The 288,358-nt window shown below is 38.7% G+C and overlaps 1 long non-coding RNA gene across 2 annotated transcripts; it reads left to right on the forward strand.

Annotated features, from left to right (window-relative positions):
• The first annotated feature begins 15,381 nt into the window (after positions 1 to 15,381).
• On the forward strand, positions 15,382 to 228,493 carry LOC134564478 (uncharacterized). Of its 2 annotated transcripts, XR_010083574.1 has the most exons (3): positions 15,382 to 15,618; positions 227,413 to 227,431; positions 227,604 to 228,493. It is a non-coding gene; the product is annotated as an uncharacterized LOC134564478 (long non-coding RNA). The 2 variants fall into 2 exon arrangements; XR_010083575.1 differs by lacking the exon at positions 15,382 to 15,618 and having other exon boundaries at positions 227,345 to 227,431.
• Positions 228,494 to 288,358: the final 59,865 nt, after the last annotated feature.

A 288,358-nucleotide genomic window follows, 5' to 3' on the forward strand; every position in this document is an offset into this window, starting at 1 on the left:
AGTTCAGAGGATATGGGAGAATTTTAGCTAAAAAGGTGCAAAACAGCTGTGCAGAATTTGAGCGATGAGTAAGGGATTACCTATAATTATTAGTATCACATTAGTATCATATTTTTATGTAATGTGCAAGTGTGTTTCATGTAAATGTCATGAGATTCCATTTCATTTAATTGGCTACTCTCAGAGTGCTGTCTTAGAGCATCTCAGGTAGGAACGTTTACGATATCATGAGCTTTAATTATAAACCTTAATCATGATCCTTCTGGGTCAGCCTCTGACACTTGTGTAAATGCTTCCTTTGTCTGCATAAAACAAAACTTTTCATATGTCTTTCTCTTTTTCTAACACTGTTTTAATTAAAAGTTCAAGTGGAATTGAGCTAGTAGCTAGCCAGAGTAGGAACTCAACATGAGCATGGTCTGATTTTTTTTCTCAATCAGTTCTTTCCTAATAGCAGAGCTGGTAACATTCTCCAAACCTTTATCATCTTTACACTTCAATGGAGAAATCAAAGCCACTGTCAAAATATACATAAAGTCATTCTAAAGAATGAATTATTAATAAAAACAGTGATAAAGCTTGGTCCTGTTACCAGAAATGACAGGAATTCTGTTGACTTCTGTAGGGTCAGGGCTTGCCTCTCATGACTCCAGACAACATAGAGAGAAAAGGCAGCTGAGAGCTGTTTTTGCATTTCACAGTCCTTGGGAAGTTTTATATCCCTTTTTTATGCTGAGTTTTTTCAGAGGGGATCATGTTCAGTGCCAGGAACTGCCCCCATGTCTGCCTGGAAACAATTTCTGATCTCTGAATAAATGATTACTTGCAAATAGTGCACTGATATCTATAGTCTTTATCACCCCTTGTTTCCATCATGTGTAAGATTTTCTCGTTTCTTTTCTACAGAGAAGGAGCTAAACTGACAGCTTTGTGTATGATTTGTGCCAGATAAAAATTTATTAGAATTTGCAACATGGTGATTATCATTTGGGATATTACGTGCCTGCAAAAGTCATTGTATAAAGGATTAAAAGCCTAAAAAAATGTTAATAATAAAGCCTCCAGATCTAATAAATTCAGAGATTAGAATTAATTGAATTAGTCTTTGATCTTGGGTGTTAAGTTTTAAGAGAAAAGTTCAGCAGGCATTTGTCATTCTCTTTCCAAAGAACCAGCCATTGCTAAGTGTGAAATGTATCTCTATGGCAAAAAATGGATATCCAAAGCAAGGCTGGAGAGAATTTTTCCACTCAGCTTTGTGTTAAGGCAATCAGAGCTGAAGTTTTTTCAATATTTAAAGGGATTTCAGCTTTTAATTTTAATTTGGAGAATGTTTGCTGTGAGAACTTTACTCACTGATGAGGTGTTAGTCAAAAGTATTGGGTGTCTGTATACTACTGTTGTGAGGATTAAAGTAACATCTAAATTATTCAATATCCAGTACTATTATATGTATTATCACGTTGTGTTATTATATTAGCTGATTCCCACTTACTCAAACTGCTCTGTTGCATAAGCTTTAGGCAGAGAGAGCTCAAAACTGTTTATTTGAGATTATTTTTGTTATGTCATATCTGTAAAGCTGTTTTATTTCACATTATTCCATCTTCTCATTTGTGTCTAATGCAAACGCCCTTAATGGTTTTGTTTGGGTTTGTTGTTTTTGTTTGTTTGTTTGTTTGTTTCAATTACACAGCTGCAGAACTGAGGGTTTCTGCTGCTATAAAAATCAAGGTATGAGAGTCACAGAAGGCTCCATATCCTGGTATTTTCCCTACTGTATAGGAAGTGGTAAACATAAATCATCTCAGCTGCCTGCTTTGCTACAAGTCATGTTTTTGCAGATAATTTTGTCTTTATATTTGTGTTGCTTTTTATTAGTCAGAAAAGCAGTAAAAACTCCTTCATTGCCAGGTGAACGTAGTGAATTCCAAACATAAATATTTCTTCCTGTCAGATGGGGATGTGTTATCTGAAGGGGTTTGCAATTACTAGGGAAGGTAAAAGAAAAAGAAAAAGGAAAAAGGGAAAAGGGAAAAGGGAAAAGGGGAAAAGGGGAAAAGGGGAAAAGGGGAAAGGGGAAAGGGGAAAGGGGAAAGGGAAAGGGAAAAAGGGAAAGGGAAAGGGAAAGGGAAAGGGAAAGGGAAAGGGAAAGGGAAAGGGAAAGGGAAAGGGAAAGGGAAAGGGAAAGGGAAAGGGAAAGGGAAAGGGAAAGGAAAGGGAAAGGGAAAGGGAAAGGGAAAGGGGGAAGGGAAGGGTGCGGGAAGGGAAGGGAAGGGTGCGGGAAGGGAAGGGAAGGGTGCGGGAAGGGAAGGGTGCGGGAAGGGAAGGGAAGGGTGCGGGAAGGGAAGGGAAGGGTGCGGGAAGGGAAGGGAAGGGAAGGGAAGGGTGCGGGAAGGGTGCGGGAAGGGAAGGGTGCGGGAAGGGAAGGGTGCGGGAAGGGAAGGGTGCGGGAAGGGTGCGGGAAGGGTGCGGGAAGGGAAGGGTGCGGGAAGGGAAGGGTGCGGGAAGGGTGCGGGAAGGGTGCGGGAAGGGAAGGGTGCGGGAAGGGAAGGGAAGGGTGCGGGAAGGGAAGGGTGCGGGAAGGGTGCGGGAAGGGAAGGGTGCGGGAAGGGTGCGGGAAGGGTGCGGGAAGGGTGCGGGAAGGGAAGGGAGGGGAAGGGTGCGGGAAGGGAAGGGAAGGGTGCGGGAAGGGTGCGGGAAGGGAAGGGTGCGGGAAGGGAAGGGTGCGGGAAGGGAAGGGTGCGGGAAGGGAAGGGTGCGGGAAGGGAAGGGTGCGGGAAGGGAAGGGAAGGAAGGGAAGGGAAGGGAAGGGAAGGGAAGGGAAGGGAAGGGAAGGGAAGGGAAGGAAGGGAAGGGAAGGGAAGGGAAGGGAAGGGAAGGGAAGGGAAGGGAAGGGAAGGGAAGGGAAGGGAAGGGAAGGGAAGGGAAGGGAAGGGAAGGGAAGGGAAGGGAAGGGAAGGGAAGGGAAGGGAAGGGAAGGGAAGGGAAGGGAAGGGAAGGGAAGGGAAGGGAAGGGAAGGGAAGGGAAGGGAAGGGAAGGGAAGGGAAGGGAAGGGAAGGGAAGGGAAGGGAAGGGGTGCGGGAAGGGAAGGGTGCGGGAAGGGAAGGGTGCGGGAAGGGTGCGGGAAGGGAAGGGTGCGGGAAGGGTGCGGGAAGGGTGCGGGAAGGGTGCGGGAAGGGAAGGGAGGGGAAGGGTGCGGGAAGGGTGCGGGAAGGGTGCGGGAAGGGTGCGGGAAGGGAAGGGTGCGGGAAGGGAAGGGTGCGGGAAGGGAAGGGTGCGGGAAGGGAAGGGAAGGGAAGGGTGCGGGAAGGGTGCGGGAAGGGAAGGGTGCGGGAAGGGTGCGGGAAGGGAAGGGTGCGGGAAGGGAAGGGTGCGGGAAGGGAAGGGTGCGGGAAGGGAAGGGAAGGGTGCGGGAAGGGAAGGGAAGGGAAGGGAAGGGAAGGGAAGGGAAGGGAAGGGAAGGGAAGGGAAGGGAAGGGTGCGGGAAGGGAAGGGAAGGGAAGGGAAGGGAAGGGAAGGGAAGGGAAGGGAAGGGAAGGGAAGGGAAGGGAAGGGAAGGGAAGGGAAGGGAAGGGAAGGGAAGGGAAGGGAAGGGAAGGGAAGGGAAGGGAAGGGAAGGGAAGGGAAGGGAAGGGAAGGGAAGGGAAGGGAAGGGAAGGGAAGGGAAGGGAAGGGAAGGGAAGGGAAGGGAAGGGAAGGGAAGGGAAGGGAAGGGAAGGGAAGGGTGCGGGAAGGGAAGGGTGCGGGAAGGGAAGGGTGCGGGAAGGGTGCGGGAAGGGAAGGGTGCGGGAAGGGTGCGGGAAGGGTGCGGGAAGGGTGCGGGAAGGGAAGGGAGGGGAAGGGTGCGGGAAGGGTGCGGGAAGGGTGCGGGAAGGGTGCGGGAAGGGAAGGGTGCGGGAAGGGAAGGGTGCGGGAAGGGAAGGGTGCGGGAAGGGAAGGGAAGGGAAGGGTGCGGGAAGGGTGCGGGAAGGGAAGGGTGCGGGAAGGGTGCGGGAAGGGAAGGGTGCGGGAAGGGAAGGGTGCGGGAAGGGAAGGGTGCGGGAAGGGAAGGGAAGGGAAGGGAAGGGAAGGGAAGGGAAGGGAAGGGAAGGGAAGGGAAGGAAGGGAAGGGAAGGGAAGGGAAGGGAAGGGAAGGGAAGGGAAGGGAAGGGAAGGGAAGGGAAGGGTGCGGGAAGGGTGCGGGAAGGGTGCGGGAAGGGAAGGGAAGGGAAGGGAAGGGAAGGAAGGGAAGGGAAGGGAAGGGAAGGGAAGGGAAGGGAAGGGAAGGGAAGGGAAGGGAAGGGAAGGAAGGGAAGGGAAGGGAAGGGAAGGGAAGGGAAGGGAAGGAAGGGAAGGGAAGGGAAGGGAAGGGAAGGGAAGGGAAGGGAAGGGAAGGGAAGGGAAGGGAAGGGAAGGGAAGGGAAGGGAAGGGAAGGAAGGGAAGGGAAGGGAAGGGAAGGGTGCGGGAAGGGAAGGGAAGGGAAGGGAAGGGAAGGGAAGGGAAGGGAAGGGAAGGGAAGGGAAGGGAAGGGAAGGGAAGGGAAGGGAAGGGAAGGGAAGGGAAGGGAAGGGAAGGAAGGGAAGGGAAGGGAAGGGAAGGGAAGGGAAGGGTGCGGGAAGGGTGCGGGAAGGGTGCGGGAAGGGTGCGGGAAGGGAAGGGAAGGGAAGGGAAGGGAAGGGAAGGGAAGGGAAGGGAAGGGAAGGGAAGGGAAGGGAAGGGAAGGGAAGGGAAGGGAAGGGAAGGGAAGGGTGCGGGAAGGGAAGGGTGCGGGAAGGGTGCGGGAAGGGAAGGGTGCGGGAAGGGAAGGGAAGGGTGCGGGAAGGGAAGGGAAGGGAAGGGAAGGGAAGGGAAGGGAAGGGAAGGGAAGGGAAGGGAAGGGAAGGGAAGGAAGGGAAGGGAAGGAAGGGAAGGGAAGGGAAGGGAAGGGAAGGGAAGGGAAGGGAAGGGAAGGGAAGGGAAGGGAAGGAAGGGAAGGGAAGGGAAGGGAAGGGAAGGGAAGGGAAGGGAAGGGAAGGGAAGGGAAGGGAAGGGAAGGGAAGGGAAGGGAAGGGAAGGAAGGGAAGGGAAGGGAAGGGAAGGGAAGGGAAGGGAAGGGAAGGGAAGGGAAGGGAAGGAAGGGAAGGAAGGGAAGGGAAGGGAAGGAAGGGAAGGGAAGGGAAGGGAAGGGAAGGGAAGGGAAGGGAAGGGAAGGGAAGGGAAAGGGAAGGAAAGGAAAGGAAAGGAAAGGAAAGGAAAGGAAAGGAAAGGAAAGGAAAGGAAAGGAAAGGAAAGGAAAGGAAAGGAAAGGAAAGGAAAGGAAAGGAAAGGAAAGGAAAGGAAAGGAAAGGAAAGGAAAGGAAAGGAAAGGAAAGGAAAGGAAAGGAAAGGAAAGAAAGGAAAGGAAAGGAAAGGAAAGGAAAGGAAAGGAAAGGAAAGGAAAGGAAAGGAAAGGAAAGGAAAGGAAAGGAAAGGAAAGGAAAGGAAAGGAAAGGAAAGGAAAGGCAAAAGCAAGGGAAGGAAAGGCAAAAGCAAGGGAAGGCAAAATGAAAGCAAAGCTACAGGGAATGAATATTTAGAACATGGTCTTGGATATTGTGGCTGTCCAAGATGTGCTACACTACCTGACAGTATCTTAGCAACTTTGAAAAGCTATGAAAGCATCTGTAATTATCTGTCTTACCATTCACTTTGGCCTGCAGAGCGTCTCCAAGCATGTCCTCACATCTCTGTGTGACACTGAAATGTACAAAATCCCTGCATTATGTTAGTTGTCATAATTAGTAAAGCACAGTGACTATTTCAGAATAAACAATTCATCCCATTAATTTATCCTTTTAAGTAAAATACAAACAAGGTTCAACGCTTTTTCTTCCCCATTTTAAATTATGGATTGTTTGCAAGCATCTCTGGGAAATGTGGATTCCTTAGTCTTTTGAGTTGTGATGACTATTTCAGTTTCTCAAGATGAATTCTGTGATAGCATTGTTTACCTCATTGCCTTTAGTGCCTTCCTATTCATTAGTTAAACATTTTGCTAAATGCAGGCAGATTTGACATTTCCCTCAGTACCTGGCTGAAACGAAGCTTTCCAGTAACTCAGAGCAATGTCCTTGCATTAGGAAAGAATTTAATATTTGCTATATTCAAAACCATAAGGGGTCTAATTCCCTCTCTCATCTTTTATTTTCCAGTTTTCTCTGCTCTCTTAATGGAGAAATACCATCTTCACCCAAGTATATTTCTCTGAAACAAAGTTAGGTACCCTCATACATGTGCTTAATTAGCAATCTTAGCAAAGCCTGGCTAAGGAAAAGACATCAAGGACCTGATATACCCTGACATTAATAGGTAACATTCTCTGGCTTCAGGGAGATTTGCTTTTGCCTGCTGACTTGGAGCTTGGGCTCCGTGACTCATTGTGCCATTAGACAATTATGATCAGGAAAAGGTAGAAACACTCAGGAAACTTCTTTATCGTTATCTTCTTTATCTGTATCTGAGTGGATATCCCAGAAGTGACTGTTGCTGCTGCTCTCTCTCCCTTTTTTCATCAAGATATTCCTTTTGGTTGCACACTGGAGTATGAATTTGTCCCATGTCTGTCAGTCACTAAACGTGGTCTTTTGATAGCTTCCTGGGAGAGAAAGAAATTTAAAAAAACCCTCTAAAATTAGAGGACCTGACCCCCTTTGATCACAGCTGATAGAGGTAAAGTACTTGGGTCTGACAGAAGTGCTTTAACTGATTGGCAAATATAATAGGTGTGCAGTTAGTAGAATAGTATGCCCAAAATTGAGGTCAAGCATTGATGTTATCCCTTCAGAATCTAATAGGAAAACATATATTTTTGCCCTGAAGGAAGAATGTGGTTACTGTCAATCTAATCTATGTTAAAATCATGAAAGAACTGAAAAAAATGGTGCTAATGAAACTGTTGAGTGTGGCAGGTGAAACTTGGCATTCAGGAGCAAGACAGCTCCCCCAAAATAAAAATCTAATGCTTGTGCAGCTCCTTTACATTTTAGTTATCCAAGAAAAATAAACTCTTTTTGCAGTGGGGTTAATGTCTATGGATTTTAATGTCTTCATTCAAAAAAACTTACTGTATATGGAACTCTGTATAAGATCATAAATACATATGACTGTGTGGTAATAAAAGCAAGCAGACAACAATCACATTTTGTGTCTTGGAGCCCATTAAACAATAAAAAGTCTACATGAAAACAGTTAATGCAAAATTAAATGTGTAAACTAGTGAGACAGGAGGGCCTGTCACTTAAGTAAGCTAAAACCCCTCAGGCTGGCAGGCAGCTCACCAGAAGCAGAGAATCTCAATTTTCCACATGACAGGCTACCATCTCATTTATAATGATATTTTAATCATAAGACATCCTTTCTTTAAAAAGGAAGGAAAAAAATCCAGCTTCTAATGAACAAGACATAATTGAACAATTCTGTCATTCCTCCCTTTAGCTGACAGATATTGCTGTTGGATTGCAAAGTTTCATTTAAAAGAAAGTTTCGGGATAAATGTTTCCAGTGTGAACGAGTGAATGGGAGTCAGCTGTGATTATCCTTCAGCTCATTAGAGCCAGGCTCCTACTCTACAATGCTGACATCCCATTTCTGAAACATGTTTGAACTGGATTGAATTGTTCCTTTTTGATCTGAGAGGCAATGTCAGACTGGAGCCTTAGAAAGACCCTACTGAAATAGGTTGCGTAAAGTTTTATTAACTTCAGGATGAGAAAATATAATTGGAAAATAAGGAAGTGCCAGTGGTATTCCATGCCAACCTGATTATTTGAAGTGGGACTTAAGTCAGATTGCTATAAACCCCTTCTTCTCAAAGTTGGGTTATCAAAAACATCCATTTTACATGAAGATGAGAAAACACTAAGTTATTTTGGGGGAGTTTAGCTAATTTGAATATTTTAGTTATTGTAATGAAGTATGTGGTGCAGGAATACTGAAAAATAACATTTAAACAAGGAAAATTGTTTTTTCTAAACAATTAAACAATTTCTAAATAATTAAACATTTTCAAACTAAGGAAAATGGGCTATGTGCTATTGATAGAGTGAGTGTATCCTAGTCAAGAACTTGGCTGAGAGATGTGGATGTCTTTTAAGTTCTCATCCCAAAGCTTTATTAATGGTTATGCACATGTTTATGATCACCATGGAAGTGACACAACTGATTACAGGGATGTGCTTTAGCATCACTAGAGCTAATCACATGAGCCTTCAAAAACTTCCTAAGTGTTTGGAAGTTCAACCTGCAGTCCTCTACTGCTTTGGGTAAATTATTTTAAATCAGTATTTCCATAATGCTTCTGAAAAAGGAAAAAAAAAAAAAAAAAAAAGGCACAGGATCTAATTGCCCTCTTAGTTTTACTTATGGCACTCATATTTTGCACACATATTGTGTTATCAAACTCGAATATTTTATTTTCAACCTGAAATCTTGAGTGTTTGTTTAGCTGGCCACACTGCAGTGGTGTCAAGGTATTTGAAGGGTTTTGGGGGGCCCTAAGTGAAATTTGCAGCATAACTTAGCAGGTTAAAAAAAAAATCACATTTTTCTCACCATTTATCTTGTTTCAAAATGGCTGTTACAGGAGAGGCATGAGTGAATATATCAAAACTGATTTTATTTAATACTTTCAATTTGGCATGCTTGATCAACTAAGCCACACAGTATTGCATCTATCCACGGATGGATGAGTTTGGGCAAAGCTGAAAAATTGTTGTACGTGGAAACAAGACTAGCTTTTTAACGTACAAATCATTCATACAATTGCATGAACACTCATGATAAAAACAAACTATAAACTATAAAGGGTAAAATTAACTTTAGAAAAAACTACTTATGATTCTTCAATAGTCTACTTAATTTTTTTTGTTTTGTTTCAGGTTGACCCCTTATCCCTCAGAAAGTTTCATGAACAAGTAGGCTCACTGAAATTAAGGCAAATATTGTTGCCCTAAATGAAAAGGGTCTCTTCCAGAGCCCTCAGTCAGAGAGCCCAACCCCATCCCCGGAATTTCCTCCCCTTTTCTCTGTAACTGGTACATTTTGGGAGGCTCATGGCCATTGCAGCCTGCACTTCAGGTAGCTCAGGAGCTGGCACTGCTCATTTGGCCATTAATTGTGAGGTGTAACTGAGATTTTTCTGGTGCTATTAAAACTTTAGGCAGTGTCTGTGGCTGTTTCAACCCTGGCAAGGCTGGAGGAACATGAATGTGGAGCTCTCCTTTGTTCTTGATAAGTAAGAGCAGCTATTTACCCTAGATGGCAGGAGACAAATCATAAAAATACACCAGCACCTCCACTCTGTGAGAGACAGAGGAACTAATAATCCTTGTGCACATTTCTTTCATCTCTATTTGTAGCTAAATATTTAGATATCCAAGTTAAAAAAAGAAAAAAAAAAAAAAGTAAAATGTGGTTTGCTTTGTACAAGACTGGACTGATAAAAATATCAGAATAAACATATTTAAATGGTTTTAAAAGAAAGTAATATCTGAACCAGACTAGTAGTAATTTTATCTTAAATAGGTTATCTCTTCAGTCAGCATCATCTAATAAAAAGGGGTTTGTTTCTTTTTAGCATTCTTGTCCCTTTTTTTTTTTTTTTGCAGATTGGCTGATTTGAGAAAATCCTATTTTCTCCTTTCCTATAACAGACATTCGGGGATTTCTGTTTTAAAGCAAAAATATCTGATAGTTATTTATGTTTGATTCCTCATTTTTTTCCCTTTGGGTTTTGAAATCTTTTTAAAACTAAAATCTTGGGAAATATGTTCTCTTTAAGCATTGACAGGGAATTATGAGAGAGGGTAGTATAAAAAAATGATTTGATGTTGTAGCAAAATTGTTCAGATTAACTGTATTTATAAAAGTGATTTTTTTTTTCATTCTAAAAGTCTGCAAAAAAATTTCAAATTCTGTTCCTCTTCAATAAAGTGAAATTTGAAAGTGTTTTCCATTAAAATGAATTAGGAAATGATGTTTTGTCTTCCTAGAGCTGGCCTTGGGGTGTTTTTAAGATTTTAAATGAAGTTCTAAATATAACTGAATTCTGTAACTTTTAATCAATGTCAGCTTAATACCTCCTCATAGAGCTTTGCTGAAAAAAAGCAAATTGTGTTATGCCAAGAAAAAAGCATATCATGTTATGCAAGCATGGACACAGAGGCATTCTGAGAAAGCTGATGTGGTCCTGTCTGTCTTTTTTTTTTTCCCTCTGTGGTAGATGAGGAAATGTAGCCACAGAAAGCTCAGTGGGTTTGACTGTTGTCAGAAAGGGCTTAAGAAAAAATCAGGAGTAGGAGCTGGAAGAAAGATTGTTTTATCCTTCTGAGAGGGCTGTCTCTGGACTAATTATGGTGATGCTAACTAATTTTATCTGCACATGGTGACCTTACTGACTCTTCTTTGGATGCCACAAACAGAATTTCTGGAACGCTGATAACAATGTAAACGTGAAATAACAATATTATTCTGAACAGACTGATTTGTGTTTATATGGTACTCTTCATCCAGAGTTTGAAATGTCCTGGTGAACGTTTGTTAAACAGCCCACCCAGCATGACTGGGATTTCTAAACCTTCCACAGCTGAAAGAAACAGAATTGAAATCCAGAGCTGAGGAGCTCAGATTGGACCAGGAACAGGCGAGGAGCACATTCCAGTGGTTTTGCTGATAGCCTTCGGATGTTGGGTTCAGTCTACCACCCTGCAAGGATGCAGCCTTAAGAAAGGATGCTTGACCCAGGTTCATTCTGCTTCAGCACTCAGGTGAGGCATCCCAGAGCAGGATGAACTCCTGAGAAGCTGCTCCAGGAGGTGACAGCTATTGATGGCACTGCTGTGCCCTGGTGTGACCCTCTCTCTTTTGGTGGTGGAGCATTGAGCTCTCCTTTTTGTGCCCCTCAGGGCACTGACCAGCACTTGGAGGCCATGCCCCTGCTCGGAGCCCAGCTGACCTAATCATAGTTCAGTGGACTGGGTCCAAGGGCTGTGAGAAGCAGGCACAAAAGGTCCATCCATGTCCAGGCTAATCCTGGTGGAATCCTGGCTTGCTCTCATCCTGCCCTACTGCTGGCACTTCATGGGTGACCTCTGGGTTGGGAACAGTCCTGGCCACTGTCCCTGGCTGTGGGAACTGAAAAAGCAGAGGACTTTCACAGTGTTGTAATAACCTTACGCAGACAGAGGTTTGAAACAGAGTCGAATTTTAGGCCTTGAAATATTTGGAGCATAGAAAGTTTCTGAGCAGCAAAAAATACAGAACAAACAACTGCTGCATGCTGTAAGGTGTAGTATTTAGTGACTGGCTTAAATAGAGGCTTGTAAGTTTTTAGCATTAGCCTATTAGCTAAAAAACTTTTCAAAGGCCTTGTAACAAAGAAAACTTTAGCTTCTGTTGTTATGGTGTGGGTTTTACCATCTTTTATGTCTCCACCTTCACTGAGACTGATAATGAAATAAAAAATTCATGGAATGTCACCCCATCCTGTGATCTGGTGCTGATCCTGGACTTGCAGCTCTGTGTCCTTGCTGTGGTGAAATTTTATTGCTGCATTCTGCCCAGGCCCAGCTCCTCTCCTGGAGCTGCTGCTCCTCGCTGCTCCCTGACACGCCTGAAATCAGGACATGGATCTGGCCCTATTCCTGCTCTTTAGTTGTGCAGACAGAGGACATCAGGTGGCTCTAGAGTGTGAGAAATGGATTTGCAGAGAATTCTCAAAGCCTGACAAGGCTCACATAGTCTTGTGTATCTGTGTGCAAACTCTGAGATAAAAAATGCTGACTTAGAAAGGCCATGGGATAGGACAGACATTGTTGAGAGAGAAATGGAACTGGAAACAAGTTTCAAATGATGGCCTTGCAAATAGACCAGATATTTCTGAGAATTAGAACTGAGAAAGATGCACTGTAGCAAGACCATGTGGGGTAAAACAAAAAGTGAGAGGCTTTAGAAGTATTAGTAGCATTGTGTGGCAAAAACTAATGGGCTGAAAAACATTTATAAGGTATTGTAACAAATAAAGAGTTTGACTTCTGATAGAATGGCATTGAGATTTACATCTCTTGTGTCTCACCCTTCTATAAGATTGATAATGGAATAAAATCTTTAAAAACAGTTGCCCTGTCTCTGTAGACCTGTGTTATTCCAGCACGGGAGGAGTTTGAGGTGCTCAGGCTCCATACTTGAGTCCTGCTCCTTGCTGTTACACAGCTCTGTAATAGCAAACCCTCTGCTCCACAGCACTGAAAGAAAGCAATAAAAATAGTAAAATAAAATAGTAAATTAAAAAACCAATAATTATAGTAAAATCAAAGCAATAGTAATAGTTACCATCCTAATAGACACAGCAGAAATAAATATTGTAGCATTAAAAAGTTGTTTGACACCTTCTCAAAAGAGCTAGAAACAAAATTCCATGGAAGTAGGTGTGGAAGCTCTGTGTGGAAGTTGTATTTCTTATTTTCTTGCAAAAAAAAAAATCCTTTAAAATATAACATAAAAATGCAAGAGAGCCCAAATTACTTATTTGCATTTGAAAATCTGTGAGATTTAGACTGCATTTGTACCTATGTCCAGTGTAAGATGGTGCCTTAAATTGTTTTTTAGCTGACTGATTTGTTCAAGGTCACATATTAGTTGCTGGCAGAGCTAAATAAAGGATCTAGGAGTATCTGGTCTCACCAATATATCATGCTCATTACTGGTTATTTTTTTTCCTGGCTGGCTCATGGCTCTAGAACACTGTCTGGCTGACTGACTTATCACTTTTAGGTTTGCAGAAATCCATAAGCATTGAAAGCTTCAACAAATAACTACACTGGGTGGCAAAGTATCCTTAACCTACCCTTTCTTTATATAAAATTTCAGATTTATTGCTGGTTTTATGATGATATTGGTCAAACTTGGTTTTTTGGGGTTTTTTTAAGTAGATAAAACTGTGACCTTATAATAGATTCTGAAGTGATGGGAGTTGAAAAACACTGTTTCCAGTGCAGAATATTTTGGTTTGGTTTGGTTTGGTTTTGTTAATAGAGTTCTGAATAATTACCTGTGATTTACTGGCATACTTGAGAAAAACTATGTTTAGCTGTCTCTTTAGAGGTAGCATGCCATGTAGAATGTAAAATTGTGGCTAGTTGGACCTGATTTAGTTTGACTAAAAAATTGCTGGTGTTAGTGACTTTTCTCTTACCTTTTTTCCTAGCTCCTTGAATGCACTGCAGTGGAAAGCTCTCAATATTATGGGAATATGAGGGGAATCGTATTTTTGTACTGTTTGTCTGTTAATAGAAATTAAGTTGTATTTTCCATAGCTAATCTGAATCTAAAATATAATGAGTCAAATTGCTTGTGATCCTAATATAGTTAGGCAGCCAAAACTCCTGGGACTGAGTAGAGCGTTGAGCCAGATTTGATGCAGATTATTTCTATGCTAATGTCTCTGTTAAATGAGAAGCAACACCTATGGAAACAGGGAACAGTTAAGAGGCAATGAAGGAATAGGAGATTGTCTTCTTTATGCTTCCTTTCCTGTGTTTCTAGTTACAAAATCCATTTCCAGTAGAAATTCTGAGTTACATTCAAGTGCTTATAGAAACTAGCAACTAAATTACATTGCATTAACACTGTTCACTTCTAGATTTTTGTGTCACAGCATTGCCTCTTTGTACAGTTTTTTCCTGTTGAATTCCTCAGCTTAGAGTACTCTTGTCTAGCTCAACTGTACTTTGAGGTACTCAGCTAAGAAAATGAAGAGACTATTTCCCCTAAAATGGGAGAGATCAATGAAAACTGTAGATTGTACTTTTAGTAGCAGAGAAGGGAAAAACTCAATCTTTATCCTGCAAATATGTTTTATGAGCTGAAAATGAGCTTTCCTGATGGCTATCCAGCCACTAGGGGAACTGAAAGGGAATGTTCTCCCTTGCACTGTTTGGAAATTCGGTAAGGGCTGAAACGGGCAGAGCAGAATAGCAAAAGAAGATTTGCTTCTCTTCCTGTCTGCTGGGTCTGGCTGTCACAGGGTGATTATCTCGTGTTTCCTTGTGGCTGCGAGTAAGACAAAGTGACTTCCCAGCTGTTAACAGGAGACTGACATTGAAGCAGATCTTTTACAGTCAATCAGTTTTCAGCAAAAGCAAAGAGAACGAAAATAAGAAATGGCTACAAAATCAGGAGGAAGCTCTGTAATTTCTGTCCATCACCAGAGGCATCTTGACTGCTTGTTCACAAGCCCCAGGAAGCTTTAGGAGATTGATTTTGCACAGCATTAACAGGATTAGGTGCAGTCTGTCTTTGTTCTGATATGTTTCTGTTTTGGACCCTGCAATGGGGAAGAGGTTTCTCAGGGTTTGGTCTCAGTGATTCAGAGAGAGGCACAGAAAGCTCCTCTGTAACTCAGAAAAGCTCATGTTTTTGTTATGAAAACACTACATCCGTGTACAGGTTGCTTACTTTGGGCCTGAATAAGGTGTGTAAGCAAGGAATTTACACTCAGATAAAGCTATCAATTATCTGTTACCCTGCATCAAACCAGACGGGCCTGAGAATTATTCCCAACTGGGCAATGTATTGCTGGTGATATCTGGAATATCACATTTGAGTTTGGGACTCAGAGATCATGAAGCATATTGGAGAGTGGAGAGACCTTAAATATGGAACATGGGGCTTGTGTGGTTTGGCAAGGATGAGACTCAGGGGGCATCAGGATGCTCCAAATCTGGTCAGAGATATTGCAAAGTCAGTGAGGCTAACTTTTTACATAGAGAAAGAGAGTAGAACAAGGATGAGGAGCTAAAAGATCAGGCTGGAGAGATCCACAGTGCACCTAGAGACAAATTCCTCAGCAGGTGAGGAGAGGAGCATTGGAACTTGTATTATTAAAATATTAAAATGGAAGACATCATCAATTTGCATTGCTTATCTTGATTGTTTTATTTCTACATAAGAGAATTTGAAGTTCTCTGTCTTGAACCAGAGAAAACCCTATCATTCAGGTTTGGACTTTTTTCTACTGAAAATAATTTAAGTCCTGCAACTGAGACATTTGCAAGACCTTGTTATCAATGGAAATTTATTTTTGCCTACATCTAACACTTACCTTTGACAGATGAGATAGGCAGTGATTTTTAACATCTAGTTGCCTTTTTAAATCATATTCCAGTTATTGGCTTACCCACTTCATCTGCAGCTTCCATGCTACTGGTTAAACAAGAGTGAAAGGTCCCCTGTATTTTTGACAGTTTCTCTGTATTCAGCAGTTTAGGCTTCTTTCAAACAAACCTGCACATATCAAAAGATATTCCTTTTTAACACAACTACCCCAGGGGAAAAAATTTTTAATCATTAAAATATAATTGTCGTGGTTTGAAGGGAAGTGAGTTTTTTTGGAAGTAGTGGTCAAACCAATCAGTCCTTAGGTCTGAGTATTGGCACCTTTGTTGGCCACTAAGAGGTTGGACACGCCTCTGAGGACACGAGGGGTTAAAAGCCGGATTTCCCAGCAGGACTCCCTTTTTCCCTGCTCTGCTTTCGGAGAGGGAGCGTCTTCTCCTCTCCCCTGCCTGGGCCTGGCTAGGCCGGGTGGGGGAGGGGAGCAAGGTGGGCCTGGCTGAGCAAGGTGGGCCTCGGGGTGGGGAACAGAGGGAGCTGGAGTGGAGCTGGTCCAGCTTCCATCTAGAATGGAGGGGTGGAGGGAGAACTTTGGAGGTGCCTTCCGTCCCCCTCCCTGTCCCATCCCGTTCCCCCCCCTTTCCCCCCCCGGTCCCGTCTCTCTCCTCCCCCCACAGAGAGAAGGTGCCGAGCTGGAGCTGCTTGTGAGAGCTGCAGTGTCTGCGATCGCCTGTGCCTGACCTTGGTGGTGGGAGATAAAGCTTTTAACTCTTTCTAAGGCAGAAGAGAGTTACCCCTGGACGCTGAATTCTCATAGTTGGTGGTTTTAGAAGAGAGAGGACAGCCTGGGACTGAGAGGGTAATGTGAGATGGAAAGAAGCCCCTTCGATTGCCGGAATGAAGAGGAGTGGCCTATTGGCCAGACTTTTCCTGCATAATGATAGCCATAGACGGACCCTGGACCCTCCTGACTATAAATAAGACTGTGTTTGGGTGGATATTTTTGGCTCAAACCCAGAGACGTTCTGGCCTGCTTCTTGGAGCCCCCGGCCCCAGGGGTAAATGGGGGGGACCTGAGTCCCAAAATGAGAAGATGGCTGGTTTTTGGTACTTGGCCAAAACATCCTTAAAAAGAGCCCTGTTGCAGTGCAGGTCCATGGACGGCAGTGAGAGTGCCGGACATGGAAAGGAGGGTGTCACCCTGGCAGACCCCTCGAGGCAGTGCCATGGGTGACGTGGGAACACGGGATGGTGGACCTGTGTTTCCTGTGGGGGGGGGGGGTCTGTGGTGCGAGAGAGACTCCTCTCGTCCTGGATGGAATGTGGATTGTCTGAATTTTAAAGGATGATGATTTGGATTAGGAACCCAGGGTTGCTGAGGGATTAAGCAAGTAGATGAAGGTAATGTGCTGGAGTCAACTGAGTGAGCATGTATGGAATGGAAATTGGGGGGAGGAGAAGCAGTGTTTTGGGAGGTTTTCTCTTCTGCTTTTGGGTGGTTGGGTTTTTCTTTCCTTTTCTATTGTCCATTGTTATGTAGTATAATAAATTGTCTGTCTGTTTCAAGTATTAGGCCTGCTCTGCTCTGTTCTTGACCACATCTCACGGTAGTTCATTAGGTAAAATATACCCTCATGGGTGCATTGGCATTTTGTCTAATGTCAACCCTTGACAATAATTCAATAAATAAAATAAAGCAGCTCTCTTTCTGTGATATCCCTTACTGCATTTGAATGAATCTCTTCATTCTTTCTTGCAAGTGAAACAGAACCAGGAAGCACTAGAAATGCTTTTTTGGGGACAAATCCAATGTCAAAGTCCCTCCCTCATCCCAGCCCTCGCCTCTGCTGTCTGTTCAGGTGACAGCCACAGCTCTTGTGGGCATCAGCCTGGCAGAGGCACAGGGCCAGCCAGATCTTACACCTGGCAAGCCTGACCTCGTCTTCAAGCCCTGGGAGGCATTTGTTTAATTTGAGGTGAGACAGAGATATCCTCCCAGGTGATTTTGCCATTATTATGTTATGAACCCAAGTTCTGCTCCTCTATAGGTCACCCCTGTTCTATATTTGGGCGTGTTTCTAGAACTTCTTTCCCCCAAGCCTATTTATTGTCACCCCCACTCATTTCTGGTCTTTGGTGTTTCATCCTTTGTTGCAGTTTGTTCAAGTTTTAGGGCTGCTTCTGTACCCCTTGTTTTGTCTGAAGTTCATGGGTTTGTCCCAAAAGTTGTCTGCTCCCCAGAGCTGTTGGTTATTCAGCCCCTGGCCCTTTTTCCTGAAGATTCTAAGCCAATCTTTCCCCAAAACAGTTTTCATTTGTCCTTGTAATTTGTTTACCTTTCACTAGTTCCCTATTAATCCCCAAAAACCTTGCTCGCCTTCCCCGCTTTTCTGGCTATTGGCCGGAAGCTGTTGCTTGCCCTAAAGTCCTCCAGTATATAACCTGCTGTGCCCGGTGTCCAGGGTCTGTCTGTCGCCAGCCATTCAAGGAATAAACAACACGTCTCCCTTTCTCAATCCTTGCCCTCTGCCTGCACCAAAGAAAGATACCTGAGCTGTAGAGCTGAAAACCTCAGAGACACCCTGCCCGCAGTGCGGCTCAGGAGGGCGTGTCCCACACAACATAGACCACTGCAGAAAATTGAGCTAGCATGGAGGCTCTGGCAGCAGTGATTGTCCTTACAGCATGCAGTTCCTGGGCACTGTCCCTATTTTATTTTCCTGTTAAGGTGATTTTACTTTTCAGACACACCATGGCACCCGCTCCTTCTTCATCTCCATATTTGCCCTGAATATCAGGGAACTCAACAGACAAGGTGTGGCAGCCACCCTTGCTGCAACAAACTCTGGCATCCCAGCCACAGAGCCATTGGTTAAATGATCCCAGCAAGCTGGAGATCCACTCCCTGCCATGTGTGGTGAGGAAATGCGATCATGTCAGCTGTGTCAGGCTCGTTATAAATTTGGGGATTCATCTGGAGCACCATGGCTTTGACAGACGGCCTCGTTTTCTCGTTTATTTAAAGAGCCGCGTTGCGGCTAAACGTTTTGAACGTACATCTGTGATTTTTTAAAGGAGTGCTCTCGGTTTGATATCCTCCAGATATGCCTTTAGCAGCACTTAGCAGTGTAAAAAATTAATATATTATTATAGAAATTATGTGAGCTGTGGGTTGAAAGAAGTCATAGCTCTAACTAGAACATTATTTACCGGGTCACAAGTGTAAAAGTTAATGTACCAGAGCTTCTCTCTTTCCCTTTCTCTGGATGGATTGTAGCAGTAATGAACCTTAACTGATTTCTATTCATCTGGCTTTTAACTGCTGAGATTTGCAAAGACAATTAAAAATAAGACCTTTTTTGTTGTCATCTTTTCTCCTTTCACTTTAGTTAATAATTTGAATCACAGATTTCTGTTTAACCAGATATTCAGGACATGAACAATAATTTCAATAACCTCCACAGTGGCATCATGCTGAAGTGCAATTCAAAGAAAGGAAAAGAAAAATGCACTACAATGTGTCATGGTGTGTTAAGAATTGCAGGATTCTGAACTGTTAGGAGTCCAGTGCTTATGAGTTTAGAAGGTCAGTGCAACTACCTAAATAAGAAAAATAATAAAAAATATAAGTGCTTAAGTGGAGAAAGAAAATAAGAGAGGCTGAGACATTCCAAATTTTTTTTTGAACAGTCAGCCTTCCTATTTTTGAGCCAGTTCCTGGCCACAAATATCTTTATTTTATGTGCACTTCATACGATAATTTAATGACAGATTTGCTTTTTTGATTGGTGTTCCTGTGACTGACTTTTAGTGTGATAATTATTTTCAGATCTCTTACTTGGGTAGTTTCTCCATTCTCCATATGTGTTCACTACTTGTTCTCCTTTATCTGAGGATGATATTTACCTTTTAACAATTCTTCACCAGTATACTGAAATGCACTTTCTTCTATAGACAGTAATGGAGTCAAATGAACAGTATTTAATCTGGAATTAATAAAATGATTAATGCCTGAGAGTGCTAAATAATTGAGAGATTCATGTGCTAGAACTACTTTTTTTTTCTTCATTTCCTGATGCATTTAGACTTTCTCCAAGCACCTCAGTCATTCATTCTGAAGATCCACATAATGTGAATTATCTGGAATAATGGAGGTAATTTCAATGCTGTCCTGGCAATCAGCTGTGTCAGTCCTCTGTTTATACTTCCTCTTCCAAGTCTTCTGTTGATAATATGCCTGGGTTTCTTCTGATTTTTTTTCCCTAGATAGTCCACATTATTTATGTCACTTTCAAGTAGTGCTGTTTCAGAAATGCTGTAGCCTTGAACTATTGTGTTTCAACACTGCCTTTTTTATTTGAGGAAAGGAGTACTGGTGGGCAATACAGAGTCCAATTCCCCGCCAAATGGAACATCCATATTCCCTTCTCCTGCTCTCTTCTCCAACAAAGGTTCAACTTTTAAAGAATATTTACAGGAGACAAATGTTTGAACAAAACACAGATGTTAATAGCTAATTACCAAATGGCATGTTCAACTATCCTGAGAAAAGGTGTTATCATGGGCATTTCACCAATTTGCAAAATTGTGTCACAATGACAAAAATAAGGTAAGGCAGAGGCTGATGAATTTGTCTCATCAAATATGACAAGCAGAATGCAATATTATTTGGTGCTTTTATGCCACTCACCAATTACAGCAACTTACTGGGGACTTAAGGAAAGGTTTGGTCTGTACATCGATGAAACAAACACCAAGATTTTTAAGAAGAATAGATGGGGATGGGTCAGTCAGCATCAGTGGATTCACTCAAAGTCTGTGGATCATTATCTGTACAAACAACTCATCCCTGTAAAGTAACTTCAGTCTGTGCTTAAAACCTCAGCAGATGTCAGTGCTTGTTTCTAGAATGTTAAGTCTGGTCTCACCAGAGCAGCAGATTTTGAACTGCTAGGAGGCAAAAACACTCACAGATGTGAGCAGCCCTGTCAATAGGAAATAATATTTTTCCTATATAAGCACCATGTTGCATTTCAAAGAAATATGGATTTTATGCTCTCCCTGTAGCAGGAGGGGTCGAAAAATAGACAACACTGGAACAAGTTCTGGAGGCAAACTGCCACGTGTGGAAGCACAGTTACTTTCCCTCTGTGATCAAACAGACTGCTGAGGAAACAAGGAATTAGGAAAGGTGGCTTTCATTGAGTTCTCACATCACAGATTTGACCTGTAAAATGTTCCTACCCTTCATCCTCTGTTTTTGGTCACTGTTTAACGGTGTTCATGGCTGGGCAGAACTGCTGAATATGTATTTATTTTCAATACACTTGCAGCCTTGGAGCAGGTCTATTTCACAGGGATACTTGGTCTGCCAGTGAGAGAACATTCAGTGATATTAACCTTGAGTGCCTGGGAGCAGATGCCACAGGGACAGCTCCTGCAAGTGTTTGTAAATGCATCCAGAATCATGGCCCTCTGTTAAGGGAAAATATCATTCATTCACACTATCAAAAATAACAGAAATATGTCATAATTGGGTGAATAGACAGCAAAAACCCTCAACAATAATTTATCAGGGTAATCCCAACAGCATATTTTTAAAAGAAATACTCCTCAACATTCATTTTGTGTTTGATAATCTTTTCTATTTACAACACTTATTATCCGTGTAACTTTACACATTGGCGTATGATTTTGTGTTGTAAAGAGAGTGCAAAGTAACAATTAAATTGGCACTGCAAATGATGTCTGTTTAGTCCATCTTGTTCCTTTCTTACTCGATATTGTCTGCATGGTTTAAAAACCTGGAAAAAATATCTTTTCATTCATTATTTTTGCCATTGGATCTTGATTTGTGGTTGGAGTTAAGCACTGCAGATATGGAGGAGACCTGGGCCCTGCAATTAGCAGTTTTCCTCAGTGACAAAGGCAGCGTTCCTGCTAAATGATTTGTTATGTTTATAATTACTGGATTATATCTGAAATCAAGTATTCAACTTTGCATATTTCCAATTTGTTCGAATTATAGTCACATCATTATGTTCAAATCAGAGCACCCAAAATGCAGTTTTGCTCCAGGATAATTAACCAATGACTTTGAAATATGCAAGCAGGGAGTCTCATTTAGGTAGACAGCTCAAGAAGCAAGGGGAGCTACTGATGCATTCCATTGCATTCTTATCTTCTGAAAACAAAGCTTCAATTTGCTTTGTTCTTGATTGCATTATTCCATGACAGATTTTGTGATCTATAGTTATCTTACATTGCTGCAACACTGAAACCCTTCACCCTTTAACATGTGCTCCTGAACTAATTGCTTTGAAGTTCCCCATAGAATTACTCCAGTGAAAAATAGAGCTAGCAAGACAAGTTCAGTGATATGAATAGTAAGAATAATGAGCTGTGTGTACCACGATTCTTGCAGTATTGCAGGCAAATTATTACATGTTGGAGTATTTCTCTACAGAAGGGGCCACGTTGTATCTTATTTTTTTCCTTATAAATTGAATTTGTGCACAAAGATAGGGTAGAATGTGGTTTTCAATTAATTTCCAAGTGATATCATAGCAACCATGTAGCAGTCATGGTAAAAGTGCTGGAGTTAAAATAGCACTTTTCCACTTTTATTTTCTGGTCCATCCATCGTTTCTGTCTTTATTTAAACCTAGATCATCAAGCCAAACTACACCACAGCATGTTAGCAAATGTAAAAAATTAAAATAATAGGAACAAAGATGTAATCCTCATCCTGGCATCCTCCACTGCTGCCTTAATCGCTCATCCTTCCATATAGCTACTCCATTTGATAAAACCAAAATAATTTCCCTGTGCATTTAGAGATAAATGGCACCTGGCCTGGCCTTCAGCTGCCACATATGCTGGCCACTATAGATATTAATGCCCTAATGATAGAACAAAACTTGTGAAAATAAAAAAATGACCAGACAGCTACTTAACTTTGAAATGACTGCATCATTTTCTCTCTTTTCTGACAATGTGGGGATTTATGTTCTCATTGTTTGTGAGAGAAAAACAACGACAACAACGATAACACAACAACAAAAATAACCACAAAATACAAGTTAGGAAATTATCAGGTTCCACCCACAGCGCTCAGGCTGTTTCTTTAGCCTGATGGTGCACACACTTTTTGGGTTGTTTTCCTTTCCTCTCCACTCCCTGGGTTACTTTTCCTGCATCCCTGCTCCTGTGTAACTTCCCAGCAATATCCCCAAAGCTGTGCTCTGGAAGGCTGACTCTGCTCCCCAGAAACAGCCACAGACCAAACCTTCAGCTGTTCCTGATTTAGGAAAACCAGTTTGCAATTTACCCTTGGGAGGTATCTTTACTGTTTTACATATGGATGAATTTTAGGAAGTGTTGAACGTAAGACCGCATGTTTGAATACTTGATAAGATAATGAGCTCCCTATGATAGCACAGGACTGTACAAAAGTGTAATTCATTGGAATTTATGATTTTGATTACTGAATTTGTACTGGAAATTTCCCCCATTCTGCTCCCTGTTTTTCCCTTTAATCCCTACTCAAGCTGGAATGGTCATTTTCCCATTGGAATTCTTTTTTATAAAACTGCTTTTTTTTCTGATCACCCTCTCCTATGTAAATGGAATGAAGCAAAAAAGAATCATGACCCTCACCGAAAAACTTGAACAAATTTTCCTATTCCTAAACTCTGATTTGGAGTATGCTCACATAAATCTATAAAGGAAAGGTTATAATTTAATAAATGTATTCTAAATCATTGATAGATTAATTTAGAAACAGGGGTTGGCAAGGGAATGTTAAAAATCTATTAATGTCTACCTGCTCTTTAAAGACTTAATATCTGTGCAAAGTTTTACAAGGTGATTGCTGGCACGATGTAAGTATTAAACCAGTTTATAGTGTGGAAATGGGTGCAGATAATAGCACTAGGTGTGCACTGACCTTCTCCCCGAATTTTGGCATGCAGAATACAACTTAGCACATCAGGCTGTGCTCGAACACATTTGAAGGGTGCTGAGAATGTATTTCCTTTCTAATCCAGAGATCATTTTGTTTTATTTTGGTGTAAACGCAGTTGCACAAACAACGAGGAAAGTGTTCGATTAAAGCCAACAGAGAGCTCAGGCGCAGTCTTCATTAAAGAGGTACAAAGACCACACCATCTGCTCCAACAAGTCCCAGCTCTCCCTGGGTTTGTTTGCTCAGTAGTTCCTGCTGGCTGGAGCCACCTGTTCATTTAATTAGAAACACAGCCTTAAAACACTGCCTGCTACAAGCTCTGTGCCTCTCCAGAGGTGAGCTTCTCAGGCAAAGAACCAACGTGCAAGGCAGGCAAAACTTTCTTTGTATCTTGTTTTGGAAACTCAGTGAATAAAAGGAGCTAATAAGGTGTAATGTTCAGAAAATACTTTTTGTTTTCTTCTTTTTTTTTTTTTTTTTTTTTTTTTCTTTTTTTTTTTTTTTTTCTTTTTTATGTAGAAGATGTATTTTCTTTTTCCTCTTTCTCAGCAGTACTAGTTTGACTCAGTTAAGGACATTTTGCCTTTCACTAGCATGAAGAAGAGGCAGCTGCGATCTTGCAAAAACATTAAATGTAAAATAAGAGAAAGCACAGCTCTTATTTTTTTTGCTGTCTTCATAAATCAAGATAAAATGAAATCAAAAGTTGTGTTTGAAACCTGAATGTAATAAAATGGAAGTGAAAGTTCTTAAATCTGATCTAAAGAATTTGTTCTTACCAATTAAAAATGAGAAATGTTCAGGCAGAAAATAATGTGGTTTATTAGAACAATTAGTTTAGTACTATGCAAAGCAAAAAAAAAAAGTCTCCATGAACTTTGAACTTCACACACATTTAAGTCTTCCCAGAAAAGATAAAGTTCCACTTGGCTTTATTTTCCACTGGCTAACTACCTGAGTGCAAATGATCTCAATAATATATCCAGCTGTTTTACTGGGTAAAGATGACCCATTTTTCAAAATAAAAGTGAATTTAATAACACAAAAGAGAATATTGACATGAAATATCAAGTACTGGAGCCTGTTTCAGTTGCAGCTGGGACATGTGGACACCGTGATGACTTTCCTTTGGTGACTTTCCTTGTTGCTTGTGACCTATTTGTCTGAGATTGCTCTGGTTTTATATCTGTGTAATTGCAGGATTTGCTCTGCTGGATCTAGAAAATGGATTGGGATGGCTAGGACTGTGTATAGATAGATCTGTGTCCATCTCTGCTTTGTCTTACAGAACTTGTGGGTTTACCACTGTGGATTTATAGGGTAGACTTTTATCTCAAGCAAACACAAACATTTTCCTGTGCAGGCTTTCCCAGCTGAGTCTGTACAACTCAACAGCAAATTCTGAAAGGATAAGAACTCCAAAATGAGTGTTCTTCAGCTATATTTTGCATAACTGTAGGACTAGATCATTACCATATTAAGAAATAAAAGTTAATTTTTTGGTACTGTTAAAATAGGTTATTAAATGTTGGACCTGCAGGGTGTGTCTCTATGTAACTTGCTTGCTTTTACACTGGCAATCTTAATGAATTCATTAATTACTTAATGGGACTTGAAGATAATAAACCTTCACTAAAATTTTAATATTAATTATGACTATTATCATTATTATTAGTCATTTACTGCAGGAGGGAGTGGAGTATGGCTGCTGGTACAGAATATATTGAGGAATTCACAGAATCTCTTAATTTTGTCCTCTGTTTAACTCAGGGCGGTTTCTGGCTGTGATGAGAGAGAAAGCTGAATCACAGAAGTGAATTATTCCCTGTTGAAAACTCAACAGTGTATACAGTACTTCATGACCAGGCTATTTCTTGCTGCCTCTAATCTCTCCTGGTACTGTACTCTCATGATGTTGCAGTCTTGAATTATTTCTTGCTTTCTTTAATTACAGACCCCATTATATCCAGTTTCCTTTCCACTTGTGCTGTAGTTATTATTCTCTTTAACCCTGTAAACTCCCTTTGGGGTCTGTCTTCGTTTTGGCATTTCCAGGGCTGTACATTCTGATTTCACTGGTAAATCAGATGTCAGTGGCATTCAGTGAAACTGGTCTAGCAGGAGGAGGACACCAATTACCCTTTGAGTTTCTGAGCAGGGGGTTTATGTTTCTGTGAACCACACAGGTGAAATTCTGCTTTTTACTTTGCCCATGGTCCACATATGCATGGGAGCTGGCAATTCTGGCCATTTCTATGGATGCAAATGAGGAAGGATGTGGCTTCTGTCTCTTCAGTAACCAAGGACATGGCCCAGCATCTCCATTCTCTGAATGCAAAATGGTTTATCCCATCAGTTGTGTCACATCTCTCTTTTGTGGCATCAAATCTGAGTGCAGAGATCAGAAAAAGAGTTTTGAGTATCCAGTTCTCTGCCACTCTGGGCTCAGGCTGTGTTCAGATGTGGACTAGGTTCTTCTAGAGGGGTAATTTCCGAGGGAGCTTAGAATACGGAATCACAGAATCACAGAGTGGTTTGGGCTGGAAGGTGTCACGGTGCTGTTTCGAGACCTCAGCGTCTCCACGCACGGCCAGCCCGGGCACCGCGACACGGGACGAGGATCAGTTCGTGCGCCGAGCGACGATCCTGATTCCTGCGGGCTCTTGTTATGAGAGATCTTTGGCAGCGGTCTTAAAGTGACAAAGCAGAGGCAGGGTGGGAGGCAGCGAGGTAGCAGCGTTTATTGTGCAGCAAGTGCGATGTCACCTGCCTGCGCCTGCTCTCGCAACTGCCCCGAGGGCGGTTCTGCGGACACTTTTATACAGAGGGTGTCAGGGAGGGGTAAAGGTGAAACAGCCAATAGAGGGAGTGATAGGGACCATTAGACAGGTGCAATATTCAACTTTTGCCAACCAGGGGACAGGGAGAAATACAAAACTCGCGGGCTTCGTGAGTGACAGAAAACTGACAGTTACGTCACTTGCCTCAGGGGTACACGTGGATGAGGAGGGAACAAAGGAACATATAACAAACTCAATAAACTAAATTTCACACACCGCCACAGGAAGGGATCTCAAAGTCCATCTAGTTCCAAACCCCTGCCACTGTCCCAGGCTGATCCAAGCTCTGTCCAGTCTGGCCTTGTATTTTGCGGGGATATATATGTTTTTATTCTTTGCGTTTCTAAAAATTTGGGTTTTTAAAACTACATCAGGGTTTAAATTCAAAAAATAAAATAAATAACTGCTAATGGAAACCCCACAGGCCAAGTTATATTCAAATGTTCCATGATTTTCCCCAAAGCTGATTTAATTGGCTGTTTGACCACTGCTGTGGTTGGCAGACACTTTTAGTCAAATTCATTATGCAAGAAAACAGCCAAGTGCCTCTTACATAGAAGTTGAAACATGTATTGAGAGTTTGTTGTTATTTCTCTTTAAGTACCATAAAATATGGATGAATTCTAACAAAGAGGTAAATGTATCTGAATAAAATTGCTCCTGTGTATGTCAAGTTGATACAGCAGTTGCCATGGAAAACAAACATTGTACATAAATACTTAAATAAATAGTTGTATATTTAGAAGGGTAGCAAGCTGTTAACCAAGGTTTGGACACTGATAAACAAACCCTGCAGAGAATCCTGGTGCTTTCAACCATCAATATATCTATTCAGTTAGTGAACTTACAATTCAATAAATTGTTCCAGCCTTTAATTGGAGGTTGGAGAAGCAGGCAAAGGAGCAAAAATAACAATAAGCGTCAGTGGTAGATTTAAGAGGAAAAAAACCACCCCACCCTCTTCTGAATCCATACAGCTTGCCCTTACAATATTATCTCAGTTTGCTCCTGAGACTATGGGCAATAAAATGGAAAATAAAATTTAGGTTGAGTTGCAAATTAAACATTTTGATGATGAGCTAAATCAACTATTTCAACATAAATCATTATAGTTTTTTCAAGAAAACCAGACCCTGAATATTTTTGTTAAACCCAAAAGAAGATTAAGTGCATCTCTGTTTAGATTATGGGGGAGGGCAACTTTCCAGCTACAGACAGAAGGGGAGGTCAGAATGACTGAAAGGATTTGGGGCTAAAAATAAGCAAACAAAATGAATTGTTTGGATGTTATATCACAACATTTTAAAATAGTAGGTTTTGAAGTCATTCATAAACATCAGTGTTTTCATTCAGCATTTTGTTCCAAGGCCGGTCTGGGCCTGTAGCATTTTGAATTTAACTATACTTACCTTCTCAATGGTTCCCTCTTCCCTTTAAGTCACATCTCCCCAGGCTTATCCTAAGGCAGTTAGGATATTTGCTTCTCTCATTTAGCTGTGGTACAATAGGAATAATTGTCCTTAACAGCTTGTTAAAATTACTTCCCAGTGCCCTTCCAGCAGCCCTGCTGGAGGACCAGCAGCCCCACACTCTTTTCTGCTAAGAATCTGCCAGTGGGTTTTGTGCAGGTGAGAATATGACTTGCATGTCCTCATGCTCCATTTGGGATTTACATGAATGGCAGGGCTGCATCCCATATGCTTCTAATGAATTAATTTCATAATTAATGATCATCCATCATCATCAGTGTGGTTGTGTTTTTTCATGGTTCTGTGTGGTCACTTACAGAATCCGTTCCTGAACCTTGCACTTTCTGTAAAAGACAATTTCTATAGCAAAAAGAGTAATTGTTAATCAGGTGCCCTGTTGAGGATTAATGTTTGTCTGATGATCTATTCTGCCTTGCCCACACTGGGCTTGGATCACTGTCCTTACAGACCAAAGAATCTGAAAAAGTTAAATGACTCCTTGTTTTCTGTCTTTGCATAGATCACAGCTCAGTTTCATCTGCCTGTTTCCTTTTTGTTTTGGTTTGGTTTTTAACACAGAATAGATAACCACCAATTTGAACCAGTTTATTTGACTTGCTCCGTCCATTTTTTTGTCCTTTTTAATTGTTCCCAATTCGGGACAAAATTAGATATGTCTTCTCAAACACGATTGAGGTCCCCTAGAATAGTTCAGAAGGAATTTTTGCCAGAAACTTGGTAACCATAAATGCCACAAAAAAGCCACCTTCCATTCTGTCTTTGATGCATTTGATGAATGGCTCAGGGAAATAAATAAATAAATTGCTGCTAAATAACAATAAACTAATTAATTGCTGTTTGTGTTTTCCTTCCAGGACATAAGAAACCCATTTGGAGCTGCCATTATTTGTTGGGTAAATACATTCAGAGAATAATAAATGTATAAGATTATTCACTGTTCAGAGTAAATACATGATTAGTAGTTGTCAAAATGCACATTCTCCACAACAATAGGGCCCAACAGCTGCTTTGCTGCTCTGTGCCAAGGCTTGCTCAGGAACTCCTCTGTTCATGGCCCACTGAAGCAGGAGACAATCACTATTCCCTGGCTGCCGTTAAATTGTGCAGTCTCAGAGGATACCAGGTGTCACTGACATGGGGAGCACTGACAGTCCTCTGGCAGGAAAAATCCCTGAAAATCCAACAAATGCCCTGATTGTGAGCTGGGAGGGATGTTCCAGGCTGCAGGCAGGGAGGTGAAGGTGGAAACTGGGTTATTAATGTGAAAACTGCTTTGGATGAGCTGACAGGGAGCCTTTTTTTTTTTTCTTTTTTTCTTTTTTTCTTTTTTCTTTTTTCTTTTTTCTTTTTCTTTTTTTTTCTTTTTTTCTTTTTTCTTTTTTTTTCTTTTTTAACAGGTTTTTTAATATGTGACCCAGAGATCTGAGATAGCTTTGTTGTTCTTCATACTTTGTGTAGCTCAGTTGTATCCACTGACACCAAAAATTTAATATTTGATGGGAAGAAGTTCACATCAACTATTAAAAGAGGCCAACACAGGTGTGACATGGGGGATGGGTGGAGAGGCTTTGCTGGACTGCCCTGCTCAGTTCTAGGAACAGCAAAAGTTCCAATGGAAGCTTTGAAATAATTCCCCAGCCTTAATTTCTCTGAGGAATTTCTCTTAGACATTAAGTCTTCTTGATAAATAAAATACATCTGCTTCAGAAAAACTACACTGGAGAAACTGGTATCATTAATTACTCTTTTCTTTATTGAGAGAAATTAATTTATTGAGGGAAATGATTTATTAGACATGCAAAGATTAATCAATCTTTTAGTTTAATTTTATCCACACAAATCATAAGAAGAAGTGAAAACAGCTGGAAATGCTTCAAAAGTCTTAAAATTCTATCAAATAATTTGGTGTGTCCTTTGATAAAGCAGGTAAATTGTAAAGAAAGAGAAACTTCAGGTGAATCTTCCACTAGTTTATGCGATTTTTGACCTAATGCTGTGGGGTTTGTGGTGATCTGCAGCTCCACTACTTCTCTGCTCTTTAAGTATTTAACAAAAAATAGGAGTATTGTGTGTATTCTGTGCTTCAATTTGAATGGCTAAGCAGGTTTAGAATGATAGGATTGCTTTGTTAACTCATAGAAAATTTTTATCGTTTCGAAAAGCAGGTATTTTCTGGCATTGAGTCCAAAATCAAGTGGGATATTTTTTGTTTGTTTTTGTTTCTGTTTTTGTTTTTAGTTGGGTTTTTCTTTTTATGAATTGGTCTAAAACATCTTAAATAAGGAGATTTGTTATGTAAATGCACATTGGCTACTACATGTAGACTCCTGTTTCAAGGAGCTTCTTCAGCTTCTTCAGCTTGAAGAAGTTTTTATGGTTTTTACATATTAAAACTTCTGGAATCAAATACAAAAACATAAAAATTAAAAACAAGTGAACAGTAGTGCAAGTATGAACACACAAAATACATGTACAGGAGGTAAAAGTGAGATGAGGATGATCTTCTCCAAATCCAGCTGTGATATATAACTCCCTATTTGGTCACTCTCTGAGTGTCTCTGATTTTCATGGTGAGCTCTTCTTTCCCCTGTGCATAAAATCTTGGGCACAGGGATATTAATTAGGGGGAAAGACAGTGTATTTTAAAGTGACATAGCAGCTGCCAGGATCAGGTCAGAGGTAACAGTGACACCAGATCTTTGATTTCCTTAGAACAAAATTCACATCATAGGGAGATCCTCAAGTTCATGCAGAATTAATAAACCCAGCTACACCCAGGCTGACGACATTGTTGAAAACCTAAACACCTTCTCAAGAAGAGATAAAAATTCTAATTCTCTCTGTGTTGCTGTTTTTCCACTACCTTGCATTGGGAAGGTATTCAAAAACTAGAACTTTTTTTTGCAAAATAATCTTGCAAATAGCAGGAGAGAAAAATATTATAGTCTCTGAAAATTTTGTTTACTGTAGAGATCTGGGACAAATAGTGTTTGCATATTGCATTACCATCTAAGAGTAATGGCATATTTACTACACTGATACTAAAAGCAAACACTTTAATATTTGTAGTTATGGTTTCCATTTTTGCCTTTCCCTTTCCCGAGGCACCGGCAAGAAAAGAGACGAGAATTAGAAAAAGTATTGCTTTATGAAAAATTGCAAGGGTTGTAAATTACAAGTGTTGCTGGAGTTCCCTTGAATTATTCAGTGTTTTTAAGGTTTTATGCTCTGTGTACAACAGTGTCTATGTTTATTTGATCTATTATTTTTATATAGTTGTCTGACACTTCTTTATGAAAAAGAATAAAAGATGTGAAGCTTATCCACAATGTCAAATTTTTATCATGTCCAAATATTTTATGGTTCTGCATGTTTCAGATCAAAGAATTCTAGGTTATCTTCTTGCTTGTTTGATTTAATCTTACCAACAGTAACAATATTTTAGAGCTCATTTTTCATATACATTTTGCAAATGAAGTGAGAAGTTTAATTGTTATTTTTTAGCACAATATTTATTCTCTAAAAATATTTTGAGGTGGATATCTTTGTTTCAGAGTCTGATTTTCTGTTGAATAAAGAATTAGTAATAAAACATTTATAGGAAATCTTGTTTTACTAATATATTTAGAAGGAAACTCAGAGCTTGTTCCAGGGAGGAACAGTAGTGAGGAATGTTAACTTGATTTTTTAACAGTATGGACTGATAATCTATGTATATTTTACCTAATTGCAGTAGTTATAATGGTTTCAATACTACTTTTGGTTCTGGGGATGTCTTTATTTTGTTTGCTGACTCTATTTTACCATGTTATGACTGTGCTGTTTAGTGCTTCATTTATCCCAGCTCAGGCTTTGGTGCTGCAATTCTGTCTCTACTCTCAAAAAGCTCAGGATGCACCTGAATAGCTTTTCCTGTGTCAAGTTTTACTCAGTTTTGAAATACGTCTTTATTTGCAGAAAATTTGCAAATTTTTTTTGAGCTTTAGAATCAGCACCTATTGCATTCAGTATATTCCAGAAACCAGAATCAGGGAACACAGTATCTGTGGTGTTAAGTGGCATAAAATTAGATCATACATGGAATTGGTTGGAAAATTAGAGTTTTCAACAGTGGGCTGGAAGGCATTTTTGTTTCCTTTGGTGTTTACTCTTTTGGTTTATTTCTGGAAATGCCTCACCTCTGCTGTAACTTTTATCAGCCTTCATGAATCTTGCTCCTGCTTGTACCAACACACCCACAGCTTTTCACTTGATAGGAAGATCTACAGGTCCCAAATTCTTCCTCAAGGAAAACTCCTGGAGACTGGAGTTCCTGCCTTGCCACAGATTAGAAACCCTTGTTCCAGTTTACCACATACAGAAACATTCCCGAAATAACTTATTTATAAAGAAAGTGCCTGAGACTGTTCAGTTAGGGGGAAATCTGTCACTTGCTTTTAGAGCCAATAAAGGTGGATTCTTTGGGGAGAGCAATAGAGGAAATGGAAGTAGATTGACTATATGCACCTGCAGGAAAAAACTGGCAGGAATAAAAGTGTTACACAGTGCTCTGCTATCCCTTGTGAGACACAAGCCCTGTGCTGGAGAAATATTGAATCAACATTGTTCCCAGCAAACCTGATGCATGACAGTTTCCCAGTTTCTCTTCTAGCCCTGAAGAATATTTTGTTGGCTAGTGATAATGCAGGAATCGAGTTTAATGTCACCCACACACTGTTCAGGAGGGAAATGTCTGTATTTCACATTTCCAGTGACCATCTAAATACATTCCTTTAGCGACTCAAGCTTTTCAGAGGGTTTATGTATATGGAATATATAGTTTATGTACGTGAAATTCCCTCTGTGATCCCCCATTAGTGCTTGCACTTGTGTTTCTCTTTTTGTCAGGTGAACTGAATTGTCTCGTGGAAGCAGAGATTCCTTTCTCCCTCCTGTCTGCAGGATTTTTTAGATTGCCTAGGCACTTAATCTGAATTTTTAGAAAGTCATAGATGTTTGACCCAAGTATGCTTCTTTGGCAGAAACAAGAATCATGTCACTTGACTCTGTTGCTTATTTGGGGTTAGAAAATCCTCAGTAATTAGCATCCTGATGTTTGTTGGAGTATAAGAAATGCATAAAATTTTGATCAATCAAGAGAATGCTTATCTTATAACCATCTAAAACCTTTCTATGTGAATGCAAATTCACATATCCTGTAATGATTCTTAAAAATAAAACACTTTTTAAAATTATTATTAAAAATGTGACTTTGGCAACATTTCTGCAAATCTTACTTTATTAAAGTGACCCCTCTCCCACAAAAATGTTTTAATGGAAAATTTACAGAGATTTAAATGATTCATAGACTCTGTTTCTTTAGACAGTACATGAGATACACATTATTTAAACAACATTTTAATTTAATATTTCCAGTTGATAGATGGGCGGTATTTGTGTAATTTACTTTCCTGTCTTTGTAGAAGCACTATTTGGAAGGAGGTATTATTATGTAGAAATATAATTCAAGTGCTTAAAAAAAAATAAAACTCACCAAATTGACACTGATAATTGATCAGTTGGAAGAAAAGCATATAGGAAAATGAAATAATCATTAGAAAATCAGTGATAGTGAAAATCTTCATCTGCTTTTATGGACTTGTAGTGAAAAAGAGTTTTATTTTCATAAGACACATGCTGGAGATGAGTTTGGGGAATGTGTTTTACTTTGTGTAATTGACCAATGGCTGAACATTCAGAACCTCAGAGAGATTCCCAAATCTTACAGGATTGATAAAATTGTTAACCAAACCCTGAATTAATGCTTACTGAGGATCATTTCCAAAGATAATGTGTATTTTCATTCATTACTGAATGAAAAGTTACAGGCTATGTTTCCCTCAGATGAACTGCAGGGGAGCAAAGGCATTCAACTTTTACATCCTGGATTCATTCCAGGAAAGTGTCTTCTTTAAAAAAAGGGAAAATATTCTGGCTGTCACTCATATCAGGACAGTGTGGGATACCTCAGACAACACAGAAATGAACCAGAACTGGTGTCTCACTGCTTCATGAGTTGGATAATTGCAGGAAAACTTGTAAAACCTGCAGCTACCGTGTCTAAACTCACATCCTTGTGGATATTTCCTTTTGTCTGGGATAAAGTTTGTTGGGAGCTCTCCTTGAAGTGTGAGCTGTCAGAGTTTCTGCTGGAACTTTGTTGAGAGCTGCAGTTGTCACCTTTGGGAGTTGGCCCAGCCTCACTGACTGAGGCATATCAAATCTATCAGCAATTCTCTGCTCTGTCTTTGCTTATTTTCAGGGAAAGAGTGGATAGAAATTTTTCTATCTCACACACAAAAGGGTAAAGTACTGCCTGCCTTATACAATCCAGCTCAGAATATGGCCTTTCTGAATTCTGTAGGAAAGAAAAATAGAAGAGGCTTTGCTGTGAATTTATTTTTGAAAGGGACTTAACCCTCTGTCTTACCCTGCAAATAGAACTGAACATCCTTTATTTGAGTTTTACTGCAACACTGATTCTTAACTGCAACCATCCAAAACTAAAATGTGCTATTTTATAAAAGTTAAGGGCAATCACAAGTAAAGTCAGCCCTCCAGCCAGAGAAGAACCAATTGACTCAGACTGGTGTTTAGGGTAGTGCCTGGGTTTTTTTTTGTATTTTCTTTGCCTGTTGTGAAATTGTTGGGACTCACACATGCAACCTTAAAAATTGTTATTGAAAATCGCAATCCTTGTTTTCTTCCTGCAGATTCCATTTTTTTCTCTAGGTTACATGGTTGAGTTCCTGCCAAAATTTGCTCTGAATCCAAATCCATGCTTACACCTCTCTGTTTCCTTGGGTAGCAGAGCAGGTGTGGGGAAGGAGATCTTCATCCTTTAATGCAGATAAATTTCATGTAACAGTAAATTAAATGTATAACCACTGCACAGAGGTACAAAGAGGGATTATTGCTTGTGCTTCCCCTCTTTTTCCTCACACATTCTCTGGAACTGCTGGTAATGACAAGAGCAGTACGGAGTGGATATTTCTGGCAGTGGTAGAGTAGCAATTTTAAATTTGCTGGGAAATGAGTTTTGTGAACAATATTTGGCCACAGCTCTTGCTGCAAGAGTGGAGAGAACAATAAATATGTCAATAAAGGCCACAGGACAAGAATCCACTTTGGGGAGAACTTGGAAAGTTTTGTCAGAGTTTCTGTATCAGCTTTATGCAAGGTGGTGAGAAGGAAAGTGCAAATTAGGTAATCCCATTTCCATCACAGGGGAAAACAGAATCCAGTTTTGGCAAGTTCTGGTTGTGATGAAAAGATTCACAGATTGGCAAATTTCTTTGCCTTGAGACACATATCGTCATTTTGAGATTTATAGTAAGATGTAAAACCTGAGTAATAGATATTAAAAAACCCCATAATTTATTTTTACATAGAAGAGCAAAACAATTCTTTTTAAACTCCAGCACCAAAAAATTACTCGATTAAGGATATAGTACATCTAATTTTTTTTTAATATTCTGGCAAAATAAGTAACATTTAACACTGACAACATGCAGACTGAACATAAAGTGTTGCACGCAATACAAAATTCATTACAGAATCATTCAGTATCTTTATACGGCTAAATAAATATCCATTCTGAACCTCCTGTTGCTAATCTCTCTGTGTCCCTGCTGCATGCTGGACACATAACATTAGGATAATGTCCTTGAAAGAAATACTAAATTTTTTGGAATAACCTCCAAAACAGAGCTCCCACTGCTCAGTGCATCTTCACCCCCTCTGAACACCTTTAGCTGAATTTACTCTTAGCACATTTCAATGTTGAGCCACAAGACTTGCACTTAGTCACTATTTAATAAATTAAGGCATATGCTTGATCTCCAAAGTGCCATGCCTATAATTTATCTAACGAGACACACTTTCATAATCCATCGAGATTCGATGACAGCTTTTAAAATTAGAGCCATTAGAATATCTTAGAAGTTTCCCTTCATGCATACCTTTTCCTGTTGCCCCATTCATTCATTTTTATGCCTTGGAAAATAAATGTTCGACAGATTTGTCTTAGTCTTATCATTCAATTTAAAAATGGGGCTTATAAAAAAAAGATGGGCAAAGACTTTTTGCCAAGGCCTGTAGTGACAGTTCAAGGAGCAACAGTGTTAAAGTGAAATAAAGTAAATTTTGGTTAGATATAAGGAAAAAAATTCTTCCCTGTGAGGGTGGTGAGGCCCTGTCACAGGTTGCCCAGGAAAGCTGTGGCTGCCTATAAATATAAGTTTTTTCGTATGCAGGTGATGTCTGTTAATTTTCTTAGTAGGCTTCCAGATGGAATTTCAATATTTGAACAGGTCTGAAACACAGATTTACCTGATAATAATTACTGCTTTTGATCATAGCACAGGGAGGCATCACTTTGGCATTCTCTAAGAAGCTGAATTCTGCTTCAGTGTGTGAAAATAATTTCTCTGATTAGTGTCACTGTGAAAATAAGGTCTGATTAATTTTATTGTGAAAATAAAGGGAAGCTTGTGATTTTGACAATTCTAGGATTCCTCTGATCCTGAATGTAATTTAGGGCAATGCAATTTCACCCAGATAAGGAACAAAAAATGTTTTCTCCAAGGGTTGTTGAGTGAAAATGCTTTTGCTCAGTGACCTCTTTCACAGAACCTTTACTTGAGATAAACATAACTATTAGCTGTAATTTTTTTTCCTTCAAGACAGATATCTGGAAGCTATGACAAGATATATTTTCTTAGGAAACTCAGATCTGAGCAGGTATTTCATAATTGCTTGTGTTCATAAAAGTAATGGAAACCTAATTTTTAGCCTATTGCAAAATAATGTTTTTTCTAGACTGCTTTGCATGCTAATATGTAAAAAAAGGAGAAGAGAGGAAAAAAATCTTTGCCTTTCATAAAGAAAGTCTATATCTGACCATGGAATTTAAAAAAAAATAATTAGATGACTTCTGTAATAGTCTACTCATGCTATCAGTATCTGTTACATATTCTTCCTAATTTGTAGTTACAAATACCTGCAATTCATGTAATTTCTCACTAGTGTGAGAATAGAAATCAAACTATATTTTGTGTAGCTGTACTGATGTGATCAGAGAATCACCTAACATCCTTCCCTTGCCTTTCTCAGCTGAGAAGTTCCTTTCTTAAGCAGAAAATGAGAATTTTTCCAAATAGTTTCAGATTAGGAATTAACAATGCAGCCATATGTATGTAAATTTTATGCATTTAGAACAATCTCATGAAGTAAAACAAATGTGTCTGATAAGAAAACTCTACTAGAAAAGATTGGTGTATCTCTTGTCTCTTGTTGATTGCTAATGGAGCATTTTCATGCTCTGAATTCACATCACCGAGCTATTATTTTGACAGGTCCTAGATGAAATACACTTCAGATTTTTTTTCCCCTTTAAGAAAGTAACTTACAAGAAACAGACTTATTCTCTGCCTTGCTCATAAGTCTCAGGCCCATCAAAATCCCCTTTTATCTGCCTTCAGATTGTGTTGGTTGTCAGTCTCTTTACAGTGGCTTAGAAAGCATTCAGGCTTGTCAACTTATTGAGAGTAATCTGGAAGAGCACAAAGGAATTTCAAACATTTCAAGGACTATACAATGGTAAGATACATCTGCTAGGAAACCTGAGAGAAATTCATATTTACTGGTATGTAAAATAAGGTCATTCAATAACCTGAATCTCTTACAACCATTTCAAGGTGTCTCACAAAAGCTATAAATGCACTCTGGGGGTCTGCAGGCAGTGCAGGTATATAAGGGCAGTCCCTGCTGGCTTTGTGAGATTGGGGAATGGGTTTCAAGTAGGCCAAATCCTGGGAAAATGGTTGATTTTTAAGATGAGAGATCTCTATGGTCTACTTAAAGAAAACATTTTATTAGTTGAAGACAATGCATGAAATGTGACTGTTTAGTAAGAGGTGCTCTAAGGTGACAGAGTAGAGGTGATTTCATAAGAGTGCAGATGAGTCCACAAGAGAATCTAATATACAATCATTAATATCACAGGGGAATATTAATTTCTGAAACAGCATCAGTGAAATCTGTGCTCCCAAGTTATAGGCATGAACTTTCCCAATAGTGAAAATTGCTTTGGTGTATAGATCTAAAATAATAAAAAAAAAAAAAAAGGAAGAAAAAAGACCTTTCCTGCCTCTTCCAAAAACGTAGCATCATGGAGGAACTGCTTCTCTCTGTTGGTGATTATCAAGTGTGTGTTTATTGGGTATTCTGCCCAGTTGTGTCAGGCTCTGCTAAAGAAAGATAATTATTAAATGGTATAAAAAAGCCAGAAGCCTGACTTAACACAAAGATACAGGGCAGACAAAAAAGGTAATTTTGCAATCATTCCCTCTGGAGGTTGATTATCTCTGAGAGCACAGTTTAATGACTGTGGAATAGTTTTCTGCTTGGAGCCTTTTCAAAACAGTAACTCATTCCTCTTTATCAGACTCCAGAAGAAAGAGGGAGCTTGACATTATTGCTGTTAGAGAGATGTAGGCAAATGGGTTAAGGAACTTCTCCAGCAAGGCTGGTGTAAAACCTGACACAAAAATCCATAAATAAAGCACTTGATCTACTGGAGGCAAGAGTTTTAAAGCACATATTCAATCTGCTGGGCCACTCTACCTTAATATGTAGGGATATTGCTTTATCTGGGTGATACTTAATGAACACAGAGATAAGTACAGACATCAACCCACACATAAAATTGAATAAACATATAGTTTGGGGTGGTTTTTTTTCCTCATATTCTGAAGAAATAGTGTTAAATATAAGAAATTTTGCTAAGAGTAAGCTTTTAAAGGGATATATTTAATTTCCTTCCTAACATGCTAGCATGTTGATAAAAGAGATATTCATTCAGATCACTATCTGTGATTTCAGATAGGTCTCAGGTGGTGTTTTCAAAGAAATCTGAGGACTCTGAATGGTTCTGCTTTTCAAGAGTTTAATTGTAACTTTTGGACTGGCTCATGGAAATTTATACATTCATATAAATCAACTTTATCTGCTCACCTGGTGACAGATTCATCGGTTCTGAGTCTGAAAAGAATTTTGGTGGGATGCCCAAGGACTGAAGGTGTGATCCTGTGGATATTTATAGGAGTTTATTACCACTGTGGAGTTTGTTTCAGCTCTTGCCCTACTTAATGCCAGAGTAATGGATCGTGTAGGATCAACAGCACTATGGTTTCAGAATTTATCCCGAAGATGTCACAAAATCAGGACTTCACTCCCTGTCTATCAGCTGTGTCAAGAGCAATAAAGTTTTCATCATTTCTTGGGATGAGAGACTTATTAAAGTGTCTTATCAACATAGCCAAGTTTTATAGTGCCATTACAGATTTCCAAAATTATATGAGTAGGGGTAGTATGAGAGGAAAGCTGTAGCTATTGCAGTAGCAACAGATAGTGCCACAGAGCTTATTTTAATCTAAAAAAAGTTACTCAATAAAGAATTTTTAGAGCTTCTCTTATTTTTTAATTTCAATACAAATGCTAAAGTCAAAATAAATGTATAAAAGCCACTTTTCCTGCAAAGTTAATCTCATCACATTGTAAGTAGTGCTTATTTTTTAATTGGGGCAAATATCATTTTACTGTAATGAGTTTCTTGATTGGAATTTAAGGACATTTCCATTTTGAGCTGTGAAATGCACAAGCAGAGATTTAACAAAAGAGAAATTGATGTGTTTGTGAAATAGGGGTAGTTCACTGCCTGAAGGAGTGAGATGAGGTTCCTGACATGGAAGTGAACTGAGAAGATTTTGGGATTAACATTTTCCAAGGAGTTTGACTGTTCAAAAAAACTCTGGGGACCAGTGAACATAATTTCCTACTGGATGCTCCTTTGAAGATATCACAGCCTTTCTGAAGCAGAAGATTAATGCATTGTTGGTTTGCTCTATCGTTATTTCCACATTTATTTTTACACCTGAAATTCAAGTAGAAAGGACCCACCTCTTTAAGCAATTTGAAAAGATAATTAAAATAATAATTTCTAACTAGAAACTAATGTTATCAAAATGCTGATGTATTCAAGGGGACAAGTAAATCTAATTTATTTGTTTAAAGAACAGTTCAGGTGAAGTGGATGAACAGATTAATTGGAATTTCCAGTACAACAGTGGAAACAAAGCAAATCCACAGGATGAAATGGTCTACATTAATGAAGTGATTCTGCTTTGGGGCAAAGCCTATTCAAAATGAAGACAAAAATATATCAATATCATCTTTGAATGCATTTAAAATTTTTGGTGTGACTTTTCTTTTAGGCAAAGAACAGTGGACAGATAAAACTGATTATATTTTAAATATCATACAACTGATTAAATTTTAAATATTTATATGTATGTGTTGTTTCTGTTTGGTTTTCATCATTGAAATTATTCTTGATATACACTGGGATAAGACTAAACTGAACTCCTCTTTTGAAATAAGCAAATAAACATGTTTTTTAAATTCTATGAATACGTAAATAAAAAATCCAGAACTGCCATAGTTGAGGGGAACAAAATTAAGAGTATTAAGTAGTTTCTGTTGAACACAACTGTAAATCTTAAAATCACTTCACTTTGTCATTACATATCCAATCATTTGTTTAAGTTTGCAAGAATACTGTTCCTTTGGGTTTGTTATCTGGAAATCTCATTGCATTTAGAAAGCACAATTGGCTCCACTGTTTTTGGGTGGTGCAGTTCCCTCCCATGGGCTGTCAACACCTCTGCGCAGGTGTGTTGAGAAGGGCTCAGTTCAAGTCTCCCCCTTGTGCTGTGTTCAGAGACACGGCGAAAATCTTCAGCTTGGGAGCTGAAAATCAGATACAAATAAATCAGAGCTGTTCTGGAGTCTTCCTTTTCCTGCTCTGCTTTCAATTAGTGTCTTCATTGCAAAAATGAATGATCACTGTGAGAAATATCACTCCTCAAAAAAATGGTCAGAATACTCAACTCTTTCTTTGTACCATGGGTGCTCAGTGAAGTACAGAACATTTATGGTTCCATCTGGAAAGAATCTGCAGTAATGAACTCGTGTTGTTGTTTTGCCAATTTAACACTTCATGAAATACTGAAGTGCCTCTTGCATGTTCAGAAAGGATTTCTGTTAGTGATTTTGTGAGAAGCAATTCAAACTGAATACAGTAATTTTGAAGTATTTGTTTAATAATATGAAGAGCAATAATAACAATCATAAAATCATCTGCACTTGTATTTTAACATGCAAAGAATCAGGATTGATGCAAGAATCACTCAGTGCCTTCAGCCCTTGGTATGTGACCACTGGCTCCACCAGGCTGATTTACACCCCTGAATGACTGGAGATCTCTCAGATTCAGGCTGTTTGTATCAGCTGTGCATTTTGTGTTTGCTGTTTTCCAGGGATGAATAAATAAAAACAACAACAAAATAGAGCTGGGGAATGTTCAGTTGAATTCTGAATTGAATTCACATGAGCCACGCTAGTGGCCTTTCAGCTGACTTCAGATTTGCTCTGAAAGTTGCTTTACCTCCATGAGAGTAGATAGAAAGTGAAAACTTATGTGCTATGAGTACTTGCTAGATGCAAACTCATCTTCACTTAAAGTGGAGCTAATGCTAATCAGGGTAACGTCTCAAGAATCAATGGAATTAAAAAGTGAGAGGAGAATCAAAATAAATGGCTTTAAATATATCACAAACACATAGAACATTTTAGAAGATTATGTGCTTGCTAGCACTCTTGGAACAGTTTTCCAGACTTATTAAGTAATCTTCACTGTGTGCCCAGGATTTGAGCATATCCATGCAGTATCACCATGCAAATTAAGATCCTTCCATTACTATCCACCAGTATTCTATTAAATTATGGAAAAATAAGTTTAGAACCAACTCCTTTTTTGGAAGAACAAACATCACTTAGCAATTTCCATATCTATTTGCCTCTAAACAAAGATCAAATAATATATTGTTTTGGGTTTTTTTGTTAATTGGAGGGTTTGGGGTGTTTTTGGTGGTGTAGGTGTATTTTAACTCACTAGTTACTTAGCTGGTGAGATGACAGGAAAAATCCACTTGCTATGTGGAGGGTTAATTTGCATAACCTATTTGGACTTAAATAAGGACACACAGATGTTCTTTCAGGTATGAATTGTCTTCTTGTAGCTGAGATTTCAGGTTCCATGGCAAGCATGTCAATCACAACAATTCTGAAGGCTTGCTGAATTAATAATAAATAATAATGGTATTAGGGATGGTAATAGTAAGGACAGAATGATTTAAAAGAAAATCTAAAGCTTTTCATACATTAGTGTTTTCAAAGTCTCTGGGGACATCTTTTGGACAATGTTCTCCATGGGGACTTTGACTCCCTGGCTTTACTGTGCTTCCCAAGCAGCTGAGCAGGAAATGCCTATGACAAAGGAGGAATAGAGACGTAAATGTAGCAGGGAAGCCTGGCATGCACTTGACAGCACTGGAACTGTTTGCAATCCCAGATTGGCACCATCTGGATTGCACCACTCGTAATGGGATCATATGTGTACATGTAATTAGTTTATGTCAGGAGCTGTGGGGATTAGATGAAATTATGGAGCAGTAAACACTGCCTTGGAACCAGCCTGATTTTGTAAACTCCACTTGAAAGCCACTCTAATTCTGGCAACTGCTCCAGGACTGATGGGCCTAGAGAAGAAAGTAGCACTTTTGCACTCCTAGCACATCATCCCTTCTGCTGGAACTGAACAGCTTCTTGAATGCAGGGTAGCTTGAGGGAGGTGATTTTGTTTGGAGGAACACAGGGTGGAAAATACAGGAAACTGGAAGAATATGGGGTGGAAAATCAGAAACTGAAGGCAAACTGATATAAAGGAGTAGTGAGAATAATGACCAGTAAACCTAAAGGAGTCACAAGACAGGGAACAAAGGTGAGAAGGACGGGAGAAAAAAAAATCTTTAGAACACATTTCTTTATTAGTGTGAAAATTCCTGGCAGAGATGTGTAGCCAGAGGAATTTTTAGCTAATGTCAGCTTTCTTACCTTTAGTGAATTAGCCTGAAATCCACCATGTAGATTAAAGGGGGGCTTTTTCTAATTATATTATGAGTTATGCAATGACTGTTTTCATATAATGAAAATCAGTTTGGAGTAAACTTAGAGGCTGAGTTGCTTTTCCCAAAGGAGAACAGGTGAAATTCTGAGATGATGTCAGTACTGAATCAACTGATGTTGACATTAAGTCTCTCTTAGTGTTGAAATGACTCACAATGCACATCCAAATTGAAATCTCCTATGAAATTGTTCTGCTTACCTCTGGGGCTCACAGGACTGTTCCCTGTGTTCTCTGCAATCTGTCAGCAACTCAACATCTTTATTATGCATGTTGGGTTTTGTTTTAAATGGAAAATAGAAGGGAAAAAAATGCTGCTCTTTCATGCAGGTAAGATTCCCTCAGTGAATAAGCCCCCAGTCATTTTGTTTCTGGTCTCTCAGAGAAACAGCATGTCTGCATGTAAAAATAGTCTAAAAATATTTAATTTGGGGATCTAGGACACAAACACATATAGGTGCACACAAACACATAAAGACAGATTAGTTTCCAAAGAGTTATTGGCAACAAACCTAAGGAAATCTTTGGAAATCAAATACTGTAGATACTTTTTCTTTCAGGAGGCTGAGGACTTCAATGTGTTATAGTGCCTCTCTATTAGAGAAATACGAATATATAAGAAAATTTTAAGACACTATTTCTAAGTAACAGTTCTAGTTTTTCTGCACTAGATTTTTGATAAAAGTGTTATCTCTGATTAAGCTCTAAATATTTGGTTTTTTCTTTTTGTATAGTGCATCTTATGAAGTTTTAAAATAATTTCCTTTAATTTCTTCACAGGTAGTGAACTAAGGAGGTAAAAAATAAGCTCAAACAAAGAAAAAAAAATAACATAGAGAAGTTTCAGTTCAAAACCACAATAAAGAAGATAATTACCATGGTATATTATAAACAGTATGGTTTCCACAGTTTAGAAGACATGTTGCTGAAAGGTTCCACATCACAAATGTATTGAAGAAATCACAAATGTATATAAAGAACTCTTTCCTAAATTGTGTGAATAGTGACCAACCTATATCACTTGATATCCAGGTATACCAAAAAATGTGTGATAAAAGTTAAAAAAAAAAAAAAAAAAAAAAGGGCCTCACTAAAGTAATTTCATTTCCATAATTGTTTTCCTGTGATTTTGCTATAATGCTCTCATTCATTTTTACAAGGTACGTAGAGCTCAGAATACCTATACTATATACACCACTCTATAATTTTACTGCTGTCATAATGAAAAATTGTATTTACTGGGAGTAGTGACATTTTTTGCCTTCTGACAAATTCATGGAAATCTCTTTTTTTACTTGCAAATATTTGCCAAGTAAGAATTGATACCTTTGCACAGATCTGCCTTGTGAGGTGCTATGACACTTTGAAGTTCTTTGATCATTTTGTATAGTTTGTCACACTTCAGGCTGTTTAAATATACTTGGGCATGTTGATAGACTTAAAAAACTGGCTATGAGGGCTGCCTGGGGAGCAGAATTCATTATTCTGGGATGGGATGTAAGAGTTAGAACAAAAGATTGGAAGTTAATAACAGGTATTTGCAAGTTTTACAAGAAAATTTAAAGCCAGGTGACACTGCAGTCAAATCTGAATGCTCAGCTGTCTTTAATGCCATTAAACAAATGGGGATGTAAATTAAGTGTGTAACCTGAAGGGGGGTGGGGTTTCCTGCTGTCAGTGCTCCTCACTCTGCCTTGCATAATGCACAGCAAAGTCTGGGTGCTGATGGAAAGATTTTTGCAGTGATTTCTGTGGAGTTCTCCCAGAAAACCACAAGGTCAGGGCAGAATGAAGCAGGCTGGTGAGAGTGAATCCATCACCATCACCACTTGCTAGAGTACAGCCAGAGTTTTTTGGAACATTTCTGTGTGGTGGGGAAGACTTGAAGACAGCCAGCCCCTGGCAAAAGGGGCCTGCTGGGATCCACTCTGGAATAGGAACTCAACTCTGCACTGCTGACAGGTGTGACTGCTTTGTGCTGCAGAACATGCGAGTGAAACATCTGTGCCTTGACCTTCACAAACACAACGTCTCCAGATGTGTGAATGTGTAACTTTTAAAACGTTTTCAGACTGCAGGAATTGTATTCTCTCCATACAGAAAATACAGTCTTTTACATAATATGGTGTTCTGTAGTAATTTGTAGTTTCTGTCAGACTGGGTCTATAAATACATAAATATGGAAAGTATTTGCTTAAAAAGATGCCTGCGGTGCTTTCTCAAACTTGTATTTATCAGTGTTTAGGAGTGGAATAATTAACCAGACAGATTACTTAGCTGTAGTTACATCCTTCACTGAAGAGCTGCGGGTCTCCAGCTCCAAACTGTAAAATTAACTACCAGGCAGTTAAAAATATGTACCTAGCACAGTATTTCATATTTAATGGAAATTCATCAGAAATCCATCAGTCAAAACAGACGTGCAGAAGGAGAAATATTATTCTGTCACTTTCTAGTTCTTTCTCAGGCTCTGCAGCACCAGCTGCATCTCTGAAATAGCTGCCTGGCTCTGGCATTTGGTGTAACTAAGCTGGTTTGTGCCCTCTGAGAATCTGGACCACACTCATTAGTGGAATTTGTTTTGCTTTGTTTTACCTCTGGTTACACTCTGATGTATAGAACTTGAACAATTAGCCCAGAAGAAGTGTTAGGCGATGTGAAACGTCTCTTCGCTTGGAGAAAATGGGGTTTTGTTGCCACCATAAATTTAGTTCACATTTCATTTTCCTTTTGGCATGTTCAAAAGGCACCTTTCTCTCTCCCATAACAGAGATTGCTTTCCATCGTGGTAAATGCCTGACTTTGAGCGCGCCCTGCAAAGCTGAAGGATTCCTTCTGCAGGGAAAATGTCTCATCTGAAAATGATCGCTTGGTCTAATTTATAAAAATGTGTCAACATGACTAATTGTCAGATGAGTGGTGAAGCTTATTATGTGCAGCACAGTGCTGAATATCTTCACTGAATACAGCAACATATTTCAACTGTGGCAGTAACATCTCGAACCCTTTCTCACAGCAGGTCAGGAAAATAAATGTGATGCTGCTTCAGAATAAATGGCACAAATGGTTCTAAAACACATGACAACTGGCAAATTGATGTTTATTCTGTTTAAGGACTGAGTCATATTTTAAAGATGTATTTCACAGTGGTTGTTTTTGATAGAAATCTTTTCCATTTGTATGCAATTTTGCTAGAATCTTTCTGTAACTCTTCTCACTTGTTTTTCTCTGTATTTTCTTAGCCTCCTAGGACAAAAGACAACACAATTCTTGAGGGAGAGCTGAAATGCAGCTGTTTCTACTGTGCAAGCATTGCAGTTAAGCTGCTAATGAATACATATTCCCCAAGAGATCTATGTCCCAGAGCCATTTTCCTAGTTCAGTGTGTGTTAAGAAGAAAGGGAAAATTAGAAAAGAAAAATTCACCCCGCCACAAAAACAGCAACAACAAAAAGTTCAGCTTCCTGTTACTTTAAAAATAAATCTAAGCAAAAATAATGGTGTCTCAGTGGGAAGGCTGTCAGCAGGGATAGAAGAGCTGAGGGAATGGACTCCAGTATTGCCTCTACTTTGCCTGTCACCCTCTCAGTTTTAGAAAGTGTCTCTCAGTACCTTCAGCACTCATTGGTTTCAGTAGAATTTGAAGTTTTCACAGGATATTTACAAATATGTGTTCTTTTGGGGTTTTTTTTGCATGGTTTCCCCATAAGTGGCAAGTTAAGAATCTGATCATAAAAGTACAACAAGTATTTTTTCCAAATCTTCTTTTTTTATTTTGCATATAGTACACTTTTTTTCCCCTTCTAATCACATCTAAACTACTTTCATTCCCATTAACATTCCAAAGGTTTCTCCTCAGCATTCCCATCTCTTTACAGCCTTCCAAATGAGGCCTGTCACTCATGTCTCCCTTGTTGCTGTACAGATAAGATCATCCTGCATGCGGAGATTGATGTTCTCTGCATAGTCAATTTTATGGCACGCTTAGGACTCTCTAAACTTGTGTGACCTTACCAGTAGCTGTGAGGAGAAAAGTTTAAAAAAGCCCAAACCACTCTTCCTGTGTTCTGCACGACTTCCCTAGGTCACAATCTGGCACTTATAAAGGGATGGGAAGGCAAAAGTAGATGAGAATTTGGGACAGGTCATGGAAAATGGTTGAGCATTGGCAGCTATTTTATGTGGGAGTTCAGAGACTTTTGAGCCAGGACCATTCTGATGAAATGTTGTTTTCTCTACAGAGGACAGTCCTTGGAATCCAAAGTATTTCACACTAATGCCTGTTCTTTCTAAGTGAAAAGATCTGCAACATCTTTATTTTCTCTCTATCATCTAAGACTGTCTAAGAGCTTTTACCAAAACATTAGTCTTATAAATTATTTTTGCTTCTGGAAGGAGATACTGATATTTACACATCAGGGCTATTAAAATATAACTCAGATTAACTCTCTGAAGTTTCAAACCCAAGCCTCCTTCCCATGGAGTTTTCAAAAGCTGTCACCAATGAACTTGAAAGAAATCCAGCTTCTGAAAAATTCTGGTATGATATTTCTCCTAGCAAGCCATTGTCAAAAAGCAATTTAACAACTGGACAAATTAATTCCCTGCTGTAATATTTCATCTGGAGGAACTATCAGGGAACTCAGCCTCAAGAATTTCTCAGTATCTTGCTGAATCAAGCCCACTTTGCTTTGCCACCTGCATGGCTTGATAAAGTCCCAGGTTGCCATTTCCTTGCCTCATCAGCTTTCCATCTGCTTCTTCCTCTCATCTGAAAACCATCTCTTCATTACATACCTAGGTTTTATCCTTGTGCTTTTTGGTTTAACCTTTTAAATTCTATTTTCCTTCAACTATGTAAACAAACCAAGTATTTAGCTAAAAAGACAAAAAAAATTTAATACTTTCTTTGTTTGTTTGTTTTTACTACAAAGCACAGCATGATCCATTTAGTAATTCCTGCCAAGCAGAATAGTTTATTACTCTCAAACTCAAAACTTTTGACAAACTTTTAAAACTGCATAACTGAACTTGACCTCATTTCATTAGGTTGGAAATCAGTCTGTAAATCTTGAAACACCAGGGCTTCTCCTTAATTTTTAAATATCTAGGGGTTGATTTGGGATAGATTAGGATATGAGGAAACCAAAATGCATGTTGAAATCCAGATTATAAAGGATGAAATGTGACAATAAAACCTGACATACCTTAATATATGTAGGAAAATCATCGATACCATAAAGGTAAACAGGAATGTCACCTGTGCGCCTGCCTGCATGAGTTATTTCCTTTTTCTAAACCCTCACACTTTTAATAATGAATGTGTCTGATTCTTAGAAATACATGACTCTGAAAAGAAAGAATCCCTCTATGTCACTTTTCAAGGAATAATAGGTATATTCATGCTGGACATCATCTTATAATCACAGCAAGACTAAAAAGTTGAAATTGGTCCTGTCGTGCCTGGTCCTTTGGGACCCAAATACTGTGGTCTAATATTGAAAGAAAGACGTTCTTTAGCAGGTGCACGATCTTCCTTAGTCAGTGGACCATTGACTTGCTATCCATAAGTTCAATTTTTTCTTCAGATACCTCTAAAGCCCCAAACACATTAAAAGTCTCGGTAGAGAACACCCCAATGTCTATTAAATTTAACAATAACAAGTCCCCAGATGAAAGCAATTAAGCTGGGAGGATTTGAAGACAGTTCCTGTGGATGTCTTTTCCTCTTTTCAGAAAGAAAGCGCTCAGGAAGCAAAGGAAAAATTAAAGGAAAATAAAGAGCACAAGGTTTGCTCTAAGCACCCCACATCCTACAGAAACCCCAGCCACCGGGGCTGTACCCAGGTGAAGCATCATAAATGTGTGCAGGGCACTTTTATGTGCCCCACATAAATACAAAATAAAAATAAATAAAATAGAATAATAAAAAATATCTATATAAATAAATATTAATTAAATTTAATTGATAAATATTAATATTTTTAATAAATAAATAAAATAATATTTTTACTACACACGTGACAGAATATCTGCCAGCTGAGAGTTTGGTGATGCATTTCTTGCTTGCTCAGGTGTCTGGGAATGGCCCTTGTGTGTGCCTTGAGATGAGTGTGGCACACGTAGGAATGTAAGGATTATCCACCCTGGATGTTTCCTGGAATCTGTAGGCACAGGATAAAGGAAGAAAGCAGAGAAACTGCCAAAAATGTGTGGTCAGGATGAGATTTTTCAAAAGCGCTATATTTTTCAAAACTTTTTTGAGAGATAACTAGCTCACTGCGCAGAGTATTTTTCAAAGTTTGGTTTGTCTTGCTTGCTCATGGTTCTTTTAAAAATAAAAATCCTCTTCATGAAAAAATAATTTTCATAATTATTATTTTATATGAGCTAACATCATTTTATGGTTATGCATATGTAATGGAAAGTGGTTATTCTTGACTCTTGTTAGAGAGCTAGAATTAATTTCCCCATTCTCACAGTTTCTATAGCAACTTCAGTGGAAATTGCCTATTTGGATATTTTTATTCTGAAATAACTAGAATTTTCAATGTCACTTCAGCTGCTTCCAGAGTGATGCATGTTAGAAGAAGAGATACACATCAGAGAGCGACATCTGACCTGAGTTATATATTGATATACCAACAGCATTTTCCACTTGTATCCTGCCTCTGAAGTATTTTACTGAGGTAAAGTTCCACAGGTACAGCCAAAAGTGTGTCTACAGAGAGGACAGGCAAGGGAAAGTCACCTGGACCTTTCCTTCACTTTGAAAAAACCCTCTTAGATTTGCATCAGAAAGAGCCAAGTGGATTTAGGTGGCTTGAGGTGACACTGGGAAAGACAGCAGTGTCAAGAACCCTTGTCTTTCTGTCATCTTCCTGGTTTATATGAAAATCATCCACATTACAAATGTGTTGGAGTTGTTGGAGTTTTATCTCAAGGTAGGTGAAGCAAAGGCAAAGAAATGTCTCTGACCTCTATTTTCTCAGAGAAAATAGAATGTATTGGAATTTTTTTAAATTATTATTTATTTTTATAGATCATCATGAATGGGTGGTGCACATCTCAGCAGACCTGTTGAAGGGCCATCAAGCCCACCCCTGTAAGAGAGGAGAAAACTGGAGCTGCAGTTTTCATAGGGAGGAAGATGCTTGTGAGTCTCTGAGCTCTGGAAACCTTGGACACCAGCATACCTTAAATGATTCCTTCACAAAAGATATAAATCTGAGCTGAAAAGCGGATGTTCCAGGATTATCTACATAATTCACTCTTTTCTGGGAAGAGTCCCAATGCTAGAGAAGCTGATTCTGTCTCTTAATCTATTGAAGGCGTCAGCTCTTTCTTGGACTGCACTGGGAAATAATTGTACTTTACAGTTTATTTTAAAGCCTTTTTCTGGTTAGGTGAACTTTTTATCACCTATTCAACTGCTTTATCAATGTAATTATACACTCTGACTCCAGGCTAGGAGACAGGCAACTTTCTTTAAGATAACATCAGGCAAATTCCTGATGTTATGTTTTGTTAAGTCAGTGTTTGGAAATCTGAATTGTATTTTCCTCAGATGTCAGTGAATGAAATCTCTTCTGACTGAGTTCATTAGATGGTATAGTTGAAATGCTATTTAAGCACCAAATCCCAGAGATAAAATGATGATGTTTTTGGTAATAAGGAGGATGGAAAGGAATTCAAAAAGGCAGCTGTTCTCATACATTACAAAGAATCAATATTTAAATCAAAGCAGATGATCTGAGTTCATTCAACTCAGAACCACATGTTAGAAGGAGTTATTTTGAGGATCAGTGCTGCAAAATAAAAATGGTGCTTGAAACCCAAGAAAGAAAATAAATCCACAGGTGCTCTTTATGATTGTAATCTTATTCAGGATTTCTTGTGTTGTTCTAGAAGTTTAAATTATTGTTAAAAATCCATTTCCTTTAAAACTTCAGTACTGTTTTGAAGGGAAGTTTAATTCTGTCACTTCAGAGTGCTGAAGAGGAAGAAGAAAAGGGCTTTTGGGAGAAAAGTGATGTCAACTGAAATTACATTTTCGGTTTGCTTTTGCTTCCTAGATTTTCTTTTAAACTTTTTTTGTCAAATTAGCAAATGTCTCTTTAGCTATGCAGTGGATTGTTTTACATCTGAGCATTTGTAAGGAAATCAAAGCAGATAAAAGGGGCAGAAAGTGATATTCTTCTCATCAAATATTTCATATTAGGGTATTCAGTCAGTAAAGAAAGAACTAAGTTTGGCACCCAAAATATAATAAAATCAGCCCCTCGTGTTCCCTCTTTCCAGAGAGTTTTTAATCAGTAAGATTAATTCAGTGAGAGGTATCTTGTGTTCTCCTTTGTATAAAATAAAGAATGAGGCAGTGAGAATTGTGGGGGGTTGAGATTGATTGGATTGAGGGAAGATTCTGTAACCTAATTTCTGTAAGAATCTCTAAGGTTACGTAACCTGTAACCTGGGATGTGAAAAGGGTGCTGGACTGAGCTTCCTGTCCCCACCCAGCAGAGCTCAGTGTTTGTTAAATTCTGTAAAGGCTCACTCAATCCTTTGTAACTTCCTAAATCATGAAAAATTATGACAATCAGGGTGTGCCTGGAAAAATTACAGCAAAATAAAACAAGGTTCTGTAGGAATTTCTTCAGGATGCACTCTTGAAATCTCATTTGCTTGATAACTCATTTTCATCTAACATCTCATTTAAAAGAGGAAAACAGAGGAACCTGATTAACAGTAGTGACCAAATTACTCTTTAACCAAAACCCAAACCTTCACAGAAAGAACAATTTGTATTTAAAAGGACAAAATATTATTTTCAGTTTTTAAATAGGTAATATCAGGCTAATGGAAAAGACACTATTAGGTTTTCACTCCCAGATGATGAGGCCAATTGTCACAGGTCAACCCTGTGCGCAGGTTGGTCTTGATGATCACAGAGACCTTTTCCAACCTCATTTATTCTGTGAATCTGTGACCAAGACCCTACCCAAACAGGGTGGCTGCACCTGAATGGCTTTTGGGGAGTCATCACTGGAAAACTCCAGCTCCTGGACTTGAGAATTGTTCAGGATGATGCAAATTGGTCTAGGCCAGAAGCATTCCCTGGATGATTTTAACAATATACAGGACCATGCTTTGTTGCCTGATGTCATTAAGTGGGATGAATGTAGCCATAAGTACAATGTGGAAAAAATTCCACTGCCAAGGCACCACATAAACATAACAGCCATTCCTAATGAACAATTAGGACTGTGTTTTTGATAGCTGATGACAGTAGACATTGTAAAGTGCTTTGAAATCTAATGAAATTAAGCTGTGTAGAGCTGTGTGATGTTAATTGAGGAAGTAAAAAATTTACTTTTTTTCTATTAGAGATGGGCATTGTTATGCCTTCGTGGCAAATGACACAAGTTCTTCTGTAGATGGGTTCTTTGTTAACTGCTTTTGCTCAGATCCCTCAGGATACTTTATCATTCAGCTTACAAACATTGTTCCAAATGTGCTTTTTTTCCTAATGAATGGAATAGCTCGGAAATGAAAGCTTTGAACTGACAGTTGAATCTTCTCATCACTGAGAACCTCATTATTAGTTTGCAGTAGCTTGTGTGAAATTGCGCCTTGATTGCACAAGTCACACAAGCACATTTCAAACCCTGTAAACATGAAGCTAATTCTAAATATCGGCCTCAGATTTTAGAAGAACCACGGGACAAATACGGTTTCAGAAGAAAGTTTTTTCAGCTGTTGAGGCTTCACACATGGTGATGCTAAAACTGAAATGGAAATAATTCAGCTGGAACAAACGGAAGGATTTATCAATGCTCGTTGAGCTATTCTTGCCCAGCTTCTCTGTAATTATAGAATGTGTATATAAAGAAAGGGGAGAAAAGGCACTGACTCCACACTGCTGATCCCTCCTGTAGCCCTAATTAGAACAGATTTGCTCTCACACCAGAGCTGTGTCTGTCCACCAAAGTCATTGGTGTGGCAATTACAGGAAAAGATCTCTGAACAATGCAGATTAAGGAAAGTTGTTGCTGTGAACAAACATAGAGTGTTTGTGTCTCAGACTGGGGCACTACCACATAATTAATTAACTGATAATACATAATCCCTGACCGTTCAGATCCAACGCCTTTGATCGACCACAGATAACTCGTTTGATGGCTCAGAATGCAAATGGTCATTGTCCTTGCAGCTGCTGATGAAACAGTTCCTTTTTGGAGCCAGGGCATGCTTCGATGTGTGTTTTGCCAGTGGAACGCGCGTGACACTCTTTGATCGGGATCCCTTTCCCTCTGTGATGGAGCTGCCTTTGGAGCCAGCTTTGAACATCAAGGGGCCAGCTGCCCATCTCTGTTTGTTCTCCTTAGCCATGATTTGTTATCTATGGAAGTTCATGGATTTCTAAAGGGAGTGACCACTGAGAAATTTAAAACACTGGAGTGGTTTTTTTGTGGATTCTCCAAAGGCCTCTTCCAGTCATTCAGGGTGCTCTGGTTAGAAAATAATGTTTGATACAGCGGACCAAACACAGCTTAGCATCTCTCGTGTTTTAGGCACCCCTGGTGCGTGGTCTGCACACAGACTTCCATAGAAATAAGAGACAGGATTGATTTGTCTGAGTAAAAATAACTGCTACAAATAAACACTAACAAAAAAGTTAATTTACTTTAAAAAGATAAACAGATTTTCTGCTTCCAAACCCTTCTGGTTTTTTTCATGCTAAATGAGCCAGGTATTGCAGTTCACATAAAAAGGGGTTTTGGGTTTTTAATCTTGCGTTGAGGGAAAGACTGAGATCAAATAAAAGGGTCTCTTGGGCAAAAGCAGCAGAAAAGATTCTTGACAGGACTTGTACATATGTAAGGCCCTGCTCCTTTTGAAATCTCTGATAGAGGTTGAAGCCCATAATATTCATCTTGTGGTCATACAAAGAGACTCCATTTAAGTGATAAGGGGGTTTTCGATGATCCTTTGGAAAATTAAAAATAACAGATCCAATATATAAAATTTTATTAGTACTTTTCAATTACCTTTCAGTTTCCTTTCATTAATCATGCATCTCCATGAACAAGATGATAAATTATAAGTGAATACTCAAATATAATAATTTTAAAAGTGATTTTTAATAAGAACTTATGGCTGACATGAAATACCCTGCAGGAAAATATGAAGAGCAGTTTTGATAATTCTTCAGGTTTGTTTTCTCTAAAGTCTCATTGCTTTGCATCAATGACACAAAAGCTTGAATTTTATGTCTGATTATGTTCTTGTCTTTTTGCAGTGGAATATATACTGTATTTTCTGTAGGAATTGCAGCTGATACATAGATAATGCTTATAGTTTCTGCATAACTGTTTACTTATAGATAGGCTCAGTGAGTGGATCAATATTTGAAATAGGAGATACCAGCTCCATATGTTCCTCTCCTAGTTAAAGCATTCAGCAGGGAATTAATTACTCCTGTTAATTGCAGGGTTTGGTAGATAATTAATGATTTGGCCAACAGAGTTTCCCTACCAATGCTGGACATTTGGCAATAGCAGGAGTTAAAGCAATATAAAGGAAAATTCAAAGTAATAATGTAATATAAAGTATTATAACAAAGACTTCATACTACAAATAACATCAAATTTTTCTCATCCACTCTGATCTTTGTTTCCTTCTCATCTGCCCTCTGACACACAGAAGTTCAAACTGGAAGGGACAATTGCGGCTTGAGAGATCTTTGAAGAAGGGAATCTCTTCCCCTCCATCTCTCTTTTAGGTTTACTCAACAATTGATTAAAATGCAATTTCTCTCCTAAAACCTAAAAAGTATATTATGAATCTCTAAGATGTTAATATAGCACTGAGGAATTTTTAGATGTGATTAAGCACCTCAAATTTGATCGTATTTATTAGTTTTCAAAATGCCATTTTTACATTAAAAAAATAAACTGCACCAAAGCACAGCCTAGACAAGTCAGTCAAATCATGCGTACCTCATGTAAACACCCATTTTTTCATCTGCATTAAAAACAAATGTGTCAGATCCTAGAAAATAATATTGTAATTAGTAAATAAAACAAAAATTAACAGATGATATACAGGTAAATTTAATTTTAAATTTCAGAGAAGGAATAAGAAATTCTAGCTGATTGATATCATACTCAGAAATGCATCAGTCTTTATTCTTTTCACAATTTCTATATGTTTTGATAAAAAGGTTTCTGATATTTGGAAGTAGTAGCTTCATTAAAGAGAGGAGCATTGACAAGCTGAAGGTAAATAACATTCCATGTCAATTATCTAAAAAAGATTTTAAAAATCTGGCAAAGCTATTTTCCAGATATGCTAAACTTAACAAAATTTTGTAATTTTCACAGCACTGAACAAATAAATCTTTTATTAGGAAAGTTCAATATAGTTTAATAAGAACATTAATTTCCATTATTCTTTATAGAAAGGACCATAGCTCCCTTAAAGCACAAAAACAACAGGAAAGGCTTTAAGAAGGTTCTAGGTTGGAAAGGACACAATTTACTCTTGTCTGCATGTGTAGTTTCTTTGCAAATGCTTTGGAAGATATGCATTATGTGCTCATCACTTAGAAAAGAAGAAGAAAACCAGCCTGGAAGGTTTTATTGTAGTCAAAAAAATACAGGGTTCAAATTTTAAACCACTTTCTGATAGCTGATAAAATGTTCTTCATGTGTCACCCAGGTGCAACAAAAGCTTTTGTTGGAGCTGCTCTCTATTTGGTTGATTACATTTGCTCCTGTTTTTGTTAGAATTGACACTGCCCCTTGTTTATTGTCTCTTTATATTTCCTAAGTGATTTGTCATTTGCAAATGCTTATTACCAACAAAAAATAAATATCCAAGTTCAACAGTCAAGGATAATCAGGAAGAGAGAAAGGATAAAAGAATCAATGAAAGTTGATCTGATGCCTCAGTTTTTAAAATACAATCACATGAGGCACTTACAGGGTTTGGAAGGGGGGTGGTAAACCTGCCATATTATAAAATAAATGACAAACATACTCAAAAGGTGCTTTCAACCCCAAATCTTCCTATATGGGAGTGTTTTAGTCAGAAAATGGTTTAGGAGAAGTGAGCGTACCCGGGTAAGGCATCATTGGAAATTACAATAACACTGGATGAGCAGTTGTGAAAGAAACATGTAACAGCACAAACCAGACATGATTAGAAAAATATTTGATGAAATCAGTTTCTTTGGTTTTGTCAAAATCATACTTGGATGAAATGTTGAACAAAGACATTTTGAGTTGTCAAAGAAAATCTGGATTTAGAGAGAAGAATGTGTGTATTGAGAACAGCTGGGAGATCACAATGAGCTTTATAAAAATTAATTAATTAATCTCAATTAATGAATTGAGAACTGCTTTAATAATGTAAAATTAAATTAAATTGCCTAGACCTGTGCTAAACACCCCTCTGCAGCTCAACATATTTAAAACCGAATTTTAAAACTCACTTTAGGGGTACCTAAATGTAAACCTTTGGACAACAATGTTTGGCCCCTTTATTTCTTATTCAACAGAAAAAAGAGAAATCAAGGCTATAGTAAGACTCAAATAGTCTTCATAAAGCATTTTGAAAACATTTATTCAGTAGAAGTTACAGAATAGCAAAGTATTAATCTTTTATTTAATTATTATTTTAGGGAGCTCATTCTTGCTGTGCTTTTCCAAAGTTTCTGTATAAAGACACTGCCTTCCACAGCTGCAATAGAGACACATCAGTGGATCAACACATTTCTCTGTCGATTTTTATGGGTTTTTAAAAAGATTTTATTTCTTATTGCTATGTAACATTGAAATAAGAATGCGTATTATGGCACGTGCCTGAAATTGCAGTGAACCTGAAGCAACGGATTGCAGCTCTTCTGAGTGGAATTTTTTTCCATTTGGTGAGAATTATTTTGCACATTTATCTAGGGATATTAATGAACACTGTTTCATTATTTAGCACTTGGAGATCTTGAGGATTTCTTAGGCAGAGCACATCTCACAAAGAGACTCTTTTACTTCTACTTTTACCTTTTCCATGTATGCTGAACTCAAGGTACAAACTATTCCATGTTTTTTGAAACACCAGAAACTTTCCAGTGGGAATCTAGGGATGTGCTGTTATTTCAGGCTGTTTGATGGGACATCTCTGGGCTGTTTTTGACACAGCTCAGTAGAACTCTGCCCGGTGACACCAACAAGCTGCAGGGAAATGATACCTGTGAGGCTACAGAGTCCTCCTGCTGCAAACTGCCAGATGTCTCCCAACTGAAAACAGGGTCTTGCTGAGCTTCATCAGTGAAGATCTTTACAATATTCCTTAAAGAGGGTATAGAGGGAGATTCTGTGGAATTGAAAACAACACCATGGATATCTGTACTTAGCATGCAGATGTCAGCAGTCATCTGAAAAAGTAATATTGGGAATGGACAAAAATGGCATGTGACTCAGTTTGGTTATTTTTTCTTCTTTTCCCTGAAAGATGTATCAGTTTAAAATAATTGTCCAAATGTACTTGTTGGGAAAGCAGCAAGAGGAGCAGGGTAAGCAGTGTCCAGGAACATTTAAAGCCAGCGTATATCTTCATTAAGCACACTCTATAAATCTCAGGTGCCAGGCAGCACAATGCCTTGTGCAGGCTGTATTAATCTCAGTGACAGATAACACAGTGCCCTCAGCAGGAATCTAAATGCCACTTGCATTTCTCCTGCTTGACTTTTGGGCAGAGCCCTGCAAAGGACCAGGGTTCTGTCTGGGGAAGGACTGAGATACCAGCATTTGTCTTCATGCCAGGTAGGACAAACTCACTAATTCAAATATTCTCTGACTGAAAGCTTGAGGTTTCATGTGAGTAAGCAAAAAATTTTTGATTAAAAGATGGTAGCAGCAGTAATTTAGATAATGCTTTATCTTCTCTTTGGTTGTACTATATAATCTAATAAATTCAACTAAAATAAGCTTATAATAAAATAAAGTAGGGTTTTTTCACTCCACAACAGTCAAAGGAGTTTCTTGACCTTTTCTGACCTTTTTGACCTTTTCCCTTTAGTTTATCCCCTAACTTATATTGATAACCACATCATTAAATATTTCAACCTCAGCAGTTATTAAGCACTTCTAGAAAGGTGATTTGAATGAAGATTCCCACTTTGTCAAAGCCAGAAGGTCCAGAGCTCTGTAAGTTTTGGGGGTTTTTTTGAGGAAACTGGAAATCTCAAAATTAATCCCTATTGGACAGTAGGAATTACAGCTGACTTCCCTCCCCAAACAAGATCATTCCTTCCTTCTTACCCCATTAATTTTACCCTGGCTGCTTGAGCACTCAGTAAATAAATGGCAGCCTGATGCTACTTGTTTCTTCATTAAAAGAAAATGAAGCAAAACATTAAAATATTATGGGACAAATTCAATTACACACTTCCCACACCCAGCTTTTGACACTGTAGATGTCAAAAAAATATAACTTTTTTCCAGGGGCTGGCCAATTTTGTACAAGTTTGAAAGCAGGTCAAGCAATGCATGAATTTTTTACATGAAATTAGGTATAATTAATGACTGCTAAAGCTTTTAAAATATGCCTAAGTGGGGAGAACTCAGAAGGAATATTATGTAACTCAGTGCTTTTGTAATAATAATTTAAGGGGAAAAAAGAAAAAAAAAACAAAACATTGCTCTGAAGTGCTTTTAGGCCTATCTAAGGGAAAAAGGAGTTTGTGCATGGTTTTGGAAAAGGCACATGGCTGAACATTCCCTGTGCTGATGTTAAAAAGGTTTATACAAACTACTCAGTGTCTTTATTTAATCACTTTGAGCAGTTAGGAAAGATAAAAGTAGTGACAAGAAGCATTTTAATTACTCTCTAGGAAGACTTACAAAATAAAGCTTTCCACTTTTCTGGAGCCAAAGAGGAAGCCCCTTAATACAAAATGCACAAAACAGTTTGAAGTCCTATTTTTTTTAGGCTACATTGTTCCATTCACTTCCTTAAAAGGCTAAACAAATGTAATTAAAAGTCTTGCAGCAGTTTAAGTAAACAGGCATTCTTCTTGGCTTCAGTTTGATTCAGTTTTCTGCTGAGGAGAGATGTCCTTTGCTTGAGATAAGATCCACAGTGGAAATGCAGAATGTGAAATTCTGAAGGTCAGTTTTGAATCACATGAACTTTAGCTTCAAAAGGCACCCCCAGTTCTAACACACTGATTAGTATTAATTCTGCTTTTTAAAGTGCATGAATCTCATGTGTTAGAAGCAGAAGATCAGACAGGGAATGTTTTTGTTTTCCATGGTTATATCCATCATTTTTTTTGGTGTCTGGACCAATAGGTCACTCTGCTTGGAACAGGGGATGAGAGGGATAGCACCAAGAGTCACCTCATGGAGTGTTTGCTTGATTCTGCCCTTTTATTTTTGTTCCACAGCATGGCATGTTCTTCTTGTCTGAAAATGCATATGCATGTATTTTTAGGGGTGTACATTTATGTTGGTTCATATAGATAGAGGTGCACATAAATACGAGCATATATATATTTTATATATATATATATAATATATATTATATATATTATATTTAGAGGGCATTGCAATGCATTGTGCTTTAGCCAGTGAGTGGGAATTTTCTGCCTGTTTTTGCTGTCTTTGGAATATTCCTGGCCTCGTAGTGTTCTCACTGTGTAGCAAGGGGCAAAACGCTGTTGTGAGGGAATGTACTTTTTATTTTTTTCTTTTTTTCTGGTACATCTATGATTTTCATTACAACTCTCTCCATATGAAAGCACATAACTTGTGCAAGAGTTGCGTTGTAAAGCTAGGCTTATAAAAGAGGAATTCCTCTTTTGTTTGGAGGAATGTTTGGTTCCAGACTGATGGCTTATTTGAAGAGCAGAAGGATGGTGGGTGCTGTGTTGACTCTGATTCACATCCTCAGAAACAGCCTGGACTGTGGCCAGAGATGCTCTGAACTGTGAACTCTGGAAGCATTTCCACAAATATTTAGGAACTGCCATTTCTTTTTTATGTCTCTTGCATGCTCCATGCCTCTGCTTCCTCAGAATCCTCCAGCATTCAATGCAGGACCTGAGTTCTGATTTTTTACACAAATTGGTCCATTGAAATATCTTTAGAGGATGCAATGAAGGTTTCCCCATAAAATAAAAATTTCAATTTTCTTCCCTCCTATAATTGTCTGTAACTCTGGTATGAAACTCTTTGGTAACACACTGGGCGTTGATGAATCTTGTTTTATATTAGGTCTTGTCTGGGGATAACTAAGCTCTAAACAATGAAGGAGTTATGAATTAGATGTAATGAAGTGGACAGAACTTGGAGAAGTCTGATTGTGACAAGATGGACATAGCTGAATGAGCAGGTGCTCTGTGTGTATCTGTATTTATGTATCTATATATAAATATATATGTATGTATGTGTGTATACACACAGAGAATTCCAAGAATTGTGGAAAATACCAGCAACGAGAAATCCTGCATTTTCTCCTGGTAGTTTGGTAATTTGCAAACAGATGTTCTCCACTGAAGGAAGCACACAGGGCTGTCAAGTGATTCTTTCTGACTACCAGCATTGCCCATATCTTGCTTAGATTCACCAGCAAGACACTGGACTGGCTGGTGTTGCCTCACATGGTGTGAAAGATAAATACAACCGACTGCTCCCTCCATATGCTTGGGATTTGACTTCAAGAAATCCCTCAAGTACAAACAGAATTTCTGTAGGACAGAGAAGCAGTGTAAATCCGAAAGAGTGCATTTATAAAATAGAACACTATGTCCCCTGATTTTTTTTCTGTGAATAAATGACTTGTTTTTTTCAGACAGGTGTTCAGATTCCTTTTGCCAAAGCCTTTTGAAAGCAGATGTGAGTTGTGTGACCTCTGGCTGAAGCTGACTCATTAACATCTTTATCTGCTCATATCCAGGGCTAATCTGGGACTGGAAGGAATGTAGAAGGTAGACCGAATTGTTCCACAGGATTCTTGTCTTTGTCACTGGAAGGGAATTTAATTCTGTTTAATAACTAGCAAGTCCAGATGCATCAGAAAAGAGTTTCTTAAAACTTATGTTCTTTTTTTTTATTAATTGTTCACAATTGAGCTACTTCCCAACATATTTTGTCTGCCATAGTGTTATGTATATTCCTAATATTGCATAAATGCAACATATTTTACTGCCCAGTTGCTGCAGGAGAACTGGAGTTTACTAAGAACTATAAAACTGAGACAAGAAAAAAATTATATTGATATTTCAGTGTGCAATTTAATTGTGATGGAGCATTTACCAAATCAAAGAATGGTGGGTAAATGGATTATGTCTCCAAAAGTTCACTTTTAAAAGAAAATGCCCCTTGAATAGCAAAATTATAAAGTTCAAGCACAAAAACACCTTTGACATCAGCAAACCCCATCTGGAATGTTCACCAGGAGAGGGAATTTGAAACCTTCTTATTCCAGTTTGTGAATGTACTACTTTGTTTCATTAGTGATTCAAAACCAATGCTACAGAGTATCAGGAAAATATTTAGGGTGGGTTTTTTTGTTTGTTTGGGGTTTTTGTTTGTTTGGTTAGTTTTGGTTTTTTGTTTTTTTTTTTTTTTTTTTCTAAACAGGTTTCTCAATATGTTGTGGTGATTTCTCTTCTGCGGACTTATTTTGTTATTTTTTATTATTATAATGTAGCTTTGAAATGTTTGGTCAACTGTAGAATTGAAACCTTTCTCCTCGGACATTCTCACCAATTTTCATAAATGTTAATTTTTTTCTCTGATCTTTTAGCGTATGAAATAAAACAAATGCTTTTTTCCTAGCCTTTATTCTTTTTATTTTCTTCTGGAGGAGAGGGATCATAGATTATTAATGAAGCTAAAGGGAAACAGACCCTTTAATCCTTTGTTTCCTATCTGATCTTTTAACATACATCACAACACTTTTCAATCACCCACTGATTGTAATTCTTCCGAAAGTTTCAGTGTAACCTAAAAATCAATATTAACAGATGTTGTTTGTTTAAGTCTGAAAATGTTCCAGAAAAATGCTCGTCAAATGCATCCCATCTATGGTTTCATAAAGTTTCAGATTCTCCCAATCAATATCAGCAGATGTTCACTACTTTTATTTTATTTTTTCCCAAGGCATTGCAGAAGTGCTTCTTGCAGCATAATTTGGAAGGCAAATCGAAAGCACGGGGTCTACGACAGCTTTCAGCCAAAGAGTCAGAGCTTGTCTTGTCAACTCTTGAGAAACAGCATTGTCTTCATCTAATGTCATTAGAGACCAAGAATTCAACATGAAAACTTGGTTTTAATTAATGCTCAATGAATAATTGGGTAAACTAATCCATAATGTGTTGTCCACGTGTCCAATTCTATATCAGGGCTGGATTAGCATTTCGTGATCTGAGAAGACTATTAATGCAAAAAAGGAATATTTCAGAGATAGAGAAGAAACTCCCTTCTGTGGGTTTTGGATGTTGTGTGAATTTGAGTTAGTTTCCCTGCCGTGAAATCTATAATTTCTGTCTATTGCAAGGCCTCTGTTTGAAAGAGGGTGTTAAGAGATTCCTGACTGCATGTAACAAAGTTATCATAAAAGAGAGACAAACCTCAAACCATCCTTGGGCAGTTGGGAGGAAATGTGCATTTCCAGAATGTAAATGTACATTTCCAGAATGTAAAGCTCATAATAGGTGAAAATTTGAAGCTGGCCCATGGAGACAAGAAAGTGTGATCTTGTGTGGTTTGGGATTTGATTATTTGGGTTGATTTCTGGTCAAAATAAAGTAGATCTATCTCAAATCTGAACAAGTATATGCTTCTCTGTGGATATATATAAGAATCCCTGATTGCAATGAGCCAACTTCCTAGAGACAATATCTACTGCAAGCTTGGAAAAGTGATCAGCACTAATTCTCAAATATATTTGATGTTGTCTATCATAATATTTAAATTTGCTTCATTCCCAAGATTATGTTAAAATGAAATTTGCCCTTTTTAAAAATAATTAGGAATATAATAATACACAGATAAAATGCAGATAAATCTGGAGAGAGATGTGCTTTGATATGATTAATATCTCATGCCAAAAAGTTTTCCAAAGTACAGAAATGATGCCTCTTGTAGCACTTGGCTTGCTGGAATTATACAATTTCTCCAAGCTGATTACAGGTCCTACTATCTCATGACTATAAAAACATGGAACCTTTTTTTTTTTTCTTTTTTCTTTCTTCTTTATGAATTTAAACCATTGGTATGTTTATGCCATATGGCAGGGATTGTTCTGTATGCACAAATAAAGCTGCCTCTCAGAATAGGTTATTATTAATGCAGGCTCAGAGTGTGCCTACATCTACATTAACAAAAGCCAGGAGCCTTTGCCCTGAGTTGTATTTATTGGAACAAAATCATGGCAGTTCCAAGGCCCAAAGTTAGTTTTATTTAGATTTTAGTATTTGTCAAGAAGGAGTCAATGTTCAGAAATTAATGTGTTGGGTTTTTGTCAATGGGGTGTAAAAACAAACTCTATGGTTTTACAGTTGGAACTTTTTCTTTAGACCTATAGATTTATATTTATTTGTATATTTCTATACATATGTGTATATATCTATATCTATATCTATATACATATATATATTACACCTCCAGGGTAGTTGCAAGCTCTAGTTTATGATGCACTTTATTTTCATTGCTTCTTGTAGGATAGAATAAAAAGAAAAAAAAGAAAAAAAGAAAAAAGAAAAAAAAAAAAAAAGACAACTCCCTTTTATATTTCCACACTCAATTTGAGTAGTAGGTTGTTGATTCTAAAGCTTCAGATTTTTCGGGACAATAATCAGTAAATTATTGGTTTTCTCCTCATAAATGTAGTACATTTCTATTTTGAACTGTGAAATTTTTAGTATGTACAAACTCCTAAGAGCTTATATAAATAAGAACAGTAAGATAAGATGTAAAGAAGCAAAAGAATACTGCTCATCTTTAGAAACATTTTGATTTTTTAATTTTAAACCCCTCCTCAACAATCTCTCTGCCAATTCCTTACCGTAAAATTTCTTTCTGCAACAAAATGGAACCAGGAAACCTTGTCCAGTTATTCTGAATTTAATTGCTGCAGGTTTGGAAAATGATAACTTGTATCTCCAGAACTTCTGTCTGTCCTTTCACTGAAAATGGGGAAAGCTCCCCATCCATACAAGCAAACCTTCCTTCCTGTGCCAAACTGGTAAAATAAATGGATTTGGAGCCTTCAATAATTTGATGAACTTTTGCAGGTGCATCTTTGGCCAAGTGCAGGAGTTTTCATTATATCCTCACTCAAATATTAAAGTGCTTTTTTAAACAGTGAAATATGTGAAAGCAAATGGTTTTACAAGGCAGCACCTTCAAGCGAGCAGTCCATATTAAACATTTAGAAAACAAGAAATGTTCTGTATTTATTATTAAAATAGGTGTCAGCACACAGGACAATTTTGAGCAGACTCCAATCCTGGATGGGGACAATGCTCTCCTGTTTGCAGCCAGCACTTCAAATCTGATATGTTCAATAATTTCAGCTGAGGGGTGAGAGCAGTGCCTGTGACTAAAGCAGAGAGGGTGGGAGGTTACTGAGAAGAGTATTTAAAGTACAAGCTTTGCTGTTAAACAGTAGGAACACCAGGATTAACCGTGCATATGGAGAACCTGAGAGCTGGCTTTTATTTCTCTAGGCTTAGAAAAATACATTTATTAAGACTCTGCTGACTGAAAGCAACAGGAATTGATAAATTGTACAGAAATTCGAGCCCTTATTACAGTTCTCACTGTCACCTCTGTCATCTCTGTCTGCTTTCAACCATCCTACATGTTGTAATGCTGGTTCACTCCTAGGAAAAATAGGTATAATTCCCACTGCCAGCTGCCAGGGACTACTGTATTTGCCAATAAATGAGTATCAGCAATAGCTAAATGCAGAGTTGTTTGAATTGAGAAGGGAAAGTTTAAAATTAGCAGACATGATTAATGCTAACATATAAGTAATTTCTATCCAGTTTCATCAAGGACACAGCTGCTGGAGTGTGTGACACAAGAGAGAAAGTCAAGGAATGTTTACTTGGTGGAATGAAATATAGCAGGAATTTGCAGATTACATTAACTGAAATAATGTTGCATGAATACTTCTTTTTAGGATTGTGAAATAATCAGGAAGAAATGGAATAAATATTTCACAGATAGAACCTCTGGGTGATAAGTAGTGAAAAGATGATTTTCTTTAAAACTGTGTTGAAAAGTAGAGGAAAGGTTTTGTTAAAGGCCAGCTTTGTTTACAGAATTGATACATTGAGACTTCAAATACAGATAAGTTACAGTGCATAAAAAGCAAATGTATTCTTTTGAAGAATTTCTATTAAAAATATTTTTCCTGTTTCCAAAATCAGCTGAAACAATCAGATAGGAGTGCAGATAGCAGAAAAAGTTACAACTGTGACTTTTCAGATTTTCCTGCAAAATTTTAAAACTAACTGTCACGTTTTGAATTTCACAGATTTTGAATAGTTTCTTTTGGACTAGGGAATGACTTGGGAGTAAGAGGGAGATGTTGAATAATGACAAATCTACCTACATTTTAAAGAAAGAGCAAATTTTAGAGAACAAAGAAGAAAGTCTGTGTGGGTTTTTAATATAAAATAGTTATGGAGCCTCTCAAATCCATGGGCTTCTGCCTGGGAATGTTAATGGCAACATTTATTCTGCCTTGGGAGGATCCTTCTAGGCATGGAAGAGAGGTCAGAAGGAGTTTTGTGACTGACAGGCTTGGTGTCCACTCAGTGATGAGCCACAAAGTTATAGATTTTATTGAAGAGAAGAATTTTACTTTCCATGTGGATCTGACAATATATTGAATCAATTAACATTAAAACTATGATCAATTCTATGATCCTGCTAAGGAGTTTGCCTTTGAAATAGAAGAAGTTGGAAGATTATGGTTAGGTCATAAACAGTCAGAAATGTATTGTGGTAAAACATGATGAGTTCTTGGATGAAATAATTAGTTCTAGAGTATCATTACTGTAAAAATGAAGTACCCAAATGTAGTGTGAGGATCAAGGGCTGGGCTGACTTAACCATTTGTATAACTTGAATTCTCTACCATGTCCATTTTTTATTGATTAATATTTGGCAGATTATGAAAATAGTTTTCAATAGTGGACATTTGATGGTGGAATGAGGAAGACCTGTGGAATTCCTGCTGGGGAGGGGTTAATCCTGAGAATTGGCAAAGAAATTCCAGAGGTACAGCCTTTAAATTGTCCAGCCCTGCTGTATGTCCTAAGAGCAGGGCCCTGCTTTGTGAGGGAAGATCAGCTTGGGCTGATAAGCCTTCCAATAAAAAAAAAAAATTAAAAAAAAAAAAAAAAAAAAAAAAAAAAAAAAAAAAAAAATTGGAGAATTTTGGAAGTGTGGAAGTGAGAAAAGACAGATTTCTAAACATCAGCAGAGAACAATGAAATTAATAATAGTCTAAGGAATTCATGTTGCTGCTTATTATTCTGAATTAACTATATTAGAGAGAAGGTTAGTTCTGTGAAAAGTTATTAAAGAGTAAAAATAAGCTGCAATCTCATTTTCTTTTCTTGTGGTTACTGCTGAATAGCCCAACTCACAGGCCAGCTGCTGGGCAAAATAAGGAGTCCTTTTATCAAAGACCTTTTCCAATAGGCAAAATATAGAAAACTAATGATCCATAATGCTCTGTTGCTCTTCCAGATATTTATTTGAAACCTTGAAATGCTTCTTCGTGTATATTTAGTATTATATCTGATTTGTTCTAGCAGAAAAGTTTTTTTTATTCAAATTGTGCCCATAAAAAGGGAAAATCAAAGTTCAAAGCAGCTTTGTGAAATCAGCAACTACTCCGTGTGTGACTCTATTTTTGCTTTTTTAGAGGAGGATTCTTGATCTTCTATACTGAAAAGACTTTTCAGATACCCTGTCAGAATTCAGTGTTCTTTTCCTGTCTTTTCCCCCCCAGGACATCATTCCTCCTAGAGGTTTGTACATATGTTCAGATGGAGGAATATTTTCAGCATGATGCCACAGCTGTGTTGCTGCAGTTGCTCTGAACCACAGTTTGCTGAGGTTGTCAGCTTCAAATCACTCATTTAAACTCTCTATTCATCTCTGCCACAGGTCTCAGAACGAGCTCTATAGAGATTTTTAAATTATTTTGGCTGTCTAATAGGAGTGATAAAAATATGCACATGGTGGAGAGTGACCATGTATTTTAAGTGTGATTCATTGCAGACTCTTGTCCAAAAAGACTTCTCACTTGAACCAGCATCTCCTTTCCTCTCAGCTGCTGCAGCTGAAACTGTGTGGAGGGGGGATGTAAATTCAAGGCAAGCTTCTTATTTAGCACTTCTGCCTTGCCAAATGCATCAGAGACAGGAAATCACTCAGCTTGCCAAAATTTATCATACTGTGTCTCCAAAAGTGAAAACAGGTTTTTCATACAGCAAAGCAAATGCTGTGTTTTGCCACAGATAATATTTTGAAAGTTGGTACAAGGTATCTTCGTAGTACAGATATAGTTTCTTTTCCAAACTGATTGCAGACTTCAAAGTACCAAGCTTTTTGAGATCCTCTTAAAACTAATTAATCAACTTTGCAAACTGCGTGTCTTCCTTTCAAGTAGAGCCCACAATCCTTCTACCTTGGGGAATAATTTTCTTGTTTTCCTAGCATTTTCCAAAATCTAATTATTGTATCTCTAAATAGGAGACTTGTTATTACACAATGTGATTAATTAAATAATGTTATTTCTTTATCAACTGAGAAATCACCACAGGATTGATGATAAGCTTATGAAATCAACAAAGACTGCATAAGGCAAAATGCAATTACTTCTCAATTAAAAATCCATTGGACATATTTGAGAGATTAATAAACAAATTGGATTTGTTTTTAACAAAAATGATTGGATTTTTAAAAAAGATGAATTGTATTTGATGCACCTCATCTGAATTTAAAGCATAAACCAAAGTAAAATTATAAACTTAGTCAGCTAGAGGTAGCAGAGACTTAATTTTTCAAACATGATCTCTAAAAGGGTTGAATTTTAGGTCAACATGTTACCTGGATGCTGCTACATTCATTAATTTGCCACTTAATCACATTTAACTCATTATTTGAAGTAGGGTATTGCATTCTTACTCCTATAATCTCAGAAAAAGTGCCTGAAATGCAAATAGTCAAACAGTCTGCAAATGCTACTGTCTCTACTTCTGGGACATCTGTAAGTATGGATAGAGGTCTGTATGGTAAAAGACAGGATATTCAACTTAAAAATGCAAGCATGAAAGTGTTATCTAGGAAATGGTAAGTTTGTTCTGGAAATTAGGAGTTCTTAAGATGTGGGAAATCAGCTCTCTGCCCTCCTGAGCAGCTGTAAAACAGCATCAGCAATGCCCAATGTTACAGCAAGGTGCTTAAGCTGACAGCTTTAATATTGGAGCTCTTAAAAATATGTCCATAAACAGATTTGATCGGGATAAAGAGTAATGCCAAAGATCCCCTCAGCTTCCTCAAACATCCTCGTCCTTCCAGCCACAGTTTCTGCACAAGGATTCCAGGGATTCTGTGCAGTCCCAAATTCCACTGATGTCTCTCATGCTCTTGTGATGCTGAAGTGTAGAAACAGGGCCAGATCGGGCCTGTTTGCCCTTACAGAACTGAACAATGCATTTCATCTGTCATTTAAGGCTTGATCATACTAAAATTAATCAACATTTGTTGCAAAGAGCTGCAGGAAACAAACACCTCACTGTAGAGCCGCAGCTTAAACCTGAACATATTTCCATCCTGTTTCAGCACAGTTGAACCTTTCTGAATCCCATGCCATGGCCTTTCCAGAGACAGTTTATTCTTCCAGCAGGGTGAACTCCTTGGCTTGTGAAGAGCCCAGAGGACTCTGAAGAATGTTGTAATCTCCTGGCCTAATGAGAATGTGTTTTGCACAAGAAACTTGTTCTGATTTCAATCTTATTGATGCCTTAAGTTTTATCTTTCATGTATTTCAGATTCTGTGCTGCCCAGGGGTGCAGTTCTGAGCCTCACATTCAGTGTCAGTCAGCTCTCTTCACAGAGCAGGCAGACAAAACAAATCCTTTTCCTGCTGGAGACCAAGGACAACTTTCAGGCCCAAAAGCACCAACAAGGGTGGGCTGAAGGAAGGAACAAGAAGGGTGGGACCTCACAACCTGAAGCTGTAATTGGACAATTAAACCCCAAAATGCAAATGAACCAAAACTTACAAAGTGTGAGACCTCATGACCAGGCGTCCATGTTGTGACCATTTTGGGTGCACCTTGGGTGTAGCCCTGGTCAGGGCTCTTGTCCTGTTCAAGGTGGATCGTAGAGGCCTTTCAATAAACATCTACTTTATTCTCTAGCTCTGTCCAGTCTCTTTTTCAGGTCAGCCTTCCCAAGGCATCATTATTAACTCAAGTTCCAGGCAGTGAGGGAAGTGCCTGAAACCGTCAGCTTTCCAATCAAAGGAAAACTTTCCTGGCATTCAGGCATTATCTGGAGAGCCATATGGATGCTTCCCTGGCAATCCTCCAGTTATCAAGCATCTGATCTGTCACTTTCCGTGTCTCCTTTTGAAAACCGTGCGGTAAAGGCCTGCTGATTTTCCTTTTCAATCCTCAGAGATCAAGTAGGCTTTAAAACAAGAAAAGACATGATTTCATTATTTTGGATTCATAAACTCAGAGAATAGCTTGTCCCAGGCTTCATCTTTAAAGGATGGCAAAAAGACTTTATTCAGAATGTAGAAATCCTAGTGTGTGGGGAGAAAAAAAACTAGCTGGTAGCATTTCATCTTAAATTTTAATCTTAATTGATCTTACAAATACTGTAAAACAGAATATTTTGCAGGCAGTTATATTTGTTTCCAGTGACTTCTGTAGGATGATTACTATGTGGAGATATTTAATTTCCTTGGTTAGATATTTTATTAGAGTGAAAATGAAGATGTGACCAGACAAAAACTATTAAGAAGTTTCTATCAGCTCTTTAAAACTATTCTAGATGAAGTCATTTTTACTGTTGTGAGAATCCAAAAATCCTGATGCTTTTAGAAAAATACAAATTTAAAAGGGTTGGAACCCAAAACAAGGCAAATCTTTGTTTTAGAGCAGGTATTTACTATTCTATTATATACTTCTTAATAATATTAAGTACAACTTCACTGATTTGAATCCTATACAGACTGGCTGATGTGGGAATGTGTGTAACTTTTTCTGTGCCAGTTAGCTGTAGTATCAATAATCTTTCATTTTATGTCTTTGGGCAGTATTAAATATTTTATCTAATGAGTTTCAAATACAGGTGAGCAGTGGAACCATCTCTAATTAAAAGTTGAAAGGTGATTCTTTTCAAAGTTTTGACTCCTAATGTAAGTCTAGGAATCCTGACTGAATAGCATCTGGTCTTCATTCCTAAATCCTAATTTTGTCTTCAAATGGAGAAAATTTGAATATCTCTGCATATTTCTTTCCTCGAGCGTTTAGGCTTTCCCACAGGGATCTGCTTATGGTTTGCATCTGTTCTTAAATTCTTGCTTTACTTCCCTTTCTTTCCATCAAAAGTGGGTGACAAGAATCCTACAGGAGTGAAATGGAAATGATCTGTGCCTCAGCATGGCAGGAGAATATCTCCAACAAGTAGAATTTAACTTCTTGGGTCAAAGGGAATTTTATCTAAATTTTAAAACATATTGGCTGACCTTGAGATTAAAAAAAAATCCTACTTCAGTCATCTAGCTGCCAGCATCTGCACTCAGAAAGTATTTTGATTCATTTGAGCGTTTTATATAGGATGAGGGCTACATATTTTCCCTGTCTGCCCACAGTTAATATTCCTATTGCTCATAGCATGCACAGTGCTATGTCATATTTCTTCCCTCTATTGTACAATGAGTGTTTGAATTTGATCCTGCATTCCACTTGGAACTTATTTCTCTGGAAATGACAGAAAGCCTGGGACTCTGATTGCTGCTGCAGTTTTCATTGGCTGTTTGATAAATGGCAGTGTGTGTGAGTGTTCTGGGATTTGGTTTCATTTCAGTTTACTAAAGGCCTAATACAAAACCTGTGGAGGCAACAGAAAAGCTGTTGTCTTTGGATTGGGCCCTAAAGAATTGCCAATATCTGTTGAGAAACCGTGTTGTACTTTACGAATGAAAAGATCAGTCACGATTTCTAACAGAATGCAGCCACAGCTCAATTAAAATAACTTTGTATTTTCTATTGTTAAAAATGAGATTTTTCCTTTTGAAGATTCATAAGGAAATACAGACCACAAACTTTTCTTTATATGAACTAATCACTTTTTTGTTGTTGTTGTTAGTCTTAATGGTGTGAAGCTCTGGATTTTTGCTCCTCCAGCCTCAGCAAATGAATACCTCAAGGGACAGAAATTTCATATACTTTTTTTTCCCCCAAGGTTATCCATTCTGCTGACTGCATGACAGTCTCTCTAAACCATCCTATCAATTGCTCAAGTGTGAATGCTTTGTAATATGTTTTATATCTGGAAGGTTGAAGTTTTCTTCTCCTTCTGGGAGTTTCATATTTTGATTAGACAGTCTGAGGTGATTTTTTTGTTTTTGTTTTAGGGTGGGTGTGTTTGTTTTTTGTTTTTTGTTTTGTTTTGTTGTGGTTTTGGGTTTGTTTTGTTTTGTATTGGGGGTTTTTTGTGGGTTTTTTTGGTTGTTTGATTTTTTTTGGTGGGATTTTTGTGTGTATTTGTTTGTTTGTTCGTTTGTTTCTGTGGGTTTTTGTTTGTTTGTTTTTTGCCTCCTAGAAATTCCTAAAAAATTATCTTGTTGCACAAATAGTTTGGCAGCTGAAACTTAATAGTTATTTGTGTGGAATTATATATAGTTACTTATCTGTAGTTGTGTAGAATTTACTTTCCTCAGTAAAAGAGTAGAACTACCCTTCCATTTGAATTACCTTTCACATCATTAATGGTAGACTACAAGTTTTTGCTGTAGTAAATATCTTACTCAAATATGTATTTAAAACTATTATCTCCTCTCAAGGCTTTGGTCTTCTAAATATGTTAACTTTTTTATATTACCTGTGCAGTGTTATGCTGTTTAAACATCTTCTTGGGCAGCAGCAATCTAAGACTAGACAAAAAAATTCTGTAATTTAGAGGTTCTGCCTTATAATTGTGCAAAAGTAGATCTGGGAAACCTGGTTTATTCTGATTTATACACCCCAGCATGAGGACTCTTGGTCTGCCTGAGGACACAGTTCTGCAAGGTGCAGTGCAAAGAGCAATGAGAACATGAATTAATGAGACACCAGACAGACTTTTCCAGCCAGCAGGACCTACTTTATTCACTCTTGTCACTTACGTAGGGGCCAGAGTTTGGCAAGGATTCAGTCCTACACTCAAATGCTTTATAGCCCTGTCATCTCAGAAGTTGCAAAAGCTCTCATTTCTGGTTTCTGGCTACATTTGTAGTGCCTCAGAAGACCCCAGGCAGGTTCATGCCCAGGAAATCCTGGGAGAGTTGTCGGAGATGATGTGGAGCTGAGCAGGTTTCCAAGCTAGAAAGGGCTGGAGACTGAGAGTGCCTGAGAGGGAAGGGCTGTGTGTGCTTGGCCTGGCCTCCCTCTCCTCACAGGACAGCCCTTTGTGGCTGCCTGTGCAGAAAGGAAAATGAGCTCGGGGAATTTTGGCTCTGCCTCACTCAGTTTTTGCTTTTGTTTATCTGCATGATGATGGGGAGAACAAGGGAGGTAGGAATGGCTATGATGTTTAATTCACTTTTTGGGAATCTTGTTTGCATCTCAGATTTGAGTGATCTCAGGGGCTTATCTGTGGGCATTAATTAAGGAGGTCTGTTTGGTCACAGTGCTCAGTGGCTGCTCAGAGAGATGAGCACAGGAGTAAGGAGGTCCCATGCTGGAAAAACCCTTTTTTTGACCCAGAGACAGGGCTCCTGAGAGGTGTTTTAAAGACTTATATTTTATTTTCAGTCTCATGAGAAGGGTGAGACAATATAGATGTTACAATTCACACTATCACAATCAGAAGCTAAACTATTTTTTAATTACAATACATTATAAGTGTTTTTTGGCCTATCAGCTTTTGCCACACAATGCTGTTAATGCTTCTAAACCAATAATTTAAAAATACCTCATATAGGTCCTACTACAATACAACTTTCATAGTTCTATTTTTCCAAAGTATCTGGTCTATTTGCAGGGCCATCATTTGAAACTTGTTTCCAGTTCCATTTCTCTCTCAACAATGTCTGTACTATTTCACTGCCTAAGTCAGCACACCTTATCTTAGAGTTTGCACACAGACGTACAAGACTATGTGAGCTTTCTGTCAGGCTTTGAAAATTCCCTACAAATCCATTTCTCACAGTCCCAGTCCCTGGAGCCACCCAGCCTTGCCCGAGGTGTCCCTGTGGTGACTGGGAGACAGGAGAGGCCATGTCACAGCGCTGCAGATGTTTTGTTTTTCCTGCCCCCAGATGTTTTTCCTGCCTCAGCAATGACCCAGGTGCTTATTGCAAAGGTAAAGATTTGTACACAGATTGCAGACTTTGGATCAAAGGTGCTCTGATAAAGGGTTCATTACTGAAACTGGGCGAACCCCTCTCTTAAGATATTGTCAAATATAGATCAGACTGAAATGTGTTTTTTTTAAAAAAACTGGAAAGACTGTGCTTCACTTATTGACTAAAGGGAAGTTATTTGTGACTTTAAGTAGAAGCTGAAAAAAAGGGTGTTGTGACTTTCACTGACTCTTCTTCCACTGCCACTCTTCACCACCCCCAAAAATCAGTTTAAATTAACATCATCCTCCACTAGCAGCGCCTCTCTTTCCGTGCTTTGTCTGTCAGTGGCCAATTCTTTGTATTGCAGAATAAATATACTGTATAGCACAGAAAATAATTTTTATGGGAATCTCCTGTAGTCAGTGACTGATGGTTTACATCTTTTGGCAGGAGTTTATATCCATTTACTTGTAGTTAATTCCATTATGATTTTCCATCCCATTTGAACACACACACGTACTTTTATTTCTAGCTGATCTTACACAGTCTCATATGGCAATTAGTTCCACAGGAAAACTGATGTAAGCTAGAAAGAAAAAAAATCAATTTTTTATTTTTGAATCAGTCTTATTTAATGTCTTCCTAGCCTTGCAATCAGAAAAAATGAAACAGAAGTACCTGAGTTGCCTGTTTAGTATTTTTATTTTTTATTTCTATGACACTGACATGTATTTCAGACCAAAGGTACTATGAAGAGCATCCTCTCTGTTTTTCATGTTTGAGGGTGTTGGTGGTTTGTTGTTTTTTTTTTTTTTTTTGCTATTACTTGTACTTTTTAAATGCTATGTAACTTAGAATTAGATGTGAGACATCAGAAGGTTTCTTTCCATGAAGCAACAGCCATATGTCTCCTTTCAATGATGTGATTGAGAGCAGAAAGACACAATTCCTGAAACACAAATAAGCTTTTTAGTTTTCTTTCATGAAGAAAGCAGATCTTAATTTTAGAAAAGAAGACTATTAGTATCATATTTAGTGCTGGAGAAAATATTGTGGTTTTTAAGGACAGTACCATTTGCAAATAATGAAAATGTGCACTCTGGAGAGATTAAATCCACTCATTTATAACTTCTTCCACATTAAAGGAACTGAATAAAAAATTGATCGGATTAAGCAAATACAGTGTTACATTATTTTCAAATATGTTATGTGTATATAATTAAAAACAGATTTTACATATTTCCAGTGTTTGCAAAATATAAATTTAATTTAAATATTTTTTTGCATTCAGAATGGTGCACATGCTGTAATGAGTATCTTGAGGGGAAAAAATCTGAGTGCTGAGACTGAGTATATATTTTAATATAAAGTGAGATGTGTATTGAGTCTGAAGTGAGATCTGTGCTTCCAGATGAGGAGAGCTATTCATCCCAGAAATATTAATCCCAAGCACACCTTGCTCAGGATTATCTGACCTCACCAATTCTTGAGCCCAGTTCTTGAAACCACTCCTTTGCCTCTCCCAAATGTGGATAAACCCAGCAAAGGCCTTATCTGGGCTCCAGCTGGCTCAGCTCTCCAGTCACACTTCACCCTGAGAGCTTGTGCTGATCTGCCTGAGGAACTGAAATCATATTTTAAATGCTATCAAAACTCTCTCAGGAGTGTACAGGAATTTAAGAGCAAAATGTTTGGCCATGAGGGAAGTGGGATGCAGATGCTTAGCTAGAGCTTTTTAGGAAGTTAGCAGGTTAGGTTCAGTTAGTTCTGTGGGAAGAGATGGGAGAACTTGGCAGCAAACCTATTTTTTTCCCCATAGTGTGTGAAGGGAGTGCCAGCATTCCGCAAGAGCATGTTGGTGTGAAGATGCTGATTTTTCTGATGCATGGAGAACATAGGATTTTTAATGAGTATTTGGTAGTTAGGGAAAAAAAAACCAAAGAAATGCATCAGAAACTCCTCAGATAACCCCATGCTGTTGCTGTTTGTGCAGTGTCTGACAGAGGAGTGTACATTTGTTTTTATGTTTTTTTCCTCAGGACCATACTGTTTTGCCATGTTGCTGAGGACTTGTGCAGTCATAAACCATCTGCAAGGTTGCCTGAGATCAACCCCTTGTGAAAGCCAGGTAGAGCAGCAGGAAAATTATCACCTTGCACTGGGGCCCTCAGAAGTCTCAGTCCCGGAGCTTCTTGAGGGCAAAGCTCCTTAATGAAATCACAATATTTGGATGGCACAGTCCCCAGGATATGTAAACATGCTGCCTAAACAGCTGTTAAATAATTGTCAATGTTTATTCGGGCTCTCAATCAGGGAGAGGTGGATTTTAACACACTTTATGGTGCAAGGCTCCGTAAAGAACAAAGTTAATCCTTCTGATGTGGAAGTACCTCAGAGCTGCAGTGCTCTGGTTTTGAAGTCATTGTTTACTCTGTGCTGGGACAGTGATTTCCATCCATTTGCACACCGCTTTGTTTAGAACTTTTGCTGTAATGCTGGATTTAGATGATGATTAGGTACTTTCAGAGAAATGTGAGCATTCAACAGACGGCGCGATCAAACGCGAAGTCTCAGCACAGTGATCTCTAAACAAGGCTGGCTTGGACCAGTTTGTGTCCAAAATTCCATGCAAGAGTTTGCACTTGTTCAAATGCCATGCCCCAGCGTGTAATGTGAATATTTGCTGTAATACATCTGTACAGTTGTATGCTGCTGGATGCCTAAGGTTAGACTGGATGCTCCACACAGAGCATAATTTATTTGCAGACAGAAAGATGTTCCAAGTGGCAGAACATGAAGTTAGGAGCAATATGTGAACCCATCAAAAGAAAAACAAAAGAAAAGCTTTTAGGTAAGAATTCTGTGTTTATTGTCTCTTCAGTTTTGAACTTTTTGTTCAGGATTTGTAAAGTGAAAATAAGGAGGGAAGAAACCCTAACATACCTGCATCTTGTGAGTAATTAATTTATAAGTGGAAGATCTAATTTTCACAGTAATATCACTTATATAGTCACTACTTATCCCAAAGTTTTGCACTGGTATAAAACTCAAAGGTTTATTTTTACTCTATGCTTTGATACTCATGTGAAGTTTTCACTGAAAGCTTTATAGGAACACAGGAAGATAAGACCATGCTTTCATTCCTAAGATCCAAAAGGGTAAAGAGAATATGAAAACTGTTCCTGGATATATGATCTAAATGTATGCAGTGTGATTGCTCTTTTCTAAATATTAACTGTCTGACTTGGTGCTTTGCTCTGTGGCATCGTGACAGCAGGAGAGCTGATGTGATATAAATGATGCCAATCTCTGCACTGTTGGCATGAGCATCTGTCTCCTTGGCAGACTCCAAAGGCAGTTCCTGGCAGCTTTGGAGGTCTATCTATATGAGGTTTGCCTCTAGGTCTATCATATGGTTAAGCTTCTGACTTTTCCTCTTTAGCTAAAGTCCACTCCATCTGGAACCTATTTAATTCTCTTTCACCTTTGATTCTGGAGAAAGGCTGATGGAAACACCACAAATTCTGGGCTGAGGACTTTGGAATTGTTTACATGTTTGTGGATGTCGCACTTCTGAGATATGAAACAAACTCTCGGTGTTACACACCAGAACTGAAATCTGAAAGTGGAAGAAACCAACAGCAGTGTTTCATAGTAAATTTCCTTGATAGTAAAACTATCAAGGAAATTACAATACAATTTTTTCTTTTGCTTTGTTTGGGGGTTTTGTTGGGTTTTTTTAGCTCTGCTGTAGTGGTGCCCTACCTCTCAGTGCTGCCTGGGCTCCTGGAAACAGTCTGATCTACCTGGGCAACATCAAGGAGAGAGAGAAAGGTAAAAATCAGCAGTAGGTCTGATAGAGTTGTGGGTTTAGCCAGGCGGTTGTCACAGATCAAAGCAGAAAGCGGCCCAAAGACTCACCCAACTTAGCAAGGGGTTTGATCCAACCAAGGGCACTCAACCTTCAAAGTTCTGGTGTAGATCAGGGCCACATTGCACTACATCCACAAACTGAATTAATCTCCTCCTTCTGGCTTCTTGGAACAATTTCTTTGGTCTAAAGGCCAAGTATGAATTGTTTTTTCTTATAGCTATAGTGGGATCTGGCTTTCTTAGAGACATAAACCAAATAAAGTTTTCCAGAGAGATGAAGAAACTGTTGAAACAAAGTAGTCATTCCTTTTTTTCTAAAATCTTGTTGTTTCTTTCATGCTCCTATATTGCCATTTAAACCATCTTGTTCCCTCACAATCTCATGCCAACATCAGTGTCTAGCCTATGAAAAGGCAAAGGATCCTCACCAGTGGAGTGTTTCATGGTCATAGCTACTGAAATACACCACTTTTTTTTTCTGACACTTTGGTCAGAAGTGCAAAACCAACAAGAAGAACAAAGCCATGCGCATTGGAAAAAACAAAGCCAGTGGAGGATGGGCAGAAACAGCTCCTGTGCAGCAAAAGCAGACAGCTTGTTCACTCCTCCTCTGGATCCCAGCACACTTCTCAGGGTCTCTGTGACATCTGGCTCACTTGCTTCAGTTTCTCTTCCCTCTTTCTCTCCCACCAGGAGAAGGCTGTACATGCTGCTCCATCCTGCCATGCCAATTACAGCAAGGGGATAATGACACTGACTCCATTCCAGTGCTGGCTAGGCTGAGAGCCCATTAGACAGATGGGCAAAACATGGGAAAGACTTGACTGTAACTTTGAGAACTGGCATCTGAAACTTATTCTTGCCTGAGTATAGCATAGACTTTCACATTGTTTTTGTATGACAGACTCAGATCTTAACCAAAATTCCAATTACTGCCTCTTTTTCTGACTTGTCTAATGTATCCCATCTCCTCTCTCTGTGAGGGTGACTTATGGAAACAAAGGAAAAACATTCTTGGGAGCTCCTGTGTTGATAATCCTTATCTGAAGTTTTTCATTGTGGACACACGCAGTGCATATGAATGCTTGGACATCAATTTTCTGAGCACAGCTTGAGCCTCACTGGATTCTGGTGGCCTCTGAGTATCATTCATTGGTCTAAGACATCCCTGAACCTGACATCAATTTGTCTGCCAAAGCCACCAGTTTAATAAATAATGTTATCAGCCAGGTAATGCCCCTTTAATATTCATATCATACTTCACTCTGAATTTTTATATCTGGTTTGAGCAGTCACTTGCACAGACAGCAAGCTTGGAAAGCTCCTTTTGAAGGAGAGCAGTGCTCAGTGCCCGGTTGTCACGCAATTGTTGTTTGCCCTCCTCTGCTGCATATCAAGGAAGTGAGATGCTTCTGAGGCTTCTGAGAGGGAGGTGTCTGAGGAAAGACTCTAATTTGGGGGTTGGCATTCGACAGACAAAAATAGACACAAGATAAAGAATTTTGTTAGAGATATAAAAATGAACAAAGAATCAAACTAGTCAGAAACAGAGAGACACAGGTGGCTCACTGGGAAATAAAGGAACCCAGTGAGGATGGGTTACTTCTGAGTCTTCCCTTGCTTTATTTGGGGCTTGCAAACCATCCTGATTCCTCCTCTAAATCAGTTCTGACCATCTCGATACTTGGAAGTGAAAAACTTTTTCTTACACTAAACTGGGTATAGCATTTTATTTACTTGTTAATGGAGCTGCCAGATTACATAACTGCCAGATCACGCAACTCCTACACAAATTCCCAAGAGTAACAGGATTAACTGAGGGTATAAATACTTCACAAGTCAATGTCTTTGCAGACCATGAGAAGCAAAAGCACAACAGAAAACTCAATCCACAGCCTTTAGTCTCTGCATTGCTGTCTTGTGTTTTAAACTGAGAAAGAGGAGATTTAGATTAGAATTAAGAAAAAAAACTTCTTCCCTTTGAGGCTGTTGAGGCCCTGGCAGAGGGTGCCCAGAGAAGCTGTTGGTGCCCCATCTGTGGAAGTGTCCAAGGCTGGATGGAGCTCAGATCAGCCAGGGATGATGGGAGGTGCTCCCTACCCATGGCAGGGATTTGGAATAAAGTGGGCTTTCAGGTCCCTTCAAACACAGACCATTCAGTGATTCTGACTGTAAGAAGGGGTTAGAGAATTAAACTATCTGTAAAGTTATTATATAAATTATCTGCTACTTGATAGATTATTGTAAGTTCAGAGGACATACTTTTACAAAGAGATGCAGGAGTGCCCATGAAAATACAAAACCTGTTTATATAAAACAGATATTTACGAAGAGACAAATATTTCAAGGAACCTAACAAATATTGTGAGAATGCTGATGCCTCTGGTATTCTCATCCTGGGAATCCTTTGGTGCAGATCTGTCACTTGTTTTCTTGATGGATGTGTTTTGTTAAAGGCATCTTTTGGTAATAGACACTGTAAGTGCAGCCTGCTGCACAACACCAAGGGCCATCTCAGAATAATAGAATGTTTAGAGTTTGAATCCATCCGTCACAAGAAAAGACTACCGTAGGTGTGTGAATCAAATAAATGTCTGTGTACAACTCTAAAACTGATAGCAACTTCATTTCTTTTGTACTTTAAAGGAGATAGGGATAACTTTCAGTCTAGCTTCACCAAAACAGTCTTAAACTTCATGTCACCAAAGACAAGAGTGAAAGAGAATAAGACATTTTCCTGCACTTGACTGTGGTTTTGTTGTTGTTTTGTTTTTGTTTTTGTTTTAGTTGGTTGGTTGGTTTTTTGTTTTGGTTTTGTTTGGTTTGGTTTTGGTTTGGGGTTTTTTTATTATTATTTTTTTGTTTGGTTGGGGTTTTTTGTTTTGTTTTTGTTTTGTTTTGTTTTCTGGTTTGTTTTTGTTTTTGTTTTTGTTTTGTTTGTTAGTTTTTTGGGGTGGGGGAAGAATGAAACAAAACCCAAAACCAACAAAAAACACACACAAAATACCCACATGAAATACACAAGCAGCTTTGTTTTATTTTACAAAAAATATTTCTTTAAAGTACCAAGGGAATAAGTCAATTTGTGCTAAATAGGAAAGGACAGGAAAAGTGCCTGAAGATGCAAAGGTTTAGCAAAGAAATATTAATGGCACATGTTCTCCAGTTTAGAGTTAATTGTCAATATTCATCCTTTGCCATTTTCCTGGTGTTCTAAAGTAACAAATTTAGAATGTTCAACCCCTGCAGTTGTCAAAGCTCAGTTCAGTAGTGTTGTGGTGTAGCCTGTCTAGGAAAACTCTAGGAAAATGCTGTCCCACACTAGAAGTAAATGGAGGATGTCACTAGTCTGAGCTGAGGATATAAACAAGTTTGTTGTTTGATCTTTACTGCTCTCACTTTTTTTAAAATTTATTTTCGGTGTAGGGAAGTGGAATAAAAAAATGAAAAGGGATCTTTTTTATGCCGATTGAGAGGGTAAAATATATTTTCTTGGGAAGTAAAATCTTGAAGCTTAACAAAGGTTTTCCTTCGGCAAACTCGCTAATGATCTGTTTTGAACACATTGAGAAAAAGTAGCTTCCCAGTAGGAAACATTTTTATTAAAGACAGTTTCAATTTTTTGAAGTGTTTGATGAGGGAGAACAGCACATATGAGAAAAGGAATAAAATCTGAGTGTTGCCTCTTCTTTTAAATGCCTATACAAACAGCAAAGATCCCACTAAGCCTCTGTCTCTTTTCAGGTGCCCATAAAGTATAGTTTTGCTTTCATGTTTCACAGGAGTTGTGCTGCTTGTGTGGGACCATGCAGACATTGGATACTAGAGATAGAAACAGAATTCCTGATTTTATATCCCCCAGTACCCTCACATCACCACAGAACAGGGCTCTACATCAGGGCTAATAATGAGCTCTACACTCAAAATACTCAAAATACTCTATGCTCAAAAATAAATCAATTGGTATACATCTTCCTTTTGAAATTATCTTGGTTTCCCACGGATAAGCAAACTTTTTTCCATTGTAATTTCTCTAATCATGACTCTGAGGTTTTTTTAGAAGCTGTTGCAAAAGTGGAAGAACCATAGTCATAAAATCAATTTGTGTCTTTGGAATTTCTACTTCCTTTTTTCTAAGATAAGTGATATTTCTTTGCCTAACCAAGTTGATGCTCTAAAAATTAGGGTAGAAATTAGAGTCATAAAGAAATAACTTGAAAGAAAGTGAGGAATTTGAAGGGAGATAAAGAATGTATACTCGCATGTGGGAAGAATTATATGTGGAATGTATGGCAGTGAACTTTCTGCTAAGACTAAGAGGAAAACTTGACAAAGTCTCTAAGGGAGGTGTTAGAGATTACAGAATAAATTTCCTCCATGAAAAACCCATTCAAACTCTCAAAAGATAAATGCTTAATAAGGCAGGTAGTCTGGGCAGTGACTAAAGGCCCTGCCAACTCCCTGTCCCAAACTCTGAGCCCCCAGACCCTGCTCTCTGTCTAGCTCACTGATCACCTTTTGTCCCCCTAAGCAGTAAAATCAACCTTAGAGGAAGGAAAGAGGAGAGTGAACTTGGGAAAGTTTACAGGAGGTGTTGAGCTCTCTCTGATCCTTTTATCTCCACTAGGATAAGATTTAAAGTACTTAAAAATACTTATTAAAAATACTTTCCCAAATGGTAGTGCTGCAAAATTATCAGCCTCACCTTAGCAATGCATCCTGCAGTGCCAGTTAATGTCTCTTAACACTAAACTGATTTTCTCCATTATAAAGTGAATTATGAATTTCTTATTCACCTGTGCAAGAATAGTTCCAATCTACAGCCAAAATACTCAGCTGCCTTAGGATGGAACATGAAAAAAACCCCTGCATAGGTTCCCATCATTTATATACATCTAAAAATTTAACTTATCTGAGACAAGTCTGCTCAGGTCACTCACTATCCTAACAAATATCTCTTGCCTAAAATACTAATGTAAATATAATGGATTAGGACAGCTGTGTCAAATCCAATTATTCATTTGGCTTAGATTCCATTTCCTTGATGGCTGTAGAACCAATAGGGAACAGAAACTTGATATGATAATGAAAATATGTTTTGATATAGGGAATAAACTAATAAACCACCACAACATTATTTTGTGACTAGCTGGCACAGTGGGTTCTGAGTAGCTTGGTGGTCAACTTGACATCTTTTTGGTTATTAAACATACACAGAAATTAGAAAATAAATAGTAGGTACTGTAGAATTACTGACAAAGCAGATATTTGGGGTTGTAAACCAAGACACAGTGATGTTATCAGAGGAAACCACTGTGAAGTGCCACATTAAAGGCCAGTGACCAGGTCGGACAGGGACAGTGTCACCTCTGTTGAGTGATGGAGGGAACCAGCTATGCACAGAAAATGCTAAAAAAGGTCTCCCAAACTTCACACCTTTGTGATCTCAGATTTTGACTAAGTTTTTTTGTTGCATATTTATTATTTCATTTCTTTGATTCTAAGAATTCCTGTTAGTGCTTGCTGCTTGCATGGCAGTCTCCCAGCCAGTTAGAAGACAGAAGTTCAGAAAAGAAGATTACTTACAAAATGAGCATTAGAAGTAAGAGTTTAAAAAAGATTACTGGGAAAATGAGCAAACCTCTAGCTGTTTGTGAACTACTTTTATGGCACTGAAATACTACTAGTTTACACTGAAGTGTTAGGGTTGGAACTAGCAGTCAAAAAAGCTGTAACTAATGTAACTTCTTGACTTTGAGAAGGCAAATTGTCCTTGTGGTTATTTGTGAAATATCTCCACGTCTGGGAATTAAATTTTGCTGTCTGGCCTTACTGTGGCTGTTTCCATGAACCCTGGAGTTCTGAATGCTTCAAGCCTATCCCTGAGTTGTCCTTTCCATCATTTCTGAGTTATTGAAGAGCAGCCACCTTACATAATTATGGTGCCAAACCAATCAAACCTTGATCTCGTTTCACCAAAAACATGGTGAGGTTCACAGGTTCAATGCCCATTGACATTTGTGTGTCCTGGCACTGCACAACATAGAAAACAGAGATTAAATGACCCAGGAAAGGATGTTGAGACAACAAGACAAGATAATGTATAAAGTCAAGGTCAACTTGCCTGAATCAGAGATGTCCTGAAACATGAAAAGAATCTATGGAGGAGGAGTGGAAGGAGGAGGAGGAGGAAATAGCTGATAGATGGTGTCACTGTGCCTTTCAGGAGTTGCTGGGCTCTTGAGACGGGGTAGTTAAAAAGAAGGTGCCTCAGAGAAATAGCTGAAAGCCAGGATGCTTCCCTGAACAAAGAGTTAATTGCTTGGTGAGAAATGCAGTCTGCAAGTGAATACATTTTATACTTGGGCCATATAATTTGCAAGCAAAATTTGCAAACAAAAGGAAGTTTCAAGGGAATCAAAAGAATCTGTGAGTTCACACTGAATTCAAGAGATGGGTTCAGTCAAAAATGAAGAAAAAAGGAAATTGAAAGCACACAGTGATAGAACTGTGCTTTTAGTCTCTTATTGCCATTTCATTTCAAAGCATTTTGCAATTTAACCTGCAAAACAGTATTGTTTTAAAGTTTAACAAACAAGAACAAGAACTTAGACTATATTTTTTGGTTTAGATCCAAAGAGAAATTAATGTTGAACCTAAAATTCAATTACGTGAGATTTTGTTTTGATTTTCTTAAATGAAGTGGGTGAAAAATATTTCATTTTCATAACAGAATTGTTTTTCTTGGACACAGCTCTCAATAAATTTCAACACATATTTGCTTATATGAACCATATGTACCAGTCACAGTAGGAAATTCAGGAAAAATGCCTTTTTCTTGGAAATGCTCTGAAAATGAAGAGGATCAGACTGCCAGAGCAGTCACCTGCTCACAACCAGAGCTTTTAGGCGCTCCTTTCCTGTGGAAACAGACAGAATTTTTACCTGAGAACTCATATGTCTCTTGGAAAGTGATCAATCAATCTCATATATTCAGTTTATGTACTTAACTGTTTTAAACAAGGAATTCAATATCCAGTATATTTGAAATTAATGCCTTGTTAAATTCTAGGGTTTTTTCTGTTGATTCCTAGTTAGTAGCAAGAAATAGTATGAAGAGAATTAAACCCCTTGTTTCTTTCAATTGTTTTCTTGGTTCTTATATCTTCAGATTGTCCTTAACAGTAAAAATAAGAGGCCAGATGTACCACTGAAGTTCTGTGTCCTGTCTTACAAACTAAAAACAAATAAAGAACTTTCTTTAAAATCTGCCCATTTTAATATAATAGATAAATTTAGATGTTTTGATAAGCTATTTAACAGCTACTTTATCCAGCACAGTTTCATGGCAAAAAAAAATCATGTAAAATATATTATTTTATTAAATATAAATAAAACTAAAACTGCTAAAATATTAGGACTTATGTATTACAATTCACACTTTAATAGCACCTCTCTTCCTTCAACTAAGGCAAGCTTTTGTGTGGACTAAGTAAGGTCCTTAATTCTTTTCCTTTGTCCCATTTTGACAATAGAGATAGTTGTAGAATTGATTCTTCCAGTGGAGAAATAAGAGCAAGACTGGGGTTTCTTTGTTTGATTTGAAGCCTTTCAGTGCCAAGGTAAATGTACATGAAGCAGAGGGAAAAGAACAATGCAGGTGAGAGTAGCTTCTGTTTCAGGTGTTGAATCCACTTCCTAGACCCCTGCTGATGTGGGAAGGATGGAACACACGGTCCTTTCAGGCTCACACAACGACCTGTTTCAGGTAAGTGTCTGTATGGCCTTCCTGGAAAGGAATTCACAGAGGTCTTGTGGGAGCTGCTTTGCTGAGCCTTTAGAACTGGACTGAGAAGAGGGAGGAGTAGAAAAATCATGGAGGAAAAATGTGGTGTAAAGAGAAGAGACTGGAGGAAGGCAATGAAAAAAAAAGTGGCATAAAGCTTATTTCATCTGTTGTTTAGAATGACTGAGCAGTTAGCAATGTTGCTGGACATTTCTGTGAAAACATTTCAAAAAAATCACAGGAAAATACAGCAATAAATTCTGGAGTCACAAAATGATCATATGCTCTGCAAACCCATTGCTTGCTCTCTTCCTAGATGGAAAGAACAATGAGGAGGAGCAGAAGAATATCCCCAACGTGACTCACATGTTTTGGGTCACTGAAATCCAGCTCCTCATTCCTTGTTTTCACAAGTTACAATTTTATGTTCTCTGATGGCCATGGCAGATGGATTTGTGTATGTTATCTAGGACAAACTATCTAGGACAATTTAGAACACAGACTTGCACTAAAAACCCCAGACTATTTCACTGAAAACAGATGTCATTAGTCTTTTATCCAATTAAAATTTCCCCTACAGTGATCACATTACATGGATGAACCCATTCTATGGAAATCAAGATTTCAGAGCATATTTCTGTGTTCCAAACCCTGTTTTATAGGTGTGTGTGTGTCCATTAAAATTGAATTTCTAACATTAAAGTGTGCTAAGGTAAACAGAGATGAAATCCTGTGTGTATAACTACACATATTTGCAGCAAACAGGAAGAGAGTTATGGAGATGGATGGTGGTTGGAAGAAATGTTGGTCTTTACAAAGTAATTTACAAATATGATAGAAAACTCCAGAGCAGAATGAAAACAAAACAAATGTCCAATTGTTAAATGCTGTCATGAACCAAAATTGTAAGAACAATCAGGGACGATGACGTTCATCCCCTTCTCAGATCTCTGTAAACAGATTAGGAATTTTTGCTTGGAAAAAAGGAGAGTGAAGATTCCCACAAGTTATGATTCCCAACTTGTAAAATTACACTCCTCCTGTTAGCAGTGGAGAATGTGCTGTGAGCAAGAACCTGAGGTGGCTTGCACACTGGAAAGTGCAGCTCGGACGAAATCCTGCAGAAATCCTGGAGAATCTCTGTAGTGCCATGGAAGCAGAGGAAGAGCAGAGGGCAGAATGGATATGGTAAAAACTTCTTTGTTTAAAATTCTGCCTTGTTGAGGGATGAATGGGTTTTGGACTGGGAAAGCAGAGAGTCCAGTAATTTGTATCATCTCTGCAAAATGTATGGTACAGCTTCGAACGTTCCTAATGTGCCACAGATGGTCTGGTTGGGCAGTAGGACTGCCAAAAGTGAATGTATGAAATTAATCTCTTTTTCACTCTATCACACCATCTGTTGCCAGTTCATTGCGTCTGTTAATAATAACAAGTAATTAATAATAATTTCAATAATTTAATTAATAAGTTCCTGATCGATTTGAAACCCTTTCTGTTGGCTCTCAGGTTCTTTTCATCTGGTGCAGGTTACAAAAATAAAGTTTGACCTGTTTTCTAAATTATCAAACATATAGGTTACTTTTGTGTCTACTTTTAATGCTGATATATATAAGTTCTAACAAAGTAGAAAGCCACTTATCAATGAGGCTGAAGAGCAGATTTTAGAACTTTGCTGGATTTTGATTATGATGAGTGCACTTATCTTAATATCAGGTACAACCTGACTGCAGGAAGGTGATGGCCTCTAACTATTGTTATGCTGTTCTTTCAGAAAAAAAAAATTGTATTTAACTTTCCTTCAGTTTATTCTCTTTGCACAATATTTTTCTCCCAAAAATATAGGTTTCTCATTTATTTTTTATTGTATGCATTATGCACTTTACAATGTTTTTTGATTATTACCATATAACTTTTCACTTTTTACAAATCATTGCTCAAAAATTTCTGATACCATAACTTTGTTTTGGTCCTACAAGCTTTTAGGCATCTAAAATAATTTATTATGGGTAATAACTGCAGTTTTTTCATCTTCTCCTTATAAGTGTGCTTTCAAACTTAATTAAGCATAGCCATATTTATAACAGGATGAAAGGTTCCAAAAATAAGCACAAACACCGTTCCTCATGATTTGAATTCTTTATATATGTATGTTAATTCAATCATTTTCCCCAGGCAGATTGAGTTCTTATTTTATATCCTTTTACATTAGATTTTTATTTTTCCTCTATGATGTTTTATGTCTATCTGTTCTTTCTAATATCAAAGTGTTCACAATTTTATCAAAGCCACAGGCTGTGGAGTCAGGCAAAAATCAGAGTAGTGCCCCAGTCCCCACTATACTCATACAAGGGAGTATTTCAAATATTTCTGGTGTTTTGTTCCTTTCCAAAGGCATGCAGGAAAGGCCAGAATTGAATCTTTCCCTCACAGTTTATCATCTTTTGCACATCCACCATGCATTACCCTGTTTACTTTTTGGTATATTTAAAAAAAAAAAAAGTGCTTTGATTGATGTCATGCCAAATTATTCTTTTTTGATAGCAGCATCTGCTGATTTTTTTTTTTTCTTTTTGTCACAGATAGTTACATCCAGGAATTATAATCCCATAATCCCCTCCCCCCCCTTTTTTTTTTTTAGAGAACAGGTATCATTAATTCCATAGCACATTCAGTGCAGTTTACTTTATTATTATCAAACTCATGTGTTTCAGATGTTTCAGGTGGGGGAAATGCTGGAGTTATGAAGCAGGTACTACATTTGAAGAGAAAATTCCCTTTCCTCGCTCCTCCCCACACTTGAGTTTAGCTTGGAAAAAAACATTCAAGTTTGCACCTGGGTGTCAGTTCTTGCATCAGAAAGATCAGTAAGAGCTTCAGGTTTTGAATTTAGAAGGCCCCAAAGAAAACATTCCAGGAATTGTTCTTTTTAACCGTCAGCATTACACCTGCCCTCAGTGTAAACGCTTGCTTTTAAAAATCCACTCACCACGTGGCCTAGAACAGATCCACTGCAGCAGTGGATCTCAGGTGTTAATTATGTATTAACACAAATAAAGGTGGTCTGTGTGTTTTAGGTGGGTTTTGGACTGGTTTTGCCTCTTTCTGTATTAGTGTACAAAGTTTTGGTGAGGTTTCCAAAGCATGATGCTTCAGAAAAAATAAGATGGGAGAAGGGCATTGGCCAGAAAAAGGCTCAAAAAATTCCTGTTTTTCCTTTCTTAACAATGAGTTTTCAATAAATTTTGTGAATAGTCATTCAACCCACTGTCTCCCAAAAGAAATCTAAGAGACTGTGGAGGTCTCACTACATGGAAATACAGAGAAATCTCTTTTTGTTTTTGCTCAGCAAGTTTGTCTTGCTCAGCAAGAGCACACAGGAAAAATGGCTTTTCTAGCTTTTTCCTTTTGGAAGCCTTAAAAGTAGATATGGTGCAGTAATCTGATTCAGAATAATGTAGGTGCTGTATTAAAAATGAAATGTGATATTAAAGAATCACATTGAAGTCTTGGGAAATAGGTTTCTAGTCTCACCGTTTTCTTCGGTTTCATTAATATTGGTCATATACAATCCTTATTTTGTCTTCCAAGCAAACTGAATTTTTATCTGTACGTGTTCACAAGGACTGTGGAGAGGGGAATATCAGAGTTGAGGTGCAACATGAATTGGATGTCATTTTCTCTGCCACTTGTGTAATCTCTAATAACAGAGGCATCTAATAACCTCCATTTCTTCCTGACAGCTCACTGAGCTGGGAATGCAGGTTCCTGCTGCTCACCAGGAGCTGTTTTATTGACTAAACTCTGGAGAAGTTGTCTCAGATTTAAGGGTGTGTTGAATTACAGCCAGTTGCACTGAGCACAAATCCTCAAAATTCGTTTTAATTATAGCTTTTACCAATAGGTGAATGCACAGAGAAAAATCCCACTCTCTCCATTTGCTCACAGGAAGGAAATATAAGCAAGATTAAGGCCCAGCTGATTCTTACAAGTCTGGGTTCTTTCTCAGGAGGCAGTGAGGGGAGTGAGTTCCATAATTCCACAGGCTGTGCAGTGCATTTCTGTTCTGAAGGAATGTGCCACTGTGCCAGCACAGAAAAACGTGCCTTACTCATTCCATCATACTGGTTTAGTATTTTTACTAAAAAAAGAGGTTTAATTATTATAATTATTACTAAATGTTGTTGTTGTTGTTGTTATTATTAATAATAATAATAATAATAATAATAATAATAATAATTTATTTAAGTTGTTGTCCTGGGGTGACAGGACATTTTCATGCTTTGTATCCCAAATAGGTTGTTTTTTTTTTCCTGTTCCCATATTCTCAGTTTGTTTTGTCTATAGCTGAGCCCCTCCCCCGGCTGCTCGCTTTTGGCTTGCTTGCTGCTAGCTTTAGGCTGCTTTGCTGGCTTTGCTCTCTTGCTTTCTGCTTTTTGCTTGTTTTTTTGCCATTTTTCTGCTTTTGTGTTTCCCCTTCTTTCCTTCCTCCCCTTCCCTGAAGACATCGGACCTGCTTCGGGCCCTGATTCGGGAACATCAAGGGACACCCCCCGGAGTCTGCACCTGAGAGAAGCTTTGGCACCCTCCCCAGCAGAGACTGCTCACCCTCTCTTGGACTGGTGAAAACATTTGTTGTCATCTCGGACTGTTTTCCTTGTGTTGGGGAGTGGTTTTTTTCCGTTGTTTCTCAATAAACAAGTTTTTTCCACTTTTTTCCCTCTGAGGAAATTCCTCCCGAACCCGGTGGTGGGGAGGGGAGTTGTGGGGATTTTCCCCTAAATTTGTCCTAAACTAGGACAAACATTTTTGGTGGCCTGTACGGGGAGATGATCATACAAAGTGGAAAAAACTTTATTCTAATAATATTTTGGTTTCTGTTGTTTTGTGGGCATATTGGTATGTCTCTTTTTGAAGGTATAATATCATTTGGAGTGAAAGCCTGCCTCTATTTCTGGTCATTTGGGTTCTTTGAAGTTTTAATACCTTTGTGGTCCCTAGGTTTATTCTCTTATCCAGCAATAGCTCCGATATTGTCCCTGATGCATAGCTTTTGTAACCGTGGGGCGCTAACCAGAATATTTATCGGGCTGGGCTTGGTTGTGATGATTTGCAAGAGGTTTATAAAAATTTTGCTATTGGTTCCAGGAATGTATGGTTCATGGTTGTGGTTGTGTACTCAGTTTGTTAGGGGAGAAGCAGGGGAGGAGGCTTTTCAGCCTTTGCTTTCCTTCTTCTCCTCCGGATTGTTTACATCTCTTCTAGAAAATGTTTGGTCCTCCCTGACTGCCAAGGACACCATCTTTCTGGCATTCAATTTAGTAAGCTTTCTTTATACTGTCTGCAGTTTATATAAGATGAAGGCTGAGATTTCTAGAGGGGCTGGTGAGACTCCTGATTTAGGAGTAAAACCAAGGGTGAAGAATTCTGAGTGGCGTGGGAAATGGGAGGATATGGGCCAAATTTTAAAGGAGTTTTCTGACCCTGTAGTCTGGGACTTTCCATCTGAACAAATTCAGAACCCAGCTGAGGTGGTAAAGTATCTGAAAGAGAGGTGCCATGGTAACACTAAGGAGGAAAGGATCATTGCAGTGAGCTGGGCCCTGGCACATGCTTATCGCACCCTGCTAGATACTGTAGGGCAGCAGATAGAGGAAAGGGAACAGGGAGATAAATTAGTTACTGTCCCAGTCACTCAGGCTGCAGCAAACATCCCAGGCTCCAGGCCAGTAGTTAAACCAGACAGTAAGCCCCAACCAATGGCTGTTGCTGCAAATACAAAAGGTGGAAAGTGTAAAAGCAAGACTGACTGAAGGGTGGAGGATGATGATGATCCAAGAGAAGGACCATCACCAAAATCAGAGACCACAGCAAGTGGCATAGATTCCGGAGCCAATATTGATTCCTTCTCCCTGAAGGACCTTCAAGGCCTAAGGAAGGATTATAGGCGACAGCCCGATGAGTCTATAATTAGTTGGCTAGTCCGCCTTTGGGATGCGGCAGGGGAGGCTACCATTCTGGATGGCACTGAAGCGAGGCATTTAGGATCCCTGTCACATGATCCTGTCATCGACCAAGGCATGATGAGGAGGGCTAGCCCTCACAGCCTCTGGGAATGAGTCCTGGACAGCGTAGCACAAAGATACCTGTGTGCAGATGACCTTTATATTCAGCAGACACGGTGGAAGACCGTAGAACAGGGGATCCAACGCCTGAGGGAGATGGCAGTGGTAGAGATCATTTTTTCAGATGATATAACAACTAGGAATCCGGACTTAGTACTGTGCACACCTGTAATGTGGAGGAAACTTGTGCGCCTTGGGCCACCTGAATACGCTTCTGCTCTAGCAATAATGAAGCGGGATGAGGTATATGAGACTGTGCTCGATATGGCAAAGAAGCTTCGGGCATATGCAGATGCTGTACATGGCCCGACTCATGCCAGAATTGCAGCTGTGGAAACACGACTGCAGAAATTAGAAGATAAAATAGAGGAAAGTCGTAAGAAACTCAGGGAAGAGATTAAGGAGGACTTCCTCCAAATCTCAGCTGTACAAATTAGAGGCCCTAGTATCCAACGCAGATGTTCCCTTGTTGGGGAGAGAAGGTACACCCCACAAGCTGAGTTGTGGTTCTTCCTACGTGAGTCTGGAGAAAACATGAGGAGATGGGATGGTAAGCCTACTGCTGCTCTGGCACAACAGGTGTGTGAATTGAAGGAAGGTAGGAAAAGGGAAGCAGCTCCAGTTGCCCGTAGTCGAACTGTCAGGCATAATGATGATGAGGACTTGTCCGATCCCCTTGAAGGAACCTCCAAGACATATATCTCAGGAAAGAAGGATAACCAGGCTTAGAGGGGCCCTGCCTCTAGCCAGGTAGAGGTTAGGGAAAACCGAGTTTTTTGGACAGTATGGGTTCTATGGCCTGGCACATCAGAGCCACAGAAATATAAAGCTTTGGTTGATACCGGTTCTCAGTGTACCCTAATGCCATCAGAACATGAGGGAACAGAACCTATTTCTATTGCCGGGGTGACAGGGGGATCACAAGAACTGACCCTGTTGGAAGCCAAGGTGAGCCTGACCGGGAAGGAGTGGCAGGAACATCCGATTGTGACTGGCCCAGAGGCTCCGAGTATTCTGGGCATAGACTATCTCAGGAATGGCTATTACAAAGACCCTAAGGGGTTCAGATGGGCTTTTGGAATAGCTGCCGTGGAGGCAGAGGGCATTAAGAAATTGAACACCTTGCCTGGACTGTCAGAGAACCCATCTGCAGTAGGACTCCTGAAGGTAGAAGAGCAACGAGTACCTGTTGCCACCTCGACAGTGCATCGCCGGCAGTATCGAACAAATCGAGATGCTGTGATCCCCATTCACAAGATGATCCGACAGCTGGAGAGCCAAGGGGTGGTCAGTAAAACCCACTCACCCTTCAACAGTCCCATCTGGCCTGTGCGTAAATCTGAAGGAGAATGGAGATTGACCATGGATTACCGTGCTTTGAATGAAGTGACTCCACCGCTGAGCGCTGCTGTGCCAGACATGCTGGAACTCCAGTACGAGCTGGAGTCCAAAGCAGCAAAGTGGTACGCCACAATCGACATCGCTAATGCGTTTTTCTCCATTCCTCTGGCTGCAGAATGCAAGCCTCAGTTTGCTTTCACCTGGAGGGGTGTGCAGTACACCTGGAACCGACTGCCCCAGGGGTGGAAGCATAGTCCTACCATCTGTCATGGACTGATCCAGACTATGCTAGAAAAGGGTGAGGCTCCAGAACATTTACAATACATTGATGATATCATTGTGTGGGGAAACACAGCAGCAGAAGTGTTTGAGAAAGGAGAGAAAATCATCCAAATTCTCCTGGAAGCTGGCTTTGCCATTAAGAAAAGTAAAGTTAAGGGACCTGCTCGGGAGATCCAGTTCCTGGGAGTGAAGTGGCAAGATGGACGGCGCCAGATTCCTACTGATGTCATCAACAAAATCACAGCTATGTCCCCACCAACCAACAAGAAGGAAACACAAGCTTTCTTAGGTGCTATAGGTTTCTGGAGGATGCACATTCCTGAATATAGTCAGATTGTGAGCCCTCTTTACTTGGTTACCCGTAAGAAGAATGATTTCTATTGGGGCCCTGAACAGCAGCAAGCGTTTGCCCAGATCAAGCAGGAGATCGCTCGTGCGGTAGCTCTTGGCCCAGTCAGGACAGGACCAGAAGTGAAGAACATGCTCTACTCTGCAGCCGGGAACCATGGCCTGTCCTGGAGCCTTTGGCAGAAGGTGCCTGGTGAGACTCGAGGCCGACCATTGGGATTCTGGAGTCGGAGCTACAGAGGGTCTGAAGCCAACTACACCCCAACAGAGAAAGAAATCCTGGCCGCGTATGAAGGAGTCCAAGCTGCTTCAGAAGTGATTGGTACCAAGGAAGAGGTACAACTCTTCCTGGCACCCCGACTACCCGTGCTGGGGTGGATGTTCAAAGGAAAGGTTCCCTCTACCCACCATGCCACCAATGCTACATGGAGCAAGTGGATTGCCCTCATTACACAGCGCGCCCAAATTGGGAAACTAAATCGTCCTGGGATTTTGGAGGTAATTACAAATTGGCCTGAGGGTGAAAGCTTCAGTCTCACTGGTGAAGAGGGAGAAGAGCAAGTGACCCATGCCGAAGAAGCTCCACCATATAACCAACTGCCGGCAGAAGACACACGCTACGCTCTTTTTACTGCTCCTGTCGCCTTGTGGGGATGAACCGGAAGTGGAAAGCAGCCATATGGAGCCCCACACGACAGGTTGCACAAGCTATCGAAGGAGAAGGTGGATCGAGAAAACTCACGGAGCTCAAAGCCATTCAGTTGGCCCTGGACATTGCTGAAGCAGAGAAGTGGCCAAAACTTTACCTTTATACTGATTCCTGGATGGTAGCCAATGCTCTGTGGGGATGGCTGAAGAGATGGAAGGAGGCGAACTGGCAGCGCAGAGGAAAACCAATTTGGGCTGCTGAAGAATGGAAAGACATCGCTACCTGGTTAGAGAAACTACCTGTGAAGGTTCGCCATGTAGATGCCCATGTCCCTAGAAGCAGAGCTAATGAGGAGCAGCAGAACAATCAGCAGGTAGATCAGGCTGCAAAGATAGGGGAGTTGAAGATAGATCTTGACTGGGAGCACAAAGGAGAGCTGTTCCTAGCACGATGGGCCCATGATGCCTCAGGCCACCAGGGTAGAGATGCCACCTATAAGTGGGCACGAGACCGAGGGGTGGATCTAACCATGGATAGCATTTCTCAGGTTATTCATGACTGTGAGACATGTGCTGCCATTAAACAGGCTAAGCGGGTGAAGCCCCTCTGGTATGGGGGGTGGTGGTCCAAGTACAAGTATGGGGAGGCCTGGCAGATTGATTACATCACGCTGCCTCAAACCTGCCAAGGCAAGCGCCATGTACTAACCATGGTAGAAGCCACTACGGGATGGTTGGAAACCTACCCCGTGTCTCATGCTACAGCCTGCAACACCATCCTGGGCCTTGAAAACCAGGTCCTTTGGAGGCATGGTACTCCTGAGAGGATTGAGTCAGACAATGGGACTCATTTTAAAAATAATCTTATTAACACCTGGGCTAGGGAACATGGCATCGAGTGGGTGTACCACATCCCCTACCATGCACCAGCTGCAGGTAAAGTGGAGAGGTACAATGGATTGTTAAAAACCACTTTGAAAGCACTGGGTGGGGGGTCTTTCAAGAACTGGGAGCAGCATTTAGCAAGAGCCACCTGGTTAGTTAACACTCGAGGTTCCACCAACCGAGCAGGTCCTGCCCAGTCTGAGCACCTTAATATAGTAGATGGAGATAAAGTCCCAGTGGCCCATGTCAGAGGTTTGTTGGGGAAGACAGTATGGATTAATCCTGCCTTGAGTACAGGCAAACCAATTCATGGGATTGTCTTTGCTCAAGGACCAGGTTATACCTGGTGGATAATGCAGAAAGATGGGCCAACCCGTTGTGTATCTCAGGGAGATCTGATTGTGGGATGATATCATTGTTCGCTGAGCATTACCACCATTGTCTGTACGTTAGATCATACAGATATGAGACAGAAGGAAACATGAAAGTGTCAAAGGTCTGAGCAAGTAAGATGGAAGGAAATGTGTAAGTGTGGAAGGTTTCAGCAAGTGAGAAGAAAGGTTTTTTTCATTGTGTTCAGTAACATGTTCACGATATGGGATAAGGGGTGGAATGTCCTGGGGTGACAGGACATTTTCATGCTTTGTATCCCAAATAGGTTTTTTTTTTTTTCCTGTTCCCATGTTCCCAGTTTGTTTTGTCTATAGCTGAGCCCCTCCCCCGGCTGCTTGCTTTGGGCTTGCTGCTGCTAGCTTTAGGCTGCTTTGCTGGCTTTGCTCTCTTGCTTTCTGCTTTTTTTGCTTGTTTTTTTGCCATTTTTCTGCTTTTGTGTTTCCCCTTCTTTCCTTCCTCCCCTTCCCTGAAGACATCGGACCTGCTTCGGGCCCTGATTCGGGAACATCAAGGGAACACCCCCCGGAGTCTGCACCTGAGAGAAGCTTTGGCACCCTCCCCAGCAGAGACTGCTCACCCTCTCTTGGACTGGTGAAAACATTTGTTGTCATCTCGGACTGTTTTCCTTGTGTTGGGGAGTGGTTTTTTTCGTTGTTTCTCAATAAACAAGTTTTTTCCACTTTTTTCCCTCTGAGGAAATTCCTCCTGAACCCGGTGGGGGGGGAGGGAGTTGTGGGGATTTTCCCCTAAATTTGTCCTAAACTAGGACAGTTGTATATTCTTCTTTGAACTTTGATGGAGGAAAGTTGGAATTTGGTTCCAAAGTTTCCTGCCAAGACCAGAAGGAAGAATCATGGACTGAAGTCCCACCTTATACCTATGCCTGTGTTTAGTAGGGTGGCATTTTATCCAGCCAAGGAAAACCAAAGGGAATGTTATTTAAGAAGATTTTTAAAAAGCTTTGAGACTGAGACAATATAATTCATTGAGATGTTTGTATCACAGAACACTTTTAACCAGGAAAAAAATATCAAGCAGTAAATATAAACACAGCTTTATGGAGCCACCAGCAGACCTCCAGCATGGCATTTTGGCAGCTTGAGCTTTTGTGGAGACATCTGAAAACTAGATTATTTCCTCTGAAACTGTGTGAAATTTTGTCTGTTCTCTTGACATGGATGAAGAGTTTGCTGCCTTCTGGGGCTGTGCTGGCTTTGTGAGGCCAAGTGCTGCCTGTCCCCTGCCTGTCCCCTCTCTGCTCCTTCCCTGCACAGGGGCCAGGTCTTCAGTACCTCTGCCTGGCCGTGGGAAAGTTGACCTGGAACAGACTGAGCAGAGCTGGAGAATAAAGTAGATATTTACTGAAAGGCCTTTAGGATCCACCTTGGACAGGACAGGGCCTGACCAGGGCTACACCCAAGGTGGACCCAAAATTGTCACAAAATGGACAAATGGTCATGGAGGTCTCACACTTATCTAAGTTTTGGTCCATTTGCATTTTGGGGTTTAATTGTCCAATTACAGCTTCAGGTTGTGAGGTCCCACCCTTCTTGTTCCTCCCTTCAGCCCACCCTTGTTGGTGCTTTTGGGCCTGAAAGTTGTCCTTGGTCTTCAGCAGGAGAAGGATTTGTTTTGTCTGCCTGCTCTGTGAAGAGAGCTGACTGACACTGAATGTGAGGCTCAGAACTGCACCCCTGGGCAGCACAGAATCTGAAACACATGAAAGCTCAAACTTAAGGCATCAGGACAAATGCCCAGGGACCAGGTGATGGAGTCAGTACTGTGACTGTTCCATAACCACTGCCTCTGCATTTCATTTTTGGTTTTCTCCACACAGTTTTGTTTGTTGTTAAATAGCTGAGGTGTTCCTTTCCTATTTGGTTTTCTTGAGTAGCTGATTATTAATGTGATTATTATTTTTAAATTATTTGCTTATTTTTATTCTATTAATTTCTTACTACAAGTGTGAATCCAACCTTTGGCTTCCCAAAGCATGATATTTAATTTATCATCCCCAGTTCCTACTGAGGCCATGTCCTGCACAGAAATATTCTCTTAAAGTTACACCCAGCAGCATTTCAAGCAGAGTTATGCAAGTACAGATAATATATATTCAAAATTTCTTACTTGATAGGAAGTTGACTTGGCATCAAATACTAAAATAGCTGATCACCAATGTAGAATAATAAAGCTGTTGAGTTTTAAACTGAATTTTAAATGAAAAATACAAGTTAATCTTGAGTTTAATCAAAAGATACATGTTAATCTTGGAATGCCATTGAGGGTAGCAGCTTTGGCTTTCATTTCAGCTGGGTTCTTAACCCATCTCAGGGTGAGGTGTCTGCCTCAGTTCATCATCTGGACTCACTCATGGCACCACGTGGATTCCACCTACCTCCTGTGGGCATTCATTTCACCCCAGACATTATTTCCAGGTGCTTTTTTCTCTCCAGTTAGATCATGACTAACTCAGAACAGATTCTTAACATCCAGGTAGCTCCAGTCAGATGTCAGCACTCTTCCTGGCATCAATTCAGATTTACAGATCCGTTTTGTACTTATGTATGTATGTATAATGTACACAGAGCTGTGTAAAATGTGATTTTCTTGTCATCCTGCCCACGAGGTTTATCCAGGTGAGCTTCAAACACTCTTTGAAGGGTTCTAGCCAGAGGCAAAACTCTTCCCCTCCAAAGTGTGGCAGCTCAGCACAAAAGCGTGGTCATTTGTCAAGGGGAAAGAGCTCCATTTCTGGGATGTGAAAGAGCAAACAGAGAGAATTAATCAATATTTCAGAAGGTTTTGATGGCAGTAGATGTGCTGATGAATTTGAATGGATATTGCTGTGCATTTCTTCCTACCAGTTTTGGTCGTGGCTGGTTTTGGTGCTCAGTCCAGTGTTGTACTAATGTCCATTACCATTGAAATGCTCTTGAAATGTCTGAAGAATGTAGAAAAGGCTTTGTGCTTTTCCAGCATCCTAGATGTGTTTTATGTGGAAATAATCATCCTGTTATTAATTCATAACTTGGTGCTTTCTACAACCCATGGAAGTAATAGATAAATATTAGCCAGAAGTCAAATAGCTTTGTGTGGTGCAGAGATTTTTTCCTAGAGTTTCATTGTTCTTATTTTAGATGTTCTTTCTTTTATATCCTTTTATCCTATCAAAATTTGCTGTCCTAAAATACCATTTTAAAAGGATTTGGTAATAAAAGAAATACGAAATCCACTGTGTTTAAATCCATGCTGAGACCTGTATTGCTCTCATGTTAATGTAGAGTTTAATTTCACATGCTTCACTTTATGCCAAGTCAGAGCAAATAAATATCTTTTTCTGTTATAATCTGTCCTGGGCCTTTTGCTTCTAATGGATCAAAATTCCTCATTCTAAGGGAAAAAAAAAAAAAAAAAAAAAAAGTATTTGATTCATACAATATGAGCGCCTTCCACAGGACAAAAGAATTGCACAGATATAATCAATAAAAAGGGAAAAAGAATGAAAAAATCCACATTTGAGAGAGAGAAAAATGTATTTAAAGAGGTCTTACTTGCTGCACTTTGGATATCAGAAAAGTGACTGAAATTGCAAGGAGAGGTGCAGCTCAAATCTTTGCACTTCCACACTTCATCTTTCTCATAACATGAAAATGAAAAAGTTATTTTGCAGCTGTTGATTTCAAAGTTCTTTTTTTTCATTTCACTTTGATCCTGGTTTAGATGGTATCTGAGAGGCTTTTCAAGTAAATAGAACTGTTAATTGTTAGCAATTAACTATTATTCACAAATAAATAGAAGGAAAACATGAAATCCTTTGAATTAGGACCTTTATGAAAGATATAAGGCAGCATAATTAATTTACCTATAAGTTAATTTGCAGAATGATTGCTCTCTGATAGGATAGATAGGACTGTGGATCTGGAAACCCATATCCTATGATTTAGGCCATTATTTATTTTCAGTTAAAATGGCTATTCTTGGCACATTGAAAGCATGGAGTTAAAAGTATCAATATCAAAATAAATGCTTTACTGAGCAAGTTCTCCAAAGTATTTCACACTTAAAATATTTATTTTTAGACCAGATTGAAATGTCACAAAAGAGGCAGCTCTAGTTTGCTCAGTTTCCATTTCCATATAAACCTTCATTACTTACAAGATACAAAAATAATGACAAATTAGGTCTGGGGTTTTTTTCCGCAGTTTGACTTAACATCATAGAAAAATAGAAAATCAAGATGATGTGAGGAAATAGTTTTTTCCCTTTTAGGCAATTTTCAAAATTAAGTTAGTACTCATAATCTGTTCTTCAGAATTATTTCTCATTATAAATCTCTAACCTATAACCTGCTGAATAATATTATTAAAATATTGTTCAAAAGTATTACTAATAATTAAACTATTGTTAACTCTTTAATAATTTCAGACCTAGTGTGCAATGCCATAACTCACAGTGGTACTGGATTTGTTTTAGATTCTTTATTTTGCATGCCGTATAAAAAGTGACAAGTTTCATAGGTACATTTTCAATATTCAAGGGAAAAATCCAGACAAACAAGGAAATAAAATTAGGTTGAATGTGCAAAGTAAGTTTGTTTTGACATGTAATATTGAACCTCTTTGTTATTACTCTGAATGAAAATGGTAATTTGATCCTTGACTGAGGAAATTACAATTTTTAGATTTTGCAGAAAATATCCCACATATTTTACAAAACCCATAATATTGTTTTCCGAGCATTTGTTGCAGCTCCTCAAAATTACACTTTTGAAATGAGTTATTGTCTTGTTTTGATGAAAGTAGAACATTTGGTTTCTTTCTTCTTGAGGCATTCTTAGAATGCTCTGCCAGTTTTACATAGTTACACTGAAATATTGCTGATATATTTAATGTTTGCTTCTGACATTTCAGAAAACACTCTGAATATTGTCATCATGGAAGGTTTTTTGTGCCTATTTAAACATTTTGCACCAATACCAAATGAAAATATCTGTGAGATTTTGCAGAATATCATCTTCCTTCTTATTTCTACATGAGGAAGCTTTGCCTTCTTGAGTATCTCTGTTTTCTGGAGACATCTGGGGGGATAATTTTCATGTGCAGGTTCAAACTGATTAATATTTAGGCAGATATTATGATTTATAACCTCTCTTGCACAAGAAGGAACAGTTTGTTTCGTACTTCATGATCTAATACAATTTCTGCTGTGGGATAAATTCCCTCAGCCTGTTGCAGATCTATCTGAAGAGCCAAGGCTGGCTTTTTTGTATGGTGCTGAGTGTAACTTTCTCCCTTCACTTTAAGTTTCTTGAGTCTGAGCGAGCCACGTGAGCAGGGTAAATTTTTGCAAATGCAAAATTTCAGCAAGAGTAATTTCCATCACACAGGACTGAAGCATTGAGTAAATTACAGATAAAAATGTGACCCTAAAAGTACATTTTGAATAGCCACTAGAAAATAAAAGCTTTTATTTCTCTAATGTTTGTAATGCAGCCATGCTTGTGCTTTATTTTAAGACACACTTTAGTAGCATGAACAATGTGTTGTGGATTTAGGGTGAAGGAAATGAACATTCTCTTTTCCATCAAGGGTTATGAATAATACCATGATTTTTACTTGCGTTTAAAGCTACTTTGAGCTCTCAGGTGGACGTCCACAATTAATTGAGAGTAACAATGATGATAATTTCCCCTCCTTTAACTTCTACTTACCTTAAGCTCTTTCCTTTTTCCTGTGTCCTTCCTTTACAGTCGACATAAGAACCATTCCTTGAACAAAGTGGCAAAAGAAAAGTCTTTAAATTTGTACTCATGCATTTGCTGATTCTCCTTCTTTTTTAACTTCAGTCAGGTCTGTAAGTTTTGGTTTTAATTCTTTTCAGCTTCATGAAACATTTATCTTGTAAAGGCAGCAATAAAAAAGAACACTGAGGAAAAACAAAGAGGATCTGTTGCGTTTTTAATCTTCTAAGTCTGCAAACTGTAGCAGTATGATTTTTAACTTCCCCTTGGAGAAAAGCATCAGGAATTGTTTAAAAGTTATGTTTTAGTGACTATTCCAAGCCTTTATCTGTTTTCTATTTGGCTGTTGCTGTACCTGGATTTAACCATAATTATTTGAAATCCAAAGTATTTTCACCCTAAGTAAGGCACCACTTGAGAACTAACACATTGAAGTCCACGCTGGCTCTTAATTCTGTGGGGGTGGAACACCCTCATTTTAGATATGTGCTATTGTATTTAGAGATACCCTGAATATTCTGTACTGAAATTTAAAACAAAATTTAGTCCTGAAAGGACTTACAGTGTCTTATTAGAAGTGGTTCTGTTACTAACACTGATACAGAGTCAGCAAAAGAGGACTCTCAAAGGATGAGCCTATGGATTCTATGCAGAAGGGAATCACTAACATGAGAATTAAGTGAATCTGATGCAAGCAAACACTGTAAGAAACCCTGAGTTTTGTTAATTTCAACAAAACAATCTCTTGGTGAACTGAGTTTGAAGATTTAGATCTGAAAAGTTCAATCTTACCTCACTTAAAGTACTTACAAATATGTTGTGTGCCACAAAGACTGGAATTACTGTGAGGAGGTGATAAAATGTATTTTGCACTGTTTTGTCCTCATGTTATTGCACCTTGCTCAGCAGATAATTTATTATGTTGGCTCTTAATAAATAATTGATGGAGAACTGATAACACAAAATTTACGGAATATGGAGAGGGTTTTATTAGAACATTAATATGCTACAGGTGTGTTTTATTGGTCAATTAACACACGCCTCGAGGTGTGGGGTGATATATGAGGCTGCTGTGGGAGGTTTGGATGAGCAGGATGGTAAAACACATCCTGGAGGGACTTAATGGGGCTGGAAAGTGAGGAAAGATTCTACAGAAATTGCACTGTGGTTTGGAGGTGCAGGCTAACTTTAAACAAGGAAACAGGAGCTCTGGAAGTAGGCTAACAATAGCAGTGAGGGGCTTTTATGTAAATTGATTTACTCTGTTATTTGGGAGAAACTATCTTAGGGCTAAGGTGGTTTCCATTAATTTCCCAGCTTTCCCAGCAAAGTTGTAAAAGTTAGTTTATCTCCCTCATACTTTATTTACAAGACCATGTACAACACAAGCCTACTTGTTATCCTTGAGTGCTGCTCTTAATCAAGGAATGGTGGGAATATAGCCCAGACTTAGGCAGGTTTTAAAATCCTTCTTTTAGAAATAGATTTATTTATACCCAATAGACAAGTGCTTTGGGGGTATGCTAGATTTTTTTGTTGTTGTTGTTGTTGTTGTTGTTGTTGCTGGATGGGGAGTTTGTTTGCTTGTTTTATGGCTTGAGGTCTTTTTTTTTTTTTTTTCTTTATGCCATGCTTGTTGTTTTTTCTCTACATTTTGGAAAGACTTACATTGTATCCCTTGACTATCATTAGATTCCTCCTTTCTCCTGTCTTGTGTGGTTTTCGTTCCATGCACAACAGAAGATGAGTTGCTTCAGGCTCCCTTTTTTGAGCAGAGTGGCTGCAAGGGAAGATGGAAAACTGCTCCGTGGGATGTCTGTGTGTTCTGAGGTGAAACTCTCTTAACTACATGCAAAGGGCAGAGGGCTCTGAGAGCAAAGGGCTGGCAGCAACTGCTCAGTCCAAGAGTCCAGCTGACCCTGGAGAAATCAGCAGACACAACAGCAGTAGCAAATGGTTGCAGAAAACGTGCTAGAGCAGAGCAAACATATAGATATTTCTCTAGGTATAGCTTTTCATATTTTTGTCTGCCGTATTCTTCACCAGAATATTATATCCACACCATTTTGCGTAATAGCACTTGAGGGATTTCTTTTCCATTTGTCTAAGAGGTTTTTAATCTTTCTGCCTATTAACATCCAACCTGTCCTTTTGGAAGGTATTCCATCATTTTTATTCTGAATTTTGAAGGACAAGTTTGATTTACATCTTTGCTCTTTATGTTCAAGCTGCTGCCACATGCTCTCATCCCTATGGATCTTGTGCTGCAAGGTGTGGTGAATTATCAGTATACAGTCAGTCATCCTATGTCCCCTCAGCTGTGTTCTTACCCATGCTTAAGAAGCCTCAGCTGTTTTCTGCTTTAAGCATATTTTGTCACCTTATTTTCCCCCTAATTCTTTTCAAGTAGCATATGAATATATTAAATACCAGGGGTTCCTGTGGAATGTTATGGAGTTTTTCTGTCAGTTTTTAATCCCCCTAACTGGTTTGTCCTATTTCCAACCAGTTTAGTAGCACACAAGGGAAATTTTTATGTCACACTAAATGTGTCTTTGTTGTGTACTATCAAGTAGTTGTTTTGGGAATTCAGATGTGCCCAAACCTCGTTTAAAGTTTTTGAAAAATTCTTTTAGGTTTTAAAGGCCCTCTGTCTGTCTGCAAAAATCCAGATGGCTTTCTGCCATCTTGTTTAGGCCACCTTTGCCATGTTAACCTAGACCAAGATGCCACGTTCAGCTGAAGATGAGAATGGGCTGTGCAGAGCCGCCAGATGTTCTGTCTGTATTAGACACTGCTGCTTGCTGGGGTGAAAGAATGGAAACATCAAGAAATGCAAGGGTTTTTAATCCCTTACTCAGGAGGTATCTCCCCAAATTCCTTTCCTCAAAACAGGTAACAGAGGGAAAAGGTTTATTTTGAAGCAAATCTCTTCCCTTAACTCCCATTCAAACCAGCTGAACATCAAAATACAAGCCCTGCGTTCACACTTACCTGCTTAAACCGGGGGGTTTTTTTTGTGTTGCAAAGGCAGATGGATTGCTTAGAAACATTATTTTTACATCAGCAGGTGATTACCCAATTAAATGCTATACCTGATTAAATGCTGGAAAAAGTATTTAAGATCATTAGTGGTAACAAGACTGGCAGAAGCAAAGTAGCATGTAGAATAAAAAGAACCCGCTGCCCTCCCTCCCAGCCCTTCTGTGAAGAGACAAGATGAAAATGAAGACTGTGAAAGGACCTGGAGCAGTATCAAAAGCAGGGTGACTTGCAGAATTTCAAATCAATGGCAAAAGCCAACAAACAAAATTACTTAATGGGAGCTGATTTCCCTTTGTTCAGGAGTCCAGGACATGAATGTTTCTGCTGTGACTGAAGTGCTCACTTGTTCTTTAGAACCAGACTCTCGGCATGGAGATTTTCTGGTTTGTTTATTCCTGCTTTGCCCCAGGCTTGTTGAAATCAGTAGAATTATTTAGCAAAAAGGTTCTGAGTAGACCAGATGCCCAGGTCCTGGAGTTTGGAAGGGAATATCACCTAGCTGCTCCAGTGAATGAAAAGCCGAGTCCTTCTGAAAAACAAGGTGGTTTTAGAGAACATAAATGCCTCAGGGTTTGATTGAATGTGGTTGGTTGGTGACTTCAAGCCTGTGCTCACCTCTTGAGCACACCTGGAGCTGCTGCACTTCTGCCAGTCTCAGTATGACCCCAGGCATGAAGACAGTTTAATTTATTTATTCATGGATGCATTTCTTTAGTTTTGGCTATTGCATGGCCTTTTTTTTTTTTTTGGGGGGGGGGGGGCAATATAGTTTTGTTTGCAAAAATCTGTGTGTGTGTGACCACCAGTGGGGGAAGCTGCTCTCTCAAACCTTTGTGTGATCTGCCCTCACTGCAAAGGTTTCATTATTATTGTGGAGCTGGAATTAGCAGCCTCATCTGAGTTATTTAGTTCTTCAGGATCAAAGCTCTATTCAAATAAAAAATTATGTTCAGATGATTATTTGAAACTTTTTGATATTTAATGGGGGTGAGGATACCTATGTGCCATAGCAAGACACTGTATAAAGGAAAAGAAATTGTAGCAGAAACAAGGATTTCCTGCTGAATGTTCATGCAAATCACATTGTGGTTGAATAATTTTTAAATGGAAAATATTGTTGATAATTTACTGGGCAGGCAAGAATCTTTTCTAGCCCTTCCTGAAAGCCAGAAGGGAGTAATGGTCAGGGGGCTTAGCCAGGGAATGTTATATCCAGACAAAAAAATACCAGCACTTCTTTTGACTACAGATGAACCAAAGTTGTTTATAGCAAATACCTCTGAGAAAAAAAGTTTTTTGAGAAAGACTGGTATTTTGGCTGTCAGATCTGCTTCAGGTCTAGTGATTACCAACATCTTAGCTGCTTCAATTCCCTGATGAGCTGCCTTGAAAACATGAGTTTTATAAATCGCCTCACAACGCTGCACTACAAAGCCCTGGTGATCAGCAATGCAGTGACCACACTTATGGGAAGAAAAGACATCATTTCAGGGAATAATATGAGAATGTATCAACTCCACACATCTTGATTGCAGACTCTGCAGGTAGCCAAGGTTTCTGTGGCTTACTCCTTGACCTTCACCTTCGCTTTCACAGACTGCAAACTTCTCAGAGACGTGCATGGTGTGAATGGCATCTTAATAGCTGGAGTGCCTGATGGAGAGATTCCCTTCCATTCTTAATTGGGAGGCAGCTGTGCCTGTGTCATCCAGATTCACAAAGATCTGCTGCTCCCTACCTGCAGCTGCATAGCATCTCTGGGGAAAATTTGACAATTTATAACAATGAAAGTTGGCTTCAGAGTGCATATTTACATTGGGGTGACACACACTTATGACAGATGTTGAATTCTTCTATTTCTGCTTCTCTTCCTGTTTTATCTCACATCTCTCTACTCTCTCTGACCTGCAATATTTTTTGCTATCTATTAATGAATGATAAATAGCAAGTTCATTCCACAGTGTGCTTTCCCAAGGACAGGGCATGGATGGGGTTGCATAAATCTCTTCACATGGGGGTCGAAGTGGAGTTCCCTGCCTTTGAAGGCTGAAGGCTTTTCCCTTTTGAGTTACCCCCCTTGTAGCTCCCGCTCCCCCTTTTATGGTGAGAAGGAAAAAAACCTAATTAGACTAAGCAAAATCATCTACAGATGATCCAGTAAAAGTGTTGAGAGATCAACAAGGCCTTGTTATCTCAAGGTACCTGCAGAAAGAAGAGAGACTAGGACAGCGTAGTTTTAGAAGGCAAGAGCTGTTCAACTTTAGGTTGATAGACCTGTTGAGCAGATGTGGGTTGTCATCCTAAAATCCATGCGATACAGTGAAATTTGGGAAAATATTTTAGCTAGCAAGCTTTACTCTTTTCTAAACTCATTGCTTTGCTTCCAGCAGCTAAATATAATCTCAGCCCTTCAGCATAAATGAAAGTGATATTTTTAAGGCTGAAAAAAAAGGCAGGGCTGCGGATATCTGTGGAGAAAGAAGGCACAAACCCTTAGAAATGAATAGTAGGGGCAGTAATGGCATGAGAAAGTGATTTCAGTGAAGCTGTGCTGCAGTACAAGGCTGGGACATGCTTTACAAGGAGGTGTGTTGGTAATTATGGTTCTGCACAGCTGCTTCTCCCCTCAAAACCAGGAGAATAAGAGCAAGTAACCAGGATTTCAACTCTGCACTGCCATATTAGACCAAGATTTATTTTCAAAAGGAACAGAGATATCTCACTTCTTTCAGATTTTTGCACTATTAACAGAATGTGTAACTTTCTGTCTTGGTTGGGAAAGACAGGTATCTGTCAGGGAGAACTGGAGTTTCCCTTGGAATGGAGAATGTAAACCCTCTCCCTCCAAATTATTACAATTTTGCAATTAGGAGCTTTCATGCAAAAATATGGGAATAGGAGTAACAGTCCTTTACCAGGAATATTAAAAATGCAAATGCAGTAATACAAAACAAAACAAACCAACCAACCAAACCAAACAAAACAAAAACAGAACAAAACAAAACAAAAAAGCAAACAAACAAAAGTCCTATAAAACCCTGACAAAGTCAGAGATACGACCTGACACCCTGTCGGCCAGGGTGTTGGAAGCAGTCCAAATAAGTCCTCCTGGAGTAACAGATGTGGTTCTGTGGAGTAGAGATGATCCTGTAGAAAGGGTCTAGTGATGGCGAGATTGGTCCAGTGGTGGTGAGATGGGTCCTTCCTCTGAGAATCCAGTGGAAAACAGCCTGCTTGGTGTTCCTACAGCTCGGTTTTTATCTTGGTAGGAATGGTTGGCTCCTCCCCACTGGGTGGAGCATCTCACAATGGGATGATGCAATGTGTCATGGCACTGGTGAGCCTTAATGGCCCATTAACAGAAGATATTCCCCCTGGAGGATGGACAGTGGTGGAAGAGATAAGAAACACTGCCCCACCTGGTTTTAACAGCTGGCCTGTTGTCAGAAGGCATCTACCTGCTTCTGCTGGAGTTACAAGAGATACAGAAAAAAAAAAATCTCCCCAAGTGTTTTCAACAGATGAAATAGAATACACATTTGTTTTTGGGTACATAACCCAAGACACTTTCTTAATAGTCAGGTTTCAGGTGGTTTTGAATAGTTCATTTGTACACAGTGAATCAGCTTCAGATCTTTTGGCTTAATTCTTCAAGTCCTTTCTTTGGCTCATCCTCCCTCAGAGGTACAGTGCCCTATGTTAATTAGGCATCAGGCTAATGGACTTTGGCAATTTGCAAATTGCAGCTCTAAATCTACTTTAAACGTAATTAGAATACATGGAATCTACTTTCTTTTTAAACAGCTCTCTTAAAAGACAACTAACCTACCAAAATGGCAGTAAAGTATTTCAAATGTTCGTTATGTTTGTGGTAATTTCTGCATGCATGAGGAAACTCATTCACACCAAAACCAAAGTCAATCATCATTAGCTGTCAGAACAGCAATTCCTATCATGTTCCCATAGAACTTGTTCCCATGATGAAAACTAAAGACAAAATAACACAAGATCATGAAAGAATCCAAATAGGATCTCCAAAACAATGTTTCTTTATTTTTTGTTTTCTAGCCTGAAGTAAATTTTCCTACTTTTCTACTAAGATAGAAAATTGATTTTTTTTTTTCTATTTAATATGAAGGTATTTTCATGTGTTGTTATAGAATACCATAGTTGCTTTACAGGCTGCTTCAAAAAAGGAGCATACCGTCCACACAACAAATCACCTCACCTAAGACGTTGGTTTTCCTGATTTTTTAACCAGTGTTTCCAGTAAAACCACATTTGTACCTAATCTGAGGAACATTTGTAGACCTGAGGGAGTTTCAGCTCCTGTTTCCCAATGTCACACAGAAATGAGATACCCAGCAGAGTGCTCTCAGGCTAGGAATTTTTGCTGGGTGGGAAGTTGGGGTTTATAGTCAGAAGTGATCAATCCTTGCCATTTGTGAGGGCCCTGGTACAAGACAAAGAGAGTCACTGGCAGCAGAGGGTGACAGAGCAGTGGTGAATTATTGAAGTACAGGAGTCTGTAGCTTGATCAAAACCACTTTCTGTGGTGACCTGTGACTCTCAGAAGGTTCTGCCCCAAACCAGGGGGCACTGGGAGCGTCAAACACAGATCTCTGGTAGATGTTATCAGAAAGCATCTTCTGTAGCCACAATTTCCTGTTTGAAATGTTGTGTACCTCTCGTGGCACCTGCTTTGATCAGAGAAAATGGGATTCCATGTAATCCTAACCCGTGTGGCACAGACAATGGGATTACACAGCTCCCGGAGAAATTCTTTTTTTGCACTACCACAAACTACAAAAGAGCCCAGCAGCTAATCAGTTATCAAACTCCTGTGAAAACTAAGGAGAGAGGAAAGATAAAATAACAAAAGGATTTGTGCTGCTGTCTGGGTGATAAGAATTAGTGCAATAATACCTAAATTCTCTCCTAATAAAATATAGAACAGAATCTTTAAGGCTCTGAATTTTTCCTGCTAAGAGCAAACTGCAGCATTCCCATTAAAGGAATAATCCATGGCATTTTCAGTGGAAAATTTCAGCTGTCTCTCTTTTTTTGGGGAAAACCTGTTTGTTAGTTGTTTACTCCTCTTGATTATTTTGGAGCTCCAGAAAATCTCTCTCAATGTATGTATCAAATAATCAGTTACCTTTAGTTCAATCATATGTATCAATCACATATGGTTGGATGATATAAAGAAACACAGGAAAAGAACACAGACACACCTCAAACTGAAAAAAAAAAAAAAAAAAAAAAAAAAAAAAGAGAAAACCATCTTGGAAATTTATCAGGTATGTTGGGAGGAACTTGGTGCTGAGGACTGCAGGATAGATGAAGCAGATGAGAAGGCAGTCCTTCTGAGATGCTGAGATCCCTTACAATGTGTTTAATGGGAGCTGAATGCACAGAATTGGGCACTGAAAGATTTATTCACTGGGTTGTTTTCTAATGAGATAGAAGAAAAGATCACAGATGAGAAAAGTAAAATATTCAATAGTTTTGTGATTGCTCTCCAGAAGATGATCCTCACAGTTAATAAAACATGGTGATTGCTCCCAATTTAGGCTAGGCTAATTTTTTAGGTTCTTTCAATCATTTAGTATGAAAAAGCAAAAATTAAACATTAAAAACATTTTTTTAATGAAAAAGTAAGATTAAAATTCAAGTTCATTAGGTTTTCTTATGGAGCAGAGAGGCTGTGAAACTTCTTTTAGTAGTCAATTTCTTATCTCTATTCCATTACACTCAGGTGTTAAAAAGAAAAAAAATGTCCTAGGAAGAAAAGTCTTGTAGTAATCCTATTTTTCTTTTTTCCCTCACAAATGATGTCATAACACCCAGTTTTGAGATAAACATATATTGTTTTGGGATTATCTATGGGATAAAATTGATTAGCATCTTGCTGGACCCTTTTATAAAGCTCTCAGCAAAAGGTGTTTACAGTTGGTGAGTATCCCTTAATCTTAACATGCCCCACTGCCAGGCCTCAGCACCCCTGCCCTAGGTGGTCACCAAAGAAAACCGACACTATCTCTATTCTCATTTGGATTTTTTTTTTTCTTCCAAGAGATATTAATTTCAAAGGCCTTCTTGGTGGAAAAACTAGCACTAGAAAAACCAGATGGAAAAATTATGGAGGGTTTTGTGTTAATCAGAGTAATAGAAACAAGGCTACATTTTTTTTTTCCTGGGTGTTTATTGACAGATGGGTATAGATATTGAAATTTGTATCATAAATTGCATTGCACTCTCATCCAAGTCTTTTGTTTTTATGAAGTCTTTAATAAAGTCAAGTTGTATTATAGAAGCTAAAGGGGCCTCCTCTGGTTCTTGCAATAAGCAATGGAGATTTCAACACAACCCTACTTAGAAAAATGATAGAAATGAGACTGGCTTTTACTAAAAGGTTCTTTTTCCCCCTAAATTCTGTGTGCAATTTGCAGCTGTGGATGAAATATGCACACAGATGAAGAACTGAGGAGAAGCAGCTGCACTGTTGCCCCAGTTAAATCACTGAACTTGTACTTCAGAGAAGTTTTCTCTGACAGGAGTGAAGGCAGCAGCACCTCAGGAACTCATGCAGAACTGGAGAAGGTGTTTTCTCTGGCAGTCACACATCAGCAGCAGAAATTCAAATTAACTGTGCATGTTGAATAACAACTTTTATGAGAATCAATCAGGTACCATCATAAATTCTGTTCTGTCTGCCTTGGTGCTGAAGAAGTTAGGCTTCACTGGAGAAATGCAATATTAAACATGCCAGAGCTGAAGCATGAGAAACTCTGGAAATGTTGGGCTAAAATACCTGACCAGGGTGTTCACATTTCATTCATCACCCAGTTCTGTCACTCTGAATGCCTTTTTTTATATCAATAAGGTGAAGAACAAACTTAACAGTATCTTTGTGAGGATTTACAAGCTTCCTCAGAATCCCCTCAGTTTTTTGAAATGCCAACCTGGTATTTGCACTGTGCACTGCCAATCAACCATCTGCATTCTGTCACAGAGGCAGGCCACTTCCCACAGAAGGTGTGTGGTGGCTGGGGGAGAAGAAAAGGAGGAAAACATCTTTTCTGTCAGTCTTGTAGCTGTTATATAGCTTGTTCAGTCTTGCACAGTTCAGTCAAGTCATGCTCACTAATTTGGGCTGGAATTCCTGAAGGGTTTTAATGTCTCATTTTCTGGAACAACTCTTTTGGGTCCTTCACTTCAAAAGCACACTTCCCAAATCCTTCATCAGTGAAGGTGATTCTGTTCTGTGTAAGGTGCACGTGACTATTCTAGAGATGCTGGGTTCATGCAAAATTTGGTGACACATTGAAGGGTGGAAACTTTGTGCTTCACCACATTGAGGGCTGGAACCTTTGTTCCACCCCTAGCTAGCTTAGACTGAAGTTTCTTTACAGCAAAAGATTTGACAGATGATAAAGTAACTGTAGAAAACCTGAAGATGCACGAACACAGGAGATGTGTGTTGCACATCGATCATTTTCATTGCTGTTATTCCCCTATGTCCTCATTTCTGCTTCCCATAAAGGATATTTGAACTGAGAACTCAGGACTGGGATGATGCTCCAGCTGACCATCAGCACGCCCAGTACCTGACACATCACATCAGTTATTCCTGCCCTGCTCCTTTTTCCCAGCTTGTCCTGACAACTGAAGTGGCAGCTGCTCTACAGCATGTGCACGTCAGGAATGAGTTTTTCCCTTATCATTATCTTCCTGATAAGAAAATTGTGCATCAAAATATTTAAACTAGTTGACAAAGAATAGAATGAAGCATGTGTGACTGATGAGCAGCTGAGCAGGTGAGAGCACAGAAGTGGGGATTTTGTGAAATGTGGACTTGTCTCAGAGGCAGTTTCTGTTAACGATGGGGCAGATCTAATAAAGGCAGCACCTTATCAAGTTACTGTCAATTTTGTGTGAAATTATTGACATCACAACCACATTTCCAACTCGTCTGTGTCATTATGGAAGCCTCACAACTTCAGTGGATTTGATTTGCAGGGAACCAAAGCAGATGAATTGTCCTGGAAAACAAATCATTGTTTCATGTGGATAGGACCTGATTACTTCTGTTTTCTTAGCAAGCAACAGCAAAAGATTGTATGGGTATCTAAGACTGAAGTTAAAATGTAGATTTCCAGAGAAAAGAGCAGTAAGAAACACTGAAAGCTGACTGATGCTGTGCTCTCCTAGAGCAGTGATTATTACTGCATTTCAGCTTTCACATTTTCTCTATTAACCTTCTCATAATTTGTTGCAAACCTGGTTTTTTTTTTCATAATATTTCTCTGAGAGATTTCTGAGCCATCATCATGATGAAGTTCTGTTCCTGGCCAGCCTGGAGAGTGATCAGGCTTTGCCTGGTACTGCTTCTTGTGCATCCCCCTGCTCTCCTCTTCCCTTGTTGGCTGCTTGGGAAAAGAACCATTTCCCCAAAAAACAGGTATTTACTGCCCTGTGATACAGTGAGATACTGGTGAACGGTGCCTCACAGACAGCAAATTCACAAGCAGAAAAGTTTGTAAACTATATAAAAAATAAAAAGAGACACTTTAAAAATCGTTTTTGCTGCCTCAGAAAATGTCTTGTGAATATTGTTGCTTTTGAAACTGCCAGTTTGTCTGGCACCATTTTTTTTTCTTCAGATGTACATTGTTTGAATGCAAGTATATCATTAAATTAAGATTATAGACATTTAAAATGATCAGCAAATCAAATTTAATTTTAAATGTTTGGCAAGTCTTCACAATGTCATTGAAGAAAAGGAGGATGCCCTTGGAATAAGCCTGGTAGATGATCCCACAGATTCTGCAGTTCCTTATCCTTCTTGGACAGTGTGCAGATCCCTTTGGAGTTTTCTTGTATTCAGGCACACGTGTTGCACACATGTTGCATGCAAACCCTCAAAATGTCTGCTTGAATAATTCCTTGATGGTATTTCATACAATAAATAATTTTTTAAAAGTCCTAAATATTACACTTCCTTAAGATCACAGCCTATTTTAGGATAACTTCTGATTATTCTGATCATCAAATTATAGGAAGTATTACTCTCTCTCCCTTCATCCCTACTCCTTCACTTAGCTGGATTTGCAGGAGATGCATTTAGCTAATAGAACAAGAAATTACAAGTGTATGAATAATTGTTTTTAAATGCTATTTAAAACCCTATATATAGCATGAGTTTCCTGGAAATCTTTCCACATACTGTTTGGTAGGAAATAGTTTCCAAGCAGGTTACAATGTTAATTTGATAGCTAAACCTTTCCCAATAGTCGTGTTCTTGATTTGCTTATAAAAGAAATCCCATTTTGGGCTGAGTGATTGCAATCAATTTGCTGTTACCAAGTTATCAGAGAAAGAAGCTGAACCTCATCATATGGAAAAAAAAAATCCCTAACTATTAATGTTAGCAAAAGCATTCTTAAAATTCCATCCTGAAATGTGTGGTTTAGGCCAGTTTTTTATCCCAACTGCTCAGTAAAAATGCAAAGAGAGGTTAATATGATAAAATATGGGACTACTTAAGCTGTTAATTTTCTAGCCAAGTTTAGATGAATATCATGAACTGGGATGCTAAAAGCCATCTAACATCAATATTTAATGAACAAATAAAGCTGTCAAAGGCAAATGTGCCCTCCACATTATGGATGTATTTGTTTTGGGTAGATCATGCAATCAGAATCATTGTCTGATCACGGCCTAAAGTCTGTTTTCCACAACTTTAGTATTTTTTAGTAGTCTGCTCACAGGCTGGTTTTTTAGGGTTGTGTGGCCTGTTTTTCAGGCCAGAATTAGAGGACCAGTTGTTAATTCTTCCGGCTTTCCAGGCTTGCAAGTATTTTTATCGACTTGACCAAACTTCAGCTGTGAGCCTCCTGCCCAACTTATAAAAAACCACAGAAACAAGGACAAAATTCTCCTTTTGCATCTAAGCACAGCATATCAGGGCTGAAACTTCCCAGCCTGGAATATTTTAAAGGATTTAGCAGAAAATAGCAAATTCCCTCATAGAAGAAAATACTGCTTCTACCTCAAATGCTTTTAATACAATCCACAGAACGCCACCACCACTGCAAAGATCTATTTTCTCTATTTAATAATAAACCTTGAAGGGGTTTCTACAGTATGTTTTTAGGACTCCCTAGAACCCATGTTTTCATTTCCATTTGGATATGTTTCTATGAGGCATTACTGATTTTCCAGCCAACATGGATCTTTGGGAAAAAAAATAATGATTTCACCTTTCACTGTGGATTCTTCTCATTTAAAAGCCTGTGGAATGGTTTTGGAATGCTGACTCACTGAGGTTTTTTTTTATTATTATTTTTTTCCTAGGGAGGTCTAGTCCCTACTAAAATCCTAATATACGTAGTGAGGGAATTTCTTAAAAAAAAATTAAAAATTGTGTGCTAAGTGGAAGAATTTCTCTCATGTAAGCTCTGATGAAGGTGATTGTATGCATTTTCTTCAACACATCAGTAGAAACCACAGTAATTTCAGCAATTCCTTGTGTGTAAAAGGATATCACTTTTATTGCAGCCTTCCTACAAATGTTTTAATCAAAAGAGCTACCTTTGAACCCAAGGACTTCATTTTACTAAGACCGGGAAAGAAAATGAACATTTCTTTGGATAAAAAAGATAATGTGACATTAAAGTCTGAAAAGTTGATGTTTGATGGTGTAGAAATAAATGGCCCAAACCTGGCAAACAGCATGTTCTACAAGAAAATAAATTTAGAGTGGCACAACTATAGTGACTGCTGAATTTGTACTAATCATTTGTAAATGAAATCCTCTTTCCATTAGCATTTCCATGCTTGCATGCATAATTTACAACAGAGGTTTGCAGGCACTAACACAGTTTTCATAAATTAGTTGTAATTTTGGTGTTGCTGAAACCTTGGAAACTTTTTAATGCAGTTGGATTTTTACATAGGAAGAAAATCATAACCTTGATTTTCTAGAAGTCAGATTTAGTGTTTAAAATGTATGCAACAGGACTGATTTCCATTCTGTATTTCTTTTAATAGCAGCCTGAATGTAAAGTAATTATAAAAAATGACCAGAATTACCAGAGCAAAGGAGTGGGTTTAGGGCCTGTTTCCTGTAAAATGCTGGAATTGTTTTCTAGGTGAGCACAGGCTGAGGATAATACAGGCTGTTGAATAGGGATTTAATACAGCTTTACCTAATATGAGTAGGAAATTATATTAAGTCTCTGGAATTTTAAATTATCTGATGTCAAGAATGCTGATCATTTTCTATTAGTCCTACTGTTATTCTGATGGGGGAAGTTCTTTCAGGGAATCTGGCTAACTTTGTATTTTGAGAAAAATTTAACTGCGGCTCTAGTCTGGAAGTGTTCAATTATGCTTCTAGAAATAGGTTGGAAACCATAACTCTAAATACTAATTTGACCACATTTTGTGAATTAAATGCATATTTTGTTTCTATTTTTCATGGTTCCTTTGATCTTGCTCTCACTTACACAATTGTCCTTGAAACAATGAGGAATCTTCTGGGAGCTGAGACACAGAATTTGGGCAGGGTGGATGGGTTCTTCTTCACATCTTTCCTCCTCATCTCTCACTGATCCCAGGTTTTGTGCAAGGAAAGGAACAGAAAATCTATTTCTGTCATCACATCTTCCAGCAAAAACCCTGCAGCGGATTAGAACTGGCTGGGACCAAGTGGCTGAAGAGAATGGGATGAGGTGGAATTGTGTCCAAACCCTCCACAGTGCTGGGGAGAACTGGCTGCTCCCCTGCTCTGTGTGATCAGAGCCCTGCTCTGTGAACTGCTGGGCAGAGAGGGCATGATGTATTATTTTTATGAAGCGAAGTCCATTCAGAATTTATAGGATGTCTGTGTTGGTGGTTTCAATGGTTTTTGCTTAGTGGGAAAACCAAAATATCACAGTTATTGTTGGTGTCACACAGCTTTGCAATGGCACTTCCACCCTCAGGGGGTGGGAACAGCACTGAAATTGTGTGACCATTAAACAAAAGGAAATGAAAGACTGGAGAGCCTTTAAAATAGCATTATTATGTGGTTCATGAAAATGAAGGTATTTTGGCTTGTGGAAACAGCAGCTTTCTGAAAAATGTACTGAGAGGGGTGTGCAGTGGATGTTGTAGATTGAGGATGTTCATGACCCTGCACAATGGGATTTGATGAGAGCAGTGTGAGATGCTTCTCTGCATCTTGGATTTTTATTTCTTGGGAGTTTTGGTGGTGTAGGGAAGACATTAACGCCCCCCCCCCCTTCCCCCCCCCCCCCCCAATGAATATATTTATCTCAGAAAAATTAGAATTTTAATTCCATGGGGAAAGCCAGAACAAACCATTCTACAGCTCTGATTGGCAGTGGGGTGAGGGACAATTTTAATGACACTTTTCTATCATCATCATCATTTAGCCACTGAGTGGAAACCAAATCTTACTGCCAAGCCATGCCCTGCAGTGTCAGACAGGATGAAGATACCCCTGGATTTTTTTTTCCTGAGTCCTGCCAGCTGAGAGATGCTGTGCTGAACCTCTGCTACTTGTGGATGTAAATTGAATTGTGACAAATACACAGAGCAGTGCATTGCCTGGAGACTGAAATCAATGCTTGCATGTGCTCAAACAAAATTATTTTTCACTTGCAGCTCTTTTAAGTGAAGTCATTTTAAAGGGGCTGAATATTTCGTAGTTTGCATGCATTGCTTTTTCCTTCCTGAAGAGAAATATCAGAACAATAAATCATCACTAGAGGAAGTTTTGCCATGTTTAGTGATTTCATGAGAGATATTTTTCTACCTATATAATATGCAAATACCTCTCAGGCATATGGGAAACAGAAATTGGCTCATCTTACACTGAAGATGTGAGTGTAAAATGTCTGTGGGTTTGGGTTTTTTTTTCTGAGCTAACTTTACAAACCAAATTGGTTAATAGGAATGTGTGCATCAAATTTTTTATAAGGTTTAGAGCTTGAATTTACAGCCCCCATTACATCCAGTGAATGATCTGCCTGTGTGTTTTGAACACCAAATTTCAAAGTGTTTTTGGGCAGTTTTAGGATAGTTTTATAAGGAAGAATTTTAGTGTGGTAGTAAAATCTTACATCTGCTTTATGAGAGAGACAAATGTAGGTTTCTTAAGCAGAATATTATCATGCAGAATGCTTGTAAGATTTGTTAGAAAATCAAACTTAAAAGACTGTCATTTTCTTTTGAGCGACAATTTAGATCACAACATTACCCAAAAACTCTTATAGCTCTAGTTAAAGTTAGTAGAAATAACTCCCTCTAAGGCACTCAAGCACTTTAAACCTATTCTTTTTAAAATTCTTTACTTAAGTGGATATAAAACAAAACTAAACTATCAACACTCAGTCATTAAAAATTTTGAGAAATCAAAATAAACGCTTACTCACTCTTTTTTTGCCTCGCAAGGTGACCAAAGCCCAGCTTCCAAAGAGTTTAGAAACAGTTTAATTGTCCACTTGTTGTTTTAAAGCTCAAAATATCTGTGTGAATATTATCCAAGATTATTTCATCAGTGACAACACAACCACCATTGAAGCTGTTATGGGGGCAAAACAGGTTGGCTTACGAGCATTTCCCATGGAGGAGCCTTGGAGAATTTATTTAGAATTTAGAATTTAGAAAGATTAGAGTAGCATTTTTGTAGTGTTACATGTGTAGTTCAAAATGGAAGAAAGCGTTTTCCTCAGATTTTTCTCTCTCTTCACCCACTTTTGAGGAGTACTTTTGTTTTCTGCATAGAACGGACACAGAATCTTCAGTTTTCATGAAAACAGAATTGTCTTAATGTGTATATTGGCATTTCTGGATTAACTGAATCACAAATTCTTGAAAATATTGCCCAACCCAAACTAATTCAAGTGAAATGATAGAATGCTGCACAGTATTTAAGGTCAGCCTGAGTGCTCTGAATCAGTCCTGTCTCAAGGCACGAGGAGAGGAAGTGGGATCAGCAGAGGAGCTGTAACTACACATTCTGACCACAGATAACATCAAGGGCAGAAAAGCAGAAGTGATCAGTTGAAATGAACAGGACAATTCTGCAGTAATAGCGATAATAATGATGATATTGAAATACCACTGAATCTGGGTATGCAATTTTAGACTCCTTCAGAATATCTGCATTTCAGCAGAAAGGAAAATTCCTTCAAAATTCAAAGGGAGATCTCTAGTTGCTCACGTTAATCCAAAGCTTGTATTTATGGTTTAGAGCCCCTTAAATTGAAAACTGGCATAAAGGACTTCAAAATGACTCTTTTTTTCTCCTTGCTGACCTTGTATTTAAGTAAGGAGAGTTGAATGAAATTTATTGGCAGCTTTTGTAATTGTTTTGAAACCACTCTGCCTCCTCACTTTGTAACTGAATCAGTTGGCAAAGCTTTCCAAAAGAGCCAAGAAGGTCATTGGAAAATCGCTGGCCTCAGCCTTACTTAAAACAACATTTGTTAACTTATGTTACATTTACTCTTAAAAACAAATTAACGATTTAAAACACTGGTGAAAAATTAATTAGCCAATTATGGTGGAATTTCTGTGAAGTATATACAGCATTACCTCCTCATTAATGAAACATTAATTCTTCATTGTTGCATGATTATCATGAACAGCAGAAGGATTAATAATATCTGGTCACAGTTATCAAAAATCATTCCCAGTTTTGGCAAATTATTTGGCCCATGGTCGTCCCATGAATACATTTCATTTTCAGTCTGCTCTTAGTAACATGAGAAAGAAAAATACCAAGTGCTGCAGTCACATCTTTTAGGGCATCAGCTGCATTATATCCAAGGAAAACAAACATGAACACATGAAAAATGAAATTTCTCAGCCTCCTTCCTTTGCTTTTACTGAGGTGCAGCAGAGCTCTGTGATCAGGGTTTAAAGTGCATTAGAAAGCATTTGGCCTGACTTTTTCTAGCAGAGTATTTTCATTGTTCTATGAAAAATTGAAGAGCTTGGACAGCTATTGAATCAATTCTGTGCGTTAAAAACAAACAAACAAGCAAACAAAGCCCCAACAAAAACAACCAAACAAAACCAGCAATTGCTGCTGGTTGCTGGTTAAAAAAAAAGAAAAAAAGAAAAAAAAGAAAAATTTACATAAATACCAAACCAGGTGAAATCTCATTTGCATTCTACAGAATTATAAAGGTGACTGGGCAAACAACAATGTGTTTGGAAATAATAAAAATTATAACATGTTTTGAATTTAAAAAAAAATCAAAGCACTTCTTCTTGACATGATGAAATATTTTAACCTTTTCAGAATTATTTTGTCTGGGTTTTTTCTTCCAGAAAGGTCTTAGCAAACTGTTTTAATCACTGCATCTACATTTTTCACTGCAAGTTTCTGATCAAAAACCCTATTCCACTACTCATAAATCTCCATCCCCTTTCATCCAGCTGATGAAAGCTTGGGTGCATCATCCAGAAAGCTGGGACACAAAGGAGGGGAAATTAATTTCTCTGATTGAAACACTGGGAGCTGCAAACAGACAGAGAAAAGGGAAGAGAGGGGAAGTTCCAGAAAGGGAAAGGGAAAGGGAAAGGGAAAGGGAAAGGGAAAGGGAAAGGGAAAGGGAAAGGGAAAGGGAAAGGGAAAGGGAAAGGGAAAGGGAAAGGGAAAGGGAAAGGGAAAGGGAAAGGGAAAGGGAAAGGGAAAGGGAAAGGGAAAGGGAAAGGGAAAGGGAAAGGGAAAGGGAAAGGGGAGCCCTGGATATGGGTCATGGACTGGCAGCATGAAGGCAGGGGTGATGTGCCAGCCCTGTGGCAGCCTGAGCACGCCTGGCAGGAAGCTGCCCTGCCCTGGCAGCCGTCAGGGATGGAGGGCACAGCACCTGCAGGTGCAGCAGGCCCTGGGGAACAGCTCTGCCCAGCTGCCTGCCAAAGCACTGTGCCCTGGGAAACTGCCCCAGGTGATCTGTCTGCTCCAGTGTCTGGCCTCATTTGTAGTTTTGTTCATTCCAGGGGATGGAATTTGTGAAATTCATATGGGACAGGTAGTTCAGGACTCCACTCTCCAGAATGCCTCGTGAAGAGGCTTCTTCATGTTCTAAAACACAGTGAAAACTCTAAAATTTTTTTTTTTTTTTTTTTTTTTTTTTTTTTTTTTTTTTTTTTTTGGCTCCCAGTTTTCCTTTCCAGCAAATAAACTCTTTGGATTTCTGGTGTCTACCTTCTGGATCATGGAAATGCCAAGCAGTAAAGCTGTGCCCTTATCAAATGTGCAGAATAAAAAGTAAGAGGCACAAACGTATCCTCTTATCCTCTCATCTAAGAGATCAACACACAGATAGAAAGTTTCTGATTAAAAACCAAAAGCCAAGCCAATGAATTGGTAATCCAAAGCAAAATACTCTTGGTTGTCAGCTGTGTTTTCTAAAATTTTCCAAACAGACTTTGAAAGAGTTATAATTCATTAAGCTGTACCTGACACAAATAATTTATGTTGGAGTTTTTGTTTTAAATAACAAAGCATACTCAGGGGTTTTTTTTTTTCAAATCTTGATTTGTCTCCGTTTTGATATAAATTATTTGAACTTGTTCATAAATAACAAAATTGTCAAAACTGATACATTAGCTAAAAAAAAAACCCTTATGTTTTTTTCCAGTGCTAATGAGATTTTATTGTTATTATTTTCCTTTTTTTTTTTCAGAACATATAGCAATGATATACAAGAAAATACTAACACCCAACATTTGGTTGTTGTGAGTAGCATAGTGAAGCAATCCTAATGGAAATGATGTCTTTCTTGCTTAAAGATTCCCAGGAGAAATGTTAGAAGGAAAATACTCACTCTAGAATGGAACAAATCAGACTAACTCCAGGCTAGATAGAGAAATTTTGAGTGGTGTGTGATATATAAGCCTAATTAGGTTTTGGGAAAGACAAACTGCAACACCACCCCAAAATAATAATAAAAAAATATAATTTATTGTCAATTTATCCCTAGGAAATCTAGTGACAGAAACACATCTAATATAATACTGCTATTTGTATATGCCATGATTATAAGCTTTAAAGTTTTCATGCTGCTGCAACCTTTTTATTTGTTACCTGAGTTACACAGAGCAATTAGGGAATTACTCAGCTATCTAAAAGATTGATACAGAGTTTTTCAGCTGAGTTTCCTAACTGAGGAGGGAGAATTTGCTAAATCTTGTTAAAATTGAACACAGCCGTGAACATCCTGAAATGCCAACAGTTAGTTTGCAATATTTCTGTTTTCAAGCCTCTCCAGAGGAAACTGTAGTTGCAAGTTTTAATCTCTTAGCGAATCCTTGTTTCCATACATCCAGTTTCTCTGGAGCTAGGGGTGTTCTGCAATGGGATAATTTGGATTATTTCAGACTAGAACAACATTGCCAGTGGAAAGGAGAATATTTACTCAGATGGAGGGCAGTACTGAGAAGGTCATAAAAGGTGGAAACCATGGGTAGCACCCTGAGAAATAATCACAGAGTTGTAAAATCACAGGGATGGGATCACAGATTGGTTTGGGTTGGAAGGGGCCTTCAAGATCATCCCATTCCATCCCCTGCCACCATCCCAAGTTTCTCCAAGCCCTATCGAACCTGGCCTTGTACACTTTCAGGGGTAGCCACAGCTGCTCTGGGCAACCTGTGCCAGGGCCTCAGCACTCTTACAGGGAAGAATTTCTTCCTAATATCTTATTTAAATCAATACTCTTTCAGTTTGAAGCCATTCAACTGGCATAAAATGTGATATGGTGTAAAAAAGGATGATTTAAGATCAGATTTATGTCCAGTCCTAATTTTGGGGCACAGTAGGCAGATTCAAATAATGACAAACATAGTCTAATAGTTAGATATAATTACAGACCCCAAAATCCTTACAGAACAATGATTGCTCATTTAATTCTTCCATTTAGCCTATAGGACAGGTGGAGAATAAATAGATAGATTCTTAAAATCAATGAAGAATTTAGTGTATGCATAGAAAAGGGTTGGGAAATAATTCTCTAACTTCATATGAAACAATGTAGGGCACCCATTATATTGGCTGGTGCCTGTAAAACACCACCCAGATGTTGTTAGTAACAAATTATTCAAATTAGTACAAAATCCTAAGCACATTTGTGCTGCCTGAAATTATTTCTTTGGGCTTTTTTGGGGGGAATCAAGGTATTGTGATTTCTAGAGATGTCTTGCATCAATAAACTTAGTGTCAGGCCATTTTTAGGCTTATAATCATTGATGGGGTGAAAAATGTACCAAGGCACATCTGTGTCTTACCTATACACACGTACATAAATTTCCTTGAGGGGATTTGAGAAATGATTACAGCAAAATTGCAATGTAAAACGTGCAGGATTTAATTCTTCCAGAGCTGATCAGACTGATCCCAGAGTTACACTGGCAAGCTGGCCAGAGAGCTGCAGCCTTCCTGGCTGGGAGTCCTGTCAGCAGAGCAATAGCAGATGGAGCAGATGGAGCTGCAAAACCCCTCCAAGGGTCTCTGCCAAGGAGCCCCTTGGACACAAGGTCTCGGTTCTAGGATGGCCAGGGAAGGAGAACTTCTCTTCCTCTCACTGGAGTGGTTTAAGTGATTTGTAAACTGGAAGAGTATAAATTTTTCAGACGGTACCAGGTGCAGCAGGCTTCGAGGAGAGGCCGCAGTCAGCTGCAAATGGGAATGAGGATGAAGAAGCTGGCAGACAAATCTCATTGATTTTAGCCTGCCAGGATGTGTATTGGATGAGGCTGGAGACCTGCTGACTCTGCCCTCTCTTAAAGACTGCTGAAACATCCAGATTAGGAGATCTGTGAAGCAGCAAAGTCAGAAAGCCAAGATTCTTCTCTGTAAAGAAAGTCTAATTTTAACTCACAATCACATATGCAGAGATTTTCATTTCTTAGAAGAGAATAAGGGCCTGAGGTATTGCTGTTCACTTTGGATGCAGATTATTCTTGAAACCACAGTTAAAATTGTGTTTTCTTTCCAATATACTGCTTGAGATTCCAATTTTTACTTTTATGTGACCATATATATTCCATTAATTCAAACAGGGTACATGTTTTGCAGAGAGAATAGATTTCATTAGTCTTGGCAGATTATTGCTCCCTGCTGTCAAGAAACAAGGTGAATATTCTGGTCCAAATCTTCTGTTTACTGTAGTCAACCACAACACAACATTTTACTGGGTCTTTGTCAGAATATTATTTTCCATGATTGAAGACAATCTGGCTAATGAAATTTATAATTTTGTCTTGATTTCAGATTTATTTATTTATTTATTCAGATTTATTTATTTATTTATTTGTGACAAACCTGGTTCCTGTATCTGAGAGCGCACAGAAAATTGCTCCCAAATTGGAGATTTTGGTGAGCAATTACACAAATGGGAACTTTCAATTACTCTGTTTCTTTTATTCTGAGAGATCCACTTTTATTTTAGAAATTAATATATTAAACTGAGATAAGTCTAATAAAATTAATTGTTTTAACATTAAAGCATTATGTGCTTATTGAGCATTTCTTGAGGTTCTGTCTACTAGGGCTGGATTAAGAGTGTGAAAGCCATTTAGGTTGCATTAGGTGTCATTGTCTTCTTAATAAGTAAACCATTAGATTCCTGCTTATTCATCAGTATAACATACAAGAAATAACCAAGTGAATGACTTAGAACCATGATTTAGTTCCAATAATGAGGGGATTTTTTTCAGGAAGGTCCTGAACTGTGAAATAGTAAAGGTAACCCAATCCCAAGGATTGCTACAGAAATGGACACAGCACCAACATAGACTTCCATAAAAGCAGGGTGCCTGTGATTAATGGGTTTAATAGGATTAACTGTCTCCCCTGGCTGCTCTGGGGGTCCTCATTTTTTCTTACTTTTGTCCTAAATAATATGCACATTCCATCTTCCACATGTCTTTTTAACAGCCTTTGTAACAAAATTTTAAATCATCAGTCGTGGATGTTCCCATTCTGTTGGTTATTTCCTTCAGTTCAGGTGAAGGTCCACGTGTTTCCTTTTAAGAATAAAATCTCTTCAGCCACTTTAGGTATCAGGTGAGAGCTCTTTAAACAGCTCCTGGCTGGGTGCTTTTGGGCAGTAGAGGGAGAGGAACCCTGAGCTGGATTGTGTCTGTTTCTACACCATGAGTAACTGCTTAGTGATGAGAAGAACCTGCATTATACCCTGAAGGGATCACAGGTATGATTACACATGGGATTCTTTCTTAATAACTGTGGATTTAAACTCAGTTTTAAACTGAGTTTTAAACTCAGAAAATGAGTTCTTTCTAACTATACTACCATAGACTTAAAATTAAATAGCAATTGTGTTCTGTTTATAAAGGATGGGGTTTGTTCTTAAAGCTTTCTAAAGTTTTTCACCTGAGTAAAATAGTTCAGCTTTCATGCTGAGGTACCTGAGGTGGTCTCTAGTCAGAAAAAAATGCTATGTTGCCAAATGAAACCACTCGTTCTTCAGAACTCATCTCCTCATAGCAGACTCTGAACAGCCAACTAGGGCATAAAATTCTTGTTTCTCTTTATGTCCTGAGTGGCTGCCCAATTTCTAAGGAAAGCAGGTTTGTCCCTACAATTAATAATTGCAACATCCTCTTCTAAGGAAAGGCCTCTCCTTGACTGAGATAAAATTCTGCCTGTAAATTGCATTATATCGGAAAGAAGCTGGTCATAGTGCTTTAGTATCAGTGATACCTCTTAATCAAACCTCTGTCACTGAAATACAAATTAGTTCTAAATTGCATAGTATAAGTTTTGTTACCCTTTAATGAATAAGAAATTATATACATGTGGGAATTTCAAAACCTATTGTGCTTTTCAATTTAGGTATAAATCATATGCGGACTTTATTTCTATTGCTGGACCTTTGTTGATGACGGGGTGCTTTTTTTCCTAAGTATTGGTGAAGTGTTTTAATGAAACAAGTATTTCATCCTGGGTTCTAGTATGAACAGCTGTCTCTTCTCCTCTAACTCTCTCCTAAATAATTCCAAATTATCTGACTGTAGTTAAATCATCTTTCAAGCTTGCGTTTCTCCTTGAGGTTACCTGACTAGTGTTTGGTGTCCTAGCCAGAAAGTGTAGGAGAGGATCACAGGAGTAGCACAGTGCCACTGCCACAGGATCATTTGATCACTGGTTTTTGAGAAGGGCTTTGGGGCAGCTTTTCATGAAAGGGTTCCTGAAGTGTCCATGAAGCCACAAAGATCTTCCCACGTGTAGGAGAGCTATGGAAGACACCCCAGCAGCAAACTTGGGGAGCTGGGAATAATTCTGATGCCTTGGAAAGGCTGAGCAGAAACTAGGCAGAGCTAAAGTAGGTATATACTAAAAGGCCTTTAGGGTGTACCTTGGGCAGGACAAGAGCCTGACCAGGTTTAAACCCAAGGTGGACCCAAAATGGTCACAAAATGGACAAATGGTCATGGAGGTCTCACACTTATCTAAGTTTTGGTCCATTTGCATTTTGGGGTTTAATTGTCCAATTACAGCTTCAGGTTGTGAGGTCCCACCCTTCTTGTTCCTCCCTTCAGCCCACCCTTGTTGGTGCTTTTGGGCCTGAGAGTTGTCCTTGGTCTTCAGCAGGAAAAGGATTTGTTTTGTCTGCCTGCTCTGTGAAGAGAGCTGGCTGACACTGAATGTGAGGCTCAGAACTGCACCCCTGGGCAGCACAGAATCTGAAAAACATGAAAGATAAAACTTAAGGTACCAGTTCACTGCTGAAGGAGCCCAGTTGGCTGCTTGGATGTGCTTCATTACAAAGGTCATGAAAAGCTCTGTGAAAGCACAGAGACCTGCAGAAACTCAACGTATTGTGGTATTAAGGTCCATCTATCTAGTGAGGAACAGGTTCCCCACGTAAGTGGTCACAGACCCAAGCTTGCCAAAATTAAGAAGTGCTTGGAAAATGTTTTCAGGCAGAGGGTGAGATCCTTGGGGTATCCTGTGCATGGATGAGAGTTAGATTTCAATGATTCTTGTGGGTCTGTTCCAACTCAGGATGTTCTATGATCTGAAAAAAATCTTGGGTTTATTCCTTTCCTCTATAAAATTCAGAAAATTATTGTAGAGGATATTTCGCTGCTGTACAGAATCCTGTACCTGTCTGAGAAAACAATTAAATTTGAATAGAAGATTTAAAAAACCCTGAATATTTAATAACATCAGAATTTAATGGTCAGTAGTTTAAACAAACTTTTCAAAGTCAGCATGACTGCACTCTGTGAAGGTGTGTCACAGGTTCTGAAAACCACTTCACAGCAAGATTTGATGAGAATTGATTGTAGTCTTATCACTGTGAATTTGTTATCAGATAGAAGCTAACTCGTGGCAGGTGTTTGTTTGTCTGGGTTAGATAAAGCTGCAGAGCCTTTGTCACCTGGCTGCAGAAATGAGAATATCCCTTCACTGCCAGAAGTGTCAGGAGAACAGAAGGAGAAGTTGAATTTTGATGCATTTTGAGGAGGAAAAAGAACAATTGGAACTCTCACACTGTGGGTTTTGGGGCTTTTTTGTCTATACTTTCAACTTAAATATGTTTACTCTGAGTTTGCTCACAGTGTGCATCCAATATTGTAATGTTATGATACATTTCTGGGAATGAGCAGGAAATGTACTTGTGGAAGGGATTAATATTTGTACATTCATGTTGTGCTGACAGTGGTAAAAACTTGTTAACAGAGTCAGAAAAATGGAAAGCACTGAGAAAAAGAGGATAACTAAAATGATAGTTTTCCTGTGTATTTTTCTAACTTCTGTCCTAAAAGTTTTTATTCTCATGTCCTTTTCGTCACTATGGTCTAATGAGAAGGATGAGAGATTATGAATCAGGATTATCAGGATTATTTGGAAGTCTACCTCCAAATCCAGTTTCTAGCACTGTGGATTGTTAGATTTGAACTGGATTGTGATGCCTGAATTGCACAACACCAGCTATTCTCACATGAACGATGTTATCTACCAGAGTTTAAACAACTGTCCTTTGATAGGTAAAACATAATTTAGGTAAAGCTATCCCTTAAATCCTTACAGATCACCAGATTGCCTCAGAAGTCAAAATATGGTTTTATTTGAGAGAAGAAATGTCATTTTTCCTAAAATAGTAGTACATTAAAAAACTGAAGCTGTAAAACACCAAAGATCAACTTAGATTCTAAAACTTCCATTACTTTGTGTTTTAAGAGCATAAATGAAGCCGTAGAGATCTGTACTTTATTCTACATGAATTGTGAGGCTCAGAGTTATCAATTTAAGAACCCCAGCCACTAGCCCAATATCTCTTAAAAAAAAAAAATAAAGTCTGAGTATTTAAAAACATCCCATGTGATCTGTAAATGTAATTAAAGAATTGTAAATTAGTTCTTTAAGCAGATATTTTCTCCCTCATGTTACATGAAGTATAGAGGACTAAAATTCGGCTACATTTTATTTACAAATACATAAAAATATATGATTTAATTTCTGTAAATGTTTGTATTTTTAAAAAAACATTTAATAAAGTAGAGGCTAAGCTGTTTTATGAATAATTGAGAGTAGAAGAATTACTCCCATCAGCCTACTTATTATTTCTCTGAGAAGATATATTTTATAAAATTTAATGATTCTTGAACCCACATTATTTGTGGAAGCATTACCTACCCCTCCTTGGTCCTTCCATATCTTTCTCAGACATATACAGGAAAAAGTACTTTATTAATTAAACTACCACAGCACATTTGTCTTTATGTGTCCATCTCTTTTATCAATCTCATTATATTCAGGTGCTGGATGATATCAGCTATAAATTCCTAACATTTCATTTTGTGTCCTGTCAGCACCCATGGAAAGTAAAGGACAGCTTTTCTTGATAGATATCCCACCCCCCTCCAAAAAAAAAAAAAAAAGTACAGCAGAAGCAGATTTGGTTAACCATATGTTAACCATAGGTTTTTTCAGGCAGCTTTTAAAAATAAGGTGCAAAAGAATGAATGTGTGGTTGTTTGTTTTCTTCCCTCTGAGAGCAATTGTAGACAAACGTGATGTTTGGGAGTCTGTGGAATAAAGTGCTGAGATCTCTACTGAATATCTCCTTGTACCCTCTAGGAATATGTCAGAAGAATATCCCAAACTGCAGTAGCTTAGCAGAGCTTGATGGTGCTGCCTTGCTGAGATGGATAATCTTGTACCAGTCCTTCCAGCTTTGCTCTGGTGCTTGAACATAAAAATAAAATTAAAAAACCCAGCTGTCTCTCCTTTCTTGGATAGCACAGTTCCAGCCAGCTCCCTTCTGAGAGCAGAGGGACATCTTGTGCTTATTCTCCCCTAGTGATTTGCATTTCAGGATGCCCTGACTTGGTGAGCCAATGTTTGTTTGTTTGCAGTGATGAATGCTGTGGGTGCTTTGTTTAGGAAGTTGAATTATTAATTCATCGTACACAGAGTTATATCCCAAACAAAGCCTGGAGCTCAGAGCTCCCTGGTTTTGAGGAGGTTTATAAACAGGTTCTGCTAATCTGAAAAGATTAGCTGCCTTGTTATTAGAGGTAAATAAGTACTTAACTTCAGAATTATTCTCTCTCCTTTCTAATCCAGAAGGAGGTTATCATGTCCTTTCTGACTAAGTTTTCTTCTGAGTACCTCCTCTGTCTATCTCTCCTGCCAGAATTCAAGAATTTTTTGGAAAAAGCTGTCAGACACCTGGTGGGAGTCTTGGGCTGTCCTGTGCAGGGCTAGGAGCTGCACTTTGAGGATCCCAGTGAGTCCCTTCCAGCTCAGGATATTCTCTGTGCTGTCCATTCAGTTCCTGTCCGGTTTGCTTTGTGTGCTTTCCTAGGCAGACCAATGAAGTCAGGCCCCAGTAGAGTCTGTTTCCAGCAGCCGTGACTTGTGGCCTTAGAGACACTTTTGGGCAGCTCAAGCACCAGCAGTAAAAATCTGCCTCATATCATCCAGAGAGTGAAACATGACAGTATTTGCGAAGACAATGATTGAATGAAGAAATTTGCCTCTTTCTATGGTCAGCAGGGACTGAGAATTCCACAGACACAAAATCTCTCCCCCAGTCATCCCAAAGGGTGACTGTGTCATAGACTGTCTGACTATCCCTGTTGCAGCTGCAGGATGTCCCTCAAATTTATTTTTCTATTTTTTTTCTCAGATTGTTTCTATAGCTAATGCATATTATTCATTAAAAGAAACTTCCTCTGAGAACAGTAATAGAAGGAAAAAATGTGCTGGGCAAACCCAAAGATTTGTTTAGTCCCAGGACCCTGTCTCTGTCCGTGGTGACCAAGGAGGAGTGAGAAAATGCTGTGCCTGTCTCACACCTTCTGTTCTCATGATGAGTCAAAGAACTCCAATCCATGTCCTGTTCTGCAAGGTTGCAGGCCTTAGGATGAGTTTGAATCAAGTAGGGTGTTAATCTCCCTATTTATCTATGGTATAAATCCATGATGCCATGGTTGGATGGCTTTAAAATCATAAAAATTACATAAACCTGACCATACCGAGATATTTTCCCTGCTGTGTTTTTGTTTAGTTACTGGTTCAAGATTTTGTGTGTTCTTAGAACATTAAATTTAAATAAGGCTTAAATATACCTGAAAACTGGCTAAATTGGCTGTAAGTTATTTGGGTCAATAAGGAACAAAATTATATTAAAGAGCAGAATAAGCAGACTAAGCTCAAATTGTCAATATGACAAAAATTACTCAAAGAAAGCAATTAAAACTCCAATCCGTGCCTAAATTGCTATTGGTTGTAAGTACAGAGAATCCTTTTACACATTTGATTGTAGGATACTGTATGATACTGTAGCAGAATCTTATCAATAGATAATTATAAAAACAAATATATCATCGTGCCAAAATAAAATGCAAATCCCAATCAGTATTTTTCCAAGCTGTTTAAATGGCCAGAAAAGATGGGGAAAAAACCTGAAATCTGCAGATAAACTAATCTTACATCCCGCAAGTTTCTATATGTTTCTGTGATGACGACTAAAAGAACAAATTTATATACTGTAGTTTTTTGTTGCTGCTCTAAATAGAAGCATGAAGAAAACAAAAGTGAATATTTGTAAGGAGTTCTGCAAATATTCAAATTAGCTTAATATTAACTTAGTATTTGAGCTTCAGGGTTTTGCAGAAGGATGCTTTCGTTGTTTGGTATAACTACAATATTGTTTAGTATAACTACAATACCTGTATTCATGTCATGAGGTCAAAAAATAATAGACCAAAATTACCATTTCTTACCTGATGATTTTTTTCTAATGGATTTTGACTCTGAGAGGGCCCATAGAGCAGAACTCTTTGATTGAGCCCCCAATCACCTCTGAATTTACTTGTTTATTTTCCTTAATGAAAGTTTAGTAGCACTCATGTTCTGAGCTCATCTGTTCAAACACAGAGTAAAAAAGGCTTGAACCTGCAGGAATATGAAGCAGCATCCAAATAAATGGTATATGAATTATGCATATCACAATAAAGCTTGTATTAATATTTCTTTAAATTGGGTTATAAGACACTGGAAAATCCAGGACATGGGCCATGTGTGTAAGAACATGCATTTTTCTGTGTGCATCACTTTAGGTTTTATTATGACAAGTTAAGAGTGGAGCAGAAAAATTGCAGCCCTGTGAAAATCAAGAGGGTGGTTTCAAACCAGAGACCAAAACGTGGAAATTTGTGTACCATGAGCCTCTGGGGAAGGAGCTGCTGCTGATAAATTAGCAAAACATATTTAGGAAACACAGATGCCTAATATTTTTGTTTGAGCAGTAATGTGTTTTCTGAATCATTGCATTAATTTTAGAGTCTTGATTAAGATACTTCTACAGTAATGGAACAGATTATTTGCATTTTATGCCAAATAACTGATTATACTTACTTGTAATTTATATATTGTGAGGTAAAAACTCTTCTGATACTTGAGAGCAGTCTAGATTATTTAGCCTGACTTGTTTGATTGTACCTGTTGATTTTAGGGTGTGTGTGGAGCTGGAAATATGAGTAGAACTTTAAGCAATATTAAAGAACAAGAGTGGCAAAAAAAACACCCCAACATGCCATTTGTCAACTGCATCAAGAAATTTTTTTTCTATTCTACCTACACTTCTGCATATCATTGATAAAAACATAGAAAATGCATTCAATCACGAAGAAAGAAAATTCATTTAATGAAATAACATCAACAAAAAGTTGGACTTTTTATGTTATTCTATTAAAACAGAAAATATAATCCTTCAGAATAGGGATTATGGCTAAAATTCAATACTTTTGAGTGGTTAATGCATTCAATCAATGGTATTAACTTGAACTCTAATCTTGGGAATACTGTGTTTTAGCTTTCCTTCAACACACTTTTTCCACCACTGTTCTGGTTGTGACCCTTTGACCAGTCTGTGTTGAGTTGCAGGAGTTTCTGCTCAGAATCCCTGTGTTTAAATAAGAAATAATTCTGCACCTCTGAATTTATTTTTATGATGTATATGGAATATGCTGGCCTTTGGGATTTATTCTTCTTTGTACAAAAGGTAGCATCTGAAGCTTTTTTGAGGCTTTTTCAGTCAGGACAGAGCTCAGGTGGTCATCCTGGAAGTCAGGATTTCTGTCTTCCATAGATTGTCTGGATGGCATTGGAGCAGTTCTGCAGGAAAGGGTTAAAACATTTCAGCCTGATTGCTAGGAAAAAGAAGGAAGACATTTGGAATATTCCATTAACTTGCATTTGGAATAATAACTGGGTGTATATTTCCTGATTTGTTTGAGATGCAATAGTTTTGCGTTGGAGTAGAATTATAGGAGAAAGCTAATTAACCTTTATAAACATAATTCATTAGGCTCGCAAGGCACAACAAACACTTAGGGAAAAACAAGCCACTGGTAGCATGCAAAGGCTGGCACCTTCCTTTTTGTGATCTGCAGAAGAGGACCAGCTTTAAAAGATGTCTTTACAACTGTGGCAACAAAATGAATCACAGCTTTATTTTGATTATGTCTGCCCATTTTTCATTATTTCTGTATAGGCTTTTTGAATCTTGATTTTCAGCTCTGAATTTGATTTTCTTCCAGTATGGAAAAGTTGATTTATTTTAGAACAAATTTATTTTCTGTTCACCTGGTTTACACAATGAAATCTGGGCAAATTGGATTGCACTCGTAGCTCAGTCACAGGAACAAAATGATGTGTACCTCTCTTCATAATGGTCATGAATACATCTCCCGAGATCTATTTCCTCTACACCTTTTTTATGGTTTTCTCCTCATTACCTTGATTTCCTCAGCAAAGTCCAGAAAAAAAATATCAGTAGGTTTTATATTGTGCCATATAAAATTGTGCCATTAAAATTGAACTCCACAAGATGTGGATGACATAAGCAGGAATGTGGAACAGCATTTTGACTTTTGTGAATGAGTCTTATTTTGGAAAACAGCTCCTTTTCTGTCCTTCTTTCCCTGATAGTTCCTCTGACTCATGAAAATAATGGAGGCAGAGGTTCAGAGGATGCAGATGTTTTACCCATTATATGAATTTTAAAACAAACTAATGTAGACTGAATCATCTGCATGACTGAAATGCCAATTTTATATTTCTTTAATATGTTATTTCTCTTGGAATATTTTTTCTTGGCATTTAACTTTGCATCTGATGTTGCTGGAATTGAGTTTTCTTTGTTTGCATCCCTTAACATGAATGTAAATATGTCATCCTGAAGGTTTGCACAAAATGAGTACATGTTTTCTGAGCATTTAATGCTATTGGAGCTTTTGTGTGTCAGGTGAGAAGCCTTTTTAAAAGCATTGAGAGCAATAAAAATGAAGAAAGGCTCTTTCAGAGTACTTATTTTACTTATTAATGAAAATAGCAAGTCTCTCCTGTAGCTTTTTGTTTTGGCCTTTAACTTTTCATTAATTTCCTCTGTGATACAAGCTTGTTCAAAGAATTAGTACAAAACAGCCTCAAATTGCATTCAAAATTAATACTTTTTTAATGTTTGATGTTTAATGTACTACTGCTAGTAAAACCTTGACCTCTGCCAGGGGCGTTATCAGGCTGGCAGCTGTGTGATAATGAGGGGAGTTTGGTGGATTTACAAATAGTTTGGAGAGAGAGTAACAAGATTAGATTGCTACTCCCTGGGGCCCTCCAACCCAGTAAATATTTAGCTGGCTGTAGATAGCAAACTGAACGTTAAGAGAATTTGCTGTCCCAAATTTCCTGGTGAGTCCAGGCCACCATTCTGGTGTTGATCAAAACCTGTCCCGGCCAGAAACAGGAGGAGCTGTCATTGTTTGTCTGCCCAGTGACCTGCTTGAGGCTCGAATGAACATCAATCCCAGCCCATCCTAAATACCTTTTTGCCTCTTACTGGACAAGCACAACCACATTCAGGGCTTTAATCTCACCAGCTGACCTTTATCATACAAGAGACTGCAGTGGCTGCTTGGCCTGAGGGGGATTACCTCAGAAGAGAAGTTTTGCTAAGTATATTTCACCAGTTGTGCATTCTCTCCTCTGTCTGCCACACACAAACTCTTCTGTGTGACTGCAGCAGTTTTCCTCCCTTCATGATTGTTTTTATGAACCTTGCTCCCCTGCTCCCAGTTGAGAAGTTTTATTTTCTTAAGTCAGAAGAAGATGCACAGCCATGTGTGATTCGTACCCAGGATCCTTTCCAGTAGCACTGGGCTGGATTTCAAGTGGCTCCAAGGGGACTGTGGAAGGAGCCAGCAAACCCTTCTGACTGAGGTTTGTGAGTGTTGCGCAATGTCTGATGCCCAAAAGAGCCTCTGTCATCCCCTGCAGCAGGGCATGGGGTCCCAAAGGTACCAGGTGTGAGAAAATGGAGCCTGCCCTCTGCCTTCCCCCTTCTGCTTGATATGAGACAGGCAAAAACTCCTCCTCAGGCTCTACTTGATGCCCTCTTTGTTCCACCCCTAAAATATAAGGAAATAATCTAATTCCGTAGACTGAAACTCACAGACCACCTGTGCAGCTGTAGTGGTTCCCCAATGGTCAAAGCAGAAGGACAGTGCTCCTTTATGGCCATAAATAATTCACTGGATACACTCTAGCCTATGCAGTGTATGAGGAATTGGAGAGCACTTCTATACCTTCTATAAACTGTTTTACATTGCAATAATTGTTAAAAATGTTTTATTTAAATTTTGTACTGATAGAGGCTGTATTCTGGTTCAGTTTCTCAGAAACTGACTTTATTTTGAGTAGGGGCTCTTCAATTCAGAGGGTATGGAGAGTTCTCAAAGCACTAAAAAGCTGCTGTCATGTTGCACATTAGATTTTGGAGGAGGGTGAGTGGATAGATTGTAAAAAAACTGTTATCTTTTGGTTTTGTTTTTTGGGGGTTTTTTGGGTTTTTTTGGGGTTTTTTGGGGTTTTTTTGGTTTTGTTTGTTGGTTTGGTTTGGTTTGGGTTTTTTGGGGTTTTTTTTGTTATTTTTCCATGTCACACTCTTTATTTCTAGATGCCCATGAACAAATACAAGGAATTTAAATCAAAGGCACAAGATGCCAAATTCATTTTAATAAGAGTTCACTGAAAGCCCGAAGGTGACAAACTTCAGGAAGTGTTAGGGAATATGTGCAAGCAAAAGGAAACTTGTGACTTCAATAACAAAATCTCAGCAACATGCCCTCTGAGGAATCTATAACAGCCTCTCCAAAGATTTGTGCCATCACATTTCTCCAGAAAGGCTGTGCCATGCACATGGAAGAATATTTCTGCTTGTGTTCTGCCTGTGACCAAAGCCTGCAGTGTGCTGGATGTGTGCTGGACACACAAACAGCCTTGAAATCAGATTTTTTTTTCATTGTGATCACTGCATGGTTGTTGTGCTGGCGCTGCAACTGGTTCATGGAGCAAGTGGAAATCCTGTCCTGCAGTTCTGGTGTTGGATTGCATGGAATGAGAGGGGTTTGGCACGTGGAGCTGCCAGCTCACCACACGGGCAACTTTCATGCCCTCTTGCACACTGGAAGTAGGTTAATATCAAAACTCTGTGCTGAATAGCAAAGTTTAGGGCTGGTGGGAAACCTCAGGGCTTGTTGGATAAGGCTGATACACTGGGTGGGGGCTGAGGGTCACGGACAGTCCCTGTCTCCCTGTGTTGCCTGGCAGAGCCAATCACTGAAACCACCCAGAAACATTTAGAGGAAAACAGCTGGAAACAAGAAGTTATGCACTCGTTTCAGAGGATTTTTTCTATTATTAGGCATTCATCACAAAATGTATCTTATATTTTAAAAGGCTTGTTTGGTAAGCAAGAACATGGGGGCTACTCATAGACGATGTGTAATAACAGGGCTATACTCTGCCCCAAAGGCTTTTATCTGCTCCAGCCTCACCTCTGACTAAATGAAAGCCTTCACTTGCCTGCTTTGCCTTCCATTTGAAAAACAGAGTATATCTATAATAATAATAAAAAGGCTCTATAACCTCTTATGTCTAACCAAGGCTTTCAACAGATCAAATGTATTTCCCAAAATGAAGACGAAAAGGAATGTTAGTTTGTGAATCATTCTGTATTTCAACCACTTAATGTACTTCAAGCACACATACACAATCAGGACAAGAAAGCTGGCTCAGAAATTATAAGAAAATTGCAGCTCTTTGAGACATCCTATAAATTTTTTCCCCAGCTGCATTTAAATAATAAGAGCTCTTCCTTGTTTTGGACATCCTTGTTTTCATATCTGTTTTGAAACCATTTATGTTAAATAAAGAATTGAATAGACAGATAATTAGCAGATTGCAAAGCAGTGTCTTAACTTTCCTGGTACTCCTTTAGCTGCAGAAGAGGCTTTGAAAAGATCTTTTTTCTGCATAAAACCAGTTCACCAAGCTGGGCATGTGCCATCTAGTGATCTACACAGGAACTGGAGCTTAAAATTAGACGTTCACTCGTGATAGCCACTGAATAAGTACTTCTGAAATAAAATATTTGGGCCATTGGCAAATATTTAAAATCTAAAACTTTAGATTTTGAGTTGTGAAAAAAAAATTATTACGTTTTCCTTCATGAATTTTGAGCTGTGCAAAGACCTTTCAATGTTATGAAATGTTTGGCCATTTATGAGTTTTCTGTAATGTAAGGTTTTTTTTCTGTAATTTCACAAAGTTTTGCCTCTTCTTCTTAAAGTCCTAGCCGCATTTTTTTTGAAAGTAGTTCAAATTTTATGACAGAAAAGCAATATAATAAATGATTTATGAAAAAAAAAAAAAGTAGATTTTGACTGATAGAAACTCCTTAAACTCACTGAATCCCACCTATAAGTCTGTGCTTCTTCTCTCAGACAACATTGGAAAGTGGATTTTGGTGGTTTTGGTGTTGGGCAGTGGCGGTCAGGGTTTCCGTGGTGGCAGAAATGAACATTATACAGCCAAGAGGGAAGGTGGACCTGCTTTGGACATTTTACTCCTTTGGCTTTTGGATCTCCAGGGTTCTTTGCTGTCCTGCAAAATTACTGTTCTTGTAACTAAATTTGGTCTCAGTAATCCCTAATAAGGCCGTTGTATCAGTAGGAGAAACCTTTTCACACCGAGTTTCTCTCCACTGCCCATGGCCAGCAACTCCTGCAACAACTTTTCACAATGAAAAGGTTTGTCTTGGAGGAGACTTCCAGGTGCCAATTAAAGCTGAATCAATTCAAGGCTATCCTCAGGCCTGAGGCTGCACACCTGCAGTAACAGTACCTGTGCTCAGGAAAGAGCATTTTAACTTAGCCAATATGGTACCTTGGTGTTGAAGAGTTATTTTTTATTTTTATTTTAAAATATTTGAACGTATATACTTGAAATATATACTCGGGTAGGACTATTCAGCTTGGAGACTTTCTGAAGCCTTGTGGTATAAAAGTAATTTACATGGAGAGGCTCTACAGCCTTTTTCTTCTGTACACTGTGAAATATTTAACTATACAACTGTGAATTCAGTGTGAGAGGTGTGAAAGGAGAGAGAATCATTACTTACTGCAGGAGGGTTTTATTAGGCAGGCTGCAGTTCTGCTGCTGGACAAAGTGCAGTAGATCCCTATTAACTATTTAACAGCTATCTACAACAGCAGACACCTTATAAATTAATAGATAGACTCAAAACACAAAGTGGCTGTAGAGGAAAAGCTCAGAGAAGGGTGTAGATGAACATCCAGTTTAGTGGCTACAATTTAATATCAGATATCACAGTTCTGGGGTTTTATCAGCAGCAGAGAACCACGTTTCTGTGGGAAATGCTGGAGATGATGCACTTCTAGGGCCTGTTTAGTAGCTCTTTTTACTTAATGATGTGTTTCTGTTATAAAACTCAAACATAAATTATTTAAATGTAGGATCCATCATGATTCTGCAGGGAAAGATGCTGCTTCACTGTGACTGGATGGTGTAAGCGGCTGGTGGAGTTGGGGTGACCTGATTGACAACACCTGTGCTGCACCTGGCAGTGCTAAAGAAGAGATGACAGCCAGAAATTCCTGCCTGTTATTTAAGGTTAGAAGTAGGGACATTAAATTGTCAATAATTAATTACAGCCTTGTTGAGGAGTTAATATTGTAGCCTTTCTAGGTGCAGGAGGCTGCATGACTCTTCCATAGTGGGGTTTAGTAATTGAGATGCAGTTTAGCATTCCCATCCTGACACAAAGCAGAGTGGAAGAAACTGCTTTCTAAACAGATATGCTGATACCTTCCTGCATTAAAATAAATACCCTGCTCAGTTCCACTGACTACTTCCTCGGGGAAAAGGAAAGGAGTGCTTTCATCAGGAAAAGTTGAAGTAGAGAGAAATATATTTCTGTCAGCACTAGCTGGAATGGCTTTCAGTGCAAGAAAAAGATTAAAAAAATATGAATTTTTGAGAAAACTGAGGAAATACTGAAATTTGGGCACTTTGTGTGGTGACATCTCTGAAACATAGATGATCCCCTGAAAGGGAAGGACTGCCTGAGGGGAAAGTGGACCCAAGGCAATTCGTATTCTGAGAATTATTCTTTTACAATGCAGAGACTCAATTGCTTCTGCATGGATGCTGCAGCTTTAGGAAGGTCATGATTAAAAACATTAAAGCAAATTTGCGGTCGTGCATCTCCCATTTGAAACAGAAAATGGCACAAAGTTGCTGCTGGGCCATGTGCTGGCTTGCCTGGAAGGGTTTGATTTGCACTTCTGTTTTTGAACCACCAGAACCCACAGAGGTGGAAGTTCAGCCTGGTATCACTCATTGCCTAATGTTAGTTTTACTGATTTTTAGTGTGTGTTTTTTCTCTAACTTTGTTATCAAGCTGGCAAATCTGTGACTTCATCACTCCACCAGTCCATCAGTGAAAAAATTACCTGAGTTTCAAATATCAAATAAATTAAATCTTCTGTAGACTGCTGAAAAGGGTAAATATGTAAAGGCAAGGAAAGTGAAGTTGGAAGTTTCTCCGATTTTTCATACATTTTGATAAGGCACTTGACTATTTCTGAACTGAGAAGCTACTCTTAATATCTTGATTTCATGGGAATGATTGTGAGTGGTTAATTTAAGTTGTAGAGATTGCCACTTTAAACTCCCACTTGAGCTCACTTATGTCCATAGAAAAGCCTCTATTGACTTTATCATTCTGCCTAGGGTTTTCTTTTCCCCTTTCCAGTTCAGCTCTCAAGCTAGAATGTTCTTTGACTCTTCCTAAAGTGGAATTTCTTTATATAAAATTTTAATTTGAGAGCAAATGTGCCCTTTTTAAGGATATCAGCAATTATCCTGCCTTAGGAGGCTGAATACCTGAGCCCTGAAAAGAGAGGCCATCGGACATAATTCATCAGCTGCTGGAATTCATTCTGCAAAACAGAAAATACTGAAGAATTTGTTCCTTTCCGAATGAGAAGTCAAATAGACATTTGTTCACTGTGCTAGCATTCCAACAGAAAACTTGGTAAGTTAAATTTTTGAAGGCTCTCTTTCAGAAGGAAAGCTGAAGTTCTGTTATAGTCAGTTTTCCTAAGGGAGAATCTGTCCTCTAAACACACTGAAGTGCCTGCACTTGCTTGGAGACTAAAGCTGGTTTAGAGGTGCTAGACTAATTTAGCAGGGAAATGTAGCTAATTTTATTTGTAGTGAAGCATAAAATTAGATGAGACTAAGTACAAGCAAAGCTTGTTTGTTCCTTATCTCTTTTCGCCTTGATGCTTCTGCCGACCTCTGAATAAAACCGCTTGACTTTTGTAAAACCGATGAGTTTTGTGACCACAGGATTCCAAACAGGGCAAAAATCCCCCTGGGACTGGTGAGGGAGTTTTCAGTGCTGGCCTAAAAATGCATTGAGTTTGCTGATCTGCTCCCAAAACAAGGACTTGGGAGAGAAGTCACTGGACCTTGATCATGGGTGGACACAAGGCAGGTGGGCCAGGAGCTCTGAAATACCTCTGGGGTGTTGTGAGGAACGCTCTGAAAGATGTTTACTGGCAGAAAGTTTGGATGTGGAGTTTTAGTGAGTGTATCACTCACAGGTGGAGGTCGTGCTGTCTAGACAGGAGGAAAAATCCAGCTGTCTGTTCCTCTGCTCCTTATTTATTTGAGTTTGGTGTTTTAAGCTGATCAGGAGATGCCAGAAGGACAGAGATTTTAGTCTGGCCAGACAGACACAGGGCTGAATCAGAGAATTAGATCAGCAGATCGTAATTGTTGAGATTAAAGTTGAAATGATATTTATGAAGAAGATCATTGGAGACAAGATTTAGAGCAAAGGAATCAGGGAGCTGAGCCTGGAGCCAGCCAAGCCCCAACGAGTGCAGTCATTCTGAGGGCCCTGAGGGTTCAATTAACCTTGACAGCCTGGAGTCTCTTAAAAGGAGCAGAGCTTACGAATGAAATGCAATGAAAAATTACTACTTTTAAACTATTGGCAGTTTAAAACCTTGTCTCGACAGCGAAACCTACTCGACAGACACCTCTAAAATGCTGTGCGCTAAATGTGCTGTAAATTTATTCTTGTGGCAGGTTTATTTCTTCATTAAATATTAATGTTGGATGGGGTTTAGCATATGCATGACGTTGCTGTAAATTGAGTTAGAAATTTATCAGGTTAAGTCATATTTGAGTCTAAAGGTCTCCCTCTTGAATGTTCAGTCATGCAGCAAAGAAGAGGGGACCTACAAATAACAGTCCTCAAAGACAAATGTAATAAATTTGAAGAAGCTGCTCTATTTCTCAGTCAAATATCTGTTTGAGGATTTTTTATGTATACTTTTTTTTTCTTTCTTCCCAGTTCCTATATGTTGTGCCTGATTGGGTACAATTTTCTCAATTTTTTGGGAGATGATTTGTAAAAATTCTTAGAGCTGTCCAATTTAGTACACAAAATCTAAATTTTCAGTTTTATCTCTCTTCTGGTTGGTGGTTAGGAAGGAGCTCTTAGCAAGTTGTTCACAAATAACTCTTGTATGTTAAAAGGAGAATTTCCCAGCTTCTTGACAAATGAACTCTTTGCCTTGCTCTGATATATACAGAGAATTACCAAATATTGACTAGATAAATGGCTCTCTGTCACTGGGAAGAGATTTCCTTGCCATTGGATCTATTTCTGTGCCATACAGCTGCCATCAAATCAATGGCCCTGCTTGTATTTAATGATTGGAGAGAGAAATAGATCAAATCCTGGAATAAGAAACAGGAGAACCAGTGCAGGGCCAATTCTCAGAGGGAGATCCCAATAAACCTTTGGAATATATGAAAACCTCCTCTGTGGATTTGAATATTTGTCAGTAACAGGTGACATGGCCTCATGAGCTGTAGCACAATTTGTGTTTTATTTGGGAAGGGGGACATTCCCAAATTCATGCATTTGCTACTTGACCATCTCTAGCTGACATTTTGCTGAATAATCTTTGCAGCTGGGAAATGCCCCACAAGATGTTTGGAGAAGGAAAGGTTTTTGTTTTGAACGTCTTCTAGAAATCCCATCTGTGTCTCTGATAATATTCTGGAACAACTTCAGTGGCCATCTCAAGATCCATATGGATCTTATTAAAGTCCTCCTGCTTGATGTGGGACACTCTGGGACTTGAAGTGAGTTGTAAAAGATCATTAGCTAAATTCAATGTGATTAATTAAACCTTCAGATTTCTAGCTTTGTGTCCAAATGTATCTTTTTAATTAAAAGAAAAAAAAAAGGTTATTTGAATTACCATCCTTTTTTTAAAGAAGAGTGATATTTGTAAGTGTCACCTTTTTTTCCCTTTTTCCTGGTGTCTGGATAAAAGACAACTAGAATAGAATAATAAGGCATTTGTGTTTATAATTTTGTTTTCCATTTGCTTTAACAGAGCTTCTACCTCTATTTTCATTAAAAATGGGAGTTGGTAATTATCAGTATAATGGCTGGCATTGCAGGAAGAAAAACTCTGCCAGAGTTAGGTTTTTACCAAGGTGATTTCTACCTGTCTAGGGTAGGGTTTAGAAAATCAGTAATGTTCAGGATGACCCGAAGCACAAACAGGAGGAAATGTCTGTAGAGATAAAAGGTTTTTTATAAAATGACTATTTGTTGAAAGCTGTATGCTTTGATTGCCTTAACTAAAACTGTTAGAATATAATTATCTGCAGCTAACCTGACCAGTAGCTCACGTTCTACTGCCATGCAAAATATTCCTGTTATCTTCTAATCTCCCTGACTCAACCTCTTCCCTGTTAGATCCCCACAGAGTTCTGTGCCACAGGAGAAGGAATGCAGGAATTATTATCATGATGTTCACAGCAGTGATGCCTTTTCTGAAACCTCCAGACTCATTTTCTGATGGGTATCTTGATTTGTGGCATTTACAGTTACATGGAGGCTGAAAAGCTGAGTGTGTGTCTTGACTTGTCTGTCTTGGGTTCTTTGTGTCATGTGAGATGTCACAGAGCATTTATCAGCCAACAGCTTTTAAGGCAATGTTGTAGAGACATTGGGCAATTTAAATGCATAGTTCCTTTTCTGGATGTGCAGTTACCCCATAAAATGTGATTTCCACCCAAACAGAGCCTTAATCTACAGGTAGGAGGTGGGAGAGGAAGCACCAATTACAGTCCCCAGCTCCCAGAGTTCCTGGTGGAAATGGCACAGAGGATATCTCTTTCCACAGTTTAATAAAGCTTCTATGCATGGTTAGTCTAAAGTTTAAATTTATACTGTTTAGCAACTATAAAATTCAGCATGTTTTGCTGAACTAGAGTGCTTCCACTGAAAAAACTTCTAATTTTTAATTCCAACAATTTACAAGATAAAGGCTCTAAATCTTCATGTGTAACACCAGTAAAAGCAGGAGAGTGGCCCCAGAATTCTGCCTCTGACAGTGACCAGGGAGATTATAAGGAATATGTTTGATACATCCCACCATACATTCACAGCTTAAGCCTATTTGAAGTTTGGGAATATTTAAAAACCAAATGAGAATATTTTTTGTATATATGGACCCCAGGGGTTTTATGTGATCTCCGCAGGCACTGTTCATCTCCTTGGGATTTAGATGTCTTAGTTCCTGCATGAATCAATCATGATAAATAACAGGTTCTGCTTTTGATGTTGGAAGATTTTCAGTCCTCAATTATTGAAAATCTTAATACGCTATCATCCAAAAAATGCTGCATTGCTCTTCCTTTTGTTATATAAAGCCAAGAAAAGCTTATTTGATTCTTGAGAAGATTAGGAGGGTAGACAAAGTCACAGATAACAACAATTTTCCCAGAGAGAAAGCAGAGAGGAGGCACTTAGACAAGTCTCTTTTTTTGTAGAATGTTTGAAAAGGAGGCAGCAGGACCATGAGAAGAGTGAAATGATCACTGTTTTCATGACTTCTGTTGTAATTGCACTCTGTATGTGGCTTGTGTAAATACCACCTGCATTTTTACCTGGTGTCTGTGTGCATCACTCACTCCACATCTTGTTTTCCACAAGCGGCCAGAGAGCAGTGGATATTGGAGCAACATAACAGGCCAGAAATGTCAAATTGGATGAAAAGGAAGTAAGAAACAGATAATTACTCATTCAATAAAAAAATCTTTCAAGCACTTAACATTTTGGTACTCTCCTCACAATGAACATTTCAATTCTATGAAGCAATTGTTTTCCAACTCATCTGAATGACAGGTGCTAATAATGAAAAATAAACAAAATGATGATCTAATATGTTCAAATGAGGAGGTCTTGCATGCGTTATTTGCTCCTAATGTCTGTTGAGATGATACTTGTTATTAGGATATCACGTCAATCATGTTTCTTCATTTACTCTAAACTATGAGCATTAAATTAGCCTCGGGCAGGAGGTGGATGAGTGGGACACAAACCAAATCCACAGTCCTGGCTGGGATGAAGGAGAAGACAAAGATTTGTCTATGTGAATTCCTCCAAATAGACTCAATATCTAAAATCCTCTGTCATTTCTCATGGGTGCTTTCCTTACAGCACAACTGACAGGGAGGGACATTTAGTGTATTTCTGACCAGCTGATACTGAAGTAATGTAGTTTATGATCTGGATATTCTGATTTCAGGAATGGCATTTATGGTCTGGACATCCTCTGATTTTTGTGGCTTCCTGCTTTTGATGCCAACAGTGAGACAGGGAAACTGGGCATAGTCCTACAAAGGAAACTCCAATTAATGTATGTCTATTTTTTCATTTAAGTAGGAGTTTGAAAACATCACAGAGAATCTGGGCCAGACATTGTGAGTCCATAAACCATTGCTTAAATTTGTATCAATAGAACACGTTTGATTTCCCTCTGGTTTACATTTATAAAAGATAACTGACAGAAAGAATTACTTGATATTTGTACTAAATTCCATAAGAAGGAATGTCCTGATACGCAGCGTGTCTTGGAGAGGGAGGGAATCCAGGGGCTGATCCTCTGCTCTGTACCAGTGATTTGCCATTCATTTAAGCTGTGACTACTTGATTTATCTCTATCTCTTGCTGTGCTGCCACCTCATTTTTTTGTGTCTTGCCTATCAAGCCCAGCCTTTCAGCAGAAGTGTTGTTATTGGTACCTACCTGCTCAAAGGAAGCAGGTGACAAATGGCGCTTTGAGCTCAGCTACCCTCGCTGTTATTGTGCAGCCAAAACCATTAAAAGAACAGGAAGGCCCTGTATGAATGTTAGGGAATAGCATTTGCCACACACAATAGCTATTATTCATCTCTTTCTTTGCTCAGCCTGTTCCTCCTGATGGTGGCACAGTGAATAAGTGTTTTCCTATTGAGTTTTTCCTCATCCTGGTTATCTTTGCCATCCCTGTGGAGTCGGTTCACTTTCAGAGAGTCCTCTGCACCTTTCAGTGTCTGCCCGAGCTGCGTTGCTTCATTTGGAGACTATACTTAGAACTAGCTCATTGGATGAAACAGTCATGATAGTAATTCGTTCAGGGGAAATTGCATTTCCAAAGGTGGAGAAGTTAATTAAGTGTGTAACAGGAGGAAGCTAAACCTTACTAATTAGCGAGAAGGGTAACGATTATGGGGGAGAACAGATGACACTTGGCTGAAGATGAACTCAAGAAATTGCTTTAGCCAAAAGCAAGTTAGAAGAGTGAATAGAAGATGAGCTTTAAGAAAGCAAAGACTCTGTCACTGTGTCCTGATAAATTACACCTCATTTATAGTGTGTCTGCTAGGTATTAATCAATAATTTGTCGGGGTGATCCTTCACTAGGAGCCACAGACCCTGCTTTGTGTTGTAGAGAATTTCACTCCAATTCTTCAGGTGCTCCCCAGGAGGATGTGCTGAGTAAGAGTGCTCCTTTACTCTCCAGTTCTGGGCTCTTTTACTCTCCAGTTCCAGGATGTGTTCTCCACTACTGGGCTCCCTCTCCTCAGTGCTGTCCATCACTCTCACCCCTTTTATTCACATCAGTCAGGAAGGTTGTTTGAAATGCTGGGTTCATGTTTGGTCCAGAGTAAATTTTTTTCCTGTGGTTTTGTGTTGAGAACCAGCCAGCACTCACCTCTCACCTTTAATTGGATTTTTTACTTATTGTAGCAGTAATGTAAATAGTGGACAGGAAGATACTTTATTCGGTTGCCAGATTACCAATGAAGTGACATGCTCTATCTACAAAATCAAATCAAACAATCAAACCATAGTCCAAGCTTTATAATGTCTTTCAAAAACAGCTATTTCATAAAAATAATAACAATATGCCTATTATACTGAAGTCTGATAAAAAATTTTCTGCATTTCTTTCCTGTCGCTTGCCCAAAGGAGCTCCATTACAAAGCCCTGTCTCAAAGCCTACTTCCATACTGCATTCCTATTTGAAAACCAGATGAGACAATTATAATGTTGACCTACATTGTTACAATGATAAATCCAATTCGAACAGCTCACAAAAACTATTTGATCTTGTCAGTTTGTAACACCAAGGCTATGCTGCAAGGAACTCATGGCCTGATATTTTTTAGCCATGTGACTTAAGCCTTCTTTAAGGCCAGTGCTCAAAATCCAGTGTACTGTAAGCAAATACCATCACATGTTTATGACCTTTTCTGGTTTCATTCTGTAGCCAAGGACAAATAAGTGCAATTCACCTTTGGTTTCAATATATTTTGTTTCCTTTGAAGCAATAGGTCTGGCTTTTCATCAATCTAGTTACTGGTACCTGCAAACTGCAACCTGTTCTTTGGTCTTTTATTTGGAATTAATTGATTGTCAGTGTCCTGGAATGAATCAAAATAGAAGGGAGAAAATCTTTTCTTATCTCAGTGTTTAGATTCTGATGGGAGACAGTAACACTACACAATGGAAAAAGCAGATAAAACGTTTTAAACCATTACATTTCAGTCCTCTTTGTTCAGCAGGTGTTTTAGAAAGTGCTCCTGTAAAGCATTGTCTGGTCTGGATTTAGTAAATTCTTAATGTTTTCTAGATAAATAGGTTTTTCAAGAGAGTTATATTAATATAAATGCTGAAGATGGCTCAGCCTTGCAAAGGAGAAGGAATACCCTTAGAGTCCTCAGCATTTCAATTGCCTCGCTGAGGTGAAAAACTTTTAGGGCAAAGTGTATCATTTAAATCTAAACCTTTTTTTTTTTTTTTTTTTTTTTTTTTTTTTTTTTTTTTTTTTTTATTAGGAGAATTCCTTATGGAAGATGTTGTAAAAAAAGTGGAAAAAGTAATCAGAGTATATTAATCATTTAAACTTCCTTAGAGTCTGGGGCACTATAACTTTAATTAGTGATGTCAAGATAAAAAAGATCCTCCGTTGTGTAGACATAAAGGATGAGGAAACCTCTGCATTCTGCCAAACATTACATATTGTCCATCTGATACTATGCCAAAGCAAGGAACTTAACATAGTCTATTTTGTGCCAACCAATATGTTTTTAAAATAAATTACTTGAAAGAGATTTTTAAACAGAGAAGGTTATCTAAGTTTTTATCATTCACTGAGTGTTCATGGCAATTTGTGTTTACTCACATTAGCTTGTCTGGGCTGCATTTTTATAGTGCCTGGAACTTCTCTTACAATGTAGACCATATATTTTTGTGCCAGATGGGTTTATAAATGATGATTGTATACAGAGGAAGGGATTAAATTTATATATGTGTGTGTATGTACATTTATTTGGGAAATATCTGCCATTAGTGAAGACTTGTGTGGATCTGAAATAGGTGGGTAATGAGTTCACTTGTGTTACTCTTGTTACATTCCTGGAGTTTGCTTTGGAAAACTCCTCAGACAGTTTTGCCTGAAGTGTTAAGCAATAAACATGTTTGATAAACCAGACTGGTGAGATTAAAAATGCTTCAGATACAAAATGCTGTCAGTAAAAGCCATGGGTCACCATCTCTAAAAAGGCTTATCAGCTTTAGTAAAGGAGCCTATGGCAAAGGAGGTGCAAATATAGAAAATATCCTAGAAAGAGTAACCTGGAAAAATGGACAGAGGTGTCTGTTGTCTTAAAGAAAACTTGAGATTGATTGAGGCTCATGTGTGTTCCAAATGAAGGGGAAAGAGAAGCTAAATTCCAGATATGTTTGAAATGAAAATACGAAATACATTCCTCCTGATTTGCCACAAGCCTTTAAAAGGCCTTGTTGCAAAGGCCTGTTATAAGAGAAGTGTTTAAAATATGAAATTGATACCTTTGCCTCTATGCACACACAGAATTAATACTTAGAAAGTTGCACACTATTTTAAAATCCTTTACATCCATGTCTATCAAGAAAATAAAATCTAAAACTTTTCTATTGCATGACGGAATAAGGAACAGCAAAACCTGATTATTTTAGAATTTATTTAGGGGGAAAAAAGGCAGAGGTAGGAATAAGATTAATAAAATAGTCTAAATTCATCTACAGATAATAGGATTGCACCAGGGTTAAATTTGTCCCCATTTGTTTCCCAAGCTTTTTATATCTGAAGCTTGAGCTCAGATCAATAGGAGAAGATACAAGATGCCCATGAATGAGTTATAGGAGTTTCAAATGCTAAATGAAATATATTTAGGATCTTTAGAATTTTGGGATGGTATTATAATGTAGAACATCCTCATAGACTATTTCATGTCTGTCATACTCAGAGCTTTTGAAGGTTATAGGCATTGCTTTCAATAAAGCTGTGGGACATAACTGAAGCTTTCCTCATTGCATCACACGAGTTCTCTATGCTGGCCAGATAAACCCCTCTTTACCCGAAGCATTTGAGACTCGTTGTAACTGCAAAACTCAGAAATTTGAATACAATCAGTATGTCCTATAATTGAAGCTGCTTTCATGTTGATTTTTCAAAATGCTATTTATCAGCAGTGAACTTGTCGGCCTGTCATGTTTATTTGAAAAAGTGTATTTTTTTTTCATTTAAATAATCAGTACAGTCACTGACACTGTAATGACTTAAAAGCAGCCATATTACCTTAGGAAATGTGTCTAGAAAATAAGACATTGATGCTTTAGATGCAGAGAATTAGATTAAATAAAATGTCTTGGTTCTTCAGTTGCGGTATTTATATCCTTGGGGAGAAATCTGCAGTCCTTTACCAACCGGCCAGTGAAAAGTCAGGCCACAGAATGATAATCAAAAAAATCCAATGCTGGGAAAGGTATACAAAGACACTGGAGCCCACTTGAAAAGTGAAGAACAGAACTTTTTCTTGAGAAAATGCAGTAATGTAATTTCTGTGAAGTGATTCAGAGAGGTTTAATGCTGAGCCATGAGCGCAATGGACAGTGGAAAAAAAAGTCACTGCACCCTGTTCTTTGGTGAGCAGGATCTGCAAACCCCATGATAATCCTTACGCTGCCTGCAGGGGTTGGCATTTTGTCCTGGCAGCTTCTAAAATCATCCCACAAAAATCTGTGTTCAAAGATTCACTGCACAAGAGAGGAAAAAATACCAGACTAGCTTTGCTGCTTCCTGCTCTGTCCTGCAGCCTGAAGGCAAAGAAACTCACTTAATAGAAAGAGTCCTAGCTCCTCTCTTCAGCCTTTGCTTAACTGGAGTGTGTAGATTGCAGGAAAATACCACACAGCTTGGTAGTGAGGAGATGGATACTATATCTTATTGCATGCTTTATACTTTCAAATAGATTTCTTCCAAAATGGTTGAGTGGTTTGGAAGTATTTCATATCTTGTAGCTAATCCTCAGACTCTGAACTCATTTGATTATTTCCACTCTTTTAAAATGCATTGTGATGCTTCCCTTGTCTTGTTGCAGCTCAGACTGAGGTCCTGGTTGAGCTGATATGAGGCTGTGTCTGAAAGGGCATAAAAAAAACAGGCAAAGAACAACTTTGCAGCTTACTTTGATGATACCGTGTCATGTTTAATCAGAGAAGATTGAACCAGTCACCTTGAGATTCTAAGAGCATTGTTCAATACCATTTAAAACATTGATTTTCTGTAACTATGAATCCTCTCAAGTAATCATTAGAAAGGAAGCAAGTTATCTGGGGAGGGGTTTAATACAGAAAAGTGTTAGGACGAGAGAAATCTAGCCTGGAGGAGGCAAGCTGGGAACTGAGGAGCAGTTTGTCAGACCTGAAGCAAAGGTATGTCCCAGGACTGGCAGGGGTGATGGTACTCAATTGATTCTCAGAAAGAGCTGGAACAACTTTCTGACCTTACCTCACCTGACAGCAATACTTTTTAGATGACTAAAAATAGACTAAAATCCACTAAAAGTGGTTGAAGGAAAAAAAATCTTGTTAGATATGGAGAGCTATGCATGGATCTCTTTTAGAGAGCCAGCATTAGTCGTGGGTGTTTTCTGCCAGCAGATGTTTCAGTGTTAAGGCAACTACTTGAAAACATTGCCCAAGACTATGTGAACCTTTACTTCAGCAAAAAGTTAATTTCCATAATCTCTCTTCGTGCTTGAACAGGCTGAGCTGCAAAAGAATGGTTGTTACAGGTGTTTGTTGTTGTCACTTATCCTGTGGGTAAGAATGACACGGAGCACAAGCAACAGAGTTGTCAGATGGTTTTTCAATTAAAACAGAGACCTGTAAAAGCAGAAAAATATCAGCAGTAAAGAAAAAAAAATTCCACGTATATTTCTCTTTTATGATGTAACGTGTTAGCAGTCTGCTCCCGACAAGCACTACTTACCTAAATTATAGCAGTACCAGAACCTGCTGGGATCCTGCTAATCTGAGAAAAGCCCTGAAATGGGATGGTCTGCTGCTAGAATTAGAAGTAATTTATAAAGATGTCCATGTACATACATCTAAGGTATTGAGATTTTGTATTGATCTCATCCCTGTGGTGTGAGTGTGGTCTGAATTTGGTATTCTGAAGCAGAGTCATTGACGGGCACTGCCATGGGCTGGCAGGTTGTGCTGTGCCATGGAAAATGATAGAAATTACTGAAATATTGCAGTGCTGCACAATGAAAGGGTGGCTTTGAAGACTGTGTTTGGATGTACTTCAACTTCACCTTTTACACCAAAGATGACCCGCTCTGAAACTTATTTTGCCTTTGTTTTAGAGATCGAAAAAAGGAAACAGTTTGAGAAGCAGCAGTTTAGCTTCCATTTGCCCTGTCTGGCTATGGAAATACGATGCCCTCAGGACATTTCTGTTGGACTGGACTGGAGGAGCAGTTCTGGTGAACAATTTCCCAGAACCATGGAATCCTAGGCTGCTTTGGGTTGGAAGAGACCTTAAAAACTGCTTTGTTCCAACCCCTGCCATGACAGGGACATGGGCAGGGGCATCTCCCACTAGCCCAGGCTGCTCAGAGCTCCTTCCAAACTGCCCTTGAACTTGTGGGTATTTTGTGGGAACCTCAACAGGAATTTCCTAGGCAGAATTAGCATAAACTGTGTACTAATAGACTTGAACATTTCTGTCTCTGCAGTCAATACTAAAATATTTCATTTTACTTCCCTGTTGAAATTTAGCAAATGGAACCAGTTTATCAGTGCTTCTTATATAACATTTGGCATTGTGGGTTTTTTCCTGTCCTGCTTACTCTCCTGTAAAATCTACAGACCTTAATAAAGATTATGCATCATAATTGATTTCTGGATTGTTGCAAATGGCATAAACTAACCTCAAGCAATTAATTTGTTCAACTTTCCAAATAATTATTTCCCTTCTCTAACATGGTTCTGATGGTTTTACATTTGTCTTTGAGAAGATGCTTTTCTGCAACATCTTTTGTTTTAGTGTGCAGAAAGCATTTGGGGGAAAAAAAAAAGGGGGAGGGATGATTACAAGGCATTTTTAATTACTTTAGTTAATTTAGACAACTTTGGTAATACAAACAAGTTTTTCAGGTACACTGGGAGTGGACAAGCAAGTGTGGATATTGTCTAATAGCCTTTTTGTGATTAAGAAGCTTGAAAAGGAACTTTATAAAAGCTACTGGTGGTGCAGGGTCTTTGCTCATTGTGGGCAATGATTCCCCTGGCACCAGTGGGAGATGATGTTTATTTCAGCATAATTTTATCTGACAATGACCCTCTCTCTATACCTGCTTGAGAACATGCTATAAAACTCTCTGCAAGCAACTGTAACTGACCTCAGCAGGGACTAATTGCTTCATTAGGAAAAAAAAATCAAGGGATTACAAAAAAAAAAAAAAAAAAAAAAAAAAAAAAAAAAAAAAAAAAAAAAGGGTCAAAGAGTGCTGCAATTAAAATTGACAGCTTTTGAAAAAATTGTGTTGCAGTCTGATGGGAACTTTGGCAGTGGAAAAAAGGGGCAAGCTGAAAAACGGAAATAGTCTGTTTAGAAAATATTAGAATGAAAGGCACTGCGTGTTCTTTCCATCAAAATGAACAGTTTGGTGACAGTTGCATGATTTCATATAAACATTTCAGTTTTGTCATAGCCTTAGCTTAAACAGACATATTACAAGAAAATTGTACTCCACTATAAGATGTCAATCTGATTTATTTTTCCCCTTGTCACAGTAAGCCTTTGGTTTTTATTTACTTTGGACAGGGATCAAAATTTTCTTTCCCTTGTCTTTTTTTACCTACTTTGATATAGCTCACCTTGGTTGCTGTTCTAGAGGTTGCTTTGCTGGAATATCAACTCAGTAGTTCATTTTGAGTAGCTGGGAATGAAGGGCCAGTCATTTTTCACCTGTAAATGTATCTTGGAGAGCACATGATTAATCCATCATTAACTTTGATCAGCTGCTCTCAGAGATACGGATATGCAGAAACCCAGAAGAGGCTCCACAAATCTCTCCATGAAGCACAAGTTTATTTGGTTTTTTTTTTCCTGGAATGCTTTTGAGGCATCCATAAAGCATGTATTCTTATTTTGAATAATGTTCATGGAACAGTGCTGAAGCTCAGGTGATGAAATCCGCGTGTCTGGAATCTGGCCCAGTGCTTATTTTCTTGTGGTTTCTCTCCCTGCATGCATGTATCCATGAATAATATCAACACATAATCCATCCTCTACAAAATAAACCTTCATCTAATCTATTAAGAAAAAAACTATTTACCATGTATGAGTCAAAAGTTGTTTGTATACTAAAAAAAATCAGAAATCCATCAGCTGCTAATACTTTGAAAAATTTATTGTTAAATGAAATACTCATTTGAAATAAATGTGCGCACACAGAGTAAGCTTTCCATTTCTCCTGTTATTTTTAGGTTTTTTTGGTTTGATTTGGTTTGGTTTTTTTCTCACATGACCCACTATTCTTCTGTACATGGAATACCTGTGGCTGTTCAGTTCATACATTGTTTTTTGTGCCTGGACACTTCACTGGGTAATTCTGTGTAACCTGTAGTGAGTCCAGGTGTCCAGACTGCATTGCTTGGATGGAAGGGGAATGTGGGGAGAATGTGTGGATCAACCCTTCAACCCTTCTTTCTCAACACACATCAACTTTTGGTTTCTTTGTTTCATAAAGCTGGCCAAATGTTCCATAATGATATTAAATATCTCCTATAGTTCAGGCTTTCTATAGAAAATAGTTCATTTCCAGAGTGAACCTATTTATCTTAAGGAGAGGTGGCAGAATCTAGATAGGAAGTGAGGCTGGTGCTCCTTGAAGATGTAAATGGTTTTATCTCAAATATTAATTAAATGTAAAATTATATATTATAATAAAATCGAATGTGCACATTGGCCTCTGTTCTGTTAAAACACAAACATTTTAGTCATACCATGAACATATTGCTATGTCATCAGCTGTTCAACTGTTTCAAGTATAAAGGTAATTAATAAACTTAAAGGCAATTAATTCTACCTAAGATTGTTTTTAAAAAAATGTGCTGTAGCTGTGGCAAACACTATAGGAGAGTCACAGAGGTACTTAATAATTCTTATCTGCCAATTGTTTTTCATTATTACTTAAATCTGTTGCAAACAACACTGCTTCATTTCCTGCTGTATCTGCCATAGTGTGAGTCACTGGAAAAGCAAAGAGAATCAGTTTGGTTCTGCTTCATTTCCTGCAGGGTTTATAAGTCCATTTCCAAGCAGGCTTTAAATTGTTGTGTGACATTAACTGGTTCACAGCTTCCAAGCACGTTGTGCTAAAGACAGAGCTGAACAATCCAAGAGATGGACACGGACACCCAGAATACCCAAATATGAGGGTGCACCCTTCAGTTCACCCACAAATATAGACAAGGCTGGGGGAAAATAGTCCCAGGAGTCTGATGTGGAAGGGGAGGTTACTGGAACAGGGTGCCCAGAGAAGCTGTGGCAGCCCCTGGATCCCTGGAAGTATCCAAGACCAGGTTGGAGGGGGCTTGGAACATCCTGGAGAAGAGTAAGCTGTCCCTGCGTATGGCAGGGGGTAAAACAGGATGATCTTTAAGGTCTTTCCAACCCAAATCAGTCTGTGATTCTCAGGTTTTCCTGATGACACAATAGGATATAAACCAGTCCATCCCTTTGGACTTGTTTGTCCATCTTTGGAGCCAGGTGTGCATTACAAGTCACTGGTGCAGTTCTGTGTGCCCTGTGCTGGCAGGGGGCTGCTGCTGTGGCAGGGCTGGCACAGCTCACAGCAGGCTCAGAGCGGTGTGGCAGGGCTGGCACAGCTCACCAGGCTCAGAGCGGTGTGGCAGGGCTGGCACAGCTCACCAGGCTCAGAGTGGTGTGGCAGGGCTGGCACAGCTCACAGCAGGGCTGGCACAGCCCACAGCAGGCTCAGACTGACACGGCAGGGCTGGCACAGCTCCCACCAGGCTCAGAGCGGTGTGGCAGGGCTGGCACAGCTCACAGCAGGCTCAGACTGACACGGCAGGGCTGGCACAGCTCACAGCAGGCTCAGACTAACGTGGCTCTCTTGGGGCACTTCTCTGTCCCTGCCCACGGGGCACAGCAGCCCTCGCAGCAGGAACACGGTGCCTGTCTGCCCAAAGAGCACAGGTACCTTGGGCACAAATCACAACTCATTACACAGCCAGCCAGGACTTTCGAGTGCAGAACTTGCCTGGGGCTCACTGTCTCCCAAAGCTATTTCTGGGCTGCTGCAGTTTACACGGCAGCTTTTGTTCAAGGCTGTGCCTGAAACCACAGTGCAGCCCTTGCTTCTAAACAAGCCAACACCTCCTTTCTTTTTTTAACATTTCCACTTTCAGCTCTGACATTAGTACATTTTGTGGCTTCCCAGAATTAATATTGAAGTTTTAATGTTGTTAATAGCTCAGCCTTTAATTTACCTGTGTTGCTAGAAGCAATTAATAATGCCTTACTGATTCTCCATGAATAGCATAAAATATTGATGTAAGAGCAGAAGGACTATTTATACTCCTGGAATTATATCCCCTCATTTCACTTGTCTATAACAGACAACTTTAATAAGACTGTAGGAGGAGAGTTATGTTGGCGTCTCATATATTCTCAGCCATGTCTACTAAAGTATTTGCTTTTATTCTGGAGTGTTTTATCATTAGCTGTTTGATATGTTTTAGGCAAAGGCAACGTATTGGGTTTACAAGGAGCAAATGGGTTAATATTTTTTACCCCTGTTTTACAGCAGGTGACACCAGGTGATCCTAGCATGCCTCTTGTCCTTAATATCCACAGGCAGACAGTGATACAGGACAACTGCCTGACTTTCAGTTTGGTGAAAACTAAAAATTCTTCAGAGAAATCGTTCTAAGTCTATTTAAACAGAATTTTGAGAGTGGGGGGAATTTGTCAAATGCTCCAAGTCTGTAGATTAAATACAACTTTTTTTTCCATAGGATAAGGCCTGTTTCTGTCAAAGCTCTGCAGGTAAAGACTAATTGAGAATGAGGAGAGATGGGGTTCCCATTCTGCCAGCACTGCTGGTGAATAATAAATGCCCATTTGACAAGCAATGCTCACAGATCATCCTGCAGAACAGAGTGTGACTGCAGTAGGAATATGACTCGGGAAAGGAGAAGACAGATCGGCCCATCATGCAGAATAAGTGATCAGAAAGGGCAAAGGGAAAGGATTACATCCCAAAGGCTTGTCCCTGTTGTTCCATGGCACTGAGAAAAATCATTTGTGTGATTCCAAGTTTGAAAAGGCCTAAGAGCATATACATCTGTTCTGCAAGTATTTGTCACTAGTTCTGTTCTCTTCAAATCTCCTTGGCAAATATTCCTTATTAATACCTTTTCATATGTATTCATACGTACATTTATTTCCCCCATCCCTGTCTAAATTATAACTGGAGTCAAAACCTAATGTTTTTCTGTACTAATATTACTTTAGATAGGAATCTGGAGCTCAGCTAAAAGTGGGGAGCTGAGAAGACTCGTTAAAGGCATAAAGAGGAAACAAGGCCCTATTATTAAACCTCTTATTGCAATGTCTGTTTGCTAAGATACTGACACATAATTGCAGCTCACAAACATCGATGAACAGGTGACAGCTGTTCAAACATTTTATTTTGGTCCTCAAAATATTGCTATACTGTGAAATTAATTCAAATAAAAATATCCAAAGGAATAGGAAATAGGACAAAGGAGCAGTCTTAATTCATATTCTTTCATGCCAGTCTTGCATAAGAATTCTGATAAGCCAACAGTATATTTTGAAGTACGTCTCAAATTTTCATAATCTCAGTGGCAGGTATGTGAGAAAGGGTGGTCAGTGAGGGTGGAACCGTTTTGTTTGCCTCTTCTGCACCTTCTCTGGGAAATAATTTTGCATGTGAAATTGGAAAGTGAATTATTCTCCACATCCCTCTGTCCTCTCAGTGGGAATGGGGTTAAGAGAGTTTTTTGTGTCTCACAGAGAAGTTAAATTATAAATTACTTTATGAGGTGCTCAGATTCTCCAGTAAATGTGTGTGAAGTATGAAATACACCCGGGCAAGGATAGTTAATTTTATTTTAATAATATCAAATCAGGAATCTTCCCTATCAAAGCAGGCTGAAGCTGCATATAATAATGGCCATTGATTGCTACTGGTGTAATTGTCATTACTCTACATTGCCGACACACTTAAGAGAGTTTTATTTTGGCAGAAAAACAGTTCTACTGAATTATGGCAGGCTGGGTTACATATAATTTTTGTAAAGATTAAAAGTTTTTTGTGCTTTTTGAGTTTAAATACAATGGAAAAGAACACCATTTTTGTATGAATATATATATAAATATAAAATATTGTGACATTTTAAGCAATAGAGAAAGGTTTCTCAATAAAGCCTTTCTAAGGAGCTCCAGGGTTCCTGGAATTACATGTTATCTTATTGAATGGTGCAGGTCTTACATACATTGTTCAAAATAGAATTTCCATCCTCTACCTCCCCCAGGAGCAGATGGTTTCAGTGTTTTCTTTCTTTGTTTTCTTGTGGATTTATGGTTATTTCACTCAGTTGCCAAGGCTTGTGTGAAGATTGGAACTTGACCTTTTCTTTTAATCAGGCTCTTTTTGTTGTTTAAAAGGCAAGAAGGTACCAAACTAAATGTGACCTCAGAAAAATACTCCTTTTTTAACAGAGAATCACGCAGTTTATTCTCTTAAGAGTTCTAAAAACACAAATTGCGTGCTACAGTGCCCAGCTCCCAGAATACATGGGCTAGAATCAGGAAGCCAAGCAGAAGTGGGAGGAGGGCGTGCAGAAGAAACTGTGAAAGTGTAAATGGCAGAGAGGAGCACTATTCCCCTGGCAGGTGATTCCTGTGTCTCACCCAATACATTGCATTTCTCAGCCCCATGTCTCGGGGAGTTAATAGGACAAAGCCCTGTGAATAGCAGAACTCCAGCAGGAGGGAAGGGTGGCTGAGATGTGGGATTTATAGACCTTGCAGTCAGAGCTTTATTTTTTTGCTGTCAGTGTGGCAAATCTGATCCCACTGCCACACTGACAGCAAAATGTTTCAGCTTTGTCTGAGGAGGTTGGAGGGGTTAAGGATGATCCCTCCTGAAGGCACTTTGGGTGGATTTGAAATCTTAAGAGCAGTAGTTTGGATCCCCTTCCTCTCACAAATCCACAGATCTCCTTAAAAATCCAGCAGAAATTCATCATCATAAATATTTGTGTGAAAAACAAGGCCTGACGTTCAAAAATTTGCTGCACTCTGACATCCATTTGGTGACACGTGGCAAACTTGTACGACTCTAAAATTCCCTATAAAATATTATGTATGGTACTTGAGTCAAGTATCAGGGGACACTCGGTGGTTCCAAACCCCAGTAAATTAATTCACCTTGTCATCCCTTTGGGGCAGAAATGCAAGAAGTGATATTTAAGTAGATTTGAAAATAGCAGCAGTATTTTTCTTCTTATTATTGCCTAGCACTGTATGTCAGATGTGATAAAGAGAGAAACATGTTGTCTGTTTGGGAATGTGGCAATATCTTTGAACAAATCCAGATAACTTCTGAGCTGACAAGGAAGATAGACAAGTGTCAAACCTTAATACACATTAGGCCAGCAGGCAAATGTCATCATCTGCTCATTTCCACATCACAGGTTTTTCTCTCTGCTTGTTTATTAGGAAAACAGCAGGTATATTTTTTGGGTTTTTGACAGAAAAGTTCAGAGCAGATGGATGGATGAAATTTATCAAGTGAAATACTCCCATTTTAATTTGCTTCTATTGAGGCTCGGATACAGGCAAGGTGAATTTATTTTGATTTTTCTCTGAGGAAGAAAATTAAAGGCTAAGACAAAGGTTATTTAATTAGCTGCATAATTCTTAGCAATAAAACAAATGCTAAATAAGAGAGCACCAAAAAGGTGCTAAGTCTCAAGAATAATCCAAATGAAAAATTCACTTTTCTTTTAAGGTTTGAGAATATATAACATTTATTAAAAATGACATGGTTACTTTATAGCCTAGTTAGAAAGGCAACACCATAATATTTATAAAAACAAATAAAATTGCTTATACAAGTAGTGTATTTATAGTCACAAAGCAGTGTAGATTTCAACCCAGGAATATTATTTATTGTATTTAGTCTTTGATTTTTCCAGACCAGCCATAAACTCTATCAGGTCACTTTTCCCCAAACTTCTATGAAAGGTGTAAATTTTAAGCTGGCTTCAGTTAATATGCGTGTATATCCAAAGAAAAAAAAAAAAAAAAAGAAAAAAAAAAATTAGATTTGAAACCCAAAAAATAACTTTGTAGCAAAATTCTTGTGTTCTCTTTTAGGCTTAGGAGACAGCTTTGTAATGAAACATGCAAAGCACACCAATGTATTTGGCTTTCTTTTTGGAAAATATTTCTTTTTTCCATATACTACCTGGAAAAACTTACTAAGCTTTCAGTCAAGAATATGAGTGTTTTCAATCAAATTCAGTTTCCCCTTGAAACAGTGGAAGATTTTCACACTGATGTGATCACAGTTGCATGCTGAGCTTCCAAGCAGATGTTTTCCTGATTTTGTGTGTTCTGCAGCATGCAGTTGTTTTCTGTGGTTGTTTAAAGCAATTTGTTAAAATCACACCAAATGATGGTAACACTTTGTTGCCCTATTTGCATTTTGCAGCACTGCACACATGAAGCTTTTAAAAAAGACCCTGGCTTAGTTTTGATTGTGAAATGGCTTTTTTTCATTAGTACTCACTTATGTAACCTATGTAATGTAAAATGGATTTCACAAGCAAAATGAAATAAAGAGAGCAGCTCAGAGTTTTATTAGTTCATATACAGTTTGAACAGCATTTGCTTGATAAATCCTCATCTGCAGATTGAATGTTTGTTTCTTTATGGATTACCATTTAGTTTAGAAAGCTATATAATTTAAATTAAATTTCATGACCCAGTCATCTGTATTCACAAAGAAGAAGGTCTGCAAACCAGACTAAGAATAGCAGGCCAGAGTATTTTGTGCTGGGACTGACAAAGAAGCCATTTAACAGAGCCACTCTTGCAAAGCACATCCAGAGTGTGCTCAGAGATTTCCCCAAGGTTATCCCTGTTTGCAGGCATCAGAGAACAATGCAGCCCTCAAAAAAATACACCTCTGATTGCCTTTATTGCAAAATTAAAGATGATGGATTGGAAAGAAAAGAATTAGGCATGCTATAGGTTATAACAGATCCTCTCATTTCCCTTGAGCCATTAGGAGGGTGCAGAGAAGCATTTGGTTAAATTAAAGCCTAATAAAAGCCGTAAAATACTGAACTTTTCCTGACTTATTGGAAACCTTTCATTGAGGAAAACACCATAACTGCATATGTAAAATAGATCTAAGAAAGCAAATTAGGTGATTACTTGTGGGGAAAAAAGCCTGTGTGAAGCTCTCTTATCCAATTTTTCCTATGAATTTGAATTTATTTGCCATAGTGCCCTGCAGTCTTCCCTAATCTGCTTTTACCACCCCACATGCTGTCACTGTGCTCCTTATGGATGCACCTGCACCCTGTACAAGGTCTGGAAGTGCCCTTAGATTTCAGGAACAGCTGGACTGAGCTGAAGGTCACAAAAACAAACTAAGACACTTTGGGATGATGTTGAACATTGCTCTGATCATGGGCAAGGCTTGCCAGAATATTCTAACAAAAACTGCCCTTAAGATTAAGTGTACAAACAGGAGAATTTGAAGTTATTAAGGAATTCCTGCTGCCATGAACATGTCTGGATTAAGCGTAGCTCCAGGCTGCTCTATGTTCTTACCCACACAAATTTGCTGCTGCACATCTCAGTGAGCTGTAACTGCAGGGGGAACAACCACTCTGAGATTGCTTTGGGCTGGAAAGACAGGTGTCTGCCAGGGAAAATCTGGAGCTTCCCTTGGAATGGAGAATATAAACCTCCTTCCTTGGAATTATAATTTTAAAATTAAGGGGCTTTCAGGCAAAGATATAGGAATAACAGTTGTTTACTAGGAATATTAAAAATGTAGTGGTACAAAAAAGCAAGCAGGCAAACAAACAAAAAAACAAACAAAAACCTGAGAGAGTCAGAATATGACCTGACATCCTGTTGGTGTTGCTAGCAGTCCAATTAAGTCCTCCTGCAGTGACAGATGTGGTTCTGTTGGAGCAGAGATGATCCTGTAGAAGGATGTAGTTTTCCTCTGAAGGTCCAGTGGTGGTGAGATGGATCCAGTCTTCCTCTGGGAATCCAGTGCAAACAGGCTGTCCTGGTGTTCTGCATTTCAGGTTTTATCCAGGTAGGAATAGTTGGCTCTTCCCCCAATCATCTCACAATGGATGATGTAATTGTATCATGTAGTGAGCCTTAATGGCCCATTAGCAGAAGATATCCGCCAGAGGGAGGATTGGAAGAGATAAAGAACACTGCCCCACCTGGTTTTAACAGCTGGCCTATTAACAGAAGACACCTGCCCCCTACCCCCCAGAGTTATGACATAAAGAAAGAAAACATCTCTTGAACTGGTTTCAACAGATGGGAATAGAATATATCTTGCATTTGCAACCCAAGACATGAGCTAAGGGAAAAAACATGTGAGGGAAGTAACTGGAGCTGGGTTTTTTTTTGTGTGGCAATGTGTCTGTTTGAAGGACCTGTGCCCAGCAGCACGTTTGTGATCAGACATGGCTGGAGTCCCTGTGGCCTCAGAGGGAGGCAGCCAAGGCTCTAGACTGTGGCCACATCAGAAGAGCAGGGTCAAGCTTAAGGAGGTCACCGAGGTGTCTCCAAAGAGCCACTTCAGCTTTTAACTGCGTGAGAGAGACCAGCCCTGTGAGAGAAGGCAGAGCCTGGAGGACGAGACAACGTGTAGTGCTCACTTCAAACAGGCAGAGCAGGGATTTGAGTGCACACACTGCAGGTGAATGCTCTCACTGCTGAGCCCTGTGGCCTCTCCCCTCTTCCTGCAACAGCAATCCCAGCTTCCTTTGGGCCACATCTAAAAACTCTTATTTTGGTCCTGTGATGGAATTTTTTTTTTTTTTTTTTTTTTTTTTTTTTTTTTTTTTTTTTTAATTTTGCAGCCCAAATACATCCGGTTTAATAGGATTATCTGAATTTGAAAGCAGAGGTGAGATGCTTTGCACCCATCTCTGACACAATTTCACAGGTACCAGAGGACTGACATTTGATGGGATTGGAGCAATGTTTATGTTTTCAGTCCAAGAAGAAATCTATATCGGCTTCTCTCGGGGTTTTTCAGTGCTTGTTTTTCAGCACTGGAGGGGATAAGCATATTGCTCATCCCTACACAGAAACACCCAGTTAGAAATGAGACTGGAGTGTGCACACAAGAATGTGCAGTAATTGTTAATGGACCTCAGAACCACATCAAAATTAATTGAAATAAATTAACTCTAGCATGTGTTACTGAGGCTTTTCAACACCTTTGGCATCACAGTACATATATATCCTGAATTGGCTACATTTCTGACAACAGTAGAGTATTTTTAACTACTGGGAAGGATATAGACAGTTAAAATGATGACATTATTGCATAAAAATATGTTTATGAGAATAGGACTCACCCTCCAGATTTTGAAATATGCAGGTTTAACTGAGGCAAGGTGAATATTTTTTGATCCATTGCAGTGCACTGCAAGACTTGTAGGATTGTATAATGGGATACGCTGCAAGTGCATAAATAAAATATAAATTTTATGTTTTGGTAAATATAAATTTTGTGCCTTTGTTAAGGATGTAGTGAATCCAGACCAGGCTTTTAGATTTAAATGTCAGTAGGAAGAGAGACATTCCTTGATGTCAGATCATCATCAGTGGATGGGTTCACGCAGAGCACCTGTTATTAAATATTTCTCCCTTTCTGCTCTCTGTGTTAATATGGGTTTTCCCTTCTGTTACACCCTGAGAAAGAATTTTTGAGGCACCTTGGAAGGTTCCCCAGTCTGAATAGAAAATTGCTGCTCAGTCTGTTTGGCACTGGTAGATATGAGAGGAGATAAAAACTTTCAAAGGAATGACAGCAGATTGTGCCTGGCCTGGGTCGTGGAGACACAGGGAAAAGTTGCAAATCCAAATAAATTTCCAGCTTATTTCATTAGTCACTTTTGCTTGTTTTGTTGGTCACTTCTGCAATACAGAGCATATTGGAAACATAAATTGGTAAAGGACAGCTCTTTAACCACACTGTACAGTAAACCAAGCAGGTATTAGTTTTTGGGACTGGTCTGTAATTGATTCCCTCTCTGACTAAAAGGTATTGTTTGTTTGGTTGGTAGTTTTGTTTTGTTTTGTTTTGTTTTGTTTTGTTTTGTTTTGTTTTGTTTTAAGAGAGAAGCAGATTTGACCATTAGCTTTTCCATCTTTGGCTGGAATTTTCAATGAAATGAAGTTGATGTTTCTACCTGGACCATCAGTTCTAAACAGCTCAGTGTTTTTAAACAACTCCATGCCGGTTTTTAAAGGCAGGAAATTCTGTTCCTTAGTGAATTTCGATGGGTGGGCTTTGTTTCTAAATTAGAGGTGCTAATTTAGATTTTGATCACATTTTGGTATTGATTCTTTTTAACAAAGAATGAAGATTTTCTGCAAATACCTCAGGAAGGCAAAAGATTACTTGTCTTCTGCAACTGTGCTGGTGTGTAATGTAGCATCTTTAATCTTAAAATGAGGAGTGATAATCCCTTCCAGAGATTCCTTAATCTGCTGGAGAGGCAGGGGTTTCCCCTTAGAATTCTCTGAAATTTTTAAGTGTGCAGAGCACTGGTTTGAGCTTGCGTTAAATGCTTGTCACATCCTTACCCAAGGACATTGTTTTGAAAGAGTTACTGGAGAATCCACAGAAATTTTAACCTGGAATTGTCCTGGAAAATGTAACCAGTCTGTCAGAGATGGAGGGTAGGAGGATCTGTTATATCTAAATAATTTCTGAAATATGTCAATATGCTTTTTTGTAAGAAAATCAATTAAATGTTGTAGTTTTGATTTGGATTTTGCTTGTTTGGTATTTTTCTGTATAAGTTGTTCCAAGGTTTACCAACCCTCAGAATCACCCAGGTTTCCTTTCCCGAACACACAACCCTGGTCCAAGTAAAGCTGGGTATGAGTAGTTTAATAAGGTTAATATACAATCTGTCACAGACTTGTTACTGGTGCCATTTTAAATACTGGAAGATTGTTTTTATGCTTATATGTTATTGATGAAAGAACCTAGAGTTCTTTCCACATTTTCCTGGTGACTACAGCTAAAACTTTTCCATTGCTCTGCTTGTCCTTCTTAAACTCTAAGTTGCCTCAGTTTGGTGACACTGATAGTTTATCTAAGAATATAAAAACCCATTTATCTACAGATAAACCCAAAGCTGTGAATAGATTTTTTCTTCCTTGTTAAAACCTTGCCAAGGTGTGTTCAAAGTGCTTAATAGATGATTCTGGTAGCTTCCCCAGATGGGTTCTGTGGATTGGATTGCAGTTTCCTGATTCCCCTCTGCCCTCTCACTCAATACCAGGCTCGACCTTCTCCAGTCTCCTGTAACCAGATTTCCTTTCCTTCCCCACCCTGAGAGACATCGATCTGCTCTATACAGCCAGGACACCTCTTTCTGTCTGATGGACTTGCTTACTTCTGAAGAGCTTGTTTATGGTTGATTCTGAATATATTCAGTGATTTGGCTCCACCTGCCATGTTAAAATCATCACATGATATTGTTTGCAATAACATCTGTGTTCAGTTGAGACCCAAGTACCATTAATAGTGAGTTTGCATTAATATTGTGTGTCAGAAAAACGTGATTCTGCTTTTTTTGGCACAGAGGAGAGCAAGGTTTAATGCTGCCTTATTACACAAATCCCGGGCCCCATAATTCTTTTGTCAACCTGCTTTATAAAATAGATAGGGCATTTGCCAGCACAGCAGATCAAAGGATTAAATATTTAATCTTTTAGAGGCTTTGCTCCTTAGGATCTACAATCAAATGATAAAGTCACTTACTTTTGCTTTGAATAGAGAGTTTCTTAATCGTGAATGTCAGGAGATGGAGCCTGGAGAAGAGATGAGACGGAGCTGTCAGGAATAAAGCAAGGACAGGCTTAATATGTGGAAGCATGATGAAGGTGGCACACAGAAACAAGGCAGGGGACAGCTTTGCTTCTCTCTGTGATACACAAAAATGAAATTAAAATACACTTAAATGCAGGTTATGAATAACTTGCCCAGCAAGGGTAGAAACAAATTTCTGTGTATTCTCTTGATGTCTGTGCTTTCCTGAAAAACTCCGTTTTGTCATTCCTAATTCCCACTGATTTGGTAATAAAAGCAGGTCTCAAAAGGCTACTTACTGCCTGTTCTACAGCCTTTGCATCTTTGTGTGTGGATGCTGTGTATGGCTAAACACACACGAGATGGACATTTTTATTCTTAATGTTTTCACAAAGCTGGTCAGTCCCCATGTTCTTCCTGGGCAAGAATACTTGTTTGGGCTGAGAGGCAAAAACAGAGTGAAAGAAAACAGCTCAAGGTATCACAATTTACATCCCCAAATGCTCATGAATCCCCTGCTGAAGCTTTTGTCGGGCAGGAATCATATCTGGGTAGGAAAGGGCACAAGGGTATAAGCAGAGTAAGGGCAATGTGGGGCTTTTTCCATGAGCTTCATAGTAGAGGATAATACCAAAAAATGCTAAATAAATTCCTCCTGTCAGGCTAATAAGGGCAGAAGGATGTCTCAGATCCTGCTCACCACTGGGATGTAATGGATACATGGACTCAGTGCTTCATTCCTCCAGGGAGGTAACTCCAATAAAAACCCCTGAAACTGTAGTGTTCCTGAACCTAATTTGCCTGAAGAGAGAAGATCTGATCAGTAAACAGAGAGATTCCTTAGTGTTTAGCTAACCAAGTTAATTTATTAAGGGGAGGAGCATGTGTGTGTGGAACACAAAAGCAAAGTTAATTTAATGACAGCTCTCCTAGCATTGAGTATTTGCAGCCTGCACACAGGCAGATGTTATGAGAGTCTACCAAAGCACTGCTGAGAATCAGTTCAGTTCCTGAAAATTTCCATCTCATTAAATTTCTATGTATGGAAAGCAATTTTTTCACTGTAGATAATAATTTTATTAACACAGCTATTAGCACCACAGACTCTGACAATGAACCCAGAGTGTTAAAGGACATTTTCTAAAAATATGCAAATTTACATGTGTTATAACAAACTTGTGACTAACCCTTCCTAAACATTAGGGAAAAAAAAAATCAAACTGAAATAAAGAAATAAAAGATCTCGTTAGAAGAAGCCAAAGCTTATGAATGGCAATAAGATCTTCATGCAACTGTTCTGGCAGAAAACTGTAGATAAATGTGGAACTGTAAGAATTGGTGGGAGCAGGTTTCAAGCAGACTGGGTGGTGTATATAGAATAAATACTAGTGAGCAGTGATTGCAAGGGGAAAGCTTGACGGCACAAACTTCCAGACACAAAATTTAAATAATGAAAGAAAATTAAATTACCCTATTAGTCTCAACACAGGGAGAGCAGGTAAGTCTTGATGTATTGAATTAGTCACATATTTTCTGGGCCCACCCCTATCAGGGGTTTTAAATATAAGCCCATCCAAGCAAGCCAGATGTTGACAGTATGACCTAGGGCTTGTGCACCTATTGTCATTTGTAGAGAAATTGCTTTCAAATGTGTGCCTTTACATTTTCAATGCAATACGAATGTTTCTTCTGCTTTAAAATTCCTGTGAGCCTCTGTTCCCTATTCCTGTATGTACTGCCAAATAAAAAAGAGTGCAGTTAGCCAATGCATTTCCCATTTAGTCTCACGTGCTTAACATTTTGTAGCAGTGTATTTTCAAGTTATAAAACAATGGTCAAATAATCTGGTTGTAGGTGTTGACATTTGTTGTTATTAAAACTCAAGAGCTCCACAAAGAAACAGCACAGAGTAGGAATAGCAAGAGGACAAAGAAGCTGAAAAAACTAGCATAATGTGGGTTTTTTCCCCAATTCTGACCAAAATAAACAGTGTCTTTTCTTTTTTCCAATCAATTTTAGGAACTCAAAGCTGTGACTCAGAGAGTATTCTTTCTGATGTGTGAGAAATCCAGTTAAATGACTCTGTGTGTTTGTTTATACCTATATATTCACACATATGCACACACACACAAACACAGAGACTCCCAAATATACATTCACATGGTGCTAACAACCTAGACTAAATAAAAAGCAAGGAAATACAAAATTCAAGCTGTTTGCTTTGCCTTATCTATTTCCATTATGCATGGTAAATATTGCAGATCATATGGTCTATAAAATCACACGCTGTTTGGAGACTCCTTCAGAGCTCTGCCACAACAGGGGACTCTGAAGATGGATGCAGTAGCAGCTCTGAGTTTTTCAGACTTTTTTTATTTAGTTGGACTTTTCATGATATCTGAATTTATCTTTTGCATGTGAAGTTCCTTTATTTCCTGCAGTTTTCAATTTACAAAGAAAACAAACAAACAAAAAAACCCCCAAACAACCCAAAAATATGTAGAGGGAGGGCAGGCAGCACATGGGAGCCTTGAGGCTTTTCTTTTAGGATGTCTGAGTCTTGAAGGAAATGGAATGCAGCAGTGAATAACAGTGGATGGTTAGATAAAGAGGTTTGATATTGCCCTTGCTGGGAACTGCTCGTGCTCAGAGTCTGGGTTCCAGAGTGAATATTTGATTTTCTCTAAGCCCTAGGTCAGCTCAAGTCCAGGGGCAGCTCAAGGTTTTCCTCACTAAAGCATTCAGGCTTTAACTGATCATCCAAAATTTCACAAGAGAAATGTGTTGAAAAAGGAAAAATAACTTTTCAGAAAGTTAAACACATAAAACTATTCCCTGAAATTCTGCTGGTGTGTTTGCTGAATAGGTGGGTAGCCACATATAAGGCAGGAGTAAGAACTTTCTTTTGCTGAATGTTTATTTAATATTCGCAAACCAACACAACCAGTCACCTTCCCTGCCCAAGATGAAATGATTGTCTCGCTGCCTAGAGAAACGTTGGTGTAATTGTAGGGGATCTATGCACAGGATTTTCAAATGATTTTACACGTACATTTACATTTACAAGTTTTGATTTAAAGCCAGAAGTTATTGTAAATTGTGCTGAGTTAATGCCAGCATTTGTCCACAGGAGAGAAGAACTGCCAAAAAAGGGGAGTTCATTTGCTGTGTTAGACATGTTAGTATTAATTCTCTCTGATAATAGGTCATAATATTTTTAGGCAGAGTTAATAAGGTCATGATGCAAAAGTAGGAATCTCCTTTGGTTGGTTAATCACCTTCTGCTATTCTTTTAATTTTATTATCCTAAATGCAGATTGAAATTACCACTGAGCATTACAGCGAGATATTTTAGGGTATTTTTGAGGTTCTGTATGAATGGGGTGGGTGCCTCTGCAGCCATAGCAGAGACCAGAATTGAGTGGGCAACCAGCCTGAGGTTGGATAAGAAATTCTGTCCTCAGCAGGTTCCTCCAGCCTGCTCTGAGAAGTGAGTCCTGGTGATCTGAGTGCTCCCTGACTCATCCCCAAGTGGCCCAGTTTGCAAAGCCACCTCTGGGAGTAAATGGACATTTTCCCTGTGGTTCATTGGCTCAATCAGGCCAGCACCTGTGGAGATCTGAAATCCACCCTGCAGCACGAAGGTTACATCTCTGCGGCGCCCAGCGGGCTCAGCTAATGAGTGCATTCTATTTTAGATGGTGGTGGTGGTCGCTAAATAAACCTGAGGTTCTGACTTTGCATTTTGGGTTCCTGTAGGTCTGTTTAAAAAGCTGAATTTGATACTTTGTTTGCAGCCTGCAGCTGTGAGCTGGGCCAGAGGACAGTTCATTTTCAGACGAACACATGCCAGATAGACAACCAAAGAAGTTCTTCTCTTCGTGTGTCTTGTTTGTTGTACATTCACTTTCCATAAAATATAAATATTTAGCATGTAACTATGCTATATTCAACAGAAGAAAAAAAGGAACTGTTAAAATTATGCCTACATAAATCTAGAGAAATCAAAGAAAAAATAGATCATAGCCTTACAGAACAGTGAAAATCAGAAGAGTTCTCAATATATGTGTCTAAGGCTGGCAATCTCAATAGAGGGTTTTTTAATTTAAATAATTCTGTTTTATTTTAATGAATCAATACTAAAGGTTCCCACAATTACATTTAATGTTATGGATTACAGGAGAAGGAGACATCTATTTTCTATGGCTGAATTCAGCTTATCACTACTGCACACCTTTTAAAAATTCCTGTGGTTCCCCCTCAATCTATAAGGCTTCCTTCTATTAGTTATAAAAATACAGAAACTCCTATACATAAATTAGGAAATAGTTTGATTTTCTCTGTCTGATGAGAACATTCTTTCCTTTTACCAGTAAAAATATCTGCATATTCAGTTTTCTTCTGAACTTTCCAACACTGCACAGGCAAACCCAACAAAGGGATTTTTCACTTGTTAGTTTCGGTGACTTCAAAAGTATTATGTCAAATATGCACTGAGCCCTCTACAAACAGCTAAGCCCAGAAAACCTTTATTTCAGGGCTGCTTTGAGGCTGAGAGTAATAAGTTCTGCTCCTCCTGCAGCACTCCCTGCTGCTGATGAGGGGGTGAGGATGGCACTGGCTGCACACTCAGCTGCTGGAGTGAGGGAGCACTGCCACAGTGCCAGGATGGGAGAAAAGTTTGCAAGAATTTGAAATAGAGCAGAGCTGGTTTTGCAATGTGCTGTGTGTTCTGTTAACACTGCCCTTGCAGCAAACTTTGTGGGGGCTGAAGGATGACTAGGAAATATAATTAATTTTTCAGACTTTATCTGCTTCAAAAGGTGAAGCAATCTTCCTGTAATTATTTGAAGAGCTGTCCTGCTGCGAAGGACTTGGGGGAGATGCTGGACCTGTCCTGGCCATGTGCATTCACAGCCCAAAAACCACCCATGGCCTGGGCTGTGCCAAAAAAATGTGTGGGCAGCAGGGAGAGGGGATTGTGCCCCTCTTTTGGAATGGTTTTAAATCAAAAGGCAGCAGGTTCAGATGAGATATGAGGAAGAAATTCTTCTCTGTGATGGTGGAGAGGCCCTGGCACAGGGTGCCCAGTGAAGCTGTGGCTGTCCCTGGATCCCTGGAAGTGTTCAAGGCCAAGCTGGATGGAGCTTGGAAGGTCATGGCAGGGGATTGGAATGAGATGATCTTTAAGGTCCCTTACAAACCAGACTATTCCATGGTTCATTCTGTGATTCTGTTTTTCAGCAAATGATAAAAATAGGACATTTCCCAGCATGCTTTCTACAGGCAAACCACTAGTACTGGTTAACAGCTCAGATCAGCAGCCTTCATGCAAATCTTGGACAAGTTGTGCTCGGAAGCATCAACAGCTGCTTTCAAAGCAGAGTTAAAAGCCCAGCTTAGAAGAACAGCACTGAATATAGGAAAATAACACTGAAAGTAGGAAAAGAAAGGTCTCTCTTTGCAGGAGGTTCCTGCATTTCATCCAACACAGGGTTCATCAAGTCTTTTGATCTGTGACAATAATGACATCTACAGTGGTATGAGATCCGAGATAAGTTATCCTGAAGATTAAAAGTTGGTGATGCTGATCACGGCATCCTTTTAAATATGTAATTGCAGCAGATGTAGCTTAAAAGGAAAGCAAGACAAATGTTTGCTGATGGTTTTGCATTAGGACAATGATGCTGGAGGCTCAGCTGCCAATCCCAGTTCTGTTTCTGGATGAGTGGTGGAGAGGACAAAGTGATCTCAAGCACCAGTATTGTATTTGCCTACATTCCAGCTTCTCTTAATGCTACTTATAATAAGACTGTAGATCTGCTCAGCCTTTATTAAACTGATAAAAGCCTGTTCTTGCTTTGATGGTACCACTAGAAACAAAGATCATGTCACCTTCCCTTGGAAAGAAATGTGAATCACATCACTCAAGGTTTTATTACAATGAGACAGAAATAAAAGTAAGCAACTTCCTCGTGTGTAAGAGCAGGAGCTGGTTTTCTGCATTTTGGTCCTATGTTAGAGTGGTCTCCTATAAAATGAAAAGAGAGCTTCTTGTAAAAGAGGGAGAGGATGGTGGGTGTCACCATGAGCATTTGATGAAGATTGTGGGTCCAGTCAAGTCCAGCAGGAACCGCTGTGTGCTCCAGTGTGGGTGAAAACATTTTGAGTGGTGCCTTGATCTGGAGCAGCATTTGACCTCAATGGGGAGCAGAAGCAGCAACCCTTATTTTTGAGATGATTCTGGGCATGAAAATTCTGGATGTGGGAAATCTGGGGGTACAGATGCTGACTTTGAAATATCACCCTGTAAGGATACATTTTAGCCAGTACAAATCAAACCCTGAATTACTTTTAATCTCTTCACTTGGAGAGATGAAATCTACTTCATGGCAAGAAAATAGGCAGACTTTCTAAACATATTTAAAAATAAAAAAATGTCTAAACCTAGTGGTCTTCAAGTGGAAATGAGGTCAATACAGCATTTTCTATGAAAAAATTTTATGGAAGTTGGATGTTTTACACACCTACCTTGTTTCCAGACAGTAAAGAACAGCAAGCAAATTTCACAACTGTGATTGATTATAGTTTATTCTAAGAATAGCCTTGATTACTTTTTCCCCCTCAATATTAATATGTTCTCACTGTCCCTAGAATCAGGAGAAGAGTGTTGCACATGTATCATGGCTGTTAGAATGACAACAGCAGACACTTACAAAAGAGAAGCTACGTTTCCTACTAATACATGCATTTTTCTGGGGTGAACACTGGCAGCAGTTTCATTCCACCTGGAGACCCCCTGCAGTCTGTCACATCATTCAAAGGCAATGTTATTGGTTTATACTTGGCTAACCAATGCTCTAGGCAAGGTCCAAACATGGGCCAGGTGTGCCCAGTGAGTGTCAGTTCCACGTCGCTCTCTCAGAAGTGCAATTCCTGTTTCTTGTTTATGTGCAAAACCTCATGGATACTCCATGGTGGAAATCGCTTTTTCAAAATCCAAAAGTGGCTTTTTCTGCTCTTTTGGTTTGATCAGGAGCTGTACCTGTCCAGGAGCTGCTCCAGCTGCCGGAGGGGCAGCAGGGTGTGGCAGGGAGAGGGGAGCAGACAGAGCCATCGATCTTGGTAACCCAGATGCACATCAGCACTTCCTCCTGTCTAAGGGGCACAGCTGCGGTGATTAAACAAACACCTTACCCTGAGGAGTATCAATCCCTGGAGCAGCCACTCAGAACTCTGCTCTGGGGTCTGGAGCCTGTTCCGCCCTCAGAGGAAACCCAAATGAATCCTTGCTCCTGTGTGGGCTGATGCCTTTCAAGCCTTTCAGTTGTTTGTCTCAATTACTGCTTCATCGTAAAATGGTTAGTTTCCTTAAATGAAACTGGCACAGCAGTGGATTTTAAGATGAGTTATTGTGTATTCCCTAGTTTAGGAGGGGGAAAATTGGATTGACAGGTCCCTTAGCAAAGATCAGTTTACTGGTGTGTTCAGCATCACCCTTTAGCATTTAACCAAAACATGTTTTAAAATTTTAGACTGTTTTTTAAAGACTCATCAGGCAGAACTCCAAATCCAAAATGTAAACAGATTTTGGACAGGCATGAATCAAACAGCTTTTATCAGCAACATACTGGGCAATATGAGCAATTTTTTTTTTTTTAATCTATTTCTGTATGTGTACCAGTATTGGTGACATGTTCCATAATATTATTGATTACAACCCATGGACAGTTTTAGACTGAGTTTGTTGATGTCCTGATAGCAGAAAATACAGTTTACTTGTGTCATAAGATAATAAAAAAATCACAGTTAGGTATTCTCAAAAATATACAATTCAGAGTTTAATTTAGAAAGAAAAATTAACCCTTTTTATCTGTGTTTCCTAATTGCTTAAAGATCTGAGTCTCGTCCTGCCAATATGAAAATCCAGTTTTAAAAGGAGGGGAAATATTTATAGATAATAAACTAGCTCAGGAAAAGAGAAGGTTAAGATTTATTTATGTCTTTCTGCTGTTTTATACAAATTTCACTTTCATGTTTAAAGTAATGCAGCAACAATCAGTGAAGTCATAGAATTGTCTTGCTTGTGTACTCTAAATTACATCATAAAATTAGCAAAGGTAGAAAAAAGTGGGGTTTTCATCTTAAAATTATAGTCTCAACTGAGGGCTTTTAGAAAAACACAGACTGAAAATTAAAGGTCCTTGGAGATATATTTGAGTTATGGCTGAGCCCCAGGGCTGCTGTACAAATAGCACCCTACCAAAACCTCATGTATAGGTTATAAGCTATATGCACCTCTTAAACTGAGGTGAAATAAGAAAATTTTCAACGTTTCTCCTGTTTCTGGAAATTGTTTTTTACAGGCCTTTATATCTTTTGGGTGCTTCCTGGTGTGGAGGAATCGTTCAGGCTAAGACCATCCTCCCCAGAGGAGAAGCTGTGGGATAAACTTCCTGAATATTTGTGCTGATAAAGCAGTTACTAATAAAAAACCCAGCAAATAAATCCCCTGTATTTTTCTGCACTGAGACTGCTGGTATTTAATAGTGTAATTATTAACATTGTAACACATTCTGAACTTTAGAGTGCTCCTGCTTCCCTCAGGCAGAGAAATCATCCTGGCTTTTCATCCTCCTTTTTCTGAGGTATCTGTGCAGTTTCTTGATTTTTATTTAGTTTACAAAGAAATTGATTGCAGAATGTGCAACTAAAAATAGACATTTCTGAGAACACTTCTGTCAAAACATTGTGAGAAAGCTGCTACCCAGATATATCAGTTACTTGTACTGACTTTCTCCTCTAAAACTTCTCTTCTTTGCATGTTTAGCTGAAAGACTCAGGAGTGAAGTGGCTTTTATTCAAGTAACACAGAGCAAGGCTGGCAGCTCCACAGGCCTTTCCAAGGCATCCAACTCATGCAGGAAAAGATCTTGGGAAGATTAAATGTGGTTAAGGTAAAATCCAAAGCAATAATTTTTCATCACATTTTAGGAAATCAGTCCTCAAATAGATAAATTATGGAGATTAATAATTTTAGCTCTGTAAGTTAAATTCAGTAAATAATTGCAGTCAAAATCCTTTCTCTTTAGCTAAAATATGGAGTAATTTAGGATTTAAAAAAGGTTCATTATCAAAGGAAGAGTGGATATTTCATTATTTAATTAAGACAATTTGGGTTTATTTTCCGTCAGCAGAAAAAATCTGGTTTTCTTTGGCTCAAATATTTATTCATTTAAATATTTATTTATTTATTTATTAATTTATTCTTTTTCCTTTCTGGTCTGTCTGCAAACTAAGAAAAATGTTATTTTCCTGACTTTACTCTGGAGTTCAGACTGTTTTTTATTCCCATAGCTATTCCCTGATCCATTGTCTTTGGCTGAGAGTGCCAGACATAGACCCCAGCTCTCACCCAGACTTTTTTGCAGGCAAGACATTGCTCATTGGAAATTGGATGATCCCATCAAACCGACTTCCAGGCCACCAGGAAGGATTTATCAGGCCTAATCACAGGCTCCTTCATGGGGGCATAGCTCCTGTTTCAGTTCTTCCCAAGAAGGGAATGTCTCCATCAGTCTGGTCGATACCATAATCCTCTGTAAGGAAATACAGCTGCAGAAAAGAGTCTCTCTGTGTTTAGCAGGTGTTTATTTTTCCCCCTCTGTGACAGCAGCTCATTAGTAGTTCTGGAGTCGATGAAATTAGAGCACTGTCAGTCCAGCAGAGCTAAATGGGGTTTGTGTCTAATGCTGGGACACTGAAAGCCTTTATCCTACAGAGCTCCTTCAAAGACACAACTTCAGCTCAGCAGCACAGCTTTTTCATTTGTTTGAGATGTTATCCTGGAGATTCAAGGGGCATATCAGAAAAATATGTTATATAAACAGTTATGTTAGTGACGCCTGACAATTGGCAACAACAATGTAGATTTTACTGATGCCTGTTAAGAACAGAGGAGTAAGTTTGGTTTATTTTTGTAGCTTAATGGTCAGGAAAAGAATTGTTTGAGGGTAAGGGTGACATCACCCGTTGCTGCTGGACAGCTCTCTTCACTTCTGTTACTTGTTTCTGTTTAAATTGTTCCTACACAAGTCTGCTAAGATGTTATTTCTTTAAAAGGCCTTAGAACTACATGTTATACCAGGCTGTTATAGGAAAAAGATTATTTGGAGTTCTAAATATGCTTTTTCGTTCTTTATTCTCACAATGAACAGGTAAAGTACAGTGAGTGCTCATATTTTTCATACTGGATTTGCAATTAATTTTTGGAGGCCATCACTAAAACATGGCTAAATTGCTATTTCCATTGAGTTCTGTGCCAGAATTTTGGTTTCTGCTGCAACTCGAGGCTCCATTTCTGCATGCATTGTGCAGTGGCAAACAGCAAATTGAGGCTGGAATGCTGTTGAGAGCACTAGTAAAACTTCCTTTGACTTTCAAAAGAGCAGTATTAGAACTCCAGCACACTTTGTGTGTGACTGGGAACTGCAGTGTCAGTGCTAAAGGATAAACTGTTAGACAAAATTCATCAGTTGCACTCGATTACGTGCGTCAGGAATCTAAAAAAAAGGTTCCCAAACAGAACGTGTAATTTAGCTATGAATGACAGTCTCCATGCCCCAATACAGCTCAGTATCTGGCTGGAGTGATTACTTAATGTGACTTTGTGCTCTATTCTGAAAGATCCCCTGGACAGAATTTGCAAATATTTTAAGAGGCTGCTGTTGCCAGTGTCAGTCCTGAGCAGTGCTGCAGACTGGATTTGGACTTATCTCAATTCCACATCCTAACACACTCCTTCACTGGCTCCAATTTTGGATCAAGTTGAAAATAAAAGTGGAATGCTTCCTAGCACAAAGGACTACTGCCTTCAGCTCCTTCACTTACCCCCCTTTCCACAAGACAGAAAGTGGTAGGAGAGAATATTAAAATCACAGAAGAGTTTGGCGTGGAAGGGATCTTAAAAATCCTCTTGGTTAGATTGAAATAAACCATCACAAAGTGCATTCACCACATATTCAAATTCATGTAATTATGCAAATTGACACAAAGTGAGAAGAGTTTGCAAAGGGTGGAAAGGGAGTCACCGATAAGCAGAAGGAAAGAAACTAAGAGAATAAAACAAAGCCTATTTTGTGTATTTTGCTTCTCCAGATGCATTATAATTGTCTGCTCCCACATGATATGAATTATTCACTTCTATTATTGTGCTAGACCTGTGGGAACACACTCATTTACAATTGGTACATACGTTGTTACCAACCTACAGGTTCTGCTTGACTTAGCCAGAATCTGCAGCTGAGTTTGATTCAGCAGTTCCTCTGTCAGAGCTCCTGATAAATGTATAGACCATCATGCATTAAAACAATTCCTGGTTTTGGTAGGCTGCTTCAAAGTGAATCCTGGAAAATCTGACTGTATATACTTACAGAGAAAGAAAAAGGGAAAAGAAAGTATTCTTTTCTTTCAAAAATTCTTTTTGAAAGAAAAAATTCTTTTGAAAATTAGAGGAAATTATTAGCAGTGTAGTATATCATGGAATCCCAGAATGGTTTGGGCTGGAAGGGACCTTAAAGCCCATCCCATTCCAACCCCTGCCACAGGCAGGGACACCTTCCACTAACCCAGGCTGCTCCAAGCCCTGTCCAGCCTGGCCTTGGACACTTCCAGGGATGGGACAGCCTAGTGATGCTGCCACAAAGAGTTATTTACTGTGCATATAAATCAATGGCATTCCAGGAAGAATTAGCATCAAGTAGAAAGTAGTGACCTTTTAGGCCTTAATTTATAGCTCTAAGATAATTATGTTTCTTTGTATTGCGTGCCTTCCCTTTTTTGAAGTGAGAAGCTTCCTGCTGTTGTGGAGGTGAATTAGTACTGTACTGTATTTGGTAAGTAAAAAAACCCCAGACAATTTATTTTTATACAAAAAGTCTGTGAAGATTGTTGTAGGATTTCTTTGTGGGCAGCAATGATCTTTTTGCTGAACCACTGTTGCAAACATTCACCTGTCTAGTAATGAGGATGTACTTGAACAGTCAAAATTAGCAAACCAGCACACAGCAAACAGTTAAAACCAAAAGCACAACAAGGAGCACAAGGTAAAAAAAAAAAAAAAAGCTTTTAAACCCACCCCGTAATTTCTTCAGGCTGCAGCATGGAATTTGCTTAAAAGCATTTAAAATGGGGGTACTACTTTTTTGGATTAGGTTGAGAATAGTCTCTCTCTGTGTATGATGCATGTGAGGCTTTTTTTTTAATAACACATGCTTTATTACTGGCAGAAATAGAATTAAAAATTATTAATATTTTTAAATAGGTGATAACAGCATACTAATAAAAACAGTTTAAATTCCCTGGGAAGCGTCTAACTCTTCTGGAAACATGAATCATTTCAGTTTGTCTTTGAACTCTGTGAGCTAAAAGGTTTACAAAGTTATAAATATTTTGTGGAAATGGTAATGTCAGAGATGTTTAGTGTTGGGATTTCACTTGTTTCTATCCCAACAAAAAGTGTTCAATATTACAGCTTGGAGATGTGGGAGAGTAGGGCTGGGGAAGGGAGAACTTTGTGAGAAAATGAATAGTTTCTGATTTTGGGGTGATGGTGTTGATGGTATTTTACCTCCTAATCTCATCTTGTTGGGCAGGGCTCTGAGCTGGATGTTCTCCAAGGAGTGAGTGAGCATTTGTATGTCATGCTCTGCACACGGGCACTGTGGTAGTAGCCTGGCTCAAAAACTTCTCTAGATATCCCCCAAAAGTGCCAGGTCAGCCTGGGGATCACCAGCTCACAGCAGGATCCAGAACCAGATCCAGAGGTACTCTCTGGAAGCAGAGTCAGATGTCTTCCAATTAAATACGTGTCTAATAATTTAGGGTTTAGAGGAAGGGAATTAGTGAGTCCTTAGTGTGCACATAGACATCCTTTTAGTCAAGACACCTCCTGTGAATTAGCATAAGAATTATGCAGATAAGCTCTTTATCTCGCTTCTGCGTAGTTCTTTGAAGTCCTTAGAAGTTTAGGAATTTAGCTAAAGGAAACTGAATAAGCAAGCAGCATTTTGTTTGTACAAGAGATTAACTTTGCTTAAATACAGGTATGGCTTCACATTGCTATCTACTGACAATCATTTTTCTGTGTGCCCATGTAAAATTAATTTTATATCTAAGATGAGTTTTACAATTCACAGTGTGTTGCTGTGAGTTGAATTCAAATTAATTTCTTAAGGAATAAGGGTATTCTCATGATGAATTTGGAACAGTGTTACTCTGTGGGGCTCCCAGAGACAAGAAAATAAAAGGCAGATTGCAGCAGGCAAACTTTAAATGTACTTATGTACAAGTTAGGTTTCGAGACAGGGAGGAAACTCAGAGATACCAACCAAGGAAGCAGAGTGGAAACCTAAATTCCACAAGAGGAATTCCAAAAGACCTCAGTGCCAACAGGAGAATGCTGCCACTCTTCCCATACCTCTTAAGGTTTTTTTCTCTGTGCCAGAAGGGTTTAGCAAAACCATAATGGAAGAGTTGGGTGGGAATCAGAAGAATGTGAAGAAGAATGGTGTCCTAGTTTGGGCTGGGGTAAAGTCAATCTCATCTCAGCAGCTGGCACAGTGTTGTGTTAGGGTTCAGTGTGAGAATGACATTGATAACACTCTGATGTCTTGTGTTTATCCTAAATCAAGAACTGTTCTGTGTCTCATGTTCCGCCAGTGAGGAGGTACCAAAACAGGATGTGAGGGAGCAGAGCTGGGACAGGTGACCCAACCTGGCCAAAGGGATATTCCACACCTTAACACCTGGGCCCAGTGCTTGAACTGGGGAGTTTACCCACGAGTGGGGCCACTCAGAGTTTGGGACATTTTTCAGGGTGTGATGAGCAATTGTTTGTTTTCCTTCTTATTTTTTATTATCTTTATTCATATTTACTATCATTATAGTATTCTACTTTGTTTCAATTATTAAACTGTTCTTATGTCAACCCACAGGTTTTACTTTTGACTCTGCTCCTCATCCCTCTGGGGTGGAGTGAGGAGGGTCAGTTGCCACCTGGGCTTAAACCATGACAAATCTCACTCTACACTTGGCTTTGCCTGTTCTGCAGGCAAAGGATTCCTCCAACAGGTAGGAGGTAACTGCCTTAAAAATCAAAAGCAAAAAACACCTTAATACGATTCTGTTCTAGGAACACATATTTTCCACTGAACTAAATTTATCAAAACAGATTATCAAAGTTTCATAATTAACTTCCTAGCAAATAGGAATTAGCATATATTATATGAGTGCTGTGTGTTAATCAAAGGATATTTAGTGAGGCACCCACCTATGCATGCCCAGGAATTACAAAGTTAATGAGAGACAGCAGCACATGTAACTGTAACTAATTAAGCAAGACACAAAAAATTCTGTAGATGTTTGACTGAATATGTTAGAATTTACTCATTATCATATTTACATGGTGAGTTTATTCCAGTATTTAAGTTTGTGAAAGTAAGATATTTAAAGTCAACTTTCTGTCTGCTATATAGGTACACCCTTAATGTATTGCTTTGGTTTGCAACTCTTGTATTTTAAATTCAAAAAAGTTTAAATACCTAAAAGGCTTTGACCCTGGGTAGGTTGAATTACCCCAAGAGGTTGTCTTTATTTATTGCAGAAGGAAATTTACAGGCAATAAGTACTTAAAATCCAGGCATCAAGAAGCTGCCACAAGGTAGTGAAATAAAACAAGGGCTCAAAGTGGTACCACAGGACTAAAGTATGTTAGAAATTAATAGACTACACTTAGAAATATTTTTAACAAAAGTTCAGTAACTTCATGTAGCTTCAGTGATTCTACACTGAGCTTTTTCTGCTTGTTTATAGGTGTGTACTTAAAATTAATTTAAAGGTATGAGTAATGATTCCTTTTTGTAGAGGAATGAACAATGACATTATAAACACCCAGACACTTTTCTGTACCATTCTCCAAGAGAAGAAAAGTGGTTGTTTTAGAGGTATGTCGAATAAAAATGTCTAATATATCTCTATAATAACAGCCTGGGTTGCAAAATGTGGTGTAGACACTTAGGTATGAATATGAGGAGTCACCTAAATTTGTACCTCTCACAAATAATGTTTCCTCTCTTTAGACTGAGTTGTATTGTACCCTCCAACATGAAATCAGAAATAATGTTTAGCCCTAGATTACACAGTAAAGGGGATATTTTTGTGTGATGCTTTCTGTAGACATTAGGAGAATCATGTGAAATTATTGACAAGATGTTTATTTGTTTTAAGATAAGAAAGGGCTGCTGTAATTCCATTTTAGAAAATGCATAAGAGAAACGAAAAGTAAAATGTATAGAAAATCATCTGTGATTATAAAACACAAATAGAGCAATTTAGATGAGAAACTAGCCCTGTTTCTGTTCTTAATTTATTTTCATGATTTTCTATATCAGAATGTGAAATGCTCTGGCTGGTTTTAATTAAACCTGTAAACTGAAGACTGTTTGCTTCTCTTTACGAAAAATATTGTTGGTTACAGAGCATATGTTGTTTATCTAGACTGCAAGCTATCACTGTTCACATGTATTTGAGTTTTCTTTGTACCCACTTTGAGCTTCTGAGGGAGTTATTGGATTTTTTTTTCCCATTAAAGCATCTTTGGGAAGTGAAACCTCTTGGCTGAAATGCTTTTTCACTTCTAATCAGCAGAACTCTGGTGAGTGGCAGACTCATGTGCTGTCACTGAGAAGGATTGAATATCACAATTGTTTCATGCACAGAAAAAAAACCTGATTTTTGGTGTTGACAAAGATTTGGAGGAGTTGAGGCAGTTGGCTTTCAGCTTTGTCTCCTATGGAAACAAAGGTTATGAGATTTCTGCTGTCTCCTCCTTGATAACATTTCTAATCTGTAGGGCAGTTTTAAACTGTTATGACTCAAAGTCACTATATTTCCACTGATTTGCTGAATCTATGTTTGGATGGATATCAAAGTAGTGTTTGGAGGAAGAAGCTGTAGTCCAAGCTCAGCCTTAGTACAGAACATTAAAAAATCCACTTGACACAGCCATTAGGGTTTGCTTTGGGATCAGACTTTGGGCAGTGTTTGCTTTTTTTTTTTTTTTTTTTTTCGGGGGGTGTGTGGGTGTGTGTATGTGTTAAATAATAGTTTTTCTCTGTGGAGCTAAACAATGAAACAACAAAAAGTTTTTTAACTCACATCAGTAGAGCAGAATTTTATTTTATTTGGTGTGGTGATGAACTATTTAAAATAACAACTTTGGTAGGAATATTGATAATTTATAGATGTATCAAATGTGGGCTTTTTTAATGCCACAAGCCTTTCAATTTTTTATTTCATCCATTTCCTTTTCTGTTTGAAACTTTGTGAACAAATGGTTTAATAATTTCACACATGGTAGATGTGATTGGGATCTGTTTGGGCCAGCTTGTAGATGTGGGTTTTTATTAAAAATGCAATCAGGGAATAGATTAATTCTTCCAGTGTTGAACAATGGAAGGGACTTATATATCCATTTTGTAAATGCAGGATTTTTACCTTCTCTTTACAGGAATTAATGCATAATTTTTTTTATTTTCTGGTCACACCATGCACAGATTGTAGAAAAAATATAAGTGAGGATTACTCAGGAAAGAAATTACATTTCTCTGAGAAATCAAAGAATAAAAGTTGGCATTTCAAAGATGTTCCACATCCATTAGATTGCACCAAGATATTACAGAAAATTGGTGGGAGATCTATGAAAGGTGGTTGGAAGTGATTAGACTGGTAATTAAAGTGTTTTATTTGGGGAAGATGTTTGCAATCTCTGCTGTCCTTCCATCCTCTGGGTGGTGCCCTGACAGTACATGATAAAGGCAAGTCCACAGCTGGAGTTTGAATTTTTAATAAACTGGGGAGAGCAGCTCTGAGAGACAAGAGATTAAACTCCATGGTTCTGATCCTAAAGATCTTGCTCATGTTGTAAGATTACAATATTTTATGCAGCAAGGCCCTGCTGGTGAGATCTTCCACTGCTGAGGGTCATCACAGGGGCAAAGGCAGAACACAGACTTGGACCTGAGCATGTCATAGCTCAAGCAAAGCCATTGCTATTACTGCTATCACTATTTTAAAGGATTGGCAGCAATGATATGTTAATGTTCAATTTTTAAATCTGATTCTTAATTGAGTTGTTTTATCAAAAGGAGTGTCAGGGTTGACAGAGGAAGGTAATGCTTAATAGAGAAGTTTTAAGTTATAGTTCACTATCATCACTGTTTTGCTGTGGGCTCCTTTCTTTTTTAGAGGTCAGGTCTGTCTTATTTATCAAATGTCTCATTTCAGTATAAATAAATAGAAAATTCATTCAGACACTGAATGGTGAGCGATCCTCAAAGAAGTGCATGAAACTTTCTCATTCAGTTGAAAGCTGAGTACCGGTAATGAAGTGTTAAAGGCAAACAGAACAAAAGTCTGTACCCATCACTAAGTGTATTTGTTCCTGTTTTTTTGTTGGGTTGGGGTTTTTTTGGGGTTTGTGTTGGTGGGGTTTTTTTTGGTGGTTTTGTTTGTTTGTTTGTTTGTTTGTTTGTTTGTTTGTTTGTTTTTGGTTCGTTGGTTGGGTTTTTTTTCCTTTTTGCTGTACTTAAATTACAAGCGAAACCTTCCAAATGCTTGTATTTCCATGGTTGTTTCGTGTGTAGATCTTTCATCTCTGTGGACAATAGCGTGTTCCATAGGAGAAGTCTGAGCACGAAACTGATTCCTGTGACTTCCTGCTTGCTTTAAATACTTATGCATGTTATTGTGTACAAAAATATCACTAAATTGTTAAGAAAATCAAGTGGCTGAAAAATAATGTAGAAGGGCTAGAAGGGGTTTTATATGTGCCAATGTGATGCTGATGGCTGAAAAATTGATGTGAAATACTAACAGAGAACGTGCTGTTGAATTGTGGAGGAACAGGTTGTAATGATGTTAATAAATGAGTTAATTATGTTCATATTTAAACAATGCCCAGTTACTGCATGCTAGTCCTCTCCATTCTTATTTTTCTTTGTCTTTTTAGAGCCCCCTTGTGTGCATTTAAACAAGAAGGTGAAACATTTGAGATTTGTGGCCAGTACTGGGCAGTGGACACCAGGCAAAGCCACTAGGTGGAAATATCACCAGATTAATCACCGTGGCAGTCTTGAAATACAAGAATTCAGATTATCCTGTTTCCTACAGATGCACAAAGGTTATCCCTTTCACATTTAATTTGAAATCCATTCTGTATTTTTTCTCTGTACCTCTGAGTTCTCTGTCAGCACACAGCAAGGAGGAAGTGACTTCCTTTAAAATATCTTTGTTCTGAACTTAGAGATGAAGATCAGATCAGATTTTTTTCCCTGTATACTTTTTTCTCCTGCTTTTGGACGGATGAAGTGAAGGCCTTTCAAAGCAGATTGGTTTCATTCCAGCACCAGACAATGCATTTGATTATGACGCCCTAAGATCAAGGCAGCTTCTTGAAACCAGTCTCAACTTCAAATAATGCATGGCTGAGATGTGCAGATTGGTTTGATCTGCATCTTTATGTGTATTTTATCTTCTGTAGGAGTTTTTTCCTCCAGTGGAACATCAGAGGACTTTTTCCAAAGTTTGCTTCTCCAAGTTCACCATAGAATTAACACCCAATTTTGTATTTCCTGTTAATGCCCTGTATCTTGACTAATTTTTGCTGTTCCACAGGAATGAACAGATTTCTCAGTTCTATAGATAGACAGCAGGAGTGGCCAGTGACCATAAAATCCTAAAATCTCAGTTGTTGAAGATGTTAGAGCAGTGAATATAAACCCTCTATTTTTTTTTTTTTTAGAGTCAAAGTTTTTACATCTCTTGCCAATTCTCTCTCAATTTTTTTTTTCTTATGAACGGAGAGGGAGGTGGTGTGATACTTCAAACACCATGATTTGTGGAGGCACTCAATTAAGAATCTCAGCTCTTACACTTTTTAAATAAAAGAGGCAATGAGAAAAGAAGTGTACTTATCTTGCTACTGCAGTTTACCTTGCCATTGTGCTACCACAAATGTATATAGTATATCATTTTTTGGGTTTTGGATATAATTTCTTGCATATTTCCATTCTATTTTAGTGAACTGGAGGCAAGGTGATGAAACAGAAAAAAGATCTGAATGAGAAAATGGTCAGGGAGACTGAGAGGTAAATATGTGACACAAATTGCTATTTCCTCAAGCTGTTAGATAAGGCAGAACCAGGAAAGCAGGCAATAAAAGCAGATCAAAATGGAAAAACAAGCGGTTATTGACATATGATCTAAATTAAAACAACTTGTGTTACTGAAAAGTCTTTCATTTTTTAAGCATTCAGTTTCTGCCACTTTCAGAAATTAATAAGTTCTCTACTGTCTCCAAAAGAATTTAACACTTCAGTGTCTGACCATTATTATATATGCTCTCTTTTTTAAATGGAGAAGCATAGGAAAAACTTTATGTTTTCAATATCTACATTGCCTAATTCTGTTCTTTATGAGTCAGAATACTGCTTATTACCCTTTTTTTTTTCTCAGACTTGTATGGGTTTTTTTTGTTTAATAGCAATAGCAAAAAGACTGAAAAATGTTAAAGTAATAATGTCTGTTAAAGTATTACAAAAAAAGCCCTACCCCACCTTCCATCCACAGCCCACAGCCCCATTCTCATGGGATGTAACACTATGACTCTCAGACCTCAGTGGGTCTACTTTGGATACAATCTCTGCAGATTAATAAAACTCAATGAAATATTTACCTTAATTGCACTCCAGCCTCTTTCTTTTAATCATGTTTAATAGATCTAACAGCAAGTACTCCTTCCCACTACTGGTTTTCTCATTAACACTCAATTGGAAATAAAACTTGAAGATGAAGGTTGGCCCCTAAAGCAGCAGAGGATTTAAGGTAATGTTTCCTGGGCTTTACACAGGACATTCCCATAACCCTGGCAATAAAAGCTCTACTAGAGAGTCACTGAGGCTGGCACAAGGTTGTGCAGGCTGTACAGTCTCCTCTCCCTTCTCAGAGCAGGAGCAACCAAAGCATGTCCCTGGACTTCATCCAGCTGGATCTTTAAGGAGCCTCCAAGACCTCTTTCAGCAATTTGCTCCACTGCTTGACCACTCTGGTCTTAAAGAAGTTGCATTTTTCTTAAGTTTAAATGGAATTTTTTGTATTTCACCTTCATTTATTGGAGAGGCTGTTGTACGAGAGATCCTTTAAGCACCTGATGATGCTGGCCGCAGCAGGCAGAGCACTCCCAGGAGCAGGTCAGGAAAGGCATCCTGCTTCTCTGCTCAGCCCTTTGAGGCACATCTGGAGGGCTGGGTCCAGTTCTGGGCTCCCCAGGACAAGGAGACATGGAGGTCCTGGAGAGGATCCAGAGAAGGTTGATAAAGAGGATGAAGGGGCTGGAACATCTCCCTGAGAGGAAAGGCTGAGGGAGCTGGGAAAGGAAGTTAGTACCTGGGTTTGATTCAGTTGTCTCCCAAGTGAAGTTGTAAACAAATGTAGAATTTAAAGGAGGATTAAAATATTTTGATTTATTCCACCCTGCATGTTCAATATCAATAATTTCCCTCCAAGATAGAAAATTATCTAAGTACAGTATAGAGATCAGGATTAGATAAAGGTGGATATTCAGTTCAGGATAACAATAGCATTCACTTGGTTTAACTGCTTGCATCCACTTTTCTATGGTTTCATGGAAGTAATGAATTTTTAGCTTTCTTTCAGTGTCTGCAGATGGAGTAAAAAACTCACTACTGCCACTGGGAGATAAGAAGGAACATCAAAAGATGGTTATGTCTAATTCTAATTATGTCTAATTCTGTGTTTATGTGTATCTATAGGGAAGGGGATCTATATATAGATACTATAGAGTAGAAAAGTGCATGTGGAGTCTGTGTCATTATCCATCAACAAAGTTTCCTGAAGGCAAATTCAGGACCCCTTTATTAACAGTTCACATATGTACAAACAAGAGACACTTAGCTGCACTGAAAAATCTCCTGATATTTTTTCCTCATAATGGTAAAATTTTGATCTTTAATGTCAGTTTTGAAACTTAGCTTACTTATCAGCCAATACCTCTGGCATCATCTTGTGCCTTTCGAGCAAGAAAAGTCACCAAGGAATTTTGTAAAAGTTGTAGTAGTTCAGAAAGGTAAACGTCAGGCCAGGTTCATCTCTTGTTCGCAAGCCTTCCCAGCATTAAAATTGATGAAGAGAAGATTTATCAGGATGAGAAGTATTCAACCATAACATACAGGAATCCAGAGCTCCATGCATGTCCTCATTTGTCTTTGTCTTTAGTCATTTGTCATTTATGGTCATTCCAGCTTTATGCAGCCATGGTTCAAGTTCTGTTTAGAAAGAGCTCTCTGTAGCTTTGCAGAACTCTCTCTGAAATCTCTGAAACTTTATGAGGCTCTGCAGTCCCAAATTCACACTTAAATTTATGCAGACCAGACCATGCTATTATATACTCTCTTTATTCCTTCTTTCAGTGAAAATATTTTATTCCTAAGCAGGAAAGCAAAATTTTGTCCTACTTATTTATTTATTTATTTGTTTGTTTGTTAATTAGTTTCCCAGAGAACAAAATACTTGAAAATAACTTGAATTATCAACTGCAATCTTGTAAATGTTCATAGAGCTTTATGCTAGGGTTAATCTGCTGATAAGAATCAATGCAACTGATCATCTGATTAATTGAACTAAACAGTAATTAGGTGCTAATGAAGATCATTTGTAAGCATAAGGAATATATTTAATTCCTAGGTTTGATTTCTAAAGCTTGACAGTTTTCTGTTCTACTAATTTTTAGTTTTCTCTTTATTTTGTTTGGGTGGGTTTAAATGCTGCATTTCCTGTTTCGAAAGAAATCGAGTGGAGAGAGTAGGAAGTGAAAATTTTTTCATAAGGAGGTTGAAACATGGTTGTGAACATCCAAAAGCATGTTCGAAATTTGTTTTACTGTCTGATGGATGAGGAGCACAGAAAATTATCTGGACCAAAGGTTATGCCAGGAGTGCACCCTTCAGCTGCCAGCTGCTTCCTTGTAGCATCCCTTAGGAATTCATACAGGGACCAGTTCTTAACGTGAAGATGTTGGATCAGAGTCCTCTTTCAGCAACTTTGTGGGTAATATCTCCTCAGAGAGAGTGTGAAGAGAAGGCAAGGTGCTCTCCAGGCTATGCTGGTTGGGTTTGGTCAGCCTTGAGAGGAGAAGCCAAAAAGAACCTCCAAACCAGAATAATTTAGGTATTTTGCTCTTTTGTAACATCTGGTTCAAAATAAGGAGCAGAGGTTTTGTGAACGGAAAACTATAACTATAACTGGTCTTTGGGCAACTCGTCGTCTGTTAGAAGAAAAAATAATTACCCATAGATAAAAAATAATAAAATCAAATCAAGCCTGAAAAGAGAAAACACTCAAATTCCATTAAAAATCAATGGGCTCTGATTTCACTCATGCAAACAAGGTTTCTTGTTCTTGAAATTAAAGGTAATTGACGTTTGTTTTCTTGTTTGGTTTCAATTTAAAATAATGATGCAGAGTTAATTCTCTGCTGTCGAATATCTATCTTACACACACACACAAAACCACAAAAATCTCTTTTGCACCAAGATTGCCAGTTAATGGTTTTGATCAACAAATTGCACTGTGGTTTCATTTACTCCAACAAAAACTTTTGGTTCTTGTGCTTATGCCAATTATAATTTGTTTTGATAAAGGCATGACTTGCTGTACCTATTTTAGGGCCATTTCACAGTGGAAAAACAAGATATTGAGTAGTTCTGTTCAGCATAGATACTGTTCAACAAAGTTAGAGTTAAGCGTAGTTCTGTGCTTTCAATAACTTGAAATTGCTTGAAAATACACATAATTACAGAGGACTCAACCTTTTTTTAGTATGGGTTAGCCTTAGTGCTTTGTCAATAAGGCAATAATAATAATAATAACTTGAAAAAGTAGCAAGGCCATTTTGATATCATGATGAATGTTTCAGATAAATTGCTGGCCTATGCACTGACCTTGGTGAGCGCCTTCATGGCAGCATTGGATGATTATATCCAACTTGTCAAACAAAACAACAGCTTATGATCTCAAAAAATTAAATTACCTCAGCATAATTTTTAAAAATGGGGGGGAGGGGAAGAAAAGACAATAAATGCAAATAGCTGTTCAGGTCATGTCTTTATTAATAGCATGTCATTAAGCAAACTAAAAAGCGTGAACTGTGCCATATTTAGAGATTAAGTAGAAGCAGTAGAAGCAGAACATTAGCTGTAACAGGAAATCTCAGTCAGACGGTAGCAGGGCTGGGAGCACTTCACTGAGTGCATCTGTAGAGTCCATCCTGATTAAAGGGTCACACAGAGAAAAAAGACACTACAATATATTGGGCTGGCTTGGTCTTGTGGAGGGATTAAGGAGCTCCACTTCTCCTCCAAAATGGCCTCAAGCAGTTCCAGGTGTGAGAAGGAATAAAACATAGGCAAAGGTAGGCACAACAGCATAGAAAAGTCTTGATTTTCAAATATTTGATATTTCAGCCTAATTTATTCTGAGATATAAGTGCTGGCATCTGCAACTAGACTAAATCTTTGGACCTAGACTTTTGATAAAATAAGAGTAACTTCTTGGCTTTGCATAACTGATGTGGGTTTTTTTGCTCATACCAAGATTTTAAGAGCAAGGAACAAGATTTTAAGCACAACACACCATAAACTGGTGGGAATTCATGCAACCTCTGCTGTAATGTGGATGAAAGAAATTACTGATGTCTCCAAAATGTGCCTCATCTAGTCAGTAAAATATCCAATGATTACCCAAGTCCTTCCCTTGGCAGGAGTATATGATTAGGTCGTTAAGCAAAAAACACCTATGACTAGGAGAGACTAAATCTATTTCTAGAACAATAAAGTCTGCCAACTGACCACATGGAGTTCAAGCTCTCCATGAAAGCTGGCAGGTTGCAAGAGAGTTTTTCTCTGGAAGGGAATCCAGTATGAGCCGCCATTACCTATTTATAGTCCAGAAATATTCCATTCTATCTTAAAGCTGAAATTTTTATACATTTAAGTAGCCAATAAGTTTTATAATCAGTAAAGATGCCCCAATCTTCTAAAATGTAAACTTCTTTTAAATAACTAAATTCACTGCATCTATAAACTGTCCATAAAGACAAATAAAATGTAAATATTTCTCAGCTGAAATGCAGAGCTGCTTAATCTCTCTCCTGGTGCCATATTTTACTTCAGCTGTGTCTGACTGCACATTGTCCTACCTATAAATAAAGTCATTAGATTGTCCACAGAGCCTTGCAGACATGTCTATAATCAGCAGTGTTATAATCCGAGCACTTTCTGTATTGGGAGTTTGATCTATACAAACACGAATACAATAGTAGAGGGATTTTAAAAGTCAAATAAATGTCACTGGAGTGCAGTAGTAAATGTGTCCAAGGAACGTGCTACCTTAATTGAAAATTCAAATTACTGAGCATTGCTCCTTTTCAATAAAACATTCAGTGCTGCTGAATGAAAAATCAATAGCTGCTTTATAGTGCATTTTTCTTAAGCAGTAGGCAAGAACTCAATTCCCCTTCAAAGGATTTTTATTCTTCTACCTTTAGTATTTACTTCTCTCCCTCTTTTTTTCTCTCTCCACAGCAGAAAAATCTTCAGATTCTTTTGTAAGCCAAAACATACTTCATTGGCAAAATAAAACCAGAGCATGCGGTATTCAAATTTGGTAGCTATTGTTGTAGTTAAAGTCATTATAAAGTCAGGTGCTTGGGTACCTCTCTTTTTCCTGAGTGAACACTTAATTTAGACTCTGTCTGCTGAGGTTTCAGGAAATACTGTAGTTCACACTGGGATAGCATAGGATTTAATTTTAAGGCAGGAGCTTTGACATTCTTGTAGGGTAATTTGAGATTTGTCCTTGATATTCAGAGGGAAAAAAAAAAAAAAAAGTAGAACAAATATGTAAAAGCTCAACTGAAAATGGTAAAAATGTGCTGGAGATTTATAAGGAAAATTGAAAGGAAATTGTAAATGCCTGCTAAAATAGAGATCTTTGTGGAGTGTTATGTTCTAGGAGAAGATTCTCCATCATGCTTGATAGAGGCTGAGAGTACTCCTGTTGATTTTGGTGTTTGACCTGAGCACTTGTCAGCTTTCATTGGGGCAGGCTCTGCATGAAAGGCTCAGTTCCTTGTGTTCTTTCTATTGTCACTGGTTTCTTTGGGAGGCAGCACAGCAAGCTGTGCTGTGTTTGTGTTCTGCTTGTGTTCTGCTCTTGGTACCTGCTCCTTCCCCCCTCCTTTACACCTGGGAGCCTGCGAAGCTTGCCAGCAATTCAACCTGCAGCTTTGTGCCTCTGGGAGAAGACACAGCACATCTCAGGGATTCCTGCCCCAGCTGTGTCCTAGCAAACACTCATCTCCGGTGTGCAAACAGCTGCGATAACCTGCACCATACTGATGAGAAACATTTTCAGATCTGCCATATAACTTGTGGCAAGAAAAGCCCTCACATTACAAACTGCTCTGCACAAAGGCTGTTGGGATTTTGGAGTCAAAATTATATTAATCTTTGAGGATAAGTATGGAGGAGGTCGTTAAACTAGAGCATATAAATCACAAATATTGATTATAGATGGTACTTGAATACATAGTGTCACTACATATGCCATAGCCTGAAGTTGTGAATATATTGCACATTCCCACAGCTTTTTGAATTAATTCTAAGTATACGTTGTTTTCCAAGAGAGGAGAGAGCAATGACAGTAAGTGTTACTTAGAGCAAAAGCTCCCAGGGAAATATGCCTTGCTAAAAGACCAGGAATGAGCTTTAATTTAAGTTTGCAGATCGAAATAATTCCTTGAACATAGATGAAAATAGTGTGTGCCAATATAGACTCATTCATTTAGATGGAACTTGTCCTTTCATAGCGTTGCACTGATGTGACTTAGCAACAAGGATCATTAGTCTCAGAGCTAAAAATGAGACCAGGAAAAGAGCCAGTTCAAAGCATGCATTACATCAGGAAAACCACTACTGCTGCATGTGCTGGAAGCATTATTGCTTTCCCCAAGATAAAGATTGCTTCTTCAGCTCAGCCTTATTGTTGTCCCCAATGCCATAAACAGTAGCTTCTTTTTTTTTATTATTTTTTTTCCCTTTCCTTTTTGTTTTGTTTTGTTTCATATTCTGCAGCTTTTCAAATTAACAGGTGTTTTTGGAGAAGCATGAGCAGGCTTAGAGACCTAAGAATTCAAAAACGCTTTAGAGACTGGGTGTGTGGGCTGATGCTGAAATTCTCCCATGTGTAGCAAATCATGAAGAACTTATGGCTGGTCACCCAGAGGCAGAATCTAATCTGTATTTGTGGTAACAGATGTAAATTCTGGAAGCTTTTTCGGTATCTTATACAGTTTGTTTTCAACCAGCTAAAAATGAGAGCTTGATTTTTGACTCATCAGTGAAGTCAAAGAGTGATGAAAGAACCAAGTCTGTTATTTTGTTTGCTGCACAAAATCAGCGTCCTTAAGTGACTTCTGACTTTTTCAGTCAACATATGATGTTTTTCTCTGTGTGCTGAGCATATCCATGAGTGGCAAACAGAGTTCAAAGCAAGTTTGCTCTGCATTTCCCTCCTCACCTCCCTGGCCTCTACACCAGAGACTGCTTTCAGCACAGGGTGTATTGCCCACGATATCCTGGCAGGGCCATGGCTCTTGGGACACCTCTGTGTTGTGATCCTATTCTGGTTCACCTCTCAGAATCAGAACAAGTTCCTGTCCCTGGCCATCCTGCAGCCCTGCTAGGTGTGCTCCCATTCTGCTTTAGGGTGATGTTTAAAGCAAAGCCAGACACATAATGCATCATCCTGCAGTTCTGGTCCAGTTTGGGGATCTCCGGCTCCATCCGAGTCTCTTTGCTTGGTAGGTGGAAAGAGGAATTTGGGATGGGGAGGCTGAGGGAGAGAAGGAAATGATGAATGGTTATTCTTTCTGTGATATGCAGATGTTCCTGCAGCATCATCTGAAAGTTGCTGTCCCAGCCTCCCATGGTGTGGACACAGCGTTGCTCCCCTGTAACGTAGAGTTTGTTTAATTTCTTTTAGGAAAATTTCCAAGCTCTTAATTCTGTCCTGAATCAGTGTGGAAAAATAGTTATTTGTAAAAGCAGCATGTGAATGGAAGAGTTTCTAGCTGACACAGGTTCCCAATATTTTTTGATTTGGATGTGGAATTTTTTTTTTTTTAAGTTTTATGTTTTTCCCCAGGAAAATCTATTTTCTTTCACAGGAAAAAATAATAGTAAAAAACTAGAACATAGAAGGTGATCTACTACCAATTGTAATGGGCTAGAAGAGATAAGCAATGCAGGGAAAAAAAAAGACAAAAGGAAGAAATATGCAATAAATAATAGATAACAGTGAGGTAAGGAAACAGTGAAAGATGGATAAAATCCCAGTTTGATTCTGAGCCGCTCTTGTTAACAAAACAGTTCATAGAAGATGGTGTCTGGAGGGCTATGGGATTGTAGTTCATCTTTGAACTTGGCTTAACCTTGAGGAATTTAATTTAAGTCAGTGACTTTGTAAATAAGTTTAGTCAAAATACCTTTAGTGTTTTTCATATGTGAGTCAGAGATATATTGCTGCAAAATAACAAGAGATGCAAAAATAGCAGTAATGGCAACTCTTCTTACTGAAAGATGTGCAAGTTCTCAGAAGTAAGTAGTAAAAGAATGTAAAAAATGCTTAAATTTAACATTTTATTGATTTTACTTTTAAGACAAAAGAAATGTCAAGTTTCCCTACATTTATTCTAACCTCCTAAAACTTAGATTTATTTATTTTTACTCTGCTGAGCTGTAGGCTTTTATTCTTTGTGATGCCCGTATCAAACAGGATAACTGAGAAGTGTTAAAAAAAAAAAAATCAAATTGCTCAGAACACGTTCCCCCAGAGTGACATAAATCCTGGCATTTGAATGTTGCATTCCTTTACCTTACCCTGCGAAGGAAAATGAACGGCTACTGCTAATACTGAATCTTATTCTTGAGCAATGCTGAACAGCTTCCTCCAAATTAATTTCAGACAAGACAAATGATGTGGAGGAGCCAAGCCAATCCCCCCATGACCTCCCCTGGAGGCTCTTCCAAACTGCCACTGCTCCTGCTTGTAAAGCAAGTCCTGGGAGCTGTCAGGGAGAGAGCCAAGCAGCCGGGGCAGGCAGCCAGATCCTGGGGCTGGAGGCGCTCCAGATTCCACTGGCTCTGTCAGATGTTTGCTGATCCTCTTCCATGTGTGGGGATGAGGCTTGGGGAAAGAATTCCTGCCACAGCAAAGAACCCCCAAGCAAGACGGTTTGGAGTATGGCCTTGCATCAGGTGCCTTTCAAATCCCTGGGTGGTATGAAGTGCTCCCAGAGGTGACAGAGGCAGAGGAACAAAGGAGGATCCCCACGGTGAGAATCTCCATGCTTGGGTTCTGAGCCCTATCGACATGGATATGGCTGCATTGCTGGTTGATATTGCGGCACTTTCTAAGCCTTATGGAATGGACTCATATCTCTTTATATCCTGATTTTCTATTCTGTTGGAACGGTGGATAGAAAGGGACTCTGAGTGGTTTTGTGTTAATGTGATAACTATTCCAGCAGTTCCTTTTCCCCATTCCTACAAATCCCAAAATGTGAGCAACAGAGAAAAAGGAATAGTCAATAAACATTTCACATTGCAGGGGAAGGAATTAATCTGTATCATCAAAATGTTTCTTCTTTCTGTTTTTTTCTTTTAGGCAATTATACTTATTTTCCTATACAAGCATATGAGGCATTATAGCTGATGTTAGAGCCTTTGTTATATACAGCTTTGTTCTGCCTGATTTCAACATAGCCAGAGCAAAATGTGCTAAACTGCATTAAGTATTAACATCAGAGGGTGGTCCAGCAGACCACATGCAGCTTTTAATTAGACACATGCAATTGTGTGCAGGCTGGCTGGCTTGCAGAGAGTTAAATGAGAGCAGTTTGACCTTCTGAGAGTCAAACTCTCAGAGTGCTAAATGCTGTGGCACTCGAGCCATTGTAACACAAACCACACTGCTCACCTTCCCATCCAACCCATCCAGCCCAGGGTGGCTCTTGCCAACTCGCCCAAAGGAACATTTGGAAAGGTGTGTTCAACAGTAGCCAGATCCCATTCTCTTCATTATGCAGCTTTCACCAGTGTGCTGCACTAAATCATCCTTGCCCAGGGGTGGTATAATTACTGCTGAATAGCCTAGTGCTGAATAACTTAATAATACTAGAGGCAATAATTATTCCCAGAATGCGGCTGTTCCACTTTGCCTGTTTACTCGTGTTCTTCAGAAAAATTATCCCCTGACTTCAATACTCTTCAGGGCACTTCTGGTCCTTGCTTTGAATATTTTGGTCACAAGCTCAGCCCTTTGAGAGTAAGCTAAAAGACTTCCTTAGAAGACTAAAATGGTAATGGAATAAATATCTTCAGTAGCTCTATAAGACATACTTTTAATTCTGTCATGGTCATGCTATTCATTTTAATTTAATCTCTACTGCCAACCCATTTCTTTTGAATTGCTCAAAATTCTTTTTTCCTGATTTGGGAAAAAAAAGAGAAAGAAAGAAAGAAAGCTAAACTTACAAACCCCAATAACCGAAGGTCACTTTTATCTTTAACATTTTAATAACCTATTATAGTTTGCATTTGCAAGTGGAGGATTTCCATCAGATCCAATGTATGATACTGCTCAGTTTCTTTCAGGCACATGGTCCCTTGCTCACATGCTCCTTTGTGCTTGGTGGGAGTGGGAGCAGCTCATTGCTGTTATCCCTCTCTCTCCACTTATCTTCTTTTGTGACATTTCTGTTGAGCAGTGCAGTGATATTGGTGGTACGAGACTGTTCATTGATGTGTCAAAGGCTTTTCAAAAAGTTTATCCTGCAAATGCTGCTCCGATAGGAGAATTTTCTCCAGATGAGTGGCATTAACATTAACTCTCTGAAGGGTTTAGCAACGGAAAATGTTTCAAAACTCTAAGCTATTATTCACTATAATTTTAATTATTTAAGATCTGCATTGCAGTGAAGTGATTTTGAAAATTTTGTCTACTTTACACTGGAAGTGTTCAATTTACATTTATAAATGTGTAGTGTTGGTCTATCAGTTCATGTCTGACAGTCTGACCTCAGTGTTGTATGCCAGTTGTCTTGAGAAATAACCTTTGGGTCTCACTATGATTTGACAATTAATTTTCACTTAAGTTTGTTTATTATTGTCTGGCTTTAACATGTGAAAAATACCCATATGAACAGAAACACTGGGAACTAAGAGTTAAATCTACACAGACTCACACTAAGCTGTCTGAAGATGGCCCCTGTGACCTCAGCAGTGTTTATTTGCCCAAGGTGCAAAACTCTTTGTATATGACCCCAAAGTGCATTTCTGCATTTCTGTGCATGTTTAAATGTTGCAGCAAACAGTTAAACTCCTATGAATAAGTGGGGAATGGATTCTATTACTTCAGCAGGCACTCATTCTAAACCATATTTGCTTATAACCTTATCTGAATAAAGGCTGCCCTGGTTCTGAAATCTATAATGTTATTTCATTACCCTCACATTCAAACATGCATACAAATCTGACAAGCAGGAAACTCATTGGCTGAAAGCAACTTCCACTTCAGCAGCTGTATCTATTTTGGTGTATTGTCTTGGAGGCTGTGTCAACGAGCATCCCTATTCAAGTGTTCAGTATTCAAGTGCTGAAGTTTTTGATTGGAAGCAGACTAATATTAATCTTCAGTTATCAAAAAGTCTAATTTCTCATCTATTTCCCCAAGTAAAAAGAGATGCGCTTTTTTTTTTTTTTTTTTTTTTTTTTTTTTTTTTTTTTTTTTTTTGGTAAGTCTGACAAAAAGTTCATTTTTATCTGCTGAAGTAAGATTTTATTTAAACAAAATTACCACCTCCAGAGCAGGACACGAAACTAAAGAACTTAAGTGTCTGATGTTATGGCATGTGAAATCAAAAGCATTCTCTGTACCTCAGAGACCAGACCTCCCAGATGAAAGTCAGGTAAACTAATTAGTGTTGAGCAAAGAACATTTTATATATTATGGCTCTCTGGGCTAATTTCACCCCTTTCGAGCTACTCATTATATAAAACTCCTTAAATCGTAAGACACAAGGCATTGTACTGAGAGCAAGGTCAGTGAAACCAGACTCTTTTGGGATATAATGAATGGAGACAGAATTCTCCAAGGGATCTTCCTAATCAGGTATGTCAGGAGTAGAACAGATCACAGAATAGTGATTATGTATCTGCAGGTCTATTTTTTTTTACCCCCAACTGCTGTTTCCATATTTTTTTCTCAAACATTTCTAAACTGAATACGAGGGTTTAACAGAAAATTCTCATTATCAAACTGCCTCTTCATGGGAAAAAGATAAAGGTTAAAAAAAAAGTTCCTATTTAGTTAAAAATTGAATTTGATGAGCAGCCATCTAATATGGCTTGGATTATTCCTTATTTTATGGAGATATGTTTTTCATGGGTATCTTTAATTGCAGGATTCCTTCATGTGGGCTGTCTGAACATGCAGAAGGAAGAGTCCAGTAAACTCTTTACAGACAGTAGAGCTGAGTTGCTGACTCATCCTAATCTATATTTTATCTTTATTTACCTCTAGTAAAGTCTGTGTCTCAGTGTGGAGTGAGATAACACATCCAAATCATCCCAGATGCATAAGCAGAGAGTTATGAATTCCTCCAGGAAACCCAAGGAATATTTTGTTTTGAATAAAAGAAGAATCGGTTGTTTTCGGCAAATAACAGAAAAAAACAAAGTATACTTGTAAAATTTATAAATAAATACTACATCTGGTGCTAGCCACTAGATAGTCTATCTCAATCATTGCAAGAGTTTTGTTTTCGGGTTTAAGTAGTGTTTGTCAAAAATATTTCACTTAAGAAAATGGAAAAAAGGAAAAAGAAACCAGCTAACTAAAGAAAAGGATAAGTAGCTTAAAAGAGAAATCTAACACTTAAGAAATACACTTTTTCTCTGGAAACCATATAAAAATTCTCAATGACTGTGTGTTTTGGATGCATACATGTTTGTTGAGTTTTGAAGTTAACAACATGTAAAACCAGGCAAGAAAACAAAAATGAATAGTGCATCTTAATGCAAATTATCCATTAGATTTCAGAGAGGTACTTGACATATCAATGCCTACTAACTTGGTAGAATCATTTTTGTCCTTTGTAAAATCATTTTTGTTCCTTAGGTTTATTTGAAATATGAGAAGCACGACTTGTCCATACTGAGCATGAGAAACAAATATTTTTTGTTATAAAAAGCACAAATTGGTAATCTGGAAGAAGCAAATGTCTATGTACATTTCTGATTTATGTCTGAAGACAAATATGAAGAAAATATTTCATTTGGCACAACCTTGTCAGTGATTTCCAGGCTGTCTTCAGTCACAGAGGCACATGCACCAGTATGGTCTAGTCTGTCTCTAATGATTTTTGATGTGGTTATCCTTAAGAAGCTATTTTTCTATGAACTGCTAGAAGATTTTATACCCTGAAGTACCTCTACTTTCACCATTCATAACTAAATTGGAGCACTCAATTTTGAAGTAATAGTTAGTGTGATTTATTATTTACCAAGGCAGCAATGAAGAAATGTGTTTGAAAAGAAGCCAGTAGCAAATTACAATCGATTTGCACAATATAACAAATAAAATGTTTTAGGGAGGCAGACTTGCTGTTTGAAATGATATGTGATCCATAATAATATTTCCAAGATGTCTGCTTCTTTATTACTGTCAACAATTCATTAATCATCTTCCTACAAAGAAAGCAACTCACCCTTCCCCCTGGTTCAGACATCTAAGAAAGTGCAGATTGTGGCTCTGGGTTTTCAACCCATGCTTTACAAAATGCTGTTGTTTCAATAAAATGAACATACAGAACTTCTAGGTGTTCATTTATGTGCCTTTGGGGTGAAGGCAGGGAAAATTACTTTTCCTGCGATGGAATATGATTATGGTCATATATATGGTGATATGTAGTGATTTTCCAATAAGGTAAAGCACTATATTTTTATAACCAAAAAGGAGGAAAGATTCAAATCACAGAATCTGAGATTTGGGGTTGGAGGGACCTTAGAGATCACTCACTTCCAACAGCCTTCCCATGTTTTACTGTGTGTTTTCCTGCTTGTTTTCTTCTCAAGCAAGAAAAGGAATCAGAAGCCCAAAATGCATGAGCTAAAAAAAAAAGCCTGCTCTAGTCCAGTGATAGTGATGTGCCTAAATGAGGTAGACTACAGAAAAAGGTCTGTTGAATTCTCTGCTGCTTGCTATGTGTATTTCTCAGATTGTGTTGGACATTTCACTGCATCCTTGAGATAACCTGGAAGAGTTGCAGAGGAATGAGTTTTCTGCTTCTAGTAAAGCCTAAATTAAAGATTAGATCAACCGAGAAGTTTAGGCATGCAAAGATACAAATAAATGCTGACAGGATCATCAGAAATCCCATGTTTAGGCTGGTGAGTTTATTCAGAATTAAGTGCATTAGCCATATAATTCACTTTTGAAAATATCATCCAACACCAAGCTGGATGCCTAAATGCCACTGTAAATCTGGACTAACTTATTCTTATTGGTAACCAAGACTGGGAAAAAAAAAAAAAAAGAAAAAAAAAAAAAAAAAAAAAAAAAAAAAAAAAAAAAAAGGGAAAAACAACAACAACAACAACACCAAAAAAAAATCCCACCCTACAAAACTGAAAGAATACAATGATACAAATAGAGCTACTGTTTTATTTTATCCTTGAACAAAACAGAGGCTACTTTCTAAACATAGTTCATTACTGTAGAAGAGATCATTCTGCCAAAAACACGGAGTAGTGCAATAAGTTATCGAAAAAGTCTCAGGAACCTCTTGGCCAGACAGCACAATCTATTCAGGCAGCCCTTTGATATGCTATCAGCAGACACAGAGCAATCTAGCTGTGGCTATTCCCTCTATTACTCTCCCAGACTGTTCCTACTCCCTCAGTTGTATTTCTGTGCATATGGCTGCATTTGGGAACTGTTAATGGAGCTCCCTTACATGAATTCATGCAATCCATCCTCAACCAGTGCACAGGCAGGGTAAAAATGTGGGGTTAGAACCCTTCATTCAATCAAACTGAGCTGGGAACTGCAAAATGTGACATTAACAGCAATTCATTTAAACACCAGCAGGAGACTCAACCACTGTTCTTGAGATGTTGTGCTCCTTGCAGAATAAAAAAAAAACAATTGGCCACTGCATCAGGACTGCTGAAGAACAAGAGGATAGAACCTCCTCATTCAAGTAAAACCAGTTGCTTTCCAGCTATGGAGTGAATGAAAGCTCTGTCAAAATCTGTAAGAACGTTTGCTGAGGCAGCTGTGGCTGAGCAGCCTTTCTTTTGTAGCTATAAACAAGCACAGTACTTATACATTAATAAAATTGCTGCTATTCATTGCCTTCATTCAAGCTGCTTCAGGAAGGCAACGTGAGGATAAACAATATGAAAGAGCAGAACATCACCTGAGCAATGTCTTCCAAAATTTTCTTAATTTTGATTTGCACAAGAAATCTTCCATAGGAGAAAGGGCTGCACTGATTTTTTGTTTTGTTTTGGGTTTTTTGGGGTTTTTTTTTGTGTGTGTGTGTGTGTTGTTTTTTTGTTTTGTTTTTTTTGGTTTTGTTGGTTTTTTGTTTTGGTTTGTTTTGGTTTGTTTTGTTTTAGTTTGGATTGGTTTGGTTTTTTTTGTTTTGTTTAAATGCAAGTCATTTGGTTTTGGAGGTCTTTTTCATGGGTTTTTTCCAGTCTTTAATTTTGGAATTAAACTCTGCCACTTGGATAAGGCAGACAGGCAGCTAATTAGCCAAGAAATGGGCATTGAGAGCTCTTGGAAAAAAAATCATGCTTTTGTAAGTAAAATGATTGCTGAGGATATAGTATTGATTTGATAGTTTTGCAGCTGAAAATGTTTGCTAATTGGAGAACCAATTCTGTATTTTTATTCTCAGCACAGAATCAAGAAACCTCTGAATTAAGCACCAAAATACTTGCTGAAGGAAAAATCAATCCAATAAAAGACGAGGATGTGATACTGGGTGACAAAACAACCTGGAAGCCATGCTCTGGGCATTCTAGAACTGTCCTGGAAGTGGAAAGGTAGAAATAATCATAAATATGAATCCAAAATTAGTATCAATGGATGCTAGTAGGCAATTATTGCTGGCCAAGATAATAACATTTTTCAGTTCTGGTTTTCATCAAAATGGTCCCTGGGTTTATAATTCCATCTGTCAGAGTGATTAACAATAAGATACAAAACCTTCTGATGTTCTCCCCTTGCTTTCACAGAATTTTCTCTTTTTCTGATGAATCATTCTGATAGAAAGAAACTGGTAAAAGGACAAGGGGTGAAAGGGAGAACTAAAAATATTAGATGGTTCTTCAGAGCCTTAAAAATTCTAACAAAATATCTGAACAATATGAGAATTCATTTAGATTATTTTTAAACTGATGCCTTTTTTCAATTCCCTCTATATTTATTTCATCAGGCAGTGTTAATCAGGTGTTAATGCAATATTCATGAAAGAGAAATCACACCCCTGTTCTATTTCACATGTCATTCAAATAGTAAAACATGTTTGGTGATCTACAGGAGCTGAATATTTGCAGTCTGCTGGTAAGGGCTGACAAATGATACCAATCCCTTCCTCACATCTCTGAATTTTCTCAAGTTTGTTTGGTTTTGGTTTTGTTGGGGGTTTAAAATATTTTTTTTCTCTCTATTCCTGTTGTGGCTTAACATAGTTTGTTTCTCAGTTAAGAGAAAAAATTCACATGACTTAAGAACTTAACCTTAATAACACCTAAGGTATTGATATTTCTGAAAAAGTGCCAGCCTCTGCCTTGAGTAATTTCAATAGATGTAAGTCCAGCAACTCAGGAAGGAAGAAGGGCTGAAGTAAGTCCACCACCACCACTGTGTTGCCAGGCCGTTCCCTACTCCACATCCCCCCACCCCCCAAAAATAAGTTATCTATAGAGCTCTGGAATGTTTTCTAGGAAGATAACATAAAATATAGAGGTATGAATAAATAAGAGAGTGCTTTTTTCTTCCAACGTGTGTGCCTTGTGCTGGTTTATGTCATTTTCATGTCCCTCCCTTCATCCCTACTGTCACATTCCTTCTTTAATAGCTCTGCTTTTTCTCCCCTTCTGTTTTTCTGGCCTTTCTTCTACAAAAGCATAACTTCTGTTCCGCTCCTTCATTTTTGCTTATTCATTTTCCTTTTCTTCATTGTCTCTTCATGGTGTAAGTCTCCTGTCCTTTACCCCAGAGAGATTTTTGTCCGTTTTCTCATTTCAGCCCTTGTGATTTGTCTGCCCCTCCTTCTGGGTCTAATTCTTCCAATTCCTTTGTCATGTGAGCTCTGTCTCAGTGACCCCCTTGCTCTGCATTCTACCTCTACTCTCTTTGCGGCCTTCTGTGTAACTGGTTTAATTCTTTTCTCTCCTCCACAGTGGGACCCCCAGCTCCACCTTCTGATCTTCATGGAACCACAGAATATCCTGTGGTGGATGACACACTTTGGGGCCATCGAGTCCAACTCCTGGCACAGGACACTCGAGGAATCCCATCATGTGGGAGTGTTGTCCAAATGCTCCTGGAGCCCTGGCAGGTTTGGGGCTGTGCCCATTCCCTGGGGAGCCTGTTCAGTGCCCAACTGATAAAATCTTACAGGTGGCCCTGAAGATGTATCAAGCATGAGGGTTGGACTGCAACCTCTCAGAGTGGCTTAATAATACTGCCAGACAGCTCGTCAAGTCTGTTTTGTAAAGCAAGAGTCTTAATAAAAGAGAAAATAACAAACAATACAGAAACAAAACAAAAGCTGGGCACTATGGTTATGGTATTTGGGAGGGCTGAAATAAAACTCCATTTTCTTGGAAGGCTTATAGCAACGTTTATTAAAAGGCACATCCTTTTTATACAGTGTTCCAATACAATGAGACATGATTGGTCATTCAGACCAACACCCTTTCATAACATCTTTGCAAGTGAACAAGTTGCAAAACAGCAGGTGCAAGTTAGAAATTGTTTGGAGTGCATGGTGAAATCTATCTGACTTGCCTTCCTAGGTTCTGCTGCTGCCTGATGCCTAAAAACCTCTCTTTGACCACTGTCAGCATCCACAGGGCACAGTGCAGAGAAATCCCTCGTACCTGCTAAGGCACCCCAAAAAGCACTTGAGCACCCCTGTGCACACTCTTAAGTATACAATGATCAAGGAGGGACAATTTGGCTTGCTGTCAATAGCAACAGCCACAGGTTTTGAGAAGCATTTCCAAAGCCTTACCGGTGCCCTTGTGTAGGCATTGGGCCAATTGTGATGGACAAAGAACAGAATGTTCTGGTGCTTCTTAAAAGCCAGGGGTGTAATTTGAAACCCTTTTTCCTTATTTGGAAACACCTGCTTGGGTGTGGGGGTGCATTCCTACATTCAACCACCCTCTGGGAGAAGAATATTTTTCTAATATCCAACCTAAACCTCCCCTGACAGAGTGTGTGCCCCTCCTCTCCCCACCCTGCCCCCCACTAGGAGAGAGCTGTATTCGTGGGGAGTCTTCTCTCAGTCTCCTCCAGCTGAACAAGCCCAGCACCCTCAGCTGCTCCTCACATGCTTCCCCTCATGGTCCTTCATCCTCCTTGCCCTCCTTTTAACAGCTTTATCTCTTTTTTATTAATTTGGTGCCCACAGCTGCCCCCAGCACTTGAGATGAGGCCTCCCCAGTTCAGGACAATGCCCTCCCTTGGCCATCCTGTGCTGCTGTTCCTGATGCCCCCCAGGACACGGATGTGCCTCCAGGGCACACAGGTGACATATCCCCCTTGCCACCTTCCTCAGCTGTGTCACATCACTAGCGGTTCCTGTGCTTCTTCTGGACCCTTCCACCACCTTGTCCCTGGCCTTGTGGTGATGCCTTAAGTTTTATCTTTCATGTATTTCAGATTCTGTGCTGCCCAGGGGTGCAGTTCTGAGCCTCACATTCAGTGTCAGCCAGCTCTCTTCACACAGCAGGCAGACAAAACAAATCCTTTTTCTCCTGCAGAGCAAACACAACTCTCACGCCCAAAAGCACAAACAAGGGAGGCCTGAAGGGAGGAACAGGAAGGGTGGGACCTCACAACCTGAAGCTGTAATTGGACAATTAAACCTCATTATGCAAATGAACCAAAACTTAGATAAGTGTGAGACCTCTGTGACCATTTGTCCATGTTGTGACCATTTTGGGTGCACCTTGGGTGTAGCCCTGGCCAGGCCCCTTTCCTGCCCAAGGTGGATCCTAGATGCCTTTCAATAAATACCTACTTTATTCTCAAGATCTGTCCAGTCTCTTTTTCAGGTCAGCCTTTTCCAAGGCATCAGTGGCAGGACCAGAAGTCTCTGAGGATAGGGGTAGTGTGGTACTGCATTGCAAGAGAATGAAAACATAGATCATTTTTATAATCTGATTGCATTTTTGTTAAATGTTAAAGATTTAAAATTCAGCCAGGTTTTGTCATTTTAGAACTTAGTTCCACAGAACACAAGATTGGAAGAGAATAAAGGAAGATGGACCTGTGATCTGAATGTCTGTCTGGAGGAGTTTTTTGAGAATCAGGTTGTGGGAAACACTAAAAGTAAAAAGGATTTTTAGGAGCTGAAAAAGCAGGCCTCAGAGAGAAAAAGCTGAGCCCTCAGAATCTGCTGCAACTGAAAAGTTTGAAACTAGGAAAGATACAGCAGTATCTGTACATGGGAAACAAAGGTTTCTAGGTTTGGCTTGAACAAATCTTAACACTGCAGAAATATATGCCTGACAAGATAGTAGAAGGTCTTAAGCTTAATAAGTGTATTGTGTATTGTTAATAGAAAAGCATACAAGTGAGCATTGTCTGAAGCAGGTGTATGTGTGCCATAATTGATTGGCTAGAACAACTGTCTGCAAGCTTTAGCAGTATATTATTGGCTGAAAAGTTTTTAAGGTGCTCTGTAACAAAGAAATTTGCAGCTGCCACTGACAGTCTGTGATCTGTTGCTTTCTCTCAATTGTCTAGCCCCTGTAATGAGACTGATGCTTCATTAAAGACTGAGAACAGCTTCCCCAGCAGTCCTGTCCTGTTTCTGCCCTCTCCAACACATCAGGGCACATAGGTGACACGTCCCACTTGCCACCTTCCCCAGCTGTGTTACATCAATCGCAGCCTCTGCGTTTCTTCTGGACCCTTCCACCACCTCGCCAGGCTGCACCTACAGCTGCTTTGGATGTTTCTAGTCAGGCATTAAGCAGGCAGAATGATCTAAAAGAAGATATTCTTTTAGAGAAGGCAGAGTAGCCATGGCACTGCTGCTCCAGGATGCTTTCCCCGTCCGCCAGAGCGTGTGGGGCTGTGCTGAGGGAGGGGATACAGTGCTGGTGCCTGCTGTGCTCTGATTGTCCTGCACTTCCCAGAGCTGTGAGAAGCAGGGCATAATTAGATCAGCAATGAAGCTTTTCTACAGTTTGGAATAATTTGTAAATCCCACTCATGATTTTGTGCGGCGAAGGGTTGATTTTATGTAGAAAGGAAGTGACTGAATTATGGTATGTCAGTCATAATAATTAGCAAGGCCTGTGCTCACTGCAGCAGGATGATGGGGTTTGTTTTTTTGCCTCTAAGCCTATCTAACTTGCATAACAGGTACTAGAAGATTCATCTTCACATCTAAAACCCTCTTCTGACATGTGGAGGTCCATACTGGATCCAAGGCCTGGAGAAAAACTGGGTATCCTTAAATCTCTGTGCCCCTGCTGGCTGGTTGGGTGTGATGGCTGCATAATCAGGAGCCCGTGAGCTCTATGTTCATGCTGTTCAATTGTTAAATGCTGGCACATTTTGCACTCATCATGACCTGAGTGGCAGCCACTCAACCCCGCTTGAGCAGTTTGGGGACTAACCAGGCCAGGAACCATTCTGCAGCAGGCAGCCGTGGTAGGACTACCCAGCTTTGGCACAGAAGGACTCAGCTCAATGGAAACAAGCTGTGCCTGTTGGTCCAAGGGCCCCAAAATGGTTCCTGGATTGCTTCGTTGTGAAAACTGATGTGTTATTTTTAATCTGTTCAAAAGCAGCATCCTATGGAGTTGAATTCAGGAAATCACTCACAATGGTCATTTTGTGTCTGGAGTGCCAGACTTGCAGAGAGATGGATTTAGATATGCCAGTAGTGACAGAATTTTCCAAGTGTCAAATCATTTCCTCAATTCCTTCCCTGAATCATGATGTGGATCTACTGCTTAATGTTATTTATGAGCTTAAATTGGTAAAATGAGTAGCCCTGGACCTGTATGTTTTTAATATAGCAATTAGTTTTGTCTTTCTTCCTAGTAAAGGTGAAAATATAAATGTTTCTACTGTTTTTGTTTGTGCTAGTTCACTTTGACCACTCATCTTACACTAGTGGAACTCCATGAAATACTGTTCATTTACATCAGCCCAGGTAAAAAAAGACATAGGCAACTCAAAGGTTGTTTTTTTCCATAAGAAATTTTTTCTGTCCACTGTTTCTTCTGCATGCCTTGAAATGAGAAAAGCCTCTGTTTTCAGAGTGGTTTCCCATGCTCTTGTACAGGCAGGTTATAAATCACAACTTGTTAGGTACTGAAATAACCAGCTCCCTTTTTTTTTCCTCCCAGTCTAATGGTAAGAAACTGAGTGTAGGATGGGTTTTGGTTTCATTTTTCTTACTTGTTACCAATTTTGAAGATGCTTTTACCAATCCCATTACTAAAAACATTTTCAGCTGACCCTGAAGTCCAACAACAAATGTTTCTCCTCTATCAGAAATAGGTGTGTGAAGATTGAGCTTGACATTGACCCATTTATTTCACCTTTCCCTGCTGGCAGAAATTATTTATTTTATTCAGAAATTAATATTGGATGTGCTTGCTAAACCTGAAGTTCTGCATGTCTGAGGAGTTAAAAGTTCAAGATGACAATGTAAATCTCAGCATTGATTTCAGCCCTCCGTACTCTGTAAGTACTGTTTATTCTTGGAGACAGGTTCCCCTGTGATCTTGCTTTGGAAGTAATTACTGGGTTAGTGTTTAAGGCAGAAAGCATTTGTGGACTGCTAACACACAAGCTGACAGAAAATTCTCTGCAGATGTTAACTCATTTTCAGTTCTGCAACACTTTTCCAGAGCATTCTGATCACAGGTTGTTGCTGAGATATCTTCATTTTGATCTCACGTGTCTCTGCTACCAAAACAACATTTTTAATTCTCGCAGTCCCATTTTCTCAGCTCTAGGTGCTCTCTCACAGTGCTTCCCACATTGCCTGGCAGTGATGATCAGTTCCTAAAAGAGTGACTTGCATTCCAACTGGGCAGTCATAGAAAAAGGTGGTAAATTTGTTTTAAAGTTTCATACTTTAAAAAAAACCCTTCAAAGTATCTTATGAGCTCTAATGACAGGGTTATCAACAAACACGAAGGAGGCACAGTGTGAATTATTTATTTCTTCATCTACTTACCAACTGAAAGGAAGTCAGCTTCTTATTCAGAGTCAAATCTCAGCTCTGCCAGAGACATGCGTTGTGCTGAAGGAGTCAAAGATGTGATGACAAAGCTATTTTAACAAAACTCCTCCAAGGCAAATGTTAAATAATATATTTAAATTGAAGTACATACATATAACTAAGTATAAGTGTATTTATATACATGTCTATAAAAATAGTATTAGTGTATGTGGTACATTTTTGTATGTACAGTTGTTATAACAAAGACATAAAGAGTTTATCTAAATATATTTATAGGTTAATTTTTTTGACAAAATAAAAAAGTCTCATTTTTTCTGTAGCAGACTCCAACACTTGACACACTTGATAATACTTTCTCTCCACTGAGATTTACAGAACACCAAAACTTCTTCCCATTAATTGTGATGAATTGGACAAAGGAACATCAGAGTATATCTACAGTTCTGTTTTAAAACTGCTTAACTAGATTTTAAAAGTTTTAGTCTTGGAACTTCTAGCTGGATAAAAGACTTTGAAACCAAATATTCTGAAATTTATGAGCTTCCCCGCTACCAAACCTTGCAAACGTAGAGATTATGGAGATTCCAAATTTCAGTGGTTGCCAAATTTATGGTGCTTTATTTTACATAGGTTGTATTGACAGCTTCATCTGGAAAGGAAATGGAGTAAAAAATTAATTTTCAATAAGTTTATTCTGTGATTGATTTTAAGTTACTTTCCATCAGGAATTTTGGAATCCACAGTGAGGTACTGGTTTACTGAAGTGTTTAGGTTTATATTGTTTTTTAAGTTATCAAGTTATCTTAAAAGTGATTAAAAAGAGTAATTGCCTAGCTTAGTAACTCATGTAGTCTCTAAGACCATGTCTAAGCCATTCATCATAAAGCAAGCTTAGAATTCACTGCATTCATATTTTAAACAACCTGTCATCATTTATAATCTCAGTTTGCACTCCCCAATGTAAGAAACATGATAATGTGCTAGGGTGTGGTTAAATAATGATACAATGGAAACAGAAGAAAAGGACACAAATACAGAAATAAGGTTACCACGTCCTTTTTAATCTGTTTAACAGTAATTTCCATCAGGATGTCAGATCAGGTCACATTTACAAATGAGCTATGGAATTAGCATGGGAAATGAGCTAAAGAAGAGGCTGATATTAACTCTGATTTTTTAAAATTTATTTATTTTGTCTGTTTAACTAGAACTTCAATAAAGGAGGGGTGAGTCTTTTTTAATTCATAGAGACCAAATATTTTCTTATAAAATTTTGTTGTATTGATTTTGATGTGCACACTGAGCACATTTAAGACTGGTCTTCTCTTAGTGACAATGAAAATGTTGGTCAGCAGTCATGAGAAACACTGACCAAGGGGTCCAAATCCAGATGAGGTTTGCACTTCTCACTGACATAGAAAACTCTTTCTCTGTTCAAGAACCACTGCTAGCTTCTGATCCTCAAGTTCAGTTACTCATTTTCTTTTAAATTCTTGAGTCCAGCTCAGCAGAATTTATTTTCTCTAGAACACAATGACCCCCAGTTTCAGTTGTGGTGTCTAGGAAAGATTCAGCAGAACATTTTATACTTTCTTTTCTGAAGTAGCTCAGATGTCTTAATTATCCAAGTCATCATTTTCTAATCCAAAGTCATAGGAAAAGGACAGGCAAGGACTAGGTCTTGGAATTTATTGGCATCAGCTTCATCCAAATATAATAAAGTTTTAACATACATTTTATTTTAAGGGTTTTTTAGCTATTTTACCTAAATTAAAATGAAAATAACAGAATTACTCCTTCAGAAAATAGGAGTTATGTAGTCATTAAAACTGATTTTATTAAATTCCCTTTAAGCATCCAGGAAAAGTACCCAAACACAAAATGGAGGGACCCCTTTTACTTCCAGCATATCAGAAGGCAGTGGAGGTTATCCTCATGATCTGAAACCCAAAATTCACCTTCCAGATCCTCCTTAGGAGTCAGGAAAAGACCAGAACCATGAGGACAGATGCCTGGCAGAGAAGAGCAATAATTTTTTGAAATAGGATAAGCCCTGCAGAGCCTGGTCCCCATCAGATCCCAGTTATCTCAAAAAGTTAATGGCTCTGAAACACTTTTTTTTTTTTTTTTTTTTACCACAATGCCCTTCAGAATTTTGATTTAATTTATACCCATCTTCTAGGCTCTTATTGATAGAGTTGTTTGAATTTGAGTATCCCTTGTATATCAAAGGAATGGGAAGACATATGTACCTGTGTAAAACCAGGGGACATAATTTCTCTGTGCTGAATAGATGCCACTTAGCCAACACCAGATGGACAAGAACCATAAATCCTGTTCTGGCTCACTCAAAAAATATTTCCAGCCACACTTTGTTTGAAATTCCAGGTCCTTCCCTTAGTCCTAAAAACCCCTCTTGATCTTTGTCCAGGTTACTGAAGATTTAAAAGACTCAGTTCAGCTAAAATCACTTGTTCTTAAGCAGCTTTTCCTTACCACCTCCAAAACCTGCTGGATTATTTTTGCAATTGGCAATTTGGCAATTTCTTGTGCCTAAAGACCCCACAGATCCTGCAAACTCATTTAATCACAACTGATGATTTATTTTCTTTGTGCTTTGAACTGTTAATGTGTAATTTCTGTTGTTTGCTCATTATATTACCAGATGATAACAAGCACCAATATGAATTTAGGCTCTATATTCCTTTATTTCTTGCTTTAAAACATGAAGAGGAAGCAGACAACTAATTTTTATTTTTTTTCCCATTGAAATCTTCATATTCTCCATGATCTTCTAAAGGAAGCATATAAAATCTGTTTTTCAATAGTTAAATTCTTAATTGTTTTTAAAAGCAATGTCTGGGGTTTAAGTCTTGTAACAAGTAATCTCCAAAGTATTTGCTACCTGGTTTTAAGAGTTATTCACTGAAACCAGGCAGAGCTGTCAAAGTCCCAGAGGCCTGATGAAGCACTGATGACATTGCTACCAAAATTGTTTTGGAGATTTGGCTGTCACTGTTCACCTTTTCCTGTGAACCCACCAGTTAACACAGAAAAAAAGCCACCTAAAGTGCCGTGGCTTCCCTTCTCACTGCATCTTTGTTTCATAATCAGGCCTTGATACTGTGAACAATTCAGAATGTCTATATTGATTAAACTTTAGGAGTCTTCACTTTAAATTCTATCTGGTATTCTGTAGACTATAATGAACATTACCGAATGCATGGTGTCTTCTGGGAAACACCTTGAGATTATCAAGTTTAATTTCCCCCAGGAAGTTCTTACAGCAGTGCAATCAAGCTAACTTTTACTCTCTGTAATGGAATAAGATTTAATCTGCAATTTTTAAACCACCAACATTTCCTAATTTTCCTCTTTTAAAAAAGGAAGTTTGCTCTGCTTTGAGGCTCCTGCTAGACTTTTTCCCATAGTGCAGGTAATGAATATTCCATCCTTTTTAGTATGCTGGGTGTGTACAAGCAGCTTTAAGCCTATGGTTCATAAGGAATTTATGTCAATATTGCAATTAAATCCTGTCTGTCATGATATATGACCTTTAATCTAGTGTATATTGAGTCCCTAATCTCTCAGATTGCAACTGAGTGATGGAGATGCAAGTCTTCATGAAAGAAAGGCAGACCATAAGAAAATAATTATTTTTTGTATAAACTGTGATTTTCCAATTACTACTCTCAGCTGGGACAGAAAATATCTAACTTATGATATGTTCTGATCCAAAATTAATCCTTTTGTAACTCTGTCTTTTTTTGATTAAAGACTGATTTTTCTTTCTTTCAGAAGAAATTCTCAACCCCTGTGGTAATTTTAATGTCATTTTTCTTTTATTTTTTTCTTTCCCAGTATATTATTACAGTATAAGCATATTTATAAATACAGGTTTAAGCAATATAGAGAGGTATTCAGATAAACAATCATTAGATTTATATTAATATCTATAAATATTGCTTTGATGGTAAAGTGTATCTGGTAAAAATATCCCTAAATTGTGGAAAATATTTCTTCAATTATGAAATAAATATCCATTTTTTTTTAAGTAATGCTTTTGCGATATGTAAAAATGACTGTAGATGCTGAATACAGGGTTTTAAGGTTTTGGTGACATGGCGTGTAAACAATAAAATAGGGATAAAAGTGGAGTGGCCAGAAATTTTTGATAAATACTGGTGGAAACATTTGCATCACAGAAGAAAAATTCTTAAAGATTGACTGTGCTCCCAGGTCTGTGCATGTGCCAACAGAACTGTGCAAGAAAATTGTCAATTGAACAATGATCTTGTTTGTAAAGAAATTTGAAATGTAATGACCAAAAGTGCAGTGTCAGAATGTGGTGTTTGGGGGGCGGGGGGGGAGGTTTAAGTTACTGTTTTCTCCTACTTATGTCTTTGTTTCCAATTTCTGAATTTGCTTATATTTCCCAACATTGAACATAGTGGGAAAATATGTTCTCAAGTTATCTTCTTTGAAGAAATATATAATTTTCAGATGCTAAAATACAGCAATATTACTTAAGGCTATTACTGGTATTTTTTAAGTTTCCAATATCTTCTGTTTGACGATGGATAGCAGACATGGCTTTGATGTAAACCATTTAATTTAAATGTCCTCCTAGGAGGACAGTTCAGCAGCACTTTGGTCACTCCTCTTACATCAGTGGTGTCAGGATTCCCTCAAGGGGAATAAGACAAATTAAACCAAATCAGGGTAAACAATGGATAGCTTCTTAATTAGTTTATTCAGGTTTATTCTCTTCATTCTGCACTTCACTGATGCTTTTAAAGATGTAAATAAATGAGCCTCCTGCTCAAAGGATTTCCTGCCATGTCATAGAGCACTGTTGCTCTGCTCAGGATGAACCAAGACTGGGGTACAAACAAAGCAAATTTAAAATTTACATCATGTATAGCTTAAAAATCCATATTTTGGAATTTGCTTTGTACAATCTTTACATTATAAAACTAGATTAATAAAAAAGAGGGTAATTTATACCTAAAACATCAAAACATTTTGTTAGCTTGTGCTGCACTGTTGAGCTTTAAATCCAAAAACTACAGATTGGATTACCTAAAGTTTATTTAACCCCTGAAACAGAACTTCATTTATATGCATATGGTCACAGTGAACATAAAATTTCAATGATTTGTTTGTATTATTTTCTTTTTAAATTCCACAGGGATGGAGCTCAGAAAATGCCAAACCACCCTCTGTGTTTCCTTTAAATCTACTCTAGGAAACTACAGTTCAGACATGAACATCCTTTGTAAACTGTGAATGAGACCAGCTCACTTCATGCACTTAAAATTTTAAGAAAATCTTTTTTAAAGTTGAAATATTCAAGTTTTCAATCTCCTAGGTATGGGCTATGTCAAGAGAGGGCCATAGAGGAACATGAAAGAAATCCATGCAGTTGCCACTCCTAAATGAAAGAAGTCTTGATAAATAACATCTGAAGGATAAATTAGAGGTTTTTCAGGAGAACCAAAGGAGATAGATACACAAAAGCAAAAGGGGGAAAGATTTTAATAAATGGTGTGTCAGTAGCCATGGAAGGGGGCTAATAGGTGAAGATGGAGGATTCCTTCTCTATTTCTACTTCAAAGAGACCATTAGAGACTTAGATTGGCTCTGGTGGAGTGGGAGGGATGGGTCACTGATTTGAGGGAGATCTAAAGGTGCATCATAAATGAAAAGCTTTAATCAGTATAGGAACAAGACAGAGCCAAGAACTGAAAAAAATAACTGAAAACACACATATATCAAAGTTTCTTTTAGAGATGAGTGAAGCTCTGTTTTCTTTTATGGCAAATGGGAAAGAGTCACAAAGCCAAAGACAGGTTTCTTTGTCCAGTTTCTCCACACTGACATACACAGACACAAATGGAAGCATAAATGTCACACCAATAGAGGAGGCAATCAAAAGCAGTGGGAAGGTTGCTGGGTTTACAAGCAGGAAAACAAAAATGGGAGTTATGAGTTCTTAACATCCATTTAGAGAAGAGGAAGATATGAAAAAGAGGGAATCCTTGGTTCTGTGGCTGAAATGTGACACGGTACAGGTTGTCATGGCAAGTCAGTGGCAGCATGGTGCAATTTGTCAGCATGAACTGAACCACATCAAGACTGCTCCAGAAGAAGCAGGAGGAAGGACACTTACCTGTAGAAGAGGGCAAATCAACACACAGATCATCCTTGTTTTGTGAGTGGTTAAGACATTTTTTCCCCGTCAAACCACACAGAAATGGTTCACCAGGAAATCTCCATTATTCAAAATAGACACCTCTGTGTGAATACAGTCCAGAAAACGTCAGGTACATATTTACCCTCTTTAAGTAACTTTTTGCTAAAAATATTTGTCCCCTTGCTTTCCAATCCTTGTAACTCTTCTAACTAAAAAAATAGTTTCTGATGGGGCATACAAGTTTCATAAATGAAAAGACGACTTTGCAGTATGAATTTAAAATGTGTCTTGAATGAAAATAATTGATATTTTGTAAGTTGTTCATGTTGTTCGTGTAGGTCCCTAATCACTTGAGGTATGTTTAAGCTTTTTAACTGATACTTAGTTCTTTCAAATGAGTAAATTAATCTCCTGGGTGCACAACAGCTCCACATACCTGGGGTCACAGTGCAGGGAGTTATTTTTGTTGCTATCTACAGATTGTCTTGACATGCAGCATATACCCACAGGGTCAGAAGAATTGCCCTCTGATTACATGTACAATAATCTGGATCTCCCAAGGTATTCAAGTGGTTAATTAAATATCAAGTAATTGCTAAAACTACTAAGTGACATTTAATTAGTATGTTAATTGATATCAAATTTGTTCTCACTATCTTGTTTTATGTTAATAAAATCCCTAAACATTTCTTGGGAGTAGATTAGGAAGCAATGTGCTCCAAATGTACTAATGCAAAACAGCCTTAAGCACCACTTCTGCATGTGGAACACAACTTCTGACTCCAATTTTTATCCCAGCTGTCATACCTTCTCTACCTTTAAACTTACTTTGTGCTCAGGGTCTATTATATTCAGTAGCATAGGTCTCTCTTGGTATGGATTTTGACTTTTTTAATCCCATAATCTCTTAGACATCTATCAAAAAAGGGATAAGTCTGTTCCCTTGGGTAATGACGGCCAGGGATGTGGGGAATGGGGAGAGCCTCCATGGCTGGTTCCAGGGATGTATTTCTGCACAGCCTCCCGGTGTGGAGTGGGGAAATCTGTGCTTCATTCACAACACAGAATTGCCAGAACCACAGGTTTAAATGACGGATGGTTCTGCAGCAGCAAAATGCTGCCTCAGTGCTCGTGCACACAAGGAAGGGTGTTCACTCCTCGTCCCTGTGAGGAAACAGCCATGCTTTGCCTTTCAGCTTCAGTCCTTCAAAAAGCTTCACAGCTCTGATTTAGAAAAGACATTCCTTTAGGCTTGAGGCCAGAAAAAGACTGACAGAACTCCAGAATGACAAGAGCCCCGAGCTTGTCCTTCCTTTCAACCACTAAAATGTTCCCAGTGGCCTCATCAGGAACAGGTGAACTGTCCAAAGTTGAATCCACTAAGAAAAAAAGTTGTTTCCCTACCATCTAATTGGAGAACACACTGGAAAAAAACCTTATGAATATTCATATGAATTTTTAAATTCATTCCTTTCAGCTTGTGCTCATGCCTTTTGTGTGTCAGCTTTTTGTGGTTTCTTCTGCATTTTGTTGGTGCCAATGCACAGAGAGGGTTGCTTTTACATTCAGGATCACAAAAAAAAAATCCAAGTCTAATTTATTCTCCATGAACATTCACACCCAATTACTTCAGAAGAGTCCAACTGGGGAATAGAAACAATGGGGGTATGACCACGTGCAGGGAAACTGCAGAGTTCTGATGCCAACCCTCCTCAAATTCAAAATCTGGAATGTACATGGAATCACTGTAAAAGAAAGCTGATAGAGGAGGGACTGTCAGAGAACTCTGAATTAGGAATAAAGAAAACTGTGATCTGTTTATTCATGGATGTGTCACAGAAAGGAAAAAAAAAAGGAAAAAAAGAATAGGAAAAATTGGTGAAGTAAATTATTCATTACAACATACTCAGCTCTAGTTATATGTAATTGAAATATTGCAACAGAAATAAGAATCAGCAGAATGATCATGATAGGCAAAGTATGACACTGATTTAAACTACTTTTGGATCAATTGATTTGAACTTCTGTTGTTTCTTTTGGATGACGTTGATTTAGATTTCACAAGTAGCTTCACAAAATATACTTTTTAAGTTTCTCTTTCAATATATTGTGATCATCCCCATTCACTAATAGAATAATTTTTAGCAAGTGAAATATTTGAAACCTTCTATAATGGGAAATGGATTTTTTGCTGAATTTTTGTGTAGCCCTTCTATCAGTTCAGAATGTCCTCTGCAAAGTTAATACTGGTTGTACAACTCATATGGAAGTAATGGTACATAAAACTGTAAACATGAATAATACAAATGAAGAGTAGCCTGTTTAGGTGTTGTATAGGCTTGAATTCTTGAAAAATAATGTACAAAAAAATCAGAAATTACATGTTTATGTATGAAAATCTTCAAACAGACTTGTCACAGGACATAAAAGCATTTCTACTATTTGAGTCCCGTTCTGGCTTGTCCATTAACCCTCACAGATAGTGTCAGCTCCAAAAGTATTTTAAAATACAGTCCACTCCCTGCTAGCTGGTATGGCTCTTTGTGGTAACTATCACCCCAAATGCTGGGAGATAACCCAGATGCCTTCCTCTGCTTTCCACCTCCTCTTATTCAGTGCCTCAAGGTCTTTGCCTCGAGCTTGTCTCCCTCTGCACCTTTGAGGGTCACCAGGCTCCAGATCCAGCCCTGGCATCTCTCTCATCTGTCTGTCCACTTGGAGCCTTCTCAGCCTCTGGGGAAAGGCCATTTACCCTGATGTTCCATAGGAACATCTTCTCTTCCATAGAAAGCAGTCCAAGTTATTGCCAAGTCATGGGGTGAATGATGGCATTTTGAATGCCCTCAGGAATTCAGGGAAGACAGTGCTTCCCACAACAGCCAGACACAGCTAAGCAGCTTCTCACCCCAAACAGGAGCTCCAGCTCCTGCCAAGGGACTGATGGAGTCACTTGGTGCCCAAACCACAACTCTAGCTCCTGGTGAGGGGCTGCTGGAGTCGCTTGGCTTCCTGCTGGAAGCACCAGGAGCTTTGTAGAGCCTGAGTCTGGAGCCAGCTTGGCACAAAGAAAAGTTTGTGATGAAATTCTAGATAGGAGAAGACTCTGGGGAGATCTTAGAGCACCTTCCAGTGCCTAAAGGAGCTCCAGAAGGGCTGGAGAGGGACTTGGGACAAGGCATGGAGTGACAGGATGGAGGAAATGACCTTAGACTGGCAGTGGACAGGTTTAGCGTAGATATTAGGAAGAAATTCTTCCCTGTGAGGCCTTGGCACAGGGTTCCCAGAGAATCTGTGGCTGCCCCTGGATCCCTGGAAGTGTGCAAGACCAGATTGGATGGGGCTTGGAGCTGCGTAGGATGGTGGAAGGTGTCCCTGCCCATGGCAAGGCATGGAAAGGGATGATCTTTAAGGTTCCTTCCAACCCAAACCATTCTGGGACTCTGTGAGTAAACCATGGCCTCCAGCCATGAGTGTGAAGCCTGAACCTGTGAAATATGAAATAACATAATTGTTCATATGTCTTTAGATTAGCTTTTTAAAGTCATTATTATTTTTTTGCTAAAAAAGATTAATGTTTGATTACTAATTTTGTATTCCAAAGTCTTCTGGTAAGGGTTGGAGTATGAAAAACGTCTCTCTTAGTTATGATTGCTGTTTGCTTTGAGTCTGATTTCTGGCTTGTCTTCTAGGAAATTACAGAGCTGAAAACAGAATAGTACTTTAGGCTGTAAATCCACCAACACTGATGTTAATGCTTTCCTGCACTGCTAGTGTTCCATTTTTGTTGCAATATCAGAAAAGTGACCAGTGTTTACCAAGAGTTAAGCTGGTAGTTTGATTGTTTTCTGCGTTGCTAATATGATTTCAATTGTTTCAATTATATTTGTTCAGGCATGAAATGCATTATGGATAATTCAGTTAATTAAGAGATGTAATTTGCTTTAAGCCCTTTGTCCAGCAATGTAAATCTAAGCCCACCAGTTAAAACCAGCCAATGTTAAATAAAAGGGGAAGCACCCACCTGTATAATAAAATTTGCCTTACAGCCCTGCCTGCAGCAATGCAGTTGCAACAAGTCATAGTTTGCAGGTAGATAGTAATATATTTTAATTACATAAAGCTTTCAGATATATACAGTTTAGAAGATCTGATATTTAGTTTATAAAAGTATATGTCTAGATATATTTATATATAAATGTGCATATATCTGTGTATATGTTTGTATAATATTCTAATCACTATCTTTTTTAAATTTGCTGGTTACCAACCACAAAAATCTACTTTTCACATCTACCCACATAACTAACAGTGACCTTTCCATGTGTATAAATATATAGGCACAAAAACTGAGGACTCACAAGTTCCTGCTCAGAGGTGGTGGTGTGGGAGTCTTCAGATGGAAATCTGTCACATGGAGCCCCCTGAGCCACTGACAGGCTCACAGGGGATGTGCTTGGGAGCTGAGTGTTCCTCTGGTCCAGGGGGGTTTTCAGATGCCTCACTGTCCCTTCTGGGTCACCAGAAAGTGATGCCTTGGAAGGCTGACCTGAAAAAGAGACTGGACAGAGCTAGCAAATTGAGTAGGTGTTTCCTGAAGGGCCTTTAGGGTGCACCTTGGGCAGGACAAGAGTGCACCCAAAATGGTCACAAAATGGACAAATGGTCATGGGGTCTCACACTTTTATAAGTTTTGGTCCATTTGCATTTTGGGGTTTAATTGTCCAATTACAGCTTCTGGTTTTGAGGTCTCATCCTTCCTGTTCCTCCCTTCAGCCCACCCTTGTTGGTGCGTTTGGGCCTGAGAGTTGTCCTTGGTGTTCAGCAGGAAAAGGATTTGTTTTGTCTGCCTGCTGTGTGAAGAGAGCTGCCTGACACTGAATGTGAGGCTCAGAACTGCACCCCTGGGCAGCACAGAATCTGAAAAACATGAAAGCTCAAACTTAAGGCACCAGTCCCATGTGTGAAAATACACCCAGCTTTCCACCCAGCGAGGAGCCCTGCTCAGTTCTGCACCCAGGGAGAGCAGAGACCCCACTGTGGGTGCAGAAAGGCCCCAGGGTGGGGAGAGGTCCCATTCCTCATCAGCCACAGAGGCTGTTGTGATAAAGCTGCACAGGGGAAAAGGGTTATTTCTTCTTTCCTTCTGCACAACCTGGCTGATTAATGATGTGTAACTAAAGGATCTGCCATGCAAAGGCTATGTGAGCAGCTCTTGCCACGAGGAGCTGTGTTTTCTCTGAAACAGCCGGCTGGGGAGCCCAGCTCTGCACCTCTGAGTACTTGTGCATCTTTTTCATAAATTCATTTGCTCTTTAATCTTATTTATGGAATCGCCTGAAGTGTTGGAGATGAATTTTCACCAAAATGTCATCCTAAGGCAGAGCCTTGTATGGGATATTTCAGATTAGCAGATTTGGGAAAAGATGAAGCCAATGTTATAAAGAACGTGCTGAGTGCTCAGGATAGAGCTCTGCCAATAGAATCCCCAGTAGGTATAAGCACTGCTTAAAATCGCTGAAAAAATACACTCCTGAAGGATAGTCAGTTTGATTAGAAAGTTTGTTGTGGTGTGAAACTACTCTAAACAGATTTTATACATTTTAGCCACTTTTTTTTTTCATATAGAATTTAAGAATCATTGCAGTGCTTCCTATAATCTAGGTTTGAAAGGATTTGTTGTCATATTTTTAATAAAATAAATCTAACAGGACTTGTTTAAGATTCTTACAGCTTTCAGGACATGATTGAATATATATTTCATCATGGTGAATCTTGCACAAAAAGAGACTGAATTTGTTGTTGGCCATAGGAAAAAATAGTGTCTGTAAAGGATCCATTTTGTAAGGTTAAAAGTAGGTTTTGAAATATCCAGATGAGATGGATTTTTTTAATTACTCAATTATTGACCACATTACTCAATTTCAGTTGGAAATTCTGACCTAAAACTCTGGTGAATAAAATAAAAACAATAGGTGGGGTGTCTAAGTACATGGCAGAGGTAAATAAATTTTGACCCTGTGGGTCAACTCTAAGTTTAGTGAGAGTTCAGGAAAATTTCCTTCATTGATTTAATTGGGCTGCAGGTTCTCTTCTAACTGATAAATCATTATTTGAAGGAATTTACAATAAAAATCCTCATGAAGCCAAATGTAAAAGAAAATCTAACAAAGTCCCACCTCTGAGTATTTATGAACCATTCTCCTCCAACACTTCAGTTACCAAAGAAGCAGATACCTGATATTTGGTCTGATAATAAGGATATTTCTACGTCTAAATGAGTCTGCAAAGAAACTCAGTTTCTCCTGCTCTTTTGCAGCTGTTTTAAGACAGAATTTTCTGATCTCTAGGGTGGCTGCTCTGGGTTGTTTCATGAAGAAATCCCATTACAGAAAAATAAAAAAACATACAGCTTGGAGCTGAGCTCATCCAAGGTGCTCTCGAAACTACTGAGCAAATGGGTGCTCTATTGTACTGCTCTTTCACATCTGAAAGCATTTCTGCTTTAATTCATTCTCTTTACTTCTGCTGTGCTGAGTATTATTATAGTCTAGTGAATTCCTGAAAGTGGGAAATGCCAAACAAACAGGTGTCAGACTTCAAAAGAAGCATTTGTCAGGACTTAATGTTCTGAAGCTAAAGGCGACAGCTCAACCTAAATAAGCTCTTCTCAACAGGATTTAAGTTTTCCTAATAAAAAAATAATAATAGAAAGTAAAGTGCAAATCCAACAGCCTAGAGAGTGGAAGGCTTAGAAAAATGAGTACCATCTGACATGGTATCTTGATTTCAAGCCAGCTTGTACTGTAGGTCTCAAAGTCCAAGTGGTCCACCACTCTCACATCTTTTCGCACCTCGCTGTGTCACACCTGTGTGTGTTTCAGGTTTGAAGGACGTACTTACCTGTAATTTCCGTGTAGGACCAGTTAGGAATGTCAGTCAGCACAGTATTTAGTAGGACATGTTTCCCATCTCAGAAATGCAGCCTTGCATGCAGGTGGATTGGAGCCAAGGCTGAACTAAACTGGGGAGTCCACATCAGCAAAGGCAGCAGTGGCAGCTGAGCTGTGTGGGCTCAGGAGGTCCCACTCCAATTCTCCTTCTCTCCTTGAATCAGAGATTGTGGCAGTCATAATTCTATCTTCCAGCTGAGTGCAGGGACAGAGAGAGACTGGGATGTTTGCTTTACACTAATATTACTCGATGCAGTATTGTACTTTAGGCAGAGCCATCTTTTCCATCAGCTCCAGCAAACATTGCTGTGTTTGTTCAGGCATCCCCTAATTAAAAGGCACCGACTCTGATGGAAACAGTCAAATGAAACGTGATCACAGTGTGCATTTTCCCAATATATTTGGATTTATCCATCAAACAAATGCCTATTGTGATTCCTCATGACCAGCAGCTCAGGAATCAGATGTGAATGCCTGGATCAGTCTGCAGCCTGTGCTGTTCTCAGCATGACAATTTTGGTGAGGAAAAATATAATCTGACCCTCGCAGCATTGTTAGGCAATGTCTGACCCAGGCTGAAGCACAAGATGTACATAAAGGTACAGGAGAACATTCACATGTATTAATGAGATTATTTGTGGGCTTCTGGCATGCCTGTGATTTGGGTTTTGGCTGGAACAGATGCACCAAATGAGGAATGAGTCTTTGTGTCTGTGTGACAATGCTATGTTAAGGAGCCTTTAAAAATCAGGTTTGAAGACATGGGGATAAGGAGCTACAGATTATTATCATTATAATGAAAGAGAAAAAAGCAAAAATAGCTCTATGCAAGAAAAAAAAATCATGTGCTGTGCTGGAACACAAAGTTCCATTTTCTGTCTTTGCAGCATTTGTTTTTGATGGATGGTGGGACTCAAAGCCCTCCATAAATTTGGGTGGCAAAGCCCCAGACACAATAAAAATAGCTGAATTTTACTGATCTTCGCCCTTGAGTGTGTCCTTTCCAGTTCTTTCCTCGTGGTTGCATTCTGTACATGCCCACCTTAGCCGAGGCAAGAGGTTTCTATGAAGATGCATTTTTCTGCACATGTTGTGTTGATACATTCTCAACATGTTCTGGGTGTTCAGTGGACAATGCTCCAAAATTATCTTCAAAAAATTTTGTTCATAGTAGAAAAACTTATGTCTCTCAGGATGACAAAGTAATACAAGGATTCTGATTGACACCTGTGTTTAATTTGTCAGTGATTTTGTTTGCTGGTGCCTTCTGATATCTGGAATAAATTGTATTTTCTGACTCTATCTTGTGATTTTACAACTTCTTTACAGTTATCACACCAAAACAACCAATATGCTCTCTTTTCTTCCTAGGGTTTACTTTTTCCTGTTGATATTATGCATTAGTACTCTTGGTTTTCTAACATCATTGCAAGAAAATTAAGATATTTCTGTATTCATATACATTATTCCCTTGGTATATGTGTGTATTCATTTATCTTCTGCTTTGCACGTCTCATGGTCCTGTGAGTGTGCCGGCTTACAGGTCCTGCTCAGTGTATACAGAGTTTGAAGTGTTTCCAGGAAACTGCAGAAGAAGGATTAGGAACTGCACAATTGGTGATTTTTAGGGTTTACCTAAGTAAAATGTGAATGTCTCCTTATAAGGAAAAATTCAGGAATCTCTTTCACTGCAGCAGAATTCATCCCATCAACTTTCCAGTTCTGTTTCAAATCAAGGGCCAAGGGAAAACTTTGCACATGTCCTGATATAATCAGCTCAGAGTTATTATTTCCTTGATGGAAATAGATCACCCCAGACTTTCAAAAATCATGGGAGAGATTTCTAGAAGGTAATTCCAGCTGCAATAATTAAAATTTAAGCATTACAAGGAATCCAAAAAGAAGCTACACAACTATACAGGCCTAACCACAGCAGACTGTCAAGTCCATTTGTAATACTTGATAAAATCAATACAGTTAAAGAGAAGGAAAGCAAAAGTTATAAATGTAAGATTCCAGTGAAGTAGTTCCATGCATAATTGCTGCCCTGTAAATGAACAATAGCATCTCATATTCTACCTTTTTTAATCCAAGTCAGTGTCAGAAGTTGTGTTCTCTGGGCTTGCAAAGATGGAAATTGGATCTAAATTATGGATGTTTTCCACTGACCTGTATGGTAAATGATCAAGGATTATAGAGGTCTCATGCTATTGCATGAGAGTCTGCTCTGCATATATATTTAAAGAGAGCTGTATGAATAGTCAAAAATGATTGTTTCTCCCATTTCAAAGAATAAAAGTAATAGAGCTGTTCTGCTGTGTCTACATAAATTATTTCTCCCAAGGTCAAAGGGAGAAGTCAGAGCCAAAATAAAAGTCACTCCTGAGAGTGATTTGCCACATGATCTTTTCTGTGTTTTGAAAGGTCAAAGTCTGTGTGGGACAAATTTAATAAACTGATCCCAGAAGTATTGTATCCAATTTCCGAGGAAACATTCCAGAATGCCAGATTTGGGATTTTGCTACACTGAAATGCCAATTGGTTTGTGATGTTTTGTCTTATAATTATGAAGGTGGCTCAGCTCCAGCTGAACCAATGATTGTTATGTCCCTTCTGAAAGAGAATAAAAGGGTTATGTAAAATGTCTGAACACTGGTGTTAGAAATGGTTCAGAGCGGACCATTTCTAATATAACATTTCTGACATATCAAATGGAGAACTTGGATCTGCTTTCTTCTTTTCTGAACAGAGCTTGACAAAAGAGTGAATGGTACCAATAAGGAGCATAACACCATCAACCAGCTGCTGCACAATCATCATCTCAAGGACTCTGCAGCTTTTGAGAAACACTGGATGGGTATTCCTGCTGCATGCAGAAAATGACCCGATAAAAGCTGAGAGTCTCAGGTCCTTTCTGATGTTCCTATCAAAATAAGGATCTTTTAAAAAGGAAAAGGAAGAGCTGAGCTATAATAAAAGTAGTGTACACAGAAATAGCCATCAAAGGTTTTCATTTTAAGAGTTGCCTTAAATAATCTTCAGTTTTATTTATAATATTATTTATATAGTTGTATAAGATCTTTTGAGAAAGATGGCTTTTCATCCTTATGTATCTTGCATCTACAAGAGATTTTACACACCAGTATTACCTGTGAATGCAATCCGCTGACTCTGTGGGCACAGACTGGACTGTAGTTGTGGACGTAGTTATTGGTGACAGAACAAAACACTCTGACCACTGGTGGATATTTCTCTTTTCAATATGTGGTAGCAGAATGAAGATGCTGTAGCTCTGTGCACAGAGGCAAATCTCAGTTTCAGCCTGTGTGGGTGTAATCATTATTTCCTTCTTGCTGACTCTGCTTCACTATTGATCATACCGTGCATTTCAGCAGGATGGCTTGTGATTTAAACTGGTAAATGTTACATCAGCCTTCATGACAATTACAGCTGAACACCATTTGTTTTCTATGAAGCACAGTAATTTTTTTTTCTATTACACTTGCTTCTGGTATCCCCAACATGGCTCAGCTACTGTTTTTGTGTCTCTGCTATCACAGATTGGTTTTTTACCTTACAGGTATTTGTGGGCCTTTGTCACGTGAGCCTCAGTGTGGAAGATGTTGCTCTGGCAATAAGAATAAAAGTGAAGGAGGATACTTGACATGAAGTTCCCTGTCCGTGTCTGATTAAGTGTGTTCTACCAGGGGCCATCCAGCCCAAATCTCACCAGCTATTTCTGCAGTATCTAGTACGGATCCTTGGGGGGTGGGAAAATCAGAACAGAGCAAATATAGCCTCAGAGAAGGAGCAGTTGAAGCCTGCAGACAATGTGGAGCGTTACTTCAGAACAGCAAAACTTGGGCTTGGGACTGAAACCTAAAGGTAACAACTGAAATTATTTTAGTGTTGTTCTTTCACAGAAACTTCCCGGAGGCCCCAGGCACTTTTTATTCCTTCCCCTGTGCCAGAAGCACCAATTCATTCCCACACAGGATTCAAATTCTGCAGCTGTTCCCTCAATAACTTTCACAATGCAGTTAGTTATTGGTAATACAAAAAATCTATAGCACGCTATAAAGTGGAAATATAATACAATATATTTAGGGGCTGGGTACCTCTCTGAAGACTTAAGGAAGCCATACAGGAACTGTGTAGGATTTGTATGGCAAATTTAACATTTCCTGATGGCAAAGCATCAACATAACTTTTTTATGGCACCTTCTTCCCCACAAAGAGAGCAACCTGAGTTGATGGGGGAAGGAAAGTAAGAGACTGGGATATGGACCCAGTTTGTCCCTGGAGACCCACTGGGCCCTACACTGCTCGTGATGAGAGGATTCTGCTCAATGTGCACCTGGGCCTCTCCTCAGCTCCTGCAGCAGCAGAATCTTTAGGTCACCCTGAATATTGACATGGAAAACATGGAAGATGTGCAGTGTCTGTTACTGAACTTCAAAATTTCCTTTAACTGCTACCAAATTTCTTTGCTGGGAACTTTAATAGACAGAGTCAGCCCCAGCTATGATGAAGTGTGACAGGTTCTCTGTCTTTGCTTATAAAATTCTTAATGGTAGATAATCAGAAACTTTTCACTGAGAAACCTTCTTAAGTGTTACTTTTTATTTCAGTTATTTAAAGTGGGATTCTTCTTTCCCATTTACCTCTGGGTTATGCAATTTACCCTGATGTAACACAGAACAGAACTTCTTCTTATGAAGGATGGGAAAAAATGTACACCTGCACCTACAAGTTATACTTCTAATTATTGCAACAGCTCAGGGACTTGTTGTTTAAACAATTTCTTACATAACATATCAAAGTAATCTCACTTTAAATACCTGGTACTGCCATTTATTTTCTATTTTTTAGACTCGTGTCAATTCCAAAACCAAAACCAAGAATTTTTAGATTTTTTTATCTTTTTTAAGGCATTTCCTTGTGGCTGTTCAATTAACGCGCGTCTTCAGTTGTCACTTTTGGTTATAAAAAACACAGTTTTTTTGATAAAAAATTTCAAATTGATCAAAAAATGATGTGCTACCTTCAAAATGCAGCGTGTCCTTACTTATTAGTTAAATGTGGGCTGTGTTTAGTGGTGTCATGGTTTCAGCCCAGCCAGCACCGTGCAGCTGCTCAGTCTGGAGCCCATTTTCCATGAGTTCCTTAAACGTCCTGGGCCCATCAGGCCATAAAAAAACACCACAAGAGCAAATAAAAGTTTTGACTCCAGAACCCTGATGTATGTGGCAGTTTTATGCCTGTTGTCAACCTGGGGATTTTTTTGTTCCTTAATGAGTCCATATATTGTTGTCTATTGTTCTTCATCTCCCCTTAAGGGAAAAACAGAGGCAATTATAACTTAATAAGATTCTCTCTGCTAAGAATGTGTGGTGACAGACAATGAAGTCCAATATCCCGATCTGATTACAAGTTGCTCTTTAGATGGGGGACAAACAACTACAAGATGGCAATGTCAGAGCAAGGAACACTTACACGATGAAATATTAATGAAAATACATTGCACTTATGTCTCAATGACATCTAAATGGGAATCAGTTATCAGATCCTGAGTGTTTGCTACAAATTTCTACTCTGCAAAAGAAAAAAAAATCCAATGAACTTTAAAAATGTCAGCCAGCAGGGCTTTCAAATACATAATTTACTAGTTTGTTGGCTTCCTATAAATGGATAATAATAAACTCATAGCTAAAAGCAAGCTCATAAATGCTGAATCAAAACGGGAAGAACACCATGAAATGATAGATGCGGAGCTGCATGGTGGTAATTTTCTTCTAAGGAGAAATTGTAGCTGTGATGTTAAAGCTGTGAATGGAAACCTTGACAGAGCAATGTTTCCTTCCACAGGGAAGGATCTGTGCCACTGTTTCCGTATTGCTGCAGAAGTGCAGGAGCAGCAGTGCTGGAATTGCAACTTAAGTTTGATGGAGTTCCCTGAGTGTTACATTTTCATAGCCTGCCGAGTTAGACTCGCCTCTTTGATACACTCTCATACTTATTTATTTAAACATATGAAAAATAGACAGTTCTATTAATCAGGGGGCAGAATGAAGTCATTTCTCATGGAGAAGTTTTAATCTTAATCAAAATCTGACCTATGTGTTCTATGTTAAAAAGGCATATATTATTGAATGGTATTAATAGAACCTTTAATGTTAAAATATTTGATACCAGCCAAAATTAGATTCTATTTTAAGCCAGTACTCTGGGCTGAATGACAATGAAAGCCTCTCATTTTTTGGTTTGATTTTAATAGCAGCCAGACTGGAGTTGAAAGGCTCTGTTCTGCTGCTCAGGCTCATCGTGCTGCCTGACACTACAGCCTCATCTCCATGGAGCACCATCTCCCTTGCTGAGTGCATTCTGTTAAACCAGGAGGAGAGACTCGACCTGGGCAGAGCAGTGAATGGAAGAAAGCTTAAAAGTACTCAGTTCATGGGGACTGATCAGTCTTTCATTTGGATAAATTCATCTGAGGCTCTAAAATACCATTACAAGGCCCCTGCCACAGTGAGTTTGGATTGTGAGCTCGAGCTACAACATCAGCAAAGCCCTGCTCAAATTGAAGGACTGGGAGCAGCCTCACAGGCTCTGGACAGCTCCTCTGGGAGGATTCCTGGATTTGGGAGGGGGAGATTTTCAGCCTTCTCTCTTCTGGACATGGTTTCAGTAAGTGGCTTAGGAATGACTACCAGTTAGAGCCATGCTGGGACATTTTGATACAGCATGGGTTCAGCCTGAAAAGACCTTCATTCTTTCTTCAAATGCTTATATTGCATCATAACAAGAAAAACAAACAAACAAACAACTAAATGTTTGGCACAGAACCATTTAGGTAAATTGCATTTATGTAGAATAAATCCAGGAAGTGTAAAATTAATTGATAATTAGATCAGTTTCTGCAGGTTTATATTTTAAAAACAATTAGATCTTAAAGCTCAGCCATTTAGTCTTATAAAAAGGAACTGACTTAATTAAAGCACTGTTATAACAATAATTTAATTGGATTTCTTTTCTGTTCACATTAAAATCTTTTTCATAAGAATGAGCCCCAGCACTGTGGAATATTAATATGGGATATATTCTTATTCACATTACCTAGTCTCGTAAGGTAGGCCTTATACCTGAAAAATAATGTTAATTTAAGCAATAAACCCCTCCAACTTACTTATCCTAACTTTTAAAAAATTATTCAAGTATCTAGCAGTGGTTTAAATAGACCACTTACCTGTGGTCTAGCACCTAAATGACCCTGGGCGGGAGAAGATGATCTGCACAGGTTCATTCCAACCTCAACATTTATGAGATTCTGTGACATCCACTGCCCACTTCTGCAGTGCTGCATGATGTGATACCTGGTGATCCAGGTGAAAGCCATGCACGGTAAAGGAGAGCAAAGCTGTCCAGAGGAGGATTTCTGAGCTGAGCTGCAGTTTTGGAGGACCTTGAGCACTGCAGCCAGTGCTTTCTGAGCTTTTTTGGAACCATTAACAGACTTCAAAATAAATTCCTTAACCGCCTATTTTGCTTTGTGAAATGATGAATTGTCAACTATCTGTTTCTAATGTGGTACAAGTGCATTTGCAGAAGGCACCTCGATCTGCTTGTGTCCCATGATCCATTTATTTCTGAGTGGAGAACAGAACAGGAGTGTTTTTGTAGGGATCATTAGGCAATTCCTCCTGCTCCCCACCGGGATCCCCACGGATTCCCCACGGCTCCATCCATTCTCCCAAACTGTCACACCCTGCACACAGCCAGGCATAAGGGGATGGTGGCAATCGATAGAAAGTACAGTAAAATAATAACCTTGCCTGGGAACAGCAGAGGTACAGTTAGACTTCAGTGTCTAACCTGTGAACTACATTTACATTCAACAGGCTCTTTCTCTATTAAAGCTTAACTCCACTGAATTTGGACTGGGTTTGTATTTTTTTGCCTGGGAGAAGCAAGGCACACAATCAATCTTGTGCAAAACCCGTTAGTGGAACAGTGTTGTGAAACCAGCCATTCCTGGGATTTGCATGCTGCAGTGCCTTTGCTGAGCTCCAATCAGTGGCTCTAAAATCTGAACATTTAAATCCCATTAAAGAATTATCTCTGTGTAAGATGTTTTATGTGATAATATACACAACAACATGTCTTAGACTCCATTAGGTCTTTGCTCTTGTATAATGTAGATCAGCTCAATTAGTCTTTGCCAAATGACTCACTAAAATTAATCCCTGCAGGTGGACACACAACTAAGTTTGAAAAAGAATCTGCATCTCTTTTCATGAACTGTAAAGCCCTGTAAAGCAGAATTTACATTAGATAAAGTAATAACTCTTCTCTATAGTAGTATTTAGAATTGTAGAATCATAGAGTTGCGTGGGTTGGAAGAGACCTCAAAGATTATCCAGTCCCACCCCTGCCACAGGCAGCTACACCTTCTACCATCCCAGAGCACCCCAAACCCTGTCCAACCTGGCCTTAGACACTTCCAGAGATCCAGGGGCAGTCACAGCTTCTCTGGGCACCTGTGCCAGGGCCTCCTCACCCTCACAGGGAGTCACTTTATTCTAACATCTAATATTCACCTAAATTTTTTAAGTCATTTGCCAACCAATAATATAATATTTCAGCTGTTTTAATATGATTTATACACTTAAAAGTGCAGCCTCTTGGGGAGGGATTTTGTCTGTTGCAAAGAGGTGCAAAATGTGACAGCAACTGCTTCCAGTCTCCTCAGTGCAGGGAATGAGCAAGGAGAAGCCGGAGCTGTGGTTTTAAGGAATAACACTTGGTGCAACACATTCTGTAAAGTAAAGATGCTTCGTTCTTATACTGTATCCCTCATTCTCTTCCCCTGGCCCTCTGCCATCTGAACTCCAGCACACAGGAACACTTCCCAATGCCTGACTGTCGTGGTTTGAAGGGAAGTGAGTTTTTTTGGAAGTAGTGGTCAAACCAATCAGTCTTTAGATCTGAATATTGGCACCTTTGTTGGCCACTAAGAGGTGGACACGCCTCTGAGGACACGAGGGGTTAAAAGCTGGATTTCCCAGCAGGACTCCCTCTTTCCCTGCTCTGCTTTCGGAGAGGGAGCGTCTTCTCCTCTTCCCCTGCCCAGGCCTGAATAGGCCGGGTGGGGGAGGGGAGCAAGGTGGGCCTGGCTGAGCAAGGTGGGCCTCGGGGTGGGGAACAGAGGGAGCTGGAGTGGAGCTGGTCCAGCTTCCATCTAGAATGGAGGGGTGGAGGGAGAACTTTGGAGGTGCCTTCCGTCCCCCTCCCTGTCCCATCCCGTTCCCCCCCCTTCCCCCCCCCCCCGGTCCCGTCTCTCTCCTCCCCCCACAGAGAGAAGGTGCCGAGCTGGAGCTGCTTGTGAGAGCTGCAGTGCCTGCGATCGCCTGTGCCTGACCTTGGTGGTGGGAGATAAAGCTTTTAACTCTTTCTAAGGCAGAAGAGAGTTATCCCTGGACGCTGTATTCTCATAGTTGGTGGTTTTAGAAGAGAGAGGACAGCCTGGGACCGAGAGGGTAATGTGAGATGGAAAGAAGCCCCTTTGATTGCCGGAATGAAGAGGAGTGGCTTATGAGGCTGGACTTTTCTTGCATAATGATAGCCATAGACAGACCCTGGACCCTCCTGACTATAAATAAGACTGTGTTTGGGTGGATGTTTTTGGCTCAAACCCAGAGACGTTCTGGCCTGCTTCTTGGAGCCCCCGGCCCCAGGGGTAAATGGGGGGGACCTGAGTCCCAAAATGAGAAGATGGCTGGTTTTTGGTACTTGGCCAAAACATCCTTAAAAAGAGCCCTGTTGCAGTGCAGGTCCATGGACGGCAGTGAGAGTGCCGGACATGGAAAGGAGGGTGTCACCCTGGCAGACTCTTCGAGGCAGTGCCATGGGTGACGTGGGAACACGGGATGGTGGACCTGTGTTTCCTGTGGGGGGGGGTCTGTGGTGCGAGAGAGACTCCTCTCGTCCTGGATGGAATGTGGATTGTCTGAATTTTAAAGGATGATGGTTTGGATTAGGAACCCAGGGTTGTTGGGGGATTAAGCAAGTAGATGAAGGTAATGTGCTGGAGACAACTGAGTGAGCATGTATGGAATGGAAATTGGGGGGAGGAGAAGCAGTGTTTTGGGAGGTTTTCTCTTCTGCTTTTGGGTGGCTGGGTTTTTCTTTCCTTTTCTATTGTCCATTGTTATGTAATATAATAAATTGTCTGTCTGTTTCAAGAAGTAGGCCTGCTCTGCTCTGTTCTTGACCACATCTCACAGGAGTTCATTAGGTAAAATATACCCTCATGGGTGCATTGGCATTTTGTCAAATGTCAACCCATGACACTGACTAAAGGTTTTGGCTGCATCCCAACATTGCCCTGGGAGCACACCCAACTTTGGGGCAAATTTCAGACTTTGAACGCATTGGTTTTTTGTTTGTTGGTTTGTTTGTTTGTTTTAGCATGAAGCACGATCTCATGGGCTTCAAGGGAAGGAGAGGGGGCTGCAGGTGTCAGGTGATGCCAGAGTGAGAGGGTTTTCCTGGGAGCCTGATGCCTCTTTAAATGCAGGGAAGGTGTGGGAGCAGCTGCTCAGCTCTGCTCTCAGCTACGCAGACCTGCAGCAGCCTGTGAAGGTGAGGGAGCAGTGAGGAAAGGTCAGTGCAGCCATTATGTTTCTATGGATTAAATAGCTTTTCCTCACATATATATGAATCTATAGTGAATTCCCCTGCAGCCTTAGATGCCAGTAATTATTGACTGTGGTGTGGTACAGCTGTAGTTTTACTGCATCATTAGAGGAACTTCTTCCACTCTGGTGCTTCCAGAGACATCTTCAGTAGTGTCCCAGGATGCTTGTCATGAGCACTGGTAGATACATAGTGCGATTTCTCATTTTCTTAGAGGGAAAATGCTTTGTTTCTCTTGAATATTTTCATTCTTGTGTTACTTACATGCAGTTCAGTGTTTAGGGGGCTTTTGCTTTGTGTGGGTGGCGAGCAGGCGGTGCTAATGGAACTCATCATCTGTGCAGGATTCTCTGCTTCAGCAGCCCGTGGGGCCTCAGATGTGGGTGTGTCTGTAGCTGTGGATAAACACCCACCCATCAAGCAGGAACCACTCCAGGGAACTGCAGCGAGCTCTTGGATGAGGTGTGGTGACTCCTGGGTAGAGCACAGAGACGTTGGATGAGTGGAGAGCGGAGGGAAAAGGAGAAGCAGCAATGCTCAGAAGACTTTAGCTGGGATATATAGCAGTGGCCTGTATTGGCTTTGCCTGAAATACATGAGCCCATATCCCACCTCTGGCAGCAATGGCAGTGAATATTTAACACAAGTCACAACTTTTACACTTCCATGTTTCATATTCAATATATCTTTCTAAGTGTGTTATTCATCGTACCCAAAGTGATATAAACAAATCCTGCTCTGCAGGCTGCTGTTTACTCTCCAAGTGGCATTTTAAGAGCAAACCTTCCCTCCCTGACATAACGCAGTGACAAATTGCAGCTAATACTTCTACATCCACCAGGAAAGGAGCAGAGCAGTGCTGAGGATTTATAAAGTAGGGAGCCGTGGAGCATATGTAACTGGCTGGCATTTTTAGTGCCCTGCCTTGATTTTGAGACAGCTTTAGTTAAACATAGCTTCTCTTCTCTATCCTTGACTATTTAAAGATTTTTTTTCCCATTTGCTGTTTTTCTTTCATAAACCCCAGAAAATCTCCGAAGGTATATTGGTAAAAATTGTCTGACAACTTTATACAATCTCAAAGAGCATGTTTAGGTAAGGGGGGGGAAGGAACTGGGAAATATTAATGGGAAAAAAGACAATAAAAGATATTTGATAGTAATCAGATTTTTTTTTCCAAAAGCTATCAAAATCCCTATGTTAATATGAGATTTTTCACTCATTTGGCATTTTTTGTCTTCCTCTGAGGCTGCCTTTCAAAGGCCTTAAAATGTGCTAATTTAATTTTTCTGTTGCTCCTCATCAAAATTGTTCTTCATCCCAACATAATAGCAGCAGATACTAATAAAAAAAATTCATATTACAGAAAATCAAGAGAAATCATGAGTATTAGATCCATTTTTGAAAGAGTTTGATTCTACTCAAATGCAATCTTTCTGATCAATCTGCTTAAGTCAGCTGAGGAGGGCTCAGATAATAATCACTTTAAGGCAATCTGGGGTACAGGAGTATCAAAATCTGCCAAAGCAGAAGTAAATTTGCTGTGTTCTTCTAGCTTCCCCCAGCACCACTGGCTTGAAGCTTCCAAAAATTAAGAGGGAACAACAAGATTTTAATGCTGTGCTTATATTTGAAACCTCTCCAACCTTAGCAGCATGTGCTTCTTGTCCCTCAGAAATGCACAGCGTAATGCCAGTGGGCACCCTAAATCTTTGGGCAGAGCCTGACAGTCAGTCTGAACCAGACGGGAGGTCTAGCAGGATCTTTTAGATACCATGGGTAATTTTGAGGATTTCCTTCCAATATTTTGATATAGGTAAAATCCAAAGTTTTGATAACTGGTATTATTTCTGCTTGAGCCACCTTCTTGCATGTTTCCATACTGGATTGTGAGCATTGCTCTCCTTTCTTTGTCCTCATTATTTGTAAGGTATTTCTTTTGGTTTCAGCCATTTAGAAAACAAAACTGAGTTATTCTCAAGTTTGTGAATAATTTGTCATCCTGGACCTTAACTGCTAAATATTTTGCCTTTTTAAACACCAGTGTTTACAGTTGGCACTGAATCAAGGGCTCGTTCACAACCTCAGTGTCTCAGTCAAAAGTGGAATGATATCCGTTCTTCTCCTAGACACAAATACTTGTGCTGGTAGCTGTTTGCCAAAAAAAAATTAAAAAGAGCTTGGTAAACACCATCTGTCAAACGCAGTTTAAATTTTGTTGTTAGGTAAGTGCAAGTGTCATCAAGAATGATATAGTCAATATTTTGGTATGGAAAGACTAAAATAATCCACCTTTATCCAGTGGTTGTTATGGTTTGGAGCACATTAGTTATGAAGAGTCCATCACCCCGCATTTCTGCCTGTGTGACACTGATGTCTTAAGTTTCAGCTTTACATTTTCAGATTCTGTGCTGCCCAGGGGTGTGGAATTGCATTTTATGGAAATGGTTTGCTCTGGCTCACCCCTGGAAAGTGTATGGTTTATCCCAAGTCTGTACCCTCCCCGCAGTATTGCGTATCTGTAACCTCATTGGCTGGAGAATGTTACCGCGCCCACTTTGAAACTCTGTGTTAAGGGTGCAAACGCAGAGGGCTCGCCCTCTTTGCCCGGGAGGTCTCCGGAGGCTCCCCTTCCCGCTCTCCCCTTCCCCCTCTCCCTCAGTGACCATGCTGCCTTCCCGGGGTAAGACTTTGAGTAAACCCTCATCAGCACCCCACCAGTGTCTGGAGTCTCTTTGCCTGCCAGCACGGGAACACCCACGACCCCAGAGCCCGAGGGGCTCCCGGAGAACCCTCCCCGGGGACCCCCCTTAAATCTAAACCACAACACAGGGGTGCAGTTCTGAGCCTCACATTCAGTGTCAGCCAGCTCTCTTCACACAGCAGGCAGACAAAACAAATCCTTTTCCTGCTGCAGACCAAGGACAACTTTCAGGCCCAAAAGCACCAACAAGGGTGGGCTGAAGGGAGGAACAGGAAGGGTGGGACCTCACAACCTGAAGCTGTAATTGGGCAACTAAACCCCAATATGCAAATGGACCAAAACTTAGAAAAGTGTGAGACCCCATGACCATTTGTCCATTTTGTGACCATTTTGGCTCCACCTTGGGTGTAGCCCTGGCCAGACTCTTGTCCTGCCCAAGGTGTACCCTAAGGGTCTTTCAGTAAATATCTACTTTATTCTCTTGCTCTGCATAGTCTGTGTTTCAGGTTGGCCTTCAAGACATCAACACTGAATTCAGGTGGCTTTCTCTGCATTTCTTTGTATGTGCTGGAAAAGACTTTCAGAAAAGGAACAACTGCACTTTGAAACTGTACTGTGTTGTCCTGATAGACAAACTCATCTCTCATTTGCCTCCTTGACACAAAACAACCAACAAAACCCATGGGAAATAGAAATAAATAAAATAAAATAAAAATAAATAAATAAATAAATAAAAACCACACGAGTGTTTCTTCTCATTAAAATTAACTTTTAGCTGAGGATATTGGAAAAAAAGGTAATTAAAACACGTTTCTGCTTATGATTCCTGCCCAGATACAGCCTGTTTCAGCAATAAGCTTTTTTCATGTTTAACAAGCTATTTTAGGAGATAAGAATGATTATGACTTTTCTCTGTTGATAGAAATTACAATTAACTACTGAAATTCTCTTCCAGTGAACAGTTACCTGCTTTGACTTGAAACGGTTCTTTTTCTTTCTCTTCCCCCCCACCCCCCGCCTTTATTACTTAAAGGCAGGGAAGCTTTAGAAATCTGTGGGGTTTTCACTTTTTTTCTCTCCCCAGAAACCATTCCTTTAATGATATATTTGAAAACACTGAGTAGGTTTATCCAGTATTTTACAGTTAATCTTTTATATGAATGTCTATCAGGCTCTTATGCCTGGCAAACACTATATCAAATTAGGAGGAAATTTGAATAGTCAAAATATTCTCTTAAACTTGTAGAAATATTTCTTTCAAGGCTGAAAGCAAATATATGAATACATAACACAGAAAATAAGTCTTCCTTGAATGAGGAAGTTACCCTTTCTCTGCATTTTCACTGGATTCATCCTTGTTTAAAGTTGCCCAGGGAGTTTCTAGAAGCTTTATCCTCTTCTGAAAGCTTTTTTTTTTTTTTTTTTTTTTTAGAAAATTGCTAAACTGTATGTTAAAGCAAACTGAGCTTTCTTAAGTAGAAGTTTTAGGAAGACCTTTTTTTGCAAACCCAGGGTTGTTAATGTAAAGAATGTGGAGAACTGCACAGAAACTGGCTTGCGGAATGATCTTTCCTTAGAAAGAAACATAAAAATTCACTGTTCCAACGGTGCTAGACTGTTTCCATCTCATGGAAATGATAACATCTTATGAGGAAATTCCACTTTGATTTTGAAGTTCTAAATAAGTTTATTTAAATTTTGCTGTTGTGACTTTGTTATTTGAAAAAGCCAAACATCAGGTCAAGAAAGAGGACACTGTAGCCATTTTACATCAAAATGGAAAAGGGTGTGAGGGGAAATCTGCAGAATTTAAGTCAAAACACCTCTGCTCCTTCCCAATTCATGATTTTGTTCCAAGAAATATTTGATTTGAGTGCCTGTGGATTATCAGCTGTTGATTTCCTGTCTCACACCATTTTCACTTTGGCAGGATTGTCTAAAAAACAGAAAAATGAGGAATTGATGTGGAACCCAGACTAGAACTTTTGGTAATTACTACTAAGGTGCAAAATATTTTACTTCAGAGCTCAGTGAGGATGAATTAGCATCACAAAAGAAAATACCTGTATCATTTCTGTGAAACATAGAATCTGTTTTACTGGCACAATATTGATTGATGTAAATCACTGTGAATCCTTCCTGCTCAAGCTTATGAATATAGAAGCACTGCTAAAATCATGCTTAGTCACTGGATTCCACATTAAAGAGCTTCTGGAAAGGCTTTATTATTTCAAATGGAATAAGAATGCAGCTTTGCTGATATTTGAGAAGTTAAAAAAAAAAAAAAAGTAAACAAAGCAGTTCAGAAAAATCAGGAAAAAACAAAAAGCTTTTTTTTTTTTTTTTTTTAAAAAAAGATTTGTTTAGAATGGGGTTTTCAAATTTTCAGTTAAGCTGGAAACACGTTTGTGTACATCTCCTGTTGAAGCTGAGTATCCTCCAGGTCATTGAAGCTTCCCAGCACTCTGCAGCACCCGCTGGTGCTGATTGCTCCAGAAGATGTTGGCTAAACAAAGCTGCACAAAGGAGCACTCTGACAAGAGACAGTGGGAGCTCCCACTCAGGGCTCTAATGAGTGATTTATTTGTTCCCTTCTCCCTGGGCTCACCCATCATTACGTCTTCATTAAGCAATAATTGCCATTGATCGACAGGCTCGTGTATGGATGATGGTAAAAGAAACAGGGCTATTAAACCTCCACTGCCTAGAACAAGTGCATGCCACAACCAGTAAGGCAGATTAATGAGAAGAATTAAACTAAGGACAGTTATATTATGGACCACTTCCTTCCTTTTCATTTTATTTATGATGAGAGACAAGTGTAGGGCATTTTAGACATTCAGGAATTAAAGAAAAGCAATATGAAATCCAACTTGTGCTATTCAAGTACTTCTGACCCTCAACAGCAGCTGGTCACAACCTGTGCTAATAATTAAATTAGTTTGGTGGTTTTCAGCTGGGTTTCATAAATAGCGTGTAGATGGAGTAAAGGACAAGAGGGTATCACAAATAGGATTCAAAGTCAAATCAGGCTTTTCATGGATCAGTTGTGGGTAAGTCCCTGTATAAATAAATATTTAAAAGCTGTGAAAGGCCTAACCTTGTATCTTTTGGGGACAGCAACCAATTTATGATGACTCAAATTATGATTTTATTGCACTCATTCCACTGTACTATTTTCAGAATCAGGGGTAGGAATAAGTTTTGGGATCTTCTCACTTGATCAGTAGCATCCCATGAGAGAAGGTTGCCATAAAGCCTTGACCAGAGCTGTGCTTCTGGAGTCAAGGTGTTGTGGTTTGGAAGATTCATTTGAATTTAAGTCTTTTCATGCCCTTAATTCTATACATTGAAGCATTTCTACCTGCCCTCTCAGGTAGGACCATAACAGCTCCCTATAATCTTTCCTTTAGCAGCTTTGTCCAGATGGACATTCCTGTCTAAATAGAATTATTGAAAATTTTCTCTCACAGTGCATGCATTTGTTTCTGAATTATAGCATCATATATTAATGTTTCTTTGGCTTATTTTGCTTTGTTGTATCTGCAAATCAAGTCAGCACTGCCTTTATTATTGAGCCAAATGACAGTGGCTGTCTAACAAATTTGATGGGTTGTGAGCACAGGTAATTTCTCCTCTTCACAGTGGTCTCAGGCCTCCTGCAATCAATCTTTTAATAAAAAAATATCTTTTGTTGATTTTTACAGACTGGAAGATTAGGATAGCACTTAATGAGAACAAAAGATGGAGCAAAGTGGGAAACAGGAGAGGGTTAATTTAGTACACTGATTGCAGTAATTTCATAATTCCAGAAACCATTGTCCTGTGTTAGTGCCTTAAAAATACAGCTTTAGTTATTTTGCTGGGTAAGAAAACTACCTTAGGGTAGATTCTGACAGTGTTCTGCCATTGATTGCTGCAGAAATCTGAAACTGCAGTATTTCCTCTGCCGCTGCTGCCAGGGCTGGCTCAGAATATCCACTGTAACTGCTTGAAATTCAGCAGCAGTGGGAACTCAGAGGCAAAAGTTTCCAGTCTGCATCTCAGTCCCACAGCAGCCTTGATGAAAAGATGGATAATTGTTGTTAAGTATGGCAAATAAAAATAATTGTCTCACTTTTAGAGCATATTCCTGTTTATTTTTAATCACTTTAAAATCAAAAAGGCAAAACTATTAATATGTCCGTGATACTGCAGTTAGAAAAGGAGTTTAGCCCTTCCAGCCCTCCTGAATTTGTCTGAACATCAGCTGAGTGTGAGAAAAGATCAATATTATTTAAAATTTTGTGTGATGTGCTTGCTATCTTATGAAATATTGTGCTTGGCTTACTGTGAGTTACAGCAGTAGATCATAACAGGGAAACATGATGGACTAGAACGGCCAAAAGAATAAAACCCTATAATTTGGATACATTTCTTCCATCCTTAACTCCATTTTAAGAACAGATCCTATATTTGCTTTGATGAATTCCAACTTGTTCTCACTGGGAAGAAATAAGAGAGATAGATTTACCTGTAAATATCCAGGGGTAAATTGGTTTCTAATCTGTTGTGGAAAATCTGCATTTGCAATTAGCTATAAATATTTGTCCTTGTCATGGCTGTTATTGCACTCTACAGTTTTTTCATATGAGAATAAAGATATTAAATTATGGATATTTAAAAGTGGTAGCTTAATCATTTTTTAGAGAAATTTTGAATCATGTGCAGGGATGAGGAAATTATCAGAATTTTCTGAGAGAAAGAAAACAGAATAAGAACTGCCTTGTGTATATGAACTTTAGAGAACAATATTTAAAAAGTTTTAGACAGCTACAAAATTGCAATATTTTTTCAGAATTTGCATTTATTAATTTGGAAACTAAACATCGGGAACTGAAATGGAGAAAAACTTCTACATGTTTTTGTACCCCTGATATTAGTTACAAATACTAAAAATAAGTATAAATGCCACCCAAATGCTGTTACTGGATTTGAGTGAGCAAAAAAAAACCCAGTTTCTAATCTTTCATTTCCATTATCATATCTGCAACAGTTTATAAACTCAACTTCTTTGGATTTAATTATTTATGAGCCTTTAATGAGCATTTTATAGAAGGTAAAATCCTCCCTTTGTTTTCACTTTCAATGAAGAGATTAAAATACTTAAGTAATGATTAGACTTGCATTGACCTTTGCTAACAAACCTGCTCCTAAAACTGGCAAACCTCAAAACTTTTTCCCTCTCCTGGAAAAAACTTCATGTGCTGCTGAAGAACACCAAAAGCCACTGCTGGAATCACCTCGGAAAAAAAGGAGATTTTTTTTTAACTCTTTATTGGCTTGGGACAAGTCAGAATCTTCTCTGCAGACTCCTTTGCCCTCTGTAGCAAATAATGAATTTCAAGGGCACAAGTGATAAGTTATTCCCATCTAGGACCATGCTGTCCTTGGACTGTGACAATACCTCATTTTCCCTGGAAGCCTTAAACAAAGGGCTCTAGTATAAATCATCTTTTAATTTTGGCAGCTTGCTGAAGATTTTAATACAGAATGTTGTGTTCAAAATTCTTGAAAAATCTTCTAAAACATATTTTACCTATTTTTACCAAGATAGGAAAAAGCTCTGTATTTAATCAGTACTTAGAAACCACACGTCTTTTAATTGTTTGCATATTTACTGTAAAAACATTCAATCTGTTAGTTATTTACTTTGTGTGGCTGTTACCCAATGATTGCCAATGTTAATTTAAAAACTCCTTAAGATTGGTCTTTTTAAATGTTACCTTGAGAAGTATTAGATGATCCTGAGCCTAAGTGTTGATATTGTTGTTAAATTAGATATTGGAGTGCCTTTCTTCTTCATTGTGTTTCATTTTCCTTTATAGATTTTTGACATTTCTCTCTGTAGTCAGTGGTGCTGAGCCCACACTGGTGACTTGTTCCTTTATTTATGCTAAATAAAAGCAGATCCATATCCGTGACCTAAGGAGGTGGAAAGCCTTGGAACATTCAGGAAAAGAGAGAAGTCTTTTTAAAGGTGCATTTTAAATTTATTGTCATGCAAGCATTAAAATAAATCTCATATTCACACATGTAAAACCCAGAGTTGATGTAAAGGCTCCATCCCTGGAAGCTTCACCTCTCCCGGTGCAAAAGGTCAGCCCAGGACCCTTCCCAAGGAAAGGTTTGTTTCCAAAAGTGACTTAATTCAAGCGTTGAGCTGACTTTAGTTTTTGTCAGGGTATTGCCTGCTTTATACACTTCCCAGAGTGGCCAGAGAATAATACAAACTAAGCAGAATTTATGTGTTTGTGGTATGAACTGTGCTCTCTCTCCTCTGAATCACCAGAAATGTGTCAGCACTTCACATTTGTTGCTGCACTGCTTTTATTTTGAATTGCCTGTATTGAAGGTATGTGTATAAATATGATTATTCAAAACAAAACCCCTGAACTTTGGATGTTTTGGATCAAGCATGATTTTATCTATTTCTGACACTGTTTCCTTGGTTACGTGCTATCAAAGTCAATTCATTTTAAACACAGATATGTTACTGCATATCCTTTTAAAAAAACTATGCTGGCATGGTAAGTCCACTGAACCTTGCTGTGGCGTTTTTCAGATAATGAGGTTGCTCCTTGGTGATACTGTTATTATTCCATTTGGTAAAATGGAGAGGGGAAGTGCAGTGAGAAATGAGTGCAGTTCAGTGCCCAGTTCCCTGGGTACAACAGTGCTGAGTATAATAAAAGGGGGAAGGTGTTGAGGGAACCAGACCAGAGCATCTCTGGCTGTAAGGGTTTTTTGTTCTTTTTTCTCTGAAGGAGCTGCTCCAGCTCTTTCTCCTAAAATCTTCTCTGGGGAGGTGCTGAAGTGGTGCAGGCTCCTGACTGGAGGTGCTGTGTGCTCAAGCTGCAGAGCTGCTTTAAATTCCAAAATCAAGTTCTGTAGAAAGAGACAGAAATGCTGAAGCTCTCAATGAATGTAGACAGAAGAAAGCAGAATTATTTGGCAATATCCTCCATCAACAGGATTGTAGGAGACCTCCTGTGACTCAGGGTAGCCTGGAAGAAGTCTGAACATGAGAAATCAGTGCAAAGCAATCCTGTGGGGAACTTGTGGTGCCTTTTTACAGGAAAATGGTTGCTTATTCTTTATTTTATGCTAGCAGCTCTTCCAAGAGTCTGAGTTCTGTCATGTTATGAATTGTTTCTTTGTGCTAAGACACTGACAAAAATGTTGGGCAGAATTTGTGGCTAGAAAAAAAGACACAGAATTTGGCTGTTTGTTTAATAAAAAAATAATTTTTTAATACACGATTCCTTTTGAAAGCCTGGCTAGTATTGTCACTGCCAGTCCAGTCCAACCTTTTCCTACTCTCCTGTTTTCAGAAGAGAAAATGATCTCTCTGAGCTGACAAAGGTGGTGCAAGGCTTGTCCTCAAGGATACAAACCCCACATTTTTGAGAAAATGTTGGTGATTGTGTTGACACAGCCACAGTTCACATGTTCCCATTTCAGTGTTATACTGTATTTCTTTTCCTCTCCTTTCTCATTCATATATTTTCAGTTGTTATCACACTCTCAGCAATGCATTTAAAAAATCATTCTATAATTCAGAAGTAAAATATAAACTTTACTTTAAAGAGTAAGTGTCAGATGAGATGGTTGAGCTCAGAATCTCTTATGCTCGAAGACAAATTATTATTTCACATCCTGCCAGGGAAGCAGACAGCTCCTTTGAAAGATCATTTTAATTCAATACATACACTTTATAAGAATTGATTTTAATTTCACATATAAGAATGTCATTCAATGATGCCAAACCACTAAGCTGTGGGGACTGTTTTCATGGAAACTAAGTTGTAGTTGATTTTTTTTTTTTAACCACCAATGGAGCACATTTTCTTATTTTATGGATGGAAAGGTGAGCCGTTCTATTTCAACTTATAACTAAAAACTCCAAAGATACAGCTATGGGTACATTCCAGTACCTCTCTGAGAGGATAACACCAGAAAAGGATCTGGATTTTTTGCAGAGCTTCATCTGCCCTATGAAAGGAAAATGCATATTCCTCAAAAATTCCATAAACACAGGAATAGTCATGTTTTGTATCATTCTTGAATATACGGAGTCAAGAAAGCTGAGGCAAGCAACAACAACCATAGGAGGTAATTTGATTTAAATAACAAACATAAACCAGACTTCCCAGACTCAGACACTCCTGTTTGAGATCTGGAGACAACAGTCCTGCAGAGGGATGAAGGTGTGAGTGGGGCATTTGAACCCAAAGATGGGGAAATATTCTCCAGAAGAGCCAGAACCTGGTACTGCTTCCAAGAGGAATGAGTCTGTGTGTCAGTGAGTGCCAGACACGAAAGGAAGGAGCTCTTCTCCCTCACAGCTGCCCTCCAGTGAGAAAAAACACATTAAATGCTGGGAGCACCTGACATTTACAGAATAGTTTACTGAAAGTGTTGTAACAAACAAGCAAAGACCACTTCTGCAGATTCTCACATGCCCTTGTGTCTTTGAAATTGCAGCTGTGAAACAGCCAACATATTGCTGTGCCATGTTTTTAAGATTTTAGGCTAAACCCTTCTCACTCAATTGTGAATTTGAGTGCTACATGTTCCTTATTGTTACTATTGAAGTTGCCTTTATGACAGTTTTGCGTATTTTTGTCCAATAATTTTTACATTGAAATACAATAATTTTTACATTTACTCCTTAGAGTTATTGTTGCTATTGAAGCTGCCTTTATGACAGTTTTGCATATTTTTGTCCAATAATTTTTACATTGAAATACAGGGTTTGTCCCCTAAGTCTGTGCATTAATAAAAAGATTATTTTAATTAGTGTAAGGTCAATTTAGCTTAATGCTTCTTCACTTAATATCTCTGCTAATAGTTACTGGGGGAAAAGAAGAGTGAAGAAAATGATGGAACAATAGGAAATAGTGAAAATTGGTTAATTATGAGCTGAGGCTTTTGCTCTCTACTCCCTCCCCTCAGCAGAGGGGCATCCAGCTTTTCCATGCTCTTATTCTCTGGGTGATTTCAGCTCCTGACTGCACAAGGTGCTGATGCCAAGCTGAGTGGGCAGCAATTCTACAGGGCCACTAGAGAGAGCAGCTCCAGCAGTACAGACCACACAGCTTCCTCTTCAGCTGGGTATTTCAATCTGCCTCTTGTCTCTTTAATTTTAAAGAAACTTTTAGAATCTTATGTCTGACAGATGACCAGATAATGTCCCCTTTTTCTGAAGAAGGCAGGCAAAAAGTTTGAGAGAAAGCTCACCGAAAATTCACCCATGCATTTCTTATATTCTAAGGATAATTTTTGGTCATGAATTTGTTGGTAAGAGCAATAAAAGAGAAGAACAATTTTCATACATTTTCAATAATATGAACCATCATATATGGTTATGGTATTCTAGTCTTTTGGTTTTGTGCTGTTAATATCACTTGAATATCAACACAACCTCTCGCCAGAGGGAACTTCCAGAACCTTCCATGGTGCTTAGAGTGTAAAAAGCTGGTTGGAGAAGGCCCTGGTTTGGATGCTGGAGCTTGATTGCTGTGATCAAAAGCTGTTCTGAGACTGGGATTTTCCCCCCACAGATGGTGCTGATAAATGCCATTGTCAACCTGAAATTCCTCCAGACTCCCTCTGAGATCCTAAATAAAAGCAGGCCATTTATTCACTCTCCCAAGGTCCATTTGATGGTGAGATTTGGGTGTTGCTTGTAGGTGATTTTTCTCTACTGCTTTTTCTCCGTTAAGGAAATTGCTCCTTCACAACCCACAAAGCCTTTTGTGTTAGAGTTAGTGCTCTTCCTACTTCTTACCAGTGTGTTTTCAAAAGATTTCTTGGAATTCTTCCAATCTTTCTCACCTTCTGCAGCATTTCTGTGTGAACAGAACATTTGTTTTTCTTGCTGCCTGAGCAGTGTGCAGACAGTTTTGCTCCCAGCATTGCCCTACTGAAGTTCTCTGGTTGTCAGAGGAGGTTGGAGCCAGGGATGTTGCTCTGTCCATCTGATCTCCTTAAATTCCTGCCACCAAACACACAGGCCTTCCTTCTATAATACTTACTAATGCTGAATTCCAGCAAAAAATTCATTTCATGGAGCCTTTCTGAGCCATGTTTTGGTTCAGCCTCAGTGCAGGCTTCTCCCAGCCCATATCTCTGATTAGCAGTCATGAAACACTTCTGAGTTTAGTCAGCTTAGTCATTCTAAGGACATCTGATTTTTTCTTTGACACTTAAAGGGAATTCTCCATTTTTAGATTTGTGAACTCTCATGTACCATGTGCCAAGGTAGTCACTCAAGACAGCCCATGGTACTGCACCTCAAGAATTTCAAGTTGTGGATTCATTGCCAGTTGAATGATTTGGTACAGGTAACAATTTGTGGAGACACTTAGCATTCAGCAGAAGGGTCTAAAAACACAGGGGGCTGTTTTCACGTTGTGAGTAAACCTTTGGTATGCTAATTTGAGATACACAAGTGACAAAATTGTGAGCAACTTTCTCCCCATGGGAGAGAATGATAATACGAATTCTGTTGGAATGAGACGTGTGTAAATGAGGTCATTTAAACTTCAAGGGCACTTTGAGATGAGTTTTCACACTACACCAAGTGAAATTTCAGATATCTTTTTAATATCTTTTTTAAGTACTGGAAGCAAGTTTAGTACCAATTCCAATTGGAACTACCATGAAGAGTAGCTGAAATTTAGGACTGCAGATGAAAAGTTGGACTAGAGGGAGGAAAGGGTTTTATCACAGAACACACCTTTTCTGAAAATATTTGATGTTTTTGTTAAATTGGAATATAAATATAATAGCAATGACTCCAAATGTGGGTCTTTCTAATGTTTTTCCTCCAAGTTTTATTCTAGAATCTACATACTTTGATCTCACTTTAAATAATATTTTTCCCTTTCTTAATTTATGGTTATATTAAATAGCAGTTAGTCCAACAGTAAGTAAAAACAAGCATAGAAACCAGCAGAAAGTCTACTGAGCCAGAAACAGTCAATACTTTTCTAAGTATAAAGTTGTGAGATTTCACTCTGAAGTCAGGTAAAGACATTTTTTTATCATTTTGCTTTTAGAAGGCTCTCTGTAAACTAATTAGGATATAATGTTTTCTTCCCTGGTTTTTGTTTTTGTTTTTTGGGGGGTGGGGTGTGTCTGTTGATTCATTATCTGAGGCTCTACTAGAAAATCCCAAGTAATTAATATTTCTGTCAGATGCCTTTTGTAAAGCTCTGACTGTAATCAGAGAATCCATTCTGCCAGAACAGGTAACCTGCAGCAAATAGGCTATGACAGCTTGATTTGTGATTAAAGATAAAAAAGGGGAGGGCAAGATGATGATGATAATGAAGGTTAGTTTACTATTGTCAGTGTCCTTCACAGATCTGTGACAAAACAGGTTTAACACTCAAATAATAGGAAAATGCAGTGGAAAGCTTCATTGCAATTTGCATTAGTGTGATACGATTTGATCCTACAGCTGCACTCACAAAACACCTGAGCCATGACACTGATGATTGCATTCCCTGCCTGTTGATGTTAATGTGTGTATTAATGAATCTCCTTTCCCTCTGATCACTGCTCTGAGAGGAATAAAGGAAAGATAGCATGTTTTCAGGTCTGGGATCATTTGAAAAGAGTGAAATTGCATACAAAATCGGTTAATGGATTTATATTTTTGTACCAGCCATATGTCTCAGTATCTAACACAAATGCCCTTGTGTACTTTGTAATAAGACCATATTTAAAAGCAAGAGTTACATATAAAATGTGTTAATGCAATTTTGCGGTTTTTTTCTACCATCCATATGTCTTGGCAGCAAACATCTGTAGCCTTTGACATTTATATTGTGTATTCCATGTTTAGAATTTCTCTTTCTTGGAGCTCAGATATGAACCTGTCCTTAATCAGTAAAAAAAAAAAAAAAGAAAAAAAGAAAAAAAAAGAAAAGGAAACCAAATAAATAAAAATTACACTTTGAACTTTTGCTCTTTGTGTGTGATGCATAGGGAGGAGAGTGCCTCAGAAAAGGCCAAAGACTGCATAAGCTCCCAGATAAAAATGTCTATCACATTCAGCTCAGGTGGTCATTTAGGATGAGGAGGGAAACTCCATCAGCAGAGCAGTGTGAGGAAGCCCACCTGTGGTTTGTGTGTCTGTGCTGTGCTGATTGAGGCACTGGGGAGGTGAAAGTCATTCAGACACACACCCTGGGATTCATCAATTAAATATAAACCATTCAAACAAATGCCAGGAAAACAAAGCTTTACACGGCTGGGCTCACATTTTGCTGTGTGTTTTCTCCATGATTGCTTCTCTTCACCAAGAGGAATAAGTGCTTATGGCTGGCAAAACTTGGAGCTAGGAAAAAAAAATTTGAAGTGATTTATAAGAACGGTTAAAATTACCATAGATGGAAGAGATCTTAAACCTCATCCCATTCCACCCCTTTCACACCTTTCACTGTCCCAGGTTGCTCCTAGCCCCATCCAGCCTGGCTTTGGACACCTCCAGGGATCCAGAAGCAGCCACAGCTTCTCTGGGCACCCTATGCCAGGGCATCACCACCCTCATAGCCAGGAATCCCTTCCCAATATCCCAGCTAACCCAGCCCTCTGGCAGTGGGAAGCCATTCCCTGTGTCCTATCACTCCATCCCCTTTCCCCTCTACAGCTGTCTTGGAATCCCTTGAGGCCCTGGAAGAGGCTCAAGGATCTCCCCAGCACTTTCTCTTCTGCAGGTGTACACCCTCAGCTCTCCCAGGGCAGAGCCGAGGTGCTGCAGTCCTGGGAGCACCTCTGTGACATTCTCCAGACCTGCTCCATCTGTGTCCCCAGGGCTGGACAGGACTCCAGCTGGGGTCTCACCAGAGCAGAGCAGAGAGAGCAGAGCAGAGGAAATATCACCTCCCTCACCCTGCTGCTTACTCTGTTCTTGATGCCCCCAGGATCCTTGGGCTTTCTGGTCTGCCAGGGCCCCTTGCTGGGTCTCTGTGCTCAGTTTAGAGACAAGGATGCCATGAGGGAGGGAGGCAAATGCTTTGCACAAATCCAGGTGGAATTTGTGCTCCTGCCTGCCAGCAACACAGGAAAAGCAGCAGAACAGAATGGACTCATATCTGCTGTGATTCCTTCCTAATGCTGTACTTGGAGGGTCTAAGGAAGTGTTAAAATGTTAAGTAGTATTTAACATGACTTAACATAATTTAAATTATTACAACCAGTCAGAATATTTTAATGTATTCATTGTCCTAATAATATGACTAACTCCATATTTATATCACTTTTATTATTGCCTTATATTTCAGAAATGTGAAAACATATTTCAGGCTTATTCTCACCTTTCAGAAATGTCTGAGCATTGTCTAGCGGATATTTTTCTAATCATTATTTATGGAATATTTAGGCAATCACTAATATGAATCTGGATGTTACTGTAGCCTTTTGGAATCAAGATCATTTTGTCAAAATGGTGTTTTTAAAAGTGTTTTTTGTGACATAAAACAACATAATTCTTCTATATATAAAACAAGTAGCTATTTATTTATTTTTTTATATTGCCTGAGCTTGTTTCCCTACCTCTGCAGTACTTTTATTAGTTTGTAACACGCTGTTCCCAGGATAGCACCAGATGGATCTGAATATATGATGGCTTTTTAACAATAGTCTGTCATCAGTGACTGCTCCTCTAAGTGCTCTTCCCTTCATTCAGCAGCTAAATGGACTCTTAAAGCATGAAAAAGAATAGATATGCATCTGTTATTATATGAGCTTTATTAAGATAGAACTTGCTAAAGATCAGGTAAATTACAGTAAATCATGTAGATACAGTTGTTTCCTTAAATCTAAGAGGACACAGATTCCTTTTTAATGCACTGTTGGCATCTGCCCACACTGTGTGTGTTTCTTCACTGCTGCTCTGCCACAGACAGCATTTGCTGATATATTCAGCAGCAAGGAATAGCCACAGTGGTTGTTTCACTGTGCATTAAATGATCTGTCAGACATGAAAGTTGACAATTTATCCACCTGAACTGAAGAACTCTTTGCCTCCCTCCACAGATGTGCATGCAAAATAAGCTATCTTTACTCTCCAAGCTTGGTCTCCTACCAGAAGGAAGTGGGGATTTTGCCAAAATGGAATAGGAAAATAATTTCAAGGCTGCAGCAGGGATAACTTTGCATCTCTTTTGTCTTAATTATATTAACAGAAATACCTGCTAATTTATTTGAAGATGCTTTTTGAGCTGAAGCCCAGAAAGATCACCTGCTCAACGTGTAATTTTGATGCAACAAAGACCCTGCATTTGGAAGATACTGAGATTTCACAAAGGAGCTGCTGTTAGCTGAACATGCTGCTTGCCTCCTCCTATTTTCCTACCACCAGAAATAGTAAATATTCCTGCCTACACATGCAATGCTAAACAGTTTATCAACATGCAAGGAGCAGGTGCAGTACCTGGTGGCATCATATTTCAGGAGAAATAAATGGGACTCTGAACTGATGAAACTCGTCCCATCAGGCCCCACTATCTCATATCTAAAGCTGACTTCATTTCCAAAGAATGTATTGCCCTGTGCTAAAGAATCCTCTTATTTCAAGAAACCTACAGAGATGCAAGGAATATTTTAGGATATGCTTTTACTGCAATGACTGCTGAGGTAGGGATAGAACGAGAGACTCTTCTTTACACAAGAATAAACTAACTCCCTCATGATTTAAAAAGATGTTCGTTCTCAAGCTGTGCCTTTATGGTACCATAGAGGTATCTCAGACAAATATACACAATCCTCATTTGCTGTTTCACTGGCATATGACAGATGCAAATCTGCTGTAGACGTGCACGTGGAAGTGGTGCCAGGAACATCATTCCCCACCCAGCTCTTGTTACTTGCAGTGAACCAATGTGATTTGGGTCAGATTTTGGTTTTTTCTCCCTAAATTACAGTTTTACTGGACAACAAAACTGTTCTCCCTTATTTTCTGCAGATTCTCACTGGTTTCATTAAAAAATCATAACACAAAGCCAGTCCATTCTGGGAATTCTGGCTGCAGGAACTAAGTCAGAGCCATAAAACATTCACCTAGCCCTCACAAGCTCTCACCAGAGCTTCCCTCTAAATCAGTCTGGGAAATCAGATGAACCCCACAGTGTGGCCTGGCACTGGAAGTCATTTTGTGTTTACCACCCCAGAATCCAAATCAGTTTGTACAAACCCATTTATAGTCTGGTAAAAGCTGAGAGAAGTGATCTGACAACCTACAGAGTTCATTCTCATCTAATATTTTCTGAGAAAATGTTTCCTATTCTACCAAGAGAAAACATCATGGCTAAAGAGGTCACCCACCTGGAGAGTATTGGGCAGTTTTAGTGTGCTCTGTGTTCTACCTTTCACATTTTGTGGAGTATTTATGTAAATAATTTCTGAGATTCATCCAACAGATACATCAAATGTTATAGGAAAAGGGGACTTGACTAGGAATACATTTTGATCTGATTTATAACAGAGTGCTTGAAGAATTATGAGAGTTTGAGGTGGCTTGATGCAAATCTCTATTGAAAAGTATTGACAGCTGGACTTCATTTTCTGTTGGAGCTTTTTTTAATCACTACATTTGAGTTCATTGTCTCAGATCCAAGGTGTACAGCACTGAATGTCTTGAATATGGCATTTAAATTTTTTGTGAGAAATACGTCCAGGGAAGTGACAGCTAATAAATTACTAGTGCTGACAGGTAGTTGAGTTTAAAGTATTCCTGAAAAGTAGAGGGTAAGCAGGTCCACTTGGTGTGCTGGGAGTGCACTTTGCTGTCCCAGCTGGGAGAGCTGGGAAGTGACCTTGGGATTCTCCCACTGCACCAGTTCTGGGCTATCCCTGGTGTGTTACATCAGATCCATGGGCAGGTACTATAAAGTGAGCACTCCTGGTGTGATGTGCTTGCTAGGGCTGTGTGGGTGAAGGCCATTGGGGGCCTTTCCTGCTGTAGGTGTGCGGGATTAGGTACATCTTTAGCGTCAGGGAGCTTTCTGCAGTGTTTGGAAGTGGTTTCACACACAAAACCTTTGGCTTTTACTACCGAAGTTCCTGTGGTAAAGAATCAAAAGGAGACCCTGCGGTATTTTCATTAGGAGACAGTTAAACAGAAGTTTTGTGACTTTTTTTTAAAAAGGAAATTTCCCTCTTTGTTACTTACTAGGTAGCTTTGTGTTAGAAATTCACAGATTCTCGTCACCTTATAAATTTTTGTTGCTTTGATTCATGTGACTCAGTAGTTCTAAGGGGAATGATAAATCTAAAAAATACCTGTTTGTTCCAAAAGTAAAAGAATGAACTGGAGAGAGAGAACCACACAGTAGAAATGCAAAAATATTTGGTGTTTCAACTTGCATGTTACTTTTTTCCTTTTACATTGCATAGCTCTTGCCAAAATAATGACTCCACTTTTGATTTCTGGCACTGCTTTACTTAATGTTTGTCTTTTATTTTCAAAAAATCATATTTCTGAGAACCTCTCCATTCCTCAGCACCTTCCCATGCCAAAAGGCTGTTTCCTTTGGGGTCCTTCCAAGGTTTCCCTCCACACTTCCCTCAGTTTCAGTTCCCTGTCACCACCAGCATTACTGAAACAGCAGGAAATAAAACACAGCAGCAGATTTAGGATTTTCGTCTGCTGCATTTCTCTTGATAATACCTGTTTCTTTCTTACAAATGTCCCAGCCCCGTGTTTGAACAGACAGAAGGCTGAAGTAATTGTCTTTGAAAAATAAATGGGAATTAATAGACACTGAAATAGCCATGGGGCAGGTGAGACAGGTTCATGCTAGAGAGGATTTGCACGATATTTTTATTGTAGTGACTCCTCCTTTAGGGTTTTTACTGCTTGTTTAAAAGGACAGGAACGCATTCTTTTCCTTGGTGAATACAAGTAGGTTTATGCATTAAATAAAAACCCTAGCATAATAAATTTACCAGCCTGATGTTCCTCAACTGAAATTTCTTGTAAATGGAATAATCTCCTGGAGCAGCGGGTGACAAGGGAAGCACAGCTGTGATCTCGTGTGTGTGTGAACAGATCCTTCTCTGTGTAAGTCTGCTCTTACCACTCTGTGACATCAATCCCTACAGGACAACTTTCCCTTTGGCTTTTCTCTCCTTGGATAGTCTTCTGAGTTATTTAATTTATTCCTTGAAACTTTTACAGAGGGCAGAATGTATCCATTTAATAGCTTTTTTTCTTTTTCCGTCTTCCATTCCTCATCTGTTTTTTCTGGCTATCTTATTTAAGAAGAAAAGAAGGGTTTTCTTTTCCCTGAAAGCAAGAAGAATGGTGTTTTTAGCAAGAAATTTTAGACTCTGAAAAATGAAAGTCCAACAAGTTATTAAATCTTCCACCTATCTGTTTTTCTTATATTGTCTTTTCCCTTATAGCAAAAAAATTCTCAGAAAGGTTCTCTGCGCTCTATAACTAATATTGTGTAATACTATATTGTGTATAATATTGTGTTTATAAATAACATTTATTGCTATAGAAATAATATATATTATATATGTGTATATAAATAACAATAATTTTAAATAATATAATTTGTATAAATAATATAAATAAATAAAATTAACAATTGTTCACTGAGATCAACCACTCCAAAAGGCCTTCTTAGTTCTCTTTTTGTGTAGAATAAGTTCAGTGTGTGCTCAGGTGTTGGGTTTTTATTTAAATAAAACTCTTTTTTCTTAAGTCTGAGGTGTGTAAATGGTCTGAAAGTTATCACAGGAGTCTGCCAGACCGAGGAAACTCCCCCGGTTTGTAATTTGCAAAGCTCCATCCACCTTTTAATTGGTGAAAAAAAGGTGGATTTGATATTCTACCACTGCAAACAGTACTTGGGAACAACGTGGGTTTTCCTTAGAATTTACTGCATTTTTGTTCTGGAGGATATTAAAGGTCTCTAATGATCTCCTAAAAGTAATACAGGGCAACTAATTATCTCCTTGAAATAGTCTCATTTCAGCTTTGTTCAAGTACATGGAGTTCTCTACTATTACCAGGAGAGGCCAGGGAAAAGACGAGGGAGATCTTGTCCCTAGGAAATGCATATTTACTGGTGTTCATCAGTCACATGCTTTGATTTTGTGAGGACATTTTCCCTGCAGGTGAATAATGTATTATTACAGAAGAAGAAGTGATTTTTTGTGGTGTCCTGTATCAGGAGAGAGATCTTTTGTCTGATTTTTAGTATGACCATTTCCCTGTGTGTATCAAATTGATTACTGGGTCCTGAACACCGACCAAATAACCCCAAATAAAAATAGAGTTGAAAATCTACTTGAGAAATGTACTTATGGAACCCATTCACTCTTATCTTTCTATCACTCTTTATCTCACCTAACTTTATGCATTAAAATCAAGAAGTCTGCCAGTTCTCTGCTCCATTCTGAAATCCCACACAAATCAAGCAAATCACTCTCAGAAACCAAACCTTTCCTTGATCTTGTCCCACAGAAGCCATTCGAGTGCCATGCAAACACTTTTACCAGTGATGAGTTCTTTACTTACCAGACTTTGTCTCACACCTTCATATTATTATTAAAATTAATATTTCCTTTGCGTTATTGTCTCAGTTTAGAGCAAAATCCTCAGCAGAGATGCTCTATAAAGGTCTTTCACATATTCACAAGAGCTGAACAAGTAGTGAAGTAAAAGTTCCTGGGATTTGGCTTTGGTGGCACTTTTCAGGATCTCACCAAGCCACCACAGTGCACAAAAAATGAAGACAAATTCCCCTGCAGTCTCGCTGCCATTTTTCATTCCATGTGTCTCTAGGAAAAGACAGGGAGAGAATGCGAGAGGACAGTTCTCCTGACAGAGAAAAATTTAGGAAAGATGCAAGGGAAAGATGCACCACCAAGATGCAATTTTTTGTTCTACTTTTTGAGTCAGCTTGCTTTATAAATGAAATATTGGGATTCTCTGTCCTTTCATGGTTGCTGACTGCTGCATCAGGAAACAAATTTATTCTGAAGCCTTTTTTTCTTTAAAACAAGAATCTGACTTCTTTCTACTCACAGCAGAGTCATAATGAACCAAAGCTTATTCTATACATGACAGCAACAGCTAATATTGCTATTACATGAAAATTTACCCAGATTTAACACCTACTATCTGATACTACCGGATTATTATAGAACCACAAGCATGTTACTTAATGTGAATAAATTATTATTATTATTATTATTATTATTATTATTATTATTATTATTATTATTATTATTATTTATCTTGCTGGCACTATGCAAAGTAACTGCATGAGGGGTTTAGTCACCACAGATAGGAGCAGAAATTATTCTAATAAATGGAACTGCCAGGAACACGATTTTTTCTTTTATTCTTTTCCTTTTTCTCGAGCTGAATCTCATTACAATAAACTGGAGTTTGATAATGCTCTTGGAGATGCCATCAGGAATGCATCCCAATTTGTCCTGTAAAACTGGCTAATATACATTTGTATGTGAAATGCAGCAGCAGATCTTACAAGATACACACGTCCAAGCATGGGGTAGTTAGCGTCCCATGCATTATTTATGGCCTCATTTGGCTTTTAATGTGTGTAGATTGTGGGAATTGTCTGGACTGATATCTCTGGAGCATCCACCTCGCTCCTCATGCAGAACACAAAAGAACTGCAGAGCAGCTGTGTTCCTGTGGGGAGGAATGAGCTGAACTCTTCCAGGATCAGGGGAAAAATAAGGAATATAAAGAAGCATTTGGCCTCTGATCAACAAGAGCCAATTTGGTCCAAATCAGGTGGAAATTCCTCAGCAAGCAGAGATTGTCTTTCTGCACAAAAAATAAGCTTTGTTCATCAGATACCTGATCCCATCAGGCTCCCCAGGGTTTGATGGTGGGATTGGGGATGGTCACTGTGGGTTTGTGCTTCTTTGGCTCTTTCGCTTTGCTGAAGCGTGGTCAGGCTCCAGAGCTGCCCTCAGCTGAGTTTTGCGGGGCTTTATCCCATCTGAGCATTTACAGGTCATAAAGCCACAACCTTTTCCTCACTCCAAACACGTCTGTTCTTAGTCAAGAGTGTCCTCAGCAACCCAGTCCTGTAATTAAGCTATTTAATGACCCTCAAGACTATTTGAAAGCCCGAAATAATAGGTATGCCCTTGATTTAACATAATTAAAAAATAAAAGTAAATTAGTTTCCCTCAAAATCTCATGCTTTATTTTGAAGCTGGCCTTAAATACTGTTTAGAGGTAAGGAAATGAAATGGAAAATTCTGCAATCCTTTTTACTGTCTCTGGCAGCCTTCCAAACACAGAGCCCAAAGCCAAATACTCATTTTTAACCATATTTTGTTTGGAAAAGATGCTTTAAGCAAATTAATTCAGTTTAAATCTGGAACACTTTAATAATGTGTGGCTGCTGATGTTGATTAGAATAAATATTGTGCATTTGAAACATAATAGTCTTGTCTGTAGCAAGACACAGTTACTACACACTTATAAAAGGATGGAGCAGACTGACTGCAGTGCTAAGAAACTTTATTAACTGTTGGGATTAGAGCACAATTGTACAGCATTCCATCCCTAACTGTGTCTCCTTTCTTTTTCTTGTTTCTGAGAAACTCAACAACAATTGATTTAGATTCACGAAGGACCATGTCCAGAAGTTGAATTTGTGCAGCAAAACTACCCTGTCTTATCCCCATTGTACAGATCTTTTTGATTTTTAGTTTTATCTTGCAGGACTGCCTCTGATACAGACATATTTGGGAAATACAATTAATCGCATCTAAAGTCATCTGGTCTGAGAATCTTACATTGTGAGGACCCTTGATGTGATTTTGAAGACCCTCAATGTGATCTCAAGAAGATTTTTAACACAAAATGGGTTTAGGCAATTGCAGGGAATCTTTGTTATTGCTGTGCAACTCTATTTTGAAATTAATCTGAAGCCTGGCTTTGCTAGTGGTGACCTTGGTGTCACAGGAGTGGATCAGTCAGACCTTCACCTAACTCAGGAGCCACCTATAAAGTGAATTTCTCCTTTTACAGCTCAGTTTGTTACTCTCTCCTCAGCTTTTCTCAGTCCATTTGGGTATGAAATCACCGTTTTGATTTGCCTCAGACATTGCTCTGTGTAAATGGTGCTGTAAAATATCAAATTACTCACTGATGTCAACCCCTTTTGCCCCAGACAGGGTCAAACTCTTCCTGCTCCTGAAACTCAAACAGTGAAATGAAGACAGTAATGTGAATTCATCTTACCTCCAGCTGGTAATTAACACACAGGTCCAAAAAAAGTCTGAAAGGAAGGTTTCTTCTTTTTTTTTTTTTTTTAACTTCCATTAAATTTTCAGATATGAATATCTGTGAGATGAACTCCATTTATAGCAGCAGATACCACAAACAAAGCTGCAGCTGTAAGTGGAGAGCTGAAACCCCTTTCACTCCTCTGCAGAAGAGCAGGTGGTTATTTCACCTTCCCAGGGCATCCTGGTGGGTTTTCCTTCCTGGTTCAGCTCTTTCTGAGGATCACTTAATGAACTCTTCCAATGCCCTCACCCTCACATTGGCCAGCTGTGACTTAGAGGTGCTTTTGTGGAAATTAATTATCGATGTCTAAACAAAATGAGGATAATTTCCTTCCATTCCATGGGAATCTATAACAGGAAAGACAAATCAAATAATCTGTTATGGTAGGTACAGAGTCCAGTTTTTGTTTGAGTATTGCACCCAGACTATATCTGTAAAGATTCTATTTGAAGAATTTTCTGAAATTAAGGTTATTTGTGATTTTTCAAAGCAGAAGATGCCAATGTAATGTTAATAATTTGGAGTAGACCATTGTGTCAAGGTTTTATTGCCTTTGTGTAAATATCCTTGTGAATAAAATCAGGCAAGTGAAAACCACTCTTTGAACATGATGCCTTTTGGAGATGCCAATATACTGAAAATATTTGTTTTAAAAGGTTTATCCATAACTGACCAGTAGCTCTTTAAGGAAACAAAGTCAGTCAGCCGAGGATGCCACAAACCCAGAAATGCTATCAGGACAAAGTAGGGCTCTTATCTCCCAGGGATTGATTGATTGATAGTCATTTCATGGAAACAGTTATTTTTAGAAATTCAAATTAGTTTCCATTAAAGCTACTACTTTTAATTATATTTAAAAAATAGATTTACTGAAATTGAACTCTTAATGTGAGATTTAATAAGGTGAGAATTGAAACTCAGAGAGAGTTTGAAAAATACCATTTGCTTCAAAACTTTTATGTTGCTCTTCTCTAAATAGACCCTTCTCATTGAAATTCAATACAATATTTTGACCAATAAGAGTTTCTGTCTTTAAATGATGAAAATAAGAATATAATTTCAACAACTTAAAAAATATATTTACATGAATTTTTTCGGTGTTCTGAAATTTTCTTAAATACCTTTCCCGTAAAATTTTGTCTTAGAAAAATGTGTGGAATTTTAAAAAGATAAAGCTCTTTCCTGAACCACTCAACATACAATGATAGAGGCTGAAAATTCAGAACTGAGTAATAAAATGTTTTGAATTTATTGCTTATGAAAACATCTGTGAAGAACTAATTCATGCTGGTCTTACGTATGAGCTTCTGAAACTCAGTTTATTCAGTTTTCAGCTATTGATGTTTCTGTGTAAAATGAGAATAAAATAAAGCACTTTGTTGCACTGTGGTCTTCCCAAAGATATTTGTGCAATGGCTTTTTAGTTTCTGCTGTCTTAAAAAAGTTATCAAAGTTTTGTCTGTAGATCAATTAAAATTAAACAGGATATCTAAAAGTTGATTCTATGCTTATCCAGAAATCACTTTTTTTCATTAAGTAGCAAGTGCCAAAAAAGGAACACAGTGTGAAACTCAGTGAAATTCTGTATTAAGGTTTCAGTTTTAAGGTTTGGTGTATTTAAATTTTCATTCATAACATAGATTTTCAAATCACCAAAAAACTTAGCATGATATCCAGGAGACTTTATACAACTGTGAGAGTTTTCAGACCTCAGCTAGAATTTGAGATGTTGAATTCGACTAAAAAATTCCAGTTTTTAGAGGAAGCTATAGGTACAGTTTGTTTAAATTTTTTGGGGAAAAAAGAGAAACAGATTATAAACAAGCTGTTCTAAATGTTTATTTTCAGAGCATTGACTGAAAATCTGGGCCAAGACACAAATATTTCAGAGTCCAGTAACACTTTATGTTGTCTTTGGCAGCAAAATTTAGTTTGAGAAGTTTTCACTTCCTTATATCTTTGCCTACTTCAGTGTCTGCTTCCTGACCTATCATTATTTTATTAAACTTTTTTTTTTTCCCAACTAAGACCCTATACAAGTGCAGGTTATTACACATATCTATCTCATGTTCTAGAGACTCTGTACCTTATAAAAATAGCTAAGAACTGTGAGAGAAAGGTAGAAGAATGATCCAATAACCAATCGTAAACCAATTGTGAATTGCTGTATTTGTAATAAATGAAATAAAATACAAAGACCAGTTGGATTTGATTTGCATTTTTGCCCTAATATTGACAGATTGAGGAGTATGAGGGTTGGTTTTGTTTGTTTAATGGCCCTTTCCAATTTCTAAGCTTGCAGAGCAGTAAAGTCTCATCCCTTCTGTCTCTCTAGAAATTAAACTTTCTGTCTGCCATCATCAAGGCCATAATCCAGGGGAATCTCAGCAAACTCCACTGCAAGGATCTGAGCTCACAGAGCAGCCTAAGGGATTCATAAAGATTTTATGGGTGAATATTCCCATGAAACCTATGGGTATATTTTAGCAGTAAATATTGCAGTGAAAGCTGGATTTGGTGGATCTCTGTGAATGATCTCCCTGTGGCTGAGCTCCTGTGGCCTGTGCTACTCCAGATTTACCAGGGGTAGCAGTGAGCGACATGTTTAGACAGACAGACAGACAGACAGACAGACAGACAGACAGACAGACAGACAGACAGACAGATAGATAGATAGATAGATAGATAGATAGATAGATAGATAGATAGATAGATAGATAGATAGATAGATAGATAGATAGATAGACAGACAGATCAGAGTTTACTCCTGATTGTAGAAGAGTTGACAGACTGGGAGGCAGCAGGTTGGATCTATTAGGCAGTGATGGCAGCACAAACAGGGAAATTCTCTGTCCTAATGGCAGGAAATGTTGGAATCAAGGCAAATTGAAGGTGGAATTGCAGACTCCAAGGGTTGGTGGTGCCCTGCGCTTGGTGAGACAGCAACCCCAGAGAGGAAGGGACTCTCAGATGCTGCACACAGTGAGGAAAGGGTCTGATTCAGGCTGGGGAAGAACCACAGCAAGCCGTGTGGAACTATTTAAGAGTAGTGGAAAGTGTGTAGTAGGTGTAAAGAGCAGTTTATTTTAGCAACAGAGAAGGTGAGAAAATTCATTTAGCAGATCCCAAAAAGAATATTGTGCTGTCAGGCAGGAAGAACTGATAAACACTTCATACTTACAGACTTTTTAATTTATAAAAATGTCTGTATGCAGTGGCCCAGGCACACTTCTAATCCTCTTCTTTAGCACATATAAAAATATAAGTTGACCCAGTGTCACCATCTCCCAGTCTGTTGGAAATGGGAGAGGAGATCAGCACTTCAGGCTTGGGGACTGCAGCGTTTCTTCTGCTCCCTGGGCCTTCCTGGTGAAAAATCCATATATGTATTTAATAGATATAAAAATCCATGTATATATAATGACACTTTCTGGTACACTGCACTGCCCTGATGTGTTGCCTCCCTTCCCGTAAAACTTCAGTGAACTATCAGCAATTTTAAGAACTCTTCAAATTGTCTGGGGTTTTTTTTGGTGGGTTTTTTTGTTGGGTTTTTTTGTGGGGTTTTTGTTTGGTTGGTTTTTTGGTTTTTTGGGGTTTTTTCTGTACAATTGGAATTACTTTGAACACTGAAGAGAATTCCAAAAAAAATAGTCATGGGAGAGTGTAAACTCTTCATTTTTTATTCTTAACACAAGTCATGGGCAAAAAACATAACAATAAACATAGCTCAAGTAGGGTGTCATAAATATTCTGGCAAATCATTTGGGAAGGATACACACTCCAGTTTAGGGAGATTTTAATGAAAAATAATGTACCAAGAGCAATTCCTCTTCTGTAATGAGGGAACTTTCAATTCCCATTGATCTCAGCTCTGGATGTATCACACAAAAATCTTGTGAGTAATGAGATTTAAAGCATTAAGTTTAAGTTGACATTTTCCTCCTTAAATTTAGCTGTAACCTGTCACCCTATTTATACACTTCACAAAGCACTGTGCAGCTTTGCATGGGACAATTCCCGGTAGGATATCATACAAAACTCCATCTTCTAAACACTCTGTCTTACTCAAATCATAAAAAAATTTGCAGTTTTTAAAAATAATTTTGGCCATATTTTTTTCTCAAGCATCCTTCAGTTCCTTTTAGTTTGGGCTAAATTCACCCAAGTTGTGGTAGTTTTTTCCCATTTTGTCATCATCTGGGCTGATTCTCCTACTCCTGTCAGCTATCTTTCAAGCCCTGGTTTCTACAAGATATATTAAAATATGTAATTAAATGCACAGTCTTTTCCTAAGGTGATTTGTGATGGCCATAAAAAATATAGAGAGAAGAGAGTAAAAGGTTTTTTGTCTCACTGGTAAATACTGCAAAGATTTCTATTTTGTTGCTTGCATTTCATTTTTAATAGTTTATTGAAAGGGATGATAGTGAAACTGTTCTCATTAATCAAGAGTTAGAAGGTGTGGAGTGACTAATCAGAGAAAAATAACAGCTGGAAGCAAATCCCTTCCCACTGCTGGAAGTATAGGGAAATACTGAGTACTCTGGAAAAAGACAAAAATACACTCTGTATGAAAGAAACCTGGACAACCTGGGAAATGAGCTTTGCATACACAGTTAAGGCAATCACAAAGAATCTGGTTGTCTATACTGAACAAATTTCCTCAAGATAGTAGGGGAAAGGAATCCCCTGAGAAAGAGTGAAAATTAGAAACCTTAGGACAGAGTGGGGAAAGGAATTTCAAGTATATGCACATGAGAATAACATAGAATGAAACAGCAGTGAGATTTGGTGTAGGCTCTTAACTGGTGACTTGTTATTCCAGAAGGAATTCTGCAGATACAAGAAAATGTCAGAGATCTATGGAAACTGAAGGAAAAAAAAAATCAGGCAGTTTAATAAATTTGTAGTAAACACAGCCATTATAGTAAAACTTTAAAGAATTCAAGAAAATATGGGGTATTTCTGTGTAAAATATATAATTTCTGGCACCTTGGACTAGAGATGAGTGAGTTACTTTTAGAGAGAAGCTCTGCTCTTGAACATCAGTGAAGATAGAGGAATTCAATGCAGAATTAACAATCTCAGACCAAATAAGACCAAATTTAGCATTTTATTTTGGAAATCCATTAGCCTCAAAGATGCTAATGTACTGAAATCTACACATAAGAACAAAGTTCAAAGCTGTTAGAAACACTGAACTCTGTCAGCAGGTTCTGTTGGTGTTGTAGCAAAATATGAATTTGCCTAAAACACTTCCAGACGGTCACCCTTGTGACAGGGAAGCCAAAGAATGAAATTAAATGTTTTCAAACATATTCCTGCTGGTTCCATCTCTAACTCTTTTTTAACCTGTTGGTAGCACTCATTTACAGAACACATTAGTTGCCATTTCTGAACAGCAAGAATTCTTCTAACTCTAGAGAAAAATAATGCAAAATAAGGATTAAAAAATTAACAAGGATATAAATTAGCACAATTTCAGAATTCCATTTTGAACCAGAAACTGATCACTGATGTGCTCTTCTAATGCTGGATAAATATTGGATTTTTTAACATAAAAAGCGCCCTGCCTTTTGTGTGCTTAAGGACAATTCCACCACAATAGTTGGGGAATATTTCTGAAATACCTTTAGAGATTCATCAAAATATGTTTTATCTCTACAAAAGCAATTTACAGAGTTACTGAATCAGGTATTTGTATCAGTCACAGATTGTTCCTATCATATTATTTTCATCAAGAACCTTGACAGAGTTCTTACAGACCTTTTAGAGGAGTCATTCAAAAACAAAATTTCCATGAGGTGTGATGATTACAGCAACGCTAACAACCTCATCAGTCTTTATTGTAACTTCTCATAAACTCATTGAGTTGGTTGAGTTACTCAATATTGAAATCAGGGTCACTTTAAAAAGTAAGATCTGTTTTCACAGAGCTGTGCCATCTGGCAAAGCACTATTGATAGCTGTGAACAAAGGTTTGCACTGCTGCAATATATCAGGTGATTGCTTGGCTACACCTGGTTAATATAACAGAACATCCTGCAGAACCCACAGGCTCCCCAGAGCTCAGAACTGCACTTCTGCATCGTTGGTGCAGATTTCACAGGCAACAGGAGAAACGACCCCCTTTGTTCATACAGGCTGGGAATTTCAGTTCTCATTAAAGTGCAACTCTGATTTTTGCTTCTGTGAGTTTAGGACCTGAGGTTTTATGTGTGTGCTCTTCCTCCACTCCTGCCCATGGAATAAAATGTGTGCTGAAGTCCAGAGATTTAATCTCTGTCACATCAGATGGCAACCTTAGCTGGCTCTCTGATATGCACAGAGCCAGGATCTGCCTTTAATAGCACCCAGGAGTTGGGAAATTAATCTAAGCTGATGAAGTGTGTCTCCTCAGTGCATAAATCAGCCGGAATAATGGAACTGATATGGAAGGAGGGTGTGGAGAAAGAGAAGTTTGAAATGAGCCACAGCTGAGGAACCCCCTAATGGATTGGTCCTTAAGTAACTGTGGGAGTCAGTTCTGACTGCTTGATTTCCTCATACTTCTGTAATTTTTTATTTAAAAATAGTAAACATATACTGAAGTATAAGGTTGTTTTCATCCTTGCTTTCCTTGTTTGTAACATGCATATTTATATATATCTTTCTACTATTTCAGTGTTTTGAATCATACCCATCCTGACTTGCAGCTTTGGTATAATTTGACGTGATCTTAGAAAAACTGGAAGGATTCAAATTATTAATAGGAAAACGAAGACTAAACTCTTTAGCAATCAAAGAAATTGAGTACAAATTATGCAACACATCATTCTCAGTAATTTACACAAACCTGGCTAAATCAGAATCATAACACTCTTCCTAAAAGAAGTTTAGAAAATTTAGTCCACTTGTATTATTACTGCAAGGAGTTTTCATAAAAAACAGAGATTGCAGAAAACACGTCAGTTTTTTATTGTGTTTTGATGCTTTAAATAGTTAATGCCTTCCAGCAAATTTACTGTACTACCAAGGCTGGATAATTTGGATAATTTTCTAATTCAAGCAATCATTAGGTGTTTATTAGTAAAAAGTCATTATTGCTAAGTATTACTTTAAGAATGAATGACCACATAGGATATGTGGTCATTTAATAAGTGTAAAATTTGAGACTACTTTATTCCCCATAGACAAAAATTGGTATTTTCTCTGTGGCTCACAATGAGTTTAATGGATACAGAGAGAAGACAGTGTGCAATAAAGTATGAAGCAAGAAATTAAATGCAAAAAAACAATAAAATTTCTCCTCAGTTATTAGAGTTTCAAGCTTCCAAATAGTATGGCATGCTGAATTTATATTATAAGAACAGTTAAGGGAGCAAGGTTCTTCAAATTCACCCTAAATCTGGGGTGTTAAACACATGTATTCATGATTTTCATAATATTTAAATAGGATATATTTGGTTTTTTATGTAGTGAGTTAGAAAGCACTTTAAGAGCTGTGGTCTCTCTCAGCTTTAACAAATAAATACTTCTCCTTTGATCTGAGGATCTGCAAGCACTAAAGAGCTGGAAACAAGAGTTTATTAGGATCTAGGAATTAAGAAATAAGATTATGGTTTGAAAGCAATGTGAATTTATCAAGATGAAATATTTTGCCAGGGGAGTCAAGAAAAGGAAGGTGTGATGGCTGACTTTGGACAGCTGCCAGTCTTCCTCCCCAACAGGACAAGGGGAGAAAAGGAAAAAAACAGAATCTCATGGGCTGAGACAAAGGCAGGGCTTTTATTTATTGATATATATTTATCAATTGCCATCACAGGCAGAATAGGCTCCATGGGATGCAGGCAAATAACTGCTCATCTGCACTCTCTCCATGGGCTCCAGTTGAATCTCTGCTCCAAAAAAAGGAAATAAATTTTAAATTCTTCTCTTATAATATCCCCTGGACCAGCGTCTGTCATGCTGAAATGACTTGAAGAAGTTCAGTCTGTGAAAAGGCATAAAGTGCAAAATGGTTTCAAAATGACCTAAACTTTTCCCTACTTAAAAGTCATTGTGCATTTTCCATTCCAATTCAGATGTCCCACATCCAAAATAGTCAAGCCACTGGCAGGTTTTCCTGTAGAACATTAATAAAAGCTAGGCTGATAATCAGAAACAATAATTTACAGAGAGCATAAGAGGGAGAAGTGGGCAAATACAGCACCATAATATCTGTTTGAAATGCGAGATGAAAGGGGAAGTGTTCCATCCACTGGAACTTCCCTCCATCTCTGCAGCCTTTGTAGTAGAGATTTCTCCAACTATAAAATGAAGCAAAAGAAGTTGTAGGTTATCACGCTTCATCACTTCTTCTTTAATCTCCATATAAAGGTGATTAATTTCAAACTCTTTCAACTATAGAGCATTCACCATGCAGGCAAGTAGAAAATCAAGACCATCTTGAGAAGCAGCTTCTTACATATTGCAGAACTTTACTCTTTTTTTTTTTTTTTTTTCCCTATAGGTTTGCAGCAAAATCAGCCAAATGACATTAGCTATGCTTTAAATTTCAATTTCCACACTTCTTTCGTTCTGTATCTCGCTCTTTTTTTCATCTCACCACCTAACTTCCTCAGATTTCAAGTGTAACGAATCTCAAACTCTGTGCATAAAGGAAAAGAGGAAAAAGAGGAAACTATCAGGAACCTATGAATTTGTGCTTGGCAGGTTCAGAAAGTTTTCTGGGGTTTGATGATATCCAGCCATTTGTACAGTTATTACTGATTTTGGTACCCTGTACAATCTTTCTAGTTGTCCATCAATAGCTGCTGACCCTGGAGGATTCAGCAGCAGAAGTGGAGAAAAATCACAAACCCTACAAATTGATAACAGGTACAGGTTCTGCTTTCTCAAAAGGATTTGTAAAATTGTTGCCACCACCAGGGCTCAAAGTGCTTTCACTCCACAGAGCTGGAGTCAGATGATACCATTTGTATTTCTGTTTAATTTTAGTCCAAACGGTTGGCATAAATCTCATGGACTTTGTTTAGTGTCTCTGGGCTGAGACAGGCTTATTTTCTGCTAAGAATGACCTTGAAGCTTCAGTCTGTTCTAAAGGATGATAGTGGTTACCAAGGAAAGAGGATGTTTAGCATCTCTATGGTGCACAAAAGTACTGTTTATTTATAAAAAAAGAATTGGAAACTTTTCTGGACACTAAGGCTTTCCTTTCCCTTGACAACTTTCTCCAAGATGTTATATTTGAAAGTCAGAAATTGCATTCTTTCATATCTATATCCATTTATTTTAACCTGAAACATCTTTTTATTTTCATCTTAAAGTAGAGAGACCCAACCTCCAAAAAATTTGGCTTCACAATTTCACTAGAATGTTTTTCCACAGTGATAGATGAAGGAAGCACAGCTTGTAGTCTGGGTAATCAAATATTGTATTTTTCTACCCTATGAGTTCTGTATACACGCTTGAAGTTTATAATCAGTAAGCAGTACCCAAAATCTTTTTACAATTACACCATTTTAAATATAGTCTCAATTTAATGCCAGATCTTTTGTAGATTAATGTTGGGTTATTTATATTTTGCACAACTTGATATTAAATACTAATGAAAAAAGCATGAAATTATTTCAGTTGTGATAGAAAAGTTTGGTGGTTGTATTTATGGAGGACATATATATATGAATGAATATATATGAATATATATGTGACTATAATATATATTATATATTTATATATAATTATGAATATAAAAATTACATATTTTAATATATTAATTAGGAATCAAAATAGCAGAAACCCTGTTTTTACTGTAAATAATCTGATCTGATGTGTAGTTTATATGGAATTGTGATGCCATTTGTGCACAGTAAGATCCCTTTAAAATGAGTTACACCAACCCTTAACTGTGAGACATCAGATTTGCTTTATAAGGTTCAGGGAGAATAAAGGGGTTTTTTTTTCCTCTAGGAATCACCTGAATGAAGAGGTTTTACATGTTGTATTTTCTGTTCCCTTTGTTACCAAAGATCTGCTTGGATACTTCTGCAAATTTAGGGAGCATAACATAAATTTGCAATCTTTTTTTGGACCAGAAGAACATCATAAAAATGATCTCACTTTGTTTCATTACAACACCTGCTTGCAATAAGATGGGATCTTATCTATTTCTGTAATAAAATGCCATGGAAGAGCCATGCTCTTAATTATCCTGCTAAATAATGGGACACATTTAAAGCCTTTCCACTCCATCTCCCAGCACTCATTAGTGTCACTTATGAATTATTTGTCTGCCAGTTTTTTCTTTTTTACCAAAAAATAGAGTTAAATGCATATTCTGATATAAAACAAATGCATAATTAATAGTCTCTCCTGTTTCAGAAATTAATAACAGAAGAAATACCAAGTGTTTCGCTGAAAGCTGATCCACTGAGAAGTAACCAAGCTACCAATATTTCAGTGTTTCTTATTGTTAAGGAAAAAAAGTACCTTGACACAGCAGTTTTAATAGATTAAACAATAACAATTAGAGAATGGTTCCATAAAGCTTCTTGTTCACCTGACAGGTTGAACAAATGAGGTATTTTTTAGTTATGACAGATTTGCATGTACTCTGTCTGAGAGCTGATATGGACTGAATTCCTTATTGTGGAAATGCAGGATAGGGGAATATTGTAGTCATTAGTCTGAATTCTTAAACCTGTAGTGGTTTAATGGTTTCAACAGGGGGAGTTGAAACCACTAAATATTTTCCTACTAAATGGTTTTTATTTTGCAGTAACCTATGAAACATCCAAAAAGTCCTTTGGAGGTTTTTTCAGTACTAAATATGAGTTGGGAATGAGTGGTTAAAATTTTATAGATAGAATGTTGGTATCAATAAAAAGTTTATAAATTGACAATAGAGAATAAATAATTAGAAGATCCTGAAATAAAAATATAAATCAATTTAGTTAGCACACTTGAACTGTCTTATGGTATCTGGTAAGGGGAAATTATTAAATGGAATTCTGTTAAAGAAAATATTTAATTCCCTTTAGTATCTGCTTTCAGTATTAAGATTTGCTTAATAAAAACTGCCTACAGTGGGTTGTTTAACCAAGTGTTGTAATTGCCTGGCTGTGTGCATTTCTTTAGAGCAGGAAGAGATTTGAGGTATTTATTCCTTCAGAAAGCAGGAAGTGTGGAATTGCCGTAGAAATGGCTTTGACTTGCTCCCAGGTACGGGAGTTGCTGTCCTGTCCAGAGGGGAAAGGAGCAGGAGCTTTGTCTGATCAGGAGCCAGTGTTTGCTCAGAGAACTCTAAAATTATTCCTCTGCCATCTCAATGAAGGGCAGAAACTGTTCCCAGAGTGAGTGGAGCCACTGGATCCCAGCACAAATCTGGGAAACAAACCCCGTGGAAGCTGATGAGAGTTCACCTGGGAAAAAGCCTCCACAAGCCCAGGTGTCCCTGAGCTCGTGTTGGCTGTGAAGGGGCTAAAGAAAGTTCAAAATAATCATTCAAAAGAAGATGAAATGTGTTGTCACCACTTAATCCCAATACATGTGACCCCGTTGGAGCTTTGCAAAACAGTGATAAAACCAAGAGAGAACACTCATCCGAAAGCACAGATTCCATTCTGCTGGGGCCCTGTGGCATTTCAGCTCTGCTCAGGATAGAAATGTTGAGGAGTACAGGCTTTGCATCCCATAATCTTTGCTCTGGAGGAGAGGAGGAAGAAATTTAAAGAGACTCCCCTGGTTAATCTAAATCAAGAGCATGGCGATCCTGGGATAAATTAATTAATTAGCGATGGCAGTGATAGGAAAGGAGAGTGGGGAAAGAATAACTGTGTCCTCCTGGATTAGCATAAATGGGAATCTTTAGCTAATCAGTGACCCTATTAGCATAGAGTAATCGGAGAATTAGTAGAATTAAATAGAATTAAATTTGGGAAAGACCTCTTAGACCATTGAGTCCAGCTGTTAGTGCAGCACCCCTGTGGCTGACCTGGCTGGCAGGTCCTGATTTCTGCATCCCCTTTTTGTCCCACATCGGTGAGGGACAGGCCCTGCCAGGGCAGCAGCCCCCTGTGCCCCCCTGAGCACGTTTATTGAACAATAATGCCCTCACCATGGGGAATGGGACTGACAGGACACCAAAACAGATCATTCCATTCCTCAAGAGAAGGATGTTTAGGGAGCGTCAAATTGTAGGCTGTTCACTTCCTTGCTGTGGTTTAAACATAAGGAAAAAGTAGCAGTCTTTGCACCAGTTGCTGCAAAATTCAATTTCCTTTAAGTGCTCTAAGGGCTCTGTTGCATAATACAATTTCTCTGATTTTAGTCTGTGTAAACCATAGATTTGTGTTTTACAGAAGCCAGAGAGCCTTGTATAAGAACGTTGGGTTTGTTTTTGGTTTTGTTTTTATTTTTGTTTTTTAACCCAAACAATGGACACGAAAGGAGTTTGAAAAGCAAGAGAGGAAACGGCACAGAAGAGAGAATGGAGAGAAATAAGGACGAGCAATAAATGATGGAATTGCCAGAGGGTGATTGGCCTTTAAGAATTAATGACTTTTTCTTCATCTCTGGTCATTCAGCCTTCTTCCAAAGGTGAGAAAAAATAATCCTTCATGACATGCTAAATCAGTGCTGGTGAGAGGAAAATGGGAACCTTTTTTCTTTTCTTTCTTTCTTTCTCTTTCTTTCTTTCTTTCTTTCTTTCTTTCTTTCTTTCTTTCTTTCTTTCTTTCTTTCTTTCTTTCTTTCTTTCTTTCTTTCTTTCTTTCTTTCTTTTTTTTTTTTTTTTTTTTTTTTTTTTTTTTTTTTTTTTTTAAAAAACAGGAGGTTTGAATTTTACAGACAGAAAGCAAAGTAGTGTCCAAAAGAGTACAAAGCAAAAATGCAGAGTTGGAAGGCACAATCCCAGGATGAAATTTGACAAGTAGAGCCACAGATCTCAGAAGCAGAGCTGTGTGACATGCCCATCATCTTCCTTTGCCTGCCTCTCCCCACAAGGATGTGACACAGGCTTGGAGAATCTCTGCACAGCCAGAATTGAAAGGAAAAGAGATGAGACCGTACAAAACAAGCAACTTTTTCAACGTGCTCAATAGGCCTAAATGCACAGGTTTCCTGTGAGAATGAAATGACTTTGGATCTATTTTTGACTTTTTGTTATTTTATACAGGGGTATTCAGGAGAAGCCAAAGACAATTTAACTGCACAGGGCCAAATGTGGGGTGAGGAGGAAGTAAACATAGAAATTCTCAGTTTTCTGGAAAATACAAGTAACTGTATTCTAGAACGAATGCAGTAGAATTCCATTGATGTTGTTTATGGGCTGTTCCTGACGTATTTTCATGGCTCTCCTTGGGTTCTTGCACCTGCATTTTTGGTTTGCAGTTTATATCTACGTTGATAAACCAATCTGCCAGGCTGGGTTCAGCCAACTGGAACTCACTGCCTGCTCTGTGGTGACCTGCACCAACAAGAAGCCTGAAAAAAACCCCCATATGAACAATTTGGTGAATTAGCACAGGCCAGAGGTTGATCCTAAAAAGCATTTTGAATATTATCATGCATAGGGGAGTGGGAGGAGAAAGACTTTTATGAACAAGCCATGCCACTTGACCTGAAGGCTGGCCAGCTTTTCCTGGCACTGGGTAATTTACAGGAACAGACAACACAGAGGAGATCTCCTGAAGACTCTGAAAGCTCATTAATTATACTCAGCATAACTAATATTGAACAACAAAGTGAGCAATGCTGTTAGTCTAAAACAGGGGAGATGATTTCACATCGCTTTAGTTCAAGGAAATATCTAATTTTTTTTTTTTTTCTTTTTCTTTTTCTTTTCTTTTTTTTCTTCATATGGGGGTTGAGATAGTGACCTAGACTAAGCAATAAATTCCTGACCTTGGTCTCCTGAATTAGTTCTGGGAAATTCAGTGATGCAAGCTGGTGTAATACTGACAAATGTAAGATTAGAATCAGGTTATGAATTCTTATAATTATCACTTGTCTACATACTGAAAGTAAGATAACTGCAACTAATTAGGGGTATGAAAGAAAAGAAAGATAAGTGTGTACAAACATCACAGCAGAGATTAAAAGTCTATTTATATGCTGTTATTTTTATGGTGGAACGTCTATACAAAACATAAACGTAAAGCTTTTTCTTGTAAACAGCAGATCTGCCCTGATTATGAATCTAAAAAGATACAGTAAATAAAGGCAATCAGAAAACATAATGCCATAGCCTTGGAGACTCAAATTGATAGAGCAACAGAGTGGAGAAGCATTTGTGTGTTATTAGAATGTAGCCCTCAGCCTTGTGCTCTCAGATTGGTAATTTAGTGAAGCACTAATCTTTGAAAGAGGATATGATGTGGAATTGCTTAAGAAATTGATTTAGATGCTTTAATATCTCCAGTGATCTAGTAACAGGTATGCCTAATGAAACAAATTGTTATGTGAATTCAGAAATACAGTTTTGAGGTTGTTTTTTTTCCTTTGATGCCAAGTCATTATTTTAATGAGACAAATAAACTCACAAACACAACAAAATCTTTTCACCTTAAAGCAATAAAAACAGAAATACTGAAAACACTTGAGGAGTGATTTTTCTCTCATGCAAATGAGAAGCACACATCCGAAATTGGCCCTGGATGCATTAAATAATCCTTGCAATATTTATATATGTATTAATAATACAGAGTCTAATATTGATATGTGAGGAAGTAACACCATCAATGCCAATGAAATAAATTGTACAAAAATTGGAGTAAAATGAATAAAAAATGAGGCCCCAGCTTGCTAATTATGCAACACATGAAAGCTATAAATAAATATGGATCAATGGAAACATCAATTAAATGGCACTACGAAATGCACAAGGGCTAAAATGTGAGAATTATCTGTGCCTGACGCTTCAGCTTCAGAGTTTAGGGTATGCTCCAGCACTGGAACTATGTTGCTTTCTGAAAGAACGAAGAAGTAATTAATAAAATGTTCAATTTGACTAATAAGTAGGCCAAGAATGAACTACAGCACTGTAATCTGAAAGGCAGAAGTGAAAACAGAACTGCATAAATATAAAAAGATTGGGATTAGGGGAAAAAAACCCAAACTGATTAAGAATAGAGATATAAGAACAGTATTGACTGTATTGTACCTACAGCCTAAGTCAGAAATAAGCAAACTAAATATTACAATCACGGGCTTGGAAGCCTCTAAATAATTTTTCTTCTACCTGTTCCTGTGGAATTTATCTCCCTCTTTAAATATTCTTATTCTACTCTAAGTCTCTTAAATTGGAAAACCATTACAAACCTTTCTTAGTTTTAAAACAAAAGCAAAGTGCATTGAACTGCCAAGTCTTAGGTAGATAAGTTTCAAATTGCCAGAGTGTGATTTTCACTGCTGCTCCAATAGCCAAAGTGACAGTGCAGGACTAAAAGAAATGAGTTTTTGACAGCAGTTGGTTTTAGCTAAAAAAATCAGCTACAAGAAAAGTGATAACTGCATTATGTGATACAGATCTGTCAGGTGTCCCAGGACGTACAAAAACTGCTGCTATGGTCCAGTTTGACCATTAAATTCCTCACCAATTGTACCATTTTCCATAATATTTTTAATACTCTGCACTATGCACCTGACTTAAGCAGCAGGAATGAGGCTTTGGGGATTTTGTTCGGTGAGTGAGGACTTTGCCTCACTCATCTCGGGCATGTATATAGTCCAAAAATTAGCCTTGAATAATTTATCCAAGTATCATATCAGAGTTAGCTATTTATTTTCTGCTGGTCCTGTATTATTTGATTTCCAGCCAAGTGTAAGTGGCCAGCTGTAACACATTTTCAGAATGAGGCACTTAATGAACATGTTTAGTGTTAATACAGTTATTTATGTGTTATCTCTCACTGTTTTATTGCAGATGATAGGAAAATAGCACTGTATATTGTTGAAAGGGGGTAACTGGGACATGGTTTTATGTTTCTAGAAAACAATATTAAATTCAGCAAGTGGGAGCTCCTGGTTTAGAAAAATGAACTCTATGTGAAGTACAGAAAAACTGAAGGGAAAAAAAGGCTGACTATTAAAGCTTCAAAGAGATATCAAGTACAGTTTGATGTCAGATGTACAAAATTATACACAACAAAATATCAACAAATAAAAGCAAAAGGCAATAAAAAGAAAATTCTGCAAGTCTGCTTGTTTATTTATTTCACATTTAGAATATATACATCAACTCGCCCAAGATACTGCAAAATAAAACATTAAGAACATCTGAATGCAAAACGAGAATAATCAACATCTTTAATTTCAAAGTGCTATATTATGTGTAAACAAAAGCATACGAATGTGACTATAAAAAGGATAATTCACTTATAGATGGAAATGTCTCCATTTTGTACGGTGAAGACTCTTCTTGCTGCATTACCATGGTGAGAGTCTAAGAATTGAGCAGCCAAATTCACCTTGCTTTACTCAAGTGAGCAGATCTCTTTAAAAATCAAACATAAAAAGCTCAAAACACCTTCGAAGCCATCAAAAGTATAAATTACATTTGAAAATATAAGCAACTACCTGTTAGCTTTCCATTAGACTACAGTCAAAATAATTTCTATGCTGATACACTTTCTGTTCAAGTTGTTAAAACAACTTCTAAAAATCATATAAATCCACTCTTGGGGTTGTTTTGCTGGGTGTTTTGTCCAGGAGCTCAGCCTGGGGATGGGAACAGCCCCTGCATGCTGTGTCTGATGGTGTCAGCTCACACTGAGATCAGATTCATGCTCTGTGGCCTGTTAGACCCATTTCCAGCTCAGGGTGTGCAGGAAATGCATCATTTACCTGCAGTGTGCTCTGTGATTACATCCTGCACAATTCATTTCACAATTTGTGATGGGCACAACTCATCTGGAGCCTTCTTTTGAATCTTACAAAAAGCAAACAGAGGAAGGACATGGTTTGGGAAATGGAAAAGATGAGAAGAGGGCTAGAAGGGCTGTGGATCACAGGGGTAACAAAACTGAAAGTAGGCTTGGCTTTGGAGACATAGATCAGAGAATATCGAGAGCCACCAGAGGAAATGAGAACATTTGGGTCTCTAGAAGACTCATTTCACTGTGATTTAGGGAGGTGATAATATTTGTTGACATCATGTGGTTGCTTTCATCTTGCAATTGTTTCAATTGAGATGTTGCAGTGATCTTCTAAATTAAAAGCTTTTTTTTTTTTTTTTTTTTTGTGAAGCAAGAGAAAATTTAATCAATATAGATTAATTTAGAGCAGCTGCTATTCGCTAAGTAGGAACTGTTTCATCTCTGAAGAATTTTAAATCCAGCTTTTATAATGTAACCTGCAGTACATCTGAATATATTCCCCTGGTCTCAGCAGTGTTGTAATTCTGCTAAGCCGAATGAAATTTATCTCATTACAGACAATGCATTGTAGATCTTCGCTTGTTTATTTCTCAGAAGCTACTTTTTTTTTTTTTTCCTGATGAAACACAGGTCGTGTAAAGCCATGGAACCTTGGGATGGAAGGAAGGGAGATGATGACGCTGAGAGATTCGGGCAGCTTCACCAAAGACTAGAAGCCGGGTAGTTGTAAAAGCAAAGTCCCTTATTGCATGGCCAAATCAGTCTCATGAAGGCAAAGTTATTAGAGTCTGCAGCAGTACACAGAAGCCTTCTAACATAAAGTTTCTGAGTCCCAAGCAGAAGCAGCAGCAGCGACAGCACCCCGATGTGTGTCCCGTGAGCGCTTTATCAGCCTCTGTGTGTTAGCATTCTCAAGGTGGTGCATTTTTATTCTATTTTTAGCCAGTCAGGTACCTACATGAATTTTCTACAGTATTGTTGGACCAACCCTAAGTTAAGATTGATGTGCGACAATATTCATAATTTCTTACACAAATTCTACACATATAACTCTATCTGTTCTATCTAGGAATGCATAGCAAGGCTACACTATTTTTGTTATGACTAGAATTTAACTAACTTTGCAAAAGGCAATGCTACTTGAACTTTTAAACTAGATTCTAAGGCTTCTCTTACTAAACTTGCATTTCTACCTCATGTCTATGTGGATTTACATATTTTAGTTTTTCTGAAGGTTCTAATTAAATCCTCACAATTTTTGAGCACCCCTGGGCCTGTGTGGATTTGGCCCAGAGAGATTCATTCTCCAACAAGATGAAACGGAAGGTACTGCATGCTGCCCTGGAGGTGGATCAGGGGAGAGGTTCCTGTCCCTGGGGTTCACCAGGGGGATTCAGTGCCCACACCTTCACCTGGCCCAGGCCACCTCAATGTCCCCCCTGCCAAAACACTTCACAGAGGTGTGACATTTAAAATAATGCACCTTGTCTCAGAGGTGGATATTGTTCAGCAGCCAATTTGGCTGGAGCATTTAATCCGGACCCTGGCAAATTTTGCCAGACTGCTTTGATGTAGCTGGGAGCCCACAAATATGAAAGATGCCTCCAGCTGAGTTATGCCAGCATTTGGGCATCTTGTTTCCATTCCAAACCTGTTCTACACCTAAGTGCCAATGTGGAATGTGCCTACCTAAGTGCACAGCTCCCATTTAATTCAGTGGCACCTGGGCGATTTGCAAAGCCTGCTAAACATCTTAGCATCACTGAGACAGTACTTTAAACTCTGTTGCAGTCAAAAATCAGAAGGAAAACACAGAGGTAAAGTCGAATCTAGTTTGATGTAGTGGTGGGCTTTATCTGTAAATCCAAGGAGGAATTAAATACTCCAGAGGTTATGAATTATATGAATGATGGTGGCTTAATTGCCAGTGCAATGGACTAATTGTGGAGATATGAGGTCCATCCTGACAACAGTGGTATGCCCCTCTGGTCCTCTATTTCATTTCCTTTATTTTGTTTCCTGTCTGTGATGAGTTTCTCCTGTGGCAGCACTTGTGCTAGGAGTGGCTTTTATCAGGGTGGGGTATTTTTGGTTTTCAAGCGAAGTGGTTCCTAAAAATGCAGATTGTGATGAATTTCAACAGAGTTGTAGATGAGAAGCATACACATAGAGAGCTTTAAGCCAGGAATAAGCTGGCTTTCCTCTGAGAATTTAGGCATCAGGAGAACTGTCCTGAGGAACATCAGGATCCTGTGATTTCCCTCAATACCTGGAATTTTTGGGGAGGATGATCTCCACAGAGCTGGGGGAGCAAAGGTGTGGCCTGACATTCCCTGTCTGCCTCGTGCCCTGAGACACACATCAAAAAAGGACAGTGGAAAGGACACATGACTTTCAAAGTATTTTGAGAATTACCATGTAACTTTTTCCTCACTGTGTGGCTCTTGTCATGCTCCATTATTCTCCTTTTAACCTCATAACTCCAGCTTTGGTTAAAGCAATAAATCTTTATTTTTTCCTGCTTTCACATCTGCTCCAGACTTGTGCTTCTCCAGTACTGTCAACTTTGGTACTGTTATGAAATGGCAGCACAACAAATTAAACATTTATATTTTACCTACCTAGATAGATATTCTGAAGATAAATAGACTTTGAATAACCTTTGAGACTTGAAAAATGAAGAACAAAAAGTTAGATTATTCAGGCAAGGATGTTTGTTTCCCTTATACATAGCCCAGCTGAGAATGTAAATTTTGGCTTACCTTTTAGGAGGTGTTGAGTTGACTGCATTCCTTAATAAAGGTGCTGGATATAACCTGCAGATAAGGGGATTGCACTTGTCTCACCTGAAAATCTTGAATTGGCTCAGAAGTTAGTTTTGGTCAGATGTACTTTACTGAGATAATGGATATCACTCTTGCAGCATCTTTCATTTTACAACTGAAAATTTGCTTCCCCTGTAGGGAAAAAAAATCAAATTTAAGATTTAAAATCACTAAGCTGGGTTTTTGTAACATGTAGAGAATTTTCTGCACAGAGAAAATGTGTGCTGGTGTTGAGTACTTGTGCAAAGCTCTCACAGATCATTATCTGTGGTGGCTGCTGTAGGCATAAAGCAATTTGTTTATTACACAGAATTTTCAGGATGCTTAAAGGTGAACAATTCAATCACTTAACAATTTAAGGATAACTGAGCTTAAAAGGAGGTCAGGGTTCCTGCACCCCATCCCCTCGATAGTTTGGATGCTTGTGACTGCACAGGAGGACTCATTGCATTATATTTATTATTAGAAAGTTTAATGTAATATGGCCAAAGGCCATAACATCTTTTTCTGTCCTTCACAAATTTTATCCAGTTACTTCTCTTTCAAGACAATTTTGTTATGTTAAAATTCAAACTTAAAATATTACTAAACTGGTATTGCAGCCTAATTAGCCACTGCTATTTCTAAAATAATCCAATGACTCTTGCAATTAGAGCCATGTCTCACTTCCAAAGGCTGCCCACAGAGCAGGAAGTTTCAGTTGTCAAATAAGTTCAAACATCTTGTCTTTAATCACTGGGCTATATTTATAAAAATTTCTTCCTATATGCATGCTCTAAATATTTAATATTTTCATTAAAGTCTCATCAGCTGAGAGATGCTTTCAGGAATCCAAGCTCCCTACAAAATGCTGAGTATTCCACATTCACAATCACAAGATGCCTGTGAATTCTGGTAGCTCAGCAGAAGTCCACTTGATATCTTGCTAAACACCCACATTTTTGCTCTAGTGGCAATTTGAATATCAAAACAACCCTTCAAAGTAGATTAAGAAACAATTCGACTTCATAGTATTAATAGGCATGAAATTGGATAATTTGGATTTAATTACATTGCTAAGTTTTCTTTCACAGTTTATAATTCAAAAAACACCTGTTTAGATTAAAATTCAGTTCTTTTTTTAGTTCAAACTTACTCAGATCTCTTTTTTTTTAGATTTTATTTTTTTAAATTGCACGGGAAAAACAAAGATGTAGTTGGTTGGGATGTTTAGGGAGAGTTTAAAGATGTAGAAAATGGCTTGGACAAAACCAATTTATTGCAGCTGTGGAAATATAAGATCCACTTTACCACAAATGCAATCTGTGGGAGGATATTGGCCAGCAGCAGATTGGCATGAAATTCCCAGCTGAAGCAGATAGGGAAAAGTAATTTTATGTACCTCCCTTATATTTATGTGTAATGTTTTGACCATTTTTGACTTAGCTCTACAAATGAGTTATAAAATAAAGAAGCTGCACTGGTATGTGCTCACACAGAAGAAAGTAATCTATGCCATGGAGATGGGGAAATGTAGCAGCTTCTTTTCTTGTGGTAACATAGCTGCTAAAACCCAGTGGTTTAACTGCATTTCAGGCGTATGAACCTGCAGGCATTCAGGAGCACACTGAAAACAATCCCTGATTTCCTATTGCACCCTCAGACACTGGGATTATTCCAATTTTAGCTCCAGCAGCGCCTAAGGAGAGCTGAAGGGGAGTCAAGGTCCATTATAACCCCCAAGAAAGAGCAGCTGGTGGAATTACTCAAGTAGATGGATAAAATTTAGAGGGAAAAGTAGTGACAAGAGGAACTTTCAGCAGAGCTGGCTAGAAAACAAGAAGCCAGTTGAAGTTTATTAAAGTCTGAGTAGTGTCTGTGAAATGAACACCCTTGACCACTGAAAACTGGAGGTATGGGGCATGCATTGAAGCTGAGGAATGAGAACTTGAGGACATCTGAGCTGTGTCTTTGTCACTCTGGCCATGAACAGTGCAGTGGGTCACAAGGAGATGCTGCAGTCACTCAGGAGAAATCTGGCACCATCCTGGGGGAGCAGGAGCACTGTGAGGCTAATCCTCTTTAGGGTCCGTGGCCTTTTCTCATATTCAAGATGTTTTATTCACACTGTTGCTTTCCCCCCCAGAACATGTTCCATTGTTTTGCCCAGGCGTACAAAAGATATTAAATATGAGACAAAATTATTTAGCCTTTTTGGTCATTTTTAGAAAGGTTTTTTTTTAATATTAATTTTACTTTATGTTGTTTTTTTATTAGCTTATCTGTTCAGATAAATTATTTTGAAATTGCAATTCTTGATAGGCATAAATTAAAGAAAAAAATATGCAGAGAATAAGTTTGTCATCCCTTTGGGATGTGATACCATGTTCTGTGTCCTGGCTGTTTGCTCCTTTTCAGAAGGGATCCAGATTATTTCTCTCATAAGAAATTTTGCCATGAGATCTGATGTTTGACAATATAAACCCTAAAACTAAATATTTCAGATGAGAGAAGAAAGCTCACTGCAGCTTCCAGGATACCTACTGACAGCAATGCAGAGATGGCTGGCAAGGCATTTTATTAATTTTATTTTATTTTTAAGATATTGATCTGTTTCATTTAGATATATTGTCAAAGAAATGAAAAACCTTCTGCCACCTAAATTCATTCATAGAGCTAAACAATTCTAGATGAAAAAAAGGAGCAAGGAAAGAAAGAGAAAGAAGGCCTATCTAAACTACTCTCTTTTTTCTAATAACCTTTCTCCACATCTGCTTCAATAATTAAGTTAGCTAAGGGGGCCACACTGATTAGGTAAATTTTTGGAGAAATCTCTTTTATTATTGACTTTATTCAAAGTAGATCCATGCAGGTTTTTTTTCATTTCACTGGGTCACCTATTTGCCAGTGTATATTACTTTAATGCTTCTTAATTTGAAATAATGATCTTAATTTCAAGAATTATTAGGTTGCAGTTCCTGGGAGCTCCAGACTCTCACAATCTCCGTGACTGCACTTGTTTTACAACAGTGCAAGAATATTACCCTGACCTGATGGTCCCCAACCCAACCCCAAACTTATGCTCAAATCCCATAAAAAACCCTCACGGAGAGGGAATGGGCTGGGTAATGCCTTCTGCAGCTCCAGCACGTGCAAGTAAGTTTCCAGTGGTCTTTCTTTTGGGTATTTCTTTATTACATATCTAGATAGTGAGCTCTTATTCCCATTTAAAATTAATGACAGTCTACCCTGCAGTAGAAAATCTGGTTTTTAAGAGAATGGGCATTTCCCCAGATTTTAAGGCTCTGATTTTATCAAGATTTTTACTAAGGACTTCTTAAGTCTGAGTGAGTGTTCTCTGCTAGGACTGGCCAACCAGGACTAGGACCTCACTGTGTTTGTCCTACAATGTCATGGGTTAGGACAGACTAAATTCCAGAGAAAAACAGAAAGTTAATTTTTGGATTTGTTTTTTAAACCTGAAAAATTCCTGGGTGCACTTGTAAGTTAGGATGTATGTTTTGTTTTGTGTTTTTCTGGATTAAGAACTTTTAGGGAAAATTCACCAACTGAGAGCATAAGGGATAAAGAAGTAGAAGAAAGATAAATTAGGGGGGGAAATGGAATTGGGATTCAAAACAAATATAGTTATATAGTTCTTTAGAAAATGCTAAAAAAAAATCTTACCGTTTATTTAGAAAAGGATATTTTGTAACTGTATGAGCATTTTACATGCAGGATTCATGCAGTAAATTTAAATTTTACTTTTGTTAGAAGAATGAGGAAAAATGTTACTTAGCTACCTGTACTTAATAACATGATTCATGAGTACTCTGTGGCACTGATTTTGCTATTTATATTTTAATGTGGGCCGTGAAATTTTTTGGGTTGTTAAGCACGTATATTTATACATATATCAGCCCCTCTAGAGATTTCTGCTGTTCCTGGGAGATCCACCAACCCTTCTCATTGTCTACCCAGGGAGCAAAGCTCTGAGTATCAGTGAGAAGTGTCTGATGAAATTAGGAACATCTGCTCCTGCAGCTCGAGGCCCCTCCCTGGAGGGGACAAAGGGAGCAGGATGAGTGAAGGAACAAAGCAAATGCAGAGCAGAGCAGCCTTGGGAGGGAACAGGGAGCTCTCTGAAGCCTCCTGCTCTCCTTCAACTTGTCCTCCAGCCAGAACTCTTCCCTGCCAGGGGAGAGCAGGGAAAGAAAAAGGATAATAAATGTCCCCCCCCCCCCCCAGCACAGGCAACCCTTAAAAGGGACTTTTCTCCTTACAAGGGAATCTGTGGGGTACAGCCCCAAGCCCTCATAAAGAGATGAGAAGGACAGGCTCTGCCAGGCTGAAGAAGTTGATGCTCATATCTTATAAAATACTCTTTCATTAAAGTTTACTTTCACCCTTTTAGATTTTAGCTTGGAGTTCTGATTACCCAGGATATGTCCTGATGGGTTCATGAGGATTCCTCTTGCCGAATCAAATGTTGTTTTGAAAACATTAACTTTTTTTAAATGAGGTTTAACATGCAATGTGACCATGTTCACTTGTAGTGATTAACACTGCTTAATGAAAGGGGATTAACAAATGAATTTGATTAATAAGAAGATGCAATTCCATAAAAATGCCATAATTTCCTTTAAAATGTGGTTTATATTAAATGTAAAGTGCAGTTCATCATACATTATGCATGGAGATGGGAAAAAGTCATCAAGTCCACCTCTGCAATTGTCCTGTAAAGCAAAATATTTGATTTTTCAGGAATTCTCTGCAATTACTTGTCGTGGTTGGGGGGAGGGAGGTGAATTTTTCCAGGGGGATGTGGGCAGTCCAATCAGTGATCAGCTTTTCTGCTGGCACCTGGATTGGTCACTCGGAGGTTTGGACACACCTCTGAGGACACAAAGAGTTAAAAGCAGGACCCCCAAGGGGGTTCGGCCTCTTTTTGGATCCCGGTTTCAGCAGAGAGATGTCTCCAGTCTCCTTCCCCTGCCCGGCCACGAGGCTGGGTGGGGGAGGGGAAACACGTGGTCGGCTCAGGTAAGCCGGAGCCCCGGGGGGAGAAGAGAGGGGACAGGACTGGAACTGAGCTGCCCCGTCCAGGATGGAGGGGTGGAAAACTGTGGAAGTGCCTTCTGTGTGTGCTCAACCCCCCCCCCCAAACTCCAGGAGAAGGTGCCCAGCCACGTGGGGGTTTGCGGATCCTGGGAGTGCCTGAGCCTGCAGCACCCTGCTGAGAAGAAACTGTTAACCCTTGCTTGGCAGAAAGAAACTTTTCTTAGACATTGATTCTCATGACTGGTGGTTTTCGGAGAGAGGGAAGCGGCCTGGGACCGAGATGATAAAGCATGATTGGAAGGAACTCGATGGAAGAATGAGAGGAGTAGCCTTGGAGCTGGACTTTTCTTGCATAATGTCAGCCATGGACTGAACTTGAGTCTCTTTTGAACATAAACTGCATTTTTGGGTGGATGCAGCTGCCCTTGCTTTTGCTACAGTGACTGGCACTTGAAGAGTTGGAGCGAGCAGAGAAGAGAGGGGGAGGGTGAGGTGGTGCCCTCTGCCCTCAGGGCAGACCTGCTCCTGGAACCCCGGCCCCTGGGTAAAAAGGGGAGAGCTCGGCATGCAGCATCCTTAAAAAGCCCTGTATGTAGTTTTGGCCTATGAGACAGCGGTGAGAGCGCTGGACATAGGAAAAAGAGAGTGTCACCCTGGCAGATCTCTCCGGGCGGTGCCAGGGGTGACATGGAAACACATAAGGGGTGGACCCGTGTTTTCTGAAGAACAGTTTGTGGTGCGAGAGAGACTCCTCTCTCCCTTGCTGAATTGAAGATTAGTTTGTTTTTGAGTGGTGATTGTTTGATCTAAAACCCAAGGGTTGGTCTGTGAAGAGTGATGGGTGGGGAGGTAGAAACTGGGAGAAGAAATGTTCTAAGAAGTTTTTATTTCTGTCTCTGTGTGTGTTTAAGAGTATCTCTGTCCCTGTTCTTATGTAATTAATAAAGTTTTGGTGGGTTTTTTTTTGTTTTCAAGGTTTAAGCCTGCTCTGCTCTGTTCCTGATCACATCCCACAGGAGTTGTTAGAGAAAAAACATATATTCATGGGTGCACTAACATCTGGCCAGTGCTAACCCATGACATTACTGCAATGTGACCAAATAGTTCAAACCACACTCATCAAAAACCTACACAAAACAGATGTTTATAAAAGGTGTTTACCCCCTATTTGGCTTAAGTTCAAACACTGTTAGCCAATTTCACATGTCATGTGATTATTTGAAAACCCAGAAACAAGTAGTAAATGCCAATTTAACTGGAAAAAAGACAAAATTTCTGAGAGAAATTGAGAGGCTCTAGAGAGATACTTGTTGATTTCAGTAGAGGAGGAATAAAATCTGATCAGATTAAATTTTTGTCTCGTGGGATCAATGCTTTTGATGAAATTTCAGGGACAAGGGGGAGGGAGAAATGTTGAAGTATTTATGGACTTGTGTGATTGGAAGGGTAAAAGAAACAACGTGCAATGAAGAGCTGTGATTAACACAGACATGGGGAAATCAAATGAATGCTCGGTAGAAGAGAGGATATTATAGGGGAAAAGAGAAATGGAGAAAGGCCAGGATTTATATCTGTCAGAATTGCTTGTGTATGATTAGAGTTTTACCCTTCTATTGGTTCCATCACTCCCAGAAAGTCATTACAGGGCAAATTTTTGGTGAATGAAGGATAGGAGAGGGTAAGTATTGCTTGGTTTGTTTTGTTTCTTATCATATCTCTGTTGTTTTGAAATTCCAAGTTCGCACTGCAAATATCAATGTATAATATCTGAAATTTTACAAGTGAGAAAGTTTTGGCATGGATTCGTATTTTCTATTTGTCTAGGTGACATAAAAAAAAATCTGGTTTTGAAGAAACTGATGATAAATAATCTAATCCAACATACCTCTACTGGACTTAGTGTTCTGCTATTTCATTTGTAGCTAAGAAAAGTTTGCAAAGGCTGTCTCTGTAAAAATATAACTATATATATATATATATACAGTTCTAGTCACTCATTTTGCTTCTTGAACAGTTCTATGAAAATTTGCCTCTTTAGATTTCCAGACTGTACCTGTTCTTCTGTCAGTAATATTTCTAGCAGCAGCTTGGGAAATTTATTCTTTTATGTGTTGAATAGATCTTCAACATAGGTAGTACTGTTTTCCTTGAAAATGCAAACATCTTTCAAATAACAGGATATAAATGTGGGGAAAATTCTGAATATGAGCTATAAATATTTCACGCTGTAGCTCCAGAGAACTTGGACTGAACCTAGTTCGCACGTATCTAAGTGTTTATTAAACCTGAGTTAGCTTCTTCTAATGAATTGAAGTGAGTCTTTTGCTTTTGAAAAAGCCTGAGAGATTCTCTTTCTGCAAGAAATACACACTTCTGCATGCAAATCTATTGCAGCATTGCTGGAGAAATGCCTTAGTCAGACTGTATAATCAGAAATGTTTGTGAAGAGATAATGAATGAAGCCTTGCTGTACACAAAAGATAAAACATCATTATGCACAAATTTCTACTGTGACTGTTGATATTCCATTATTCTGTGCCCATGAAACAGAAATTTCTATGAATCTTTGGGTCTTGTTCTGTGATTAGAAGTTGTGTATGACCTGACTGGGGGGGGGGGGGTGGTTTGCTTTATTTCTAAAGGAAGTTGATAACACTTTATTATAAATGTGAACTGCACTGTGGGATGTGTGTGATAATCACACTGGAGCTGCTGTGGGGCAGCAGAGAGAAGCTTCAGTGCAATTTATTAAAACCGATATTAGGGAAGAGTCCAGTGAGTCCTTCAAGACATTGAGCTTAAAGAGAATTGTTCCTCTCTGAAAATGTCAAGGTTCAGCCCAAAGTGGTTAAAAATGTGTGAAAAACACTGCCCTGTAGACACCAGGGACTCTTCCTTGTGCTCTCCTATAGTCAAATCTGCTGGAATGCTTGGAACTGAGAATTTTAGACTTTCTGTCCTGACAGGCACTGACACCCAGGAAAAGACTGCATTTGGCCTGAGGCCGGGGAGGAGGCCTCCAAAATTGAATGCCAGCACTGGGATTGTGGGTGTTTAGTTTGAATAGAAGTGTGTGATATCACACAGTGGAAAACTTAGAGTTTAAGGTGTTAGAATATAGTAATATATATAAAGCAAGATGGAGGTTTTAGGGTAGAGGCCAGTCCTTCTTTTCCACCTTCTTCTTCATGAATCTGGGTGGTGTATTCTATTTAGGTAGACAAATCCACATTGTGGGCCACAGGTGGTTGGTTATTGGGTTAAAAGTAAAAATAATTTGTGTCATTTCTTAATTGGACAGTTTATCTTTAAAAGGCCTTGTAGAGAGAGAGATGGGGTCCCATTTTTAGTTTGTTAGCTTGAAGTTCTGTAGAACTCACAGTTACAGATAAGAATTATTAATCATCTAGGTCCGAACAAGAAACACCATCTGGAGCATTTAATCTGGACCCTGGCAAAAAAGATAAAATGCAACACAAATGAAGTCTACAAAAAGCAAACCAGCCTGTGATAACACCAGAGTATCCTGCATTCAGTACAACAATCTGAGCTGTTCAGCCCCTTCCTGCCTTCTTTTGACTTTCAGCTTAGGAGGGGACATTCCAGGAATGCTCCTGCCCACCTTAGCCAGCTTTGGAGCCATGGAAAAGGCAGCAGCTCTACCCCCTCTCCTGAGCTGAGATATGTTCTTCAAAATGCAGTCTTGACAACAACCTTGGCATTCTCACCTTTGCAAGATGCACCTCCCAGCTTTCAGAAGACAATTGAATTTCTCAGCAGCTTTCCAAGCCATGATTTACATTAATGAAAGCTGAGTGACGGCATTGGCAGACAGCTTAACATTCACTGGAATCATACAAATGCCATTTATTCAGTTTGAAGTACCAAGCAACTCAGTTTTTAACTCATTTTAATGTTATCCACTTTCAGGAAGATGCACTAGTTTTCACTTCAATGCATTAAATCTATAAGGGATGAAAAACAAAAACTAAAAACAATAAGTCTGATCCATTTCCATACAAAAAAACACCCCAAAACAAACAAGCAAACAAACAAACAAAAAACAAAACAAAACAAAAAACCAGATTGCAACTGAAATATTGGTAAAATGGCGAAATTATTACTTCATTGCCTTCCCCGTGGTAAAAAATAAAGAAGTGTATGATTTTGTTAAGCCTTTCCTGGACTACATTCATCCAATCAACCAGACCTGACAGAACACTGAAGGTCAATATTCTGTGGTATTTTTGTTCCATGATTATTTCTTTTTTCTGTCCCCAAAGAAAATTGCTTCCATTTGGGGAGATGTCTGGAACAGTAGCAGCTCAGCATCCCCCAGTCCTTGCTTGATAAGCTTGTCTGTTAAAGGTGGATACTGACACCTTTGAATCATCTAATTTTAGAGCACTTTTTTTTTAATAACCATCACTCTTTCCCAAGGAGTACTTGTATGACATTAGAAATGTCTTAATCCTCCTTCAATAACAGGATGGAAGATAAAAATTGCTGCAGCTATCATTATTGAAAGAAATAGCATTATATTGAAAGGATAAAATGGACTTACTCTAACCTGAAAAACCACTTACAGGATGTATTTTCTGACAGCCTGCGACTGTTTGAGGAACTTTCTCCAAGACAGTGCCTAAATCAATACCAGTTCCCTTATTGTGTCATTTGTTTTATTTTTACATCCTGTGTTTCAAGGGATTGATTTTCATATAGGACTGTGAAAAGGGAGAGAAAAAAACTCCTAGAATTATCCAATTAATACTGTATGAACATTGTGAGATTTATACTGAACACAGTTTATTTTTAAAATTAAAGTGTGAGGAAAGGTTTTTGTTTAAAATACCTTGACAAATTCTATTTGTTTCAGATGTCTAGCACTCTGGTGTTGTCTTATCTCACCTCATATAAATCATCTGAACTAGTCTGAGACTGTTGTCTAAGCTTCTGCTTAATATCTTATGTAGAACTGATGAAAATCTAGACGATAACTCATCCCAGAGGGTCCAAAATGAATAATCTAATGCAGGAAGAAAACTTGGCTTCTAGAAAGGTTTGTTTCCCTTCAGTAACTAGAGAAAAGACCTAAAAATACCTAAAAATATCTATCTAATAGTGAGTTGACTAGGATCAGGTCAGCTGAATGTCCCAAAGGAGTAGAAACCCCAAAGTGCACATCAAAGTTATAAACAATTGTGCCCATCCAGATATCGGTTACCTTTCACTGGAGTCAGGCAAATTTGATTAATTATAATTAATTCAACAACAGACTGAGTCCTGCAGATCATTAATAATTTCAGAACCTGCAGGAGAGCCAGATTCCTGTGCTCAGTGCTGCCTGTGACCATCCTATGTATTTAAAACCAACGGTTTATCATGGAAGAGCATAAGCACTTTTCTTTCCGGTGTGGGATTCTATAATTCCTTTGAACTCTGCTTCTGGGCTGGCTGGTTTCTCACTTTATCTGAACTCTTTAAGGCTAAAATCTGTACAGTGCTTGTGGGTTATGTCTTAAACGAACACGTTTTACATCTTCGAGGGTGTGAAGCAGCACTCAAAGAGGAGGAACTTCATGTATTATTCACCTTTTTTGCATTCTACCACGCAGTTTTAAATCAGATGCTAAATTTTGCATTAGTATTGATCATAACTTTATCATCTGTTATAAATACCCTTTCGGTTAGTTCACACTCCTTGGGCAAAGTTATGGAGAGGGGTAAGAAATGGTATTAAATTAGGTTGACTAATTTTTGTGTTGTTTGAAAGGTATATAGGATGTGATCAGTTCCCTACAGTCTCTTTAGGTGTTGAAAAAGGGTATCATATCCTCACTCTCCAGGCCTGATCCCAAGATGAAAAGGTGATATCCCATTCCAGAAAGAAGTTAATTTGCAATTATAAAAAGAAAAGCATGCACTCTATTGAAAGTTAGAAGTGTTAAATTATTGATGTTTATTTCGCTATTCTTTTTTTGCTTAAGAACTATGTGCTCTTCTGTCTTTGGTAACCCATACACATTTAACCACATTAGGATCACGAGTTTCTCTGTGGTAGTTCAAGTAATATGGCTGAAAAATGACTAACAAAAATGTCCAAACAGCCACTGCTGTTTAGGGGGAAACCTGTGGTTCTTGACTGTAAGTAAAAGACACTCATCAAGACTCCTCAGTGATTATAAATGAATGTAAATAGTTTTGCAGGATATACGTATACATAGAGAGAGAGAGAGAGAGACAGACAGACAGAGAGAGACAGAGAGAGCAAACCCATTTTGCAGAAAACTGAAGGTCTATCACAGCAGAATAATTTTTGAAGTAGTGAAGAGGAAAAAAAACAGTTAATAAAGTTAGCCAAAAAAGATTAAAGTGTTCTCTGTCTTTTTGGAGAAAATTATAATCCTGAGTCTTTCGAAGCCTCATCCAGTTTTAACAGTGAAGATATTTTGTATTAGAGGCATTACAGGGCTCAGAGCTAGATAACATTCTCTCTATTTGAATTTGAACATCAAATGAAACAAATCTGAGTGTGGTTTATAAGACATCAAGCAACTCAGAGAGCTGCAATTCTAAAAAATAAAGGTTATATTTTCAAGAATAAAGTATTAGGAGAAAGTCAAATCAGTTCTGAAATAACAGCCAAAAAAAACTTACATTGGAATCAGCACATCTGCAACAATATTCTCCTCCACAGGGTTTTCAATTTCCCGTGTTCAGTATGTGACCTTATAAAAATGATAACAAGATTCAGCTTCTAAAAAATATACATGCATCTTATCTGTTGTTTTCTGAAGGCAAACACAAGAATCAAGGTGTGTTAAAAAATCACAGAATGTGGTTTTGTTCAGTTGGTAACTTGAGCTAACAGGAAAATGTTCTGTTCTTGCTGAATTGTTTATGAGAAGCGATTTTATTTTCTTTGGCTTCTGAAAAGCACAGAAACTCAGTTTGCCTAGTGATTTCTCCTAGCTACTAGAATGTGCAGTAGCTAACTTTTAATAAACTAATGGCTCCTCATAAAATTTTCTGTCAGTTTAAAAGGGCAAGAGTTAACAGATTACAACAGTTAAGGGAATTCTCCATTTCACTCATCCCATGGGTTTGTAATTCCTGTCTGCAAACCAAATATCCCTGAAATATGTGCCAAACACCATGAACCTGTGCTTGAATTCTTTCAATATTTCCAAAGCTATGTGTGGAACAAAACATCATAGACTGTGTCATAGCACAGTGTCTCCCTTTTCTGCTTATCTTTTCAGCCAGAGATAAGAACACTCATCAGCTGAGATAAAAAAACACCTCTCCCATCTCTCTAGATACTGTAAACCTTGTTTGTGGCAGCAGTTTTGCTTTCTTTTTGCTGCAGGAGTGTTTTTCAGCTCAGTGGGAAGGCGTGTGCGTGAGAGCAGAAATAGCGAGAGCCCTCCGTGCTTTCCCTTTTCTCTGAAATCTCTACATTTGACTCCTCCCAGGCTGGAGTGGGGATGGAGATTCAGCTCAAACACAACTGGAGAACAGTTTTTAGTGAAGTCAAACCCAAAATCTGTGGCAAGAGTGCAGCCACTGCCCCTTCACTGAGTCAGGAACAGCCATGCCAATGATTTGGCGCAAACTGAGGAGACAAGTGTGCTCCAGACTCAGAGATATTTTAGGTATTTGCAGGGCAAAACTGTAATTTCCTAGGAAAATTACTTCTGAACTTTGGATGTCAAGACAGCTGCTGAACAAAGTTTTAAGGATTACAATTAAACCACATAAAAGCAGACTAAGTCACACTTTACACTCTTTAAGTTGTTTTATTTTTTTTCCTCATGAGGATTTGGGATGAACAAGGGCTTCAGCTTTTGGGTTTTTTTGCAACCCACATCATCTACCCAGTCAAGCCCACAAAAAAGAATAAGCCTAACTTATTTTTGGTGGTTGGTTTTGTTTGTTTGTTTGTTTTTCTTGAAGGGACAAATTGTTTTAAAATTATCACTGTTTCTGTGAATATTCCATAACCAGTAAGAAACCCTTTTTAAAAAACTATAGGTCTGTTTCAATTTTGTGAAATCCCTGGCACAAGCAGATAAAGGTTTCAAACATAGTTCTGTTGCTTTTGTTGCCTACTGTGGATATTTCTGTATTACAGCTGTAATGTGTATTATTCAGGGGTAGCAGAGTGAATTGTCCATGCTGAAGTGGGTGGTGTTTAGGAGTTTGCTGGCATAAAGAATTGTTCCAGCTGCTTCACCTTCCATTCTCTTCCTCAATTCAAGAAAAATGCACAAAATTTGCCCTTACATGTCTTTTATCAGAGGGAAATTCTTTGGCCATTCTGTTTTTCGCATTTTATCAGCATTTTACATTCAATTTTTCCCATTAATCTTTAGTTACATTCAGCCATATCCAGCAGATCCCAAGTTCTGAGTAATCTGGGAGTGTTACTCAGGACACCATTACCCAACAGAAATTGCCTGGTTTCAAATAACATTTTTATATGTGTTTCCCTGGAATTTTTGGCCAACGTGGAAAAGAAATCAAGGTACAATTATACTCCTAATTACCTGTACCTGATTCCAAATAAAATAGAAGATAATTAGAGCAAAGGTGAGAAGAGGTGATCCCATTTTCCCATTTGCCAAACTTGGTGCAGAATGGTGCTGAGTTTGAGAGGTGTGACTCTCAAATATAGTAAAATTCCATAATTTCAGCATTTCAGCAAAAACTGATTAACAAGTCATTTACAATTCTTGTAAATCATCAGCATTTTTAATAATGATGAAACACAAGCTGTCATATGGAAAGGTACCAAATATAACTACACAGGACTGTGCAGGCATAGAAATACAGCTTTGATATGAGTGGTTTTTCTGACAAGACTGAGGAAGATAGAGTTTCTAAAATAATAGAAAAATAGAAAGAAAAACAGCAAGAAAAGAAAGCAACTGTCAGGGTAAACAGATACTTCTTTAGATTAAGTTTTGCCCTACTGAACCTGGTCTGTCTACAGGCTTGTTCTGATTTTGGTTGTTGTTCTGGGGTTTAGTTTGGATTTGTTCTAACATGAAATCTGGTACATTGTAACTTGATTTTCAAGATGCTTTTAAAAATAATTTTAAAGTGATTGAGGGCACCCTGTAGGTTTATACTTTAGGCATATCCAGTTTACAGAGAGATTAATCTAGGATATTTAAAATGATGTGGTGTTGTGTACAAGAATTCAAGCTGGTTTTAAAATCACTGAGTTAGCCTTTGAGAACTCTAAACCAATAATAATCAATAATAATAGCAAAATACAATCTTTTCCTCAGAGCTTTGTACGTTTTAGGCAGGCTAACTGTAGTAATTAATATTTGGCCATGTTTTACATTGACCAAAGCTATTTGAGCTCTCCGTGGTGCTGATGGCAGCTCCAGGTTCTGATGCAGAACATTAGGCAGCTGATCAGCTGGAATGAGAGCATGGGACCTTTTGTCAGGGAACGAAGGACAAAATTAATTGAGGACATTCTCATCTTTCAGCTCATACAGAGCTCAGCAGGAAAAAATTATTGTCTGTTCTTGTCTGTGTGGCTAAGTGAATTCCTACCTTCCCTTTCCCTGTCCAGGAGAGACACAGCTCTGGCTTATCCTGACTATCCTGGAGTTCTGAACATTGAGGTATCCTGGAGTTCCTAATACTGTTGGAATTTTAAACACCAGTCTTATATTTTCTTTTAGAAACAAATTCATACAAGTATCTCAACTTAAATGAGACACTTGAGTGCCAGGGGTTCCTTTCATCTGTTATTTAATATTTTACCTGTATATTTGCATGTACAATAATGTGCATATACAATATACATAGTTTTCTATAAACTCACTGTAAGACTTGCTTGATTTTCATTAAAAGAACTGTGTGGATTGGCTGACTTTCTTTATCTTCAGGCATTGCTTTCCTTAATTACTAACTCTGCCAGAAACTTCTCAGCATAGAGAAGAAGCTGTCCAGAGGTCAGCTTTAAATTGTATGCTATTTTGCAAATATCTGTGTAGGCAATTTTTTGCTTTTGAAAAAGAAATTAAAAATCCATACAGCAATATAGCTGAAGTTGATAACTTCTGACTAAAATAAAAAGGTGCTGGCTGAGGGTGAATGTAGATCAAAGAAGCTCAGGCCAAAAATCTGCACATGGACTTCAGTCTAGAATGTACAATTTATTTTCACAAAATATCCCTGTTACCCAGTTTGAGGTTTTAAAGAAATAAATAATATTGGGGTTTGTATAATATATTTCTGTTAAAAAATTACCATATTTTTATACTATCTACTTTTAAATTTTGTTTCCCATTTCTGTCCTTCTAAGTATCATTTATTTAACAAAAGAAGCTCACATAATGATCTTGGCTTTATCTTTGAAGCTGACACATCTCCTTACCATCTAATGAAACACAATATTTTCTTGATCACCCATTCTCTTTTCCCCAGCGCAGCTTGCTGCAGTTTTGTTTTATTAGAAACAAGCCAGCAACAGGACTTGCAATGCACTCAGGAGAACTTTGGGTGATCATAACAAAAAGCAGGAGATCAGTGGGAAGTCATAGAGATTCCCTTTAAAAGACGAAGGAGTGTGCTAGCTGAGCCCCCTCCCCAAACCACAGGGGTTTGAATGA

Source organism: Prinia subflava, chromosome Z, assembly GCF_021018805.1.
Source record: "Prinia subflava isolate CZ2003 ecotype Zambia chromosome Z, Cam_Psub_1.2, whole genome shotgun sequence".
Classification (NCBI taxonomy): Eukaryota; Metazoa; Chordata; class Aves; order Passeriformes; family Cisticolidae; genus Prinia; species Prinia subflava.